We start from the raw sequence: 288,358 nt of genomic DNA on the forward strand, positions 1-288,358 counted from the left end.
AGAAAAAGTTATAATAATTTCGCGAACACTTGGTGTTATAACTCATTTCCGTGATCCATTCATTACAATTTCACCAGTCCAGGTGCTTTTCGAGCCATATGAAGTCTATTTCGGTGGATAATCACTGTTTATTTATTTGAGTTGATGTTTGCTGTTTTGTTCACTTATTCGTTCACGACCCTAGTATCATTATTAAAACGAATGCTTTTAAAGGAACCAGTGAAAATGAAAGTTTTGTCAACATATAAACGTTCCATAACATGAGCACCTGGAAGGTAGTTTCAAACTTAATCACCATTAATGTTTTGATGCTGGGTTCAATGTTGTTTGTTGATTAATGTTTATACTAAGTCAGGCCATCATTGTTGAATACAATGGGTTCTGTGAATGGTTCTCTAAGTGGGTGACTGATGCAACCAGCAACATTCAAGTCTTAATTGCATCAATGACACAACATGGCAAGTGTTAACGTGTGTTTTGTAGACGTGAAGGCAGCATATTCATAAGTACCTCTTGTCAAGTTTTCAACTCCTTAACCTTAAATATTAAAGTCACTGCAACAGATGCTGTGGTAACATGCAATTTATATTTGATGATTCCGCTATACATTCATAGTTCCGTTATTTTCAAGTGCTTCCTGTTCAAAACAGGCGTAAAATGTGTAAGAACAACATTTATTCATTTTTCTGTTTCTCTATTTCCGTGTTATGTCAGTTATTTGAGAGAATCATGTCGAACAAAAGGTTAAAAACTGTTTCAATGGATAACATATATGCTTTAACCGTAAGAGGGAACAGGAAACGATTCACACGTTTGAAATTTGCTTTAAAGTAATGACGTCATTACTTTTCTTTGATCGTGACATTTTCAAAGAATGACTGACAGGTCCATATTTGTAACATTCTAAAACAAACCATGCTGGAAATAACAACTTTGAAACAAAGAGGTTCAATGAACTCTTTTTCACAGAAGATGTCGAAGTATGATGATCAAGTTACGTTGTCCTCAGAATGACCCCCCGAACAACGGGTCATCGCAACAAAATGACCACGAAAGTTGAACTTCTGTGCTCCCTGTTCGTTGAAACCCATCACAGGTGAAAAATTAAAGTTTATTTATACTACCAATCATTCCTGACACAAACATACCACAATTACCACAGTACACAATCAGTGAAAGGCAAGCGTTACTTTACTTAAGGGCTCGTTCTCAACGAAGCAGCAATCTCGTGTACCGTAAACTGCAATGCCGTGTAAGCACTCCTGGATTGCTGGTTTCGCGAAGGAACTAAGAAAGCTTAAGTAAATGGATATGGTTAATTACCCGATCTACAAGGACTACACTTCTAGCTTATTATCTCTGACCAACACTCGTGTGATTAGTTCCGTGTGGTTTAGGCTAAGGTGGCGTTCTTGTTGCGGTTGGTGATAGCGTAAGATTGGTTTCATTTAGAGAGTGAAAACCAGCAAAACATTTGAAAACATTATTGCAACGTTATGGTATGTTACAGTAATTAAAATTAACACTGCGACCCCGTTCGTCGTGTCTTTTTCGCAGTCTCCACACACAGCCATTCTCCATTAGCCAGTGTGTTATAGTGGGATGTATATTTGTTTTTGTACATCCTGGAAGAATTTGTTTCGGAAGCGAAGCCATAAAGTCAGTATATCTTATCACCGTCTTGACATTGCATATCTCGCGCCATCCGCTTGAAATCATCTCCCGCAAATGTATTTTAAAATACATCATCTCATTTCAGTGTACTCTACATATAAATTCACCGTCTCTTTCTAGCGGGAGATTTAATCAGTGACATCAGAAGACTGCTGTAAATAGACGAAATGTGGATGCAAGAGAAAAAACAGACAGATTCTATTTGGTTAAAAATGCTGAAAGTCTTGAAAATTACATGAACGTTACATTATAAAGACGTTCAGCTGGTAAATATGTTTTCCTATTATAATACACATAACAGGAGGAGCGAATGCCTTATGCCACAAAACATTCCGGTTGTATTTGAGGACGCCCTGAGTGAGTGAGTAAGTTTAGTTAAACGCCGCACTCGGCAATATTCAAGCTATACGGTGGCGGTCTGTAAATAATCAAGTCTGGACCAGACAATCCAGTGATCAACAGCACGAACATCGATCTAGCCAATTGGGATACGATGGCGTGTGTCAACCAAATCAGCGAGCCTGACCACCCGATCCCGTTAGTCGCCTCTTACGCCAAGCATGGGTTGCTGAAGATCAATTCTAACCCGGATCTTCACTTGTCAGGACGCCTTGCGATAAGACGAGGCGAATATTGAATGTCTTGTGCTTGTTTTCAACATTCAAGAATTTGGTTATTTGAATGTAAGTATGACATGAATGGGTCCATGGTTTTGATCATGATAAAATGGAAAGATAATACACCAGTTATTCTTAAGATACGATTCAGCAATGTCGATAGGGCTCTACAAGATGCAAATATATGTATTCGATATCCTCTGAGCTTTTAAAAGTCATGCGTATATTATAATTCTCTGGAGTCAATGAAATGTGCCATTGACAACTGTGAATGCTTATATCCAAACATTGGCATCTATAACGCGTTCTACTGAAATGGACCCGTGAAGATCAGGGGTAGAATAGGTCATCAGCAACCCATGCTTCCCACAAAAGGCGACTATGCTTGTCGTAAGAGGCGACTAACGGGATCGGGTGGTCAGACTCGCTGACTTGGTTGACACATGTCATCGGTTCCCAATTGCACAGATCGATGCTCATGCTGTTGATCACTGGATTGTCTGGTCCAGACTCGATTATTTATAGCTGGAATATTGCTGAGTGCGGCGTAAAACTAAACTCACTCACTCACTCTACTGAAATGGTTGTCACTCTGTAGGCGTTTTTCTGTGTTATTGCCACGAGTCCTCGTAGGCTGAAAGAATATTTATTGTTTAAAGTTGCATATATTCCAGGATGCCAATATATATATTGGAAGCCTTTGAGACATTCGAAAACCTTGCCAACGACAATTGAGAATACTTATATCCAAACACTGGCATCTAAAATAACCTGTACAGTCACGTTTACCTGTTATTCACACGAGTCCTCGTAGACTAGAAGAATGTGTAATATTTAACGCTGCATATATTCCATAATGGAACACGTAATAATCCATTTTCACGTGAAAGACCAGTGATTGATAACAATAGCATCGTTCCTCCCGGCCTAGGGACAATGACACAAATTTAAGCATGTCGCAGTGCCTTCTCATGATCCGCTTAATACCCTGGTGGTTCATTTTACCAGCAATTTCCACTCTGAAACCATCCATCAGAAAACATTATCGTGGTCCTATCAAGTTCCCCTGGCTCGGTTAAAGCTTCATCTCGGTGCGAGACTACTCGTGGGGAGAAGCATATACTATAGTCTGTTTGCAGTGAAAACGTACCGATGAAGTTCACTTTAAACAAAAAAGTAAATCAAATAAGTGAAATTAAGATTGCAAATCCTCATAATTTTACCTTGCCAATTGAACATTCAAATCTCAGAATTTTATTCAACTTAGGATAAAAGTTGTTGAACAAACGATCATAGATTCAAATCGATATCATTGGTTTGTATTACAAGGGGGTAAGCGCAGTAGATGGAACAGTGAAACAAATGCACGTGCGGTACGTGATGAGCGTTCACTTAAACCAACACTACTGGTTCTCGGTGTTTCATTTAAAGGGCATACCCCCTTGTAATACAAACCAATGATATCGATTTGAATCTATGATCGTTTGTTCAACAACTTTTATCCTAAGTTGAATAAAATTCTGAGATTTGAATGTTCAATTGGCAAGGTAAAATTATGAGGATTTGCAATCTTAATTTCACTTAATTTGATTTACTTTTTTTGTTTAAAGTGAACTTCATCGGTACGTTTTCACTGCAAACAGACTATAAATGAATATTTCTATACAATATTTGCTAAATGTTTCTTATGAGGCTTAGTGCTTGAAGAGAACTGTCACTCATCTCGACAGTAAAGGGTCATTCATTCTTAAACGCATCAAAACCTGAATATAATGGATGCCATGGAATTACTTGTACGATTTGTTCCAAATGTTGATGGTTAAATTTTGATGATGATAAGTTCTCTGCTTCACAAGGGCGTGGGATAGCTCAGTGGTTAAAGAGTCCACTCGTCACGCCGAAGAACCAGGTTCGATTCCCTACATGGGCACAATGTGTGAAGCCCATTCCTGGTGTCCCCCGCCGTGATGTTGCTGGAATATTGATAAAGCGGCGTAAAACCCAACTATGTGCTTCACATATAAGGAGTTGTGTAATAGTGAAACCTTTTAACGTGACATTTTATTCTCCTTCCTTTTATGCTTCGTACATTTTCCAAAGGTCACATACCTCGTATTCTACTGGCTTGTCACAGCAAAAAAGCGCAGTTCATGTAAACTATTGAGGATATGTTACATTGTGAGATTTCGTGATTAGGTAATCTCCAGCCTTATAACGTACCACTAAACCTTCTTACTTCAACTTGACGTCACCAAGTAGAGTGATTGCGTGAGTTTAGTTTTACACCGCACTCGGCAATATTCCAGCTATATGGCGGCGGTCTGTATATAAGCGAGTCTGGACCAGACAATCCCGTGATCTACGCAATTTGAATACGATGACATGTGTAAACCATGTCAGCGACACTGACCACCCGATCCCGTTGGTCGCCTCTGACGCCAAGCATGGGTTACTGAAGATCAATTCTAATTGGATCTTCACGGGTGTTACCAGACAGAAACATATATGCTCTCCCTGAAAGTGTGTTAAAGTATATAAAATATAGACTACTGAACCATTTCAAGGCGTTACGCACGTTATGTGTTTTGGTTAAGTGAATGATGAAACGGTGTGGATACTTGTTGGCTGGTGGATTTCACTCTTTTATAGGTAGACATATAGTATTCCCAGAAGTTCCCAGCAAATATCTAATACATGTATCTAAACTATAGAAGTTTTACTTAAATGAATATGTTGAGATATGATTCTCTTACAGCCTAAGTCTCTTTTCAGTACTTTGTGAGAACTCCTTGTCCTGCAATACACGGTCGAATGCGCCTAGGTACACTACCGATCAAAGTTTGTAGGAAATCGTGTGACAGCGTATCCCAATATTGGACCACCTCTTTCTTCATATCCTCAATATTTCTAAGTCCTTTTTGGTTTATTCTGTCCTTCATTAGTCCCCACACATTCTCAGTAGGGTTAAGATCTTGACGATTTTCATCCCACAACCACTGTTTTGTGTAGCTCGCAGTGTGTTTTTGGGTCGTTATCATGCTGGAAAATCAAATTATCTTCATACAGTGTTCGGGCTGTTGGAACGAGGTGATCATTAAGATGTCAACATATCGTTCCTTCGTCAAATTTCCAGTGAAAATACACAACTGCGTCACTCCACATGATGATATCCCACGTGTGAAAATTCAGGCTAAGTTTTGGGCGTTGGTAGATAGGTTTCACGGTATCTTTTGTCCAAATTTTCACACAGTTCGGAAAAAGCCAGAGAGAACTTTCATCAGAAAAGAAAACATTATCCCTATCTTGATTTTAGTGAGCCCCACACCAGTTTAAACGTCATTCTTTCTGTGCATCTTTCATCAATGGTGATGAATTCCGCGCTTTTTCACCCAGTTAAGTCTTTATAATTCTTGTCTAAGGGTTTCAGGGTTTCATTACATACACGAGGACTTCCTCTATTAATCATGTCATTTCTGATATTCCCAACGCTTTTTAACCCTACTCACAATCTGACCAAGTCGCCGGCGATTCGTAGTCCTGAACTTCCTTGGCCTCCCTGACCCTGTCTTGTGCTCAATCCCCACTCCTGGCAGAATATTCTCCAAAGTTCTGTAGACTGTAGACATTTTGCATTAGTCACACCCTTTTCAACATCATCTAGAACCAGCTTTCTTTCCTCTTCTGCTGTTTCATCTGCCATGTCAACAAAGGAAGCCGTCTGCTACACAAGGGGCGATAACTATTGATGCAACAGGGTTCACTCTTAAGCCTACAATAGTTGCCTCCCATATTTAGTACCTTACTACATAATGTAACATCTATTTTAAAAGTCTATTGCTTCTTATAGGAAACAAAGATTTTCTCAATAATTTCTGGGAAACCTGTATTCTTTCAGTGTGATTCCGAATCTGATGCCAGCAAGTACCTTTCTCGTGTAAACACAGTCACTCTCTGGCTGGATTAAGAGAAACGCATCTGTGACAAAAAACCGGATCGAAAGAAAAAAAGATGAAATCCATAAGTCACCTCTATTCTGTACTGCAGCTTCTAAAAAGCCACTTAAAGAAACGTGTACCATCTATCGATCTGGAGTCACCGAGTCTGAGTTCACTGCGTGGTTAGCAGTGTTCTAACTATATCACACCGGCAACACAGCGGATGGACTTTGTTACTCTTTGAGGAAATGAATGCTCAACGTTAATGCGAAAAATAACCAGTTTTGACTATCCTCAGAAACAGATACCATTATGCGTAAAGGGCAAAATGGTTACAGCTGCATTATATGAATGGAACACTGACAATCAGCGTTGACACCAGGTGTTCACAAGAAGGAAAATAAGACTTCGATGTGAAGGTGGTAACCAGCTAATGGTGGGTCCAGATTAGAAGATCTTTACTTTATCTTAAATCCTAATATGCTACTGGTTAAGTGTCATGGTTACTCTCGTAAAACTTTTAGATAGTGTTACAGTGAAGAGAAACTGGATGTTCCCTGTAAGTAAATGTGACACTAACCAAAAGCTATTGTTGTGACATTTCCGCTTAATGGAGAAAGAGGGGCTCAAGTTATTAAATTATATCACAGACATAAACAAAATTAATGTTACAGAATGAACTGTTACTGTAAGTACCGGAATTTCACGTTTTTTTTAAATGCTAGAATACTCAATTGTTCCAGGAACGTATTTCTCATCAATTAAATCAAAGAAATAAACGGGTTGTCTGTTTGGCTTTACGCCGCCAAAGAATATACATGTATGTATCTCCCGTAAATTACCAGTAAGGTAATATACATACTGTATATTTAATCTAATTTTTAAAGGGGGAAACTTTAAGGTGAAAATGAAGAGAATGGGCATTCTAGAAGTTGTTGAGTCAAAAAATGAAACATACGATTTACTCCCATTTGTTAGACATCCCAACTTTATGGGTGACAAGTTCTTGTTTATTGCATAGAGCGACGTTTCGATGTAGATTCTTACACCGTTATCAAGTGACCAGAACCAAATGATGAGCAGTATATATACATATTATGTTTTGACAAACAGCAGATTAACATTAACAACAAACTGTTATTGAATAAGAACTGGTACATAATTGGGAGAGGCCTGTTAGGGACTAAGAACTACAAAAGGGACTCTTGATGAAGCCAATACTCAAGGGGGATTAAATTGTAACAAGCTGATTGGGTGCTTTGATAGAGTCTATAGTTTGATTAGTTCTTCATAGGCCGATGGTATGTGGTCTCTGTTGATCAAAGGTTCGTTGCGGCGGATTTCGATGGCTTCCAAATGTATTCTTTTGACGAAGTCGTGATTCTTGGTGGATAGGGTTTCGAAAAAAAGTTTCAAACTTGATTTGATGGAGAGGGCATTTCTGTTGGTGATGTGAGAGGGCTGATTTGCTGTCTGCCAATACCCATAAAAAAGGCTCGACTTTTCTCATGTTGTTGTAGAAAAAGAACTCTCAGGGTGTATGGTCTATTTACTATCGTCATTTTTATGTGGGATTTACCAAATATATGTAAATTGCCCGGAAACGTCGACGTTTAATGGAGAGTCCATACATCTTCTGATGGTGGAGGGAAAGTTGGCTGTTGTGTGTCCAGTTTGTTATCCGCTTCAAGAAATACATGCTTTTAATTTGTAACTGCTTTATTAATAAAAGCTACAAAACCATGATCATACCGAATATCTGCTAAAGGCAGAGTCCGTTGTAATAATAATAATTCACTTGTATAGCACCTAGGCCTGGTATCCACCTGTCCAGTTGCTCACTGGCGCATATACAGGAGTCAGTAGAGTGAGAGGGGAAAATGTCAAATATTGTACGCAGTTCTGAACAGAAAAGTTTTGACTAGGCTTTTAAATGTGGATATACAGATGGTTGTACCCGTCCAAATATATCATACACACGTGTTTATGAAGAATCATCCTGTTGGTGGTTGCAAAGAAATGAGCGTATCCTGCTTCACAAATACATGCAAAGGAATATACACAGGAACATAACGCTAGCGCTCTTTGAAATCTTCGTTGTAAGGTGGACTTCAAACGTTTTGTAACATACCGCCAGGTCGAGATGCTAGAATATTGCTATAAACAAAGGGAAACTTGGCTATTAGAAGGTGAAGTCATCCCTCTTGAATAGCTTTACGTTTGTTCAAGTTTGCTGAACTGTGACATTTACATTCATCCATATCTAAAAGTACATCGCTTTACGTAATGCCTAAATATACAACTTAATGAGTATTGTATGTAACATATGTGCTCCTACTGAAGGTACCCGAGTGAGTGAGTGAGTTTGGTTTTACGCCGCTTTTAGCAATATTCCAGCAATATGACGGCGGTGGACACCAGAAGTACGCGAAGGCTTTTGGTTTGTTTCCCCACTTTCTTCTTGTCTCTCGCGTTGTTGACATGACTGGAATGATATGACTATGAAGTAAAAACAAACTTAACCTCTGCGAAAATATCTGTCCAGACCTTCGGTTCACAGAACCGAGATAACAAGAATGTGGTTCTATTTTAGATCTGTCGTGGTAGAATAGGGATAAACATTTTTCAACAGCCAAAAAAAATAAACATAAAATCAATGAAAATAATGAAAGGGAGAAGTATTCCATCTAGTGCAGTTAGATCAACCGGCAGCGTTCATGTTGAAAAAACAATAATTGTTTACTTGATTTAAACATATTTATTTCCAAAGAAAGGAACCGGATTGGTAAACAATCATAAGCTTATATGAATACCACTCCGGGATACAATGGAAGGAAGAGTAAGTATGTCATAATGAATGTACAATGTGAATGATATATAAATGTTGCAAAAACGAGAAATAACGCCAATCATTGTTAAACAGTATGTGTCATATGAAGAAATTATTTTGGATCAAATCTGCCTGTTAAATTTATTAACAAGTGCACTAAAATTAAAAGTTCTTTGTTTACTATCGAGGAACAGCTTTGGTTTCCAAACAAAATTGATTTTAGGTCAAATCCTTTAGTATAAAAATACATAATTTGACGTATATCGTTGTAAAGAGTACATGAGAAAAAATAATGAGCGGAGTCTTCATCATGTTCATAGTTGTGGCCACAAGAGCAAGAAGATGTTGGAGATATAAATCTTTCATATTTGTGCGTAATAAGGTCACTACATTCAAGTCGGAGACTGTTTACTTTAACGGAGCGTCAGTATTTTCTTAGAGAATGATTTTTTGAGCTGCTGTTGTACAGATCTGTTTTAAAGCAAGAAATTTCCTGTATTGAAATCGCATGTGGTATTGTATTTTCACATTTATAACAAAAGTTTATCCAATTTAAATGCTTTCTTTCTATAAGAGTTCAAAATCGTAATACAAGACAAATCTTATGGATAACAGCTTCTTGAATTATTTTTCACAACGTTTCTGGGCTAGTTCTTGCCCTTTCATCCGCCTGAAGAAGGGGCAAGAACTAGGCCAGAAACGTTGTGAAAAATAAACCAAGACGTTGTTGTCCATAAGATTTGTCTTGTATTACTACACCAACTTCTAAATGCCTTTGAAGAATTTCGAAATCGTAGTTTTAGAGTGCAGTTCCTGTCGAACCAAGGTTTATCAATTTGTCTAATTGTGTTGATGGTACGCCATGATTTCTGATGTTGCTCATTAGCAGATCATATGCTTTATTGATACCACGTGTCTTTCAGTGTCAGTCAAACGGTATTTTCGACTTTGTATGAAATGAAATCGTGTACATTTGCTGTAGAATTGAATATTCTATTACAATTAAACAGATGTTCCTATGTCATAGGCTTTGATTTTTTAAAGTTTGGTTAAACACACTCTATACTTACTTTTGAGCACTAGTTTATATCCTTTTAAAAATACATAATGTAATGAATTAATTGCAATATTACTCATTGATTGAATTATTGAATGAATGGTTGATTGATTGATTGATCGATTCTTAAAACGGTTTTATTCAACGGGGCTCGATGCCGCAACAGCAGGAGGATAGCCAGAACTTGGCTATCCTCCCATAAAAACACCACAGAATCCCAAGTTCACTTATGTGACTAAGGCAGGCCTGCAAATCAACTTTCATTCATAATTAATGTTTTCAATTTCGCTGAAGGGGAATCGCTTAATTATTAATAGAAAACTAAAAAACTCAATCTGGTCACATGTATAAAAAGTTTATTAAATAAAAAAATCCGCAGATTGCGGATGTCTAACTTATAGAAAACCATTACGGTTCGGTTGGATTACGCACAGATCAGTATATAAATAGCCACATGGAATACAGATACATATACGTGTATTATGTACTGGCTAATTACATTGAACAGATAATCGGGCTCTAACAACATATCCTGGAGACTGACTTTAGTCCAGCAGCAATGGCACTGTTTTACATTTATTTCTGAAAACTGAGAATGTGTTCTTTATCAGATTATCAAATGGTCTTTTATCCTCTATCTCGGGTCTGCGTTCATGTTTTGTTTTTGTTGTTGTTGTTTAACGTCGTACTCAGCAATATTCCAGCTATTTGGCGACGGTTTGTAAGTAATCGAGTCTGGGTCAGACACTCCAGTGATCAACAGCATGACCATCGATCTACGTAATTGAAATACGATGACAAGTGTCAACCAAGTCAGCAAGCCTTACCACCCGATCCCTTAAGTCGCCTCTTACGACAAGCATGCTTTGCTGAAGACCAAGTCTAATCCAGATCTTCACAGGTCATCAGGCGCATGTGACCGCTCTAATAATTCTCATCGACATTTATGGACATCGGATTAATCTTCTTGGTATCCGCCTTGCTGGATGTAACATTGCAAACCCATGACAATTCAGGCTTTGTCCGACAAAACGTGAAATGTTGTATGGTGTCCGTTATTAAACAAATGTGAAAGAGTGTGAAATTCTATAGCGAAAGATCTTGGTCATCCCATGGCAATAATCTGTGCATTATATGACCAGGTATATGTTATATTTGATAACATAGACAAAACCAGCACCCAACCCAGTTCCATTATATCGCCTCCTACGATAGTTATACATTTATGGGAGCCTGGAATCCCCATGGATATCACAGAGAATTTCTCTTCTTAAATCGGAGGATAAATAGTTTAACCCTACAGCATTTCTTTAAAAGTCAATTGGCTTCCGCTGATTTAAACACATGAACTAGAAAGAAACGAGACAATTGGAACAATGATGTGTTTAATAGTTAGATCTATGCAGAATGAGACAAAATACTCGACGAAACTGAACGACAAAAGCCATTATTTCCGCTTGCCATAAGGTAACCTTTCCTTTTTCTGTGTCCAGTACTATCCCAGTAGCTGAAGTCTTTGGAATGTAACCCGTGAAGATCCGTGTCAGAATTAGTCTTCAGCAACCCATGCCCGTGCTTGTCTCCTCTTGTGAAGATCAGTGTTAGGATTGGTCTTCAGCTATCCATGCTTGTCATAAGAGTCGACTAACAGGATCGAGTGTCCTCATATCCCAATTGCGTAGATCGCAGGTCATGATGTTGATCACTGGATTGTCTTATCCACACTCCATTATTACAGACCGCCTCAATGTTGCTGGGATATTGCCGAGTGCGGCGTTAAACAACAAACAAACAAATATTTCAGAGGTGCAATGGAGCATGTTTCATGTACCAAGATCTCAAAGAATGGTAAACGACTACTTGTTCACAAGTCCTTAGATAGGCCTGACTAACGCTTCCCAAAGGTGCACATATGAACAACATTTCCAAATTCATTATGAGTGTCTAAAGTCTCGTCCGATGCAATTTCATTGGTACGACATGTTCCTATGTTATTTTTCAGGTGAGAAAATGACTTGCCTTTGCTTTGTTTGTGATAGGTGTCACCGGTGAGGTGCTTTCTGCAAACACTTAGAATGGACACCATCAATATTTGGTAGTGCTTCAGAAGGGCATGTTTATGTTGTGGTCTTAGTCGTACATAACCTTCTGCTTTTGAGGAGATTCCGTATGAATAAACAAATGTTTTTGTCAATGTTTGCTTCATGCTCCTTTTGTAACGCCAGACACATCAAAGCTGAACACATATTTTTTTATGAAACAAGGTAAAATAATGGTTCTATCCTTCCTTGGGACACAGAACTGTATTGCAGAATAGTTAATAGAAATGAAAATCATTATAAATCGATAATCACGAAAATTAAATTTAGGATATCCAAACTGTTCTGGCGCTTAGCACGAAACTAATACTTCTATATGGTTTTACTTTAAAAAAATTAATTTGTTTTAAAACAAGATAAGAATTTAACAAAATCCACATACACAACGTCTGCTGAATATCTCCTACATCATTTGTTTGCAAATCAATACTCTTTTCTAACATGGTAGGGGGATCGCGTGGTTGGAAATCAATTCCTTATCCCACAATATTAGCTGGTTAGGTGGACATAATCAAATTTTAACAATAAATCTCATAACTATCAATGACAATATAAAACCAAAACTCACAATACTTTTTGACCCCTCAGTTTGGAAACGGTAATCACAACCTTGATGGCTTGTGTTCAGTGTAAAATAACCGTGCAAATAAGTACATTTTAAGTGAAGTTAACATTTGTCGTCACTTTAACAGTTGTAGTTTACCAACAATTACAGTGTATATAAAGTGATATAGACCGTTTCTTTTTACGACCCATGATGATCATTTTAAAAAATAACAAGAGTATGTTATTACAACAATTGTTCAAATTTGAGCACTCAGATTCGTAAACAGGAGCTAAACTTTGGTCGAACCAAATACGTCTTGAGACATTAAGACAAGATTTATAATAACTTGCATTTAACACGCTGTAATTTTAGGCCAGTAAAACTCAGAAACTCGGCGTTTCATTTCTCTCAATTTGCAGAGTGAATAAATGTGATATTTTCCCGCTGAGACATTTTCTGTTTTAGTACCGTATAGAGAATCGGTCAGGAGTGATAAAAATATATAACCAGGCACATTGTCGGCATAGCCCTCTTTATGTTCTTCACGCGTCTACGAACTAGAATATCGTCAGTCGTAATGTCAGGAGAGGCGGACCTGTCTGAAAAAGAGAACGTGTGAAGAGTATATCTGAGCCGACAATTTAATATTCTGAGGAGGACGTTTTCCAAAACAATTTGTTCCCAAAACTACTTGGGAAAATATGTTTGCGTTCGATAAAGTAAAAACAACAAAGCCTTTTTCATAACCATTATAAATCTCAGTGGAGACAATCCGTCTATCACGAGCATGTGGGAACCCATGACTGACTGAGTTTGGTTTTACGCCGCTTTTAGCAATATTCCAGCAACTTATCCACTGATGAAGGTTATGATTCGGTAGGTTAACGAATACGCGTTTTGATAAGAGTAACAAAAGAACGTCAGTGTTTATAAAAGAATTATGATTGTTTAATACAATTATATCATTTATTGCAGGACCCGTGAAGATCCGGGGGGTAGAATAGGTCTTCAGCAACCCATGCTTGCACAAAAAGCGACTATGCTTGTCGTAAGAGGCGACTAACGGGATCGAGTGGTCAGGCTTGCTGACTTGGTTGACACATGTCATCGGTTCCCAATTACGCAGATCGATGCTCATGCTGTAAATCAGTGGATCGTCTGGTCCAGACTCAATTATTTACAGACCACCGCCATATAGCTGGATTATTGCAGAGTGCGGCGTAAAACTTAACTCACTCACTCACTTTATTGCAGTGCTTTTGCTGAATGTGCATGTATCTTCAAACTTAAGTTCGTGTGCGGGGGAACCCATGTGCGGGGGAACCCATGAAGATACGGATATGAGTTAGTCTTCAACAACCGTAAGGGGCGTCTATCGGGATTGGGTGGTCTGACATTGCTGACATATGTTCCCGTATCCCAGTTGCGAAGAACGATGCTCATAATGTTGATCACTGGATTGTCTGGTCCAGTCTCGATTATTTACAGACCGATTCGATAAAGCTTTAATATTGTTGGATGCAGCGTTTAACAACAACCAAACAATCGTATGCATGGAGTATGTGTCCGAGACAAATCAGCAGAGTTGTCACCATTCCCCGTTCGGGCTTCCGATAAACTTCTGTTCGAATCCGATATCATCCCTGATTCTGTCCCTTGCTTGGCTGCAAACATCTACAATGTATGTGACATATCTTGCATTGTTCTGTGCGTATTGTTATCCTTACGCCACAATTGGTTTTCTTCTTACAAATAATCATTTCTCAAAGCTATTCTTAGTTTTTGGATATTGCGTGTGAATAAGGAAGATTATGACCATATGTACCGTAACGAAAAATAACTTCCACGATCTATTTCAGGCAAGGAATATACATTCCAAATTATCCACTTCCGTTTTGGGTGATAATATACACTCTGCAAAAAAATATGTTTTTCAGATGTATGCTTTATATGACACGCATGAAACAATGGAATGTCAAGGTGAAGGTCATCGGTTCTCATTATGTTGTGTGGCCCCCCATGAGAGACCAGACCTACATGGCTTTGTTGGCCCATGGAACCAATCACATTACGAATTGTGACCTGGTGAAAGTTCTCCCACTCTTCCTGCAGTACTTGTGGCAACTGTTGGAGGTTCTGTGGTTGTTTCTTATGTGATCGCAGGCGTTGATTAAATGTTCGATGGGGTTTCGATCTGGATACCTTGAAGGCCATGGTAGTACTTGGATAGTGTGGTTCCCCACAAAGGCCGAAGCGTCATGATCTTCCTAGAAAAGTGAAGCTCAGTGGTTCGATCCCAATTCACGTCCTACCAATAGGCGTTTAAACTAGGTATCTTCCCAGTCTTTCTGCCTGACGCTGGAATTAAAATAAAACCACAGTGGTCATAAATATAAATGTCTTGGTTAACTCGGGCTTTCTTGCACATAAAGTGGACATATGGTGGTGTTACTGAAATGCTGTGCGTAGCTCCCTTACTGCTCGTAGCTCACTCACTTTAATGCATACGTAATCAGCATATGTACATCGTATTCTGCTTTTAATGAACATGAAGGTTGCACAAGCTGTGAGAAATGCTTGAACGTGTTGATGCTGCAAGTGTTCAGTGCAAGTTGCGTGCAAGTATTGAAACTGTTTTTAAACACCTGATCAAATGTTCAGTCTGAATAGGGCTGCACCAACATTTTCCACACTTTCTATCACATTATTCATCTGATTTACATCCCCGCAAGCTACAGGATATAACACAACCAATGAGCAAGTCTTAATCTGTGGCTATTTCTCATAGGGGCCATGAGCAGCATTTTGAAGAAATAAATTAATCATGATTAGTTACGTCTCTTTGCACGGATATTACATTTATCTGCCCGTAAAACAAAGCCCATTTAAGGGGAAATCTTCAAGAACATACATCTGAACAATAAGGATGATATAATATAATATTTCATAATATTTGCTTCGCTGTTAAACTGTAATTTTCCCTAACTATCAGTTTCCTTTTGATTTGATTTGATTTGATTGACAGTCTGTAACAAAAGGCGCAGTCTCATTCATCTTACACCGACAAAAGGCAGATACTGATCTCACGTAAAGTCTTCATCAGTTGTTGATCCACAGTCCAAGTAAATATATTGTTCTGATTGAGATACACAGTCCTATATCGTTATTGTATTTCTCAATAATATTTTTTCCTTCGATACTATTATTCTCTTTGGTTCAATTACTCCAGTCTCCAAGATCATGGGTAAACCTCTCTAGTTGTGTCAGCACAGAACCCGTGCTCGAAGGTTTCACCAGCGTGGAAAACGTCTACGACGTGAATCACTTCAGTCTTACTTCAAACATTCAGAGATGACCCATCGTGATGTAACTGATCCGGATCGACATATAACATTCGGGTTGTCATGGCAATGTTCCTCCCTCAGGTCGACTTTCTTCTTTTGAAAAGCCTCCAATATCTCTTACAACTTCTCCCATCATAACAGCAGGCAGCACAAACATATGTCATTAGTTGATGGATCTCTACCAATTTCATTAGAAGATCAATCCAAGTTTATCAGTTTCCAGAGGCAGTAAATCACAGATGTAGGGCAACCGTATATGTAATCCACAGGGGAAATCATAAACTAAACAGTCTGTAAGGATCTCCATGCGGTTCAGGTATAATATATAAAGTCAAATGAAGCATGTTTCTGAGTCTGGTGAATTGCCGGACTATATAGGACTGTGCGTCTCAATCGGAGCGATATATTAACGCCGTCAGTGTGAGAGGCAAGGATCAAAGACTGGTGAATGCGTTAAGCGAGATCCATGTCTGCCTTTTGTTATTGTTACACAGATGAGAAACTATGCCTTTTGTCGGAGATAGAAGTTGCATGAATCAAAGGTAAAACGAACGTTCAATAGCAAAGCATAAATTCAAAAATACAATCATCTTTCCTGTTCAAATGTAGGTTCTTTAAGATTTCCGTATAAATGGGGTTTACAAGCACACAAATATTATTTCCATGTTGGGAGATGCAACTAATCATGATTAGCTTGTTTCTTCAATATGCTGCTTATGGTGCCTTTGAGAAATGGCCTTAATTCAAGACTTTGCTCAGATTTTAAGGGTTGCAAGTACATTGCTCGTGTGACATCCTGTGGCTTGCGTGGTTGTAATAACAGATGAATGATGTGATATAAAGTTGGAAAGTGTTGGTGCAGAGTCAGTGTGAAAATTTGAATCGTGCATTTAAATACAGTTCCACTACTTGCATGAAATGCACCTTTAGCCTGCTGAATTAATTTCATCATAAGGCGTTGTAAAGAGGGTGGGTGATTTCAAACAGTCGGTGTGTCATTAATCAAGGGAGAACTGAAAAGGTTGGAAGGTTTTGGTACAGAGTCAGTTTGAAAATTTGAATCGTGTATTTAAATACAGTTCAATACAATAATTGATCTTCAGTAACCCATGCTTGTCGACTGACGGGATCGGTGACTCAGTTGACACATGTCATCGTATACCAGTTAGATCGATACTCTAGAACACATATGCATTATAATACATATTTTCTTATACTGTATACATGTATATTCAAGTGACATTCAAATGAATGAGTGTGGTCAATCCCTGAATTGTATGGTCCAGACTCGACTGTTTTCATACCACAGCTGTAATACTGTTGACAATCACATACTCATGATGTAGTCTGAATTGTACAATCGACTATGCTTTTGGCAGAGATGTCTAGAAAGGGTTTCTATTATTATGATTAGAATGACTGGCTGAATGAATGAATGAATGAATGAATGAATGACAATATTTACATCCTATAGAGTTGATTCCGATGAAAACCAATTGTATCAAACAAGCACAAAAAGAAATGATTTCCCTTACATATAAACGATTCACAGTGATATGATATGGCAGTCATAACAATGTTGATTGCAGTGGTTCCTTTCTTTAGACACTTTTACTCCTGATTCAAACTGTACACAAATTTGCAGGAGTTGTCTTGTGGATAAAGATGTATAAAACTCAAAAGGACATGCATTTGTAAGCTAGTGTGAATTCTTGTAATCGCGAGAGATCGGATATCTGTTCTGGTCTCGCTCTCCATTATTTTCTGTTCAGTCTCGCCTGATTACAATATCTCGCCAGACGGATATATTTGGGAATGAACCATTATCCGAAACTTCTTTGATATATTGATCAACATGATATTTTCGCTGAATGTAGAAGGTCGCCGTAGAAGGTTGCTTCATATGACTGTAGGTGGGCTAGTATTGTCAGTATCGTTGGTAGTAATATGAGAACAGAATAGATCTTTTTTTACAATCATTATTACAGATCCTTCCTAATAATTGTAACCTACATTTATCTATATAACCACATCCACATTCCTTAGTTGAAAATAGACTAATCTGCTGGGTGTCTAGTATGCAGGCTTTGTACATGGTGAACAAAGTAACGCTGTGCGCTTTCAATCATTTCAAGTTCCATTCCGCATAAAGCTGTTAACAATTCACATCCATAACAGCTTGCAGACAGAATATGTCTTTCCATGTAATGATACAAGGAGTAGGGTTGAAGTAAGAATCGATAAAGGAGATATATTGAAGATAAACTTCTACAATTTCTTAAAAGGTCATGTACAGCAACCTATTTACCTAAAAGAGAAACAATTATTTGTAATCTTATTTTATCCCAATGCTGTAATCCCATTTTGGGCAGTGGTCGGGCTGTGACGTCATATTGGAGAGACTTTTGCTATTTCTATTGTTTGCAGTGAATCCATGTACATGGTAATAAAGTATTTTTTCCATTATTCTCAGTGTGTAGTAGACGCGAGATTGGGCATTATGTTGTATGGGGGTGTCCATCAGAAAAGGGTACCAGGTTGTTTTTTTGAGACTTTAAAGCTTGAGGACCGATTTAGCAAGGAGGAAATTTTGATTACAGCGATGTCTTGTGTTCCTTGCAATTTGAGACATCTTGACAGACTAAACAAACCTTGAAGAAAGATGCCATGCCAAGTAAAATTGAAAAGAAGAAATTTGACAAACAAGTCTTGCCGAAGGGAAAACCTCTCTGATTATATTGACAACAAATGCAATGTGAACATTTCGACAATTTTACGACAGTTTTTGTAATATAATCTTGAGAATCTTATGTATGCACTAACCCCATTAACGATCAGTCGGAGGCGGGTTATTGTGCCACAAAAGGCTGCTACAGGGATAAGACAGTAAGAACGTAGTGTACACTTTTCTATAAATTGTAGTGCACTAGGGAGATATGTAAGTGTGATATTGGCAGGTGTATTTCAATTATTTGTGTTTAACACTGTATACAGTGTAAGTGTATTTTTTCTTAGTATGCGATTGGTTGTGTGTGTCTCTCTCTATACAATGCATATTATGCACTGCCCATTTTTACGTTATATCGTCCAAAATAATATTCAGAAATATTTGACTGATTTTGATCCAAATGCCAATTTTATTAATATTATGAAAACACAAAATGAGTATCAGAAGAGATGTCAGTATTTTTCTGTATCATGTACTTCAGCGCATTAGAAATGTTCCTCTTACACAGCATGTGCACTAAACTATCTACATCATATGCAAATGACTGTATGATGGGCCTGTGGCCTTTTACTGAATAAACTTGTCTGTCTGTCTGTCAAATAGTGTTGTACTTTTAAAGATATTCTACCCATCACATGTTTAGACTCACTAGTGTAAATGTAGCCACTTACTCACTTTTGCAAAATATTCCATTCAGTTTAAAGGTACTGTTTACACATGAACTAATGTATTGTAAAACAAATTCGGAACGTTGAATAGATTTTTGTCATGAGTTCAGTAAATGATGCAAATCAGTGGGAATTCTTAACAAAACTTTACACCAAAACGCATCTTTCACATGAACGTTATTTGCACATGTTTTTTTAGCAACTTGATGCATGATCCTCGTACAATTCATCTACATAAAGTGTGCAGTTGGTTCCCCCAAGTGGAGAAATTCATCATTCATGTAACCATATATATATATACATAACATATAGTGAGTGCTTTTGGTGAGTCTAAACTTTTGATGGGTAGTATATATACTAGTATTAACTCTTTCTGTGATAGTCTAGTTGTTGGAAGAGTAGATTCCATAAAGCTCCACTGAAGGTCATGTAACTTTAAGACCCGCACGCTTAATACTATCGGAAACCTTTTCAACATCTAAACATATAAACACATCCGATTCTCATTCGAGGAAGATCTTACCAGACTCTAAAACCGTGAAAACAAACATGATTGCTCCATGTTCTTTTCTAAAACAAATTATTAAGCATCAGGGAAGGACTGACTGACTGACTGAGTTTGGTTTTACGCCGCTTTTAGCAAAATATTCCAGCAACATCACGGCGGGGGACACCAGAAATGGGCTTCACACATTGTGCCTATGTGGGGATTCGAACCCGGGTCTTCGGCGTGACGAGCCAACGCTTTAACCATTAGGCTACCCCATCAGGGAAGGATTTAAAGTCAATGTTCTATTTCTTTTTTCTCTCTATGATTTCAGATAGACAAAATGTCAGTCCACAAGTTATCATGTCAGTATTGTTTTTAAGCAGGTATTATGAAAACCATGACGGTTTGATATGCATATCCTTGACCAACTGATCCATGACACTGTACATGTACATCCCATTACATGATACCTATGTACGGACATGACTCTTAACATGCCTATGACACTGCCTGCGAAGGTGACACTGAACATGTAAATGGCGTTATATTTGTTCATGCTAGATGAAATGATGCCTTGACAATGCTAGACATACATCATCGTATACACTCACATGGCGCTGAGGGGCAATGTGGTAGCCTAGTGGTTAAAGCGTTAGCTTGTCACGCTGAAGACCCGGGTTCGATTCTCGAAATGGGTACAATGTGTGAAGCCATTTCTGGTGTCCCCAGCCGCGATCTCACTCAATAACTCACATGGCGCAGAACCTGAACATGCAAATGTGTGTACATGATTACATAACTGTCTTCTGTGAATTGAAACGTAAAACGTGTTGTAGAACGCAGGAGAAAAACCAGTCTGAGTATCTGACAAAAGGGCTTGAAATGAAACGCACGATATCAAAATGGGCGATGAGATGGAAGGGATTGCGAGGTTGTGTTGGCACTGACAGTATTGGTACTGGTTGTTCATTATCATAACTGAGCAAAAGGTGATTTGAAGGTGATTATAGAGGTGCAAACCATTACAATAGTTGAAAACCATTACAATATATTATCAGTCAAGACATAAGTCGATAATATGTAATGTATATTCCATTCCTGGAATGGTTCGTGAAGGGTTAATTCATTACGGCACATACGGCCGAAAATAATCACCCTTTTCTCTTTCTTTACCAGAAACACAGACTTCAAGATAAATGTATGTGAAGGATTATATTCAACGAATCATGTTTATTCGTGAGTCCGACAGTGTTCAGCGTTAACACAACGGAAAAACGAACGTTGCATCGATCAGATTGTATACAAATGGAAAACAGAGCATTGACCATTGGTGGACATAGGTTTTCTCAACCTGCATTGGGAGGAGTGCATATCAATTTAATTTAATTTAGTTTTATTCAGTTTAACAAGTTTACGTGACTGTAAGAATACTAAACAATAACATGGTCCTACAACAAGCCGTCATGGTGGATGAACTTAACTAGCAATGAAAGTGTTTATCCTTGTTTGATGGTGGCTTGGAGTGAAACAAGGACTGGTTAATCGTATGGTGATGCATTTGATGCGGGTAGTTATGTATGCTGGCCTTAGCTTTGCAATGTTTGTTCGACTGTTTGCAATCGTTGTGTTGTCAAATTGAACTGCAATGTGTACTTGCCTTTGCTCGGCCCTACATATGGGGGACGAATGGTCGGGGAAGACCTTTGTTGGCGTTGCTTAAACATCATGAAAGAAATGCATAAAATTTATATAATTACTTTGATTTTAATTGATAAATTATTGGATTTAAACAAAGCATTCCATTATGGACACATTACATTTCAACATGACCTACACCAGAATCTGCTGACCGGGGATTCAAGTCCCAACACTCTCCGTTGTTACGACGTAAAACGTTCCTGATTTGTACTCTTGAAATGATTCTCAAAACACCATACGTACACTCTTCATTGGAGCTTGACATTAAATCGCATTTCACCTCACCTCTACTGAAATCTGTAGATCACAATCCATATGGTAATGATATCAAAAATCCAAAAACGATACATGTGCATATATCTGACGTGGCCTTTGTCTATGACTCATTGAAATGCAGAAACTTCAAATAACGTTGCCCTATTTAATTTCAAGTTTTAAACATGTTACAAACGATCTGCAAACACATATTTCCCTTTCTCTTCTTTGGTACAAGCATTCTCGAATGCATCTATTATTACGTCTGAAGAAGAGACGAGAACGAAAGAAATCGATTCGAAATTGAGAACTCCTCAGAGATACCGACAAGTAGTCACACATGATTAATCTTTATTGAAAACAACTGCCTCCTAGCTGCCAAAACACAAACGCTTAAAGGAAAACCAGTCGATGTTATTGATATGGAATGTATGAGAGATATGCAAGAAACACTGGAGCTGGCGAATCAATGGTGAGTTCCATGCAGCAGTATTAGATTGGGTGAGGGCTGCAGCCTCTCCACGTCAGGTTCATTCACGGTCTCCTCAATGCAACATTGATTCCAACCATTGCCGAGGGTCTGATGACATCTTTACAAACCAGGCAGAAGAGATTTTTTCTGATGTGGATGGTGCTTTGCATTGGTGGTGCCAAGCAAACGTTGTGTAGGAACGTGTATTGGGTCATTTTCTTTTTGTAAGATGCACGTTTCTTTACACGCTTTAGCACCCATGTCGGTTCATTACGGACACGATAGTTTCGAAAAGGTTTTAACTGTTTTTACATGTTTTGGGGACGTAGCTGGGATTACATAGTTTGTCAGTATTCCATTTGTTTACAGGAAGCGTCTCCCAAAATACTACGACTGCAACAGTCATTGCTGCTGCAATTACTAATTACTACTATCACTGCTACTACTACTACTACTACTACTACTACTACTACTACAACAACAACTACTACTACTACTACTACTACTCCAACAACAACTACTACTACTACTACAACTACTACTACTACTACTACTACTACTACCAGCTTTCGTCACTATATGGCTGAAATATTGCCGAGGTGACGTTAAATTTTAACTCACTCACTCACTCACTACTACCAGCAACTACTACTACTGATGTTAACAAGTTCTACACTACTGCCACAACTAGAACTACTACTATTAATACTAATGCTATTGCTACTGATATTATGTGCTATTATTGCTGCTGCTCCTCCTCCACCCTCTTCTACTACCACAACCACCACCACCACTACTACTTCTACTACTACTACTACTACTACTACTACTACTACTACTACTACTACTACTACTACTACTACTACTACTACTAACCCGTGTAGATCCAGGTTAGAATCGATCTTCAGTAACCCAAACTTGTCGTAATTGCGTAGATCGATGCTCATGCTGTTGATCACTGGAATGTCTGGTCCAGACTCCATTATTTACAGATGACCACCATTTAGCTGGAATATTGATGAGTGCAGCGTAAAACTTAACTCACTCACTACTACTACTACTACTACTACTACTACTACTACTACTACTACTACTACTACTACTACTACTACTACTACTACTACCGCTACAACTACTTCCACTACAATCACTACAACTACTTGTGATTCCGGGTTAGATTGAGTTGGTATCCAGTTAGACGTAAGAGGCCAAACGGATCGAGTGACGGTGACTCGGTGTGTCCTTGCACCCCAACAGCCTGTTGTTACTTCCTCATTGGATTCTCTTTTCCAGTCTCAGTCATTCTGCCATTAAGTGGAATATTGCTGAGAGGTGAGGTAAGGTGAAATTGGGTTTAACGTCGTACTTGAGAATATTTCGCTCATATGACGACGTGCATGCGTGTGTATGTGTAAGTGCGGCTGCTTGTACTAGCCCAGACTGAAGCTGGTTTTATAGTGCTAGCTCACTGAGATACCATGCCGCAGTGAAGCATGAATACCCCACTCAGACACATTATACTGACTCCAAGCCGACCAGTCCTTGTTGTACCCATTAATGCCGAGCGCCAGGCAGGGTACCATATTTTAACGTCTTTTGGTATGACGCGGTCGGGGATCGAACGCGCGACCTTCTGTTCTCCGGGCGGACGCTCTAACCACTACACCACGGAGGCGGTCAATATTGCTGAGAGAGGCAGTAAACAGCAAAGAAGCTTCTACCACTAATAAAAATAATGACAATAATAATACTGAAAGCAATACAACTATCAATACAACACACTTGGTATGAATGTGCAACTGCTTTATTATTTACACACGACGTTTCTGGGCTAATACTTGCCCCTTCATCAAGTGAATGACAGCCAATGGTTACTACTTCTTCTAATACAAATACAACTATAACCAACAATACTGCCACCCGCACCACTTTCACCGCCACTACAACAGTTAATGGTATGTATAAAACTATCCTGAATCTGTGTTCCTATTTCACACATTTTGCCCCATCCCCAAAATATTATTTTAAAGTGTTTCTATATATACATTTTAATTTTACAACGTACGGATTCATCCTTAATTACGTTCATTACACCACCTGCCTTCTATTACTATAAAACTCGATCGCCAAAACTACGTTGTAATACCGTCTCGACTGAAGTACCCAAAACACCCCTTTCAATTCTTAAGTTACTCGTAGGTTTGTGACACGACAAAAGGTTTCTGGTGACATCGTGTAGAATCAGAGCTGTGATGATCAGTTGGTCCACATAATTTATTATAAAAGCCTGGATATAATAGACTCTGCATAATCGGAGAATCAAACCGACCTTTGAGCAAGGTTTCTTAACATAAAAACTGTCTGATGACACATATTCCCAGATGACTAGCTTCCTGAAATAATGCGGAGTATTATCTAGGCCGCATTGCTTGAGGACATGCAATCGGGGCAAAACACTGACATGCTGGAGTTGATTAAATAACACGACTTTACCAATTCTATGCTCTGTGCTTCTGACGTGACTTATTGGCATGTGGCATTTTTATTTGCGAGAAGCTGTCACATCATATAATTGTCCACGCCTACCTCGTAACACCTATTAGCCAAATCACAACCCCATCACTTTTGAAGTTGTTCTAGCTTTACGCAACTGCTTGGGCGATTACGTTAAGAAGAAGAAAATGGTTGCGTGGAAATGGAAATTGAGCCTTGAACCTTATACTTTCTTTGGGAATCATGACTATATTTCCTGAAGGATTTTGAATGCTCACAACAATATCTCACATAGCAGCTTAGGTTAAAACTCGTTGGGGCCACAGGTTGCCTATTCAGCTTAAGTGGCCCGAGTAGCGTCTCAGGGTAAACCCATTGATTCAAATTGCGATTTGTCCTGATATTCATTCTGGGTCTGTTGGATATTCATATTTCGTTTTTTTACCACAGTGGATAAGTACAGAGAAGGTTTATGACGAATGTCTTCGATATGTTCCATTTTTTTCAATGGTGCCCTCGTCAGTATGGTGTGTCCACTATCTTGACTCCTTGAAACCAGTTAAAGTCTCTTGTTCCATCTTGGCTTCCCAAGCGCCGTTATATAACTGTAGCTATATTCAAAGCGGCGTTTAATCCTTCCATATGATGGAATGACGTTTACGATATTGGATTAGACTGTCTACATTTTACATTTTGATGCAAAATCACACATCCATATGGAGTTGGAAGTGACTGGGTGTGAGCAGCAAAGAGAAAAACATCTGTGTCTCTGTGTTTCTCTGTGCCTATGCATGGTTGGCATTTATTTCTGTTCCGCCAAGGAGTAAAGAAACATAAACAAAGTCAGCATGTACATTGGTTGGTTGGTTTGTTGTTTAACGCCGCACTCGGAAAATTCCTGTGAAGGAAATGTCTGTAAATAATCGAGTCTGGACCAGAAAATCCAGTTATGAACAGCATGAGCATCGCTCTACGCAATTGGGATACGATGACATGTGTGAACCAAGTCAGTGAGGCTGACCACTCCAAACCTTTAGTCACCTATTATGACAAGCATTGATTTGCTGAAGACCAATCCTAACCCGGATCTTCACGTGTTCCCTACACACGAGTACACACATGATACATGCAGATTCATCCAAAACTAAACTCACTCACTGTATTGGACACCTGTAGCAGCGACTCCTTGGCTTTGTATGCTATTGCAACCAACATGTGTATTATAATGCAGATTTACTTATACTGTGTACATGTACATGTAAGTAACATTCAAATGAAAAAGTGAGTTCAATCTCTGGATCGTCTAGTCCAGACACGGCTGTTTACAAACCACGTCGTACAGCTGTAATGCTGTTATACTGTGGCGACAGACAAACACAAACTCATGATATAGCAGGTGCTCATGATGTCGATCACTGGATTCTCTTTCAGATTGGATTATTTTCATATAACTGTCATATTGCTGACTGCAGCTTTAAACAACGAAGACGCTTCCGAGACTGCAATTTTGATACAATTCTATACATGAAAAGACAATTGTTATTCATGTGCAGGGGTGGAAATAACTTTAAAATTGCTAGTGTACTCCGGCACAGTGGCATATGTAAAATCACTTGCCCTGATCATTTTTCCACTATACCAGCTGTTTTCTTGTTGATTTTTTACATAAAGAACATAATTAACATTGGAAAGTCAACTGGACACCGGTACAGTGTGACATACAAATTTGCTTGCCCGACAGAATAAAACACTGGACTCGGGCGTCGGGCAATGGGTTATTTCCACCCCTGATGTTATTACACTTGAATTGGCAAAATTACTGATTTAGTTACGATGTTGATTATGGATAACTCTTTCCATCATCTTCAATCATGCACTGTCAATTGTATTCATATATGTCCTCACTTAAAATAATTGGTTTGCTTCCTGGATCTATGGCTTATACCTTCTGTGAAGGAAATGAATGTTAGACGAACTGCTTACTTACCACGTTTCCTCCAGACAACTGGTAACAACGTTAACCACACTGATAATTAATACGCATCAAACAACGTCCTGGCTGAACAGTCTCTAATGGAATAGCAGTATCAGCGTCCCTCACACATTAGAACTTGCTTGGCGATCCACAATAGTCAGAAGGTGTTTCTCCCGATCTGTTAGAATATTACTGTGCCAAGAGTTGTTTATGAGGTTTATAATGTTCACATTGGAAAATCGATAAAATAGTCGAAGTCAATGAAATTCCGTGTTAGGACGTAAAGGGTCCTTCCTCTTTATTGACCATCATTCTAATATGGCCAAATCGCAAATTCACAATGGTGACCATGGTTGACCATCTAATGTAATATGGCCAAGAACTATATCAAACCTATATGTGGTATTGTACACACGTAGAATTGGCTTATTTTTGTTTTCTTTAATTTTGAGTCTACATACAAAAACATTTAATGCGTTAATTATGAATTTTTGGTTGAGCAGATTGCTAGATTCTGACAGTGTTCAATTTAGGCGGCTCAAGTATAAAGAACTGGCGAACCATCCCCAAGTGGTTTCCCAAGGAATGTCTTCTCAATCGTGGGAATATACTTCGGTTATTATGATCTGTATACTGGTAAGATAAAGCACTGCTCTATTCTCCAGTCTCCTGGTGTCTACACAAACACGCGGTGCCAAATAAACGGGTTCCGCGCATGATTATTTGTCCATGAATTATTCAAGGATTGTGACAATAAAAAACGCTGAAGCGGAAACGTCCGCAGTCTTGAAGATGTGAGCGATTTCCTTTGTGGATGATGTTGACTACAACACAAGACAAGATAAGACCGTCGTTAGTGACAGCCGGGCTTTCATTATCACACCAAAGATCTTTGTGTTTAAAAGCAGCTTTACTCAACAATTGTTGTATCTAACACGGAATACCTTCATCCCAACATCTGGAATACAAAGCTGCCAATTTAGACACGGATGTTTTCTGATTGCTCTATGTAAGCTGATAACAGGTTTTATCAGTTGAAAAGAGTCCAAGAAATCGATAACTGCTATAGTCGAATAACCTTTATTTGTCTTTCAGAATTTGATGAACCTAATTGAGGTTCATCTTACAGAAGACTTTAACTTTAAACATTTAGTAATTGGAACTTAATTATTTTATACGCTATAAGATAGGAGTGTCAGTACACTGTTCACATTGAAAAATCGATGATATGGTCGAAGTCAATGAAATTCCAAGTTAAGATTATAAAATGTCTTTACTCTTTATATTGGCCATCTAATCTAATATGGCCAAATCGTAAATAATCGTACGTTGACCACATACAGCAGTGAAAGAAGGAATGAGCAAAGATGCTCGTCACCAGGGATACGATGCCATGCAGTCAGCTGAGACACATAGTCTGACCACCCAGTCCTTTTTCTATTCAACTCTAGCCAGAATATTTGTGAAAAATACACAAGCCATCAATCAGTTAAGAAGGTTTCAATCAATAGCAGGTTAACAAATAAATGGTGAACAGTTGCATCTAATCGTGGATATGATTCTAGACACACCCTGATTTCTCTCCATGTTACTCGGCAGTGATCCCTTTGCCATCGTTGTGATAAACGTCTAAGGTCTGCATCCCATCGATCTAACCTCAAAAATTAAGTGATGACACATCGTAACATATAACATCTTGGGTTGTCATGACGATGTCCCTCACACAGGTGGAATTTCTTCTTTTCAAAAGCTCTCAATAGCCAAGATCTTTTACAACTTCTCCCATCATAAGGACAGGCAGCACAAACATATGTCATAAGCTGATGGATCTCTACCAATTTCATTAGAAGATCAAGCCAAGTTTATCAGTTTTAAGAGGCAGTTAATCACAGATATAGGGCAACCATATATTTGATGTGCTAGTTGATTGATTGATTTGTTGGAAGATGGGATGTCGTTTATCGCACTCAACAATATTCAAGCTATATGGCGGTGGTCTGGAAATAATCGAGTCTGGGACAGACAATCATGTGATGTGTGGAATACGATGACAAGTATCAACCACTTATTCCCGTTAGTCGCCTCTTACGACAAGCATGGGTTACTGAAGACCAGTTCTATCCGGATCTGTACGGGTCTGACTGCTGGTGTGCGAGGAACAAAGACTGAGGAAGACGTTATGTGTCATTGTAACACGGATTACTGAGAAAGTCCGCCATTTGTTAGAGACTGGAGTTGTGTCAATCAAAGTGAAAATAACAGTTTAACAGCAAAGCAAATATTATGAAATGAAATCATCCTTCTTGTTCAAAAGTATGTTCTTTAAGATTCCCCATGAACCTGTTTGCGGGCAGATAAATGTTATATCCGTCTAAAAAGATGTAATTAATCCTGATTAGCTTGTGTCTTCAATATGCTGCTGATGGTCCCTTTGAGGCAAGGCCATTGTTCAAGACCTGGCTAAGATAATAAGGGGCGCAAAAGAATTGGTTATGTAATATCCTGTAGCGTGTGTGGTTGTAATAAAGGATGAATGATATGACAGAAAGTGTAGAAAGTGACCGTGCAGCTCTATTCAGTCTGAAAATTTGATCAGGTGTTGAAAAACAGTTCCACGGCTTGCACGCAACTGACTTGCATTGAACACTTGCAGCAGACACCCGATAGCAGGCTATAATATATCACGGCTTGTGCAGCCAGATAAGCCCTAAAATACAGAAGTACTTATGCTTTTGGTTTTGGTTCGGTTGTTTAACGCCGCACTCCAGCTATATGGTGGCGGTCTGTAAATAATCGAGTCTCGACCAGACAATCATGTGATCAACAGCATGAGCATCGATCTACACAATTGGGATACGATGACATGTGTGAACCAAGTTGACCACCCGGCCCCGTTAGTCGCCTCTTACGACAAGCATGGGTTGATGAAGACCAATTCTCACCCTTACATGTTACTTATGCTATTAATATGAAAATGACAGCTTGTATGACCATTAAAGCTGGGGAAACCACATTTATAGGATACATTTGAAGAAGAAGGATAATTTGCGTTAATAACATTTACTTTGATGTAAAACTATTCTTTTTCCCTTTTGCACACACGGATCTCGCACGCCTTCAACAATCGTTTGTCGTTGCCTCTCACACTGACACAGATATTATGTAGCTGTGATTGAGACGCACGGTGTTGCGCGGCAAGCAATTCACCAGACTCAGAAACATGATTCATTTGACAATATATCTTAAATTTGAACTGCATGGAGATGCTTACAGGCTATTTATTTTATGATTTCCCCAGTGGATCAGACATACGGTTGCCCTACATATGTGATTTACTGCCTCTTGAAACTGTGTGATTAACTTGGATTGATCTAATGAAATTGGTAGAACTCCAACAACTAATGACATATGTTTGTGCTGCCTGCTGTTATGATGGGAGAAGTTGTAAGAGATAGCTTTTGAAAAGAAGAAAGTCCACCTGAAGGAGGGACATAGCCAAGACAACCCGAATATTATGTCGATCCGGATCAGTTACATCACGATGTGTCATCGAATGTTTGGAGTAAGACTGAAGTGATGAAGGCCGTAGTGCTTTTAGCAATATTTCAGCAATATCACGGCGGGGGACATCAGAAATGGGCTTATTGTACCTATGTGGGTCTTCAGCTTGTCGAGCGACGCTTTAACCACTAGGCTACCCTACCGTCATGCAGGTCGTAGACGTTTACTTCGCTGGTGAGACACAAGCTTATACTGCTGGCGAACGTGCAGGGAGAAGCATGGCAAACCCAGATTCTTATCCACTATCGTAACGGCAACTATGAGCAGCAAATGGGACCCTTGTCCTTCAGTCGCCGACCTGCTATCGACTAACAGTTCTTTACTGATAAATTGTTTGTGTATTTTTTTCAGAAACTATTCTTGCTGGTCGTAAGAGGAAAAATGCCCTTCTTCTTGACCGGTGTTTCATCGTACCTCCGGTGGTGTGAAACGGTGCCCATACCATCAATCACTGATTTATGTGGTCAAGGTTCGATATTGTCCGGGTCGCCTTGGTTTATACACATAGTATTACTACTATGCATACTAACACTGTCCTTGCATAAATCTCTGTTTCACAAAATATGCGATCAGCCATGATTTTCTATAAATCTTAGATATGCTACAAGTTCAGTGGAATCTATCAAATCCGGCTTTTTGTAAACCGGTAAAGAGACAGATGAGATGACAACGCCGGAAGATATTATTGCTTGTTTTTATTTATTGCTTGTTGACAATGCTCCTTCCCATGAATCGAAATTCAACTTAAGCAAAGTTTTTACCGGCGAACACAACATCTGTCCTGCAGCCATTGGATCAAGGGATCATCCGTTCCTTCAAATCTTGGTATAGAAAGTATATGCTCAAGTCATTGCGAGGACTGTGAAAATGTCGGTAATGGACAAAGGCTTACTAATCCGGACTGCTTTATAATCCGGACGATAGAGTCGGTCCCAGGCCAGTCCGTATATAGACAGATTCCACTGTATATACACGGGCTAACCTTCATACTCCGTCCTATGTGTACCATCTTTACACCACAACACGATTCTGAGAAATACACCCATATAAGGAGAATAAACTAAAAGGTTACTTCCTGACAATGAAATGGGTTTCAGATGAGCCTGATAAAGAGTGTTTTGAAATGTTTCATAAACAGAAAGACCGACGATTTCTGATCAAATTATAAACATACAATAGACAGGGTTATTGTCCAAATTAAGAAAGAATAAATTTAAACTCCAAACGACATTTGTTCATGTGAATGATTGTCTAAACAATCTCGCAATTCACGATACCTAGCTTTTAATTACGCTCAAAGCTGTTTCAACGATGTCAAAGTCAGTTTGAATGTTTTCAGGTTGCAGGCTTAAGATTTGGCAATGTAAGCACTATAAAAATGACATTAACACATTTTATCATCCAAAACTGTGTTCTACAGGAGATATCGCTTGTGTGAGATCAAACGATATCTCCTAGGAGATATCGTTTTGACAGTAGACTTTGTACAATGCCCTGACAATGCTATGACGTCATGTACTTGATGACGTCACAATGCTATGACATCGCTGCACTGCAAGTCTAATGGCAGTACCATGTCCAGAGATGTACATTTTTCATTGAAAATTAATGAAGAGTGATTTTGGATGATAAATAGAATCTCACTCTCGTGTCTTCTGATATCAAATATATCAACACTCGTTGATAAAGTAAAAATATCCTCGGCAAGCCTCGGATATTTGTAACTTTATCAACTCGTGTTGATATAATTGATATCAGAAGACACTTGGGTGAGATTCTCTATATAGTTCCACTTGGGAATGTTGAAGCATTCCGCTGAAGTCTACTTCATGTCAGTCTTCCGAGATAAGCATGTCTGAATCTTGAGTGAACTTACACCCCAACGTAGAAATACCATTATACTGAACAGTCGAATTACCGAACGTTTAAAGTTGTCTCCTGAAAGACAAACAGAGCAGTTAACTATATCTTGGACTCATTTCAACTGATAAAACCTGTTATCAGCTAACATGGGGCAATCAGAAAATGTTCATGTCTAAATTGGCAGCATTGTATTCCAGATGTTGGAATGAAGGTATTCCGTGTTAGATACAACAAACGTTGAGCACAGCTGCTTTTAAACACGAAGATCCTTTCTCAGAAAATAAAAAAGAGGTTGTTATTTACAACGTTCTTATCTTGTCTTGTGTTGAAGTCGACATCATCGCGAACATCTACAAAACTACGTTTCCGCTACATCTTTTTTTTCATTATCGCAATCCTTGAATAATTCATGGACAAATAATCATGCGAGGGACCTGTTTATTTGGCATTACGTGTTTGTGTAGACGCCTGGAGACTGGAGAATATAGCCATGTTTCATCTTACTAGTATACAGATCACGAATTATTATATTCTCCGATTCAGCAGACATGGAGTGCAGCCTTGTGTGGAAACAAGGTCAGGATGGGTCACAAGTATTTCATACATGAGTTAAAAAATGGGGTCGACTCCAGCAATCTTCTAAACAAAAGGATCATAATTAACGCATTAAGAAATATATTTAAAAAATGCACGTTTTTTTTTAAATGGAAGAAAGCTAAATGAAACCAAATATGTCCTAAAAGAAATTGTATATGGAGAATCAAAACATAAATTAGAAATTTATGTGTTCACAAATACAAATGAAAGCATGAATATTAGTGAATTGAATTGAATACATATGCATGTGCTGCGTTTTGTGACGTCAACACGTTTGTGCTTGTGCATGTCGATAAAATGCGTGGAACTCATGAATGTCAAACATTGCTGATGATTTAGGAAGCAATATAATTTGAAGTTTGATTGTTAAAACAATCTAACGGCTATGTTTGCCACAACTCTCTCGACTGCCCAGCGCCATAAGGCTATTTGGATGGTGTATGTATGTATGCCGTTGGTGTATGTCTATACTTCAGGTGGCTGTGCATTTCAATTTCCACTGAAACACCTTCTCCCAACTTTTGAAACTACCAAAACTCCACATTTGAACAACCAGTAATTTAGCCCAACACGTGCAATTACAGGCCTAATAATGATCTCTTTGATATAGACCTTCAAGTGTTTATTCCTGATGCAACTCTACTTCATATTTAGATTTGAATATGTGACGGCTTTCTGAACGTTTGTCTCTTCTAACCTGCGTAACCTATATTAATGACTCTGGATGTAGATATTATTCCGTCTTTGGGTTAATTGGTTGGTTTGTTGTTCAACGCCGTACCCAAATCCAATCTCGGCGAGGCAATCCAGTCATTGACACCATGGGACACGGTGACTGAGCATGTGTTTATGAATCACTATGAGTGAGTGAATAAGTGAATTTAGTTTTACGCCGCACTCAGCAATATTCCAGCTATATGGCGGCTGTCTGTAAATAATTGAGTCTGGACCAGACAATCATGTGATCAACAGCATGAGTATCGATCTGTGCAACTGTGATACGATGACTTGTGTCAACCAAGTCAGCGAGTCTGACCGCCCGATCGCCTCATGGGTTACTGAAGATCAATTCTGAAATAGTGATGATACCTGGCGTTCACGAAAAGGGACCGCAACATAACAACATCCATCTTTTTTAGCATGTGAATCGACCGTAATGATGTGAATCACAGAATGAGTGCGTGAGTATGGTTTTACGGCGCTTTTAGCAATATTCCAGCAATATCACGATGGGGGACACCAGAAATGGGCTTCACACATTGTACCCATGTTGGGAATCGAACCCGATTTACTGTGTGCACTCTTGGGCAATGAAGTTTTAAAGAAAAATCAAACCACTTCCAATATCATTCCCATTTGGTTCTATACCTCAGAGAACCCAAGACCAATCACAATGAAGCTTATTTTCGACATTTTGAAAAATAATATATATAACGTTCTGTTTGATAATGAACATGTTGGGATTCTGTAGATAACTTTAAAACAGAGAATCGCAAAGAGCTCCCTGTTACATTACCTTCTGACGTCAGTGACGAATGCCGTCAAAGCTATACCCCATGGGGCGTTGTTATTTCACGCCGGAGAATGATGGATTGATGTTTTTATAGAAAGAGTGGACCCCACAAAGGAATACAATGAGTTGAAAAGATTGTACAATGATTACTTTTAATGATTTGATTCTTAAAACGACTGTGCTAATCGGATGTTGAATGTCGTTACCTGTTGCGTGTTTGTTTATCACCTAGGACTTCACAATTTCAGCATTGAGATCGCTGCACGTCTTTTGTTGAGGGTCGATCCTATAAAAATACGTTATTTCCTTGTTTCTACTCGCAAATCGTGAGTGGATGCTGAGAGTTCGCGCCGACAAAATATCTTATGTGACATGATGGTGCTTTACATTCGGTTTATTATTGTCTTCGCCATGCTTGTGACTTTGACTCACAGGCCCATTTTCCTAGAATATGTAGAGGGCATCATGGAAAAAAACTGAAATAGGTCATTATACACCCTCAGTCATGTACAAGCAAAACAAACTTGACCTGGTCCTTTTTGACAAATCCAATCAAAATATTTATATCATTGAACTTTTGGTGACTTTTGACACTAATTTTACTTTCGTGAATGACAAGATTCATGAAAGGTGTGACAAATATGCGGACCTAGCCTAAGAAATGTCTCACCTGAATCCCAAGAACACATATGGTACCTGATCTCTAGGCGCAGATCAGGAGACTACCTGGGTTCCCCACCGGGAGCACAGCTCTTTGGGTAAAGCAGAAGGCTGCGCAGTGTTGGGTAGTCGCCATAGTCTGGGGAATGTTCTTTGTGGGTTGGACTGGGCAGTGCTGCTATCTGAGAACGAAATTAACTGAACAACACTGAAGTTCATTGCATGTGCTTCAATGATCCCTTTTGTTTACTTCTTCCCATAAAGGGGCGGTGGGGTAGCCTAGTGGTTAAGGCGTTCACTCGTCACGCCGAAGACCCGGGTTCGATTCCCTACAGGGGTACAATGTGTGAAGCCTATTTCTGATGTCCCCCGCCGTGATATTGCTTGAATATTGCTTAAAGCGACGTTGAACCATCACACTCACTCACTCTTCACATAAATCAAATATGGGTTTGGAGCAGACCAAGAAACAATCAGGACGAATCAAGATTTTAACCATCTATTTCAGCTTTTCTGACTTGAATAGTTAACATTTGCCCCCAAACAACGCCTATGATGAAACTGGAAATCAAGCAGAAACGAGTTTTGCAGAACAGAAACAATACAGAGCGGTCTAAGGTTCAAGCAATTTCTTAACGACATTGACAACGTGACTATTCACTTCTTCTTACCATAATCGTCCAAGTTGTTGCTAGAACAGCGTGACAAGTCACACGGTTGTGATTTGGCCAATAGTTTTCATGAAAGCGGCGTGGACAAATTGTACTGGTTTTGTGGAGCCTCGGTAGTAGGCATACAGCACTTACGAGAGATCAGAATTCGACTGCATCGTGGATTTGAAGCTGATATCTCAGAACGAAATGGACTGAACCACTTTGAAAAAACAGCTATGAAAGTGACGAGGTTGTGGTTTGGCCAAAAGTTGTCATGAAAGAGGCGTGGACAGCTTGCTGATGTGACAGCTTCTCACAAATACAAATCCCCAGCGCCAGTATGTCACATCAGAAGCACAAGGCACCGAATTAACGCCGTATCAACTTCGGCTTGTCAGTGCTTTGCTGCTGATTGCATGTCCTTGGGCAAAGTGCAAGCAATATAGCGCATTATGTTCATAAAACCAGTCATCTGGGAATACGTAGGGTTCCAAGGGGTTGGTTCCTGTGTTATCCTCGATTATGCAATGTATTGTATCCATTCTGTTAGAATCAATAACCTGTCCCAATTGTCCACTATTACTAATGGTACCATAGTAGTAATAGTAGTGGTGGTATTAATTTTGTCGTCGTCGTCGTCGTCATAGTAGTAGTAGTAGTAGTAGTAGTAGTAGTAGTCGAAGAAGAAGAAGAAGAAGAAGTGAAAGTGTAAAAAAACAGTAAACGTAGTTGTAATAATAGTTGATTTTGGATTTTGATCTTCATAAGAATTATTTAGGAGGAGAATAGTACTTGTTTTAGTATGCAGTCGTAGTATTGATAGTTGTGGCAGTGTTAGTACATTGTATTTGTCGTAATAGTGGAAGTAGTAGTAGTAGTAGTAGTAGTAGTAGTAGTAGTAGTAGTAGTAGTAGTAGTACTTAGTAGTAATAGTGAATATTGTAGCTGAGTATGTATATGTAGTTCTTATTATTAGCGTTAGTAGTAGTAGTAGTAGTAGTTTGTTTGGTGTTTAACGCCTCTCTCAGCAATAGTCCAGTCAATGACAGGGTTTTGGATAGTCTGGACCAGACAATCCAGTAAGAAAGTGACAATATACACTCTCGCGTTATGATGTCACTCGTTCCATTTGGTCTCTTACGACCAGCTGGAGTAGTTGCTGTTTGTTTGTTTGTTTGTTTGTTGTTCAACGCCGCACTCAGAAATTTTAATAGTAGTAGTAGTGGGTAGAAGCAGTAAGTAGTACTACCAACAGCAGAAACATTGCCGAAGTTTCCTGATAAATTTTTTGAATACTGTCAAACCATCTCATCTTAACACACATGTACCCAAAGTACTCATACGAACAACAAAAGCATCGTCGACACCTTTTCGAAACTAATGTATCCGTTATGAAGCATTATGGGTGATTAACCGTGTAAGAGAACGTGCATCTTACTGAAAACAAACATACCTAATAAAGTCATGTTTCTGCACAATGTCTGCTTAGCATTACCAAAGGAAAGCACCATCCAGATCAGAAAAAACTGTTCTAATGCGTTACCATTAATGCATTTCTTCTAGTAACAGTTGGTAAAGGTCTTTGGCGAAGAGAAGTGGGATTTGAACCCACGTTTATGGAATCCTGGTGCAGGTGAGATACAAATGTATTGGTCCATAATAAAATGATGTATGTATTGAAGTCCTATAGCATATCGATTATAATTCATATAATGATGTACATTTATGAATATTTTTCATGATTTTTAGCAAAGGACATTCTCAGCAATACACCTCGGGCAGCAATGAAGTTGTGACATTACACATTATCATCATTTAACGCCACACCACCAGTCTGTTAGCACATGTACTAACAAGTAAAAGTAAAGCATACACTTGTAATTCATTTCATTATTATCCTTCCGACACTTTCATTTTGAAACGCTTCTGGTAAACATGAAAAAGGGAACTTGTTCAGAACCATATGTGCTGTAATAATGAAATAGCAATTCGATGTTACATTCCAGGAAAGGAATATACATCACGAATTATCGACTTACGTCTCGGCTGATAATATATTGTTACGGTTTTCAACTTGAAATGGGTTGTACGGCTGTTCCACCGAGTCACCTTTCCCTAATCAATAATGATGAATAACCAGTAACAACACCGTCGGTGCCAACACAACGTCTCCATCCCTTCCATAGCATCGTCGATGCTGGCATCATGCATTTCACTTTAATCTCTTTTGTCAGATAAACGATACTGGTTATTCTCTTCATTGACGTTTTATGTGAATGGAAGCGCCTCACGTGCATGAAAGCGGCGGGTATGTGTCCAGTGTCAGGGAAATGGTTAGGGCCATCTACGTCGAGAATGGGGCGAATATGCATGCATATGACGTAGAGTCAAAGCATAGTGCCATGTACATAAATATTCGCATGTACACAAATCAGGTTTTCATAACATGAACATTTATCCGCGCCATTGGTTTATCATGGTTGGTTGGTTGGTTGGTTGTTTAACACCGCACTCAGCAATATTTCAGCTACATGGCTGCGGTCTGTGAACTAATCGAGTCTTGGCCAGACAATCCAGTGATCAACAGCATGAGCATCGATCTACGCAATTGGGATATAATGACACGTGTCAACCAAGTCAGTGACCCCGACCACTCGATCCCGTTAGTCGCCTTTTACAAGCATGGGTTGCTAAAGACCAATTCTAGCCCGGATCTTCACGGGTCTGTACACATTTAATATAATGTACTGTACATGTAATGTGAAGTGCCGTCTCCGAGTGCAGTGTCATGTTCACATATAATGCATTGCATTGTGGCAATGTCCTTAAACAATGCCATGTACATGGAATGTCATTTTCACCTATTACCCCTGCTAATATATGAGTTTAGTGAGTGAGTTTAATTTTACGTCCAATTAAGCAATATCCCAGCAATATCACCAAAGACGAGCCCCACACGTTGTACCCATGTGGGGAATCGAACCCGAGTCCTCGGCGTGACGAGCGAACGCTTTAACCACTAGGCTACCCCACTGACCCCTGTTAATATATAACAATCACCAATTTACTAATATTCATATAATGTTCGCCAGTGTTGTGCCTACAGCATCCAAAGGAAAGTAGAGACGAAGAGACTGCTTGGTCTCTGGCGTTGACACGTTATATATTAAACAGTCTCAGGAGTCTCGTTATATGCGTTTCTTGTATTCATTCCATATGGTTCCCATCATAATGGTTCCCATCATAATAACATGACGTTTAAAGGATGGAATATATATTTGTCCTCATAGGAATTATGCTTCTTGTTTCGAAATCACTGAATCTGCATTTTGTTAAATAACATTGAAACCGAATTATTTACTACCTAAAATGTAACATTTCTTTATGGCCTGAAGTATGTGCTGAAATATACAGCTCGTATTATGTTAGGTGTGTGATGGCAATCTTCTAAACAAATGGAATCTGTATCTCACAAATCAGTTTTTCCTAGCAGTAGCATTTACCCACGCCATCAATTTATGAGGTGAGGTGAAATTTGGTTTTACGTCGTGCTTGAGAATATTTCGCTCATATCACGACGTGCATGCGTGTGTATGTGTATGTGCGGCTGTTTGTACTAGCCCAGACTGAAGCTGGTTTTAATAGTGCTAGCCCACTGAGATACCATGCCGCAGTGAAGCATGAATACCCCACTCAGACACAGTATACTGACTCCGAGCCGACCAGTCCTTGTTGTACCCATAAATGCCGAGCGCCAGGCAGGGACCAACAAGTACCATATTTTAACGTCTTTTGGTATGACGCTGTCGGGGATCGAACCCGCGACCTTCCACTCTCCGGGCGGACGCTCTAACCACTACACCACGGAGGCGGTCCCATCAATTTATGATGGTTGGTTAGTTGTTTATTGTTTAACGCCGCCGTAGTATTCCAACTACGAGGGGCGTTCAAAAAGTAGTCAGTCTAACTACATCCTCGATGTCCAATGTTTGAAAAGCTTCCATTTTATTTTGAAGGAATCATAGCAAAGACATATCCAAAATTTCACATATGTGGGTAATGTGGTTAACGAGAAGTTAGTCATCACAACGCATTGGGGTATAATATTTCTTAACAAATTGAAAAGAAAATGAAAAACGATCTGGTCATTTTGTACCTCCTGGATAATGGCATGCCTTAGATGATATCCCATAACATATGTTGAGTACAGTGTGGGATGTTTTCACGTCATAATCAACGTACAAAAATTGCTTGATTTATGTTAAGACAGGGGCTGTTATTTTAAGGACACCCCCATTTTAATCTTTCAAGAAATGTGTCCAGATACTCAAGTTGGCACTGTTAACAATATATTGAGAGCTGACACTTGTGTGAAAATTCAGTATTTAGTTGGCATCATGTATGAATGAGTGAAAATATTAGAATAAATTATGTGCTTATGATTAAGTCATCGGAGAGGGGATGGGCAGCGTCTCCAAAACAAGCTCCTTCAGTAAACATGAAGCGGGGAGTCGCTTTAACAAGCGATTGAACTTTTAAATTGCTTTTTTATGCACTTAAATATCTAAGTCTGAAGACTTCTGCCTATCTCAAACACACAAAATGTTTCTTGCATATTTTGTTTCCTGAAGTTTGTGATACATATATTGCAGATTTTGCGGTTTTTGGAGGTATAAATATAATAAAGTCAAACAAAATGGGGATCGTGAGGCTGGAACATAGCAAAACCGATTTTGACAGATAATATTATAAAAATAAAACATAAACACAGCGGCATTAATCATTTTCCAGGTGAGGCTGACTACTTTTTGAACGTCCCTGATATATGTAAATAATCGAGACTGGACCAGACAATCCAGTGATCAACAAAACAAGCGTCAGTCTACGCAATTCGGATAAGATGATATGTGTCAACCAAGCCAGCGAGCCTGACCACCCGATCCCGTTAGTCGTCTCTTACGACAAGCATGGGTTTGCTCAAAAAACACTTCCAGCCCCGATCTTCCCGTGTCTGATTTATGAAGAATTCATTTTAGCATGGTTACACAGGTGTAACTTTAAAACGCTCATAAATATATAATGTATGGAGTACCATGTATGACAATGCCCTATTTTCTTCGACACTCACGAGTGACAAAGATCTCATAGGAAATAGAGATTCCACTTCCACATAACACCTATATAGAAAAGAGGGCACGGGTGACCCAATCGAAGAACGCCTGTGCAGGATTTTGTCCCTTTGGGAACATTAATCGTGGGTTCGAACACCTGAGTATGTTTCTTGGTTACCTCAAGGGCAAAGTCATCCGTTCCTATCCCATTAAATGACACCATTCATGAGCAATAACCACGTCAATACTAAAGATTCACGAGAAAAGGTCTTGAACTTTTGAAGATACTCAAGGATAATAACATACAAAATATAGTCTATAGAGACAAGCACGGAAAGAAACTTCACCATATTCCTGTTGGCAATGATCATGCGCATTGTTGCACAGAGAAAGCACATGTCCAAATATAACGTTCTGTTAGATTTCTGTCGGTTTGGATGAAACGTCATTGTGGAGATTCTGTAGATAACTTAAAACAGCGAATCGCAATAAGCTTTCTGTCATATTACCTTCAAAAGTCAATGTTGAACACCATCAAAGACACATCCCTTCAGGCGTTGTCATTTCACACCGGAGAGTTATGTATTGATGTCTTTATAGAAAGAGTGGACCCCACAAAGGAAGACAATGCATTGAAAAGGTTGCACAATAATTACTTTTAATGATTTGATTCTTAAAACGGCCGTGCTAATCTGATGTCGAATGTTATTACCTTTTTTCTTTGATATAACGTCATGTGCTTTTGCATACTTGAGTGGTGATTCATCAGCCAGCACGCTATAGTTTGACGTATTATACGCTGTGTCTCTTTTAGATCCTTGCAAGGTTATAACTTAAAGGGCAAAAACTCACAACGGCATTACCTCAAGTACGTTTGTACTCACACCTCGCCTAGTAGATGGAACTATATCAAGGATAAGATAAGAAAGGAACTGAATAATGTATTTTACTCAGATTTAGAAGCACACATGAATGACGAGGTAAAGTGAAACACCAGAAATTGAACGCCTCCCCGTTTTAGTCCTCAAGCTTAAAACTCACAGTCAAACGTGTTTACTCTATGGTATTTGAAGTGAATTAAGAATGAAACGACATCCTTGGCCGGACATGTTAGAAAATATATGGTAACACCTTAATGGATATTTGAGGTTGTCCAACGTTGTGAGTCCTGTTGGGGCTTCCATCCTTACAAGACGCACTTGTCACCTTGTGCAGTCAATATTCCGATGAGTCCTACTTAGACGGGATGAGATTACTAAACCCAATAGATTCCCTTCCACAAAGTGATTGGAGGTCTGCGATGACCATAAGTCAGTGTTTACCACTGTCGCTGTATAAAGATTGGCTTGAAGAATGAGACCCTGAACAGCATGTTCACATTCATTATGCCGCTTACTCTGACAAGTGTGAAGCAGCTTGTTGTTGAGTGAGGTCATTTTTCGCTTTTAACAATATTGTTTTACAAATTGTTTATATGAACGTAAAATGTCACATTCTGTTTCATGTGTTTTTAACATCACTTCTTGTTACTGCTTGTAAATACATCTTTTTGTCAAAAATGAGGGATATCTTTTTTGCACAACACATTTTCCCAGCAGTTATTGAATTAAGAGGAATCAATGTTACATACTGGTATGATATGATATGATATGATATGATATGATATGATATGATATGATATGATATGATATGATATGATATGATATGATATGATATGATATGATATGATATGATATGATATGCAAGATAGCAGAAGGAGAAGGAGTAACACATTTTCCAAGCAGCTATTGAATTAAGGGGAATCAATGTTACATACTAATATGATATGATATGCTATCATATGATAGGCAAGATAGCAGAAGGAGAAGGAATATCCTGTATTGTGTACTTCTGCACACACCTTTTTCGTCCTCTTGTTGGGTAAAAAAAAGTTAAAGCTTGTTTTTGCATAAACATGTAAATATTAAATGACTGTCCATCACCTTGTTCGTGGATGTGTTGACACAAAACGTATCTTTACGGTGGCGTTGTTCGATCCTTTTTTCACTTCCTTAACCATGCTTCTTGTTTTGACACCGAGGTCCATTCATAGTCCGGAATATGTAGGAGGTGGAAAATGATAACCGCAAAATTCTTTGGAATAGGCGCGAAAGCAGCATCAGACATATCCAAGCCTACAAACCTGGTATAGTTCCTTTGGATAAAGCCAATGAATATATATGTATCATTACATTTTCTTTCCCCTTTGATAGAATGTGTTTGACGAGATTCAGGAAAAGCATGGCACTTATGCGGAGTTCGCCTTTGAAATGTATCAATTGCATCCCAAAGTACAGACTCCCTACAGTTCTGTTATAATTGTAATAATGATATGTTCCAGATTTGCTAATCAGTAGTGTTTGTTTCTCTATTTGTTCATAGTCGGAACACATATCTGGAACTTCAGTCCTTCATATGAGCTTGGTTGAGGGTGATCGTGTCTTTTGGATTACTCACGAAACACAGATGGAACAGGTCGCAGAGCTATTTTGGTTTTGTGCAATCCCGATAGTAGACATACATCAATGATGAGAGATAATAGTTCGACTGCATTTTGAATTTTAAAGCCGATATTGAAGTTCATCACAGTTGTCATTTCTTCATAACCCGGAATATTTCTGGAATTATTCATATCCACATTGAAGTCACCGTCTCTCTTGACCGTAATGTGAATTGATTTAGAGAAAAAAACATGTAAAATATGCGGATTCTGGTAGAAGTAGAAACATAATCAATGCAAATTGGGATTTGAACCAACAGTTTTAGCTTTTCTACGAGAGGCATCTGTTAAAGGCCCTCCAAACCCCCACACACCCCACCCCTAAAAATCCCCCCCAAAACCCAAAACAACAAAAAACACAAAACAAACCAAACAACAACAATGAAACAAACAAAACCTAATTCAAAAGAAAATGACGCGTCAGATTTAACCAACCCTGATGAGTGGGAAATTGTTGTGAGCATGCCATTCTCTTAAGGAAGTATCATTTTAATTCCTAAAGAAGCTATAACGCCATGACGAAATAGCAGATCAGGGTGTAGTGAGCCTCACGAAGCGGGTTTAAGAGATTCCTTGATGGCCACCTGACTAATGTCTTCTTTTAAGCATAATCGTCGAAGCTATTGCGTGGAGCTTGAACAGCTTTGAAGGTGACGAGGTTGTGATTTGACTAATAGTTGTAACGAGGTAGAACTGGACAACTTGATAATGTGACAGCTTCTCCCAAATAAAAATGTCCCCATGCCAATACGCCACATCAGAAGCACACATCAGCGAGAAATGGTAAAGCCATGTCATTTAATCAGCTCCTGCATGTCAGCGTTTTGCCTTTGATTCCATGTCCTCGAGCAAAGCAGTGCAGTTAAACACCTGCTATATTTTGAGGAAACTGGTCATCTGGGAATATGTGTCACCAGACAGTATTTGTGTTGAGAAGCATGGGTCGAAGGGGTCGGATCCTGTACCGTCATTGATTATACAGTGTATTATATATCCATTCTGTTACCATGAATAACCTCCGCTATATGGCCACCAGAACTTTGGTTGCGAATGATTTTCAAAAGTACCATTTGCCGTATCACTAACTTACGAGTATTATAATCGAAGGGATATTTTATTCCATTCGGTATTAAAACGTAAGTTATATAAGTAATCAAAAGAGATTAGGTACACTAGGGAATGAAGTATGATAAGATTAAAATATATGTACATAAGGACATATTCCGCGGGAGAGGCACAAAACTGTTAAAAATTGAAAACATTCAAGTTATTAAACTTGAGTGAGTGAGTATGGTTTTACGCCGCAATTAGCAATATTCCAGATATATCACGGCGGGGAGTATTTGAAAGTATTAAACAGATGATACAGTATTAGTAGTAGTAGTAGTAGTAGCAGTATTTGCAGTAGTAGTAGTAGTAGTAGTAGTAGTAGTAAGTAGTAGTAGTAGTGTTTTCAGTAGTAGTAGTAGTAAGTAGTAGTAGTAGTAGTAGTAGTAGTAGTAGTAATAAAAGTAGTGGTGGTGGTGGTAGTAGCGGCATCAGCCGCAGCAGTAGTTGTAGAAATACAGTAGAAGTAGTTGCACTAGTAACTTGTAGTAGAAGAAGTGGTAGAAACTGAAGTAGTAGTAGTGATGCTTGCGGTCTGTACATAATCGATCTGGAGCAGGCAATCCAATAATTCATATCTTGAGTTTGAATCAACGCAATTTAGATATGATGATAATTGTAGTATTAGTTTATTAGTAGTCATGGTATAGGTACATGCAGTAGTTAGTAATAGCAGCAGCATTGCCAAACTGTCGTATCCGTGATGAACACATTTGGGTGCTTAAGGGTGCAAACACACGTGTATCTTTCTGAAAACAAGCATACCTAATACACTTGCCTTCACAACGTTTGCTTGGCACCACCAACGCAAAGCACATCCAAATCAGAAAAAAGCTGTCTTCTGCCTGGTTTGTGAAAATGCCGTCAGCCCCTCGGTAATGGTTGGAATCAATGTTGCATTGAGAAGACCGTGAATGAACCTGACGTGGAGAGGCTGCAGCTCTCACCCAATCTAATACTGCTGCATGGAACTCACCATTGATTCGCCAGCTCCAGTGTTTCTTGCATATCTCTCATACATTCCATATCAATAACATCGACTGGTTTTCCTTTAAGCGTTTGTGTTTTGGCAGCTAGGAGGCAGTTGTTTTCAATAAAGATTAATCATGTGTGACAACTTGTCGGTATCTCTGAGGAGTTCTCAATATCCCTCAATATGAAAATCGATTTCCTTCGTTCTTGTACGATTTTATCTACTTCAGACGTAGTAATGTATGTACGCATATGCTTGTTCTAAGGAGGAGAGAGGAAAATATGTTTGCATATGGAAATATATAGCTATGCTTAAAACTAGGAGGAACATTAGTGTCTGCGGATAAAAATACTGCCACCTTTTACAAGGAAAATATTTGTTTACAGATGGAAATACTTACTCACTGTATTACCAGTTAAAAACGATGATGAAAGCTGGGTGGAAAATATGTGTTTGCAGATGGAAAATGTGTCACCATTTATCAGCAACTATAAACTATGCTTGTAATTCTGAAGAAATGCCGATGGAATGCAGATGGAAATACTGACTCTGTTTATCATCAATTAAATAAACACTCTGAACGTTAGGAGGAAAACATATCAGTTATTATTCAACTGTGCAGTGAACTGGGAGGAAATATGTTTAAGATAGAAATACTGGCACCGTTTATTATAAAACTGTGTCATTACCTGTGTGGGAAATATGTAAGGAAGAATAACAAGTTATTGATGACTTCTTTGAGAGGCATTTACAAGTCTCTCTCAAAGAAGGGAAGTATGTGTTTGTATGTGCATATATTGACACTATTATCATGAATAGTAAGACTATACCTTAAACTTGAAATAAATTTAGTTTAATGGTTGAACAACCATTCTGTGGTTTAATAATTATTGTATTTCTGCTGTTAATAGCATTTCAGTTTTTCAGATGATAAGAAATACGGTTTAACGTCCCACGTGTACTTCCACACCCGTATGACAATAAAGTGTTACCCCACAGCAGTTTACTCCGAATAGAGCAATTATAGATCAGCCGTATACCACGATAATGAGTCAGTGAAAGGCATGTCAAAACACTTCGATAATCATAGGAATATGCAACTGACAGCATAAAAAATGTTCTGTCCATGTTTGTGCATATTTGTAAGGCGCATGTTTTATTTACGTTTGTTTGCTGAATGTATGGTTTGTTTATTTAGTGTATATCTGTATAGTGTTACCTTGTAATGAAAGAACTAATATCTTGCCAATAATCATAAGTGTGAATTTGATATATTTTCTAATATCTGTCTGTCTCCCGCATGTGATTGCTTGCATAAGGTCAAGCAATACCTCCGAGGATTTTTCTTTCTTAATCATCTATAGTTTGATTGATATAAGAGTATAAATGTAATAAAATAGACTCAAGGGATTCTTGATTGATTACGACAGTTTGTTTTAATTAACAACACATTTTTCTTTCACCCATTCAAACAATGCCTTGCCATTCCAAATACCGAACTCTGATTTGTGGGTATATGATTGAGTGCAAGCCCAAGACATTCCATAGTTGTGGAGTCATTACATAGTTACGGCACAACATATTTAGCTTCTGATTTGTTGTACACTTAAATGGAATAGGCTTCAAAAGTGTCAGTGATGCATTTGTCATAATTTCAAGCAATATCAAGGCGGGGGACACAAGAAATGGGCTTCACACATTGTACCCATGTGGGGAATTGAACCCTGGTCTTCGGCGTGACTAACAAACGCTTTAACCACTAGGCTACCCCTATCGCCTCGTCGACACTATGTGTGAAGGGCGGTTGGGTAGCCTAGTGGTTAAAGCGTTCGCATGGGTACAATGTGTGAAGCCCATTTCTGGTCTCCCCCGTCCTGGTATCGCTGGAATATTGCTAAAAGTAAAACTAGACTCACTCACTTACATAGTTGTAACTCACATGTAGTAGATATACCGCCACAACTTGCGACATTTGCTCAAACCATAACTTGCAAAACAACTAAAATCATATTAAAGATCTTTTGATAGCAAAGTATCAGACTCGCAAACTTTATTGATGAACGTCATCACAGCCCAAAGAGGTAGATCCATACTCATTATATCAGTCGCTGGATTGTTTTATTTAATTGTTTCAGCAGTATTACAGCTGTACGATGTTGTTTGTAAACAAATCCAGTCTGGACCAGACAATCCAGTGATTGTGATACGATGACAGTGCATGTTTTTATGCAGCAGTGATGATACCAGGTCTTCGCGAAAAGGTAAGCGCATCCTGCCCAAACGGTGGCATCCGTCATGAACATATGCTAAGTCTAGTCAATTGTTCATCTGTTATAATTCGGAAACGTATGGTATAAGACATCTTCTCCATCATCATCATCATCATCATCATCATCATCATCATCATCATCATCATCATCCACTCCCCACTCCACGTAAAGGGGTAGATATATACACACACAAAAGCCCCGCATGTCAACATGTTCAGTGCTTGCACGAACATGAAATACGTAACTGACAACATGTTCGTTACAAACTGCAAATCTGTCTCATCGGTGTTTAGCAGGGATATAACATTATATTACACTGATCAATTTCATTCCCGTCCATATCTTTGGCAGAAATAATCTTTCAAATCCAACTGAAGCATTTGTTTTGCAAGCATGTGGTCTTTTTAACAGTTAAATGTTGCTTGGCTTTTTCGTCATAATTACATTTGAAGCTATTATGTAAATAAATCAATGGTTCCAATCACGGACTCAACATGTAATCAAGTTGTTTTAAACTAAGATGGCCCGCCTAATGGCACGTTCGGAAATATGTTCGTAATAGAATCTTGGTTTGAAAACAGTCGTCAGGCTGCGACTTGGCATGTACTCATTTCATTACATTTCCACGGCACAAGCTAATATACTTCAGCAGATTAGTAACATTCTTGTATATGTCTCTTGTATATTTAACTGTTTACACTTCCACATTGATTTACCTTATTAGGATAAAAAGCAATCTGATTTGGTTCTCAGAAAAACACTGACCTTTTAATATAAGACGCAGATCATTTTCCCATGTGTTTCTTTTTTATGAATCGCAATAAGACGTCTTTAGAAGTTTACATGATCTAGTCAAAGCTAACAGACAAAACAGAGTAGTAATATATACGATGAGAGATGATCATGTTGGAATATAACTCGGTATGAAGTGCACATTATCCGCCATTGCAAGCAGAAAAATAAGATGTTGTAGGAGTTTCTCTTTTTCTCTCTTATATTTAAATCATCTATGACGTCTATTGCTTTAACGATAAAGTTGTTGGCGTGGGCAGTTATTTAGCTATTTCTGCATACAACATCTCTTAATTATGTACACGTGAATTGGTGCATGTGGGTTCTTTTTGTTCTGTTTTTACCCTAAAGTTCTTTTTGGAGAACTGATTGTCACAAAATATATTTGTTATTCTTTAGGCTGAGAAAAAATCTTGTATAATGAATGATGTGTCTCATTGTTTAACCTTTAAAGGTATTTGAAGTATGACTATTTTATGGTGTATTGTTTTGATAGAAATTTGATATATATTCTCTTTGTTCAAGGCTGCATATTCCACATATTTAAAATTGTTTTCAAATCGCTGTCTGATATAACTGTAACATCGATCAAAGCGGCATTAAAGCCAACTCATCCAGTCACTCAAAATGAAAAGTGAATGAAAAGTCGATGCTTTCATGGCCCCTCCTAAAAACGCTTGTACATACATGCATCGTTAAGATGGAGCTGAATGCACGAGCTTCTGCAGTTGATGACACACTCGAGCATCATATTGACTTACATGATAGGAGTAAATTTTAAAATATTTTAACAAATATGCTTTGTCAAAGTTAAAAAGAATGACTTTGTTACAGGTTTTTTAGAGAACACAATCGTAACATTCTGCTCGAGAGTTGCAACCTTTAATCAGGAACCAGGTTACCATTTACTCTTTAAGCGAAAAACAAAATAACAATGGAGATGTTCCAATCATTTTGACAGAATATAGATCGATATTCAGTAAATAAAACCGAACAGCGATTCCAAAACACATTAATTTCGCTTCTAAATGAATGAAATGAACACGTCTTCTATATCAGCTATCACATGTTGGTAGTTTCTTACATTCAATAAGTGTAGTCCAAGTTCATCAAATCAGCTTTAATGATGGCGTTTTATCAATGCTGGATGCTATTCTATGTTCACAGGCATATTGTGTAGTAATTTTCTTTCATATGGGACTCGGTCAGTTATGCTTTTCAGTAAGATATAAGGGGGGATATATATTACGAAAGAGAGGAAAGATGTGGAGATGAACGAGGAAGGATGGGAAGGGCTGAAGAGAAAGGGTGAAGAAAGTCGAGATGCCCTAAATGATATCAGAATAGTTAGAGACGAGGAAGAATGATTAAATAGTCAAACCATGGTCAAAGAATGACACTAAATTAAGGCTTGGACAATAATCTGATTCTCGACTCCACATAAGTTTCTGAAAAGAACTATGCAAGAAACACTTGAGAGGAATATACTTGGGTGTTAAACTGACATTAGGTTCAGAAAAAGAGTTATCACGTTGAAAATGATGCGTCATCGAAAAGAAAATATCTAAATCAATTCCAGAACAATTGTAAATGTTTGTCTTAGAGGCAATCAAGAGATACATGTACGGCAATTGCACCACCCATGGTCCCTGCAACAGTTTAAATGTGTTTGCGCCATAAAGTAATATTAATTCACTCATTGTCGTATTATAAAACGGTAGTTGCAAATATTGCGACCTAAGAATAGAAGAAGAAAAGGAACCAGAAGTATTGTTATGATGGCATAAACACAAGAAAAGAATAGTAAAACATGATGCTCATGCCATTGACCACTGGTATATGTGTTATTGTCACGTTTATTCTTTTCATACTGGCAAATACTGACAATGGCACACAACTGTTGTCATGGAAATATAAACGTTTAATCTACATTAGACTGTCTGATGGTTAACATCGCACTCAGTAATAGCTCAGTTGTGTAACGGATACTACAAATAATCTAGTCTTGACCAGACAATCAAGAGGTCGATGGAATGAGCGTCAAAAAACGCCCGTAAAGTACCATCAGCATTTCTCCACGCCTTCGGGTTAGGATGAAACCATTTCATCTTGATCACATAGGTGTAACTTTAAAACGCTCATGACTATTACATGTACGGAGAACCACGTATGACAATACCATGTTTTCTTCGACTCTCAAGTGACAAAGGTCGCCCATCAAACCGACATGGTCACTTCCACATACTTCCTAATATACATAGAAGAGGGCACCAGTGACCCAATCGCATAATGCCTGTGCAGGATTGTGTCCCCTGGGGAAGGTGGAAAACATTAATCGTGGGTTGGAACACCTGAACATGTTTTTTGGTTTCGTATGGGGAAAGTCGGCTGTTCCTATCCCATAAAATCGACCCTATGTCACCATGACAACATTCATGAACATAAATACTGAAGATCACAAGAAAAGGTCTTCAAGTAATAAACTCGACCCAAGTGATTCTTGATTAGGACAGTTTGTTTTAATTAAAAGATATTTTTCTTTCACCCATTCCATCAATGCCATGCCAAAATACCGATTAGTTGGTATTTGATTGAATGCAAGCCCAAGACATTCCATAGTTGTGGAGTCATTTCATAGTTACATACATAAACATATTTAGGTTCTGATTTGTCGTACAGTTGTACGGAATAGGTTTCATAACTTTTAGTGATACATTTGTCATCATTTCAAGGTGCTGAAAAATACATGTTTCGTTTTGTTCTTGTTTGTGTGTTCGTTTATTGTTCAATGCCTCACTCCAACATATTTCAGCGTAATCCGGCGTTCTGTAAACAGTAGTGAGTAAGTTGGGTTTTACGACGCTTTTAGCAATATTCCAGCAACATCACGGCATGGAACACCACAAACGGGCTTCACACATTTTGCCCATGTGGGGAATGAAACCCGGGTCTTCAGCGTGACGACCGAACGCTTTAACCACTAGGCTACCCCACTGACCCCGATCTGTAAATAACAAAATCCAGCGGATGATAATAAGTATGGATGTACCTTTGGGATTTGGGATTTGATAACATGCATCAACAAAGTTTGCGAGTCTGCCTATATCAAAAGATATTCAATATTATTTCAGTTGTTACACAAATTACGGTTTGGGTAAATGTCGCAAGTCGTGGCGGTATATCTACTATGAGTGGGTCACCACTATGTAAGTGAGTGAGTTTAGTTTTATGCAGCTTTTAGCAATGTTCCAGAAATATCACGGCGGGGGACACTAGAAATGTTCTCGAACTGGATTCGATCACGTATTCTCTTGAAGCTGAGAGACGCAACTCTCTTATGGTGCTATCGTGAGCTACTGAAACAGAAGTTAGCTTTGGAATCATGCACCTCATAAGCCAATGTATAAAGATTACACACAACTTAATCTTACAAGAAGTATTAAAAACTAAACTTGGGGCTAATTTTTCACTGAGTCTAAATCATGTGCTTTCATTTTTCTATGTAAAGTGCACCCTTTCTTAAATCCACCCGTGTGCGAAATACGCATTATGTATGAAAGTGCACGTTAAATCTCCAAATCATTCGTGATCATCATCACCAACATTATCATCATCGGGGGTAGTGGGGTAGTCTAATGGTTAAAGCGTCTGTTCGTCACGCCGATGGCCCGGGTTCGATTTCCCCCATGGGTACAGTATGAAGCCGTGATATTGCTGGAATACTTCTAAAAGCGGCGTAAAACCATGCTCATTCACTCACACTATCACCATCATCATCATCATCATCATTAATCCAGCCCCACTCCCACTCCTCCGCTCCTCCATCACCAACATCATTATCATTATCATCATCATCATCATCATCAACACCATCATCGTCGCCATCAACATCATCCTCATGAACAGCAACAACATAATCAGCATCAGAAATCCACCCTCACTCCCTACCTCTCCACATAAAAGGGTATATGCATACACACACAAAACGAAATGCATGTCAACATGTTCAGTGTTTGCACGAACATGAAAAACATAATTGACAACATGTTCGTTACAAATCTGTCTCATCGGTGTTTAGCAGGGATATAACATTATATTACACTGTTCAATTTCATTCCCGTCCATATCTTTGGCAGAAATAATCTTTCAAATCCAACTGAAGTGTTTGTTTTGCAAGCATGTGGTCTTTTTAACAGTTAAATGTTGCTTGGCTTTTTCGTCGTAATTACATTTGAAGCTATTATGTAAATAAATCGATGGTTCCAATCACGGACTCAACAGGCAAGCAAGTTGTTTCAAACTAAGATAGCCTCCTAATGACACGTTCGGAAATATGTTCGGAACAGATTCTTGTTTGAAAACAGTCGTCAAGCTGCGACTGGGCGTGTACTCATTTCATTACATTTCCACGGCACAAGCTAATATACTTCAGCAGATTAGTAACATTCTTGTATATGTCTCTTGTATATTTAACTATTTACACTTCCACATTGATTTACCTTATTAGGATAGAAAGCCATGTGATTTGGTTCTCAGAAAGAACTTTTAATGTAACACGCAGATTATATTTTCCCATGTGTTTCGCAATAAGACTTTTTAAAAACTTACATGATCTAGTCAAAGCGAAGAGAAAAACAGAGTGGTAATGTATATGATGAGGAATGATCATGTTTTTATCATGGAACATAACTCGGTATGATGAGCAAGCACACTATCCGCTTAGCTAGCAGAAAAATCTGATGTTGTAGGAGTTTCTTTTTTCTCTCTGATATTTAAATCATCTATGACGTCATTCTATTGCTTTAACGATAAATTGTTGGTGTGGGCAGTTATTTAGCTATTTCGGCATACAGCATCTCTTAATTATGTACACGTGAATTGGCGCGTGTGTTTTTTTTGGTTCTGTTTTTACCCTGAAGCTGTTTTTGGAGAACTGATTTTCACAAAGTATATTTTTTATTTTTTAGGCTGAGAATAAATCTTGTATAATGATGTGTCTCATTGTTTAACCTTTAAAGATATTTCTTAGTATGACTATTTTATAGTTTGTAGTTTTGATAGAAGTTTGATATATATTTCTCTTTGTTCAAGGTTGCATATTCCACATATTTAATATTGTTTTCAAATCGCTTTCTGATATAACTGTAACATCGATCAAAGCGGCATTAAAGCCAACTCATCCAGTCACTCAAAATGAAAAGTGAATGAAAAGTCGACGCCTTTATGGCCCCTCCTAAAAACGCTTGTACATACATGCATCGTTAAGATGGAGCTGAATGCACGAGCGTCTGCATTTGATGACACACTCATGCATCATACTGACTCACATGAAGGAATAATGTTCAAATATTTTAACAAATATGTTTTGTCAAAGTTAAAAGGAATGACTTTGTTTCAAGTTTTTAGAGAACACAATCGTAACATTCTGCTCGAGAGTTGCAACCTTTAATCAGGAACCAGGTTACCATTTACTCTTTAAGCGAAAATATATAATAATGGAGATGTACCAATCGTTTTGACAGAATATCGATATTCAACAAATAAAACCGAACAGCGATTCCTAAACACATTAATTTTGCTTCTAAATGAGTGAAATGAACACGTCTGCTATATCAGCTAGTCTAAGATCATCAAATCAGCTTTAATGATGGCGTTTTATCAATGCTGGATGCTATTCTATGTTCACAGGCATATTGTCTAGTGATTTTCTTTCGTATGGGACTCGGTCAGTTATGCTTTTCAGTAAGATATAAGGAGGATATATATTACGAAAGAAAGGAAAGATGTGGAGATGAACGAGGAAGGATGGGAAGGGCTGAAGAGAAAGGGTGAAGAAAGTCGAGATGCCCTAAATCGTATCAGAATAGTTAGAGACGAGGAAGAATGATCAAATAGTCAAACCATGGACAAAGGAATGACACTAAATTAAGGCTTGGACCATAATCTGATTCTCGACTCCACATAAGTTTCTGAAAAGAACAATGCAAGAAACACATGAGAGTAATATACTTAGGTGTTAAACTGACATTAGGTTCAGAAAAAAGAGTAATCGTGGTGAAAATGATGCGTCATCGAAAAGAAAATATCTAAAACAATTCCAGAACAACTGTAAATGTGTGTCTTAGAGGCAAGCAAGAGATACATATACGGCAATTGCACCACCCATGGTCCCTGCAACAGTTTAAGTGTTTTTGCGCCGTAAAGTAATATTCATTCACTCATTGTCGTGTTATAAAACGGTTGTTGGAAATATTACGACCTAAGAATAGAAGAAGAAAAGGAATCACAAGCATTGTTATGATCGCATAAACACAAGAAAAGAATAGTAAAACATGATGCTCATGTCATTGACCACTGGTATATGTGTTATTGCCACGTTTCTTCTTTCCATACTGGCAAATACTGACAATGGCATACAACTGTTGTCATGGAAATATAAACGTTTAATCTCCATTAGACTGTCTGATGGTTAACATCGCACTCAGTAATAGCTCAGCTGTGTAACGGATACTGCAAATAGTCTAGTCTGGACCATACATTGTGAGGTCGATGTCATGAGCGTCCCAAAACGCCCGTGAAGATAGGATGACATTGAAACAACTACACACAAATCAATTTTTCATAGCATGAGGATTTATGCACGCCATCAGTTTATGATGAAACCATTTCAGCTAGATCACATAGGTGTAACTTTAAAACGCTCATGACTATAACATGTATGGAGTACCACGTATGACAATACCATGTTTTCTTCGACACTCATGTGACAAAGGTCGCCCATCAAACCGACATGTTCACTTCCACATACTTCCTAATATACATAGAAGAGGGCACCAGTGACCCAATCGCATAATGCCTGTGCAGGATTGTGTCCCCTGGGGAAGGTGGAAAACATTAATCGTGGGTTCGAACACCTGAACATGTTTTTTGGTTTCGTATGGGGAAAGTCGGCTGTTCCTATCCCATAAAATCGACTCTATGTCACCATGACAACATTCATGAGCATGTTGATCGATAATGACCACATAAATACTGAAGATCACAAGAAAAGGTCTTCAAGTTTTAGAATAATAACATACAAAATATAGCCTACAGAGACAAGCACGGAAGGAGACTTCACCATATTCCTGTTGGCAATGATCATGCGCATTGTTGCACAGTGAAAAGACATGTCCAAATATAACGTTCTGTTTGATTTTTGTCAGTTTGGATGAACGTCATTGTGGAGATTCTGTAGATAACAGAAAATAAAGATAAAACAGCGAATCGCAATAAACTTTCTGTCACATTACCTTCTGAAGTCAATGCTGAACGTCATCAAAGACACATACCTTTCGGGCGTTGTCATTTCACACCGGAGAGTGATGCATTGATGTTTTTATAGAAAAAGTGGACCCAACAAAGGAAGACAATGCATTGAAAAGGTTGCACAATAATTACTTTTAATGATTTGATTCTTAAAACGGCCGTGCTAATCTGATGTTGAATGTCATTACCGTTTTTCTTTGACATAACGTCATGTGCTTTTGCATACTTGAGTGGTGATTCATCAGCCAGCACGCTATAGTTTGACGTATTATATGCTATGCCTCTTTTAGATATCCGCAAGGTTATTACTTACAGGGAAAAATTCAAAATGACATTTCCTCAAGTACGTTTGTACTCACACCTCGCCTAGTAGATAGAAGTATATCAAGGACAAAATAAGAAAGAAACTGAATAATGTATTTTACTCCGATTTAGAAGCACACAAGAATGACGACATAAGGTGAAACACCAGATACCAGAAATTTAACACCTCCCTGTTTTAGTCCTCAAGCTTAAAACTCACAGTCAAACGTTGTGTACTCCATGGTATTTGAAGTGAATTAAGAATGAAAGGACATCCTTGGCCGGACATGTTAGAAAATATATGGCAACACCTTAATGGATATTTCAGGCTGTCAAACGTTGTGAGTCCTGTTGGGGCTTCCATCCTTACAAGACGCACTTGTCACCTCGTGCAGTCAATATTCCGATGAGTCCTACTTAGACGGGATAAGATTACTAAACCCAATAGATTCCCTTCCACAAAGTGATTACAGGGCTGCGATGACCATAAGTCAGTGTTTACCACTGTCGCTGTATCAAGATCGGCTTGAAGAATGAGACCCTGAACCACATGTTCACATTCACTATTACGTGTACCCTTACAAGTTTGAAGGATCTTGTTGTTAAATGAGGTCATTTTTCGATTTTAACAATAATTGATTTTTTTCAAATTGTTTGTATAAACTTAAAATGTCACATTCTGTTTCATGTGTTTTTAACATCACTGCTTGTAAATACATCTTTTTTCAAAGATGAGGGACATCATTTTTGCACAACACATTTTCCCAGCAGTTATTGAATTAAGGGGAATCGTGAATGTGTTAGCACAAAAGCGTATCTTAACGATATGATTGCGTGGTTTGACACCTTTTTTACTTTCTTCGCCATGCTTGTTGTTTTAAGACCGAGGTCCATTCATTGTAAGATCCAGAATATGTAGGAGGCGGAAAATGACAACCACACACTTCTTTGGCATCAGACATATCCAAGCCAACAGACCTGATCTAGTTCCTTTGGATAAAACCAATGAATATAATATGTATCATTACATTTTCCGTCCCTTTTGATAGAATGTGTTTGACAAGATTCAGGAAAAGCATGGCACTTTGAAATGTATCACTTGCATCCCAAAATATAGGCTCCCTACTGTTCTGTTATGAATAAAGATAATATTTATATATTCCCGATTTGTTTCCCTATTTGTTCATGGTCTGATATATCTGGAACTTCAGTCCTTCATATGAGCTTGGTTGAGGGTGATCATGTCTATTGGATTACTTACGAAACCCAGATGGAACAGGTCGCAGAATTAATCTGGTTTTGTGCAGTCCCGATAATAGGCCTACATTAATGATGAGGGATAAGGGACTGCATTTTGAATTTTGAAGCTGATGTTGAAGTTCATCACAGGTGTCATTTCTTCATAATCCGGAATAATTCTGGAATTATTCATATCATCATTGAAGTCACCATCTCTCTTGAGAGTAATGTGATTTGATTCAGGGAAAAGCATGAAAAATATTCGGATTCTGGCAGAAGGAGAAATATAATCAATGCGAATCAGGATTTGAACCAACGGTTTCAGCTTTTCTACGAGACGCAACTGTAAAAGGCAGGACTAGACAGCCCTTCAAAAAAGTGTCCCTCTTGACCAACAGAGAGCCCTTCTACATGAAAAGAGAGCCCTCCAAGAAACACCAAACAAAACAAACAAAAAACAAACAAAACCTAATTCAAAACATAACGACGCATCTGATTTAACCAATGCTGATGAGTGAGAAAGTGTTATGAGCATGCAAATTCCTTGAGGAAGCATAATTTTAAATCCCAAAGAAGGTATAACACTGACGAAATAGCAGATCGGGATGAAATGAGCCTCACAAAGAAACAACAAGATGGGGGCGGTTTTAAGAGATTTCTTGATGGCCACCTGACTAATGTCTTCTTCTAAGTGTAATCGTCGAAGCTATTGTGTGAAGATGGAAGAACTTTGAAGGTGACGAGGTTGTGATTTGACTAATAGTTGTAACGAGGTAGTCTTGGACAATTTGATGATGTGACAGCTTCTCGCAAATAATAATGCCCCCATGCCAATAAGCCACGTCAGAAGCACACATCAGCGAGAACTGGTAAAGCCATGTCATTTAATCAACTCATGCATGTCAGCGTTTTGCCTTTGATTCCATGTCCTCGAGGAAAGCAGTGCGGAAAACACCCTGCAATATTTTCAGGAAACTGGTCATCTGGGAATACGTGTCACCAGACAGTTTTTGTACTGAGAAGCATGGGTCGAAGGGGTTGGGTCCTGTACCATCCTCGATTATGCAGTGTATTATATATCTATTCTATTCGGATGAATAACATGCGCTATTTGGCCACCATGGCCTTGGTTTGGAATGATATCATTATTTTTCATATCACTAACTTGCGAATTATAATAGTCGAAAGCATATTTCATGTGCCACTTTATTCGAATTGTAATTAACGTAATCGTAAGTAACGGGAGTTTTAAAAGAAAAACTGAAAAGAGATGAGGTACACCAGGTAATCCAGGATGATTCCTTTCGTGATAAGATTAAAATACATCGAGATGAGGACACATTCTGCGGAGGGAAACAGAACTGTCTGATAAATTTATTCAAAACATACCGATGACACTGTAGTGGCAGTAGAAGTGGTAGTGGTAGCAGTAGTGCTAGTAGGAACAGCAACAGCAGCAGTAGTACTATTTCTCGAAGTTATGTGAATTATGTGGAAATAGAGTAGAAACTGTATTTGCAGCAGCAGCAGCAGTAGTAGTAGTAGTAGTAGTAGTAGTAGTAGTAGTAGTAGTAGTAGTAGTAGTAGTAGTAGTAGTAGTAGTAGTAGTAGTAGTAGTAGTAGCGTGGTAGAAGAAGTGGTAGAATTTGCGCTTATTGTAGAAGAAATGGTAGAAATTGAAGTAGTAGTAGTGGTGCTTGGGGTCTGTACATCGTATCAACCAATGATTGACATCTTGATATATTGATCTATGCAATTCTGATTTGATGACAATTGTAGTATTAGTTTATTAGTTGTCGTGGTAGAGGTACATGCAGAAGTTAGTTGCAGCAGCAGCACTGGCAAACTATCGTATCCGTGATGAACCAATATGGGTGCTTAAGGGTGTAAACAAACGTGTATCCTTCTGAAAACAAACATACCTAATACACTTTCCTTCACAACGTTTGCTTGGCACCACCAACGCAAAGGACCATCCACATCAGAAAAAAAATCTCTTCTGCCTGGTTTGTAAAGATGTCATCAGACCCTCGGTAATGGTTTCTCTGAGGAATCACATCCCTCAATATATAAATCGATTACTTTCGTTCTCGTCTGATTGTATCTATTTCAGACGCAATAATGTATGTACGCATATGTTTGTTCTAAGGAGGGGAGAGGAAAATATGTTTGCAGATGGAATTATATAGTTATGCTTAAAACTGGGAGGAACATATGTGTTTGTAGACGCCAATACTGACATCATTTATAGTGAGTGAGTTTGGTTTTACGCCGCTTTTAGCAATATTCCAGCAATATCACGGCGGGGACACCATTTATAAGCAATTATAGAATTATGCTGTAAACTGTAAGGACTGTATGAACAATTGATAAACTTTGATGAAAGAAAGCTTGGAGGAAAATATGTGTTTGCAGATGGAAAGAATGTCACCATTTATCAGCAAATATAAAGATATGCTTTTAATTTTGAAGAAAATACTTGTTTGCATAGGGGAAATACCGATATGGAAAGTAGAATGTAAATGGAAATACTTTCTCATGTTTATCACCAATTAAATAAATATTTTGAAAGACAACGTTTATCAGTTATTATACAGCTGTGCTGAGAACTGGGAGGAAAATATGTTCTAGATAGAAATACTGACACCGTATATTGTAAAACTATATCATTAACTGTGAGGAAAATTGTGTTTGCATATGGATATACTGACACCATTACCATGAATAGTAAGACTATACTTTAAACTTGAAGTAAATTTAGTTTAATGGTTGAACAACCATTCTGCGGTTTAATGATTAATGTATTTCTGCTGTTAATAGCATTTCATTTTTTCAGATGATATGAAATACGGTTTAACGTCCCACGTGTACTTCCACACCCGTATGACAATAAAGTGTTACCCCACAGCAGTTTACGCCGAAAAGAGCAATTATAGGTCATCCGTATACCACGATAATGAGTCAGTGAAAAGCACGTCAAAACACTTCCATAATCATAAGAAAATGTAATTGAAAGCAAAATGTGTGGTCCATGTTGGTACATATTTCTTAGGTGTAAGTTTTATTCACGTTAGTTTGCTGAATGTTTGGTTTGTTACTTAAGTGTATATCTGTACAGTGTTTCCTTGTAATGAAAGAACCGATATCTTTCCAATGATCATTATTGTCAATTTGATCTATTTTCTAATATGTGTCTGTCTCCCACATTAGATTGCTTGTATCAGGTCAAACACCACCTAAGAGGTGGTTTTCTTTCTTAATCACCCATAGTTTGATTGATATAAGAGTATAAATGGGTTTTAAAAAAACCCTACCCAAGTCATTCTTGATTAGGACAGTTTGTTTTAATTAAAACAATCTTTTCTTTCACCCATTCAGTCAATGCCTTGCCATTCAAAATACCGTACTCTGATTTGTGGGCATTTGATTGATTGCAAACCCAAGACATTCCAATACATTGTGGAGTCATTACATAGTTATGTCACATCATATTAGGTTCTGATTTATCGTGCAGTTGTATGGAATATGGCTTCACAAGTGTCAGTGATGCATTTGTTATAATTTCAAGCAATATCACGGCGGGGGACACAAGAAAATGGCTTCACAAATTGTACTCATGTGGGGAATTGTCAGCGGCGTGACGAACGAACGCTTTAACCACTCACCTCGTCGACACTATGTGTGGAGGGCGGTGGGGTAGTTAGGTTTTAAAGTGCTCGCATGGGTACAATGTGTGAAGCCCATTTCTGGTGTCCCCCCCCCCCCACCACCACCGTGGTATTGCTGAAAAATTAGACTCACTCACGCACATAGTGGTGACTCACATATAGTATATATACCGGCACTGCCTGCGACATTTGCACAAAACATTACTTGTGAAACAACTGAAATGATATGAAAAATCTTTTGACAGAAAAGTATCTGACGTGCAGACTTTGTTGATGCACGTCAACATATCCGTACTCATAATATCAGTCGCTTGATTGTTTTATTTAATGACCTTTTCTAACCCTCATTGTTGTACTCTTTCATAAACATACCAATGATGTTGATGTGTTATAATTCGATACATCCTACAAATAGAAGCGACAAAACCCTATCGGCGTCCATAAGAAATCTCTGCTAAAAGCATCATCATCATCATCATCATCGTCATCAATCCACCCTTCCACATAAAGGGGTATAGTATAATAGTATACACACAAAAAACAAACGGATGTCAACATGTTCATTGCTTGCACGAACATGAATAAAAACCCTGACAACATGTTCGTTACAAACTGCAAATCTGTCTCCTCGGTGTTTTGCAGGGATATAACATTATATTACACTGATCAATTTCATTCCCGTCCATATCTTTGGCAGATATGTTTGTTTTGCAAGCATGTGGTCTTTTTAACAGTTAAATGTGGCTTGGCTGTTTTATGGTAATTACATTTAAAGCTATTATGTAAATAAATCGATGGTTCCAATCACGGACTCAACAGGCAAGCAAGTTGTTTCAAACTCAGATTGCCTCCTAAATGGCATGTTCGGAAATATGTTCGTAATAGATTTTTGGTTTGAAAACAGTCGTCAAGCTGCGACTGGGCGTGTACTCATTTCATTACATTTCCACGGCACAAGCTAATATACTTCAGCAAGTTAGTAACATTCTTGTATATGTCTCTTGTATATTTAACTGTTTACACTTCCACATTGATTTACCTTATTAGGATATAAAGCAATCTGATTTGGTTCTCAGAAAAAAACGAACTTTTAATATAAGACGCAGATCATGTTCCCATGTGTTTCTTTTTATGAATCGCAAAAAGACGTCTTTAGAAGTTTACATGATCTAGTCAAAGCGAAGAGAAAAACAGAGTAGTAATATATACGATGAGAGATGATCATGTTGGAATATAACTCGGTATGACGAGCGTGCACACTATCTGATTAGCTTGCTGAAAAATGTGATGTTGTAGGATATTCTTTTTCTCTCTGATATTTAAATCACCTATGACGTCATTCTATTGCTTTAAGGATCAATTCTTTGGTCTGGACAGTTATTTAGCTATTTCTGCATGCAGCATCTTTAAATTACATTATGTACACGTGGAACTAGCGTGTGTGGGTTCTTCTTGGGTTGTTTTTACTCTGAAGTTGTTTTTGGAGAACTGATTGTCACAAAATATATTTGTTATTCTTTAGGCTGAGAAAAAATCTTGTATAATGATGTGCTACATTAACCTTCAAAGATATTTATATTATGACTATTTTAGAGTTTGTATTTTGACCCCCAAAAATCAAACATACTCCACATATCTAAATTGTTTTCAAATCGCTTTCTGATATAACTGTAACATCGATCTAAGCGGCATTAACGCCAACTCATCCAGTAACTCAAAATGAACAGCGAATGAAACGTCGATGCCTTTATGGCCCCTCCTAAAAACGCTTGTACATACAAGTATCGTTAAGACGGAGTTGAAATGCACGAGCGTCTGCAGATGATGACACACTCACGCAACATACTGACTTACATGAGGGTTCATTTTTCAAATATTTTAACAAATATGTTTTGTCAAAGTTAAAAGGAATGACTTTGTTTCAAGTTTTTAGAGAACACAATCGTAACAGTCTGATCGAGAGTTGCAACCTTTAATCAGGAACCAGGTTACCATTTACTTTCTAAGCGAAAAAATATAATAATGGAGATGTTCCAATCATTTTGACAGAATATTGATGGATGTTTCAGCAAATAAAACCGAACTGCGATTCCAAAACACATTTCGCTTCTAAATGTGTGTAATGAACACGTCTTCAGTATCATCTATCGCATGTTGGTAGTTTCTTTTACTCAATGAGTGTAGTCCAAGTTCATCAGTCAGCTTTACTGATGGCCTTTCATCAATGCTGGATGCCGTTCCGTGTTCACAGGCATATTGTGTAGTGTTTTTCTTGCGTATGGGTTTCTATCAGTTATGCTGTAAAAAATTTCAGTAAGATATAAGGGGATATTGATTACGAAAGTGAATTGATTACGAAAGTGAAGAATGATGTTGAGACCAACGAGGAAGGATTGGAAGGGATAAGGAGAAAGGTGGTACATAGATTATGAGAAAGACGAGATGCCCTTAATGATATGTGATTAGTTAGAGACGAGGAATAATGAACAAATAGTCAAAACGTGAACAAAGGAATGACACTAGATTAATGATTGAATCGTAATCAGATTCTCGACGCCACATAAGTCACTCAAAAGAATTATAATGTAAGAAAATGCACGAGAAGAAGATAGTTGGGTATAGAACTGACATTTCGTCCATAAATAGAGCTATCCTGTTTAAAAATATGCTTCAACAAAAAGAAAATATGCAAGTGAGTGAGTGAATGAGGTTAAACGGATCATTTAGCAACATTCGAACGGCGACGGGCACCACACATTGTTCCCATGGAAGGAATCGAGCAGGGATCGTCGGCGTAATCACTAGACTACACAACCGCTAAGTAAGAAGAAGTGACAATTGGAGTGGGGATTAGAATTGTGATAATATAAGTTATCACATCGTGTCGAGGGGAAATACGACAATAAAACCCCGTATTTCCCTCGACACGATGTGATAACGCATTTATCTAGCAGAATGTTTTTACTAAATCAAAAGAAAACAATACGCATTAATTTCATTCTCAGTTGTGGCAAACGTTTCCTTGCTGCCATGTTGACACCAGCTGATTGATTGCAGCGCACGTTACTAAAGGCTTGGCGATGCACGCTTTTCTCACTTCGCGTGGTCACCGAGGCGTCGCGGGATGATACGACTTTTGTACTCCCTGCTCGCGGATCGTGACGGGTGTACATGGTATTTTATCAGAGTCACGTGAACCAATCAAAACTCGACATTCTTACATGAGGCTGGATAAGGAACTTTTAGGGCTGACTGAATGAGTTTGGTTTTACGCCGCTTTTAGCAATATTCCGGCAACATCACGGCGGGGGGACACCAGAAATGGGCTTCACGCATTGTACCCATGTGGGGATTCGAAACCGGGTCTTCGGCGTTACGAGCCAACGCTTTAACCACTAGGCTACCCCACCGCCCGAACTTTTAGGAATAGGTTGGAATGAGCCAATAATTTGAACGGCATTTCAGTCATTAACGGCGCATTAGCAAAATCTGTCTGGGGTAGGGAGGGTGTAGTGAATTATCGTGCCGATACAAACTTTGGATTCGAACTTATAATCTTCTGTTCCTGTCAGGGCAAAGATACATGTATGGCAATTGCACCACCAATTGTCCCTGCAACTATATAATTGCTTTTGCGTCATAAAGCAATATGCATTCATTCATTGTCGTGTTATTAAACGGTCTTTCGATAATATAGTATGTAAATGCCACGAGTTAAGAATAAATATACATGGACTATCAAATACTGAAAGTGGCATCTTCCAACTAGGATCCATGCAGGTAGCAAAAGTAATGTAAGTCCCCATGGTTCCTAGTATGGTGATCTACCTTCAGTTGTTGGCGATCTATAGCCCGTGTGTTATACTGTATTGTCCTCTTTAATTGAAATGTTTTAGCTTTGCACGCTAGTTTTATTCTTATCTGTGATTCTCTGGTATTTTTACTGTCCACCGTCGACAGGTTTTAAACTTCAACATGTTTTCTCTTTATATTGTATAAATTGTTTTCGTCACGATATGGCTGAGATATTGCCGGTGTGACGTTAAATATTAACTCACTCACTCACTGAAAGTGGCATCTTGTCAAGGCAATATAAACGTTTAATCTCATATAACTTGTTTGTTGGTTAACATCGCACTCAGTAATAGCTCAGCTGTGTAATGGACACTGCAAATAATCTAGTCTGGACCAGACAAGCCAGAGATTGATGCCATGAGCGTCAAACCACGCCCGTAAGATCAGGATGACATCAAACAACTATGTCACCTTGCCTGTCCAACATATATATGCATTGAAATGGGATGTGCCTTGCGACCTGGGCCTGTAACGGTAAAGATATAGGCGTATTTTGTGCGTTGTGTTAAATTGAGAAATTGTCTGTACCAGGAGTGATTATCAACTTTTTAAATGGATGTACGTCGTGAAGATCCAGGTTAGAAAAGATCCGATAGTCTGGCTCGCTGAGTTGGTCTCGATGCTCAATCTGTCAATCACTAGACTGTCTGGTCCAGTTTTGATTATTTTGAGACTGTCAGGTGAACTATTGTTGACTACGGCGACAAATTAAACAAAGATATATCATATAATTTTAATTTATTGAAAAACAAATTTAATTTGATTCAAATTTGCTAAGACTGCCAAATGCCAAGAGACAAGTAATCACCCAGTTAAACGTCAATTACAACCAGCTTAGTATGCTTGAGATATATTCCATCTCGAGTTCCTCACAGGGGAATCCAACAACGTTGTGTCGAAGTTGAAGGACCCTACGTAAATACCTCGAGTTATCGAAGTTCGACAGAACAAAAAATGATGAATAAAATACGCATATGAAAGGACAACTGTTTACTTCGAGACACCAGTAGTTCGACATAACGATGTTTCAATGAATATCGCTAGTTATTACTCGCCCGTGGAAGATACTGCTGTGTAACATTTTTACGGCAATATTACACTAGTGTAATATCGCTTGACGTATGACGTCATAATGGTTTACAATTATAACGTCACAATGCCTCTGTCGCAATGGTATTAGACCTTGCTTGACTCGCGGAAAGCTGAGAGTCATCACACTATAGGCAGTTTCTATCAATTTATGTTGGAGAGTAATAAACAGAATACTAAACTCGCTTCTGTGAAATACCATTTTTATTAAACTCGTGAAAGATTTAGTATCTAGCTTTCGCTCGTTTGATACCAAATCATTATCTCGTTTAATAAACATGGTATTACACGGAAGGTTGTTTAGAATCCTCTATTTACAAGATCGCTAGTTTTGTGAAACAAATATAGCATCAGTTTAGTTTGAAAAGTTGATACAAGGAAAATGTACAAAATGTCGAACACGTGTAAGAAATTAGCACACAATTTGTCCGGCGGCATTAAGAAACAGGAACGACTTGTTTCACTTCCATATTGTACAGCTGCGCTACTGTCTGCACTCCGGACACATTTCAATCATGCTTTTTAATTGTCCACACAGTTTTTTAATGCAAAACCTACGTGTCTCTGGACAATGAATCTTACAGAACAAGCAAAAAAGCAAAAAAGACCACATGGTCGAAAAATCCCTTACTTTTTATTCAAATTTCAAAAGCCGTTATCCGGTGGAACCTAAAATTAGTTCTATGTTATTCTCGAACAACTTTTTTATGCCTTATAATGCATGGTGCCATGGAAACTGAAACGTGATCCAAACATTGATTGGTTCCGACGGAAGACGAACAATAGAAATCCAACGATACTATTTGTTAGAAGAAACGGTCATTCATATAAATTTGAGGGTCTTGGCATGGTAAGAGTGAGTGAGTTCAGTTTTACGCCGCTTTTAACAATATTCCAGCTATATGACGGCGGGGGACACCAGAAATGGGCTTCACACATTGTACCCATGTGGGGAATCGAACCCGGGTCTTCGGCGTGACGGGCGAACGCTTTAACCACTAGGCTACCCCACCGCCCCTGGCATGGTAAGAAGAAAATGTATGTTGCTTTACGGCGCAGTCAGAAAAGGGAATTATTTTCGGGGCTATTAACTCCGAGTTTGAACCTGACTACCGAGTTATTGAAAGAACAGCCATACGACCTCGACATTAGTCGTCTCCAAAACAGGGTCAAAGCATGATCAAGCCAACGGGGTCTCCTTAATTGCGAAATGAGCCATCTATTACATAACTATTATGAACTACATTGAATGTGTTCATGCAAATGGGAATTGTACCCTTCTCTTCTCAACTGTTTCACCTGCAACTCAGCAGTCCAGGTATGTTTAAACTGTGTTGAAAAGGCTGATCTTTTAAAATGCAGAAAGTATTTTCTCATATTTGGACGTAAACAGTTTTTTTTCACACACCTACGGTTTTTGAGATATTGGAAACAACTGTAAAACAATTTGGTTTAGATGCTTTTCGGGATAAACGTTTTTTTTATAGAGTTAATTAATTCTCTGCCTCTTGATCAAAAACTAGTACCAAACCTGCCACTCTTCAGAAACAGTCTCAAAACACACAATGTTTTCAACGGTATGTTTCATAAATCCATGTATTTTCTTGTACATATGAACTGTGACTTGTCAGCGCTTTGAGCATTGCCCTTGTGTGAAGGAAATCAGCGCTATATAAATACTCTTATTATTATTCATCTTTTTGACTTCTCTTATTACACGTTTGTACTATATCCTATATCCAAGTGAAAGCATGAAGCGACTTAAGGAAGGATAAAGCTAGTTAATGGTCCTTGTCTGCCTTGTAAACACCCATGAAGAGCCAAGTAAGAATTGATTTTCAGCAACCGTTGTAAGGCGGCTAACTAGGTTGGATGGTGAGATACTTATGATGTCAATCACCGGATTGTCTGGTCCAGACTCGATTATTTACAGTTAATCCGCCGCCTTTAGCAATATTCCAGCAGTATCACGCCAGGAATGGGCTTCACACATTCTATCCATGTTGGGAATCGAACCTGGGTCCTCGGCGTGACGAGCGAAAGCTTTAACCACTAGGCTATCCCACAGGTTTATTATTCACAGACGGCCGTCATATAATGCTGAGTGTGTCGTTAAATAATAAACAAATAAACATTTGCACATACATTACTGTACAATTGAATCATTCATATATTTTCAAAGTCGTTCTAATTTCACAAAGAGGGGCTGTTATCCTGATTTTGAAATATGTCCCGTCCAAAATTCCTTTCTCCTTGGTCGTCCTCTTAACGACCCATAGTCTGTGAAATCTGTGAGCGATGTATCAACCCACCGTATGTGTTAAAAGCCATGTACAACGACTACTGTAGCGCTTTGAACTGGACAGGTCAATACGTTTCCGCCAACTCCTGGCTTCAGTTACCATTACTCACGTTAGGGGCATGGTCGTTATTAGCATCAGCCCTGATCGAGGTCAACATATAACGCGTAAGGCGCATGGCCATGAATCGACCTCGGAGGGTCAAAGGGAGGCTAGCCAGGTGACTTGCGCGTCCGGTCACAGGTGTCAAGCAATTTAAGTCACGTGTATGTGTCATCAATAGATTTACATCTCACAAGGTAGATTAATTCTTGCCGCTTGTCTCTTAGGTGGTTATAAAAGTCGGATTCTTATTAAAATTCTGGACGAATCGAAATTGAAAATGTGACGGTCTTATTGTGATTGATTCAAACGTGCTTCAGGCAATGAATAATGGAAAATAGTTTGTGAGCGTGAAAGCGTAATATATGTTATATATAGGATAAAACTTTCCCTGTAGAATACAGATTCTAGTCTTTTTTGGGTTGTTCATTCCCATTCGGGATTCGAACCTACACTCTCAGAGTAAGCACCTAATCGCCTGACCACAAACTCAGCGATCTAACCCACTCAACCAGCGCAGCTTCCACAAAAATCGAAGTCTGACACCTTCTCTTCTAAATCACGTATTTTGTGTATCCCTCTGAATATTTATGGTTATGAAAATATGTTTTTACTGTTATCTTCCTATATTTGCTAAGATGAATGGTTCTGTTTACATGTTGTGTTTTTCAAAACCGATACTCCAAATTATGGCGAGTTCGTTCGTCTAAAAAATATAGTGTCACCCGAGCGGACATTAATATGGAACATGTTGGAGAGATCTGGTGGTGTTTACAGGATTCATGGAGAAAAAAACTCACAGCAATCTTGTCATCGGGTTGCAATAGCAGACTGTAAAATGATTATGAAAAATGCGAATTGGCATCATATTTACTCCCGCAGACACACGTCACCACAAACACAACCATTCAATCCCATCCATCTCCCATCTGTAGCTGAATGTCAGTTTCTGACATTACCTTGCTGGAGAATGAATACTAGTTCGTCGTAATCCTACATAATCTGCATAATCTTGCGTCAAGCTTGAATATACAAGCTGGAAAGATTCAACGTGCAATTTTTCACTTTTAGAAGTTTCACAGATGTAGGAAGATCCTCTTTGGGGAAGGTGTTCCCGCAAGACTACGTGGCACAATGTCTCTATCTGCTGCGAAATCGATATCCACGAAAACGGGAGCTGTTCAATAAGAATACAAAATTGTTGAGAAAATTTTACATTGCGAATTTCTGTTCTCATTTAGATATTGATAAATCCAGCATCGTCGCTTAAAAGTTAGAAATCTCCTGGAAAGCATAGTCTCAGCCCCACGAGCTGAGATACACTGGGAAACTTAACGGGTTTTCTTATCATATGCTGGGCGCCTTCGCCAGCGAACGCGGAGAAGGCTCCGCTAGGTGACGTCACAGTCACGTGATACGAGGTATTGATCCGTGAGGGTTATGCTATGGTCGAGGCAGTTTGGCACAGGCCAGTCACGGCAGATCATGTGAGGTTAAACTTTAGGGAAGTTATTTACAGAGTGATTTAAATTCATCTCTTAATTTTATGTAATCCACGGAACGAGACCAGTGAATGAAAATGTGATATTCTCAACGTTGAGAAAGCCCTGTCAAAGTTCTGCAGGAATTGCGACGGAAACGGTGGAGCGTTGGAGAGTACAATATCGAAGGAATTGTGAACTGGAAGAGTCTACAGAATTTGGAGGTACATGTACTTCAAGACAATTTTGTTTTAATGAACTTCCTACATTACAGGTCCTCTTAGTTCTCGAAATCCGATATTTGTTATCCGAGTAATGGAATCGTCCATGCTGATCAATATTGTTTTTCATTTTATAGAAAGATTAAATCTTACTGGCATCTTGCAATTTAATTCGTATACAACCGTTTTTGTTAATTGGTTACCATATTAAATCACAATTTACTGTTTATCTTATTGACATTTTTGCCTACAAATTGGATTTCGCCTCGAAGGAGAAAATTACGTTTCTTGTATCAATTTTGTTTTGAAATTGTAATTATTTATCTATTCAAACGTCGAATGAAATAATTGCGTTCTAAAACGAATAACTGCCCTGAAAGTCTGTTAAATGTCAGGTCGCAAAAGACAGTGTAGTTCACGTGTTTCACTCTGTAAGGATAATCCATGGACATGAAATAACTGAGGTCAGTGTTGTGTTGAGATGTGTTTTCACTCATCAGTCGTCCGTTTGAACATTTGCCCACATAGAGACAGCGAGACAAGTGTGGAATGACATTACAACGTCAGGTATAACGTCCTCTGACTGGAACAGATGTCCCACGATGTTTAACGTCACGGATGAACATGTGCATGGTGTAAATCTCAGGAAACGGATATCTGAAGACAGTGTTTCTAAGTGGTAGGACATTTTAACAGAACATCTTTGGATATGACATCTTCAATATCTGTAACGTCTTCTTCGCCATGAACTTTTAAGACCCCGTGTGTCCCCGGCTTTGTACTTTTAAGCATGTTTATCAAGATCTAAATCCCTGCTTAAAGGAAACAGGTATCTAAGCGCGATACCATGAGTTTTTCAACCAACACGTCATTCCCTCACACGTTGTATAATCTGACGTTGCCGGAGAAGAATGTAACGATTGAAGACGAGGCATATGACGTTCCTCCAGGACTCATATTCCTCTTGGCGTTCTTATACGGCTCCATATCCCTCCTCGCCGTCATCGGCAACGGCCTCGTCATCCTCGTCATCGTCAGGAACCGCCGCATGCACACAGTCACCAACATCTTCATCGCCAATCTCGCCGTGGCCGACGTCATCATCGGTCTGTTCAGCATTCCATTTCAATTTCAAGCAGCGTTGCTACAGCGATGGGTTTTAGCCAACTTCATGTGCTCCCTTGCTCCTTTCGTGCAGATCATCTCCGTCAACGTCAGTATCATCACGCTAAGCGTCATCGCCGTCGACAGGTACATCGCGGTGCTTCATCCTTTCAAAGCCGGATGCTCCAAACGTTCCGCCGCCATCATCATTACGGCGATATGGTGGTTTGCCATTCTGTCGGGACTTCCTTGTGCGCTGTTCTACAAGGTTGATAAGGATACGTGTCAGTTTGATTTCCCAAGACAACTGAAAAACTTCCCGTTCTACTATAACTTATACATAATTCTTGTACAATACATGGTGCCTCTGTTAGTAATCAGTGTTTGCTACTTCCGCATCGGATGTTATATTTGGGGGGCAAGAGCTCCCGGAAATACCAACCCAACAGAAGACGTCCGGAGCAGAAACAAGAGAAAGGTAGGTGTCCTTTTCTTACTATTAGCCACAGCAGTACTCAACTTCTATCTTTCAGGACATCCAAATAATACTCAACGAGAAGACATATGAATTGAAAATTCCGTTGAACACATTTCCCTATGTGATCAAAAGTTTCCGTCATTTATGTTCTAAATATCACTTTAAGGATTCGCAGCAGTACTATGCTTCTATCTTACACATCAAGATAATACTCAACGAGTAGACATATAAGCTGAAACCTCTGTTGAACACATTTCCCTATGTGATTAAATGTTTCCATCGTATATGTTCTAAAATTCACTTTAAAAATTCATCATACTGTGCAACAAATCTAAAATTGCTCAGTGTTGAAATGTAAAGTTGCCTTCAAGGACATCAAGATAATACTCAACGAGTAGACATATGAATTGAAACCCCTGTTGAACACATTTCATATGTGATTACACGTTTTGTCATTTTTGTTCTAAATATCACTTAAAAGATTCGTCATACTGTGCAACAAATCTAAAACAACTCAGTGTTGATATCTAAAGTCGTCCTGGACATCAGGTAGTACTCAACGAAAGGATTACTCAGGTAAAACAAACAATCATCAAACATCCTTCGATTTATAGTGCCCGGATGCGCAATCAACTGAATTAAAGGTTACACAAATATTATTTCCGAGGGAGTGTTTTCACAGATAGGCCGTCCCGTGCGCAGAGGTTAGAGGTTCCAGTTGTATACTGTTCCTGTATCGCAGTGACGCTTTTGTAATATACACTGTGAGCAAACGCCACCGTCAAGTACGCAAGGATGCAACGACGCTCCCCTCCTGCAGTTGAAAGCAGTTCATGTTAAAGTTCCAACGTGTTAGTATCGTCAGTGGATCATTTACAGCACTGTCACTATACTCAGTGCGTCTGTATACGAAGAGACGCTTATCCGAGTTTCTGTAAAGTTCTATGTCATGTGATATTTTATATCAACTGTTTCTATTGTTCAGCTCTGTAAAATACTTGTGTCTGATCATTATATGTGTTTCTGTATTCTAATACAGTTTCATCGGCATTTATGTAAGCACAAACAAACTCATTCCGAAGATATAGGGTACAGATTGTCTGTTCCAGACTAGAATGCTTACAGACCGCGTCGCACAGATGTAGTACTTCTGAATGTGGCGTCAAACAAACATATCGTTGGTGTCAAACGAACATATCGTTGGTGTCAAACGAACATATCGTTGGTGTCAAACGAACATATCGTTGGTGTCAAACGAACATATCTTCAGAATTGTCCAATTGAATCTGCTCTTACCAGAGGTTTCTTATGGATGTTGAAAAGAATGTTGTCTTTCTATTTACGGTGTAGCCTTACACACAGGTCTATGCCCATGGTATCTGTATACACGTGGGACTTTATGTCATTGTTTTCTAAATACGGTTATATACCTGCCTTCTGTTAGAGCCCCCCGACGTGATATTGCTGGAATAGCGGCGTAAAACATCACTCACTCCCTCACTCACTAGAGACATTGAGAGAATGCATAACATATACAGGACTGACTGACTGAGTATAGTTTTACGCCGCTTTTAGCAATATTCCAGCAACATCACGGCGGGGAACACCAGAATTGGGCTTCACACATTGTACCCATGTGGAGATTCGAACCTGGGTCTTCGGCGTGACGAGCCAACGCTTTAACCACTAGGCTACCCTTACCGCCCCAACATATACAGGAGCTAAGCACAAAATAAAAACTATTGTGTAAAGGTACATGCTCATGTTTTTTAGTATACTATAGTATGTAGGTGTACGGAAGTGTTTAAATCAGGTGAACAATATTTCAGCCTCACCACAGATGCGGAGCGCCAGAAATGTACTGAACATAGTTTTTCGGTAACACTTTGAATTCACATTTCAAACAAACAAACAATCTTATAAAAACCATGTAGACAGGCCAAATTCAATACGTACTTCTGCACAGTGCTGACTATTTTGATTACTTAAACAATGTCGCGTGCATATTACATTTTAAACGAACATTCCCTGCCCGCCACCGTTACGCGAAGTGTTTGCGTCCCGCTGGCGATATTTGGAATGTTTGAATGGAACGGTAACGAACAATTTCACGTCACGGTTGGGAACAATGGTACGCATGATGTGGACAGTATATCTTCTTGTCTAGGTTGGGGGATACGTTTGACCTGCAACGTCCATATGTTCAGTGCAACACGTCGCATCAGTAGATCGCTATCTGATAGAAAGGCAGAACAATCACTGTGAAGCATCTGGCTTTGTCGCGTATCACAAGTCGTGACTCACACACGCGTGTGCCAGGTAGCATGATGTATTTGGGATTATAAGGATTTGTTTACGCTAATATTAAAACTTTGTTCGAGTTATACAATAAAATTTTAGGACATTGCGACAGCTTGCACTATTTGACATGGCATGTGTTGTGTGTGTTACATCGTGAAGTGTCATGTATGTATGTATGTGTGTGTGTGTGTGTGTGTGTGTGAGAGAGAGAGAGAGAGGGGGGGAGAGAAACAGAAAGGGGGACAGACACGTGAGGTGAGGTGAAATTGGGTTTAACCTCGCGCTGGAGAATATTTCGCTCATATGACGACGTGCATGCGTGTGTATATGTAGGTGCGGCTGCTTGTACTAGCCCAGACTGAAGCTGGTTTTAATAGTGCTAGCTCACTGAGATACCATGCCGCAGTGAAGCATGAATACCCCACTCAGACACATTATACTGACTCTGAGCCGACCAGTCCTTGTTGTACCCATTAATGCCGAGCGCCAGGCAGGGACCAACAAATACCATATTTTAACGTCTTTGGTATGACGCGGTCGGGGATCGAACCCGCGACCTTCCGCACTCCGGGCGGATGCTCTAACCACTACACCACGGAGGCGGTCAGAGAGACAGACAGAGACAGAGGAGGTAGAAGTTAAGAGAGCGAGCGATAGAGACAGTGAAAAAGAAGTGGGCCAATGGAGAGACAATTAGATGGATGAACTGACAGAGAGAAAGAGAAAGACATACAGGGAAAGGGAGAGAGAGAGGGGGTGGTGAGAGATGGGTACGTCTCATTCATATGAACAGCATAACATTTGGTCACATTTTCACACCTACGTTACAAGAGCACAATTAAGTACAAGGTACAACCGACCACTCCTGTTGTCATCTCTTCGCGAACCATACTCTAGCATTCTTAGACGGATGCACTATAGTAGATGTATGGTGTCGGCATTAACTAGGAATTAGTTACATATATTAACTAAACATGTTATGGTTGATAATCTAGAGAGAATAGTGTGATAATGATCAGAATATAAGACTAAATATTATGGATGTCAACTTCTTTATCTATACACAACGTTTCTGGTCTTTTCCTTGCCCCTTCGTCAGGTGAATGGTGACGAAAGGGCAAGGAAAAGCCCAGAAACGTTGTGTAAAGAATAAAGAAGAAGTTGACATCCATACTATTTTGTCTTATACCTGAATACAAAATTCTATTGCCTTTCACCACTCGCCTGACAAAAGGTCAAGGAAAAGCCCAGAAACGTTGTGTATAGAATAAAGAAGAAGTTGACATCCATAACATTTTGTCTTATACTTGAATACCAACTTCTATATGCCTCTCAAGAATCTGATAATGAACGGTATTTTAGATCAACACGTTTTAAAAAATATGTCAATCTGTAAACATAAAAAAAGTCAACTCATGTGAATAACTCATCACGATTAAACACCGAAACTGATTCTATTTGGACGCGAACGGTAAATATCAAAGTGATTGATCACAGCAAATCAGTAATGACACCAGGTGTTGGCGGTAACAGGTTCGTTTAGCTATCAACCTGTTCCTAACAGCGTTAATAATGCTTAAGCATAAGTCACGGTTTTCCATTTAAACCTATACCGTTAGCGAAATGAAACCCTTTAAAAATAGCAAGACTAATCGACTTTCGATTTATCCGTGTACATAGTTCAAACGAGGTACCGTTATACTACAGTCGACTTGACTGACGACCGTCGTTATGTCCTGTCACGGGTGTTGATCAATAACCAAGCATGTCATTTCTGTGTTCAAGTATTGATGCATCTGTTTTTGTCGATATAACACACCTTTCGCGGTGTTACCCTTATTATCAATATTGACACGAGTGCATATGAACTGAAACCCCTGTTGCAACACATTTCGCTATGTGATTTAACGTTTTCGTCATCTACGTCAAAATTCACTTGAAAATTTCGTCAAACTGTGAAACTAATTCTCACAAAACTGCTGAAATATAAAGTAAAATACGAATAAATATCAGTTCATGAAATTTGTTTAAAATGCTTAAATTCTGTGTGCAAGTCATCTAAGAGATACTTTGCTTAACCCGCAATTGCAGTGCCACATCTACATTCCAGTGCAATAAAACGTGAAATATATCCATGTAGATAATACCCCTATTTCTCCGTGCACACAAACGAGCAATATAGGTAAATGAAATTCGCCAGCTTCATCCAAAGATTCCAAGTACAAAGGACTCCGATTCGTTTCTAAGAAATCATTGGTCGTCATTTGTACAGAGAAATGCATTTGTTTCTTATCATTGACATAAGCCCCGAGTTACCAATCTTCCAGGGTCGTTTACCTTTCTTTCTGGATTTATGTAGCAAGAAGGAACTCGTTCCAGATCGGACTGAATTTCCTTGGCTCCTTTGGGATATGGATCGCAATCAAAGCGGCTTACTGTGCGAACCATAAAAGCAGTGTCTCAACGGCAGTATCAGCAGAGGCTGAGGTTCTGTTACCGATCTCCATCTCCCTCTGCTTCTGTCTATGTTCATCGCCACTTGTCCGGGAGTGTTTGCTCTTCGTAATCTAAGTTAATAGGTGCTCCACGTGGCATGTTTTACAGCATTGAAATCGATTACTGTGTGTACGGTTTGGAAGTTGTACATACATGTTTTTTTAAACACAAGAGAAAAACAACTCTGGTACGTCATAGGTCTTCATTACCGTTATCTGATGTACGCGTGTTCTGTTGGTCTTCTTGTAAGGGGGCGGTGGGGGTAGCCTAATGGTTAAAGCGTTGGCTCGTCACGCCGAAGACCCGGGTTCAAATCCCCACATGGGCACAATGTGTGAAGCCCATTTCTGGTGTCCCCGCCGTGATGTTGCTGGAATATTGCTAAAAGCGGCGTAAAACCAAACTCAGTCAGTCAGTCTTGTAAGGGGTGATTGGTAGTCATGTGGGTAAGGTCCTCGCTCATCGCGCCGAAGGTCCGCTTTCGATTCCACATACTGGTACAGTGTGTGAACCCCTCTTGTGTACTCTGATGTGATGAGGCTGGAATATTGCCATGGAAACGACAAAACCCTTTCTACATCCACGAGACATCTCCGCTACAAGCAGCGCCGACAGTACAGTTTAGGGGTTCCTTTCACGAAACAACATTTACTAAGGTTAACTTTAACTCCCATCCTTTAACATTGCACTAAGGTAACCTTAGTGACTTACGATCGCTTTAGTGCTTTGTGAAAGGAGCCCCTGAGCTCCTATCCACAAAGCGTTTGTAACGTTACGACTTGTCGTAACTCTATAGTTTATCATAGGCTTGCGAATGTCGTAGAGCTACGAACGTTTTGTGGATCGGGACCCTGACTAAGGATATAATGAGTATGTATTTGTTTCAGCAGTATTACAGCTGTATTACCACAATCACTCTTACATTCAGTATTCTGAAAACATCCAAGGCTTATGTTTTCTAGCTGATATTGTCGATCGGAGAGGTTATGTGTTGCAATGAACCAGCTGTTTTGTTTATCTGTTTAACGGACATGCCGACGAATAGTTTGGGAAATATTGTTTTGGAAAACGAATATTTGCCTTAAGAATTCAGAGAAGAAATTTGTTCGGAAGCGCAGGTTGAAAATACCGTTGTGTCTCAGTCAAGCATTCCAGACTATCAACTGTTCAGATCGCTATATCGATGGACGAACACCTGCACCATTAAACATTCTCACGACCTCTGGTAACTCCTTGAAATAATCGTGTTTGACATGTACAAATAGGTAGGAGACAGCGTTAGACAATAGCTGGCAGTTGGAATGCAATTTGGAAACGGATTATTTATCTGCGTAGATAGGTTTAAATGTGGCCGGAAATATAAACAGACAGGTAGATTGAGAAGAAACGCGATAGACGTCTATGTAAATGTATAAAACACTGGATGATATATTGATACAGATGAGGCCGATAAAGAGATAGGTCTGGAGATAGATAAAGAGGGAGATATTTATTTATGTTACTGCTAATGTCGTAATCAGGCAATAGATGTATTGACTAAACAATTCCGTGTATTGACTGATTAACTCAGGTAAGTTGCAGCGTAGATTGAATGACATTTTTAATACAATATAAATATTGCCTCCAAAATGACACTAGATTGACAGATTGGCTGAAATTAATTTAACTTCTCAGTTTAATCTCCTCATTTTCATTGGATCTGTTTGGATAATTTTATCATAACTTGCCTGATTCTGCAGTTTACACAATACATTGGAAGCAATCTGATGTTAACATATTTTATCCTTGGTCGGTGTGAAATCCTTTAGTGAGGTGATGTTGAAAAGTTCATTCCTAAGCGAAGTGACAGTGTTCAAGAACCCATATAGTGTACACATGTATCTTTGACATCAATAAGAGAGGCAACGTTTCATCGGGGTTCATGAAAATATGTTGAAACCATGAACTACATATTACTCGTATTAAATGTCATAACAGAATGTAATCCCTAACAAGCCTAATCGAATTGCAACAAAGGGCACGGTTGTTTAACCCATCTTTTCCAAGCACCATGACGACCTTGTCAGTGAATATGCTCAAGAACATACGCCAGATATGTTTGACATCAATAAAATATATCACGTTTCAACTGGTGAGTAAATGTTGAAGGTGTTGGTTAAATATACTAATATCATTTGTGAGGTTGAAGAACGGTACAAATAACTTTGCATCCTTTGTTAGCAAAAGAGTGGTGAACACATAGTTACAATAGGGCGAGTTGTTACACCCACACTGTCTGGGAACATCTCCTAGGAGGACCTTGTTGACATGCAGTCAATGGCCAAGGGTTCGTAAAAGTGGATAATGGTATATCATGGTATATACTTGGTAAAAGTCGCCTTGAGCATGGTCAGACGATGTGAACGTTCCCATCCCTCATGTCGATGGTGGTGAAGACGGCTCTCGTGATGTCATGGACGTCATTGTGGTCGGACAACAATGGCTGTATCGGACAGTTGTTAGTGATGAACTCCTAGAGTGGCCCAACAGTCTGTCTCGCAGTCCCTGAATCATTTTATTTACCCTTCCGCCTAGTCCCTTCTCTAATGCAAAAGCTCCAAATGAAGTAAGTCTAGATTTTCATCAAAATCAATTTCTGAAGCTCCCATCTCACATGGGTTCCCTTTCATTTATGAGTTATTTGTTTCTTTTACAATTATGTATTTTGACAAACTAAGTGATAGTCCAGAGAAACCATAGTTTGTCTCCGAGACTTTAGAGAATATACGAAATATGAGTCCAAATCAAGTCTTCAATGATTTAGTAAGTCAATATATCCTTAATCTGAAATTAAGCGTTGTATTTACCTCATTTGGAATTTTTGTTGTTGATGGATATTGTTTTAATCTTCAAAATATTATTCCTGGGACCAGATGTCCATCTACAGAAACCAGCTGGATCTGTGCACGCAACAGTTGTGCAGCACTGGGACATTCTTAAGAGACAAAGAGGTAGGCCATCGCCGGGCAGGGCTGAAGTAACGCTGAAGTTTTGTATAGTCAGGGATTTGTCAAGTGTAGTAGGTTGTAAGTGGCAAACAGTGTTAGACAAACAGACGCTAAAGTTACAAGGGAGCTTTAAGATGCTACATCAAACGCCACTCCAGTCTTACACGTGGCAACAAGAATTGTTCAAGCTTAGACAAATAGATACATTCACGCAGAAAGTGTGAGGGATGCATGTGTATATAGAAGTGGCTATGTGGGTGGACAAATAGATACATTCACGCAGAAAGTGTGAGGGATGCATGTGTATATAGAAGTGGCTATGTGGGTGGACAAATAGATACATTCACGCAGAAAGTGTGAGGGATGCATGTGTATATAGAAGTGGCTATGTGGGTGGACAAATAGATACATTCACGCAGAAAGTGTGAGGGATGCATGTGTATATAGAAGTGGCTATGTGGATGGACAAATAGATACATTCACGCAGAAAGTGTGAGGGATGCATATGTATATAGAAGTGGCTATGTGGATGGACAAATAGATACATTCACGCAGAAAGTGTGAGGGATGCATGTGTATATAGAAGTGGCTATGTGGATGGACAAATAGATACATTCACGCAGAAAGGTGTGAGGGATGCATATGTATATAGAAGTGGCTATGTGGGTGGACAAATAGATACATTCACGCAGAAAGTGTGAGGGATGCATATGTATATAGAAGTGGTTATGTGGATGGACAGTGAGGTACATTGATGTATGGAGAGGCAGAAAGATCTTTCGAGAGAGGAATAGTTAGATAGACATACAGACAGACGGAAAGACGATTGGATGCATAGAGAGAACCTCTTAGATAGATAGACAGACAGACGGACGGACGAATGGATGGATGGATAGAGGTGCTCTTAGATAGATAGACAGGCAGACGAACGGACAAATGGATGGATAGAGGAGCTCTTAGATAGATAGACAGGCAAACAGACAGAAACAATGTTCATTATGACCTGACAGACATTAGAACCCTGCCACGCAGTAGCTACTTTGCTGTCATGTAAATAACATCTGATGCGTGGAAGAAAGGCAGGAAAACATTAATATCATGAGCTTGTCCATATACAACATTCCTATACTTACTACAGTGAATCACCAGATCCCCGTTCAAGGCACGGTTATGTAACCCGTCTTGTGGGTATTTGAGCAATGTGAACTGTTAGATAGCCCCCGACTGTGAGCGGTAACAGAAGTGGCGATCTCGACTCCTCCGTGCGACCCCCTGGAGCGTCGTCTCGACATGCCCCTTAATTTCCTCAGCCACTCTCACACCATTCATTCGTCCGTCTTCTTTCACTTCTTATCTATTATTTCAATCAGCTGACCTTCCGCTAATGACGTTGTTACTTTAAACTCCTTTCTGTCGTCCTTCTGTGCCCTGTTGTTCCTTCTATCTGTCTTTACAGCTTTGAGAGGTACGTGTGAACACGTGAATAGACGTCAAGCGGTTCACTGGATCAACAAAATCGCACTTTTCGCACTGTCTGATTCTTGCTTTCTCTGTCTGTCTGCCTCTTACTGTCTGCCCAACTGCCTCTATATATATTGCTTGTGTATTATCTGACTCCATCTGAGTCTCCCTCTTTATCTCATTGTTTTTTTCTTTCTCTCGCTCTTTCTCTCTCTCTGCCTCGTTCTCTCCCGCTGTCTCTCCTTTCTCTCTCTCTTTCACTCTCTGTCTCGTTCTCCCGCTTTCTCCTCTCTCTCGCTCGCTCTTTCTCACTGTCTCGTTTTCTCCTTCTCTCTCTCTCGCTCTTTCTCTCTCTCGCTCTCTCTCGCTCTCTCTCTTTCTCTCTCGTTATCTCTCTCTCGTTTTCTCTCTCTCTCGTTCTCTCTCTCTTGCTCCTCTCAAGTTTATTCATGTGTATGTTTACAAACTGTGGATACATATGTACATAACTGTTGAATATTCTTGCCTTAAATCCCCAGTCGGAATGCAACACATTACATTCTAACCCCCAACCAATGGTGTATCACAGCTCTCCGTGTAAATTTCTTGACCAGCAGGTAAAAAACGATATGCTTGTCCTTGCATACAGGGGACGGCTGCTGCTAGAGACTCGCGGGATTGAATTCGCTCTGAAAATCTGAAACTGGGACATCCTCACAGTCGGAGTAATTACCTAAGTAAATCGAATAGCAATATCTTACCATGTCAGCAGCTAATGATAACGATAAATATTACCGTGTTCTACACATGATTACGACGGATGACGGCGTGATCCTGTCTGAGAGTAGTATAATGATCATTCGTAAATAGAAGTTCCGATATTTTTCCAGGATGTGTTATCAGACAGTGCTAAATGTGTGAAATTGGCAAGATGTATCTCAAGCTCTTTACATGTCACCAGGAAATAATATGTATAGCAAAAACTAAAACAGAAATCAACCTTGTTTACCTGCTTACCTGGGCCTCTCTTTGTTTCTCTCCCTGGGTTCGTCACACACTCTCTCTCTCTCTCCTCTTTGCTCTCTCTCTCCTTTTTTTTTTTAACTACTTCTTTCTCATTCTTCCTACTTCTCCCTCATTCACCCTGTTTCTCCCTCCCTCTCGCTTTCTCCCTCTCGCTATCTCCTCTTATTCTCTCTGTCTGTCTCTCTTCTTTCTCTCTCTCTCTCTCTCTCTCTCTCTCTCTCTCTCTCTCTCTCTCTCTCTCTCTCTCTCGGTCGCTCTCTCTCCCCTGCTATCGCACGCTAACGTTATCTTCCACAATGTTAATTCACAGTGAATGTTCAGTGAAAACCTGAAACTGTGTATATCGAGTTTTATATGAAAGGGAGCTATGCTATAGTGTGGCGGAGTTCTCATCGTGCAAAATTGTTTTAACGGGTACATTGTCATGACGACGAAGGAGCTAATGAGGTGAATCTATACTTGCATACGATACGACTTAAATATAGGTTGGGCAGGCGCGGTGACTTAGTAAATGTCTTACAATGTTACTTATAAACATTCCTGATTTTTTAGGCCAAACTCGATTATTTACAGGCACAGTGATAGAATGCTGTTGGCAAAGCTTTAAACAACCAGCAAACAGACAAAATTTCATTTTCTAATATAACCCTAATTCCACTGCCTACGCGAATTCTTCACAATTCAAAGTCCGGCGAGTGTTTGTACACATTTTTCAGTTATCTTTAAGTAATATTCAACATAAATCTAATTCATATCGTGTAGATATGATCATATTTGGACGTAGGTGCACTAGGTTTAAGCTGAATCGAATTAAATTTGATTGATTACTGAATTATTTGTCGGCAACTTACAATAACCAGATGCTACATGCATACGGTTTCTAAATATGACGTGCAATATCTGGTGATTGCCAAATTATCGATAGTTACTGTTAATCTTTCGCCTGGTTATGCACTGAATGCAAGGCACTTGCGCCACGGGTGGGCGATTGTATTATGATTATTATTATGATAATGATAACTTTATTGATGTTTTCTTTCAACGCATTGGAAACATTTGCTTTCAGCGATGGGATAGCTTAGTGGTTAAGTGTTGGCTTGATATTCCCAAGTCTCGGGTTTGATTCTGTACAAGTGTAGAATGTGTGAAGCGACTCGTGGTGTGCGGTGGGTTAGCCTAGTGATTAAAGTGTTCGCTCGTCACGACGAAGGCCCTTGTTCGATTCCCCACATGGGTACAATGTGTGAAGCCCATTTCTGGTGTCCCTGTCCTGATATTGCTGGAATATTGCTAAAATACCGAACTCACTCATTCACTATATCACAGCCTGTCAGTTTAATGTGGATAAAAAGCCTACGTCTTAGACGTTTCCTACTTTGATGAAACACTAAGAGCAATAAGAAAAAGCAAGTTAAGGGAAAAACACAAAAACACTGTATTTTTTCTTAATTGTGTATTTAGTAAAATAGACAACCGTTGTAGCTTCAAGTAAATTCGAGATATTTCGTTCTGAAACAAAGACAGACCAATACAAACTGGAATGAATTTACAACGTGGAAAATGGTTGCAAAAGAAGAACTCCTTGAGCCCGTCAATACTTGGTGTTTGTTTATGATCCCAGCCATGTTTAAATCATCACCATAAGTACGAACCGTTTACACGAGTAAAACCAACAAACAGCTACACGCTGTTCGTCACATAGTTTAATATGCTGAGATTTCATTAAAAATGTATTAAGTTGAACGCGTGGGTTGAAAATATATTAAGCTTCACAATGACCGTTACCCTCTATCACAAGAGCGTACGTATCCTTCCGCCCCGTAAAATAGTCCTGTGTTGTTACCGCGCAGTAATTTTCAGGTGCTAATAACATTCGTCTAATTTCCTGTTTATGCTCTGGCTCTCATTAAAGGCCCCTTGTAATGAGGTCTTATTGGCGTGTTGAAGAAACAGTGTTATCTTTCAATTCAAAGGAGCTTGACTTCGCGGATGCACAAAAGCAGGTGTTAGTTTAAGGAATGCGGTTTAATTAGTTTCTGTCTATGTCAGTTTAAACTTATGGAGGGCGTTGAAAACAGCGAAGCGGTATGTTTGGTTTGCTGGTGCATAATATTGGTTTCTGTATTTATTTGCTTGCGAAGATGAACATTTATTTATGCAAAATGATCAATAAATCAATTTCGTAGCCTTGCTATTGAGGCAATGATAAGATGAAAATATAATATTCCGGGTTAATTTAACTGTCAGTTTAGGGATGATTGTTTCCTTGTTTGCCGTATTACGCTGTAAACAGCAGTTTCTTCCGGCTTATCACGGTGGCTTACAAACGATAACCTATTGCTACGAGTGCTACGAGTGAGTGAGTGAGTGAGTGGCCAGCGGATACATATTCGCTTTACTTAGAAAGTATAATACCAAATATAACACATGCTACATTTGACCATTTTTCTAAAGTGATTTGGACTAGTGAGTGAGTGAGTGAGTTTAGTTTTACGCCGCACTCAGCAATATTCCAGCGGCGGTCTGTAAATCCAGTGATCAACAGCATTAGTGTCGATCTACGCAATAGGGAACCGATGACATGTGCCAACCAAGTCAGCGAGCCTGACCACCGATCCCGTTAGTCGCCTCTTACGACAAGCATGGGTTACTGAAGATCAATTCTAACCCGGATCTTCACGGGTTGATCTGGACTATGAGTTGTCACAGTTTAATCTTTGTGGAAGCTGCGTTGGCTGAGTGGGTTAGATAGCTGACTTTGTGTTTTGCTGATCACGGGATGTTTCGTCATGTTTGATGTTCATTATCACAATCACATATAGTAAAACTGGCTTGGTTGAATGCAATCAGTCACAGCTACCGCAAAAAATATAATTAGCAAAGATGACAATTTCAAAAGTTGAATGCGATTTATCGTGAAACCAAGTTAATTCGAACTCTCTAACTGATGCATCATTTGTGACAAAGTCAAATTCATATTTGCTTATGTCGATCATCGGATAACTCGAACCATATTCGGCTCCAATCGGATTTCTACTTTATGTCAAACTAACGTACTGATTAGACAAGATAGAAAATTTTATTTTAGAGGGATGTCATTTTAAAGTAAACAGAACACACCAATAAAAACCTAAATCACGATCCTGAACTTATGTTTCAGTTTAAAACAATCACCTTACGATTTAGGGGCTCGGTAGCTATAAAATGACCACAGACGTCTTGACCGCCTCAAACAATGTGGTCAAATTCCTCCGCGACGCCCATAAACTCTTTCTGTCTGTATCCATTCCACTAACTCATTCTCGGCATCCTCAACAGGCTTTTCATATACATCTCTGTGTGTGTCTAAGGGCATGAATAATAGGCTAGAGTATCCAGTTTAAACATTAGAGGGTCCTTCTCTTTGAATAGACCGACTCATACACTTCTCTGTTCCTCGGCCCAATGAACACTTCAAGAGGGGAGATTAAATGCTGTAGATAATAGATTAACTTAAGCGTTGCATACTATAGTGAGGTAACTGACGTCCACAGACAGGTGGCGCTGACGGGTGGTCACGTGCAGGGTTAAATCAGCTGACTGACTTGATTGTTCTTCCGGCTGTTGTTATGACGTAGGGTGAAACATTCATCTGTTCTTAGAATTGTTCTGAACCAAAGTAATTCAGTACCAATAGGTCTTTGATAATTGGCACTGAATTGCGTCTGATTCCGGTATTAAGAAAGTGATTACATTTTGGTTCAGGTATACCCTAACGCTTAGTCTATGAATATATATCATTTTGACAAAGATAAATAATTGCTTTCATATTGAAAAGGAGCCCCATTGGGATGGAAATTCGGAACCTGAAGCAGAAATCTAGATTTGCTTCATTTAGGGCCTTAGCACTGCAGAAAGGGCTGGGCGGAAGGGAAAAAATACAGTTCAGAGACTGTGAGACGGACAGGTTCCGGTACTAATTGATCGGTTCAATTCGAGGGTACTCGTTACCTCAAAAGAATAAAAAATAATTGTATTGTAACAAAAAGCCTACTTGGAACATGGTACAAAAATCGAACATATTTATGCCCTGATGATTGAACGTGGCATGGAAGTAGCAAATTACGTGGTAAGGTTGAAAGGGACAGGTTGAAAAATGTAAACGTGTTAAGGTAATAAAATACGTGGGAGAGGGTATGTGTGACTGACGGGAAGGGGGGTGGCTGTCGCACAGTCCCTGAACCATTATATTTTCTTTTCAACCTAAAACTGGCTGTAATGCAAACGCTAAACTAACGCTAACTCAAATACACCCATTTAAATTGAAAAGGAGCCCCAATGATTTGGGAGATACAGAACCTGGGGACATCTAGACTTGCTTCATTCAAGGCTTTAGCATTGCAGGGAGGGCTAGGCAGTAGGAAAAATAATGTGGTTCAGGGACTGTGAGATTCAACACCATTATTACCTGCCTACGACAACAATGATTATCACAAAATCTCTCCTTAAGAATGTGTATTTGAGTAATAACATGTCCCTTCACTTTTAATTAAGTAGACTTCAAGGAAAATGTTATTACATATTAATAAACATATTGCATTCCCAACGTATGATAATATATGTGCAACGGGTAATAAGTTTTGCTTTACCGCTACGTGGGTTTCATTCGAATACTTTAAAGTAGACGCCGAGAATTATGTTCATTAAAATGTACAAGGTAAGTTCAGGAAGCAAGTTTATCTTTATTTAGTGAGGTATCTTCACTGATGACCACGTTGCAAATTCCTTTTGAAGATTGTGAAACTACAGTTAAGAGAAGCCCTTATCGGCTTGCCTTTCAAGCAACCATTTATACGAGATAATGATCATGCTTTCTAAAATAAACCTAAGTTAACGTGTATTAGCTAGCGTGTACATTATACCATGGCCATATTTGACGATTTTTTCAGCACTGGGGTTTAATAAGTTTTTAAAAAGATGAATCAAAATGTTGGTTCGGTGTGAGGATATATTGTACATTATCAAATAGAAGCTATCTGTATCTTGTAATGTTGCTCTATGGCTGTTCGTGATTTTGTTTGAAGATGCTCACTGTTGATGTCAAGGTGCTTTTATTGCCAGTAATAATTTTTAATGTTGATATTTGCGATGGTCGTAGGGATTCTGAAAGTATTATAGCATTTTTGAAGGTCGCTGGTTATAACCTGATGGTTATGCGCTGCTATTACGAAGGTCTTATGTTGCTGGTTACTTGTTACGAATGACATGTGTTTTGAATTATGTTACGAAGGTCTAGTTTTGCTGGCTATATATTATGAATGGATGTGTTGCTAGTTATATAATATTATTATGAATGGCATGTGCTGCTAGTTATATTACGAAGGCTTAATGTTGCTAGTTATATGTGACAAATAGCATGTGCTGCTAGTTATATTACGAAAGTCTAGTGTTTCCAGATATATATTATCAATATCATGTGTTGCTAGTTATATTACAAAGGTCTAGTTCTGTTGGTTATCTATTAGCAATGTCGTGTGCACTAGTTACATTACGAATGTCTAGTGTTGCCAGCAATATATTTTCAATGTCATGAGATGCTAGTTATATTACGAATGCTTAGTGTTGCTAGTAAGATATTATCAATGTCATGTGTTGCTAGTTATATTATGTAGGCTTAGTGTTGCTAGTTATATATTATCAATGGCATATGCTACTAGTTATACTAGAATTTCTAGTGCTGCTAGTTATATAACATCAATGTCATCTACTGCTAGTTATATTACGTCTAATGTTACGAATTACGAATGTAATGTATTACTAGTTACATTATGAAGGTCTGATGTTGCTAGTTATAATCTTACCGTCGTCCCTTATTGCTAGTTATGTTACGAATGTCTAGTGCTGCTAGTTATATATTATCAATGACATATGCTGCTAGTTATGTCATAACGGTCCAGAGTTGCTAGTTATAATCATACTGTTGTCCCTTATTGCTAGTTATGTTACGAATGTCTAGTGCTGCTAGTTATATATTATCAATGACATATGCTGCTAGTTATGTCATAACGGCCCAGAGTTGCTAGTTATAATCATACTGTTGTCCCTTATTGCCTTCAAAAGGCGGCAGATATCTTTGTTCGGGTGGTTTCATGTACAGAGTCAACAAAAGGAAGCGTGATGAAACCTTAGGATGGAAGTGTACGAACAAGGATTGCCATATAACAGTGACCACCATCAGTGATATCCTCACCAGACGTTGTTATTTTGAGGTTGAAGACGTGTGGCTGGACACCATTGCAACAATACCTGACGACAGACGCTGCACGCAGTTGGCAGACTACGTCACCTCAACTTGGATTGAGGGCGACTTCTCCCAAGCTAGCTGGAACCACTTCACAACTGACGGCCCCCGCACCAACAACACACTGGAAGGATGGCACAACAGGGTGAAGAAGTTGGTGTGCAAGGCCCACCCCAACATTTATGAACTGATCCAGTTGGAGTAGACAACAACGGAGACAAGGTACCTGCAGTACGATGCTGGCCAACGGAGGCCTCCCAAGAGGAGAAAGTCCAGAGATTTGGACACAAGACTGGACCAGCTGAAAATGAGACTCCAGGTCAACAACTTCGCCGTTTTGGAGTATGCCGATGCAGCAGCACACCTGCATAGTTTGTAAATTAGTGCTGTTGGTGATGTATGTAACATCGATGTACATGTGCAAATAAAACAGTTTTGCCATTTCCCTTAGTTCCAATTAGTAAATTTAGTCCGACTATTATGTCCCGTAATTGCAATAATTGGCTATTTAGCGACATTCGCAGGAAGTCACCCAGTAGGGATTAGCGTTTTTACAAGCTATGTTATGATGTCTGTTGATTGCAAAATGTTATACACAGTTAAATTGCTGCACTTCCAAGCGCATATTACATAACATGTAATACATTTGTCACATCAGACCTTAACTCATAATGCTGAGTATTTACTCCAGACACAAGAAATGCGAAATGGGAACCTTTGTCGGGTAATTACCGAATTTGCGTGGTATTACCATCATACCTGTTATAAATTCATTAACTGACCATCAAGTGAATGATGACAAATAACATGTGTAGGTTTATACCACCAAACACTGGTTACAGCAAAGGGCGTAGTACTTGCTGAATTGCATGCAATGTTAATTGCCTGAAAAACTTATGGGCCGACACTGTTTGGAGGATACGAACGGAACTTCATTGTTGCATAAGAAATACATATAAGCATTTGATGTGTAGTGAAGTTAAAATTGCATATACCTAAGTAAATTTTCATTTGTCATAAATATAATATGTAATAGACATCATATGTTTACAAGGCATGATTAAATATCGAGGTAAAAAAAACCACAGAAATAAGATCAACTTGGATCAGTCACTATGCCATCTATGCATTAGAAAATCCGAAAAGCATACACTGCTGGGATACTTTCTTGCAATCAGACAGGAACTACCAGGGGTATTCTCAAATAACAGCATCGGATGAGCATCCACCCTTCCTAATGTCCCGCTGTTTGGGTTGAAGAAATTTTGTCAAGCTGGCCAGAAGCCCAGTCCCTGTGTCCGTCACGGTCGAGGGAGCAGATACCGACAAGCTTGCAGTTTGGTTTGGAAATTAGACTGTTGGCGAGAAACATTAATCGCTCTAGATCAGTTCCCCTCTAATTACATGGGGATATATAATGAGAAATTACATGGGGATATATAATAAGAAATTACATGGGGATATATAATGAGAAGAAGCATGAAAGTGTACATTCGACTTCGAAATGGCTAATGCTCAACTTGAACAGAAGTTTATTCCTACACCTCGTTGGTGCACCAGTTTCAAAATGGAATGTTAACTGTTAGACAGTTTGCTGATTCAGCGTCTCTTCTTTCTCATCTTTAATATATTTATAACGTACTTATAAATATGTCCATATAGTCTCCCGTTCCCACTCGTGGCTTACTCCGCCTTCTATGGTTTTTATGTGTTTTATATTTCAATGTATATATGCTAAGTATCGTTGTCTCTATAATCCAATGTTAATTTGCTAACAGACGGGCATCAACATTTCTGTTAACTCATCCGTTTGGATCAAAGGTCGACAGAGGGGAGTTTCCATGTATATTTTCACGCCGTTATCAAGATAAAAGTTACTACAACCAGGTGAATAGAGGTATATATGCATAGTGACAAGCAGTATAAGTAAGATCGGCTTCACTTTGCGAATGACCAATCTTTTGAAGTTGATTTAAGTTCTACTTTAGTAAACTGCTACCTAACAGATTGATCTAAGATTAAAAAAACATCTCATTCTAAATTTGTGTTTTCTATTTCAAGTACTAAGAAATACTGAATTTTTACGTATTAGATATACATCTATCGGTACCAGTTTGACGTGTCTGGTCATGAGTTAACTAACATAGTGATTATATATTTTTGACCATTACATGTGTCATTCACACGTCATTTATGCCATGATAATGTTCTCTGATCCATTTCATCATACAGCATTTATTTCATTCAATGTTTTGAAGCTCATATGAAAACATGAAAAATGTTACTGTTCCAGTTCCTTTTGAAGAGTGAAAGTATTTTTGTTCCTCAAGTCTTCCAACCAATATAGTCATTATGGTTACAAACGACCTGATTTTAATACCTATCAAGTTAGATGTTATACACGCGTGCATGCACACACACCCACACCCACACAAAACATCCGTAATTTGTGAATTCTGTTCGGACGATAAAGAAATATCTAATTTGATCAGAATCAGTATATGAATTATCTTCCCTTACTCTGAGAGAAGCATGGCATTATTCGTTCATTTTTTAATAATTTTATCTGCATAAAAGAAGGTATTATCAAAACTGTGAAACAAACTTGCGTATACTACCATATCACTAACATTGCGATATTGACCATGGAATAAATGTTAAGTTTAGTCTGTTTTCAATGTCATAATATGTGAGGTTCCTCATTCACACATACATACAAACTGACAGCATAACACAAAACAATATGCAACCAACCCAATGTAATACAATACAAGTTTCACCGCCTGTGCATACCACACTGTTGACGAATCTCTCAGGTGTGTTAGAGCGATAATCACACCGCGACATGATTAACAAGCCTACAGCTCAGCAGATTTTAATAACTTACCTTTTTAATAAGAAAAGCAAGATTTATGGATGTCAACCTCTTTATTGTGAATAACACGAAGTTTCGGAGCATATGCTTGCTGCTTCATCAGGTGAAAATCAGGTCACAGTAATGCATTCCACTTCTTAATGCCCATCAAAGATTTAACTTACTTCCAGAGGCTTCTTTAAAGGTCACATGCAACGTAAAACACAACTTTGCAGATTCTGACACCTTTCGGTATGGACTTACCGAAACAAATCATCAAAAATGCAAATTCAAGTTATAAAGTTGAAAAATAACGCGATGAAAAAAGCCGCGCGAAATCGGAGTTCAAACGATTCACTAATTTTCCCCCGAAATGTTCGGGGGAAAACGGGTTTCAACAGCTGGGCTGCGCTCATAGCATGTGCGCAGTGAAATAGGTTCGCGCAACTTGGAAGCGGGCTGTCTGGTGAATACTCGGTGAAGGCTTTGGTGTGAGCTATTTTCATAATGTTTTGTTGATATCTCACAGGCGCGAGCTTTTTATATGTTATGACAGTAAATAAACTGTTTATATAATTTCATCTGTCTATTTCCCCACACGTTCTTCTTACCAAGTCACTTTCTCAGTTCGATACTTAAAAGCAATGTCATTATTTAGCGTTGTCAGAATTTCTAACTGTGATATACTATGTAGATATGTCGTTGTCACAGACAAAACTCAATGGCTTATTTTATTGACACCTGTGTGTCTGTCTGCCTGTCTGCTAATGACAATATTCAATACACAACTGCGATCACTGACCACATGCAATTTGAACTTAACACCAATCAGGCTATACACCATAAACAAAACGCATTGATTTATGGCCCGAGTTCGGTCTCTGTCACATTATGTAATTACACAGACAGGCAGGTGTGATACTTGAACACATGACATGTTATGATGTCTGTTGATTGCAAAATGTTATACACAAAAAATGAGCATGTATTTACAAAACCCAACATCTCTATATATACACACACAATCAGCCGTGAGGGCATCTGCAAATGAACCAGCCGTTACACCAGCCCTGACTGGGTATGGTATCCCGGCTGTTTCGTTTCGAGGGAGGTAAACCCAAGTACAAAATATTGCACTTTTGATTTGCGATTATACGCTTATTATTTTGTTTATTTGTTTTTTCATAATCAGCAATGCATATTATATGTCATGAATAAGTGATAATTGTGTTTTAATTATGTTTGATATTTTGGTTGTATGTGACCTTTAAGAGGCATAATAACTTGTTAATTAACAAGGCAGTAGGCCTTGTTAATTGGTGACTATTAACTGCCGTGACTCACTCATCAATCAACAAGGGATTAGGTCCCGGGGCGTGCAAATAACAATGATTTACCATCACCCACCAGTTATCTCCCCTTGTGGACATTTCCAAAATTGTAAATCTTTGGAAACATCATCTTTCCAAAATTGGAAATGTCTTGTAAACATGGACTTTTTTTCCAGTGATTAAAACATTATGTGGCTACAAAATTCTTGACGTAAATAGTTGAATTGTAGTTAGTGTTTCATGGTGTGTAAGGCATGAGACCAGAAGTAATATTGGACCCTACCCGATTAGGGATCACAATTATGCACTTCAAATAGCATTGATTTACACCATTTGGCAACACATGCCACCCTTCATCAGGGCTGGAAATAACCCATTGCCCGACGCCCGAGTCCAGTGGGTTTTCTTGTCGGGCAAGCAAATTTGTAGATCACACTGTACCGGTGTCCAGTTGACTTTCCAATATTTATTATGTGGTTTATTTGAAAAATCAACAAGAAAACGGCCAGTATAGTGGGAAAATTATCAGGGCAAGTGATTTTACATGTGCCACTGTGCCGGAGTACACTAGCAGTTTTAAAGTTATTTCCACCCCTGCTTCATCTTCATATTCTCTTGATCAAGATATTCCTGAAAAATATGTTCCCATGAACACGGTCCCGTCAAGACATCAAATGTTCTTGTGCTATAAGTTCGTTAGTCTCTCGTACAGACCTAAGAGGGCATGTTTTATTAAATATGTTCCAGTTACATTCGCATCAATCCAGCAGTCCATCCCTTGAGACTTAAGCTGATGTGTTCAGAAAACAAGTGAACGATTGCCATTCAAGCCGGCAATTTATGCCTGAATGCATGCATGATGCACGTGCATCTCGATTTTAATGTTGTGTTTGTGCGAACTCTTCCCTTTCCACAAACAAAAACATTTCTAACCTCAATCTCAAACAATACTTTATTTGGCAATACAGGCTATACGACCACCATTCATGTTCTCCTCAAACTTGAGTTCCGGTGTATATTTAAAAAAAATAGGTTGAAATGCTCCAAATTTAAATGTCATTCCCAATATTTCGTTTCTTTTGCCTGTCAGTACATATGAGTCAATGTGTTTATGCCCTCCATGGCGTTTGAACTACATATATCCACCTGCCGCTGACCTGCAGAACAAGTCAAGAAGGAACAAAGACACTCGAAGTTACCTCTATACTCGAAGGCTCCTTCAAGGATCTCTTACATATAAACCTTATACATAAGTTTATTTTGGGAATATATTAGTCCAGATGGTCATGCGCTCCAAGTTCCTTTGACTACAGATACCCATATGTTGCTGTCTTTTATTGAAGAACAAATGTATCGCTTATGGCTCTGCTATCGTGGTACAGTTTATGAAATGTAATCTCTTTGATCAGTTCAACCCAGGGGTTGTATCAGCTAGTTGGCACACCTTCATCTGGATGAAGGAGATGCATCAGTGTTGATATTAAGCACATGAAACGTATCAAACTGCAAGCTTCAGTTCACCTATTTGAGTTCATGTTTAAGCCGTACACAGCAGTATAACAGCTATTACGGCACCGGGCTTAAATATTCGGGACTGGGGCCGTTTCACAAAGCTCTCGTAAGCCTAAAAACTCGTAACTTTTCTCGTATCATTCGTACTCCCTATGTTACAGTAGAGGAGGTACGAATGCTACGAGAAAAGTTACGAGATTTGGGCTTACGAGAGGGTTGGCAAACGGGGCCCTGGACCAGAGAGTGATTGACATGGGGAGTGTCGATCTACACATATGCGATACGACGACATGCAATGACAAAGCCTGATCACCCGATCCCGTTAGTCGCCTCTCACGATAAGTATCGGTTGCTGAAGATCAGTTCTAACCTGGATATGGGGCGGATACATCTCTTTGACGAAACCTTGATAAGACCTTCGTTCTGTTCTTGTCGTTATGTTTATTAATGCTCATATGTGATATGTCAACGGAATCAAACTATTAAATATTAATTGCCAATACGCGTGACATAGGCGTATTAAATTCGAACGTGTTCAATTCGACGTAATGAATGTTGTTGTAGGTAACGTAGGCAACAACCTATTAATTAATCATTGTCCGTACGCGTGAATACATATACATTGAACGTGTTCAACTCGACTGAAGGAATGTTTTTTTGCGTAACGTATTCAACAACCTCTTAATTATTGATGGTCCGTACGCGTGAATGCTTATACATTGAACTGGTTTAATTCGACTGAAGGAATGTTGTTTTAGGTAACGTATTCAACAACCTATTAATTATTCATTGTCCGTACGCGTGAATACATATAAATTGAACTGGTTTAATAGACCTAAATCAGTCACTAACTATTCATAGTCACTGAATACATATAAATTCAAAATGTATTAATTCGTGTGATGAATATTGTTTTACGGAACAAAAACATTGAAGTCTCAGCCAACAACCAATCGTTGGTGCCAAGATCATGGAACCACGGCTTTCGGTTATGATTTCCTATACTCATCCGGTCATCATTGGTTTGCTTATAGAATAAACAAGGAGTTAATGTGGACGTATTTCCACCTGATCGTTTAGCATGTAACGTAGCTTGACAAAAACACCATACTAGAGATAGGATATGAAGTCCTTGCATACAATAGCTACCAGGTGCAAACTATCTGTGCAATTAAACCATTGCGCCTTGAGCAATACGACTGGGATCATGCCAATTAGGCCAGCCGTGTGTACTCCATATGGTTCTCATTGAATGGGAGGTAGCATATGGGACGGCACGTGGGTAGACACGTGTTCCCGACGTTGGAGGGGAAGGGGCCGTTCCTGTCGGCACTGATTGCGAGATAGCCACAAGGGGTTGATCTCAAAGTTGTAAATAATCAATGGCCGGGAAGAAATAAACAAGGTTCCGTTGGATCGAGGCAGTGTTATTGAAGGGGTTGGTTTCACATAACGTGTAAATAAATACACGATTGAGTAGACGGTGAATGGAATGTGATCATATGAATTATTAAATTTAGTTACATATTGTTCTCTTTAGTTAAGTATTTGTGTAACTCCGTGTTGACTATAGGAGTAACAATAGTAGAATGCTGTATGTGTACAAGCAGCGGTCTTTCTTCACCCCATCCCGCTCTCTCTCTTTCTCTACCACCGGCCTGTATCTTTCCCTCTCCTTTCTCTATCCCCATCTACTCTTTCACTCTTCCTCTCATCTATCTTTTTTCGCGCTGTTCCTTTAGTTGCCACTGAGCCCTTGTAACAAACTTGGAAAACGCACAAATAAATGATGACAGTTTCTTAAACAACTTTTTTATTTTTGTGACAAAAAGTATCCAATTTTTGCCTAGAGTTGGTCTCTTGTTTTTATTGCACTCCGCGTTGGTTTGATTCTATGTCTATTTGTTTTTGTGTTAGATTGCAATTCATCGGTATCATTTTGTCTCAAATTGACTGTACTCTCCTTTCTCCTTGTTTCCCACACCCGTGAAGATCCGGGTTCGAGTGAATCTTTAGTAACCCATGCTTGTCGTAAGAGGCGACTATAACGGGATTGGGTGGTCAGGCTCGCTGACTTGGTTGACACATGTCATTGGTTCCCAATTGCGCAGATCGATGTTCATGCTTTTGATAACTGGATTGTCTGGTCCACACTCGATTATTTACAGACCGCCGCCATATGGCTGGAATATTGCTGAGTGCGGCGTAAAACTAAACTCACTCACTCATTTTGTTTCCCACTTTCTTTCCTTTCTCTTTCTCTGTCCTTCTTATTCTCCCCTTTTTTCTTTGTCTGTCCATCTTATTCTCTCCTTTCTCTTCCCCTATCTCCTTTTTTCTCTCTCTCCTTTTCTAATCGAGCTCCTTCTTTCTCTTCCCTTACTTTCTCCTCTATCTCATCTCTTTCTCTCTCTCTATCTCTCCCTCACTCTCTCGGGATATACCTAATACAAGCACGAACATACTCATAAATATACGTTAATTGCAATGATAGAAAAGACCTGCAAATAGACCGGTAGCAAATTGACACTTTCGTCGATCAATTAAGATAGATGAGCCCAATTGTAATTAGTTTTCACACTCGGGATGACACGGAGGTGGTGATGTAGCACCGCGGTAATAGCAAGGTGCTACAAGCATTCTAAACGAGCTTAGGTATTTCTCTCTTGATACTGTGTAATTTGATCAGTATCAGCGAAATATCAATCAAGTATTTTCTTCAGGTGATGTACTAGTTGGCCATGGGGAACATCAATATGAATGTATGTGCGAACTCCGGCAAAGTATAGTTGAACACATTTGAAGAATTATGGACTGATCCAAACATATTTGGAAGAAAAGGAAAACGTGAATTTGACACTTGCAGGAAATAACGTTGGAGCAGTCTTTAATTCTACAAATTAACTGAAAAGTCAGTTCACATGTAAATGATCAAACACATCAAACTTTGGGGAGGTGAGGGTAGCCTAGTGGTTACTAGGCGGTCGGCCGTCATGCTGAACACCCGGGTTCGATTCCCCACATAGGTACAATGTGTGAATCCCATTTCTGGTGTCCCCTGCCGTGATATTGCTGGATTATTGTTACAAGCGGAGTCAAACCATACTCACTCACTCACATCAAACTTGTGCTGGGTATGTCTATCTCAAGTCTCCGAGATTAAATTTTATCATATGCTCAGTAGCATATGCCAAGCTGAAACTCTGTGGCAACACTGAAATCCTGTTCAAATCACTGAACCCGCAACTCACTCACTCGTTCAATAGTCCAGTTTGACAGGGATGATAGATTTGCTCTATTTTAGGATAAACAAGCTAAGTAACTTAAATTGTTAATTGCGTTAGCTGCTTCTTTGAAGTTACGGAAGTGTCTGGAACATTCTCACCACCAGAGTAATGATCATCGACCCCAGGAAATCGAATAACAATATTTTACCATGTCAGCAGCTAATGATAACGGCAACTATTACTGTGTTCTACACATGATTTTGACGGATGACGGCGTGATCCTGTCTGAGAGAAGTATAATTGTAATGCGTAAATAGAAGTTCCGATCTGTGTCAAGAATGAGTTGTCCGATCGTAATAAAAGTGTTAAGGCGGGAAAATGTGTCTCAGGTCCATTGCTCTATATTCTCTAAATCAGGGGGGCGGTGGGGTAGCCTAGTGGTTAAAGCGTTCGCTCGTCACGCAGAACACCCGGGCTCGATTCCCCACATGGGTACAATATGTGAAGCCCATTTCTGGTGTCCCCCGCCGTGATATTGCTGGAATATTGCTAAGAGCGGCGTAAAACCAAACTCACTCACTCACTCTCTAAATCAGAAAATTATACATGTAAAACAAAAAAATCTGATTCTACCCAGTCCCTCCCTGTGTTTCCCTCTCTCTCACCCTCACCCTTTTTTGTTCTCCCTCCCTTTCTCTGACACTCCGAACCTCTCTCCCTCTCTTTTGTTCTCTCTCACCTCTTCCTCCTCTCCCTCCCCTTTCTCTCTCACTAACGTCAGTTAATGGTGTATTACATATGTCAGGTATAAAAGTGTATGCTATGCTTGTGGTTATATACGCAGGACTGACGGAGTTCTTAAGACATTGTGTCCTGGGACCCCGGTCACGCTCTTTCTTCGATGGCTACCAGTGTCCGTTTATTGAAAGCTCTGCGTACTGTAAGACTATGTCTCATGTTCGATATCGAACCAGAATCATCTTTAAAAACTGTTCATATAATATACGTACGTATTAATATTACGCTCAGATGAACAACTTCTTAACACTGTGTTTACTCAAAATACCTGTCGCAAACTTGTTTGATCGAAATATTCCTTCAATAACGGTCTTTGAAGATTAAATGCATTAAGTGACTCAATCCTGTCGAGCAGTTAAGCAGGTAATTTATGGACATTAAGCGTCTATTTATTACTGGTTAAAAGGGGGAACGTTGATGGATGTGTGCAATTTTCATAAGATCTAAAGTCTGACAGATATAAGAAGCCATTGCAAAGACGTTGACTGGCAACGAGACCATTTTACAGGTTGACACACAAGAACAGATACAGCGAGCAATCGGTTACAAGGAACAGCAAATGTCATTAAAATTATTCCTTTTTTTCCTTGTATATTAATTATGTATAATTAAGATTATGTATTATTTGTGTACCTTATTGTTCATAATATTTATAAGTTTGTTTACTGCCTTATTATATAATACTGGGGCGGTGGGGTAGTCTAGTGGTTAAAGCGTTGGCTCGTCACGCCGAAGACCCGAGTTCGATTCCCCATATGGGTACAATGAGTGAAGCCCATTTCTGGTGTCCCCCGCCGTGATATTGCTGGAATATTGCTAAAAGCGGCGTAAAACCAAACTCAGTCAGTCAGTATTATATAATACCCGTGAAGGTCCGGGTTAGAATTGGTCTTCAATCACCCATGCTTGTAGTAAAATGCGACTAACGGGTGGATCGGGTGGTCAGACACGCGGACCTGGTTGACGCTTGTCATCGTATCCCAATTTAGATAAATGCTCATGCTGTTGATCAGTGGATTGTCTGGTCCAGAATCGATTATTTCCGGACCGCCGCCATATAACTGGAATATTGCTGAAGGCAGCGTTGCACACCAAAACAACCAATATCATATTCGTCATGTTCATCCCAATTTAGATCAATGCTCATGCTGTTGATCAGTTGATTGTCTGGTCCAGAATCGATTTTTTTCCGGACCGCAGCCTTATAACTGGAATATTGCTGAAGGCGACGTTACACACCTAACAAACCAATATCATATTCGTCATATTGATCCCAATTTAGATCAATGCTCATGCTGTTGATCAGTGGATTGTCTGATCCAGACTCGATTATTTCGAGACCGCCGCCATATAGCTGGAATATTGCTGAAGGCGGCGTTACACCAAAACAACCAATATCAAATTCGTATATATTATCAGGAAGGTTAGCAATAACACTTCTGTGATGTTCAAGGGTTGTGATACCATAGGAAGAGACAACCAACTTCATCACAGCGACGAGGAGTAGCTGATCAAAACTGGACAACTGTCTTGTCGAAACAGTCATAGCGTCTTTGATATATTTATCACGCAACCAGTTTTCTTTGATGGATAAGATACACCGCCGCTGTGGCGTCCCAACTGTTTAGTTTTAATTCTCATACTGTTTAAGGAAGGAAAACCGGAAAGATAATTTGGGAATTAGCTATGTGTCTTCACACACTATTCACAAAAACACACAGGATCTTGATTGGCACACAAATCTTTCACCTGAAAGTAGAGGATGACATGTTTATGTAAGCCATCAATATTCCACAAAAGAGTATCAAACACGGGGCCATGGCTCTACAGCCCGTGATTGGTCCTGTCGTCGGCCATTGCGACCTTCACTGAGCGAGTTTACATCATTTCCGGGTCCAAACAAAGCACTAGCCAAAACGGTGCCACCGTTGCCCAACCATGAACGCTGAGAACCTAACCACCCCCCCACAATCTCTTTCGCTTGTCGGAAATCTTCACCTTTGTGTTTGCTTTGACTCATTTTAGAGACATCTCTGGAGCGCTGGAGGCAGCGTCAGTCAAAAAACACTTCCATTTTAAGGCAAATTTTATGAATGGCGATTCTACCAGAATGGGGCGGTGGGGTTGTTAGCCTAGTGGTGAAAGCGTTCGCTCGTCACGCCGATGGTCCGGGTTCAAACGGGTAACAATGTGTGAAGCCCATTTCTGGTGTCCCCTGCCGTGATATTGCTGGAATATTGTTAAAAGCGGCGTCAAACCATACTCACTCACTCACTCACTCTAGACTGTCGAAATCAGTGGTACGTGTGAGTTGCATTCAGACCGAGAGTCAAACTCTGATTTTTATTCATAACCAGTGACAAGCGGATCCTGGCACGGATAAGGGACGCAATTCTACGCAGACAAATTTAAATCATCGGGTTTATGTAGAGAAGGCGGTGTAAAACTAAATTCACTCACTCTTTTAAACCCATAACTAAAATATTCATACCCGATGCAAATTCAGGAAGATTTCCCATTTCACATTAACTTTCCACTTCAATAATCTCATTAAACTAGAGCAACCGCTCCTCTCTCTATGCCTACAACTCAACGTCCCATCGGCAATATCCAAGCCGTATAACATCAGTACCCTCAGTGAGTGACGTTATCAACGAACACTGATTGATACTCGCCTTAAAATATAACTCCACTCATAATCTTAACAAAAATCATCCTGATTCATGTTTTTAACACGAGCGGATCCCTCTTTCAACATTGTGATTAATATGGATTAATGTACGAAAATATGAAACTAATACCATCGGATGGCGCAACACTCCTAAAGGTTGATTTATTAGGAAATGAATCGAGAAGATAACATGTCGGGAGAGATTTTCCCATAGAGTGGACAGGCTAATTACCCCTCTATACTCCACTGACCAGCCTTTCCGAGACACCAGGATCAAACTGCAAACAGGTAATACATCACTCATGCACCTATCGTGCAACAGAACCACAGATACTGAAGTGTCTTTGATGTGTGCCCAAGCACGATGAGAACTTTGATCGTCATTTGTTATATCATAATACAATTAATGTTGCGCTAATGTTGGATGAATGTTGGTAAAGGTAAGCATCCGTCCTCACCTTGGACATGAAAGACATCAAAAACACGTAAGATGTTTTTCCTTTTGGAATTGGACCTTTGGGAAAAACTACAGAGTGCTATTTTGAAATGTGAGGAGAAATTCGTTATCTTCTACGAACGCCAACCAACCTTGGAAATGAGATGGGAATCAATATTTCTGCTTGTTTAATGAATTTACGTTTTGATGAAAGCACACTTGAGTCTCTGAGTACGTCAATCATAGGTCAGACTTGTAATGTCATCGATTTACTCGTCATCACAGGTATGACCCACATCGTAGAAAACTTTAATTCAACGTAGCAAAAATATTTAATGACACGGATGTATAAGATATAGCAGATATTAAATTTTTAAATGCTTATTACTTTTTGCCATGTCGTAAAACAGTTCATTATTGTTCACTATTGCAGATATTGATTTTGTAAATTGAAGATAATAAATGAACGCTACGTTGTTAAATAGGGTCTCCTTTCACATAGCAAGGTGATCGTAAGTCACTAAGGTTACCTTAGTGGAATATTAAAGAATGGGAGTTAAGGTTAACCTTAGTAAATGTTGCTTCGTGAAAGGAGCCCCAGTTCAATAATGTGGATACATTCACCATCGTGGATAGTAGTATTCACCACCTCACCCACATTAATTACGATTGCTGATCAGGTCATTGGAACTTGCAGTTAATCCAGAACCACATATTGCAAACTCGGCGAAAGATCAATGTTTCTTCGAAACGATTCACATAAATACCAAACTCGGTATGCTTTCTTTTGTTCCGCAGTATATATTATTCCTTCTCGCGTAAAACACGAAACATTAATGTATGAATGTTTATAAATTTATATATTGTTCAGATACTGTTCAGATACTGATGAAATTCTATTCAGATAGTCAGCTAGTGATCAGGTTCCGTTCAGACACTGTTCAGATTCCGATCATACATTGTTCAGATACTCGTCAGACACTGTTCATAAACTGTACAGACACTATTCAAATTCCGTTGATATGTTGTTCAGATACTGTCAGATACTGTTCAGATTCCGTCCTGACACTGTTCAGATTTCGTTCTGACACCGTTCAGATTCCGTTCATATATTGTTCAGATACTGTTCAGATTCAGTTCAGACACTGTTCAGATTCGGTCATTCATTGTTCAGATATACGCCAGACACTGTTCAGATACTGTACAGACACTGTTCAAATTCCGCTCATATATTGTTCAGATACTGTTCAGATTCAGTTCAGACACTGTTCAGATTCCGTTCATATACTGTTCAGATACTCGTCAGATACTATTCAGATATTGTATAGATACTGTTCAGATACAGTTCAGATACTGTTCACATACAGTTCAGATATTGTTCAGACACAGGTCAGATATTGTTCTGATTCTCCCCAGATACTGGTCAGACAGTCCGACCCCAGTTCAGATACCGTTTGCTGTTCAAACTGGTCAGCGATTCGTCAGAGACCTGTGGGATACTGGTCAGGGGTCAGTCTGTTTAGAGAGGCGGTATTTTATTATTCAGGCCGCAGGAATGCCGATTGATTTGTCTGCATTCCTGACAGCTTCAATTCCAAATGTCTCCTCAGGATTTCAAACACCCATACACTGTAAGCCTCACGTTGGGCTCTCCCGTGACAAGCTTGACCCATAAACCATAAACCTGCACATCATGTTCTTCCAGCAACGAGGGAACTGATGCCTCTTTATGCATTGAGGTAGAATTTCGGGATCTAACATATTTCATATTTGGTGCACACTCGTAACAAATGATCCACTGGGATTCTGGGCGACTGAATGAATGGGCCTCGACTCTGCTTTAAGCGTTAACGTCCCAATTATATAGGGATTTAGAAGGTCTGTTCAGCCCAACCTGTACTACTTCTGAGAACAAGTGGCTAGCAACGAGGAATTACGTATTATCTGTGTTGAGGGAATGAATGGTGTAAGATTGGAACCCATTGATTTTTCATAGACTGTAGTTTGTGCTTGTGAGTGTGTGTGCGTGTGCTTGTCTGGCTGTGTGTTTCTCTGTGTGTGCTTGTGTGTATGTGTGTGTGTTTAAAACCACGCTCAGTTTTATTATGGGCTGAAATCGGGACCATGCCAATCCAGTGATTGACATCATGAGCTCCACACACACACACACACCCACCCCAACCCCCATGCAATCAGCAGGGTCATTGATTCTGACTTGCAAAGCATGGGTTGCTGAAGATGAGTATTCCTATCCCAATGGGGGTCGTAGTAGTAGTGTTGTTGTTGGTGGGGGTGGGGATGGTGTTAGAGTATGTAGTGCTAGTAGAAGTACTAGTAGAAGTACTAGCACTAGTAATGGTGGTGGTTGAGTAAGTAGTGATCGTAATAGTCGTAGTAGTAGTGGTGGTGGTGGTGGTAGTGGTGGTAGCTGAGTAAGGACGGCTATTAGTAGTAATATTATTATTATTACTCATGGGCGGATCCAAGCGGGGGTCAGGGGTTTGACCCCCTTTTAAGACCACATTGAAGTTTGACCTGGATCCGCCCATGTTATTATTATTAGTAGGAGAAGTAGTCGACGTCGTCGTCGTGGTAGTAGTAGTCTTGATGGTAGTGGTTGAGTAAGTAGTGCTAGTATCAGTAGGAGCACAGGAGTACTACTAGTACATGTAGTAGTAGCAGTAGTCTGTGTCACAGTCCCTGAACCACATTAATTTCCCTACTGCCAAGCCCTCTCTGCAGTGCTAAAGCCCTAAATAAAGCAAGTCTAGATTTCCTCAGGTTCTGAATCTCTGGTCCACCTAGGGCTCCTTTTCAATATAAATGGGCTTGATTGTTACTATCAAAATTATATATATTCAGAGACTAAGCCTTAGTCTATAGTAGTAGCAGCAGCAGCAGCAGCAGCAGGAGCAGTAGCAGCAGCAGTCGTCGTCGTCGTCGTCGTCGTAGTAGTAGTAGTAGTAGTAGTAGTAGTAGCTGCTTAGCTACAGTACAATGTTTTTCAAGATGTCACCTCGAAAAACAAGAACAACTTACAATGTAGACAAAAAATATGAGCCTCCTCAGAAATTGACACAAATACAATCCCAGGCCACTTCCTTACATTTCATTTACACATGGCTACGTTCAAAGTTGTCAGCTTGGAGTTGATGCGTCCAGAATCGTGTTAAACGATGACAGAATGATGAGGTTTTAATGCAATATGCCCAGGACGATGTCACACGTTTGTTCGTGGACAGTGTTCATTTTGATGTAGGTATCACAAGGATGTTTTACATATGCTGTATAACAGTATCAGATGATGCCAAGTGACACTGCCCAGAAACATGTACAATCCACTGACTAGCATAATCCTGTGTTTCTTACTTTCTGAAGGAAGACAGGGCGACCCACTGTGCTCATTTGAATCAATGAGGCTCTGTTGGACTTCTGCTGTGTCGAGGTGAAATTGTTTTATTTAGACTAATGATCCAGTGCTGTCTTGAATAGGTACGTGGAATTTGATGCGGTTTAAGGCGTGGGGTTCTAATTAACATACGTTAAAGTGGTGTTGGTGTTGAGGATTGTTGATGGTTTAAGTAATGAAGATGGTGATGGGGTAATGTTGGTGGTTTAAGTGATGAAAATGGTGATGGTGGAATGTTGGTGGTTTAAGTGATGAAGATGGTGATGGTGGAATGTTGGTGGTTTAAGTGATGAAGATGGTGATGGTGGAATGTTGGTGGTTTAAGTGATGAAGATGGTGATGGTGGAATGTTGGTGGTTTAAGTGATGAAGATGGTGATGGTGTAATGTTGGTGGTTTAAGTGATGACGATGGTGATGGTGGAATGTTGGTGGTTTAAGTGATGAAGATGGTGATGGTGGAATGTTGGTGGTTTAAGTGATGAAGATGGTGATGTGGAATGTTGGTGGTTTAAGTGATGAAGATGGTGATGGTGGAATGTTGGTGGTTTAAGTGATGAAGATGGTGATGGTGGAACGTTGGTGCTAGCTGGTTAACTACTCGGTCACACAAAGCCTTGTTATACATTTACTCTAAAAACAAACTCACTCACTCACTCACATGGTTGCAGCGATACCTAACACACCTTCGCAATATCATTGACATATATGCATAACTAAAGTGCGAGTGAGTGAGTATGGTTTTGTGCCGCTTTTAGCAATATTCCAGCAATATCACGACCGGGAACGCCAGAAATGGGCTTCACACATTGTACCCATGTGGGGATTTGAACCCGGGTCTTCGGCTTGACGAGCGAACGCTTTAACCGCGTTAATTATACAGTGCAAGAATCACTGCAGGTTATTTCACTGATGCTCTGATATAAGTGACCTGCGTGCAGAAACAACGCCTCCTCCCAAAAGGATGAATAACAATCTGGAAAGACTTAAAATCCTTTGTTACATATATGCATGGCACGACTGATCCGAAAATAAATATCCTATTCATGGAGACCATACCGATATGATTCCAATATCATGCTAATGAAATACTCTGATGCCTGTGCTTAATACAACAATCATTTACCTTGACAGGCTGGAACTAAAACATTCCATCAAACCTCCCAGACACTATAAAGAAAGGAACCCCGAACCTTTTTGATCAAGAAGTCACCGTTTCTTTACTGCCATTATAGGAGATCACCTCTTACCGAAATTGGATGGGTTTCTTCCAAGTAGTCATATACTAACATATCTTATGCTACTCAAAAAGATAAGGATCACAGATTCAACCTGCTACTGGCATGACAGACTGTACCAAACGGAAGAAATCGGGCTATCATATGTTTTTGTGAGTAGTATGTATGGATTATAAATTTTCATATCATTTCTCAAATGTATGGGGGCTTGGTTCAAATATGACATAGAGTTTCCGATAGTTCCTACTTTCTTCCATTTAAGGACTCGGAGACCTTGTTTCTTAAACTGAAGAGCTCGGAGACCTTGTTTCTTAAACTGAAGAACACAGAGACCTTGTTTCTTAAACTGAAGAACACGGAGACCTTGTTTCTTAAACTGAAGAGCTCGGAGACCTTGTTTCTTAAACTGAAGAACACGGAGACCTTGTTTCTTAAACTGAAGAACTCGGAGACCTTGTTTCTTATATTTGAAAGAACTCGGGGACCTGGTTTCTTCCATTGAAAGAACTCGGAGGCCTTGTTTCTTCCATTGAAAGTGCTCGGAGACCTGGTTTCTTCCATCAAAAGAACTCGCAGACATGGTTTCTTCCATTAAAAGAACTCGGAGACCTTGTTTCTTCCATTGAAAGAGCTCGGAGACCTGGTTTCTTCCTTTTAAAGAACTTGGAGACCTTGTTTCTTCCATTGAAAGAACTCGGAGTCCTGGTTTCTTCCATTAAAAGAACTCCGAGACCTGTGTTTTTCTATTGAAAGAGCTAGGAGACCTGGTTTCTTATATTTGAAAGATCTCGGAGACCTTGTTTCGTCCATTGAAAGAACTAGGAGATCTGGTTCTTTTACTGAAGGACCTCGGAGACCTTGTTTGTTCCATTAAAAGAACACGGAAACCTTGTTTCTTTCATGGAAAGAACTCGGAGACTTGTTTTTTTCCATGGAAAGAACATGGAGACCTTGTTTCATCTGCTCCGAATTGCTGTGTTGAGTGGTGCACTCAGTAGTATAACTGACTGACGACAGTTGACACGACACTTTATGGTCGCGTCCGAAATTATTGCACTTTTATAACGACGCAAACTACGACAATCTGTTGAAATAACAGATTTGTATTTGGCATGACTTGCTTCTAGCTTTAAAGGAGGTGTTAGTAGTCACATCGTAGTATGATAAGTAGGGTGAAATTACGAGGTTCGATTCTGCAACATGGAGTGGAACATAATGAGCATGTATGTTTCTATCCCTTTCAAATAGTGATGAAATTATGTTGCCCCATCGGTGGCATCCGTCACAAACACATGCAAATGCAAGTCAATTAATCGAATGAGAAAACAAAACATAGAAGCATATGGTACAAGTCAAAATAGGAAATCCAAGATCATTTTGTCCCTAATGTCCATAAATAACGTTTTGAGGTGAGGTGAAATTGGGTTTTACGTCGTACTTGAGAATATTTCGCTCATATGACGACGTGCATGCGTGTGTATGTGTATGTGCGGCTGCTTGTACTAGCCCAGACTGAAGCTGGTTTTATAGTGCTAGCCCACTGAGATACCATGCAGCAGTGAAGCATGAATACCCCACTCAGACACATTATACTGACTCCGAGCCGACCAGTCCTTGTTGTACCCATTAATGCCGGGCGCCAGGGAGGGACCAACAAGTACCATATTTTAACGTCTTTTGGTATGACGCGGTCGGGGATCGAACCCGCGACCTTCCACTCTCCGGGCGGACGCTCTAACCACTACACCACGGAGGCGGTAATAACGTTTTGAAAGCTTTGCTGAGACATTGGATGATTCAACCTTGAGCACAGAATGTCAAGTGTTGTATAACGTTTTAATTCTTCCACGTAAAGAGCATACTTGATTCTACTTTAAAGAATATACGACGTTGACACTCAAGGCCATATGACATGTTGGAAAGTTGCTTGACATAAGGAGAAAAGTTCACTATTGGAAAGTTCAAGTAATCCCTCTTGTCACACTTCCTAGTAAAGACTTGTTTTTCATTCTGAAATTTTATACAAGGACTTAAATATGAAATAGATGCGTTGGTTAAACTGGTATGTTTTATTCCTAGTGAAGATAATTAAATTAGTGAATCAATTTGTCAGACCTTTCGGTATTTATCAAGGGAATAAAGTTTACTTGAAATACGTTTCGCTCCTTTTGCATTTTCTGGAAATAAACAACGCTTGAAAAACCCGTTATATCCACTTTCTGTAACTAGTGTGTAAGTGCATGACGTGGTGATGGTTCTCTTAGGATGCAAAAGTGTTCTGTCTTCTAGACAAGTCTCGACAATTTACATCTTTGCTGTACACGGCGAAGAGCTATCCATAATGTTTGAACTCAACTTGCCCTTGTCTTCCGGTGGGTCTAATTCAGTTACAGCAAGTATGATGGCAAACAGCTTCGTGTATTTAAAGTCACACACTAAGACACGTAATGTTTAATGGTAGGATAAGTCGTGCATGATGTCGCTGCGTGTGGTGATGACTGTCAGTGCATGGCGTTGGCGAACAGAGAAATTTATTTCAAGTCACACAGTGACATGCGTAAATATGGATGACGTTGCAGCGATTGATAACAATCGCGGTGTGTATTCCACGTCTCCGTGGATACCAATTATCGTATCGTGCATGGCGATGTCGTTTTGTATGGTTGTGTCTGCACCGTGCACGATGCTGTGTATACTAGTATTAGTGACCCAGTCGTATAGGAAGATGCTGAATGGCGCTGATGGTATTGTGCATGCAATTGACGCACAGAGAAATTTATTTCAAGTCACACACAGTGACATGTGTAGTTGTGGATGACATTGCCCCGCTAGGTGATAATCGTTGCGGTGTGTTTTCTATGTAGACATAAATATCTACATAAAGATTATCGTATCGTGCATGGCGATGTCGTTTTGAATGGTTCTGTTCGTATCGTGCACGATGCCGTGTATGTTAGTCACCCAGTCGTATAGGAAGATGCTGAATGTCGCTGATGGTATTGTGTTTGACAGCGCTATGTATTGCGGTGAAGGTATCATGGAGTTATGTATAGCTGTGATTGTATCGTGATGACGTCGGTGTCAATGGTGGCCGTCGTATGATGCACTATGCAGATGCGTACGGAGATTGTTTCGTGGACCACGTTGGTGTGTATTGAAGAAATTGCAACCTGCACAACATATCTGTATGCTATTACAGCATGCAGAACGTTGTTGTGTAGGGCGGTGACTGCATCGTGTATGACGTCGTTGTTTATGGCTGGGATTGTATTCGGCATTGTGTGAAGGACCAACCACATTACAATCCGCCCTACAAAAAGATCTTATCATAAAGACCACCGTAAGCCTATACAACAATGGCGATAAGATCGCATAGATTTTGTTCACACGCATGGCTTTAGAGCTCCGGAAACATTATATGCACACAATGATAAGGACCATTACTTCTTCAAATTCCAAATTAGGAGTTAAGTTGAAAAGCATGTCTTGAAAATCCATTGAAAGAAAACTGACAGCTTATAGGAAATTCAAGATTCGTATTTGGAGTGAAATGGACATGAAATATACATGAAGCGGAGATGGCCAGAGAACAAACCACTGGATACTTTGACTGACTGACAGCTGACAGTTACATGGAGCAATCATTTTTCTTTTCAACTCAATGTAACTGTTTAATTCATAACGTCCATCAAACATCACGCCACACATCATATGTGTCTTGTGTACATGGCAGGAGGTGAAACATGGCGGGAGTCAGAATACAGGCTGTCTGCTTGACTGGAAGAACAGGTATTTTAGAAGTATTATTAGTACTCAAGATCATTATGTTTTGTGTAAAATGTTCCTTGAAGTATGATGTCGACCAAAACAAAAATCCAAAACTTTGGAGTTAGGGAGCGTGTGAGTGAGTATGGTTTTACGAGGGTTTTAGGAATATTCCAGCAATATCCCTGAGGAAATGAAACTGACACCAGAAATGGGCTTCATCCATGTGGGGAGTCCAACCCGGGTCTTCCCGTGACGAGCCGACGCTTTGACAATATAAAATAATAATAAGAGTACTTTTATAGCGCTTCTTACACATCCCTGAGGGGCATGCTCTAGGCGCATACAAGTCAGAGTTCATTGTTACCCCGGATAACCCATGCTCGTGAGGCACTAGAAGGTTATATTCACATGACTTATCCCACCGGGTACCCATTTTCTGCTGGGTGAACAGAGGCAATTTTGAACACACGTACTTGCCCAAGGTGAGACCACATGTATCACGTGTGCTTCTCCGTCATTTTAGAAAATTCAAATCCAGAACACTTGCGCTATTAGTACACCGCCTTGCATTTTTCAATAGGGACAAACTTTCTCAGTTCATTCAAATCCCAGAACACTTGCGCCATTTGCATTTGCACAGTTCATCTCCTAACCATGAGTTCGTGTGACTAAATATTGCCACAAAGGACCCTCTTCTATAAACTGACAACTAAAGGATTGTCATGCCAGTCTACATGTCGCCAATTACCTTGAGGAGGGGACAGTTTGAAGCAGCTGGTGATGATTTCACTGATGAATAAAGAGGTTGGTGAGATGAGTTGAAAAGGGTACAATGGTTGCGTTCAAGATGATTGTACTGATGTAGCGACGTCTCTGTGCATGTGTGTGGCTCCTTGGACTAATCTGAACTCATGACGGTTTTATAGTGATAGCTCACTGTCATTCCACACCGCAGTGTAACGTGAATAGTGCACTCGTTATTCTGACTCTTTGGCGGTCAATCCTTGAGTCGTACCAGGCACGGTAACATCAAGTTCACCCTTTTAGTGTGTTTTCGAGTCTAGGTCAAAAGTCCCTCTGGACAAAAGCCCTAGAAAAATTACCTAAAGCCCCTCACTTTATGTATTAATGGGAAAATAATATTAAAGACAAGAAATTATTAATGACATATAAAGGTTTATTGCTTCATACTTTAAAGATTCTAAATAATATAGGAAAGCCTGAGTTTGGCTGTGTGGGAAAGCCCGAGTTTGGCTGTGTGGGAAAGCCCGAGTTTGGCTGTGTGGAATGCTTGTTTTGCAAAATACCAATTGACAGGTTTTCTCCATTTCCTTTACATTGATGCGCTAAAATAATTTACTTAAAATACTTTATGAAATATATAAGAGTAAAAAGAAAAGTTCATTATACTGTATAAAATACATTTTCCTTCTTAAAATACTATATAAAATATATGAGAGGGGTGCTCAAATTAGCGAGCTATTGTCCAGTGGGGCTTTTGGTCGAGGGGCTTTTGGCCGGTACCCGTGTGTTCATATGACACGGCCCGAGATAAAAACCACCGGCTTTCCCTGTTTGTGTTTCCACTGGGCCGTTTTCATTTTTTTCTCAGGGTTGTCTTCCCTTGGCGGTTGCCCATTTTGCAAGGTGATTGCAATGTAATCTGTACCGACGGTTGAACGCATTTCATCACCAATCTACACCATGCCTGTATTGTTTTACGAAGCACTGAGCAAAATAAATGACGGTGGGCTGTAAATACTTGAATCTGGACCAGAGAATCGAATGGTTACATTTGAATGACGCAGTTGATCTCAGTGGAATGTTTAGTCAAGACTGGATAATTACAGACCTTTGCCATTCAGCTGGAATATGCCCAGTGTGGCGTTAAACAACAAACAATACGAACCAACACAAGCATGGGGTGATGACTAATTCTAACCCGGATCTTCACGGGTAACTCTAGACTAAAGCGTTCAGCAATGTTACGTAGCTAATTGCACCAAATGTAGGTAAGGGTGCTGATTCGGTATCATATTCAGTCCGGTACGCATACACGCTAGGTCTCAATCCGTAACTGTCAACACACCAGCCAGACCCGGATCGACCTTTGCACCTTAGACCATACATCATTCGAAGCTTCGATGTTAATTGTATAACATGGAAGGATGTAATGCCGTTTATGACTTGGCCAACACTTGGGTCTACTTTTCTTCCGTTCTCCTCATTTGCTACGAAAAGGACCAGTGTTTTAACCGAATTAGTGACATTATTATTGCAACAGTGTTGTTTTATTACACTGTGAGGCCGCGAATGACTAATGCGCGGGGACACCCTACAGCGTCGCTTCATCAATCACGGGGAGGTGTTGCTGAAGATGGATCTTGGACAACATTACCGAAACCTTTTAGAACGAAGCCGTTGTGTAGATCATCGAGAGCCTTCCTCCAGGGCAGACATACTCGCATCAATTTGGACTTTGTGAGTCGTCGAGGCCGTTAATTCCTGTTTAGTTGTCACGGCGGTATAGGTATTTTACTGGGTAATCCTGATAAAACAGGGCAGTGCAATTACTGCAGGTTTGGCAATAAACGACTGATCGAGCTGGTTTAGTGTTGCGTTAACTTGACAATAAAGCATAACAGGGCGGCTCAGTCGGTTAAGTCCCCGGCTTCTTGTTTCTGGGTAGGCGTGATTTGGGGATTGGGCTTCACTGTAACCTCGGATTTTGGATGAGCTTAATTGACACAAAAGAGTGTAATGGTGTTAACGGAGAGTACGGATGGGCAGTTATCAGGGAGATGTCTGTGAGGAAGGTAGTTAGAGTGTCTCGTGGAAGGGCTGTGAGGGACTCGTTTCAATACTGAGCGAGTTACGTCTGTGGGCAGACATGTGAGTGGGTGAGTGAGTGAGTGAGTGGGTGTGGGGGTGTGTGGGGGTGTGTTTGGGTGTGTGGATGGGTGAGTGAGTGAGTGAGTTTAGTTTTACGCCGCACTCAGCAGTATTCAAGCTATATGGTGGAGGTTTGTAAATAATCGAGTCTGGACCAGACAACCCAGTGATCAACAGCATGAGCATCGATCTGCTCAACTGGGAACCGATGACATGTGTCAACCAAGTCAGCGAGCCTGACCAACCGATCCCGTTAGTCGCCTCTTACGACAAGCATGGGTTACCTTCACGAGTCTCGGGTGCGAATATGAGTGCGAGTATGGTTTTACGCCACTTTTAGCAATATTCCAGCAATATCACGGCGGGGGACACCAGGACTGGGCTTCACACATTGTACCCATGTGGGGAATCGAACCTTGGTCTTGGGCGAGGGCCGTAGGAGTAGTACGCTATTAGAGTGAGTAGACAGAAGAAGATATATTTTTTGGTCTGGCAGGTAGATACGTAGGCTGGTGAATAGGTAGATTGGCACTAGGTAGGCAGATTGGACTAACAGGTAGATGGTTGTTGGCAGATACATAAGACGAGGTAGCTGATGATAGTAGCCTGTTGATGGTAGTAGATAGGTAGTAGACAGTTAGACGGAAGTAGACAGGGAGATCGTTGTTGGCAGGTACATAAGACGAGGTAGCTGATGATAGTAGCCTGTTGATGGTAGTAGACAGGTAGTAGACAGTTAGATGGAAGTAGACAGGTAGATGGTTGTTGGCAGGTACATAAGACTAGGTAGCTGATGATAGTAGCCTGTCGATGGTAGATGTAGACGTAGTAGTTAGACGGAAGTAGACAGGGAAATCGTTGTTGGCAGGTACATATGAGTAGGCAGTTGATGGGAGTAGACAGGTAGAATAAAATAGACAGGTAGATGGAAATAGACAGGAAGATGAGAGTATACAGAAAGATTGAAGAAGACAGGTAGATGGGAGTAGACAGGTAGATGAGAGTAGACAGGTAGATGGGAGTAGACAAGTAGATGGGAGTAGACAAGTAGATGAGAGAAGACAGGCCAATGGGAGTAGACAGGTAGATGGGAGTAGGCAGGTAGATGGGAGTAGACAGGTAGATGAGAGTAGACAGGTAGATGAGAGAAGACAGGTAGATGGGAGTAGATAGGCCGATGGGAGTAGACAGGTAGATGGGACTAGAAAGGTAGATGAGAGTAGACAGGTAGATGAGAGTAGACAGGTAGATGGGAGTAGACAGGTAGATGGTAGTAGACAGGTAGATGAGAGTAGACAGGTAGATGAGAGAAGACAGGTAGATGGGAGTAGATAGGTATAGTAGATGGGAGTAGACACGTAGATGGGAGTAGACAGGTAGATGAGAGTAGACAGGTAGATGAGAGTAGACAGGTAGATGAGGGTAGACAGGTAGATGGGAGTAGACTGGTAGAATGTAGTAGATCGGTGGATAGCAGTACGTAGGTAGATTGGTAGATACCTAACAGTGTCAGATAACCAGAATTGGTGAGGTGGAACGGCGTTTAACGTCCCGTGTAAGACTACTCTACTTGTGTTGCGACAAGAATGCATGCGAGTGTGTACATTTAACTGTTTGAACTTGCCCGGGCTAATGCAGGTTGTATAGTGCTAGCCCACTGAGATCCAATGCAGCCGTTTAGTATACTTCACTCTGACACAGTGTTCTGACTGGGAGATGACCGTTCCTGTTTTATCCTTTAATGCCTTGAACAAGGAGTACCATCTTTCAACGTCTTTTGGTCTGACGCGGGGGTCGTTGTCTGGGCATACGATCTATCAACTGGGCTGCGGTCAAGATAAACAGACATAACTTTATATACTGACACTGATAAACAGGCCTTCCCGGAAAGATAGACACTGTCTAAAATATAGACACAGGCACTCTCAGATAGATACACACAATTTCAGATAAACTCACACACACATCGACATACACACACACTCGGTGGCTAGAAATGTGCCACTGTCAGACAAACAGGAATTCTGAGATTGATGCCAAAATATCAGGTTGACACGATACTATCAGAGAGACACAGGAACTCTCAAATAGACACAGGAACTCTCAAGAAGCACAAGAGCTCTAGACACATCTTGCAGGATGTTGCAGATCAGATAGACACAGGGTCTTCTCAAATAGACACAGGAGAGAAGAAGGCACAATAGATAATGAGCTCTCAGATAGACACTGGATCTTGCAGAGAGACACAATAACTATCAGAACTCTCACATAGATACAAGAAGTCTAGAATAGACAATGGAGCTTTCAGAGAGAAACAATAACTATCAGATAGACACAGGAACTCTCACATAGATACAAGAAGTCTAGAATAGACAATGGAGCTTTCAGAGAAACAATAACTATCAGATAGACACAGGAACTCTCACATAGATACAAGAAGTCTAGAATAGACAATGGAGCTTTAGATATTTCAGAGTCTCAGAGAGAAACAATAACTATCAGATAGACACAGGAACTCTCACATAGATACAAGAAGTCTAGAATAGACAATGGAGCTTTCAGAGAGAAGCAATAACTATCAGATAGACACAGGAACTCTCACATAGATACAAGAAGTCTAGAATAGACAATGGAGCTTTAGAATAGACAATGGAGCTTTCAGAGAGAAGCAATAACTATCAGATAGACACAGGAACTCTCACATAGATACAAGAAGTCTAGGATAGACAAAGGAGCTTATGGACTCTCAGATAGACACAGGAACTCTTAGATAGACACAGGGACTGTCAAATAGATATTGAAATATCAGCAAAGCAGTGGAGCGGATTATGGACTGAATACACACACACACTTTCAGAATAACTTTTACACACATCTCAACTAGACACGGAATGTCACCTAGACACAGACACACATATAGACATACATCCTCAGATAAACACGGACGTTGTAACATTGTAACAAACACTCTCAAACAGACTCACACACGCTCTCAGGTAGACACAAACACTCTCAAACAGACTCACACACTCTCAGACAGACACAAACACTTGCAGACAGACTTACGCTCTCAGACATTCACAGAACACACATTCTTGAACAGATTTCTGATCAATGGTATGGTCTGAAAGGATTCGGACTTTGGAGGGATTCGGACAAATGAGCACTGTTGGTAAATAGATGATGTGCGCTTAGAACTCGCCAGCATCTAGCGTGCTAGGTCAGATGATGAGGATGGAGAGTGTTGCTAAGTGAAGTGATGAGGGTGGAGAAAGTTGTTAAGTGAAGTGATGAGGGTGGAGGAATCTGCTAAGTGAAGTGATGAGAGGGGAAGAAGTTGCTAAGTGAAGTGATGAGGGTGCAGGAAGTTCCTAACTGAAGTGATTGGGATGGAGAAAGTTGCTAAGTAAAGTGATGAGAGGGGAAGAAGTTGCTAAGTGCAGTGATGAGGGTGGAGGAATCTGCTAAGTAAAGTGATGAAAGGGGGAGAAGTTGCTAAGTGAAGTGATGAGGGTGGAGGAAGTTGCTAAGTGCAGTGATGAGGGTGGAAGAAGTTGCTAAGTGAAGTGATGAGGGTGGAAGAAGTTGCTAAGTGAAGTGATGAGGGTGGAGGAAGCTGCTAAGTGAAGTGAAGGTGGAAAAGGTTTTTGGGCGAAGTGATTGGGGTTTGAAAAGGTTTCACAACCGAGGAGAGCGGAAAGGGTTGCTGGGTTAACTCATGAGTATAACTCGAGAGTTCGTTAAAGTCTGTATTGAATTAAAATGTACACATACATGACACGGACATATATAGATGAATATACCGCTAAGAAGACTGTAAAATAGGCAGGCGCGAGCATCCGTGAACACGGATAGAAACAGATGGGCAGAACGGACACAGATATATGGATACGGACACATTAGGTAGCATCGGACACAGATAGACGAGGACACAGACAAGAAGACACTGACACAGATAGATCGACAAGGACACAGAGAGATCAGCACATATACGGACAGATAGACAGTCAGATCGACAAGGACACAGAGAGATCAACACAGATACGGACAGATAGACAGTCAGATCGACAAGGACACAGAGAGATCAACACAGATACGGACAGATAAACAGTCAGATAAAGGACACAGGTAGACACGGACAGATCAGTCAGATCGACAAGGACACAGAGAGATCAGCACATATACGGACGATAAATATACGTACAGGTAGACACTGACAGTCAGATCGACTGGACAGAGAGATCAACACATATACGGACAGACACTAGACAGTCGACAAGGATCGACAACAGGACACTAGGTAGACACTGATCACGTCAGATCGACAAGACAGTCACACTGGACACAGAGATCAACACATATACGGACAGATAGACAGTCAGATCGACAAGGACACTGAGATCAACACATATAAGGACAGGTAGACACTGACAGTCAGATCGACAAGGACACAGAGAGATCGATAAATATACGTACAGGTAGACACTGACAGTCAGATCGACTGGACACAGAGAGATCAACACATATACGGACAGATAGACAGTCAGATCGACAAGGACACAGAGAGATCGATAAATATACGTACAGGTAGACACTGACAGTCAGATCGACTAGGACACAGAGAGATCGATAAATATACGTACAGGTAGACACTGACAGTCAGACCGACAAGGACACAGAGAGATCAACACATATACGGACAGGTAGACACTGACAGTCAGATCGACAAGGACACAGAGAGATCGATAAATATACGTACAGGTAGACACTGACAGTCAGATCGACTAGGACACAGAGAGATCAACACATACATGTACACGGACAGGAACACTGTCAAAAGACAAGGGCAGGTGGGCAGAAACTGGTAGACACAGCCGCAAAGTTACATACCCGAGTACAGACGTACATACGGACACATTGATACCGACACAGACAGAAAAATAGGCAAACAGACACAGTGTCACCCGGGCCTAGATACAGTGACACAGACAGATAAATAGACTCTATATATCACTGACAGGTGGACAATGGCTGCCTTGTGTGACCACATAGCAACATCGTGCAGGCGGAAACAGACTCGTTTGTATTGGAGTCTCGACATCAGAACGTTTTGTCATTCAGGGAGAGAAGCAAGCATGTATTATTCCATTTACAAAACATTGTGTAATTCAATAAATCGATATTTTCTATTCAATATCAGATACAACATCATGGAAAGTCCGGAACAGAGAACGGCTATACCAATCTATTAATCACAAGATATTTGATGAAGACTTGTTGAAATTGATGCCTGTGGGCAATGATATGTCCTGCCTTCGACTTTATCGTTTAGTATTCACGCTCCAACGGTTCCTTGTGAAATAGCACAAAACCATAGGTTCCATAAATCATTAAAAGAGTCAGATATTGGTCGAGTTTGATTTAATAGAAGAGAAACCACTTCTTGGCGCTGAAAGGCTGACGGCAATGGTCTTGAACAAACAGACTAGAGGACACTTGAGATAGTAGGAAGGATGTTATGGACCATCGACAACACTAGTGTAGCGTTGGTCAACATCAGACTCTATCTGATCGAATTTTTATAGTAATGAGACCATCTTTAATGTTCTTTGGTTGGAGGAATTATTCATGAAGCACCACCGCATTTGGCCAAAATGGAACATTTACTCTATCTATGTGATGGAGAAAGAACATCATCTGAAAATGAAACTATTTTGTAAAAATTCCAGTTCAAGGATACATTTTGCATATTTATCAGAAAATGTATTTTTGATATGTTTAATTTTTGTCAGTCTAAGACGGCTAACACATTTGTGGTGTTACATATTTTCTTAAGACAGTAAGGCAGTTGTTTCTAGAGGTCTGGCACATTTGTTGATATTTGCTTTTAATATAGGAAGTTAACGTTGGCCAATATAGGTCATGCCAGCTTTGGCAGAGATTCCCTGTGAAAATGGAAAGGCTTTTGTCGCTGTTATTCCCTAGTAGCCTGAAACAGCCCAGGTAGCGTGAGTGAGCTTTCATCAAGAATCAAAGCAAGAAAACCTGAATTTTGGCTTCACATTGCACCCGTGTTTCTTATCACACTCGGGTGTAAATCGGGTGAACAGAGCGAACGCTTTAACCACAAGGCTACCCGAACTGGCGCCATGCCTCAAGTGGAAGAAGACTTTTTAAGAGCCGGTATCCAATCAACAAGACCTTGTGTCCGGGATTCTCTGACCTGTGGGTTTCACGGAAGGGGTGAACGTATAACCTTATCATGATATTGAATCACTTTAAGTTTTCCCCCCAACAGGATATCCGGTTCGCGCAATGGCTAAAATGATAGAATAGGGGACATTGTTGCATTGTTGACCATACAAAAAAGGACAGTAAACATTAACCAAAGCACTGCCTACGTCTCTTCGAGGATTCCATATAAAGTACAATTCAAAGTTGTCTTGTGCACAACGATCTCATTTACAAGAGAAACACTATGAGCTTGTGTCAATAGAAAGTTCTTGGAATGAACAGCACCGGAACAACATCCGTGTACATGATACTTGAGGAAGACCTGATCTTACGTGCAAAAGTGTTATGTTATGAACGTTATAATCATGTAATTATCCCTGCGATGTGTTAGAAGAATGTAGGCCTGTTTTCGAACCCGAAACTGTGATGATCTGGGGAAGAAGTGGTCTTCAGCAGCCAATGCTTGTCGCAAAAGGCGACTAACGGGATCGGGTGGTCAGGCTCGCTGATTTGGTTGACACATGTCATCGTATCCCAATTACGTAGCCCGACGATCATTGATCACTGGAGTGTGTGGTCCAGACTCGATTATTTACAGATATGTAGCTACAAACCTTCAAAGCAACCAATTCAAAACATTGGTACGACCAGCGTGCAAACAGTGTTAAGCACGCTTCTACCTTTCCTTTGACTCATGGAGTGGAGTTAGTCCAACCTCATGATGCTCAAATGATCAGCTTCGTCTTGTTGTTTTGTTTTGTTATTGTTTAACGCCCCATTCAGCAATATTCCAGCTATATGGCGGCGGTCTGTGAACAATCGAGTCCGACCACCCGATCCGTCAGTAGCCTCTTACGCCTCTTGGGTTGCTAAAACCCAGTTGCAAGCTTCATCTTGTTCCCAGCGTTTCATAAGAAATATCCAAAACGAAAACACACGAGAAATCCGACTTTTATGATCTTGCGAACTCGATCTCCGTGTGTCTTCATTGATTTCCAGTGATCCATTCACATAACCGACAACGCTATATTGCCCTTTACGCCAAACGGAAATTCTTTCCATAAAATATACAGGTTATTCTCTGGTGTTGACGCTTAATGTTTACATAGATATCTTCCTATCAACTTGTAAATTGCCACAAATCGAGTTTTAGGTTTCTATGTCTAGTTTAAAAGGACAACGGAAAGCTGCGTTTAATGAGACCTTAGCTGACTACATAAATCTATAATGATTCAGATGATGTGATGAAAATGTAACGTCACCAGCAGGAACGGCAAAGCCGTGAACCGACATTACGATTTCAGTATTGACACGATGTCTTAAGTCAACAATAACGCAGTGGCTGTGATGACACATGCACACTTTCTGTTTCATTAACTTTGTTGTTTCAGCGAAATGGTTGAACATGTGTACGGATGCAAAAATACTCCGTGGAATCTTTTTGATGAGGCAATAGAAATTTCAATACATGGATCTTTCAACCGTGGCAAATTGGACACAAAGAAATATCACTTGAGTGTGCAAGCGTGTTAACCTGTGTCAACTTTTCTCTATCGTTTGATTTTGCTATTTTCTTTACTTGTTGGAAGTGTACCAATCATATCTATAAAATTTGAGTAAAGACATCATTAAGTGGTGGTGTGTTTAATAACGTTATTAACACTGTATAAATACTTGAAAAATTCTCTGAACATTTTGTGATGTGTGTGTGTTGATTCTTAGGGATATTAAAAGAGAAAAACATATTTTTGGAGAGATCATATGTGACCAACATTTTAGCTGATGAATTCCAAACGTTAACTTCAAAGAATCAACAAAACTGTGTTAAAATACTCTCACTCACTCACTCACTCAGTTTTAGAGACTTGTGCAGCCGGTATCTGCATCTATACTTCAGGTAGTTGTACACTTTATCGTGATGTTGGTACTGCTATGTTTTGAGTTTGGTACCTTTTCACTCACTCACTCACTCAGTTTTCAGCCGGTCTTTATCTAAATATCATTGTACTATATGTCAGACACTTTTACGTTTAATCGTGATTTTGGTACTTTTATCTTTTGAGTTTGGTACATTTTTGTTTTGACGCACTCAAGCATCCACCCACCAACCCTCATACCTCCCACTCACTCACTCACTCATCTAATAACCCACTCACTCATGCACTTACCCATTCACCCACTCACTTATTCATAGTCTCTCAAGTGTAATGTACAGACTATTTCTCCCGAGTCTTAACGGTTGAAATATGATTAATGATTTCTGTATCAGGCGCACTTGTTCCCCCACGGGGGACTCAACTATGGACAACCTGTCAGACCCTGTTGGTCTCTAACCCTGACTGTTTATTCCGACTAAGGACCATGAATGGCAGAGCGCGGCCAGCCAGACCCCGAATGTTTATCTCAAACCGCGTTTCCATCAAGCAGCTCAACCGTGATCTGAGTCTACACAAGCTCAAGCAATATCTGTACCTTTAGTGCGAGAAATGTACAGACGTCATGTTAAAAGTCATCACTTCAATACAACCGAGCTGTCGTTATGGATCTCAACGACAACACATCATAAACAGTATTTTACACTTCCCTATATTGTTTTCTTTCTAGGTCAAGTCTAAGATGAAATAATCTGTCAAAACCCAGTGTGGGGTTTTTGATTAAATAATGTATGTGATTGGGTCATTTACCAATTTTCCACCCCGGTGTTATTCTATTGACTTTCCCCACGGCAACAGGTTATCCGAATTACTGGGTCTGTGATTGCATGGTTTAACGAATTTCCTGGCCAACGAAAAATAATTTGTTCAGGAAATGTTTAGTTATATGACATGAGCGACTGAGCTTTGCATTAATATAATCAGGAGGCACTTGTACGCAGGTTAGGGGATGCAAGTATGAGTTAATATATATAATGCATTTGTAGAGTGCCTAATATCCACCTCAAAGATTCCTTTAAACAAAGTATGCGCGATATTATTATATTACCCCAGTGAACCCAAGTTGCTTGTGAGCTGCTAGGATGTTAACAGTTACATGGCCATTATATCCCACCGGGTACCCATTTACTGTTGGGTGAATTTTGAACAAACTCATTTGCCTAAGATGAGACCACATGTGCCACGTGTGCCTCATTGAGGGGGAGGACAGAAGTCCTACAAAATCTCAGGAGTCAAGCTGCCCAAAACGGTCACCCATCCAAGAACTGTCCGTGACCATCATTACTTTAATGAAAGTGAGCGTTCTGGTTCAACGGCGCTCTCAACAGTATTACAATTATACCACAGGGGCGGTTGGGTAGTTTAGTGGTTAATGCGTTCGCTCGTCAGGTTTAAGACCCGGGTTCAATTTCTCTACAGAAACGCGATTATTTAAGTTTATATGTGTAGAATAGTGTCCCTTATCCGTGTCAGGATCCGCTTGTCACTGGTTATGAATCAAAATCCGAGTATGACTCTCGGTCTGAATGCAGCTCACACTTACCACTGATTTTACCAGTCTAGGGTGAGTGAGTGAGTATGGTTTTACGCTGCTTTTAGCAATATTCCAGCAATATCACGGCGGGGGACACCAGAAATGGGCTTCACACATTGTACCCATTTGTGGAATCGAACCCCTGGGCTTCGGCGTGGCGAGCCAACGCTTTAACCACCAGGCTACCCCGCCGCTCCACCAGTCTATAGGCTGCGTCAAAATAAGTGTTCCTTCAACGTCCTGTGCTATAACTTCAACACCTTCAACACTTTCTCATACACTTGTGAAAACAAAGTAAACATCATTAAGACAACAGCTCACACGATTCACACAAGTAACTTTTAAAATAATAAAAATAGAGTCTTTCCATTTTAATGACTCACTTTTAAAGCACTCAACACGTTTCTCTGAAGTTTAAAGGAAATGCGTTTTACTGATTTAATAGCTGAGAGGTTTCCTGAAATCCAGGAATAGTCGTGTGCCTTTGTAGCAGAAAGCGTTAAAGTAAATCGGAAGCTATATCGTCTTCGAAAGTGTTGTCTAAAATGGATTTTTAGTTTTAATCTTCAAAGAGAGTTTTCTGCCAATCTAAAAGTTCTCATAGAAGTTGCATTCCTTTTTTAAAAGAAAGCACACCATCTAAATCCAAGTTAAGGCATCGTTTTAAAACTTCACTTGCCAGGGATGCTTTCCTTTACCAACTTCAAACCCCCATTAATTTACCACATCCATGCCCGATTTTTGAAATTCTCTCGTGTTAATTTTTGTGGGCGTACAAAGAATATCTTAAAGGAGACCTGGCAATTAAGTGGAACTATTTTTCAAACGTCCTGTCGTCTTGGACGCTGCCACGCCGTCACTGTCGCTGCCATTAGCTCATTTAGCACGATCAGAAAATGGAAAAACTTCAGATGAATAAAAACATGGACACCGTTTCGTTTAAACATGACAATTAATCAGGTATCTCCTACCAAATGAATTTACAAATTTGACTCGTAATGCCATAGCTTTGGTAACATATGTCTTGATTGGATATGTCTTGAGTGTTTGAAGCTGGTTTTCCCAGCTTGAAAAATGCAGTCAGAATTATCTATCAGAGAGTCTAATATCCACCGAAGTTCATTTACAGCAGCATATCGTTCTGTCAGAGTGAGTGAGTGAGTGAGTCATGAGTGAGTGAGTGAGTGAGATGGTTTTAAAGTAGTTTGAACGATCTAGGAAAGGATTCCAACATTATAAGTCTGTCTGACAATTAGGACGGGTTGGGTAGCCTGGTGGTTAAATCTTCACCATGAAGACCCGGGTTCGATTCCCCTCATGGGTACAATGTTTGAAGTCCATTTCACGCATCCCCCGTCGTGATATTGCTGGAATATTGCTAAAAGTGGCGTAAAACTACGCTCGTTCACCATATAAAGAAACGGATTTCCGACATGTTTCATCTTCAGAGAGACAATCTGTGATGCATGTAGGAAGGAAATTCTTGTAGTGTCATTATTTTGTGTCATCAGTGCATGTATATACATGTATATACTACTGTACACAGCTGAACTTCGCCTGTTGTGTATGTGTAAAGGGTAGAGTTTAAAATACAAAAATACTACGATTGTATATAATAGTAGAGCATAAATGTATGTACCAAATCAATTGATAGAGGGTTAACACATAGAATAAGAAGTCTGTTCGATATGAAGGCCCAGGCCCATGTACATACAGCTTGGTGATGGTTTGAAAGCTCTACAGATGAAGGATATTGGTTGGTTGGTTGTTGTTTAACGCCGTAATCAGCAGTATTTCAGCTTTATGGCGGCGGTCTGTAAATAATCGAGTCTGAACCACACAATCCAGTGATCAACAGCATGAGCAATTTGGATACCAGCGAGCTTGACAACCTCGTTGGATTTTCACGGGTGATGAAGGATTTTAATAGTGCATATGTAAACTCGCATAATTACAGTCCGGAAACAACCCCGATTCTCCTTCACCACAAGCTCTTTCTTTGAAGAGGTACAAGGAACTAGCAAATTCACGAAACTGATTTGCTCCATGAGACCTTCAAAGCTAACATGTTCATTTTGAAAATGTATTGGATTCTCAATGAGAAGTGAAGACCGAAGAGCGGAAATCTTTGAAAGGAGGAACCGACTCGTTTATCTCTCGCCACGAGTGCGGAGCTGAAGAGGTCGCGACCTTCGAAACCATCCGTATCAGCATTCTCCTTAATTAGTTTTAATGAATGCATGTTTACAGTTTTAACAGATCTTCCCCCGTGAGTGTCAGCCCTGAAATCGATTTAACGTTTAAAGGTCTGGCCCCCTCAACACTGGGTAAGGCCCAGGCCTTTCAATAAACCGCATGTGCACGATGTGTTATTGCAATCAATGTACCGGTCAGCCACCGACTGGCGGAAAACTGACCATGTATTCATAGAGTATGGGTCACTTGGATAGGTAAATAAGCACAATTAGTTGAGAAAACATCACTTGTTGAATCTTAGCCTTGACCTATCAGTTCTGAGGTGAACTTTGTTGTGAAGAATGGTTCTAGCGGGACAGATTCCATTTTTTCTGACAAGAAAACAGTTGCTGGATGTGTACCGCGTTACCTTTGTGAAGACGCCAGTTGCTAGTGGCATGCGTTTAATGGTGTTAAAATACCATGTTCTTTAAGAATAGCCTTAGACGCTAATGTCGTGTTCTAAAAAGAGGTTCTATTTTCGTAGCTTACAATTACCATATCTTGGAGGCTTTACCTTTCTAAGATTCTTCACTCAAGACCAGGATTTATATCACTTTGTACTCGTACAGGCTGGGAGTTGTTAATGCTGAACACGTAGATTATATAATGACGGATATCAAAGCTATCCTTTTTAATGACAACGTAAGGTTGTCCTGCATTATGAATTGTTTGGTGTTAATACTGTGTTGATTTATCTTCATATAGTCTTAAGTATTGTGCTATCTCGAAAACTTTCTGCAAATGCAACCTACCGTTTTCCGTTCTGAAAAATACCCGAGAATCCGGGTTAGAATTGGTCTTCAGCAACCTATGATTGTCGTAAAAAGGCGACTAACGGGATCGGGTGGTCAGGCTCGCTGACTTGGTTGATACATGTCCATGTATCCCAATTGTGTATATCGATGCTCATGATGTTGATCACTGGATTTTCTGGTCCAGACTCAATTATTTATGGACTGCTGCCATATAGCTTGAATATTTCTAAGTGCGGCGTTAGACAACCAACCAACCAACCAATCTTGCGAACACATAAATTCTCACATGAAGACTGCTTCAAAAATATTCTAAAAGACTTCAAAATGAGGACGCGAAACCGATTGTTTTAATGTCGTTACAAATAATGTTCATTCTTGAACCCCATGAAATAAACACGTGTCTCATCAAACTCATTGTATTTACAAATACTCTTTCACTGGCAATCAAATGGATAATGCTCAGGGATGCCCTTGATCGCTAATCACCTTCCGAAGATGAACGGACAAGACCGAAGTATGAAAGGATCCAAACAGCAATGTGTTGGTGGAGCAGAGAGTGTATTAACTCCGTGCGATTTATTTCAGGCCATCATGTTTAGGGATCCCCGCGGCCCCGGGCTGTACCAAGGACTGTTGACATTTCTGAAATATCTCCTTCTTCCCGGTATAATTATTGCTATTTTTTTACAGAATTCATATCTCTAATTACCGCCGTTCTCCCCTGAAGCTACCCCCGCCATTGCCCTTCCGTTGTGTTTGATTCCCTCCATTATATGGCTCAAGAAACTTCCGAGAAAATATATATCCGAAAAAAACACGATATTTCTATGTGCTCGACTCCCGAATGCAATACTTTTTGGAATCTTGATTATGACATTTCATTCCCTGTTTGTTGATGATGACGCAGATTGGGATGGCTTTTGGGGCACAGATATTAGATCTGGCCTCCGCGATCGGATACATACATGAGTGAGAATGTTTTTACGCCGTTTTAAGCAATATTCCGGCAATATCACTCCTGGAGACAAGAGAAATGGGTTTCACACATTGTACCCATGTGGGGAATCAAACCCGGATCTTCGGCGTGATGAGCGAACGCTTTAACCACTCGGCTACCCCACCGCCCGTACAGACATGAGCAGGTGCAGAGGTGATAGTATTATTCCATGCCCACCCACAACAGTTCATATTCACACAGAACTCAGGGCTCTTCTAGCGTACAGTCGAACACATTTGTGTCGAAGGTGACGTTCTTTAATACTTCGTCCTATTCTATGTTCGACACAAATGGTGTCTAAATTTGGAATACGCAAGGACCATGCTTTTACATCGGGACAACCGAAAGTTCAGTACAACAAAGTTCGATAGAGTCAAGTATAAATGCAAGTAATTGGGGGTGAGGGTTGGGGTGAGTCCCGTCCGGGATCGCAAGCGGACAATAGTCAGCGCCCTAGCTAGCTCACTCAGCCTCGGAAGCTTCGACAAAGTAGTCCGACAACTCATGGTAGTCTGGATCACGTACTTTGTGAAATCCCCTTCAAAACACGTCAAAGGGGGCCTGTGTTCCATAGCCTGGTGCACATTGTCTGCTATGGTCGAGACAACTGTAACAGATACCACATGTGAAACCCAGACACAGTCTCGGTATAATTAGGGACATCATTAACCGTTAATTATGTATACATCCTGAACTTTGAACTAACACACATGAATAACATTTGGCTGGAATGCCACTCAACCGAGTCTAGCCACCCTTTAATATCTGGCACTGTTAAAAAAACAGCCTGTCTTAGGAAGTATATTATAACTTCTATATTATCGTTAATATTACACATATACACACAGGTCTCTAAGATTCCAATTTGCCCTAGTGTATATTTATTAATATACATAGCATCCGTTAGGTTGTAATTCATTCCGTGTATGAGCCAAGGGGGTATAGTTCCAAGATGTGTAGATGGTGTGAGAGGTCATTGATTTATCATATTACTCCGCGAGGGTTTACACAGCTCCGCAGAAAACGGGATTAAAAACACATAATGCAATAGACGCTGGAGAATGTTACATTTAGTGAAAAGCGCTGGGATAATTGGTTGTCACGCAGTCTTCATCAAATGTGCATTTAAATACAAGTTAATTCAATCGGTGTTTTCTCTTCAGCACTGAGGCGAAATAAATCACTTTGTGTTTTATGAGGTTCCATGTTCTTTAAGCGCAGTCATGATTATTGTTTATATAAGCCAAGCACGAGCTTATTTTATACGGTTTTTGACATTTACTCTTAACCTTAATTACTTTTTCTTGGTGTTTGAATGCTCGAGCATTCAAATGTTAAGAACATGTATTTCCGACGTGTTTTTCAATCTCTCAAATGCACAGTGTCACGCGAGCTGAAAGGAATGTTAGAATTGCACATTGCACTGTGATAATCGGTTATTCCCTGGCGTGAAGGAGGAGTACTTCTGTTGTATGATGGAGGTGTGCGGTCCTGTGCATGCTGGCTGCCGAACAGTTATCGCCGCGCAACAGTTATCGCCAATACATCAGTATCACGCATGCACAGTTCCGGTCATTTAAAATTCCGATATTTTTCCCCACGGTATTTGGCAGAAGGACAGAAAAAGAAAGTTCTTCGCGGTAAGTAACATAAAGAAAAATTCAAGATAAGTTATTTAACTTAGTCGGGAGGATGCCACACGATCTACATCGTCAAGTTCACAAAAATCATTAATTGTTTCACTCCCTATCACTCTACTGTAAAGCAAACACTCAACTAGTCATACAATCAATTATTTGAGGTTACTTTATGATAATATAAATATAATTATTTCACGAATGGCATGAGAAATTCTGAAATGGCCATAACTGTGAACAGTGCTTAACATGGGTGAATAGCTAATTAAGTATCCTAATTAATTCTGTTTCATTAATTTAACGAACTACGGAATAATTTTGTAAATACTGCTAAAATATGGCGACAACTGTTCGGCAGCCAGGAGAGCTCAGGCCACAAATCAGTTGAAGATAAGCAACGTTGGGCCCGGAGAGTACTTGGATGGGTGACCGTGTGTGACAGCTTGACTCATGAAGCACACGTGATACATGTGTCTCACCTTAGGCAGTGAGTTTGTTTAAAATTGCCGCTGTTCACCCAGCAGAAAATGGGTACCCGGTGAAATAAGCCGGGAGACTATTAACCTCCTAGCGGCTAACAGACAGCTTGGGTTATCCGGGGTAATAATGATCAGATTGTGCGCTTTGAGAACTGTTTAGCCTGGAAAGGGCGCGTTATAAATATTATCATTTTTATTGTTATTATGATGGAGTGTTAGCTTGAAGGACGCGTAAAAGTCATGCAGGTTTGATTGCAAGTTTTTCACTTTGCTGAAACTCATAAGAAAGAAATGGTGCCGACAAACCAAACAACACATTTGGGATGAACCCGGATTCTGCACAGTGAATTGCGGCGACTTAGACTATGGAGCCATTTGTGCCCCCGCATATTCCGAAAGCAGGCTTTCTCTTTTCCCTGAGTCCCTATTGAACTGAAATTTCAAAGATGAACCTTTCCTGCTTTGCCGACACTGTATGTAATCGTGATGAAAAACATCTTTTATAAATTCTGCCATTAATGCCTTTCTCTCCAACCAATGTCTGACATTCATTCTGTCTCAACCGATGGCTTCTCCATAAAAAAACATCATCGTCACCACTCACACACACACACACACACGCGCACACACAGCTATAGATAATGAACAGTCCCTTATGTCATCAATGCCGTTGTGTTTTTTTTTATTCTGTCATCAACTTCTTCGTCAACGAACAAGACCTACCATTTTTTCTTCATCAATAACTTTTCTAAACGACCTGTTACTAAAACCTTGAAGGGAGGCTGCTATCAACGACCGTTGAAACATCGTTGTTGACAGAAACGACGTCCACTTGGTGTTCCACTTATGCTGACACTCGTTGTCTCCTTACAACGCCTGCCGAACTATACAACTACATCGACAACCTCGAAGACACCGCGGTGCCGTTCTATGACCCTTGACTGACTGGCTGTATTTACCTACATGCTCCAGAAGACTGTGTGTGGCAAAGATCGTGTTTAGCTCTCAAACACTAACTCCGAATGTCGATAGCGTCCATTTTCATACTGCAGGCACTTGTTGGCGTAGAGTGGGTCTCGTTGAACAAGGCTGTGGACAGATGAATAGGCTATAGACGTTGCCTATATGGAACGTCTTGATAGGAGAACATAACACCCTCTGATTCATGGTGATCGTTCAAGAAAACAGAATATTATGAAGTGTTTTGGGCGTTAACTAATACCAATATACAACAAATGGAAATGTGATCAAATAAGTTTTAACGCGTTAGGCAAAGGTATATTAATGCCACATCAATGTCGACTGCTTGAGAGTGAAATCATACCCTGATGGTTAGTGTTCATACTATCGACCATAATGCTCACAACAATTATGAATTAATGATGTTAAGAGTGAGTGAGTGAGTGAGTTTAGTTTTACGCCGCACTCAGCAATATTCCAGCTATATGGCGGCGGTCTGTAAATACTCGAGTCAGGACCAGACAATCCAGTGATCAACAACATGAGCATCTATCTGCGCAATTGGGAACCGATGACATGTGCCAACCAAGTCAGCGAGCCTGACCACCCGATCCCGTTAGTCGCCTCTTACGACAAGCATGGGTTACTGAAGGCCAATATTCTAACCCGGACCTTCACGGGTAATCATGTTAAGACTGATACATTTCAATCTTTAGATATTATTATCGCCATAGGTTTCTATGTCGTCATCATCATCATCATCATCATCATCATCATCATCATCATCATCATCATCATCATCATCATCATCAGTTTCTATGGCATAATCATTATCATCATCATCATCATTATCATCAGTTTCTGTTTCATCATCATTATCATCATCATCATCATCAGTTTCTATGTCATCATCAGTGAGTGAGTGAGTTAAAGTTTATAGTCACAGCGGCATATTTCAGCCATATCGTCGTCAGTTAGAAATCATCAGCATCAGCATCAGCATCAGCATCATCATTAGCAGATTCTTTCATCATCCACCATGGATATGTATGGTTTCATTGCACCTGATCGATCCTGACATGTTTTTGTTGTAATAACTATATACAATGCTGTGATAAGTCCTTCTTCCTCGCTGCAGTGTCAACGTCAATGATGTTTCTTTTGCAATTATTTCACAAGAGATTTTGTCTGCCTTAAGGTTCCAAATGTTTGAACAATTTGAAAACACTTCAAAGTTCAAACCGGAAGAAAGGGTAGCTTTTAAAAAAAAGCAAATTCAGTTTTTCATCACATCACAAGAAATCTTTGTCATTCGCTGTCTGGGTGGTCTGTAGTGAGAAAATCCGTCACTTGGGGTTACTTTAACATAGCGTCATCGATCCATGAACTTCCATTCGCTCTTTGCTTTGCCGCTATGAGATCGTTCGTTCTACTCAACTAAGCTAACATGTATCTTATAATATAATACACCAGTGTATGACAGGGAATGTTTTCGTGGCTGTAATTTATTTAAATTGGCCACAAATGACATTTCACTTTTGAATAAATATTTGTGTGTCACCTTTCCCTAGTAAGAGCAACACTGGTGTTTTCAAGTGTCTTTTCAGGCAAATATTGTCTTAATGTAATTTCTGAATGCATTGTGAAGAAGCTTCCTGTACTCTTCCTTCCTCTGGCAGGTTCGTGTTTAGTGAACGTGCTAGAATCACAATATGTAGACTTTCATTTTTTAAAAAGAGTTTTTTTTGTGCATTTCGACATCGCAAAAGTGTGCTTGAAGGCAAACGAGTGGGTGAGGATGATAGCGAAGGGATGAAGTTGGGGATGTTGGGGAGGGGAAAGAAATTTGATTATGTGTAATTGTGTTGGGCGTAGGTGAGCCGCTGGACAATGATCATGCCCACTGCGAATCAGGGGAACAAGAGGGGGTGGATGAGGGGGTGTGTGGGAGGGGCGATTGAGGTGAAGGAAGGCCAGCATTATCACAGATCGTGGGTGTTATATTTTGGGTGAGCCCCAGGGAAGGGTTTTATGATGAAAAAACACACCTGACATTAAAATGGAGAATCTGGATCATGGATTCATGTAATGGCAGGTAAATGCCACACTTCGATTCAACCTTTTCTCACGTAGAAAAGCGCAGGATGGTAGAGTAAAGATGAAACAAGAGAGGGGTTTAGTGTGATTTTCCATGCGTGTGCTGTGAACGTTAAAGAGGGTGTGGGTTAGGTCTGATTGTCAGTCTGAATTGTGGTGCGTTTAAGTCATTAGTTAAGCAATACCCCAAGCATATGGCAGCATTGTCTCACATTCACATTGGCACCAAATGGCATGGCTTTTGATTGCAAATGGGCTCCAGTCGTGAAGATTAGTCCCCGGCTTTTGGCATTTCCTCAAGATGAAGAATATTCAGACAAACTGAACAGCAGATGATTATCGGAACGCAAGTCCAGTATGATCTCTTACCAATAATTAGAAATGACAGCATGATATTTTCCAATAATTTCTTTTGACTGCATTTGGCATCTTCCAGTATCTTCATATGGCAGCATGGTAGTTTATGGATATTTTCTCATGCAATCATGAAATCTTACCGATATTTTCCAATGCCAACATGGCTGCTTTCGATTATTTCTTTGACAGTACAACCGATTATCGATTTGTTTCTTTGGCAGCATGGCAGTTTCCCATATTGTCTATGGCACCATGGCAGAATGTCAATATGATCTATGACAGGATGGCGATTCCTATATGTTCTATGTTCTATATTCTATGACGCTGTGAGAGTTTACCGATGTGCTGCTATGACATTAGGATAGCTTACCGACATATCCTGTCAGATTTTCAGATTTTCAATTTTTTCAATGTCAATAAAATCCGATTTAAGGATTTTATGTATATATGTGTCCAGCCTTTTTGAAGCACGCATCGGACCCGTGAGGATCCGGGTTAGAACTGGTCTTCAGCAACCAATGCTTGTCGTAAGAGGCGAATAACGGATGGTCAGACTCGCTGACTTGAATGACACATGCTATCGTATCCCAACTGATCTATGCTCATGTTGTTGATCACTGGATTGTCTGGTTCAGACATGATTATTTACCGACCGCTAGAATATTACTGAGTGTGGCGTTAAACAACAAACAAACAAACAAACAAATGAAAAACGCCTTGACCAGAACGTGACCCAACCAGACACACAACCTCAATGACAATATTCTATTGAGGAAGCTTTAAGAATTAAGAAAGTGTTCAATTTAATCGACAGGACCTACTACTTCAATCTTATTTGATCTTATTTCCTACAGTACGCAGCAATTTAAGAAAATGTCTTGCCGGTTCGACCTAATTGAGCGAGTATTCCCTGATGCGCTTTTATCCACTTCTACCCCTCCGAACGAAGGAGTTAATAGACCAACCTTGACAGAATTAATGGAACTCTTAAACTTGGGTTCAGTAAAGTGCTCCTGCTCGTCATTGCTCGGGCCTGGTTACTAATGGTTACAAAGTGAAAGAAATGAACGACTGAATGTTGTTTGACGACCCAGCACTAATATCCCAGCTGAAAACCCGAGTCCTCCAAGAACTATGGTGTACCCGCCGTGATATGGCTTGAATATTGGTAAAAGCGGCGTAAAACTAGCTCACTCACTCAACCACCAAAATAACAGTCGATCCCGAACAATCAGTAATTAAAATCAAGGGCGACAATCCATGCCACCAGGGCTTGAGGACAGGCGATCAGCAAGTAACCGAGCTAGAACGTTATTTTATTCCTTAAGCATATGCTTTGGATGCTCAATGCCATTTAGAAAGTGGTCAAATGTAACAAATGTTATATTTGGGATTACACTTTCTAAGTAAAGTACAGATTCTAGTACCTTTGTTGGGTTGAGTCCCATGCGGGATTCGAACCCACACCCTCAGAGTCAGGCACCTGGTTTTACCTTTAATCTATTGGTAAGAAATATCATACATTCACGGTCATTCATGGTAAGGTTGATGCTCATGCTGTTGATCACTAGATTGTCTGGTCCAGACTTAATTATTTGCGGACCAGCGCCATATTGCTGAGTGCGGCGTAAAGCTAAACTCACTTGCTCACGCATGGTAAGGTTGTCTTTATTGGAACGACATTAACTAATTCGGTGGTAAATTTTACAAGTCAAAACATTGATTACACAACAGTCTCGTTTCCTGTTGACTGGGTTCCGTCCTAATGCGCAACTTAGTACAATAACCAGTCCAGAAATTTGAGACCAATTCATTTAACTAGATACATAAATATTAATCAGTATTATTTGATACATCTAAGCAGTTGTATATTGCAACACTATGCTCCTTCTAATCCTTGCAAACATGTCGTGCAGCGTGCTCTGTCGTACAGCGAGCACTGACAAACAGAAACCTGGAAATCGTGGAAATCTCAAAACGAGGCTCTTCCGCTAGAAAGGTTTGGCGGTCTGGTATGGACTTGACATTATGTCAATCATATTGTGCATTACAGAACTACACTGAATAAGCACTAGAAATACATAACAGGTGTAACCAGTGAGCCAGATGAATTGTGAATCATTGTATGACCTCATCAAACTGGGTCAGTCTGTGACGTCTTAGTTAAGGCCATGCTGCCAACACCTCGCCATAAAATATAGAAATACGATGTTATTGAAGTTTAAAATTACAATTCATTTGTAAATACCATTTTCTTATGAAACAAGGAATTGGAATTCAGTGTAACCATAGTTGTTTGTGATGTCTATTTTCACTTTCACACGAGAAACTTCGGATCGGCTGAAAGTAGGTCATTGTCTGAATAGGTTAATGAGACTCATGTTTCGGTTTGACTGGTTGGTGTCTCTGGGCTAGCCCAGTAGGTAAAGCGTTCGCCCCCTCGTCGATGTCGCTAGTTCGATTCCCCGCGGGAATACAACCTGAAGCCCATTTGTCCTCCGTCATGATATTCAAAGGATATTGTTTAAAAACCGTATAACATGGAGACATGTGGTCTCACCTTAGGCAAGAGAGTTTATTCAAAAATGCCTCTGTTCGCCCAGCAGAAAATGGGTACCCGGTGGGATAAGTCATGTAACCATTAACCTTAGCGTTTCATAGGCAGCTTGGGTTATCCGGGGTAATAATGATCAGATTGTTTGAGCGCTTCGAGCATGCATTGTGCATGGAGAAATGCGCGTGATAAATTGACTATTATTATTATTATTATTATTAATCCCAACTCACTCATTCACGGCCGAGTACAAATGTCCGTCTTTATGTGATAGTGATGCCACTCCACACCATGACTGATCCACCGCCAAATCTATCTTTGCCACAACGTTGAAGGCTGGTTCGATGCTAGAGGGGCGGTGGGGTAGCCTAGTGATTAAAGCGTTCGCTCGTCACGCCGACGACCAGGGCTCGATTCTCCAAATGGGTACAATGTGTGAAGCCCAATTCTGGTGTCCCCCGCCGTGATTTTCCTGGAAATATTGCTAAAAGCGGCGTAAAACCAAACTCACTCACTCACTCATTCAGACGTCGCTTGACATTGGTCACGCCCATAAAGGAAATGCATAGTGAATCGAGGACACTGAAAACATGACACGTGACCAGCGACGATAAATGCAACTTCAATGTTGTCTACACCATCGACGTCTGTTGGTAATATGACAGCTTGTTAGGGGCGGAAGAACACGTGGCCGCCGAGCATGGAGATGATTTGTATGTAGACGATTTGTAATCGTCTGACCCGCAACTCGTACGCAAGTAGCCTGATTAAAACTGCCAGATATTCGATCGCTCTTCGAGCTCGATTACGCAGAGTCTGGTTTCTGATCAATCGATCATGTACTCTGACCTGGGATACCCCGAACAGGTCAACATTCAAGCTTTGTTGGTTCCCTTTCCAAAGTGAGTTGCATGAGTGAGCATGCATTACGCCGCTTTTAGAAACATTCCAGCAATATCACGGCAGGTGACGCGACAAATGGGCTTCAAACATTGTAGCCATGCCAAACTTCGGCATTTGGAGCGAACGCTTTCACCACAAGGCTAACCCACCGCCCCCTTTTCCAAAGTATTGTAACACATGGAACGTGTGGGCAACTGCGCGGTGACTTCTAGTCTGCCATACAGACCCTGCAGCAAATATATCCAAGAAAGCCCATGCAAGTCTAGAAAATGTGGCAAGTCTAGAAAATGAAGAAAGTCTCAGGGCTCCTTTTCGTTATATTTCAATTTTTTACGATGAACTTTTTTCTGTAAATATGTACATTTCAGAGACTAGTTGTTAGTCTAGTGACTTCTGCCTCCATGTTTACGCCCGTAGCCCGTACGCCCGTACGCAACCTTTGCGTTGCAGAGGTCGTATCCGCAAACTGTACGAAAACCAATTAACGAAAAATGGTAAATTACCAATGTATGATAAGCGGAATAAATACGACGTACAGAAACAATGATCCACAGAGGTAATTATATTCTGTTTCATCAGGAATGATACCCTACTCTCATGTGTGACGTCATTGCACATGTACAACTATTACGCATGTTTTGGTGTTACGTTTTACAGTCATAAATGCAGCGGAACGTTTGTCGCCAACACTTATCTTTATACTGATGATTTGTACTTTACTGTATATCAAGATCCGTTAATTTTATAAAGAGAGTTTATCTACTTTATACATGAATTGGTAAGACAAGAATATATTTGTCTTACCAATTAAGACGCTAGTCACTCGGTTGTACACTGGATAGTTCCCGTATATCTAAAACATGTTCTTTGCTTCAACCGGGATATGTAGATGTATGTACAGATGTAGGTTTTTTTCGATATCTTTCTTACGAATTTCAAATATTAATTTCAAACACACCTCACCTGTCAAAAAGACAGCTCCAGATCACAAAAGAACATTACTGTGGGTTTTTACGTAATCCGCTCATTTCAGTTTCCTGAGAACTGTTTTTGCGTTCACTTCCACCTGTCAAAAAGGCAGCTCAAGACAGATGTGGATGCACCAATGCGGTCTTTTGGGTAACGTGCTAATTTCCCTGTTTTTGTGCTCACGTTCAGCTATCTGTCAAACAGTCAGTTGAAGACATATGTACATTTGCCGAACTGGTACTTAAAATACCTGCCACTCTGGGAACTATTTTGGGGCTAGCATACAGATGTCCAAAAGGCAGCTCCAGATATATGTATACGTGTCAATATGGTCTCCCTACCCCAAGATATTTCCCTCCTGAATTCCGTTTTTCGTTGTTCGTTTTTATTGGTATTCTATTACAGTCGACATTTTGATTGTTCTCAAAACCCGAAATCCTAGTTTTAGGTGTTGTTACAAGATCACGTGACCGGATTTGGTAATGGCGTCGCATTGACCGTGATGTCGACATGCGCCGTGCCGGTGATGAAGATGTGACAGGTAAAAGCAAAATTGGATTGAGGTGTCATAAACTCGAAACAAAAATTGAATTTTATCAATTAAATTTTTTTGACTTTCAAACCATTGGCGTCAGGCTTGTAATCATGGTTTTGGTTTGTGTTAGAATGCTTTCCGTTATGTGATTATTTCTGACAGGTTAAAAGCGTCTGAGAAAGTTATTTGTTTTGCAGGTTCGATTACTTGAACCACGCAAACAAAGGGAGACAATCTGGTCTGTCTTCGGTTTATATCATGATTAGATTGTGATATTTTAACAACAGTGAGTGATGGAGGCATCTCCCTATCTCTCTGTCTGTCTGTCTGTCTATCTCTGTCTGTGTGTCTATCTCTGTCTGTCTGTCTATCTCTCTCTGTCTGTCTCTCTCTCTCTCTCTCTCTCTCTCTCTCTCTCTCTCTGACGTTTATTGGCGTTTTAAGCCGGATGTGTCGAACCTAGGATAGGTCGAACCTTCATTTTTGTCCCAAGACATTCGAGAGCTCGACTTCTTATTGAGTTTGAGGTTAATTTTCATTAAACAGACTAGACATTACGTTTTAGAATGTTCTTCAGAATTTCAGAAAAGATTTGAAATAAGTCTGGTTGGTTTTGCGCTGCGTTTAGCAATATTCCAGCAACATCACGGCGGGGGGACACCAGAAATGGGCTTCACACATTGTACCCATATGGGGAATCGAACCCGAGTCTTCGACGTGACGAGCGAACGCTTTAACCAATAGGCTACCCCACCGCCCCAGAAAAGGAAACAAGAGTTAGCAATATCTAGTTATATGAAATATAATATATATTATATTTATTGTACAATTTGATTTCTCCTCTTTCACAACACATACTTCCTGATGAAATGTGGGACCAATTAATAGACTCTCCTCACGTTGTACTCGAGCGTGTATGCAACATCGGCAGTCGTTAAACAGCGTCTTTTCCGAAATGTAAGCTAAGCAAACATATAACGAATCAAAGTGACCATGTAATAATCTTCACGTTCTTTACTGCTCCCAAAACGTCATTTCCCCAGACATCTATACGTCAACAAATTTACAGCCACATAAAATGGATATGTTTGAGAAGGCTCGTCGACTGATAAACCGCTTCTGACGAGCTAGCTTCGATCAATAATACCACCAATCAAGATTCATCAACAATGTATTAAATTTGCATCTAACCTCAAATGACGGCCATGTGTTCTGTTGTGTTATTCGTTCGTGGGCGGTGACGCAAGAATTCAACAATTATTGAACTAAATTTAAGCTTCAAATTTCAAATAGACAACCAGACCCGTAGAATTACGAAAATGACCTTCGATCTTTGGGGCTGTGTCATGATGGTAAATTGAGCTAAGGAAACTCGTAAATACCCAAGATAGATTATGACGTATTGGGACATATTTTGGCTCATTTAGGTCGGTAATGATCTGAACTGGAACACTGTTTGACAGTAATTATGAAAGTTGATCGATGTAATCTGTTCAGTGCTGTCACAGCAGACCAGTCTTGTGCGGTCGGAGAGTTTGGATGGCAGCGGCTGTGTCTTCAGTCACAGAGGTTGACGGACATTGACAGCAATCGGAATGTCTTCATCTGGTGTTCGCACGATGTGTTCCGACTGGCTTCGAGATCACGAATTCTGTTACGTGGAGTACAAATGTTTCTGTCTGCTGTGTAGACCGTTAAGATTAGATTAAGAAATGAAATAAATTCAGTCGAGAATGATTTTGATGGCTTAAGCTCCTGAAATTCAGCTTTGATCTGGGTTTGGGTTTCATGATATTTTTTGTAGATTTATATTTCATATGAATTATATAACTTGATTTTCTACAAGATGTCTAACCGTGATTATAGGACGAACTGAGATAAGAGAGTTGTTCAAAGACGACATCGGATAGAATGAAATGATGTAGTAGCAGTAGTAGTAGTAGTAGTAGTAGTAGTAGTAGTAGTAGTAGTAGTAGTAGTATCAGCAGCAGCAGTAGGGTGGACAAACAGTAGTTGTGATAGTATCAGTAGTAGCACCTTGGTTGTGTGGAGAAGTAGTAGTAGTAGTAGTAGTAGTAGTTGTCGCAGCAGTAGTAGTAGTTATAGTAGTAGTTGTAATATTATGGACAAAAAGTAGTAGTAGCCGCAGTAGTAGTAGTAGTAGTGGTGGTGGTGGTGGTAGTAGTAGTGTGGTAGTAGTAGTAGTAGTAGTGGTAGTAGTAGTAGTAGTAGTAGTAGTAGTAGTAGTAGTAGTAGTAGTAGTAGTAGTAGTAGTAGTAGTAGTACTAGTGGTGGTGGTGGTGGTGGTGGTAAGTGTGGTAGTAGTAGTAGTAGTGGTGGTGGTAAGTATAGTAGTAGTAGTAGTAGTAGTAGTAGTAGTAGTAGTAGTAGTAGTAGTAGTAGTAGTAGCGGTAGTAGTAGTAGTAGTAGTAGTAGTAGTAGCAAGATGGGATGAGAACCTTACACAGACACCCTACATATGTCATGATGAACTCACTTCAACTAACTGTACCTGTACATGGAAGGCATGTGACGCCTTTCAACGGACAGACGTAAGCATAAACACTTCATACAGTGCCAGAAATACTTCATCACTCGTACAAGAGGGGTTTCACGGCAAACTAATTGCCGTTCAGAGAACCCATACACTCTAAGCCGTCCCATATGTAATGCGTCACCCGTCGTTACTGTCACTGCAACTCCGTCATATGTTTCCTGGCGGGCTGCATCAATCTGATAAAATACCTGGGCTGGTAGGAAGACGTCGCCAGCAGCGGTGACGTCGAGAAAATCGACATGACCCATTGTGTCCACAGCGAGTAAACTCATGTGCTCTACCGTCTTACACACGCACTCACGCAAGCACGCGCACACACACACACACACACAGACATATATGTGTGTGTGCGTACGTGCGTGCGTGGGTGCGTGGGTGTGTGTGTTTGTGTGCACTCCAAAACTGCGTTCCACAGGAGATATTGCTTGTGTTCTAGGAGTTATCGTTTTGACAGTAGATTTTGTACAATGCCCTGACATCATCATTTACATGAATCACGATGCTATGACGTCAAAAGCATGATGACGTCACAATGCTATGACATCGCTGCACTGCAAGTCTAATAAAAGTACCGTGTTCAGAGATGTAAATTTTTCATTGAAAACTAATGAAGATTGATTCTTGTTGATACATGTTAATAGAATCTCACCCTCGTGTCTTCTGATATCAAATATATCAACACTCGTTGATAAAAAAATCATATTCATCACGTCATATTCCTGCGTATTTTCGGGTTTTCCTACCACACCATGTTGAATGAGTGAGTTACAATCAAACGTTGGCTCGTTTTCAAAACCCACAATATTGTTCAAACCAAACTCACTCACTTATTTTTTCAGTAAGTTTCAGTATTTCGCATCCTTTTTAGAATGAATTCAAAAAGAGCCAAAAATGTTTCAATAATTTCTTAAATATTACAATAAAGACCAACGACATCGCCGATGACGGATGAGAAAGGATTGTCATTGCTGCTGGCGATTCAGTCTCTCCATCCCTTGAGGATGCAGTGACGAAGTCAAGTCAGGCATTGCTTTTCAAGATTAGATCAGAGACCGGAGGTCGCAAACCATCCACACTGTCTCGTCTTGGGACCGGAGACCATGTATAATGTTAGATACATGAAAAGCCACTGCCTCATTTAGTGTACAAGGCCTGTGATGACGAAGGCCCCGCGCTCGCCGTGGTAGTTGTTGCTGGGGCTGGCGTCAGAGGCTTCGTGAAACCTTGCAAATTGCCAACGAGCTTCTTTATCAATACTACAGTTCAGGCGATCACAACATAAACCGCCGAACATAATAATGTATGCATTGATGATTAACGGTGGTAAAATTGAAAACGAAAATGGGGATTCGATGGTGGTGTATTCAACTCAGGTGGTTGTGTTTAAGACTTTGGTTTGAATTTTTGTGAGAGTTTTGTCATCCTAATAATGTATGATAACATTTGAAATGTTTTGGTGAGATTCAAATTTCATTTCCTTTAATATACAGTGAAATGGGAGCGAAACAGAAAGGGAGACTGCTCCATTGTATTCAGAGTACTTAAAAACATTTCTATGACTGGATTTTTAAAAATTAAAATCAATTTTCTGTATCTGTATTGAAGATGATCGCTGCTCAGGTGTTGCCAGGAAATATACGTGTAGGAAAACCGTCTACGCTGTCAACAGAGACTCATCACTATAGCATTGACATATCAGGGGACGAATAAAATAATTTTCATTTTTGTTTTAATTCAACAAAATACCAATACAATGTTTATCTGAGGTCCAAAGGAAAAATACGTCCGCCGTCACCTTAGATGATGGCTAAAAATGAAACGAATTTGTACTCAGATAGGTGATGATATCGTCCTGTTTTTACATTGAACCTTGTAGTCTTACGGCGGCGGTAGGGTAGCCTAAGGGTTAAAGTGTTCGCTCGTCACGCTGAAGACCCGGGTTCGATTCCCCACATTTATACACTGTATGACACTCATTTCTGGTGTCCCCCGCCGTGATATTGCTGGAATAGTGCTGAAAGCGGCGTAAAACTAAACTCACACACTCACTCCAGCCAAGTAACGTTTTGTAATGGTTTGCTCAACATGTGTGGTGGTATAATTCACATGGGATAACACCCCAGGCTGCCAGCACATGTGAGAAGTCGGCGGATGTGCTTGCCCAGCTGATGGGTATGTAGAGTGAAAGACGTTAACACAAGACAGCAAACACATCAATACCTCTTCAACAACACAACCGCACATGATTTGTGGCAAGCTATTGTGATGAACAGACATAACGGAAGCATTCTAGGGCTTCACTACCACTACATCCGACAATCTACAAGTACTACTAACACTACTACTACTACTTCTACTACTACTACTACTACTACTACTACTACTACTACTACTACTACTACTACTATTACTACTACTATTACTACTACTACTACTACTACTTCTACTACTACTACTATCACTACTACTACTGCTGCTGCTGCTACTACTACTGCTGATAATACTTCTACTAGTACTACTGCTACTAGTGTTGCTGCTTCTACTAGTATTACTGCAACCTTTGCTGAGGCTACTGCTGCTATCACTACTACTATTACTGCTACTGCCACTACTGTTATAACTACTACTATTACTGCTGCTGCTATCACTGCTGCTACTACTACTGCTGCTACTAGAGCTACTACTGCTGCTGCTACTACTACTGTTACTACTACAGTACAACCAGAAATTATTGAGAATTTAAGATTGTCATTTTTTAAATATTTTTTCACTCATTACTCACGTATTAAATGTGAATATTAGCAGAACATAACTCCAGATTCAAAGACATGTGAACAGTTAGTATTTTGTCAAGTCTTCAATGCAGCGGGGCATACTACTGATCAAAGAAGTTAGAAAGTCGTGGTCCATGCTGTCCCAATATCGGACCACCTCTTCTTTCATTTCAGCAATATTTGTCAGATTTTTTCTATTGACACTTTCCTTCCTAAGTCCCCAAACATTTTCTATTGGATTTAGGTCAGGGCTATAGCTTGGCCAATCTAATAATGTCATATTTTGGGTCCGAAACCAGGCCTGTGAATGCTTTGAACGATGTTTTGGGTCGTTGTACTGCCGGAAAATCCACAAATTTCCATAGAACACGTGTGCAGATGGAAGTAAATGTCCCTCGAGAATATCTGTGTACCGCTCACTGTTCATATTCCATTCAAATACACAGAGGGGCGTTGCCCCTAACACAGATATGCCACCCCACACGTTACAATTCGGACTGTACTTTGGGCGCTGATACAATTTTTTTACAGTTTGTTTGGTATAGAATTTCAGTGTATTAGGAAACAGCCACACAGAACTTTCATCTGAGAAAATCACATTGTTCCAGTTAAAATTCCTATGCTGTAAGCACAAGTTCAACCTTCGCTCCTTTTGTTCAGGTTTCATGATCGGTGATGGAATTCCTCGAATTTTCTGCCAACCCATTGCATGCAGCTCAGTTCTAATTGTCACCTTACAGACAGCCACAGTTCCTCTATCAATCATATCCAGCCTTAAGTTTTCTAAACTCCTTCGTTTGATTTTAGAAAACAAAAATACCAAGCCGCCTCCTGTCACCGACAGTCAATTTTCTGGGCCTACCTGCGCCTCTCTGGTGCTCAATGCCATATCCATTTGCAATATTTTTCAAAACACGATAAACAGTGGACAAAGGGATGCCTGTTCTACTTGAAATCACTTTAGCTAATCTGATGTCCTTGTTATAATACTCTAAGATCAACTTCCTCTTCTCTAAATCATCCATACTGAGGATCACTGAAAATGTCGTCTGCTAGCAAGTAAACACAGGGGGATAACTCTTCACAAACTCATAAAAAAGGATTAACGGAGTTGTCTCTCTTGAATGAAACCAAGCACTTGATGGCTGGTCAAGGTTGTTTATACTAGAAATCCAATTAAACATATTCCTAAAATTCTCAATGCTTTCTGGTCATACTATTCTACTGCTGCTACTGCTACTACTACTATTACTGCTGCTGCTGCTATTACTACTGTTACTACTGCTGCTGCTGCTGCTACTACTACTGTTACTGTTACTACTACTACTACTACTACTTCTACTGCTGCTGCTGCTACTACTACTCGCACCATTACTGCTACTGCTACAACCACTACTAGAACTATTGATGCTATTGTAATTTCTGCTTCCAGTACTGTCACCACTTCTACTACTACTACTATAATTACAACTGCTGCTACTACTACAACAAGTACTTTTGCTACTACAACTATCACAACTACTTCTTTTACTACTATTATTACTACTACTGCTGCTGCTGCTACTAATGCTACTACTACTACTACTGCTGCTACTGCTACAACCACCACTACTACTACTACAGCTACTACTACTACGACTACTCTTGCTACTTCAACTACTATAAACGTTATAGTGCTGATGCTGACACTAAGCGGAATGGAGTGAGCCATTTTGTGTTAAAGGGCTTTATTCAAGACATCTTTTACAAATAGTTGCAAGTTCTAAATTATAATGTGATTCCTTCAGAAGGAAGTATGGGCTTTAGCGGTAAATACAACATCAGGAAGTCCTATGATCAACGATTGACTCTAATCAGTCTAGTGAATAGTTTTTGTAGTATGTCTACTTGCCTCTTAAACAGTTCATGTCTTTTCCCTTCTTAATTTTGTTATGTTTTTGCAAAATCGGTGTTTCCACAACAAAAATTTTATTACAAATATATGCGTCCTGAGTAGTATAGGATGCCAGGACTACACACCCCTGGTGTAGGTCGGAAATATTGAGAGACAGTTCACCACGGTTGCCTAATGAACCATTTTCTCTGGTGCCCATAAGCAGTCATGTGTAACTATTCACCTAATAGGACAATAGCATTGTAATACTGCCGTAATGCTCGCACGGTCAGTATTGCGATATTACCATTTGAATAGCTGAAATATGTGGATGTGTGCATTCAAGTAATGAGATTTCTGTAGTATTGCGCTGGATGGTGAGATTCCTGCAGTTTTACACATTCAAATAGTGAGATTTCTGCAAAAGTTGTTTCAATACATTTAAATAGTGCGTGCTGGGTGGTGAAATTTCTGCAATAGTTGTTTTAATATATTCAAATAGTGAGTGCTGGGTGGTGAGATTTCTCCAGAAGTTGTTTCAATACATTTAAATAGTGAGTGCTGGGTGGTGAGATTTCTCCAATAGTTGTTTCAATACATTCAAATAGTGAATGCTGGGTGGTGAGATTTCTCCAATAGTTGTTTCAATACATTTGAATAGTGAGTGCTGGGTGGTGAAATTTCTGCAGTAGTTGTTTCAATATATTCAAATAGTGAGTGTTGGGTGGTGATATTTCTGCAATAGTTGTTTCAATACATTTAAATAGTGAATGCTGGGTGGTAAAATTTCTGCAATAGTTGTTTCAATACATTTAAATAGTGAATGCTGGGTGGTGAAATTTCTGCAAAAGTTGTTTCAATACATTTAAATAGTGAGTGCTGGGTGGTGAAATTTCTGCAATAGTTGTTTCAATACATTCAAATAGTGAGTGCTGGGTGGTGAAATTTCTGCAATAGGTTTCAATACATTTAAATAGTGTTTTCAATACATTTAAATAGTGAATGCTGGATGGTGAAATTTCTGCAATAGGTGTTTCAATACATTTAAATAGTGAGTGCTGGGTGGTGAGATTTCTGCAATAGAATGCTGGGTGGTGAGATTTCTGCAATAGTTGTTTCAATACATTTAAATAGTGGAGTGCTGGGTGGTGAGATTTCCCGCAATAGTTGGATCAATACATTTCTAGCAAGTGCTGGGTGGTGAGATTTCTGCAATAGTTGTTTCCAATGCATTCAATTAGTCAGTGCTGGATGGTGAGATTTCTGCAGTAGTTGTTGATGCATAATTTAATTAGTCAGTGCTGGATGGTGAGATTTCTTGCAATAGTTGTTTCAATACATTTAAATAGTCAGTGCTGGGTGGTGAAATTTCTGCAATAGTTGTTTCAATACATTTAAATAGTGAGTGCTGGGTGGTGAGATTTCTGCAATAGTTGTTTCAATACATTTAAATAGTGAGTGCTGGGTGGTGAGATTTCTCCAATAGTTGTTTCGATGCATTCAAATAGTGAATGCTGGATGGTGAGATTTCTGCAGTAGTTGTTTCAATACATTCAAATAGTGAGTGCTGGGTGGTGATATTTCTGCAATAGTTGTTTCAATACATTCAAATAGTGAGTGCTGGGTGGTGAAATTTCTGCAATAGTTGTTTTAATATATTCAAATAGTGAGTGCTGGGTGGTGAAATTTCTGCAATAGTTGTTTTAATATATTCAAATAAACTAAATAATAGAGTTCTTCATATACTGGTGCTCCCCATCTCCATTCTCAAATTTAGAATGGCCGGGAAATATATTAGTAAACATATTCGATATTTTTGTTAAATGAATTTGCTACTTAAGACATATCTGCACAAATGGTTTACAAATGAAACCGTATTTTAATTGTTCAAATGTGGTTTTATGGAATATATTCCTGGAGTTCATTGTTCTGTTCATTACCTCTCGGCATTGCGTTGTAGCATCTCTGGGTAGTTATCGCTATATCGAAGTGATGGAAAAAGATGGATGAATTTCTTCGAAAATCTTTCAATGAACATTCTGAGTGATTGTTTGCATTAAATAATTTGAGACAAATGGGGGTTTGGTAAAGTTGTTATTTAAAATCGGTTAGGAGAAACTCAATGACAAAGTAGACGACTTGTCGGCGCGTTTCATATCGTGTGCAACAAATCGGATCGTGTAAACAGGACTTTAGTTTAGTCCCAGCAACATATGCGTGAACACGACTTGTGTTATTTGCTCGTTTGACAAAACATCATCCGTCATGATAGATTGAGATGCAATCTTCAGCTTGGGATAAGGTTAACCTTGTTACAGGATTTTACCTGCAAAACTGGCATCTCCACTTGCACTGTCAGTTAATAAAATTTACACTTGAGAGCTGTTTACAAAAATCTCATTGGATCGACTCACCACTACCGACCAAGGTTTAACGCAGGACAGGGATGGGTAATATGTATGTCAATATGTTAACGTGTGCGAGTAATGAGATAGAAAGTGAAGGACTGTTCAAGCACCATTACCGGGAACAAATTGAAAATCTTCACCTTGACAAATTTGATTTTCGATCCTGTTGAACAAGAATTTGACCCTATGGCCCAGTTTCACGAAAGGACCAAGCAGACCATGAAACGTAATCGTACACGAGGGATTCGAACCCAGTACAGCGGATGTTGCTTGGATATAAGTTGGAGTGTGTGACCCACCTTCACGACAGGACCAAACAGACCACGAAACGTATTCGAACCCACGGGATTCGAACCCCCTTCTTGTTTAGAGTCTCTTTCGTGGCAACATGCACCTCAATCTCACATCACTTTAGATATATATTCTAGTTTTTAAGCAGATAGTTAACCCAACCGTTGGTGCCCAGACTCTGTTTGCAGGGTGTAATCTTCTATAATGACTGTGGGTTTGGATTTTAGGGTCAGCAATATTCCAGCAATAGTCAGTGAGAAACACACAAGAAATGGGCATAATGCACAAGAAGTCGCATAATGAAAGAAGAACTGCAATTGACAAGAAGTACTGCATCGCCCCCTGCATAATGCATAATGCTATAGGAAGTACTGCATAATGCCACAGGAAGGAAATACTGCATAATGCTACAGGAAGTACTGCATAATGCTACATCAAGTACTGCATAATGCTACAAGAAGTAGTGCATAATGCTACAGGAAGTACTGCATAATGCTACAGGAAGTACTGCATAATGCTACATCAAGTACTGCATAATGCTACAGGAAGTACTGCATAATGCTACAGGAAGTACTGCGCTACAGAAGTACTGCATAATGCTACAGGAAGTACTGCATAATGCTACAGGAAGCACTGCATAATCGAAGTAATGCATAGGAAGTACTGCATACAATGGCAGGAAGTACTGCATAATGCTACATCAAGCACCGCAATAATGCTACAAGAAGTACTGCATAATGCTACAGGAAGTACCGCATAATGCCAAATGCCACAGGAAGTACTGCATAATGCTACAGAAGTACTGCATAATGCTACATCAAGTACCGCATAATGCTACAGGAGATAATGCTACAGGAAGCACTATATGCTACAGGAAGTACTGCATAATGCTACAAGGAAGTACTGCATAATGCTACAGGAAGTACCGCATAATGCTACAGGAAGTACTGCATAATGCTACAAGAAGTACGCTGCATAATGCTACAGAAGCACTGAAACAGAAAATATAATGCTACAAGAAGTACTGCATAATGCTAAGAAGTAGGAAGTACTGCATAATGCTACAGGAAGTACTGCATAATGCTACATACTGCAAATGCTAACTACAGGAAGTGCATAATGCTACAAGTACTGCATAATGCTACAAGAAGTACTGCATAATGCTACAAGAAGTACTGCATAATGCTACAGGAAGTACTGCATAATGCTACAGGCTAAGTACTGCATAATGCTACATGAAGTACTGCATAATGCTACAGGAAGTACTGCATAATGCTACAGGAAGTACTGCATAATGCTACATAATGCCACACCAGGAACCGATAATGCTACAGGAAGTACTGGATAATGCTCAAGTACAGCATAATGCTACAGGTAGTACTGCATAATGCTACAAGAAGTACACTCGCATAAGTACTGCATAATGCAACAGGAAGTACTGCATAATTCTAATGCTACAGGAAGTACTGCATAATGCTACATCAAGTACTGCATAATGCTACAGGAAGTACTGCATAATGCTACATCAAGTACTGCATAACGCTACAGGAAGTACTGCATAATGCTACAGGAAGTACAGTAATACCCAGATAGGTTCTCCCGAGGTATCCAAAATTCAACATTTCTCCAGACACGACTACCTGTAGTTACAATATGTTACTATAACCTTGCAGAACAGGGTTCAATGACGGTCGTTTAGACTTGCACAACTCTCTAAGGTAATAAGTAACAGCTTAAATGATAACTTCTAAAAATATAAAATTTGCCTCTAACAGACTGGCGTCCTTAGTCTTTATCTAGACTTGTCTCTCTAAAGGATTGAATTACTATACATCCATAGTCTCAGTATTCAGTACAGCCTTGGAGCAAGGCTAAGGGTGGTCCAGCTAAAAGGAATACCATAAGAGATCATTTATTTGACTAGTTGAAACATGATAACGTACAGATCATTGTGATACAGATCTTACTAAATACAGTGCGTATTAACATGCAGAGGAGTACGTTTATGGCGAACACGCTTATAACGAACCGTTTTTCGACCTGACCAGTTACTGTATATCTTAGTCGAAATGGCATGCTGTTGATCACTGGATTGTCAGGTGCAGACTCGATTATTTACAGACCGCCGCCATATAGTTGGAATATTGCTGAGTGCGGCGTAAAATAATGTTACATCAAAACAACCAACCAACCTAGACGAAATGCGGATAACGAACTACGGCTACACCGAGCAAAATTAGAGATAGTTCGACATAACCGTAGTTCAATGTATCTCTGTTTAATCTTCGCTCACTGGCTCTGTCAATACCAACGACCCACACGCAACTTAATAAATATTCACTTATACGATCGTATCGAAAACAAAAAATAAGACTTGGTTCACAGTTCACTTTTTACGTGTTTTTCAGGCAAATCCAAAATACGAATCCCATCATGAGCTTTGATGTAAAATCCCTATTCCTATTGGGACACGTTTGTGTGAAACCTTCATCAGTGGAATAAGCCAGGGATTTCATTTTACGCCTCTCCTTTCACACCAAGCATTACCAGGTCGTAATTCTGTCAAACCTTCTCACATGAAAGAACTGTTATGCTCGTGTTACCTCGCCCGGGTGTAGAATTACTGAAAAACCCTTCACTTAAAAAACACTTAAAAACACTGCTGTGTTAAAGTTTCATTTTCCATTCCTTGATGCCAATCCATATCCCGTTAGCGTGTGGACAAATCTATTTAGCCCCAGTACGGCAACGTGCTACACATTATGGTGTTGTTGTTTTTAAATGTGATTCCTAATCTTTTAAAATATAATGATTTGTTATACGTTTTTAAGTTGACGTTTAAAGGTAGTAATGTGCACGAAGGATTAATGTTTAGGTGTTTAGAGTTAAGGATTTGACAAATAACGCTGTTTCTGTGAATCTGCTCTACTGTATACATATATATCCCTGAAGATAAAGTTGAAACTCTACATGGCGGATTTCTGTTAATATGAACAGATATTCCAGTGATTAATAGCTTGAGGATCGATCTACAAGGGGTTACGATGACATGTCCCAACGAAGTCGGCCAGCCTGACCACCCGATCCGGTTAGCCGCCTCTTACGACAAGCATGGGTTACTGAAGACCAATTCTAACCCGGATCTTCATATCTGAAATTACCCGGATTAACTCTATAACGGTGTTCCTCGTATGCTCATGCTCCTTATCTTCCTTCTCAGTTTCAAAATATAAACCGGGCTATCAATATAAACATATGAAAATGAATGTGCTTCCTAAAACATATACACTCAACGCCAAAGGAAACGTTACCCACCTTCCTTAATGACGGAGGTATCTATCTTCAGCTGGCGTCGTGATGCGTGGACGTCCACTTCTTGGTCTGTCCACGGTGACCCCAGTCTGTCTGAAGCCCTGAATAAGTCTGATAACCGTGATACGGTGACATCCAAGGGCGTTGGCAACAGCATTGTATGTCGACCCCATCTGCACCATCCCAATGGCTCTTTCTCTCTCTTCTGCTGATAATCGTGGCATATTTCTCGTACTTGTGTATCATATCATGCATTCTAGGCTCTCTTTATTCCCTATAGAATCATTCTACACGTGAAATTGATTCAAATACTGCTTGAATATTGTTACGTTTTGGCGATTGATATTGCTATGTGTAAACAGAAACAGGAAAAAATGTTACTTTGCAAGCAAAATGTTAACAAAGATAATTTCAGATGTTCCTAAGCACTTTTTCACAATATCTAAGACACGTTTTACTTATTTTCAATAATGCAAATCAGCAGAAAATGTTTTAAAATACTGAAATCATACGAATGATTCTTTTACAATTTTACACACTCCACAACAGTTGTTTCTTGTTTTAATAGATCTAGTTGAAGAATGGTGACTTTAAATATTTTAGCTTTGTCTCAAAGCAGAATTTTATTTCAACCTTTCTTTTGGACATCTAAATCCATGTTATTGGTTTATTTCGGCATGGTCGAAAATAGGAGAACTTAACTCTTCTGAAAAAGATGCATTTCACCCAAATATGAATGCATTTGAAAATTTTGTTTCGTGATTTGCATAAAGCTGTGTTGTTAAGCTTTCTTGTAAACTAATACCTTCTAACATTTTTGATAGTAATTCATACATAAAGGTAGGAGGGTAACGTTTCTTTTGGCGTCTTGTGTATTTATGACAAATGATCAAAGTCGGGATCGAACTAAACCAATTCCAGTTTTCCAATGATACGAGTCATTGAGTTCAGATTTGCGCCGCTATCACCAACATTCCAGCAATATCACGGCACCAGAAATTGGTTCCACACATTATACCCATGAGGGGAATCGAACACGGGTCTCCGACGTGGCGAGCGAACGCTTTAATCACTCTGTCCCCCCATCACCCCTTTAACATACGAAAACAACAGAACAGAAGAGGTTCTTTCGAGAGAAAAAACAACAAATTGCAATTATCTTAAATAAGTGTGTTCATGGGCAAAGTGTTATTCTTCAGTTGCTGTAATTCGGCCCCTGCTCTGGGATTGTTCCGGCAATATAACCTGCTGTCAGCCATTGCTTAAATTGGCCTTTACAATCATTGATGGTAGGATTAGCATGTGGATGTTAAGGGCGCACGAAAGGAATAAAGAAGCTAAAAATCTATAGGTGAACCCTGTTTTCGCCCGTCACTGAGTGATTTTCGATCACCGTGGGTGGTGTTGATTGATCTGAGAAATCCCCACCTCTTGTGATTGACAAGGGATCTTAGACACGATGCGTAGCTTCAGCCGACAAGAATTATTTCCGCAATGGGTTTAATCACAAATGAGTCGATAGAAGGTTTCTTTTAGAGTTAGTTATTGTTCCAATTTACATGTTCCCGTTTTATCAAATGCTTGTTCTTATGGATGAACAGAAGATGTACATGTTCATCCGAATGTTCAAGGTCACCAAAGGAAAGTCAGCTGAGACCAGGATGATGTTACGTTTCTTTGGTGTTACTCGTTTTGGTCAACTTTGAGTTTTAAAATTCATATTATGAGAAATACCTCCGTGATTCTTCATAATTTGTTCTTCTTAAGGTTTTTAGAAAATTAGATATATGTTTAACTTTTTTTCTTATTGTTATCAGCGGAATGCAAAAAGCACTGCTTTTCAGTTACATTTTGTTTCATTTCAATTTTTGGAGTCAGTGGATTCGTAAATCTGTGTTTTAAAAACAATCTGATCGGAAGGGATTTGTTAAATTACACGCACTCAAAGCGTCGCAATGCAGGATTAACTAGACACACGTTTTCACTACAAAGTTTGAAATAATTCACTTGCATGTCAAAGCAAAACATATCTGGGTCAATTCCATGCCATATTTAATTCAGTGTGATTCCCAAGTATTCTTGACATGAAAACTGGAATTCTTTAAGTTTACTTAAAATTTACATTTCATATTATAGCTTGCAAGATGCACTTCGACATTCATCCGTGATGACGTTTCAAAAAATGATATTGACTACATACATTGTGTGGCACCGTGTGTGAATATTTTACACATTAAATTATGCAATGCCCAGTTCTTTTCGTCTTTTCCTTTTGGGCAATGAGGTTAGTGGCCTGTTTGGTCTGTAGTCTGTGGTTCCTGGAATGGGACATAAATATTCTGCGTGAAGTCTTGGGACATGGGTTCAATATCCCACCACGTATGTCTAGCTTAACGAGATGTCCTCGCTGAAAATAGTGCCCAGGTGGCTAAGTCGTCTAAGGCGCCGCAATCAGCTGTTAAGGGTTGTTCATAACATTAACCGTTGGTTTGTATGGCTAGTCTCAATGAATTTCGGACTGACGACATGTAGCTGGATTTAGTTGAGAGCGGAGTTAACTTGACCAAGCAAAGGAATTACTGGAAACTACATACACTCTTGCAGAACTGATCATGGCGTTAGGAGGATGATGGCGATGCTGATGCTGACGACTGCAACGGTGATGATGACGATGACGATGATGATTGGTAGTAGTAGGAGGAGGAGGAGGCAAAGGAGTAGTAGTAGTGAGTGAGTTTAGTTTTACGCCGCACTCAGCAATATTCCAGCGGCGGCGGTCTGTAAATAATCGAGTCTAGTAGTAGTAGTAGTAGTAGTAGTAGTAGTAGTAGTAGTAGTAGTAGTAGTAGTAGTAGTAGTAGTAGTAGTAGTAGTAGCAGCAGCAGTAGTAGTAAAAGAAGAAGAGGTAGTAGTAGCAGAAGCAGTAGTAGTAGTAGTACTAGTAGTAAAAGAAGGAGAAGAGGTAGTAGTAGCAGCAACAACAGTAGTAGTAGTAGTAGTAGTAGTAGTAGTAGTAGTAGTAGTAGTAGGGGTTGTATTAGTGGCAATAGTTGTTTTGGTGCTAATGCAATTGTAGTAATGTCTTTATCGATGCTGATGTCACGAATTTGTATTGAATATTGTAAGAACGGTTGAACAAAGGTTCTTTTTCATTGGACCAGCTTATCCTACCAACTGAACTGTTTTCAAATTACCAAACGTATGTCCGTTCTAACACCCCGACTTCCGTCCTTCGATTGCACCACTATTCTGTGTTCATCCCACAATGTGACGCCGCGATGTAACTACAATATATCGTTACGGAAGGAACGATGGCCATCATCTATTGACGTTAAACAGCCAACGAGTTATCACAATGGTCCTGCTGAGTGGAATCTCAGGGGTGATAATTACGTCAACCAACCTCTCTCAGACCAAATGGTACAGCTACTTGTGACGAGACCAATCTGCCTCCGTTGTATATATAGACACAGACAGAGTTGAACGTGTTTAATTGGCAATCGTCTGTCTCCACCGTAGTGGGATGGTAAGCTGAACACTTGTTGTCAACTGGTCGACGGTCCTGGTGAACTACAGGTCGCAATTATCTCCCACTCTAACGGAGCGTATCCTCGTCTAACCCTTCTCAGCGCCGTGGATTGCGAGGATGTCAGTTCTTGGAATCATTATTCCTGACATGTTTTGCCGGCATGTGTGGTAATTAATATATTACAGAATGATTGATATGTAAACTGGAATTTCTTCGGAATAAGGTTGAATAACTTTGTTGCCAATTAATTAATACAATCATCATCTTCTTCATCATCATCATCATCATCATGAAAGAAAAATTACAAAATCTTAACTTTACTGTTTATTATTCCAGATATATAGTTATCTGGAAAATTGTTTGAAGCTCATCATCATCATCATCATGGAAGAAAAATTACAAAATCATAACTTTTTACTGTTTATTTTTCCAGATATATATTTATCTGGAAAACTGTTTGAAGCTGTTTTGTCTGGAATAAGTATTTCATACTTACGTACGTATACAATGCGTTGAAACTCATTTATCTGACCCTTTGATTGGGCACAATGTATGTAAGGTTTGTTTGTTGTTCAAGCTGTGTCAGGGCAGCCTGTCGAGTCTGAACCAGACAATCGAGTGACTGATGCTGACAGCATTGAACCACGCAGTCAGTCATGTGTCTCACCGCCTGTTTGGTCACCCTTTATGACAGGCATATGTTGACCTTTTTAACCCAGAATCACAATTGGGGATCAGTGTATGATTCCCATCCCTTGTCTTTGCCTGTGATGCCGATGAATTAATAGCATCGTGATCGTTAAAACTCACTCACTCACCCAACCACTGACTCACTCACCCACTCGTATTCATTTCAATTCATTTCTTCTACCATTTTCTAAATACGTTTACGCCAAGAAAAACAAATTATACAATGCTGTGGAACCTTAGGGTATTTCGGTACATTCGTTTACTTTGATTTATGTTATCAACCTTTTTCTGTGGGTCTTTTTTCATGAAATTTCTTTTCCCGTTTTTCACCACATATGTTCTGGCAGATAGAGGTGTAAGTCGTTTGAAGAACATCCTTCCGCTGATAATGGTAAGGGTGCTTCGTCCCTACGCAAGTCATCGGCAGAAAAACTACATGTTTTTAACCAACAACAAGCGATAGTTCACAAAACTAATGCAATTGAAAATCCATCGATCCCCGGCCTAATTGTGTTTAATGTTCCTGGTGTAGCAACTCCAAGATCTCATTTTGCATTCCTCTGCCGAACGGCGTAAAGCTACGGGAGAAATGAGAGCTTAAGCGGGTCGCGCCGAACCTGCTTTGGCATGAAACATTTTCAAGGAGTATCTCCAATTTCCAGGAACAAATTTTCCCCTAGTTTAGTTAGCCAAATTTTTTTGGTTTTGTTAATTTTTTTGTCTTGGAATAGGAAGCAAGTAATGAGGCGATGTGTTATTTTCTTGCGGTGGGTGCTGTTTACAAGGACGAACTTAAACGACCGTGAGGGGGAGGTTGTTCGTCTCGTTCAAGGACTTTCCGGAAGGTCAGAAGTGGTCAGTTGTTTTGCTTGTTTGACTGAAAACCGTTTCGGAAGTATGTTTGCCTGATTGAATAGTATCGCCGAGGCGCATTGAAGCAGTTCCGGTATTTGTGTAGGAGTTCATCAACAGATACACAAACTGAAGCGAATTGTAAGCAGGAAAATGTGCCCTGCGTCCATATTGCTGTCTATAGGATTTTCTTAGGGTTCAATCATTACTTTTTCAAGCTAATTGGGTGAGTGGTGAGTGATACCGGTAGGGCAGGGGGTGTTCACCCTTTTGGCGGACACCTGGTGTCATCACTGAGCTTAAATGATCCATTTACAGTTTTTGCACTCCGGTTTTGCCTTTTTGTGGAGCCTGTTTGCTTCAGATGATCCAGACTGGCTGCTGTCTGGAGTTGACATATATACTTTGAGGAGGTTATGTAGAATATGAATTATTTTCAAAAGTGCAGCATTTCTTTTAGTATTTTAAAAAATAATAATTTGGGAAGACAACAGTCAGATGATAAAAAACGTTCACACTTCTTTGGCTTATGAAATAACTGTTGATTTGTACCACCTTGATTTGAGCTCTTTATTTGAAGTTGATGATGGTGATATATTTCAAGACAGTATCGGGAACAAGTCTTTTTATCATATATGGAATCTTGGAAATGATTTCTGAGTAATTCTGGGGTGATTCCAAGACCCCGAGGACATTTTGGGGACATGCCGAGGAGATCATCTGTACGTTGTTCTGTTAGAGGAGGCAAGAACAAAGTGAGTGAGTGAGTGAAAATCCTATTATTTAAACAGTTTAAAGTCGAGGATACCCCGCCTCCTCCTAAAGATCTTACTGCCCTATTCACGGTTTAACCATTTTTAGATAGGATCATAAAGCATTAATTTAACATTCTAAATAGAAACAAAAGAACTTGTTGATCAGTTTGTCGCCCTGATGCCATAAGTGAGTGTGCGATTATTAAGCAGATCTGTAAGATTTCGTATTTTACCTCATTCTAACGAGCGGTAACATACCATATATGACGTCATACAATGCTTATTGAACATCTAATGTCAGCAATAATTTTACGATCCATCCAAATAGGTTTCATAACGATTCCGCTATTTAATTAATCTGGTTTGGCAGGTAATCGAGACTGATATTTCTCTGACCTTGACCTTTCATATTTAGATCGCAATGAGGCCATGGTTTAGAATGACATCGAGCCCAATTGCCTCTGCCGTAAGCAGTGCGTGACATGACGTAAAACAGAAATGGATTCCCTTCAAGTTGTATCTGTCATGACTTGACTGTTAGTCGATGGATCTCAGTAGCACAGCTTCATATAGGCGACAGATGCACTTACTTTATGTAACAGCCCCTATCACGACAGTGATAGTTCAAATTGCGCAGCAATAGGAAAATCCAGCAGATCTCGGTAATACCGGGTAATTCCTCAACTATACATATTTCTTAACTCCCACGCACAAAAGGCTCTGGTTTCAGCTTCAGTAACAACCTTAGCCACAAATCACAAGTAGGAGTATATAATACTATTAACTACAATGGTACAATGGACCCCTGATCTACTTATCTCATACGGTTCTGTCATGATGGCATTGTCGTAAAGTATATCAACGTCAGATGTCGTAAAATCCCAAAGCGACCTCTTTATGGTATAACATTCAAGACTTCCTCCATGTCGTATCCGTGCTTGCTATGTCGTAAAAAATCTCATGAGCATAACATAGGATGCATTTGCCGCTTATCGTATCAACGTCACGTAATTAAGAGTATTGACCAAATACTATCGCGTCCGATTATGTTCCTTTGAAGTCATTCAGACAGTGGCACCGCAATCAGTGTTGTCAGTGATGTTGTCGATGTTTGAATGCTAATGAAGACGGGATAAAAGTGTGAGTAGTCGTACGTGCATAAAATAACTGCATTTCCATTCAGATCCGTTTTTCTAAAAGGGAGACAGTTGTCCAAATTCCACAAAAATTAAAACATTCGAAGTCTAATTTCGAAATATTTTAATTCTTGTTTTGTCTGCTCCGTACCCGCGGGGATAAACTTACATGCCGTGCTAAAATCAGAACCCAAGTTAAAACGAACACTCTGGAAAAAAAGCTAGTAAAAGGAATAATTCGCATACGTGACAAAACTGATGATGATGACAAGTTCAACGAAGTCCACAGCCTCAATGAAACATCTACTTCAAACACAAACGCTTCACTCGGTATGTGCACGGGTTACCTCATGCAAGGTTTAAAAAAGTATTCCATTTGCGCGGACTGATATTATCTAAGCACGAAGATAAATTAGTGTAAAATTCGGTATTCACACGAAACGTGTGATTACTAACTTTGAAGACAGATCGACAAACGTGGATGGATATAGCTGTTAAAGTTTGTGATTTACCCATCTGATCTTTCCATGTTCGACTAAAAGCGTACATAGACTAAGGGATTTTTTTGTGTGCAAATGCCTCTTGCAGCCAATTCCAACCAGCGATCCGTCAACTGGTAATTTCTAATCAATTCCTGTGCATGATATCTTCGCGTAATCCTCGGGAAAGGATTTAACGAACCGCACCTCGAATATGTTCCGGGTGACGAATTAAAAGTAGATCTATCGCTGTTCGCGGAGTTATACATTAGAGAGCGTGACCGAATCTCATCCATCATTTAGTATCCTTCCGTTCTCGTTTTTCAACAGTGTTTGTGTCTTTCTTGTGACAGTGAATATTTCAAATGGTTGTAGAATATCATTCAACCCAGTACCTGGGACGACACTGTCGCCACCGTCATCGAATGCACTGAGTGATTGGCTGATTTCGTGCCAAGCAATACGACCGTGTCGAATTTACGACGCTGCTTATTACATTCGGGTGTTTACCGTTATTCTAATTCGTTTAAATGCTATTGCCCTGTTATTACAATCGGTATTCGGAGAAATTCCATTATAAGCTGGACGTCGTAATTCGGGACTTTTTATGCGTTATTTAAAGTAACTTTCACATTGGCAACTGAAGTGTGCAAAGCGAAGTTTACTACTTTAGAAAGTTCGCCGGCCTCGTTTTCGCACGACGCATTTGATTTTACGCCGCCTTAAGCAATATTCCAGCAATATCACGGCGGGGGACACCAGAAATGGGCTTCACACATTGTACCCATGTGGGAAATCGAACCAGGATCTTCGGCGAGTGAGTGAGTGAGTTTGATTTTACGCCGCATTTAGCAATATTCCAGCAATATCACGCCCGGGGGACACCAGAAATGGGCTTCAAACATTGTACCCATGTGGGAAATCGAACCAGGATCTTCGGCGAGTGAGTGAGTGAGTTTGATTTTACGCCGCCTTTAGCAATATTCCAGCAATATCACGCCGGGGAACACCAGAAATGGGCTTCACACATTGTACCCATGTGGGAAATCGAACCCGGGTCTTCGGCTTTAACCACTAGGCTGCCCCACCGCCCTTCTATACGTAAAGGGCGGTGGGGTAGCCTAGCAGTTGTCGAGGTCGCTTTAGACCGGTTGACCTGGGTGCGATGCCCCAAATAGGTACCGTGCCCAACAGTGATATTGCTGAAATATTGCTAAAGGTGGCGTGAAACTATACTCACTCCCTCTCTCACTCACAGAGAATCTAGACTGGGTTCTGATCTTCGCAATGTTTGAAATACTGACGTCACAAAATGAGGGCAAACAATTCTCACATGTACTTAGTATCCTTTGACAAGATACTTAGATCCACATTGTCTCAGTTCACCCAGCAGTAAAATGGGTACCCGTGAGGATGTGTTGGAAATGAGTGTTTAGCTCACTGCACCTAACAGGCAGCATGGCTGTATGTTCCCCAGGGAGTTGAAAGAGTATAGGAAAGTACGATAGTGTCCTATGACCGGGGATAGTACTGTACGTAGCGCCGTGAGCAGGCAATGTGCATGGATATGAGCGCCATATAAGCGGACTATTACTATTATTAGGATAAAGATATCTTTCTCTGTTCAAAAGTGCTTGTCTCCATACAGATGTCACCTTATCCTTGGAGACTCGAGCGTCATTCAAACTTGCTACTTCCTTGTCCACATCCGGCTCCAGCTCACGACCAAAGCCACACATGCACCTTTCTAGCTCTTGCCTTATCCAGACTCAATTAGTGTAAATGCATTTTATCTGTCCTCTTAAGCTCACTGACAAGCCACAGAAAGAACGATACAACTGCTCGCATCATTAACAGATCTTCAAGACATGAGCCTGTTACACCTGTGATCAGGCACCTCAACTGGCTGCATGCCAGGACCTGGATTGACTTTAAGATTCTTTGTTTGCCATATACATTTTCTATTGGACAGGCAACTCTTACGTGCATCTGTCTGAGCTTATAACCCGTATGAGAGACAAAAACTATCACGTATATTCCAATCGTAAATATCTCTGGACCATTCCAACTTGTATAACTGAAGTCCTTTGTCATAGGATGATTCTTGCATACATCTCATGATATTCCTTGAAGGACACTGCCAAAATGGATTGGATAGTCAGTCTGTGCTAATAACCCATTTCCCCTCCTTTTGTCTATGTTGATCTGACCCGTGAAGATCCGGGCTTAGAATTGATTTTCAGTAACCCATGCTTGTCGTAAAGTGCAACTAACGGGATCGGGTGGCCAGGCTCGCTGACTTGGTTGACATGTGTCATCGTATCCCAGTTGCGTAGATCGATGCTCATGCTGTTGATGACTGGATTGTCTGATCCAGACTCGATTATTTACAGACCGCCCCCATATTGCTGAAATATTGCTGAGTGCGGCGTAAAACTAAACTCACTCATTCTATGTTGATCTTTAGGCCATTGATCCCCAGTTCAACTGACATCACGTTCTGGATTACGTTTTGTTGATGGCATTACAAAATAGTACTTTGTGAGTGAATTATAACCTGCCATGTAAGCCCTATACATCAAACATATTGGTGATGCCAACAGGAACGGATGTAGTGTTGAGAGATGACCTGACTTCATTGGCAAGCTGATGCAGAGGATGAATACCACTTTCTTATGATCAGTTATTCTTTAAGGGACACTAGACAGAAATACATAGCCAAAACATATGCACAGCATCCGTCAAGGCAACAGTTTACAATACTGTTACAAATTGATATACAAATTGTAGCTATGTATATATATCCTGAGTGAGTGAGTGAATTTAGTTTTAAGCCGCTTTTAGCAATATTCCAGCAATATCACGGCGGGGGACACCACAAATGGGTTCCACAAATGGGTTCCCCACCGCCCCACAAATTTAGAAGTCTGTACCTGCCTAAGAGATATCTTTCAGAGATACTATGTACCTTATGAGAGATAATATGTGACATATCAAAGATATGTTGAACTTTATCATACATATTACGCGCCTTGTAAGAGATGCTATGTGCCGTTTTTAGACGTACTATGTACCGTATGAGAGATAATATGTGACATATCAAAGATATGTTGAACTTTATCATACATATTACGCGCCTTGTAAGAGATGCTATGTGCCGTTTTTAGACGTACTTTGTACCGTATGAGAGATAATATGTGACATATCAAAGATATGTTGAACTTTATCATACATATTACGCGCCTTGTAAGAGATGCTATGTGCCGTTTTTAGACGTACTATGTACCGTATGAGAGATAATATGTGACATATCAAAGATATGTTGAACTTTATCATATATATTACGCGCCTTGTAAGAGATGCTATGTGCCGTGTTTAGACGTACCATGTACCGTATGAGAGATAATATGTGACATATCAAAGATATTGTGAACTTTGTTATACATACTAAGCGCCTTGTAAAAGATGCTATGTGCCTTATCATACATATTATGCACTTTACCATTTATGATATGCTTCTTAGCACACACAGTATAACCCAGGGAATAGTATCTGACAGGTTACTGCAGTTCTTAATGAATGAATGAATGTCTTTATTTCCTCCAAAAATATATTCGAAGATTATATAAACAAACATCAGTCAGTTACATATATCTACATATGATATTCATTCATTCATTCATTCATTCATTCATTCATTCATTCATTCATTGATGATATGCTTCTTAGCACACACAGTATAACCCAGGGAATAGTATCTGACAGAGGTTACTGCAGTGATTAATTCCAGACAATTTGACAGCAGTGTTTACATTTACCGGACTACATTTACACACTGTAAGGAATGCCTACCATGCCAAAGGACATTAACGTAAGCGAAACCATTGTTTTGCCCCGCTGTTTGACTGTACTGGCGTCGCCATCAACAAACAGACAGAGCTGGCTATCATTAATGGTGTTATTTGTGGTCAATTGAAGAATGTATGTCAGATTCCTCGCAGTAATCATACATTCCTGTCTGATCGAGGCGACAAGGTACTGCGAGCTACCAGCCGGGAATTATGCAAATTCTGTGCCACAAATAATATATTGTATTTTAAAACAAAAGAAATGTGTCTAAAGTACATTCCGCTGGAATACCGATTCTTCTTCTTTTAAAAGGATTACTATGTTGAGGAGCTTTCTTTCAGTGTCTATAATTATCTAGATAGAAGGTACAAAATAGTCAAACCAGATATATTTTGCATTTGCTAGTGTATCATTTACAGGGTTTTGTAATACCTGGAAAACGATAACATATACATGTAATTGGGTCTGTTTCATCCTTCAATGGATATATACGCGTATTTTAGTTTGGTGGCTCCGATGTTTGGCATTCTGTTTGTGGAACGTTATGTTGGATGAAGTAACCTTAACATTGGAATTTAGGTGAGGTGAGGTGAAATTGGGTTTAACATCGCGCTGGAGAATATTTCGCTCATATGACGACGTGCATGCGTGTGTATGTGTAGGTGCGACTGCTTGTACTAGCCCAGACTGAAGCTGGTTTTATAGTGCTAGCCCACTGAGATACCAAGCCGCAGCGAAGCATGAATACCCCACTCAGACACATTATACTGACTCCGAGCCGACCAGTCCTTGTTGAACCCATTAATGCCGAGCGCCAGGCAGGGACCAACAAGTACCATATTTTAACGTCTTTTGGTATGACGCGGTCGGGGATCGAACCCACGACCTTCCGCTCTCCGGGCAGACGTTCTAACCACTACACCACGGAGGCGGTCCCATTGGAATTTAACCTTACTAATTCTGCGAATAGATACTGTGCATGTTGTATGGTTATTTATGATAGGTGGAATAAACGCCGTGTTCAATAAGCAATGATGTATAGTGAGTGAGTGAGTTTAGTTTTACGCCGCTTTTAGCAATAATCCAGCACTATCACGGCGGTGGACCCTATAAATGGGCTTCACACATTGTACCCATGTGGGGAATCAAACCCGGGTCTTCGGCGTGACGAGCGAACGCTTTAACCATTATGGTACCCCACCGCCCCTGTTATTTATCTACGTGTCATATATATTTTGTAAATATTTTGTAGGGGACTGACTGTTTATTCGTAATTACATATATGGTTATTATATATTGTTTTCTATAGGTGTTGTTGACGTTACTAAAAGCTAAACATGACACGATTCTGTACAGTACTACAGTTAAGTCGAACTTTGGATAACTGTTAGTATTTACAGGACGGTGGTTCAGGCGTTCGCTCGTCACTCCGAAAACCTGAGTTCGATTCTTACACGGGTACAATGCGTGAAGCCCATTTCTGGCGTCCCCCCGCCATGATATTGATTGAATATTGCTAAAGGCGGCGTAAAACCACACTCACTCTCTCTCACTCTTAGTATTTTTGTTGGTCCTTTCAACTTCTACACACAGCAGGATTTGACAGTATTTTCATAGACTTAAGTCCACAGGTCAGGGTACAAGAAGCTAATATATTTCTTTTCTTGGCCCAAACCGGAAGGAAATCTGTCTGGGAATGCCGAATCGATAATATTAAAAGCTTAGAATTTATCCTTTCACCGTTAAACGTTTCAAATCAAATATATACGCTCCAGGAAGGAAGCGATCGAGCTGACGACGTAGTGTGTTGAAGCAAGGAGTTCAGTAGATCCGCAATTTCAAGTGATCATCATCAATGATGGGGCATCCTGATTCCTGTATGATGGTGAGCTCGCGCCCTCACACAACCAAATGTTGACTTTTCCATAACGTCATGAAAAATTCAATAGCTAGCTCTTCAGCTGTCGTTACATGTGGGAAAGATAGAGCGATCGTACTTCTGCACCAATGACACTTACATCTACGAAGGTATTCATATTAAGTGATGAAGTTAAGTGCAGTTAATCAAACTTTGACAATGATGGTCAGTTTTATTTATTTGTTGGATATTAGTTTAGAAAACATCAGATTCGGTAGGTTATCATCCAGTCTGATCTGCCACCATGTCCGTGCTTATGCCACCTTTGACGTACTATCAACTTTGCTTCTGGGTTAGTGAGGTGAGGTGAGGTGAAAGTGGGTTTTACGTCGTGCTTGAGAATATTTCGCTCATATGACGATGTTTCTGGGTTAGTTTCGTGGGACCATACGTTTACCTGTTCAGTTTACAAAACAGACCCGTGAAGATCCGGGGTAGCATCGGTCTTCAGCAACCCATTCTTGTCATAAAAGGCGATTATGCTTGTCGTAAAAGGCGACTAACGGGATCGGGTGGTCAGGCTCGCTGACTTGGTTGACACATGTCATCGGTTCCCAATTGCGCAGATCGATGCTCATGCTTTTGATCACTGTATTGTCTGGTCCAGACTCGATTATTTTTTACAGACCGCCGCCATATAGCTGGAATATTGCTTCGTGCGGCGTAAAACTAAACTCACTCACTCACTCACTCAGAACAAAACAACCCACTCAATTGCATAACACTCACTCAAGACATCCATCAATTCAATCGGTTACCCTGCTTTTTCCTGGCGAGGTTGGTTGGTTAACACCAAATTCAGCAATATTCCAGCTGCACCTCGAGGGTCTGTATGTAATCCAGTCTGGACCAGATAATACAATGATCAATATCACGAGCACCGTTCTAAGCAATTGGGATACCATGGCATGTGTCAACCAAGTCAGCGAACCTGACCACCCGATCCCATTATTCGCCTTTCACGACAAACATGGGTTGCTGAAGACATATTCTAACCGTCACCAAGATCCTAACGGGTCGCCTGGCTAGGAGACGTATTGGGAATACGCGTATACGTACCCTAAGTAATCAACAATTCATTGATAAATTATCCGAAATCGTTTATTCGACGTAATTAGTATTTTTGTGATTTGGAGGACATGAAACGAATACTTATACGTACACTTCCATACCAGAAAGCCAGGTGTCCCGTTAACCTACGTAGATCTGCGAATCTCATCAATGGTCTTTGTTACCTTTCATAAATATTCATTGACTGAAACAGTCAGTATCGATACGATAAAGTTTCCTTTTCCTGTTTCTTCAGCGCCGTTGTTTGATCTTTGCCCGTCTCCGTATAAGTTAAACGAATGCGTAGATGCTGCTGAAAGGGCGAGATCTAAAAGTGATTTAAAACATCGTTTTCGGGTGTTGTCTTCATCTCCGGTTTTGACTGATCCTGGCTGAAGCCATGCAGCTGCATCTTTTGTCTCTAGGGGCCCTGTCACATCCACAGGAGCATCTGACTAGAGAAATTCCCGGAGGTCGATGGTGAGGCGTATTTTGTGTTATCTTGGTCTGCCACGGCTGTAAAGTATTGAACATTCCAGTTGACTCTGATTGGGATGACGAGTTGAAAGTTACTTAGCAGGGTTTTACATGACGCATGATTCCTGCGTATTTGACGCAACAATTTTGTAAAAGACTCAAAATATTATCATACGTGTCAAGCTTGAGGCAAGTTTTATGGGTGACCCTCAGAATTCAGTTCAATAAAATCAGTTTGATAAACAAGCAATGATAGGTTTCGATGATAGTTTGACTTTGACAGAGCTGTCAGATTGTTCCAAAGAACTCAGAGGAGACAGTAATCTTTACTACTGGCTCGGGTGACACTGTTACAAAAAGACGTACATCAGACTGTATTACCCTCGAGAGAAGCATACAACTTATATTACTAACTAGTTATATAAATGACAATACAACATAAAACAATAAAATATTTGCCCAACTCTTGCTTTTTGATTTATAAACACAGAGAAATATTAAATTTTCATGACTCCCAAATATTGAAAATGACTCCCAAAAATAGATATTGTGAGTCCCCATGACTCCCATTTTTCAAAGTATGTGTAAAACTCTGGACTTCAGATTTAACAGATTGACTTTTTACGGTTGGTACATGCGACACAGACACTAGTTTTATATTTATATCTACATGTATGCCTACAGCCTGACTGACTGAGTTTGGTTTTACGCCGCTTTTAGCAATGTTCCAGCAACATCACGGCGGGGACACCAGAAATGGGCTTCACACATTGTACCCATGTGGGGATTCGAACCCGGGTCTTCGGCGTGACGAGCCAACGCTTTAACCCCAGCGCCCCTATACCTACAGAGATTCATGTATATAGATACCGATACGGATATTAGTACCAGTACCCACTGAGATGCAGTTGTTAAAGCAAGTACCCACCACGGTATGTGGAGCACAGTGGTGTAGTGGTTAGCATGCTGTCCTCTCACGCCAAAGGCCTAGGTTCGAATCGCGGTGGAGACACCAAAATTTGTGACCTGGGTCTCATGCTGTGTTGGGTCCCTGGGCAAGGCACTTCGTCCACATTGCACTCAGTCCACCCAACTGTTCAAAATGGGTACCTGAGAAGCGGATGTAAGGACCTATACGGTCGCGCGGAGCGCTTCGTAGCGACTTTCCGTCAGGGTAATAATGTAACGCCAGAGAGCAGCATCGTGTTGGTTTCTAGGCGCAAAAATTAACCTTATCATTATTATATCAACTCTGATGCAGTAATTAATACCAGTATAAAATATCGTTATCAGTTGTTATATAAAATCCAGTACCAATACTAATATTAATACCAGTAGCCACAGGTGATATTGTTATCGGTGGTGACACCAATGCCAGTACCTACGGTGGTGAAAATACCAATACTGATATCAATACCAGAGGAGATGAAAATACCAATACTAATATTAATACCAGTAGCCACAGGTGATATTGTTATCGGTGGTGACACCAATGCCAGTACCTACGGTGGTGAAAATACCAATACTGATATCAATACCAGAGGAGATGAAAATACCAATACTGATATTAATACCAGTAGCCACAGGTGATATTGTTATCGGTGGTGACACCAATGCCAGTACCTACGGTGGTGAAAATACCAATACTGATATCAATACCAGAGGAGATGAAAATACCAATACTGATATTAATACCAGTAGCCACAGGTGATATTGTTATCGGTGGTGACACCAATGCCAGTACCTACGGTGGTGAAAATACCAATACTGATATTAATACCAGTAACCACAGGCGATATTGTTATCGGTGGTGACACCAATGCCAGTACCTACGGTGGTGAAAATACCAATACTGATATTAATACCAGTAGCCACAGGTGATATTGTTATCGGTGGGGACACCAATGCCAGTACCTACGGTGGTGAAAATACAAATACTGATATTAATACCAGTAGCCACAGGGGATATTGGTATCGGTGGTGACACCAATGCCAGTACCTACGGTGGTGAAAATACCAATACTGATAATTATACCAGTAACCACAGGTGATATTGTTATCGGTGGTGACACCAATGCCAGTACCTACGGTGGTGAAAATACCAATACTGATATCAATACCAGAGGAGATGAAAATACCAATACTGATATTAATACCAGTAGCCACAGGTGATATTGTTATCGGTGGTGACACCAATGCCAGTACCTACGGTGGTGAAAATACCAATACTGATATCAATACCAGAGGAGATGAAAATACCAATACTGATATTAATACCAGTAGCCACAGGTGATATTGTTATCGGTGGTGACACCAATGCCAGTACCTACGGTGGTGAAAATACCAATACTGATATTAATACCAGTAACCACAGGCGATATTGTTATCGGTGGTGACACCAATGCCAGTACCTACGGTGGTGAAAATACAAATACTGATATTAATACCAGTAACCACAGGTGATATTGTTATCGGTGGTGACACCAATGCCAGTACCTACGGCGATGAAAATACCAATACTGATATTAATACCAGTAGCCACAGGGGATATTGTTATCGGTGGTGATACCAATGCCAGTACCTACGGTGGTGAAAATACCAATACTGATTTTAATACCAGTAGCCACAGGTGATATTGTTATCGGTGGTGACACCAATGCCAGTACCTACGGTGGTGAAAATACCAATACTGATAATTATACTAGTAGCCACAGGTGATATTGTTATCGGTGGTGACACCAATGCGAGTACCTACGGTGGTGAGAATACCAATACTGATATTAATACCAGTAGCCACAGGTGATATTGTTATCGGTGGTGACACCAATGCCAGTACCTACGGTGGTGAAAATACCAATACTGATATTAATACCAGTAGCCACAGGTGATATTGTTATCGGTGGGGACACCAATGCCAGTACCTACGGTGGTGAAAATACCAATACTGATATTAATACCAGTAACCACAGGTGATATTGTTATCGGTGGTGACACCAATGCCAGTACCTACGGTGGTGAAAATACCAATACTGATAATTATACCAGTAGCCACAGGTGATATTGTTATCGGTGGTGACACCAATGCCAGTACCTACGGTGGTGAAAATACCAATACTGATATTAATACCAGTAGCCACAGGTGATTTTGTTATCGGTGGTGACACCAATGCCAGTACCTACGGTGGTGAAAATACCAATACTGATATTAATACAAGAAACCACAGGTGATATTGTTATCGGTGGGGACACCAATGCCAGTACCTACGGTGGTGAAAATACAAATACTGATATTAATACCAGTAACCACAGGCGATATTGTTATCGGTGGTGACACCAATGCCAGTACCTACGGTGGTGAAAATACCAATACTGATATTAATACCAGTAACCACAGGCGATATTGTTATCGGTGGTGACACCAATGCCAGTATCTACGGTGGTGAAAATACCAATACTGATATTAATACCAGTAGCCACAGGTGATATTGTTATCGGTGGTGACACCAATGCCAGTACCTACGGTGGTGAAAATACCAATACTGATTAGTAACCTTATATATGACAGTACCCATTCAGGCGTAAACACTGATACGTATGTTTATATTTAAACATCGAAATAGTTCCGAAACGGGTTCCAAGGCGCGGAAGAGGGTAACATCAGTATTGACATCACTCTTGTCATAAGGGTCTTTCTTAAATAGAGTACCGGGTTAGAATTGATCTTCAGCAATCCATGTTTGTCGTAAGAGGCGACTAACGGGATCAGATGGCCAGATTTGGTTGGGACATGTCATTTTATCCGAAGTAAGTCGATGTTCATGCTGTTGATCACTGGATTGTCTGGATTTTGATTATTTATATACCGCCGCCGCATAGCTGCAATATTGCTCAGTGTGGCGTTAAACAACAACCGACCCAACCAAACCAATGATGCCATCAACCTCAGAGTATCATATTCTATGGGGCGGTGGGGTGGCCTAGTGGTTAAAGCGTTGGCTCGTCACGCCGAAGGGACGGGTACGATTTCCCACATGGGTGCAATGTGTGAAGCCCATTTCTGGGGTCCCCCGCCGTGACATTGCTGGAATATTGCTAAAAGCGGCGTAAAACCAAACTCAGTCAGTCAGTCAGTCATATTCTATATTCTACATGTCATTAGCCGCCAGGAATTGTAAAAACATTGTCCGCTGAGTTTCCCACGTTTCCCCGCAACGCTGAAAAAGCTGGTGGATAATGAAAGTAACATTTGGTATATACAACATATAAATATTACCTTCACTAATTATACTACTCTTAATAATTCTCCATTTATAAGCGCAATTGCCACCGAGGGACCCAGTCCAGGGCACGCTACATTTGCAGCTCAAATTATCTGTCGGTGGTTAATGAATACGGATAATTACCAAAGGCTGGAGTAATCCTTTGGCAATCTCTTTACCCACTTGACCAATAAACACCATCTCACAAGGGAACTGCTTCAATACCATATTTACTGCACGTTTTATTCTCTGAGAATGTGATCGAAGTCGTCAATAGGATACCGACACCGCAGTGTTTTGACCGCATTCAGCTAAGGTAATGTAATTAGGATTCCAGTCGATGGTATTTCTGCCGTTATCCGAAGAACGTGAAACTCGCATTATTGCTTACACTGTTCAGTGGAATACACCTTGTTCCACATTTGTCTTTGTGAGTGAGGGAGCGTTGGGTAGCCTAGTGGTTAAAGTGTTCGCTCGTCACGCCGAAAACCCGGTTCGATTTCCCACATGGTATAATGTGTGAAGCATGTTTCCGGTGTCCCCTGTCGTGATATTGCTGAAATATTGCTAAAGGCGGTGTAAAATCATACTCACTCACTTTGTGAGTGAATGAGTGAGATTTTATGCCGCTTCGATTTAATGAAAACTCACATGAGACAGGTCCTGATCATTTAGTACTGTCGTGATCATTTTTTACTGTCTTTGAGACAGAATGAGTGAGATTTTATGCCGCTTTGAATAATATTTTACTTAAATGGAATGAAAACCCAAATGAGACACTCACTGGGACTCAACCCGCAAAGCATTCGTAGCACTACGTCATTCGTACGCCAATGATATTACATACAGCTACGATAGGTCGTAATGGTACGAACGCTTTGAGGATCAGGATCTAGATCAGCTATAAGTACATTCGTAGTACTACGTCTTTCGTAAGCCAATGATATAACATAGAGCTACGATAGGTCGTAACGTTACAAACGCTTTGTGGACCTGGAGCTAGATCAGCTAGTACATTCGTAGCACTACATCTTTCGTAAGCCAATGATATAACATAGAGCTACGATAGGTCGTAACGTTACAAACGCTTTGTGGACCTGGAGCTAGATCAGCTAGTACATTCGTAGCACTACGTCTTTCGTAAGCCAATGATATAACATAGAGCTACGATAGGTCGTAACGTTACGAACGCTTTGAGGATCAGGATCTAGATCATCTAGTACTGTCGTGATCAGTTAGTACTTTGAGAGTGAATAAATGAGATTTTATGCTGCTTAGAATTTATTTTACTTAAATAGAACGAAGACCTCAATGAGATAGGTGTTGAGCATTTAGTACGTTCGTGAGAGCCACAAATATTTCTACTATGTGGCACCGATGTGCAAATAATCGAGTCTGGACCAGACAATTCAGTGATCGGCATCATGACCACTCTAAAACGCAAATATGGTGAAAGTAAACGACAAGAGTAAATGACTGTTTACAAGGCTTGAATGCCACTGATTGCAAATCGGTTTAATGTAATAATAGAACCGGTGGAGGGATTACGTAATTATTTAGAACCTTTCTCAGATTTCAAAGATATAAACGCCGTGCCAAAGTAAGTATACTCCCGTGTTTGACAGTGTCTAAAAAGAAAACAAATCAGAAATGATGAATCGATGGTGATCTGTTTAATATATAACAGGTATCTTAGTTGTGATTTGTGTTTTAGCAACCGTTTGACGCCTTTCAACGTTTTGAGAACATTTCTAAGCTTTCTATACAAAACACCTTTCTGTTAACAGTGTTTCGCTGAATATAAATAGCCACTCTCTGGTAATATACTCTTTCGAGAAATCATTTGAATAATGGGAAATGTTTAAAAATAACCTCTAAAATTTTAATAATCATAAAATTTCACGACATTCATATAAAGATGAAACTTAGTGAAATAACTGATGACTTTGAAATCCGTTCATGACCTAAACGTCAATAAATATTTAAACCCAAAAAATTTAACTGCGTGTTAAGACCGAACATGACTTAAAATTCCTTTTAAATTATAGTCTTTTTTTCAAATATCGGATGTAGTATAATAAAATTCAAATAAACTCAAGGAACGGAATTCTGTTTTAGATATTTCAATGCACTAGCATGTTGTTTTTTTCTTTCATGGAAACAGCGCATATTATTCTTTTGATTTGTCAGTCTATTTCCCATCGTGGTTATTGAATCGTAGTAACGTGCGTACATTCTTGATATGTTTTTTAAATTGTTAAATTGAAATTTCATTTATAGCCCCAAATACCTTCAACTCAAGGGCATTTCATTTCCAATACATTAAGCTGGATTACTGCTTACAGCGCACCTCGTACATCGATGTTAACAGAGGATCTTCAGATACAGGCTAATATAATCTCAGCTCAACGCGGCTGACTATTTCAGCATGTTATTACAAGCAAAACCGATAATGCATTTTAATGAAGAAAGTTCCAAAGTTAGCACAATCCGAATATTTCATTTTGTCAGGGGATCTTCTAATTCACGTAAATGGGTTACATGACAATCTAAAAAGCAATACTCTGTTTCGGAACATCAAAGTCTTCCCAAATGTTCGTATTCATGCAAGAAGGCGGTGGATTTAGGGAAGCTAAATGAAAGCTCTTGTTAAATCCTATGTCCTTAACTGTTGTCGGTTAGATTAAATATTTTCTTTAGTCTTGTTTTGTAAGTTGGCATGTGTTGAGGATTGGCCGTCGATGTCCGTAAGAAATCTTTGGACGTCGGTTCATTGTAAGCGTCATTCTTGGATTCGTACACTTTCAATTTGACTGATTTGATACTTGGGGAGAAAGGAGGTGGGTGGTTGATTAGATGGTATTTTCTGTTTGAAAACATCTGATTTTGTTTTATGATGAATAGGAGTCGAAATTTCAATGAATATTTTATGTCCAGTATGTGACTCCTCATTGTCACACGATGTCCAAACGGAGGCGGTATTCTTGTAAAGTCATAAGTATATTTATTGTTTAACTCCGCACTCAGCAATATTCCAGCTATATCACTGCGGTCTGTAAATAATCAAGTCTTGACCAGACAGTTCATTTCATCAGCATCATGGGCATCTTGGGATACGATGACGTGTCAACCAAGTCAGCGAGCCTGACCACCCGTTAGTCACCTCTTACGACAAGCATGGGTTGCTGAAGACTAATTCTAACCCGGATCTTCACGTGGGTTGTAAAGTCATGAGACATTTTGACAGCCCCTGTGACAGCGTTATGGGGTGAGATCGAGGGGAGAGGAAGGGTTTGAATGGGTTAATGAAACAAACTCGTACTTAAATGCTCTACAGGTGTCTGATATGATATACACATATTTTTACCAGGAAATATATATTTCTTTATCAATAACGAGGAGGGTGGGTTCAGATGCCTTTAAATTGTCTAGCAGAGAACAAAATAGCATTGTTAGATATTGATTTCTGAAGAATGTATAAAGACAGTGTGTGGTTATCCCTTTGTCAAATCATGAAGATGATGACCATCATCTAACCGTCACATCACCATCATCATCATCTGTGTCATCGCCGTCGACAGTGTCGTCGCCATCGTCATCATAATTGTCACCACCATCATCATCATCATCATCATCATCTTTTTTATTGAGAGGGCGGTGGGGTAGCCTAGTGGTTGATTTGATTTGATTTAAACATATTCATTCAAGAGAATGGATTGGGTACAAGTTATGCCAACTTCGTGAAACCCTCTCCTATTTACAGTGCTTACATGCAAAAGTGAAACAAACTATATGTACAGGGATAGATAGATATATACAAAAGGATATATACAATACAATTAATACATGAATTATTTAGATCATATTTAGAACCTAGTGGTTAAAGCGTTGGCTCGTCACGGCGAAGGGCCGGGTTCGATTCCCCACATGGGTTCAATGTGTGAAGCCCATTTCTGGTGTCCCCCGCCGTGATATTGCTGGAACAATCCTTAAAGCGGCGTAAAAGTATACTCACTCACTCACTCACTCACGATTTAATGAGAATATTATCAATCCTATATCCGCCATACAGTTACTATGCGGCGTTACTTCCTTTAATAACCCTGCTAATCCTGCCCGCACATTTAGGAAACTGTAAGGTTAAAGAGGCATTACTGAATAGGAATGATCCGTCAGTCCGGACAATAGTGAGTGAGTGAGTTTGGTTTTACGCCGCTTTTAGCAATATTCCAGCAATATCACGGCGGGGGACACCAGAAATGGGCTTCACACATTGTACCCATATGGGGAATCGAACCCGGGTCTTCGGCGTGACGAGCGAACGCTTTAACCACTAGGCTACCCCACCGCCCCCGGTCCGGACAATAAACAGAGGTATGCACAATGTAGCAATACGCTGTATATCAGTGGTCTCCAGTAACAATGAAAACACCGCGATAAGGCAATATCGTTTACTATTCACTGCAATCCTCTAATCCTCCATTTCCTCCTAATCATCCGCATGATCTGGGATCACTCTACCCAAGACTATTAACATATATGATCTTACATGTAGTCCCCCTTCAAACTTATCTCTCATGTCGGTATTACCCCATGCACTACACTAAGATGTCAAGATCTCACCACAGCGTTAATTAATGATGACGTGTCCAGACAGCGCTATTACTGCCACGATTAGTACCAAGTTCTATCATATAACGCACCAAGAACTAGACTTAACAGTCTGGTCAACGTCATCAACGGCATTAAATACACCGACGACGCTGCCAACGTCTTCCACATGAGCGTCATTGCGCTCGATATGATAATGCCCCATTATTTCAACACTTGATGACAATATGCACTTCAACACCATATCCCAATTTGTCATTTTCAACTTCCACGCGTTTCACATTGAATCGTTTTTCGTTTAAAGAAATATTTCACAGGACTACTTTGCAGATATTTGGACAATGATTGGCATGGGGATTGTGTTTTTTCTTAAAAGCCTGTTCAGGAGTTCTAACATCAAAGCTACCCGCGCCTGTTAATGACAAGGGTTAAGCTCACGGATCCTACATCTCAACCTTTCGTTGATAGCCATCATCGGTTTCGTAATAAGAAAGAAAACTCATTCCTCGCAATCACAACCTAACCGCTACAATTCTGCCAAGGGCATACTACTTTTCCGATAAAGCTTGTCAAAATATTCGGTTTGAACTGTATTCCTCCTTTAATTAAGTGTGAGTTTTACTGGAGGGCCTGCGAACTAACAATCTTCCTATTATATATGGCTGTCATTCAGCTGATGCGCTTTGTGTTTGTTTTCTGTTTCTCATTACGGAGAATTAGTGTTTGAATTTGAAAATGAAGGTTTTGTTAAAGATCTTAGAATTAACATCAATATTTGAAATATTTTTGTGTCATGTGACAAAATCCGATGTCCCTAAGCTGCATCTTTGTACTTGTTTCACGTGCAGTTGAAACGTTACCGTTATCTCTGCTGGTTAAATATACCACGGGCAGTAATGGAGTAGTAATATTGCTTGATTTCGCTGCAAACCGTGTTACACCATATCCCGCAGCGAAAAAGACGGTTCAACGTATGATTAACATACATTCGTTCTCATTTAAATGCTCGTTTTTTCTGTGGCAAGATCCCTTTGGGATGGTCTCATACTTTCTTATCAGCCAATCGGCGTCGAGGCTTCTACAGCTTCGGTGCGGGTGACCGTAGACTAATATCTAGTCTCTAAAATGAACATATTTTACAGAAAATATATTGTTCATAAAATATAATCATAAAATATAATGAAATATAGTGAGTGAGTGAGTTTAGTTTAACGCCGCACTCAGCAATATTCCAGCTTTATGGAGGCGGTCTGTAAATAATCGGATCTGGAACAATCCAGGGATCAAGCATCGATCGATTTGCGCAATTGGAAACCGATGACATGTGTCAACCAAGTCAGCGAGCCTGACCACCCGATCCCGTTAGTCGCCTCTTACGACAAGCATGGGTTGCTGAAGATCAATTCTAACCCGGATCTTCACGGGTCCTGAGCGACATAGCGCGACAAAACCGAGCATCGTCGAAGCAGCATTTCTGTTCTGTATGGGTTAACTTTTCATTTGTACACATCCAAATTTACAAATGAAGGGTTGATTGCTGTTTTACGCCGCACTCAGCAACATTCCAGCTAGATGACGACAGTCAGTAAATAATCGAGTCTGGACCAGACAATCCAGTGACAAAAAACATGAGCATCGTTCTACGCAATTGGGATACAATGTGTCAACCAAGTCAGCGAGCCCTGACCACCCGATCCCGTTAGTCGCCTCTTACGACAAGCATGGGTTGCCGAAAACCAATTCTTACCCGGATCTTCACAGGTCGAATGTAGGTGGTAACTAAAGCAAACCGAATCTTATTGCAAAGCTGACATCTGATTGGGTTAAGAATCCGGGTGTCCTGGCTGTCAAAAGTTCGCCTAGGGTTCATATACGGTTTACTTCTATCAGGGTGTCATTTTCATGATATTGAACAGACATTCGGAACAAACTTTGATGAATTTAGATGCCAATATAAACGGAATCAATTTGAAAACATGACATGTAAGCTTACTGTCGCCAGTTTGGTTCCCAGGAGCGGCTAATATTATTTATCGACAAAATGTTGGGAAAATGTTGAGTAATGCGCCAGGATGTGTTATGTCAGATGAGATTACGAAAACGCAAGAATTCCGTACATTGGGGATAGTCACGCGCAAGAAACTACTGCTCTCAGATGTCCTATTGGACTGAGGCGAACTCATGTTTATTACACATTCAAAGAGAATCTAAAATCAGATTGCTGTCCCAACGAAAACATCATTTTACCCCTCACCGTGTAAACGCAAGATGATGCAAAGATAAAACTTAAACAGCAACACAGACAGACATAACATCATCAAGATATACCAAGTGACCCTGACCTTTGAAAAAAACAAACTCAGAAGTACAAGCATATATGACCAATATATGGCACATCCGGGTCTCTAGCCACTGGATCTAATTTCTCTACACGGCTTTCCGAGTCAAGAGGCTTCATTTACCCGTGTTTCAAAAGGAAAGGAATGAGCCTTAGAGCTGCCGGAATAACATGAAAGTGCATCGCGTCGTGACCTCTATAAGGGTAACAGTAGCTTCGCTTGACACCTGCTGACTTCCAATCTGTTTACTTGTGGATGGCCACGTGCCGAAGTAGACTGATTGGTAACACCTACTAGCATCGTGTTCCTCTATTTACGCCAAGTCAAGTGTTGTTCGTTCGTCAGGAATGCTTGATATTAGCCAGATGCTGAGTGTGCATGTCTCATCTGTATTTCTGTTAAGAAGCGTACGCTTTCTTTGTCCTTATGCTGCCAATTGTTACAAGACAGTACTCAAAGTCTTAAGTGAGCGCTAATTGGCTGTGAAGTCTGGTGACTTGTTTTGATAAGTGGGTAAGCGGTTTTCCACCACTTTGATTTGTATGTTGTTGAACGCCGCAGTGCTCAAACTATAAGACGGTAGCCTGGGAATTAACCCGTGAAGGCCCGGGTTAGAATTGATCTTCAGTAACTCATGCCTGTCGTAAGAGGCGTCTAACGGGATCGGGTGGTCAGGCTCGCTGGCTTGGTTGACACATGTCATCGATTCCCGATTGCGGAGATCGTTGCTCATGCTGTTGATCACTTGATTGTCTGGTCCAGACTCGATTATTTACAGACCGCCGCCATATAGCTGGAATATTGCAGAGTGCGGCGTTAAACTAAACTCACTGACTCACTAATAATATTCTTTATTCCTCCATAGGAGAGTACAATAACACGGACAGGCAGAAAGCGTACATTAAGTAAGAGGGCTATTTAAAAAGAAGAATGCATTAGAGTTATTGGTGCAGCACTGGATTAGATGAGTTTGGTTTTAAGTCACTTTACGATAAGGTAAATCTGGTGTATTTACACAGTCTATACAATCCTTGAACGACCAGAGAAGAGTAGATGGTGTTGTCAGTGTCATCCAAAGGGTCACATGGAATGCATGATAGAAGACAGCACACCACATCCTCGTCAGGTTGGTTGAGTCAGGTTCACTCCCAGCTCTATTGCACCAATGCTTGAGATTTCAAGCCACAGTTTATCTTGTTCACTCATCTTATCTGTATATTAGAGAGCTGGGGCCAGTTTCACAAAGCGATCATATCGCTACGACTGTCGTAAGTCTAGATCTATGTTAAAGCATGGGAGTTAGGATCACCTTAGCGCTACGATTGCTTTGTGAAATGGGGCCCAGACCACCGATCTTCTTAGGCCACACTTATTTTAATTACTTGGTTTACGGATTTTTTACAGCAATATTCCTGTCGGTAGGTGGTAAATAAAAAATAAAATGCTATTTCAGAATTTTCCCCTGAGGGTTTTCACCACAAGTAGGCTGTTTAAAAAAAATAACAGAATATACCATCAGCCATTCAGATGTTCTCATTTCCTACTATAATAGAGTTTTAAAAAACAGCATGTTCACTCGGTAACGGTAATTTGGCGATTTTATTTGTTTCATTATTTAAACTTTTGTTTTGCACCTATGCTAAATTCGAAATAGAAAGTCGATTTCAATAAAGTAGATTTTAAACATATTTATTTGGACTTTATTTATCGGCGGTATTTCAAATATGGTGAAATTGAATTATTTTCAACTTTAGCACAAATTATAGTGGGCGGACCCGTAAACCAAGTAATAAAAAAGTGTGGCTATAGCAGCCTCTTACGGCATGCATGGGTTAAAGAAGAAAGGGTTACGCTGTTTTGAACAGTCTGTTATTTAGCCACAGCGTATAAGTGAAACATGGGGGGAAAGCCCGAGGTGTTTCACACTGTTTACTAACTGAACTCCCTGAGGCACACTATCCCCTACAATCATCACTTCTTAATTTCAAGTAATCATCTTATCACTATGGCCATTACCCATCCCCTCTACAAGTGCAGGGTTTTTAAGGTAGTCATGCCAACGCTTATATACCCTCTGCTGAGACGGTGCATTTCGATTATCGCCTTTGGTGCGTTTTACTTTCAATTGTTAATATATGAATTTTTTTCTTGGTCGAAATGCCCCCCAAAAAGAATTACGGTTACAACGAATTAAAATACGCGAGCCCTTTGAGTTCATTATTACCGTACTAGTTTGCTGTAGACAACAATGTCCATAACAGTTCATGGATGTTGGGGCCGCCATACAGCTGGAATATTTCTGAGTGCGGCGTAATACTAAAACTTACTCACCCATGACGACAGGATACGCTAACCTTTTAGTGAACATCTTTAGTTTTACGCAGATTTTAGCAATATTACACCGGGGTAAACCAGAAGTGGGCTTCACACGAAAACGAACCCAGCTGTGCGGCGTGACGAGCGATCGCTTTAACCACTAGGCTACCCCAACGGCAACCTGACAGTGATTTTCTAATTATTATGATATAGTGGGACTCAGTCTTTTTAGGAGAGTTCTGAAGATTGTGGAGAGAGTGAGTGAGTAAATTTAGTTTTACGCCGCACTCAGCAATATTCCAGCTATATGGCGGCGGTCTGTAAATAATCGAGTCTGGACCAGACAATCCAGTGATCAACAACATTAATATCGATCTGCGCAATTGGGAACCGATGACATGTGTCAACCAAGCCAGCGAGCCTGACCACCCGATCCCGTTAGTCGCCTTTTACGACAAGCATGGGTTACTGAAGGTTCATTCTAACCCGGACCTTCACGGGTCTTGTGGAGAGAGTTATATTGTAGACATAAATGTCTAAAACAGGTGTTGGGGCGGATGGTATACAATATTCCTTGGGGATAACATTCCCCTTGATTACAACTATTAAATTAAATTCCATGTAAGCATAAAGTAAATTTAATCTCCTAGCTTCATCAGATGATACTACATACAGACGATGGTCGTTCCAAGATATTTTCCATCATAAAGATTAAGGTCAAACTGTCCAAAATCGAAATTCTTCAACACAAACACCACCAACAAATTAATACAATGTCTGTTACTATGCACGTGAGTTATTACGATCATGAATCCATAAATATTTGTTGACATACTTATTCTATCAAAAGTAACTCAGGTCCTGTACAGTTCAGTAAACAAGAATGATCTATTCTGAAGCGGATTATCATTATTGCTCTTTTCTTCCAAAAGTTATTGAGCACAATGGACTTAAGTCCCATTATGCGCTTAATGAAAGAATACCCAACACAATGATAAAAATAAGACTATGCCATTGTCAACCCTAACGATCGACATATTTGCACGAAATGTCAATTTCAACAAGGGTGCAAATAATCAAACGCGACAGTTCAATGAATCTATTTCTGCGGAATACACGCATTCTCACTCAGGCCTTTAGGAATCCCTCGTTCGTATCAAGAAAACATTGCCGGTCGATTTTCTCAAAACGTTTCAACGCAAACAATGTTCAGGTCATGTGGCAGCCTAAGACAGCTACCGCGTCTTAAAACAGTAAGTGTGTACATTCCTGTGTATCTAACAGCTTTAGTGGGTGTTCAGCAATCAATGAATCAACGGTGTGACAGGTTGATGGCTTGTGTACATACAACACGTTCGGGTGAGCGTAAAGGAGCCATGAAAAACACCCATAACTATTTCCGCTTCCGGTTCGCACTCTGTGACCTTGGTCGTGGAGGGAACCGACATGGCTGTGCGGTCTTTGCTTGCTTATGGGCCCAGTTTTACATCTGGAAATTGTCAGATGATTAATCAATCTCTTGAAACCCCAAAGCAATTTGTGTGTTTCCTTCACGGAGCTTCAGCGTTCCTTGAATTATATAATACACGTTTCGGCGTTGTGTTTTTGTGTTCTTGGTACATATCTTTAAAGCTATTATTCCATAAGAAACATTACACCTACGAATAAAACAAATATGCGGTGACGTGAGTGTGGTTCTCTTGATCACAGTGTTGATTGCTAAGCATGTCTGAAGCACGAGTAAACATAATTACTTGGAATTATAACGTGTCTGCAGTTTAGCACAGGGTCCACATTGGGGATTCATATTGTCAAAGAATAAGGGGCGGCCGGGTAGCCTAGTGGTTAAAGCGTCATGCTGAAGACCCGAGTTTGATTCCACACATGGGTACAATGCGAGAAGCCAATTTCTGGTGTTCCCTGCCATGATATTTCTTGAATATTGCTAAAAGCGGCGTACAACCATACTCATTCATTCCTAAGAATAAGGACTCAAAATTGTTTTTCTGTGAGCACCGGATTACTCTGAGTGAACCCAGGTCATGAAACTGGGCACTATTTGGCTTAACTTATATCCCTTATGTGCATCCCAAGGGCTCTCTCTGATGCGGTTTTAAAGAACACTTCTAATATCCTTTGTATTGCCATAAGTCTACCATCAGTATATTAAAACCTGTCGTACATGTGATCTTGATTTCACCCAGACAAACCAACCCCCCACACAAGAAATGTCCAATCCTTGCATATTACCGGGTAAGCCTCGGCAATCTGATTGGGTATGATATCAGTGGGAATAAATTCGTGCTTAGCGTAAAGCCTTGTCCAGTTTATGTCCATAAGCTCATGGTATATATCTGATACAGAAATAATCAACATCAGACAGGAAGACAACACTAAGTACCGTTCTTATACCATGGATCTCATTTCAACCATACGCCGAAACCGAGTGGGCTATTGACAAGATATCGCTCCACGACGGTCTCGTGAACTTGACAGAGCAGCATCGTTGCAATCTTCTTATTCGTGTTCAGGAAGGCCATGGTCGTAATCTGGGGCTTGATTGCGGGAATTGGCACTATATTTAACCGTCATCCTAACTGACCACAACTAATATTTGTCCAAAATCTCAGAGGATGCCATTTTTGCGAAGAACTTCCCTGGGAATTGGCTCGGCGGTGTCCAGATCGCTGGTCGTGTTTGCATAGCGGGCCAATAACTACCATGGAACATACCTAATTAGACGTGGTTTTAGATCTGGATGATGAACCTTGCCCGACTCGTGATTTCTTGACGATTGCGCCAGTTACGAACAGATCGCAAAGCTTTCAGCGGCCACGACAACCCCTAACTGAATTACACGGGTCCGGGGGTTTCGTGCGCTACTTTTATTTAACGATTATTGTCGCCGGGCTTTGTTCAGCGAGTTCTGCTTGGCTTCGTTGACTGCATTACAGGCCAAAATAACCGTATGGAATGCAATCAAGGGTTCATGATTTTTCTAAGCAAATACGTTTGTAATTAATCGTCTTAAACTTGCTTTGTAGTCCACTGGCATGGAACCCCTCCTTTCCATTGAAGCTGAATTGTCAAAAGACAATTCAGCTTCAATGGAAAGAAGGGGCTGCATATATATGATGTTGGTCATTGAAATTCGTTCCATGGCTTCTCAGCGGCAAGCGTCTCAGAGCTTAAAACGTTTAGAAGCGGCCAATAATTGGTTTTCATTTTGGGGAATTATGTTGCCGGAGCATGCAACAGACTGATCGGCTGGGGTAACCCCGAGGAAATTGTATGTCTTTAGGCTGCTTTCTTCTGTTGGTTTCTTAACAATGGTAATCGTTCTTGCGAATGTTCTGTATTCATACACAATGATGTTTGCGTTGCTTTGGGTGATGCGTTATAGTATTGTGTGGAATATTAATGCTGCGTGTTTTCAGAGTGGAATGTAAATAACAATCTGTATTAGTCATGACATTATTCTGTTGGGAGATGCCATCACGGTTGAAATGAGTTTGGTATGGAGCGTGTCAAGGACACGTTTTCCGATGATGTCGGTTTCGTTCAGATATTTTAGGCGATGGCGAGATACTTTAGCCGATGGCGGTCCAGTCGTTCAAGGCGCTGCGGTTTTCTGTGCTGGGATATGAAGGTTATGCGTGTGAGAAACATACGATAATGGGTTCACGCTGATTATGGTTCCTCCCAGATTAAACCGATTTGTAATATAATTGGAATAATTTTCGAAGCAATTAAAGCAATTTTGTTTGGTATTGGAATGAGAAATACGTTGGTACAGATCTTTCATGATTTTTTTAGTCTTACGCCATATTCAGCTTCCCAAGGATTCACTATAATAGAGTCGTGACCTTATGTGGAGGAAAAGGTGGAAAGTTTGCGCAGTCCTTTCCTTCTGTCTCTGTACAAACACCCAAAGCAGTTCCGCCTAAACCTGTTCCAATCCCACCCTTTCCCAGCCAGGCACTCACAGACACAACCGACAGATCTTGCGCCCAAGCATATCCACATCCATGCAGCATGAGTATTCCTCATTCACATCCACATCCGTATTTGAACACAGTACCATAGACATGTACAACCACAAACCATTTCCACAGCATTCACACCAATATCCAGGCCTTCACATCATCCACAGACACAACCATTGCATCCACATTCACATCAACATCCATATACACATTCACACCAATATTCTTGCGCATCCACATTCACAAGCATTCCATCCATCCATTCACATCAACATTACATCCATATCATGATCCACATTCACACCACATCCACATATTCCATCCGCATCATTCACATCCACATCCGTATTTGAACATAATACACATCCACATTCATACCATATTCACATGTACAACCACAAACCATCATTATCATTCACACCGACATCATCCATATTCACACCAACATCCATATCTACATTCACACCAACATCATCCACATTCACACCAACATCATCCACCACATTCACACCAATATCCATATCTACATTCACACCAACATTACATCCACATTCACATCAACATCCATATACATCATCCATATATTCACACCTACATTACATTCACACATTCACATCCACATTCACATCAATATCCATATCTACATTCACATCAACATTACATCCACATTCACATCAACATCCATATACATTCACGCCAACATCCACACCTACGCAAACATCCACAAGTCCATCAAAACCAACGATGATGTCAACACCCAAAGTCTAAGCCACAACCATAACCGTGCTCACATAACCATGATCCACATCCTCACCATTAAGCATACTGACTCATCCAGCACCGAACCAACATTCAACATCCCCAACATCATTTCCACCCACATCCAGTCATACCACATTCAATTTGTGTTTCAGGCGTTAACCTTAAACACCAAGTGGAAGATGGATAGAGCTTGTCACAATCTACAGACAACTTCAAGACTTGGCGAAACTTTTTCACGAACACTCTTTTACTAAGTTGACATCTGAAACTGAGACGATCTGACCTTTACAAGCTAACCGTGTTGTAATTCATCTATGGTATCAACTCTAACCCTTTGGTATTTCCCCTCTTCTCCTTAATACATCCCACTTTGTATCATGAAAAACAAAGTTTTTAAATCATGCCCTTTAGTGCACTGAAGCCATTGATGGATTGTCGTGCTAACCTGGAGCTTCTAGAGGTCAGAACTGATTTCTACAGAAAGATGGCTTGTCTCAAACTTTTAACATTTTTCACGAATCGGCTGTGCTTTTTGACGCAATTTGCTGTCAAACGATATGTCTTTGGCGGTATTTCCTTACCCCTCGAAAATGAAGGCAATTAGTCCGAGGTTTGAAAGATAGGGAAACAGAGAAGTATGCTTACACAGGCAATTCTCGCATGGAACGGGGCGGTGGAGTAGCCTGATGGTAAAAGCGTTCGCTCGTCACGCCGAAGACCGGGTTCGATTCCCATATGGGTACAATGTGTGAAGCCCATATCTGTTGTCCCCCGCCGTGATGTTGCTGGATTATTGCTAAAAGCGGCGTAAAATTAAACTCTCACTCACTCACTTTCTCGCATGGAACGTTTCATCTCGGATATTCTCGAGGTCTCCTTATGGTCCTGTCACCGCTTACCAACTGATTGTAGATTGTAAGAAGGTAGGGCTATGAACAGTATAAGCGACAGTGCCTGTGTTAGACAGTGTTAGATACAGTGTCAGTATTAATGACAGTGTTGGTGACAGCTTCAATTCAGTTTTAACAACATAATAAGTGACAGTGTCAGTAAAAGTAACCGTGAAAAGATCAGTTATTTAACGCCGCACTCAGTATTATCCCAGCTTGTAAAAAAAAGAATCTGGACCACACAATCCAGTGATCAACATCATGAACATCGATCCACGCAATCGGTATACGATGACATGAATCAACCGAGTCAGCGAGCCTGACCACCCGATCCCGTTAGTCGTCTCTTATGACAAGCATAGGTTGCTGAAGACGATTTCTCACCCGGATCTTCACGTGCACCGGTGTTAAACTCAAGTAGTTAGGAAGACCTACAGATCTGTTCATCGCCTTGTTTATCCAGCTTTCTCGACTTATCAATATTTTGAGTCAGACCACAGCTGCACTTAGAGAGCTGACTGTAAAAAATAAGGTCTTTGAATATAGCAATTTTACTTTAAAGTTTATTACATCAGTCAAATTTTACTTTTAACAAACACTTATGTTGCTTTTTATAGCATGTGGTTTCGCTTTTTGTACGAACAAACCGTTTGAATTAGTTTAGTTTGTTGATAGACTCGCAACAAACTGATCACGACAGCAGCAATCCAACACGTGTATTTGGAACCAGACTGTGATGTCATGTTTTTGCTTCTCTGATGTTGATGGGTTGATAAGACACGGCGTTGGTTCTTTGATATTAAGTTTCAGGACTTATTTTACCATGTCTAATCTCTAATCATCTCACTGACATCAAGCAGGCTGAAACGAATAGATTTGGCTAAGCAACTTCTGTTTCCTCTAACAAAATGTGCCTGTCTTACTTACTAAGGGTAAATACGTGTTCTCTCTCGAACTTTGAAAGCCGTTTTAGAACTAGTTAATTAAAATTGATTACATGTTGTTTATGTACAAATGGATTAATATTACTATGTGAACTCTGTTGATTAAACCATTACACGTTATTAAAGGTACCAATCTGGTCAAGCAGGGTGTTTCCTTGTTTTGTGTCTAAATATTACAGTTCCTCCAAAAATTGTTAATGGAATACGTCCAGAGACATCGGGTTGTTTTAGTGTAATGCCGCGCTAGGCAATATGCCTGCTAAATGGCGGGGGTCTGAAAATACTCGTGTCTGACCACCCGATCCCATAAGTCGCCTCTTACGACAAGCCTTAGTTGCAGAAGATCAAGGATTAACCCGGATCTTCACGGGTAACGGGAGCTCGTGTTACTGCAATACCCAAACAAGTTGTCAACACTATTTGTTGGGTCATTACAGCTACATAAATCAGTGTCCTATAGGCACACCAGTGGCACCAGATTCACCTGATGTTGTTGGAAAGACGATCCATAACAGTAATCATTCGGATGGCCATTCCGGAATAACTAGGTGTCGCAATATACTATGTGTCCATGTAATTATCCTACTTCTTTATAAAATGTCAACCCGTGAAGGTCCGGGTTAGAATTGATCTTCAATAACCCATGCTTGTCGTAAGAGGCGACTAACGGGATCGGTGGTCAGGCTCGCTGACTTGGTTGACACATGTCATCGGTTCCCAATTGCGCAGATCAATACTCATGATGTTGATCACTGGATTGTCTGGTCCAGACTCTATTATGTACAGACCGCCGCCATATAGCTGGAATATTGCTGAGTGCGGCGTAAAACTAAACTCACTGACTCACTTACAAAATGTCTTTTTTAAACTGAAAACGTCCTCAGGAACCTGACTATCATGGGCTGAATGTGTAAACGCGTGCTTGAACTCCAACTTAAACTTGAAAGAGTATTACAGTTTTGTCACCTTTCGTGTTGGAACCAAGCTTAGACGTTTATATTTTGGTGGAAATGAAAGCTACAGATCCCTTTCCATAGCCACAATATCTGCTACAAGCAGAGGCAAGGGCTGTTTGAGTGTTTTGTGAAATCATCGATCACGACGAGGCTTAGGGACGCTGCCCTGTTGAGAGCGTTTAAACCCATTATTTGTTGAATTCATTATTTCGTCAGCTTCCCGGAATAGTTACACACATTATCTTGTAAGTCACACTTTAAGTTTCGTGTTTACATATAATTATGTTTTTCTGACATTTCTGCCTTGAAAGGCATATATTCCAATACCAATATTTATTCTGGTCAATGACAGCCTTTTACGATCAATTTCTAGGCTTACAATATAAGTTTTCACAATAAACATTAACGTGATTTCATTTTGCAGAACACAGTCAGTATTAAGACATCAGCAAAATATTTATTTATTTATTTAGAATTTCGTTTCTCCAATGACCAAGCTTCTTGACAATGTTTTTGCATCAAAAATACTGGTTACTGCTTCATGAACAGAAGATAATTGGGCGACTGCTTTCAAAAACGATATTTTCAGGATTTTTTTCTGATGACAAGATGTCGTTTCCAATATGACCGTTTCACGAAAATCAATTTATTTTCAGTTTTTGTCCAAGGGAAGAATCAGACCGTAAAAAAAGCTCCCCGCCAAATTTCTTCAATGTTCCACCAAGTTTATACAGTCAGAACGTAAAAGCAAACTACCCCGTCAAACGGTTTATCAATATCTGTGGCAATTTGTAATAACCAATCTGAAATGGGGCCATTCACTGTGTACTTAAAAACGAAGAATCCACAGGCTCTCGAAGATCCAGACTTTTAATAATATTTTCAAATTTGAAACTTGTCCATATTGACCTGGGTGTCAGAGAGAATTGAACTCGCTCTGAAGTTATTTTCTGTGTTGAGTATAATACAGGGAGACTGCCTGACTACATCGGGGTTGCTGAAGTGTCGCTGAGGCCGATAGTGTTGTCTGTTAGGCAATACTCAAATAAATGTAAATTAATTTTACAGCCCTGTATGATCTCACTCGGGGAATATCTTGTTAATGTGCTTCACTATTCGTTAGCTTGTAATTTCATTTCATTTGTGTTTTGGCAAGATTCCAGAATGGCTTGTGTTAACGAACCCTGGTATTTACAGAAATTCTCTGTCTACCTGGGAGATTGGGTAGCCATGTGGTTAAAGCGTTGGCTTGTCACGACAAACCCAGTTTCGATTCCCCATTTGGTTACAATGCATGCAGTCCATTTCTCGTATCCTTGACATAATATTGCTGTGCTGATATCCATTCACCCACTACCGAATAATGACCCCCTTCTGCTGGCACCATTGGACCAGTGGTCTTCAGCAACCCATGCGACGAACGGGATCTGAGGTTGACATTTTATAGAATGACTGACAGATTCTTTATTAACCTCAATATGAAATAGATACAGTGCAAAAAAGCAATAAAGGTTTAGCTACTGCTATAAGGACTGACTGACTGAGTTTAGTTTTACGCCGCTTTTAGCAATATTCCAGCAATATCACGGCGGGGGACACCAGAAATGGGCTTAACACATTGCGCCCATGTGGGGAATCGAACCCGGATCCTCGGCGTGACGAGCCAACGCTTTAACCACAAGGCTACCCCACCGCCCCACTCCTATAAGGAGTTATGAGAGACTAAGTTCTGTATAATGTACACAAAGATAAAAAAATATTGTATAAAACGATAAATGTTATAATAAATAAATATAAGCACATAGCATATAAAGCTGAATTAGGCATTCTATACATACGCTTATGCATACATAAAATGGCAGGTCTTGGAAGCAATAAAACACACATTAGGGATGGATAAGATGTAATATATTTTTATTGTCATTAAAACCATTAAAACTATCACAGTATATTAAAATACCAGCTACTATTTATGTAATAACCATGTTTCGTGTTATATCATCGGTGAATGAAATTCAATACATTCTTTCTGCAGAAACGCGTTATACCTAACCTGGATTTAACTTATTTTTATATGTATATACATGTGTATGCGTGTTTTGTAGATGTTCGACATATTTTCATTCATTTTGAAAAGATTAATTCTTACATCTTAATTATTATTGTCGATATCTCGCAATATTCTTCTTCATAATGTATGTAAACCGTGAAGATACGGATTAGAATCGGTAGTTGTGAGAGGCGACTAACGGGATCGGGTGGTCAGGCTCGCTAACTTGGTTGACACATGCCATCGTATCCCAATTGCGAAGATCGATGCTCATGCTGTTGATCACTGGATTGTCTGGTCCAGACCCGATGGCCCATTGCATGTCATCGTTTTCTAAATGCGATTCCAGACCGCCGTCATATAGCTGGAATATTGCTGAGTTTGACGTTGAAAACAAACAAAACATAAAATATGTAACGATCCTATAGGAGTTATCTCCCCTTGTGTCTGATAGTTGTCTCCCTTTGTTTCAGGTGGTGAAGATGCTGATCATCGTGGTGTGCCTGTTTGTGTTATGCTGGCTCCCGCTCCAGACCTATAACCTCCTAGCTATCACATATCCCATTATCAATGAGTGAGTACATCTACGGGATACCTTATATTGAATTCATATTAATTTTCTTCATATTAGAGTGTTCGCCCGGAGAGGCGAAGGTCGCGGGTTCGATCCCCGACCGCGTCATACCAAAAGACGTTAAAATGTGGTACTTGTTGGTCCCTGCCTGGCGCTCGGCATTAATGGGTACAAGGACTGGTCGGCTCGAAGTTAGTATAATGTGTCTGAGTTGGGTATTCATGCTTAACTGCGCACTATAAAACCAGCTTATGTCTGGGCTAGTACAAGCAGACACATATACACACGCATGCACGCCGTCATATGAGCGAAATAAGTGTGACGTTAAACCCCATTTCACCTCACCTCTTGTTATTGATAATCCTATTGCATTGACCATTTTACGATAATTCAATAATGTATTTTCTTTTATTGATAATCCTATTGCATTGACCATTTTACGATAATTCAATAATGTATTTTCTTTTATGATAATCCTATTGCATTCATTTTACGATAATTCAATAATGTATTTTCTTTTATGATAATTCTATTACATTCATTTTACGATTATTTAATATTCTGTTACATTCGTTTTGTGATATTGTATTTCATGTTGTCATTAATTGCGATTTTCGAGTAGATCTATTCATTGTCATTTTAAGATGAGGAATATTTGAATTGTCAGCACACCAGCAGATGTCATTAAGATCAACCTTTTTCTTTTCATGACGACGGTAACGCTATAAACAAGTGGTGACGTCATAAGGAAAACTAGATGTATGGAAGAACAACTTCTTTATTGCAATGAGGAGCGACGTGTCGGTGTAGCTGCTAACACCGTTATCAAATAACTGATGAACACAAAAATGTTCCTCCACATGTCTTATCCTTTCTGACTACAAGGGCTGTAGGGTAGCCGAGTGGTTAAAGTGTTCGCTCGTCACGCCAAAGGCCCGGGTTCGATTCCCCACATGGGTACAATGTGTGAAGCCCATTTCTGGTGTCCCCCGCCGTGGTGTTGCTGGAATATTGCTAAAAGCAGCGTAAAACCATACTCACTCACTCATTCACTCCAAATGCCTCTCAAAGAAGTCATGACGTCATATTGTTATGCTTCTCTTTATTTTATTCAGACCTTTATATTTAAGAAATGGAACATTAAACTGACAAATCATGTTTGAGAACTGTAAAAGTTCAATCAGAAGATGTTTGTTTAAATATATTTGACTTTGAGTAATATCTGTCGTACGTCATATGGTCTCAATATTGCCTGAAATAACACAGCTATGACGTCAATGTCTTCGCAGTTACAGCATAGAGACCGATTGGCATTAGGCTAGACTGAAACATTATCTACTTGTTTTGTAAGCCTATCCGGGAACAAATGTCATACGTAACAATTCCGTTAATCCTGATGTTTCTCATCCAGTAGGGATCAATAAAGAAATCCGGATTAGCGACTGGTGGTGAGCGATGGTGGATATAGCTTGGGGCCCGGGTTGGGGACGGTGAGATTGGTCTTAGGTGTCATTTACTGACTGGTCCCATGATATGGAAAAAGAGTCCATGCCATCCAAATACATGTTACATTCTTTCATAAATTAACAAACTGAACTCCTTGTTATAAAAATATATCTGTGGGTTATTGATTTTATATGCGATTTTGACGTTATATATAATTTTAATCGTTTTATTTTCATCAGCAAACGACGCATACTGAAAGAAAAGAAATTTGAATTTAAATGCTCTAAGACTTACAAGACTGTTACAAGACGACATATTTGTATACTCAATTATATTCTTCGAAAAAACAATGGGATCATCAAATATACGTGGTGATGCCAATAGTCCAGTCAAAATGTGACAAAACCTCAAAAGAATTGGTACAGAATATATTTGAGCGTTTTCAGCATCTTTAAGTTATAACTAATGAGTACTAAAGGGTCCTCCCTTGAAATATGATGCTAAGTCCTATTTTGGGGGGTAAAAAGTTGAGAAATCGAAATTTTCAGTAAATAATTTTTTAAATTTCATATTGAGACACAAATTTATCTTTATATATATTTTTTCAAAGAGACCACAAGGTACTACTAATAAATGGGTTAGAAAGGTCAAATAATGTTATGCGGAGTCCTATTTTGGGGTAAAAAAATGAAATGTTGAATTTTTCAGAGAATATTTTTTTAAATTTCATTTTGAGACACAAAGGATTGGAATATAGAATTGTGTTACCGACAAAACACCTGAGCAAGAACGTTATGTATGTTAAATTGCATACCAAAACATGGTATCACGTATCACAGGTATCACGTGGCACACGCAATGGACTACACATGTCCGGATTGTGTCATTTTAACGGCTGAGTAGTGGATCATTCTTCTACCATTTCTACCAAGAATCTTCTACCAAGATTCTGTTTATCAGTCAGTTCTGAATAATTTTCATTTATTTTTTCGTGTAATAACAAGCAATGCTGCGTCTGATGTCATCGATTCGGACTGTTGGCATGCTGAAAGCTGATAGTGGTCAGCCTGCAGTGACCAGTGCCTTACTGTCTGTGATTTACAGACTATGGAACAGCAAACCAAATATGTTGATGTACGACCCCATTCAGGGTATTCCATGTCAACGACAAGAGTTCACGATACGAAATGAAGACTCTACGAAATCGAGCTCAAAGGTCGAACCAAATGGCTGCAAACTTTCGTCAAGGTCCTGAAATACCAGCTACGGGTCAGACGATTAGAGATCGAAGGCAACGTGTTGTGCCAACAGGCGTCCACGATATGCACAACGTGGAAACTTGGGTAATCTTTACTAGTCACGTGTCGGTGATTCCTGGTTCATTTTGAGTCGAACTTCAGACCTAATGACAGATTTGGCAGTGGATAGGTAATGAGGTGGGATGGCTTCACTATGACTGAGCGAACCCAACTCCTTATTGTGCTAGTAAGGGTCACTGGACAGTACTATCCGGATAACATACTGACACCCTTTGTTGCTCCGTTCGCAAGAATTGTCGACGGTTTGCCTCACTGTTCATGGATGTTCATGTCCAGCCGCAGAGGCATAGCATCCATAGAATGCCACGTCTAAACCCAGACTGTTTCCCCAGTGAACACGTCTTTGACAATACGGAGAGTGACGTGAGCGCCAACGTCATAAGCCGCCGAACACGTTTGGTGAAGTTGGACAAGCGCTGCAAGAAGAGTGGGATAGGCTTTGTCAAGTCGCCATATGGCGACTCATTACACGGCATACCTTTTCAGGTGAATGATTGTTTGACAAATCGAGGCGGTTTGACACACACAGATCAGGAACGTCAACAAAATTGACAATGTTTACCCTCAACATCGTATGCAGTCATGACGTCGACAGTCATATTCCACATAACTAATGCGTTCCCAATTGTTCATCCTTACTATACTTAATGCGAATATACCTTTCAATTTTGGAATTTATTGAAATATAATTTCGCAAACATTCTCGAACCCCATATTTCACATAACTAATGCGTTCCAAATTCTTTCATTATCACCATACTAGATGCTAATATACCTTTCAAATTTGGAATTTCTAAAAATATAATCTGAGTAATTTGGGAAATTTCCTCTAATCTCCCAAACGTTTTGAAGAGTATAATTCTAATTTACTGATGGTGCCCTCAGAGAGATCATTGATTTTGCTTCATCAAATTGACAGCGATCTTTACATCACCACAACACGCATTATTCATTCGTGTTTTCGTACAATTACTGTATTTCTCGTTCTTTTTGTCGTAATGTAAAAGGATTCAAAGATCAGACAACCGCCATTTTAACACAAGACACGTGCAGATCCGTATGCGGGCCTGTCTTGAGAAACACGACACTATCGATGGATCAATATTGATTCTAAGCCGTTAAAACCTATTTCAATTTTCAACCTTTAAAAATTACGACAGGCCACTGATTTTCTTGTCTAAATTTGCATTTGCCCTGCAGGGCCACTTTCATGTTAAGATTGGAAAAAAACAGCAATGCGGTCCAGCCTTAGGAGACGTGTTTCCATAATCCTGTAGTGCCTGAAAACGTCATCCGGGACATTGATGTGTCATTGTCTGGGTCACGTGACAGTGAGAACGGCGCTTGATAGAGGAAATCATAAAAGAGTTATCCGTGTGTTAACTGCACGATTCTGGTGAATTGCCATTCTCATAGCTTAATACCGGATTTTGACACAACTAAGTGAATTTTGTTATAGACTAAGAAACGCCTGTTGATTGAAAAGTTTTTTTAGAAGAAAATCGTATTTTTTGTAATTATGTATGGAAGCGATTCCGACAGATCAGAGTCACCGCTTCCGCCATGGCTCCGGAAAACATTCACAATAGAATTACATGCGCACTGGCATTTCCGGTTATGGGTCGGCAGCTGACACGGTTAACGATATTCGCAGCTTGTGGAGACGTATTGCTGTAACAAAACGCCTGTTCCTATTACAATACGCATTCCGCCAACACCACTTGCGCGTGTTGCAACTTGTACTTTGTTAGACATTTTTGCCAAACTGTTTCATGTCCAATGAAACTACATCGATATGGGGCAGTAACTAATTTGTTGATGTAAACTGCTGTTAATGTTCTGGTTAGTTTGTCTCGTACTAGAAAGTTAGGATTCGTTGGTATTGGGTTCGCCCACACTACATAGACACGTTATAACATGTACTTTATGAGACGAGCCCCGTCTCATGAGACCCGTGAAGACAGGGTTAGTATTGATCTTCTGCAACCCATGCTTATCGTAAGAGGCGACTAGCGGGATCGGGTGGTCAGGCTCACTGACTGGGTTGACTCATCTCATCGGTTCCCAAATACGTAGATGGATGCTCATGCTGTTGGTCACTGGATTGTCTGGTCCAGACTCGATTATTTACAGACCGCAGCCATATAGCTGGAATATTGCGGTTTAAAATTAAAGTCACTCACCCACATTTTTGCCGAGATGTTTCATGTCCAATGGACCAACATCAATATGAGGCAATAGCTAATTTGTTGATATAAACTGTGCTGTACATGTTCTCGTTAGGTTGTCTGGTACTAGACAGGACTCTTTGGTCTTGGGTTCGAATCCCATGTACCATCTGATTATCTACATGTATGTAGCTTACCCTTTTGGCTAACACCTGGTGACAATGCTTTTCCGTTATCCATGCATATAACCTGATCACCTACTCATGCCAATAATGGTTGTCACCCCCTTCAATTTTTTTAATTGGAGAGGGGTTTTGGGTGGGGGTGAGGTGTGGGGGTTGGGGGATGGGGAGGGGATGACAACCATTATTGGCATGAGTATATATGGAATCTGTTTTGGCGCCTCATCAAGACGGTATATTCTGATTCACTAACGTTTTATATTACGGTTGGCCCGACCTGAACCTTCTGTTTTATATCGTAAGGCTAATTTATTGGAGTGTAGATAAGGCAAGGTGTCTTGGGTGAGTGAGTTTAGTTTTACGCCGCTTTTAGCAATATTCCAGCAATATCACGGCGGGGGACACCAGAAATGGGCTTCACACATTGTACCCATGTGGGGAATCGAACCCGTGTCTTCGGCGTGACGAGCGAACACTTTAACCACTAGGCGACCCCCACCCACCCACCCCTCGGTGTCTTAGTGTTAACGAAGACCGTATGCATTGCACCGTGGGCTGCCTGTCTCTGATGAGAATATTTCCATACATGTATGTACTAAATGGAATATTAGTAACATAAATTAAAGTGAGTGTCCCGAAAGACCTTCGTTAAAGGGTCAAAGGAAGGGCGTTAATTAAATTTACTCAGTCACACGTGGCTATTTTTACTTTTGGGGTTGTTCAAAGGACAATATTGAGCAGTGCGGCTTAAAACTAAACTCACTCACTAAAAGAACAACCCACCTATTTTCAATATGGATCTGTTTTATTTGAAGGCTGAAATATAGCGCATCACCTGTGTTTGTGATGTGAAACTTCTCACGACCACACAGCTTTGGGCGTGGCTTAAAGTTTTGATAGGAAAATTAGTAAGACCAACGTTTCACTGCTGTTCACGTGTGACAAGGAAACGAAATATAACCTTACTTTGCATAATATAAGTTCAAGGATGAAATACTCCTTTTTCAGACAGAAAACTAAAAACAAGGACTATTTCACATTGGAATCAGATTTGTGTATCTCATCTTCTGTCAAAGAACAAGTGCAGTTCAACTTCACAAATATATATAGTTAGAAACTGATACTTTCTTGAATAAAAACCAATGGATTATTTCATTCCATGTCAGATACAAAAACCTATCAAGCCATGATTTATCAGTTTCTATTTAAACATTAGAACTTGTACTTATAAAACATTGATGAAAAGAAACGTGAGTTCTCAGTTTTAATGCGATGCCAGTTAAAAATCAACTCCTTTTGAAGTATTCCCTGTTTGCTATCACACCATTATTTCTATTTGCGGACTTAAGAAGTTGTCTGTTACTAATCCCCTTCGGAAACGTCAAACCATTTTGTCCCTCTTTATATCATATGTGTGGAAACCGATTCGTGCCACAGTGTAATAACAATCAGCCAGAATTGCACTTTTTGAACGTAAAACTTCATATCCTGTTTCTATTCAAAAGGAATATCGTGTTTGGGGACTTTTTATTGTCGCATTGTCGTGATTTATTATGGTCGAGGTAAAAAGATACTCTTTCCTAACTGAAAAAGTGATGATCCCGCAAAACGATTACCGCAGCTGTTACTACCGTTATTGAAAAACCTTGCTCAATAAAACAAAACCCTGGTTGTTATTGCCCAGACATATCTTCAAAAGGCCCAAATCGATGAAACAGTTGAGGTCAAAGAGCCCTAGCTCCTATCAAGACTTAGTTAAAGTGGACTAAAGGATTACCTCTGTGGCAGAGTTGAGCGAGCACGCTGAGATACCGAGATTGCAGACACTCGAGAAAGGCTGTTGATGTCGGACTCAGAACTGTGATGAAGTAGCTGATCTAATGCTGGTCTTGCAGTCGTAACACTCTGTCTGCTGTTGTTCGTGATGCCATTTGGTAACCATGTGGTCTGTTGTTGTCCGTGGTGTCAGTTGGTGACACATGGTCTCCTGCTGTCCGTGATGTCATTTGGTAAACATATGGTCTTCTGTGGTTCGTGATGTGAGTTGGTAAACATATGGTCTCCTGTTGTTCGTGATGTGAGTTAGTAAACTTATGTTCTGCTGTTGTTCGTGATGTGAGTTGTTAAACATATGGTCTCCTGTTGCTAACACACAGTGTGCTGCTGTCCGTGGCGTCAAAGGTGGATCAAAGACACAATCTAGACAGACTATGGTACTGAGGACATTTCGAAAAGCCTACTTTCACCTTATTATAGTAAAAAATCAAAGTGAAATATTATTTCAAGAGCTTATGTGTGTCTTTTTGGCTGAGAAAAAGAAAGAAAATACCAACATTTGAAAAGCTTGTTGTTTAAGTTTAAGGGAAATCAGAGAATTTGAAATTAGGCGTTTTCAATACAGGACAGAAACGACATATCACGATGATTTGAGTCACGTCACAATAGTGAACTAAACCTTGAAAATCTTGTTTAATATATTCTTCAATGTCATCCAAGAAGCTTACCTGGCATAAATATATACGCGTCATATTTCATATAAAAATGCAATCGTAAAATATAGGCACATGTACACAATCCAGCTCCACGTCGGGAACGGTGGAATAGCCAAGCCGAAGATTCCCCACACATGCGAAGCCCATTTGTGATGTCCCCTGTCCTATTGCTTGAATATTACTAAAACTGGCTTAAAACCATACTCACTCACTCACTCACCTACATCGTATGTAAACTGCTGAGTGAAAGAAAATACGCTCTTGTAAATCGGATTTGCCAAAGAAGTACAAAGGTTATTAAAACACTGCAGACAATTGTTGAAACACTGCAGGCTGAAGGTCTTAATCCAACCATGATACCCCTATTAAATACATCATCATCGACAAACCATTTCGAATTTGATTCATTATCAGCAGCCAGGCATGTTTCCTCTTCTTGTTCAACAATACATATCTTCTAACTATCTTCCGTCCTATTGAATCCATTGGTTCAACCGCATACAATTTCCATCGTTGCTCATTGTTCAATTGCAAGCAACGCTCATTGTTCTTATGTGGCTGTAAACACGCTCTTTGCCCACTCTGATACTCTCGTCACGACATACCAAGGATTAATCTCAGACTCAAGATCAATCTCCAGCTTCAATAAAGCAATCTCTTTCCACCAAAAATATGTTTTGATTGGAAACAGCTTGCAAACATGCGCTAAATACTAAGCGATCTCCCAGAAGTCGATGTCAATACATGTATTTTCTTTTAATCAGAGAAGTATTTTCTGTTCTGTTCAGGCAATAATTCTTTCTGTATCATCGCATGAGTTTTCATTAGTGTTGCTTTATGATGACTCGACCGGCGACCTCCTTTCTCAACGTCTGTGTCTTAGGCTGCTTAATAGCTGTGATTGTTCAGAATAGTCGACCACTGCTTTGAATAATAGATAAAAGGGGCATTAACCATATCCACAATCATTAGAGATCTGTACTAAAAGCAGAGCCAAACATTCTACTGTTTACCATAAGACGACAACAATAGAGCGGGTCCGGCCTGCTGATTGCGTGCAATGGCAGCCTGATTTATGGGATCGTTGCCTGGGTTTCAACTTCTGGTCTGCTTATCCTTGATGCAAGTTACTGAAATATTGTAGCGTAAAACAACAAACAAGTTATATAAGGTTGCTTTGGCGAATTTGCCGAATGTGCAAATACAGCGACAAAGATAATTCCATAATCATAAGATATCTAGAATCCACATAAGAATCTGAATATATGAACATGAGTTCATGAATCACTGTCAACAGTAATGATACCAGAGGATATCAATGATACCTATGCTACCCTACTGGAGGCTCCCATCACAAAATTCTTGTTGGTTTGATGAAAGTGAAAAATAGCTTTTAAGATAGGAGATTTAAAGTATACCGTATAAAGATCATTTCTATTTTAACCATTTATCCGAATGATACATAATCTATTTTGAACGTTCCCAAACATGTACTTTTATGCATTATCTGTGATTTCTTTCCGATATTTTATGGATTTTTACATAATTTCGTTTTATAACAAGTGTTCAGAGGATTCATTGTTATTTCTTATCGCATCAGCAGCCGAGGTGGATGTAACGAAGCATGTTCTAAGATGGAGCAATACACCGGTATCATGGTGTTTGATAGTGATTCATGTCTCGTGTTCTTCATCTAATTCGAATTCTGTAATCGATTGCTGGGATTTCTTATGAGTATGTTAGTATTTTGTCGCTTTTATCAAAATGTTATATAATGTAAAGAATGTTATCTTGGCTCTGTTGTATCTATATCATCATTGTATCAAGCATCATATGAACAGAGCGTTTCCCGAAAACTTCTAACGCAGACCAATCGATTGATCACAAGAAACATCAATAGCTGTCCACGTTGTTCAGTCAAACTGGACCGACCACCACCATCTTTATTAACCGTGCGTCCATCTTAAGGAAAGACTTGTTTATTTAGCTGCATATATATATTGTATTCTACGGTACATGAGTGCCGAACAGTCTCGCCGTTCGCTTCTCATGTCCGCGCATGTTTTAAATGAAACCAGTCAAACGCGCATCTGTCATATTCGGCATTGCTGATGGCAAACGACTGCTGTTTTGAGCAGCGCCAAAGGCCCCTCCTTCTGCGATCTCTTTCGTTCCTTGCGGGTGTTGTCAAGTCACACGGAAGCCATATACGTGCCTACTGGTCGTCTGTAGAGGAGAGTGCGACCGGACCATCCTCGGGGCAGGTATCTACGTACTCTAACGTATTTATCTGTATCACGCTGTAGCCGACAGATCGGCAGTTTGAGCGCAAGAGCACGTACACCGGTTTGCCGTTGCAGGTTGTTGTCAGAGCGAGATGTCTATGTTCTTTGGGAAGAAGGTTACAGAGTCTATTGTCAGATTCAGACCCATAGTGATTTGGAAAGCTATATTACCTCTCAGAGATTGGGTTTTTCAGACGCACGGCCGTCGTTGTGGGCGTTCATTTTGTACATTTCAATTTGACTGACTGAATTATTGTACTTTACAAATTCCTTTCGTACATATGCTGATTTTGATCTGACAGTCACGTGGGCATGATCAGCCCCTTTGGAAAAGAACGCCATGATTTCCCTTGTGGCAGACCACTTTATCTATAAATGACCTTGACACTGAGGCGAGGTCCCTGTGAGGTCATCTCGAAGTCGCTCGTATGTTCCTCAGATCATTGTTCCAGACGTCTGTTTTCGATTGGAATACAATCTGACGATTTAACATCGATTTGTAAGAAAACAAATGTCTGTATGAGCGACCCTGTGATTATGACTTTGGATCACAAAGAGCCGGACGCAGTGATCAATACCTATCGGCAAATACATGTATGCCTGTCTTGCCGAATTTGAGTGGTATCTTTCAAAACTACACATCGTTGCATGACTTGCCTGTACAGGTCTAAGTGTAGTGGTATTAATGGGGCACGAGTTACCAGACTGGTCAGTAGTTTTACGCCGCTTTTAGCAATATTTCAGCAATATCACGGCGGGGTACACCAGAAATGGGCTTCACACATTGTACCCATGTGGGGTATCGAACCCTGGTCTTCGGCGTGACGAGTGAACGCTTTAACCACTGGGCTAAACCACCGCACCAACCAGACTAGACGTGAAGACAGCTGCAATTCGCTATGCAGAGTTCCGTCCCATGGCTGTGTCAGGATCCTGCGAGCGGGAGTTCAAATCCCAAATTAACCCTGATTGTGTTTCTTGGTTTGCCACAACGAGATCCAGGTTATGTGTTCAGCCAACGCAATGCCCCATATCGTGTTTGCCTTTCTTATTTTTGTTTGTTTGTGTCTTTTTTGGTTCCGGGAAGAAGGAAGGGGTGGGAGTTCATAACAACTTGTTTGTTTACGTGTTGACCTTTATCAGTGGGCACAGTTGGCACTGTCTTCCAAGGCGTCGGAACTCGCTGCCTGTGCTCGCCAAAACCTGTAGTTGCGGGTTCGAATCTCAGTTTCTCCGGACTATGCTTCTAGGTTTGCAGTAGCACATCGGTGCCAGCATGTTTCACCAAACTGGTAACTGTCTAAGACCTGCATCATTTCGAGTGCTGCTCCTACATTAATACCGTCTAATAGTATTACTTGCTCAGTCACTAAACTTTTTTATGTTGGTGTTTTTTCATGTTAGTGGAATGGACTCATATGTGTTAACTCGAGGTAGCGTGAAGCAAACCATGGCGCATTGGTAAAGCCGCTCCATCATTGCACTGAATATTCGGTTCCAGTCGTCTATTTCACTGCTTCAAAAATAGTCATAATCACGCATCACGAACATTACCAAAAAGGCACCACGTGACAATACAGAGCTGGGTCCGTCGACGCGAACGACAAAAAAATGAGCGCCAATCTTCTGAGACCTGAGACTGTTTCTGAGACCCACTCGAGAGAGAAAAACATTGTCTGAGAAGCAAACACGTGGTTTTGCTATAAAAAAAACTCCAGTGAAAATCAGAAGATTGGTCTTGAAGTTAAAGTAAGAATGCTTCCAAGTGCAAAAAAATGTGCCCCAAAAAACCGACATGCGCTTACAGGTCGACTGCCACGGGATGTCAGATCTTGCCTTTCATTCTCAAAGCAAAGCAACGCTCTGAACACAGCTTCCACTCCAATGCATCAACCCTACCCTGGGCACAATTGAAGCACTAATAGCCATCTCAATTTAAGACGCATGTCGATGCTTCCGAGAAATACCCCGATTGCTCCTCAGTAGTAGGAAGACGTCTGACAACATGCTTGTAATTCTAGCAACAAGATCCTTAAAAGCCCACGGCAACCCCTAGCATGGACGTCTCTGTGCTGCCTCGCGCTCTAGCACTGCTTGGAATACTCATACGGCAGACTTAAAAAGATCTCAGATTTCTCAAATTAGCATTCAGTGTCAATCTTGAGGCAAGTTGTCTAATTAGTAATTGTGAGTTCATGTAACGTCTCTCGCGGTGCTTGTCATTATTTATCATCTTTCATGCGGATCAATAATTTGGGTTTTTGTCCGGTATAAAATACGGATGTTGTTCGTGTAAAGATTGTCCGGTTTCTGAGGGAAGAGTTATATTTCCTTGTCTGAACTTTGAACTTCCGTTCTTGGTTCATGTCAGTCACACAGTTCCTGCTGCTAACGGAAGATCCCGAGTGGATCTGAATGTAGTTAATATGATGATTGTCCGGATTTATAAGGAGGGGATACTGATCTCTGAATAACGCGGCCTCTTGGCGTCCATTTGCTCGTGAGTTTGGATTACTGCTTACTTTATTTTTCTCATGGCCTAATATCGAACACAAGCATCTCAGGTGGTCAACCTTTTCCTTAGAGATAATCCTTCATTGGTAAGTTGTTTTTTCGATGGCTTGACCGATTTGACTGCGTCATCGACTTTATAAATCTTATCTTGTAAGAAACATGTTTGGAGAAGACGTTCACGAAAGATTTGTAAATTTCTCTCCATCCACTGCAATCGATTCTCTGTCACTTGAGATCGAGAAAACAAACAATGGAATTTTAAATGGAATGGTGCTTGTAGTTTTCCTTCAGCTCAGCAACAATGATTACTTGAGTTGGAGATGAACGACAGTAATTTTGGGCTCATTCTGAAGTGTTGCTCTGCAAATCTTTTTTCTTCAAGTGTTCTAGAAATATAGAACATTTTCGATTCGGTGACGGTGAAGAATTAGAATTGGATGTTGCGTGACAATTTATGCTCAACAAATACAGGAAAGTTTTGTACCTGGTTGACAAGAATGAACAAAGACAGTTACCACTTGCTTCGAATGAGGAGCCGCGATTTTGAGACGTGTTGACGCTGCGGAGTTGGCTTGTTCACGTTTGGAATAGCGTGCGTGCGTGCGTGCGTGGGTGGGTTTGTGGAACGGATATGCAAATACGAATTTGGTTGGGGGAGAGGATACATTGAAACGCACAAACAATAACATGCATAAAACCTTCAAGAAAACAATATGATGTATTCAAGGCACGTATTTGAAATATACATGAAATATACATGGCTTTTAGTTTTCTGAAAAGTTCACATATGCTCAAAACTACAGAAGCAAATCATCTTCCATGAACACGTCATGATTTTTACAAGGCATATATTTGAAATATACATGAAATATACGTGGTGTGTTGTATTCTCAAAAGCTCACGGCACACAACTCGGATGTCAGTCGTGATCATTTACAAATCGATACACGCTCAATCAGCTAGCGGTATTACAAGCATTCGCAATTATATTTTGTACATACATACAAAACGACTTTGCGCCAGACTGAGACGATAAGATTTAATTTCCCAACTCGAAATGAACATGCCACATTAATTCTTCGTCGAATCAAGCACTCATCGGAATAGTTTCTTGAGGAAACAAAGGTTTCTTGAAGCGATCCAAATGTCCGGTCATCAGGCGTGGGGACTTAATCTAGTATAGTGAAGAAATCAGATTTTCTTCAAAGCGACCAGAGCCATGTAATATAAAGTTCTGTCATGCTGCAAGAAACTTGCAAACTGTTTGTGACCTCGCATGGCCTTTGGCGAGTACATCTGAATCGATGAAAGCCCTTGTAACGATACCCCCTAGAAGTGCATCTTAAACTAGGCGAAACAGAATGATTGAAAGGAGTTGTTACACTTATCACGGTGGCAGGATCTAGTGAACATAGAAAGACATCTTCGATGTCATAATCAATGTTTTATTGAAGCAGCTTAAAGAACTTTAACACTCCGTATGTAGGGGGAAATGAAACAATAGACAGGTGAAAACCAGCATTGTATGTTTATATGACCTAGGTATAAGTAGAATATCAAGATTTTGAAATATTCTTTTGATAGACCAGATGTGAGCTTTCTCAAGTTAGATCAAGGATTTATTTTATAAATTTATCATTTTGGTAATGGTGAGTGTATACCGTAAAATACGTTTGATCCACCATCCAATCTTACAACCTTATCTTTCTTAGCTTACACACACACACACAGACACACACGCACACGCACAGGCACGCTTCCCTTGTCAAGAGCCATGAAAGAAGTTTACATAATATTAACATATTGTTCAATAAATCAATATGAGACTTAAAAGACCACACATGCTGTAAGAAGTATGGTCTCGTCAATAACAACATTAACAATAAATTTTAACAACATATATCTTATCTTATGTGAACCTTTTTGTAAATTTGGATGCCTTACATTAGGATGCCTTTCAAAGCTATTTTAAACTCATCTATAGATGGGGAATTAGTGTAGAAATAATGGTCCAATGAAGACTGGAGAAGGAAATGAATTTGAAACTTTGTTGAAATGTTTTCTTTCAAGAAACGTTAAGAAATTATTCTTTCAGTGCCTGCTAAGCACCAGCCCGTGGTAAAAAACAACAACAACCTTCAAGCTTTTATCAGTCAAAGTGTTTATATATATATATATATATATATATATATATATATATATATATATATATATATATATATATATATATTCGTTATATTTTTCATTCATCGCTCTTGATGCTCTAAGGAGGACTCACACCTGTTAATTATAAATAAATGTGTGCTCAGTTTGAAACAAACAACCTACTAGCTTTATCCTCTAAAAGGCATTACTTTTTGGGGTTTTTCAATTGTGTTTTTCTCTCTGAAATACACGATATAACACTTATGCCCTAAAGTGACTTATAAATGTTAATTATAACTACCCATGTGGTTAATTAGAAACAAGCAGCCAGCTTTGTTCTTTAAAAAGTCGGGGTTTTATAATTTCATTTTTTATAACAAATTTTAAACACATAAAACATTAATAGTAACTCCCTGAAGGTGAAATAATTGTGTATCATACTTAACTACTTATACTGTACTTTTTAAGTTAGCTTTCTAATTTTACTTAATATTGGTTTTCAAAAAGTCGTTTTTATCATTTAATTTATTTATGACACATTTTAAGCACAAAAAACATTCATATTGACTCCCTGAAGGTGAAATAATTGTGCATTATACTTAATTACTTATACTATACTTTCTAACTCAGCTTTCTAATTTAACTTAATTTGGTTCTTCAAAAGTAGTCGTTATCATTTAATTTAACATAAACACATTTCATATTGACTTTAAAACAATGTTATATTTAAATACTTATACCATACTTTCTAAGTTTTTCATTTAACGTAATTTTTTCTTTAAAATGTCGTTTTTATCATTTAATTTATTTATGACACATTTTAAACACATTCATATTGAAGGTGAAAACGTGTGTATAATACTGACTACTTATATATTTCTAACTCAGCTTTACAACTTAACTTAATTTCGACACTAAAACCATACAATAAACTTTACTTCGACATGGGCCTGTACACAGAACACTCGAACTAAAAATATATTAAACAGTTCCTGAAGTAACAGTTTCCATGTTGCTGTCGGATCGAGAAATGTCTGAACAGGTTTGAACTCTCAGCCCTATGATTCAGACACGGGAGTCCTCTCCTTGAAGTCAATGTAATTAAGGCCCGGTCATATAGAGATGCGTATGTCAGCATTAAGTACTTACACTGGCGAAGATAAGTGCATCTGATAAGTGTTAATGCTGACAATAAGTAGCTCTCTGGCGCGTTGTCTGGACAGTGTGAACGCAGGTTTCCCCAAGAGGTGGATGATGGAGTGAGACATCGACACAATAAATGCTTAATAATAGAAACTATGGATCGCATGTAAGCAGCCTGCGTTAAGTATTACATATTTTAGGAGCGAATAGATTAACACCATATCTGCAAGGAGAGTTATTAAATAGAAGAGTCTCAAATTGTATGGCATGGGCAGAAAATTGATTCCAGTAAAATAACCCCGTGTGGATTTTTAAAAATTAGAAAATAACATGTATGCGGTAGGGTTTGAAATGGGTTGCATTTATGACAGGATTATTGAACAAATGCTTGGCATTATGTTCAGATAATACGCGCTTTTCAAAACGCTAGAGGGAGGTGGAGTAGGTGGTTGGTCTAAGCGTTTGCTCGTCTCGCCTTAGACCGGGTTTGTTCTGTTGGGTTTGTTTTCAAACTGGTGCACTTTGTGAAAAACTGTGTCTAGACCTTTCTTGATTTCCCTCACCCTGACAGTAAAGGAATATTATTTTAAGAAAACATGTTAAATGTAGATCAAGAGGAGCATGGGGTTTATGTTGAAATGAGATCAAATGATTTCAACATATGGTGTTTGTCTTTGATCTCAAATTGTGGAAAAGTGCATTTTACATCAACCCGCTCGATATGATAGTTGGTTAGAGCGTTCGTGAAGTTTCTGCTTCCTTGTGTCATATGCGACAATTGTTATGGAAATATCTGAGTGATTAATGCTGTCGACACCTCACCACACAACACAACACAAGCAATACAGAACCTCCAGATCGTCCCCGAACGTCCGGTATGAAAGGTTTAGCAATCCATGTTCAATGCCAGTGATGAATATTATCAGCTTTATTCATGTCATCATATACCAAATGTACAATATATGCTCATGATATCAATCACAGAATTGTCTGGGACAGACATGTACAGAACGAAGTCATATAGCAGTACTTTTGCTGATTGCAGCGTTAAACAACATGTAACAAGTGAGTAATAAAACTTAAAATACCAGAGGGGGCACCAGAAATGGGCTTCACACACTGTACCCATATGGGGAATCAAACCCGGGTCTTCGGCGTGACGAGCGAACGCTTTAACCACTCGGCTACCCAACCGCCCAGAAATGCAGTCATTTATTTCTTTAATCGGGCTGTATTGCAGGGTTGGGCAAGGTGACGAAAACAATGATTCTGATAGTAAACAGTGTTCTTTAAAGTTTCAAAGACCGATCTTTAAGGTGTAATTTCTTTGTTAGAGCTGATAAAACCGTCCATTTTGGATGAAATGTTTTGTCTGAAAAGTCGGTAAGACCCTTTGGGTATTGGATGGCAATGACCCCGATTCATCAACAATACGGATTGCGTAAAGTCTGTGAATATGCTAGATTTAATCCTATTTACTTCGTGTAATCATATCATTCACACGGGGTACTTTTCCTAAACGTGTGGAAGGTTCTTCTGAGTTTCGATTCAATCCTGCGGTAATTGCTGTCCACAGTCCATCCCTCCAGACGGCGCATTAACACAAGGGCCGAACACTTTTCATTATATCCCCTTGAGGGCTCAACACAACCAGCAAACCCTTCTCCCCGTCTAAGTGCTTCTGTCTTACTCGGCTACGAAAACACATACCGGAAGCTGTTCTAAAAACACAGAGATGTCTGGGATTTATATGACCTCCGATACGAGGTCAAAGATGCGATAGACCGGAAGTCAACGAAACATTCGGAAATGCTCGGCGCCCGCCATCCTGCTTAAAGCGCTGGTGAGAGGAACAGAGAGTCCATTGGTTGGGTACAGGGCTAAAGTTAAATCCATTGATTCCCCCTGGTCCGCATTTAGACTTACTTAGCTATCCCCTTAATGAATTCGTGGTGCTCCCCTAGTGCCCTGGGCGTGTTTATTATATCAATACTAGTCTTTGACTCGAAAATACCTAAATCTCGGGAACTAACAGACCGTTCTCTGGTCGCTTGGAAAAAGTCAATCATTTAAGGAGCAACTTCAAAGGATGACTTTGCAAGACTTTTCTGGCCTTTCCATGCTTGTACTGGGTCAGGGTAAACAAGGGCTACATTTTCATCTATCGGTTTTTACGAATACGTCGCCAGCGGCGACTAAAATCTTATAAAGCCCAGATACCCTATACAGCCTTGCGACATCACATACATAGCTGTGCTTCATGTTCCTTTGAATGGTGTCACGGGTGATCTTTGTCCTTGCCCTGTCCTTTCATCGCTGCATGCAGTTTGAAACGTTATTCTCTGTTCGACGTTTACAACCAAGATAGTAGGTTCATTTTGAGGTTAGACATGTCTTTCTCTCCCTTTCGTTTGCTTCAACGTTTTGATGATGTCAAATTGTTGTTCAAATTTTGATGTTCCTGGAAAAGTTTTAACGAGTTTCCAGAACATAAGAGCGTGCATTTGTGGTAATACAGAAGCATGGTCGCCTCTAACTGCTACTGCCGGATAAATATCACACGAATGTGTAAGGTTACATTTTCACAAAACACATTGATTCATTTACCTTTTATCGTACTATACACTTCATGCTGGGAGCTGCTAAGGAGATGAAAAATGGGTCAAAGGTCAAGGTCAGCGTTCCGGAATTTTCTATGATGTTTGTACCAGTGCTAGTTTCTGAAGCGTGAATATCTCAACTGTCGCGATACTGTATCTCTCCGTGTATCTTTACAATTACTACCAAGTGGAATGTTAATAGCATGTATATCGAAGTTCAAGGTCATCTTAGAGGTTATTGCGAAACTTGGTTACATTGCCGGTTACTGTTGCACTGGTATTTTACAATACTGATGATGCTGGGTAATTGATGGATCTTGACCTAAGCTCAAGTGCCTAGTATTTTTTTTCGGCCTGGAATTTCATGACAAGTTAAGATTTAAAAAGCATTGGTCGACCATGACTGATTTTAATGAAGGAGTTCGGCTTTACATGTAATTGTCTTGCACCATTTAAGCCAGTTAGGAGAACCTTAAATTATATATGTTCCATGGTATGAGATGGTAGGTGGCTTCGTTTACACTGACGTTCTGTATAAGAATAACGCCACTCTTAACAGAATTTACTCACTGTGTGTTAGCGTGTATGAGAAAAGAAGCACAGAAGAGGCAGATCGTTTAGGCAGACTTTTGGAACCCAATATAACGTTCATGGCTTGGAAGGTCAAACTCGAGGCCTCTCTGAGATTCAAACCATTGAACTTCGGATTCTCCGAAGGCAAAGTTGAACAAATATGCCCAGTTAACTGTCACATCTTGGTCCTCCCAGCTATCAGACTATCAGCTGAGTTTAACATCCACAACCCCGAGGACAATATAGCTACCGCGAGTCGATGTAAAGTAGGTCATTGTATCAGGACGTAAGTGGAGAAAATGAATTTAGAGACACATATATTTAGCCTGGTATATGTGTATAAAAACGGAAACATCGACAGGGTCTACTTTTGCAGCATCAAGCTTCATCAACGCTGATTAACCGAGTTATATCACATTGCCCATCTCCCCCTTCATTCAGTCCACACAGTGAACGCATAACCTCATGCACTTAGCTCAGAGTCAGTCGGTCACGCTCTCAGTACGTCACATGTGGCCTTTTCTCCTGTTATGTCTATAATTGACGTTCTGATTGCATCACGGCTTTGTTGACTTGATTACGAAATAGAACAAATATATGACAAATGTCCTGATAGCGATTTCATTTTAAAATCTAATTGCATTATATGTGATGCAAGACAAGATTTTGTTGTAGGTTAGAAAGAGTGCGTATCAGTAAGTAGGTCACACGGGATGGATAATGAGTGAGGCTATCAGGAGCACCTAACGATCAGTGTATTAATGCTTGATTTGATAATGGCTGATCTAGTTTAACAAACGACTGACGCACACTTTCATCCTTGTCATTCACAATGATGGTAGTATTGTGCCAATCGTAACCTATGGTAAACAACGCTATGATTATTTATGACAACAGTTATATGTACTCTTATGACTTACGACAAAGTTATTTCCAAAATTGCCAACGATATTAGATATTACCATTACTGGCGACTTTGTTCTTGCAGCTTAGGACAAGCGTAACCTTCAGAATATACGGCAATCGTGACCCTCATAAGTTGCGACAATCGTAGATTACATAGCTTACTAATTGTTCTCGTACCTTAAGACAAATGTAACCTTCACAACATGCGACAATCGTGACCCTCATAAGTTGCGACAATCGTAGATTACATAGCTTACGACTTATTCTCGCAGCTTAGGATCAGCGACAACCTCAGTACGACAATCGTGACCCTCATAACTTACGACAATCGTAAATTACATAACTTACGACTTATTCTCGCAGCTCAAGACAAATGTAACCCATCAAAAAAGCGTGCGACAATCTTAGATTACATAACTTACGACTTCTAGCAGCTTGAGACAAGCGTCACCTTTCGAACTAACGGTCGTAATCCTCATAACGACAATCTTCACTCTCATAACATAGAAAAATCCTTGCTCCCATTGCTTACGACAAGTGTAAGACGTTATTAACGAAGTCATAGCTTTCACAACATAGGACAACCGTAAATTTCATATCTGACCACAGTCGTACCCTTCAGAACCTACCTTACGACAATCGTAGTTTTCATGACTCACGATAATCGTAATACCTGGCCTTCGTAACATTATGATCATTAAGTTAGAAATAAGAGTTTCGCTATCATGAAAATCAGTTTTCGCTTGTTTATATTATATGATATTCCCGTCGATTCACACACTGTTTTGTTCGAAAGAACGGCACTTATATCTCCACGGCACATTGCTCATGATATGGTCATGATATTCTCATAATATGATGGTCGAAGAAAACATCTCCTCAACGAAAATGTAACGACCGAGAAATTGTTTATCGTGAACGGTCGTACATTTTATGGTATAATTCTGCAATCGTTAATAGCGAATGAAAAATATATCCTTTTTATCAAGCTTTCGTTGTTTCTTGCGTGGGATATGTGACGCCTACAGATATCAGAATCTGATTAATTACAAATGCGATTAAACTCATTTTGCAAACAAAAAAATACAGGATGGGTAGCCAGTATCCGTCCATTTTCAAAGGATCATTTAACACTTGAATCGTATAAATAAGACCAACCTTATTTCAGTGAGATTCAAAACTGGCAATGCATCTACGTTTCGCAATCAGTTTAATGAACGTTTAACATCCCACTCAAAATCCAGGAGATTTTAGATTAAGTAATTACCAAAAGGTTGTCTTTTTTAGTATGGCATCATTAATCTCAACCGAGGTTCCATTTCCATACAAGACCAATGAGGACCACATCCACAGTAATTACGTCACTCAATCCTTATCCGGCAAGATATGAGGTGGATCAATCTGACTGATGGGTTTTCAAAGGCATTTGGGTTGTTCAACACTGGCTAGAATTAAGTAATCAGGTGATTTCGTTGTCGAAAGGGTAGAGATTATGTATTCGGCTGTTTGTGTTTGATGCAATCTGTTTTCAAACGATGGCTGAACCTGTTTCCGAGGTATTTTAGGAATCAAACGGTGTTTGCAATTTCCGCAAATACATTTCCGAGCCTTTCAGGTGGGTATTCTGTTGGTCCATGATTTCTGTTAAGATGAGACACTGAGTAAAGTGGTCAACCTCTCATGTCACTACACTAGGATTTCCTTCAGTAAATGGAAAATTACCTACTCTGATCTAAAACAGGTTGTCATAACATGACTTTGCTTAGATTGCCATGGCGTGACTTATGGTATGAATTATTGTATCGTGCTTGAAGGGTGCCTTAACATGAAGTGAGTCAGTGAGTGAGTTTAGTTTTACGCCGCTTTTAGCAATATTCCAGCAATATCACGACGGGAGACAACCAGACATGGGTTTCACACATTGTACCCATGTGGGGAATCGAACCCGGATCTTCGGCGTGACGAGCGAACGCTTTAACCACTAGGTTACCCCACCGCCCCTGACATAATGTGATGGAAAGTGCTATTTCATGAATTAACAAAGGTTCCGTGTTCATTTCAAAGCAGTAAGTTTGAATAAATCCGAACACCTCTTTTTCAAAGTTAAGGCCGTGTCGCAAACACACGCACGGGCAGGTTAATCATTTACCTTTTTTAATTAAGGGATTATATGACGGTAGGCAAAATAGAGAACTGCATCGGACATGCTTCTTGTCTCTCATGCGTAAGATTTCGTGTTGTCCCCATATCTACCATAAAATCCTTTGGAAGCCTGAAAATTGTGACGTTGACCAGTTAATTTCGTATGATGCTCTTTGAAATCTACAAAGAGAAGGCATGCTCGATTGATCCTCCAATGTTGTGAAGTGTAGACATCAAAGGAGGGAGCCGTTGGAATATCGCTGAACATTAGTTGACTACCTGAAGCTGTAGTCACACACACACACACACACACACACACACACACGCACGCACGCACGCACGCACACACACACACACACACACACCTTGCCATACAGTCCGGTGCAGAGTTAATTTTTATTGCCCCTGGGAAATTGTATCTAGATATCATTGCTAGTTCAGTTATGCAAGTCAGTAGAATCGGCTACCTGACTACTATTAAACCACATCACCGATAACACCTGAAGCGTTACTAAAACGTCTTGGCCGAAGTCTTTTGTATTGGTTTGCCAGTCCGAGCAGAATATCCGATTCTTATGCATAAACAACGGATTAACAAATAACGCGAATACAACTGTCCCATTGGGATGTCTACATCTCCTTTGAAAGGTTTACACAAAACGTTCACGTAGACGGTGTCAAAGATGATATCAAAGATGATATCAAACATTCAGTAAACTTCAGATGACATTTGATTTCATTTTGGACGACTTGTCCAGCATCTCTCTTGATATATATGTGTATCTATGTTCATCGCGTTTACAAATCCCCCATGGATCACAGAAACGTTTTTCCTTATTTTTGTCGTGTGAGACAGCGAGTTGTACGAAGTTGAAATTTACATTTTCACATTTAACCGGAAAATGATATTCTTTTCTGAGATTGCAAACATCAATCAAATCCTTTTGGGGATTTTTCAGAATCCACGTGATATTAACTCTTTTTGTCTCCAACACATTTTTGTAAATATATAGACAATCCTTCCATGGTATTATGAAGGATTGCTGTTATGAGTGAGTGAGTGAGTATGGTTTTATGCCGCTTTTAGCAATATTCCAGCAATATCACGGCGGGGGACATCAGAAATGGGCTTCACACATTGTACCCATGTGGGGAATCGAACCCGGGTCTTCGGCGTGACGAGCGAACGCTTTAACCACTAGGCTACCCCACCGCCCTATATTGTTATGCAGAATGAGGACAATTTATATGGAGACACATCATCGTTATTCTGTATAGGCGACGTTTCGACATAGATTCTAATGACGTTGCTTGATTCATTCTTCATCTCCTCAACTTCTAGAACGCCAATCAAAATTATTGGTATTCTTTGAAACGGGATATGATCATGCATTTACTCTATAGTACCTATAAATCTCAACGAACACAAAACAGGAATGAACAGGTCTTCAGATTTTAGAGTCAAGTCAAGTCTGATAGAACTGATGCCTGTTTGTTTTCACAGTTATCAGACCGCCTTACATGTAACATTAGCTGATATGTCATGATGCGTTTACACTGTAGTACCTCTAAATCTCAATAAATACAAAACAAGAATGACCATGTCTTCAGGTTTAAGAGGAACCCGTAAAGGTCCGGGTTAGAATGAGCCTTCAGTAACCATTGCTTGTCAGAGGCGACTAACGGGATCGGGAGGTCAGGCTCACTGATTTGGTTGACACATGTCATCGGTTCCCAATTGCGCAGATTGATGCTCATGCTGTTGATAACTGGATTGTCTGGTTCAGACTCGATTATTTACAGACCGCCGCCATATAGCTGGGATGTTGATGAGTGCGGCGTAAAACTAAATTCACTCACTCACTCACTCACTCAGGTTTTAAGAGTCAAGTCAGAATTGATAATACTGACTGCCTTACATGTAACCTCAGTTGATATGTCATATGCAAGAATCTGCTAAATCAACACATTTTGAAAAATATAACACCATTCTCATGTAAGGCAGCGAGACAGACGGCAGATGGCTAGGACAGAAGTGATTTCAATTCGTTTTCCCCTTTTCCGTTTGTGCATCCTCTACCGGTGACAACCTCAAGCATTTTGAAAATCATCCAGCATGTTCTTCTGCTGACTGGCCCACTGCTTTGCATATGCTTCCACAACATCCAAAGTTGTGGTCCCGATTGGCAGGAAGTTGCCATATGACTGTCTTTAACTGTATTTCCTGTATTTTCAGATATCGTTACATCAACATCTTTTGGTTCTGCTCCAACTGGTTCGCCATGACGATTTTAAAGTTGTGGTCCCGATTGGCAGGAAGTTGCCATACGACTGTCTTTAACTGTATTTCCTGTATTTTCTATCTGTCTTCTATAACTGTATTTCCTGTATTTTCAGATATCGTTACATCAACATCATTTGGTTCTGCTCCAACTGGTTCGCCATGAGCAACTCCTGCTACAACCCCTTCATCTACGGCCTGCTCAACGTCAGTACCACGATAGCAACATCATTATTTACCCCGGAATACCCGGGTTTCGCTGAATATCTCTCAGTTGGTGTCCGTTTGTACCAAACGAATAGCTCTTCTGTGATCGAGATTTGCACACATTGAAACAAATCTTATTTGACTTCAACATAACCTAATGTACGCTTCACAATCCCGAATGTATAACCAAAACATCGTCATTGAATCTAATTAATTCTTCTTGAGTAGTCATGGCGGAAAGAGAAACTTCCATTTGAATAAATAGAGCTTAGCTTTTTTAGCCTAATACCTATGTCTCTTGATGCCAGGACGTGTGATTCGAATGTGCGCTTTTCTCACGTCTGAGGTACGTTGTATCAATCCATACTCAACCAGGGAACGTAGGAAAAAAATTCCGATGAAAAAGGGCTTATCCCCTTGGGCTGTTGACTGTCACAATTCTAAAGGTGACACTTGGTCCTCAAAAAAATACAAGCATCCTTTGTCAAAACAAATCCACGAATAACGTAAAGGTGTCACTTGGCCCTCAAAAAAATACAAGCATCCTTTGTCAAAGTAAGTCCATAAATAACGTATATAGCAATATGAGTGTCTTTCTTTCGAGCTCTCCGTTAAAGCACATAAAAATACTATGTATATCCTGCAAGTGTGTTGATTTTGAAAGTTCGGTTAGTTGTACAGCCTTAATGTGTGTGCTTCGTTTCCCTATGGTTTGTTCAGTGAACAATGTAGACTTGCTTTCCTTTCGTTTCTGACATTTGGTCCGATCAAAATTTTCAAGCCATTTTCATGAAGCAGTAGGTTGTTATATTACTGAAATAATATGAAGGGCATAACAACAATCTTAGGCACCAAAGAAGATCAATGCTAGCTGTATCTTCATGGAAAGCAAAATATGATGTGTGCAAATATAACAGTTCGATCCTAATCGATAAAGTTGCAATGAGAATTACAAAAACATTATTGCTAAATTTCCGTAGCAGTTTCCTTCTTCGCGTAGGCGCAATCTGTCCTTTAATTTAAGACATGGTATTTCCCCTGCTTCTAATGATCGTCAGCCAATCAGATTTTAGTAAGGTATGAGGTTGTTTTTAAATATCATCAACTTATACATGTGAAGAAATTAACATGGTTTCTTTTTCATTTCCTCCAGGAGAAGTTTAAGCGAGAGTTCAGGATCCTGTTCTCCATGTGCCCATGCCAGTGTGCACAGAAAGAATACAAGAAGGAATATACGGACTACTACAGTGAGGACGGCAACCAGACGTTTCGACGATGCAGCATGATGAGAAACCCGGCTGTGAGGTACAACTTCAACAGGGACGAGCACAAACGACTGTTCCGAAGGTCCACGGAAATGACCGAGACATCCCAAATCTGACTAGGACGGGACCGGCGCCATCGAGATGCAGCCAAAGCTCTGAATATTTCCAGCGTTTGACATCCAATGTCCTTGCTGATTGTGAAGCTTAATGTTCAGGCGTTGTGAATCCGCATAGTTGATGGACACAGATGTTTGGGACATTGTACAAACATGTGACATCCCAGACGAATTAATTAGCTTGCTGACATTATGGCGCTTGTCCCAACCGAGGAATACTCACACTCGCTATTCCCGTTTTGTTTTGACTTCAAAATCATATTTTTTAAATGTGGAAGACTTCTTCATGAGCTATCAATGAACGAGGAAAACGCTGCTGTTCGTGAAGACAGTTGTGGATGATGTAATTTGAGGTCATGGACAACCATTCTGGGTAACTAGACACGAAGGCTAAGAGATCATATACATCGGCTCTGACTCTGACTGGCATCGGACAACAGGTTTCAGAAAGGAAGCTGAAGGCGTCCCTGCTGTAGGCGTTGGTGCTTGCCATTTAATGCATTGCCCCGGACAAACTTGGGGATTTTGAGATGTGTAGTGCAATAACCAAACACTCTCTGACGGTTCTTAGGCACACGTCTTGTCATTATCTCGTGAGACCACAGTCTGTCCATACCAGTATGTGCACTCCGACGTCACCTACTCACCCCATTACCTTGGAAGGGGGGTGGTCTCGTCGTGTGGGTGTGGTGAGATTGATAAATAGTGTGGACAATGTTCCAGTGTGTGAAACGTTGCCTTGATCAAACTCTTTACTCTTGTCCGTGTGACAAGCAATCAATGGCAACGCTATCAAAGGTTAAATGTAATAATGTGCGGTTCCACGGAAGCTCTGATTCAAGTCCAGATGACAAACACTTGGATTTGTGTAAAAGCGGAACGACCAGCTATACTTGTTCAGAGAAGTACAATGCTCAGACATAGTGTTGAAGCCTTTAACCAGACATGAACATCGAGGATAACCAATGGGATTGAATATTTGTCAATAACGGTGTTTGCTGCTCAATAAACCTTCGTGTCAGTGTGAAACAATTAGCCCTAGGGTTGCTATACAAGCAAACTAATGGCATTTCCAGTGTTGTGAGGTCTAATTCCTGATTGCTTGATTGCAATTATGTGACTCTTCGAACCAAGTTATGTGACCTACAAAATGTGCATTACACGCCTCAGGGTGGGATCTCACGGAAGTGTTTTCTCACGGACAAATCACAATACTGGAACTCTTAATCCATGGTTGATGGTCAAAGATCGCTCGTTAAGAATTGGCTGGAAGGGTCACAGCGGTGCCTGGATACGCGTACCAGCCTTTACGTGTTCCTAGATATGATTTGAGATTGGTTTCACCAATGACCTGTGTATGTCGTGGACTGACACACGAAAACTGATTCGTTACTGTTGACAGAACAAGGCTGTTCTACCCAACTGGAAGGTTTAGCTAGGGTGTAACAATAACTTTCATTTATGAGAGATCGCGGTGGATAAACGGACACAACAATGGTGATTTTACCACGTATTGCCGTATAATGGAAGAAGCCGTATATAAAATACGTTAAAGATCCGCTAACTTGGTTTGATGGATTGATCACATAATATACAAACAGACAATTCACAATCAGGCTTCATTAGGTGATAACTATAGGGGAGCAAAGAAAGCATTTGGGTTGGTGGGCAATGGTCATGGTCTGTGTAATGGAGTTGAAGCTGCCCCATGGGGTCGGGTCAACTTTTCTCTCCATTTCATGTTAGAGAGAAAATCAATTTAACAAAAAAAACAAAAATTATACTCTTAACTTTCGACACATTTGTATATTGGGTTTATATCAAGAAGAAACCTCAAGGCTATGCTTCTGCTCCTCTAGAGTCAAACAACAAGTTTGAAGGATTTGTAAATACGACATTCAGTGCTGAGAATGATACAGGACATTCTTGAAGACACCGTGTGTCTGTGGAATAATGCCCAGGTTGACGATTGGGGTGCATCAAAGATCAGCTTAGATGTATGACTGAGGAAGTCCTGATTTGAAACCTATTGAAATAGAAACCGCAAGTGTCATGTAAGATTACATACTTCAACATTAAGCTGTGGGGGCTTGGAGAATATCGCTTTTGTCCTCATGGCATAATGAATACCATACATAACGGGCCTTTAACAATTGACACTGCATGATATTATGGCTGATGTAATCTTCAATATAAACAAGACATATACACACATATTTCTATCAGATGTAATTTGTATTAGTTTATTAGAGCCTATCAATATTATGTGTTTAACTCCTGTATGTTTTGCTCGGTTTTCAATGTAACAACCGTGTGTGTATGTTACATATTTGTATATTGGGATCCATATGTATGACGTCACTTTCATTTCTTGGGTTGTGCTGGCATGTGAATTATTTGCATTCTTAGATTAAAGCAGTCATGTATTTACTCAAAATCACTAAGATTATGTTTGTATGTAATAATTCATAAATGTTCAATTCAATAATTCAATAAATGATCGATGTCAAATTCCTGGAACATGTGAACAGTGTGATGTATATGATTACTGAATATGATAATAAATTATTTCAAATTATTGTTTATTGTCAAATTATTGTCTGGTATGAGATGGAAATGTCTTCTTGTGATTTTCATAAACGTGTGTGGTACTGTTCATATGTCACAAATCAATTACATAAAAGCCAAACCATTTCCATAATCTTAAGAATTCAAATAAAAGCCAAATCATTTCCGTAATCTTAAGAAATGAAAGTCAAACCATTTCCATAATCATATGAAATCTATTAAGAAGTCCTCTGAACTAGTTCGAAAGTATAACAAGCATTTGTTCATGAAACACCATCATATGGTGACGATACTTAGCGTTAAGACTATTGTAGGCTAATGTTAAAGTATGTCAGTTACTATCACCTTAGAGCCAAAATTCGCTTTGTGTAACGAGATATTGGGGTTCGCCAAAAGGTGACCTTATGATGCCCGGACGATGGAGCCAGTCACAAACACATTCTACGCCAAGTCAATTGTTCGTCTAAAACCAAACACAGAAACATATGGTAAAAGTAGGGAATTGTGTTAGATATTCATAAGTGGTTGATAGACATGGAAATACACTTCTCGTGTCTACCACGTCAAGCTTTACTAACGCCTTGAATACTGTAGCCCTGATAAAGCAAAGCAACGCTGGCGGCGGAGAGTAAGCGGATGGGTGATTGTTCGCTAGCTTGCCAAATGAGTAATGCAAGTGTTTCAGCCCGGCTCCATTTTGAAACAGATGTTAAATGTGGTGGCTGAGGTAAGCTACAATCAAGCATCTTTGAGTCGATGTTGAAGATACCTACTCAGGTACTTCGAGTTATCCGAAGTTCGACACACACACTAATGATGGCTAAAGGATTACGTGGGGCCAAGATTTTTCTTCGAGGCAACCATATGTTCGACACTTCAAGGGAAAAATGTGACCGTTAAAACCTTTAGCACCTAACAAGGCAGTTTGGGTTGCATATTCATGAACGGGCTGAGATGTTTTTGTTGGTACCAAACCAGTGCAGCCAACCAGGTCACACGCTACTTCACCTGATTTAATAAGACATTTTATATGCAAGGGTGCTGATGCCCTCTCGTACTTATTGTCATGTATTAAATCAAGTACGCTTTGTATTCATTAACGGCTTGACAATGAGTTCGGCATTGTTTGTAAAATTATGGAGCAGAAACCTTCAAATCTTCAACAAGGACCTCCTCAAGTAATATATGAGTCATATTTTCGAGAGTTGTGAAATAGGAGTCTTCAGAGAGCACGGTGTGAAAGATGCCTTACATTTCACAAGGTGCATAAAAAGGTTATGTGGTATTGAATAGTTCTGAGGATTTATTGTATGCTTATACACATACATTATTTATAAATATTTTTAAAACACGTTTAGTGCTTTCGCATTTGAAAGTATTCAGCCTTGAGTTTCTGGGGGTTTTTAGTATACTTTACTGTACACTCGATTTGCAGGTTCTATTTACACTACATCTTTTAGCATGAGAGAGCATGAATTAAACATGACTAAAGTTCAAATATTTGGAATACGTTTCTTCATGTTAGAATTATGTTGTTTTGTACTGACGTTTTAAATAATATTAATATCTGTAAAATACGATGTAATCAAGTGCAAGATGAATAATATTTAATCACATGAATGCAAACTGTCTCCATAACCATAAACGTTTCTTTGGCCATTGTTCTGACTTTTTCATAAGCTGTAATACTGCCGACGCGATGTAAATTATTTACTCACTCACTCACTCACTCACTCACTCACAAACATGTGTTTATGAATCACTACGGTAATATTGCTGCATAAAAAAACAGATGGTTCAAGGTTGCAGACACTGGTTCCTGGTGTTCTCAGACAGCCCTTACTTCTGCAAAATGACGAAGGTCTGTAAACAACCACGACTGGACCTGACAAGCCAAAAATGGTTATAATGAGCAGTGAGGCAAACTGGAGCATTGAGGGTCCAACATGACACCTTCATCCAAGCCACCGAACCTGACCACCCAACTATAACTGAGTGACATACCATCAAGCATATAGTGAGTGAGTGAGTTTAGTTTTACGCAGCTTTTTAGCAATATTCTAACAATATCACGGCGGGGAACACCATAAATGGGCTTCACACACTGTACCCATGTGGGGATCGTACCCGGGTCTTCGGCGTGATGAGCCAACGCTTTAACCACTAGACTACCCCACCACTCCCATCACGCATATAGAAACATGTTTTAATATAAATGACGTAAAAAGAACACAAATATCGATAATGATATTTTTCATTTGATAAACAAATTCAAAGAATTTTGAATAAACACGGAATCACCTCATGGAATAGTTGTACATTTTCTGGCAACCTTTTCCAGCAGATGGTATGTATTTGCAGTCTAACTAATTCCTTGATGAGATGTCTAATTCCGCTCTGATGTGACTGACTGCATGTATTTTTAGTTCTGTGTGACTGATTGGTCTGATTGGTTTGATTGGGTCGGCCTCTCAACTCAGACAGGTCACTGTCCATCTCAGACCAAGGGGCGAATCCATATTAGACTCCACATTGGAACAGGAACTGACATGAAGAATAACACGAACTTTGGAGATCTTAATCGGGAACACTTTACCGAAGAAACCATATCAATTTCCATGTGTGGACTGTGCATCCTTCAAGAACATGCATCAATTTTGGCAACTTGGAAGACGTAAATTGCGAAACAGTTTACTGCAGATAAAAGCGGGATCAGTTTCCACATATGGGCTCGTAGGCCTCTGCATTTTTCAAGTAGATGCAGCAAATTTGGCAACTTTGGAGACCTAAATTGCGAAATAGTTTACCGAGGAAACGATGTCACTTTCTTTATATGAGCACGTAGACCTCTCCATCCGTCAAGAACTTGGGAGACGTAAATTGCGACCAGTTTCCACATATGAGCTCGTAGACCTCTGCATCCTTCAAAAAGATGCATCAATTGTGTTCGGTTACTGTTGAATATCCAGACATCAGTGTACTGAATGCATGTAATACGCTAGTCTATACATGCTACAAAGGCACCAAAAAAGCGACAAATTTCATGTAGACATACTACTCATTTTTTGTAAAAGCCATGCATTTTTTGCGAATTGGGACAAGAATGTTATTTTCTGAAATGTTGATTCGTTTCAAAATTTGGTGAAACAAAACCGGGAGCGGTCATGATTCTTATATAACTGTTCAATCCGTTTGTGTTTGTCTACAGACTGAAATATATTTTTCGTTAATTTTATTCAAGCTAAACACACGGTCGTGAGGTCATTTATCATATGCTGTGGTACTTGGCCTTACTGACTGACTGACTGAGTTTGGTTTTACGCCGCTTTTAGCAATATTCGAGCAACATCACGGCGGGGGACACCAGAAATGAGCTTCACACATTGTACCCAATGTTGACGAGCCAACGCTTTAACCATTAGGCTACCCCACCGCCCCACTTGGCGTTACAATGTTAGCAGTATACGTCAGATAACATTACATCTCCATCACTGCCAAGGTATTATAAAGTTAGAGGACCACTCCGAAAGGACACATGTAATATACATGTGTTTTTGTATTACAAAAGTACACCGCCATTAGAATTTCGAACTCATTCTATTTCATTAGGCACACAATACCTCGAGCTACAATTGAGTAGTGATAAAGTATAGATGAGTCCATTGATAAGGTATGCATGAATCCATTGTAGACCGTGCAAATCGAAATCTCACAGCGTGACCTTTTTCAGTAGGGAATAGACGATGGGTGTAACGGTTCATATAACACCCAAGACTGCTGCCAGGGCGAGTTGTATAATGTGATAGTCACGGGAACTAGTGAAACCACTTTATCAGATGTAACATGTGTTATATTTCGGATTACACTTTCTCAGGAAAGTATCGTGTGTTCATGCTTTATCAAATTCCAGTTTGGATTCCCTGCAATACTGGCCAAGATGTTTGTCGCAGATATCATTTTTGTACAAACTGACTGGCCCTACAGCTTCATGGCCAATGCAATATAAACAGGATGAGCGATACAAATCTAGTTTTACTTTTATTCCGACCTGCCAAATGCATTGCACAGCGACAATCAATACACCCTAAAGTTCAAACAAACGGTTTAGAGCCGGTGTTCGCTCGTCACGCCGAAGATTCGAGTTCGAGTCTCCCATGGTACAATGTGCGAAGTCCATTCCTGATTTTTTTTTTTTTGTAAATATTGTTGAAGGCGGCGTTATTCAAACTCACTGAGTCACTGGTTTCGAGTAGTACTTGTATTTAGAAAATCTAAAATTTACCCCAAGCTTGCATTTGAAGTCGCAAATCACCCTCAGTCAAAGGATTTCACTCCGTCAAAACCGGAAATACTGTGTCCGCGTTCTTGTATAATTTATCCATTCTATTTCCCGGTCGGACATCAGATTCAGTGTACCATCTGAGGTTGCACAAAACCCAAATGTTTTCCCATAGACGGAAGGGCGGTGGGGTAGAATAGTGGTTAAAGCGTTCGCTAGTCACGCCAAAGACTCAGGTTCGATTCCCCACATGGGTACAATGTGTGAAGCCCATTTCTGGTGTCCCCGCCGTGATATTGCTGAAATATTGCTAAAAGCGGCGTAATACCAAACTCACTCACTCGCTTTACCACACAAGATAAGGTTAATCTCGGTAAGTGACCGTGTGACTCCAGGGCCTAGATTTTCAAAGCTCTCTTAGCGCTAAGATAGTCGTAAGTTAATGTTAATGCATGGCACTTACGATTATTTTAACGCTAAGAAAGCTTCGAAAATCTAGGCCCTGGAACTTAAAAAGAACTCTACTCGGTCTTGAACAGAAGCCGTTCACCACGCCCGTTATTTCAAGAAGCAAACTTATACAACAAAATTAATCCGTTATGTTTCCATTATTAAGTATCTTAGTTGCCATGTGCAGTTTCTGAAGATATTTCGTAACGTCGACAAATGGAAGTTATGTATATTATCCACAAAAAGAAACGAATAGGCGTTTTGTATTTTTAAAAATCTATTAATTAGCTATTGTGTTCGAACAATCGTCAAAATATGTGACAAAAGTGTTGATAACATGATTTTAGACAATTGCACAAGTAAATAATCGACTTTACCTGAAAATGATGATTTTGATGGGATTTCTTGCACGGATTTAAAAGGCATCTCCACAACGCAACAGAAGTTGAAATTGTGCAGCAAAGAGCATGCACTGTCTGGTTATAAAAATCCAGATTACTTTCGGAAATCGGCATTCGTTTTAAAGGAGTTTCAAGGTCATATCACTACGCCACGTTTTGACACTGCGACACGGAACAACGCCATTGAAAGAATGCACTCTGGAGTTTATCAATCTTCTGTTACCAGGCGTCTGAATGTTAGTCTGAGAACGATATCACGGTTTGCAGCTCGTTACAACCAAACAGGTATAACAAATGACCGTCCCCAAACAGGCAGACCTCGAGTCACCACTGCAGTCCTAGATTGGTACATCCGGGCACTACATTTGCGTGATCGAGAGCACAGCAGCCAGGGTGCCTGGACTTCGGAGGATATCCGGTCAAACTGTACGGAACAGGTTGACTGGCTGACTGGCTGAGTATGGTTTTACGCCGCTTTTAGCAATATTCCAGCAATATCAAGGCGGGGGACACCAGAAATGGGCTTCACACATTGTACCCATGTGGGGAATCGAACCCGGGCCTTCGGCGTGACGAGCGAACGCTTTAACCACTAGGCTACCCCACCGCCCCACGGAACAGGTTGAGAGAGACTGGACAGAGAGCCAGGAGACCCGACGTTCGGACTGTGCTATGTCATCACCATCGCGCTCAACGTCTCCGTTATCTAAAATTATCCACTTGTATGTATAGACATTACCTTCTTCTAAACTGGTGTAAACATTCATGTACTAAAGTCTATTTGTGGACGAGTTATACATGTTTGAAAATACAACATTTTTTTTAATAGTCTAGAAGTAAAGTTTTTTTATGAAGATATGTTGTTTATCTTCATGTTTTATCCTTCATTTTGATCGTTTGATGTTGTTCGTTACAGACGTATCTTCGGAGAAATAAAAGCTCGCGAAGTTTATGAAGACCACACACTTCATCCATTCCAACACAAATGCGACTGGGAATGAGGTGAGGTGAAATGGGGTTTAACGTCACACTTAAGATTTTTCGTTCATATGACGACGTGTATGCGTGCGCATGTGTATGTGTGGCTGCTTGTACTAGCCCAGACTGAAGCTGGTTTTATAGTGCTAACTCACTGAGATACCATTCCGCAGTGAAGCATCAATGCCCCACTCAGACACATTATACTGACTCCGAGCCGACCAGTCCTTGTTGTACCCATTAATGCCAAGCGCCAGGCAGGGACCAACAAGTACCATGTTTTAACGTCTTTTGGTATGACGCGGTCGGGGATCGAACCCGCGACCTTCCGCTCTCCGGGCGGACGCTCTAACCACTACACCACGGAGGCCGGGGATAGGGAACATCATAAAGATAGCTACATGAGAAAAAAAAAAGCCCCAACAAGGACTCGACAAAAAGTAACGTTCCCTGTGAAAAGGAGTAGGAGTACCTCAGAGAAAAAACTCAAAATGTCTAAAATTAGATATTTGTTTATTGTAATAGTTGCATGGTTTCTTCTACCCATCGCTCCCTCACTCTATTTATCTACTCATCGCTCCCTCAGTCTATTTATCTACTCATGTCTCCCTCAGTCTATTTATCTACTTATCGCTCAGTCTATTTATCTACTCATATCTCCCTCAGTCTATTTACCTACTCATATGTCCCTCACTCTATTTATATACTCATTTCATGTCTCCCTCAGTCTATTTGACTACTCACGTCTCCCTCAGTCTGGACATGACAGACAGACAGACAGACAGATTTATTTTCAGTATACAAGGCCATGGCCCACATTACAGAATGTTTTACATTTTGGTTTGATGCTGGTAAAACCAGTAATGGTCATACATTATTGCCTCTGAAAGCTGTGAAAACATTTGTGTACAATGTACAGGCATAATATACCCTTCTAAAGAAAAAGTAGCAACACTTATCAAAACATCATCCTTAGATGACACAAGTCTAACAAGACTATCTTACACGGGTTACCAATATATAGGCAAGGTGGAAAACATTCTATCTTATGCATTTTTAAACATTGACATTTTAAATGGTATTCCTCTTCAACTACTGGTATAGCAATATAAACAGAGTCTATTACAGTACAGTGTATTATGCCTCCCTGTTACAGTTGGAGGTTGGAAGCTATTATATCTGGACTAGCTTAAAACATGTTTATAATACTGTAGAATATATCTTTCAATTTACACAAGTGTCATAAAATGACAGTATGTTGTAATTTGTTTTATAAAGTGTCTGACATACTTGCACAGTGTATAGGCATAACATATCTAAGAAATAACATATAGATCTTAATGTGTAGAATATTGACTGAGATTTATGCATTTCTAATTTTGCCTCTGAAAGCTATGAAAACATTTTAGCACAATAAACAGGCATAATATACCCTTCTAAAGAAAAAGTAGCAACACTTATCAAAACATCATCCTTAGATGACACAAGTCTAACAAGACTATCTTACACGGGTTACCAATATATAGGCAAGGTGGAAAACATTCTATCTTATGCATTTTAAACATTGACATTTTAAATGGTATTCCTCTTCAACCACTGGTATAGCAATATAATTAGAGTCTGTTACAGTACAGTGTATTATGCCTCCCTGTTACAGTTGGAGGTTGGAAGCTATTATATCTGGACTAGCTTAAAACATGTTTATAATACTGTAGAATATATCTAAGGAAATATATCTTTCAATTTACACAAGTGTCATAAAATGACAGTATGTTGTACTTTTGCTTTATAAGGTGTCTGACATACTTGCACAGTGTATAGGCATAACATATCTAAGAAATAACATATAAATCTTAATGTGTAGAATGTTGACTGAGATTTATGCGTTTCTAATTTTACGAGCCTTCATCAGAAACTTAGCAATACTTGTCAAAACATTTTCATCCTCACATGACATGAGTCTTGCAAAAACTTTGCCTATCAGGGTTTCTACTATAGGTATGGTGGAAACATTCAATTCGTGCATCTTTATAGCGTTGACAAACCATCAATAGGTGGTATTCATCTTCAACTAATGACATGCCTTTGCTTTGACAATATAAACAGATTCTATTGCAGTACAGTGTATTATTATGCCTCCCTGTTTCAATGGCAAGTTTGAAGTTATTACATCTGAACTGGCTTAAAACATGTTTGTAACACCATGGAATGTCTAAGGACAGATATCTTTCAACTTGCAAAATTGTCTTAAATTGACAGTATGTCTGACATTTGCTCATAAGTGAAGTAGTATGATGCCAATCTTGGTTCAAACAATCAGACAATCTCTGCTTAAAAAGTGGGATAAACATTTTTACATTTCCTATGTCTTGGCTTATCCATAGAATACCAAAACCAAATTGAAATAAAATATTTCTGATATGCGATGCCCATGTAATTCTCCCTACACCATCAAGTGTCTTAAGCATACAATAAGCTTGATAAGGCATTCTATTGTTATCCATCATAATCAACTTACACCAATATTTAACTGATTTAACATGTACCTTATACTGAAGACAGAGAGAGATGAGTAGATAAATAGACTGAGGGAGACATGGGTAGACTAATAGACTGATGGAGAGATGAGTAGATAAATAGACTGATAGAGAGATGAGTAGATAAATAGACTGAGGGAGAGATGAGTAGATAAATAGACTGAGGGAGACATGGGTAGTCAAATAGACTGAGGTAGCGATGGGTAGATAAATAGACTGAGGTAGCGATGGGTAGATAAATAGACTGAGCCAGACATGAGTAGAAAAATATCTCCCTTAGTCTATTTATCTACCCATATCTCCGTCAGTCTATTTATCTACTCATCTCTCCCTCAGTCTATTAGGCTACCCATCTCTCCCTCAATCTATGTATCTACTCATCTCTCCCTCAGTCTATTTATCTAAACATGTCACCCTCAGTCTATTTATATACTCATATCTCCGTCAGTCTATTTCTATACCCATCGCTACCTCAGTCTATTTGACTACTCATCTCTCCATCAGTCTATTTATCTACTCATCCTCCCACAGTGTATTTGACTACTCATCTCTTCCTCAGTTTGTTAGTCTACTCATCTCTCCCTCAGTCTGTTAGGCTACCCATCTCTCCCTCAATCTATGTATCTACTCATGTCTCCCTCAGTCTATATATCTACCCATCTCTCAATCCGTCTATTTGTCTACTCATCTCTCCCTCAGTCTATTTATCTCTCCGTCATCTCTCCGTTCATCTCTCCGTCAATCTTTCTATCTACTTATGTCTCCCTCAGTGTATTATCTACTCATGTCTCTCTGTGCCTATTAGTCAAACAATCTCTCCCTCAGTCTATTAGGCTACCCATCTCTCCATCCGTCTATTTGTCTACTCATGTCTCCCTCGGTCTATTTATCTACTCATCTGTCCGTCAGTCTATATATCTACTCATGTTTCCCTCAGTCTATTTATCTACTCATCTCTCTCTGTGCCTATTAGTCAAACAATCTCTCCCTCAGTCTATTAGGCTACCCATCTCTCCCTCAGTCTATTTATCTACTCATCTCTCCGTCAGTCTATATATCTACTCATGTCTCCCTCAGTCTATTTATCTACTCATCTCTCTCTGTGCCTATTAGTCAAACAATCTCTCCCTCAGTCTATTAGGCTACCCATCTCTCCCTAAGTCTATTTAACTACTCATCGCTCCCTCAGTCTATTTGTCTACTCATGTCTCCCTCAGTCTATTTATCTACTCATCTCTCCGTCCGTCTATTTGTCTACTCATGTCTCCCTCAGTCTATTTATCTACTCATCTCTCCCTCACTCTATTTATCTACTCATGTCTCCCTCAGTCTATTAATCTACTCATGTCTCCCTCAGTTTATTTATCTACTCATCACTCCCTCAGTCTATTTATCTACTCATCTCTCCATCAGTCTATTGTCTACTCATGTCTCCCTCAGTCTATTTATCTACTCATCTCTCCGTCCGTCTATTTGTCTACTCATGTCTCCCTCAGTCTATTTATCTACTCATCTCTCAGTCAGTCTATAATTCTATTCATGTCTCCCTCAGTCTATTTATCTACTCATCTCTCTCTGTGCCTATTAGTCAAACAATCTCTCCCTCAGTCTATTAGGCTACCCATCTCTCCATCAGTATATTTGTCCGCCTATCTCTCCTTCGGTCGGTTTGTCTCCCGAACACTCCCTCGGTCTATTTGTTTATCCATGTCTCTCCCAGTCTATTACTCTACCAATCTTCCCCTCAATCTATTTGTCTACCCATCTCTCCCTCGGTCTATTTGTCTACCCATCTCTCCATATCTGTCTACTCATCTGCCCATCTCTCCCTCAGTGTATTTGACTACTCATGTCTCCCTTAGTCTATTTATCTACTCATGTGTCTCTCAGTCTATTTATCTACTCATCGCTACCTCAGTCTATTTGACTGCTCATGTGTCCCTCAGTCTGTTTATCTACTCATCTCTCCCTCAGTCTATTTACCTCATCATCGCTCCCTCAGTCTATTTGACTACTCATCTCTCCCTCAGTCTATTTTATCTACTCAGTCTCTCCATCTCTCCCTCAGTCTATTTTATCTACCCATCTCTCCTCAGTCTATTTATCTACCCATCTCCCTCAGTCTATTTATCTACTCATCTCCCTCAGTCTATTTATCTACTCATCTCTCCCTGTCAGTCTATTTTCTCTACCATCTCTCCCAGTCAGTGCCTATTATCCATCTATCTCAGTCTATTTATCTACTCATCACTCTCAGTCTATTTGTCTACTCATGTCTCCTCCAGTCTATTTATCTACTCATGTCTCCCTCAGTCTATTTATTTATTTATCTACTCAGTCTATCTTATCAGTCTATCTCTCCATCAGTCTACTCATGTCTCCCTCAGTCTATTTATCTACTCATCTCTCCCTCAGTCTATTTATCTACTCATCTCTCCATCAGTCTATTTATCTACTCATGTCTCCCTCAGTCTATTTATCTACTCATCTCTCCTCAGTCTATTTATCTACTCATCTCTCCCTGCCTCAGTCTATTTATCTACTCATCTCTCCCTCAGTCTATTTATCTACTCATCTCTCCCTTAGTCTATTAGTCTACCCATGTCTCCTCAGTCTGTTTATCTACTCATGTCTCCCTCAGTCTATTTTATCTACTCATCTCTCCCTCAGTCTATTTTATCTACTCATCTCTCCCTCAGTCTATTTAAATACTAATCTATCTCTATTTATCTCACTCCTCCCTGTAGTCTATTAGTTCACCCGTGTCTCCCCAGTCTGTTTATCTCACTCATCTCTTCCTCAGTCTGTTAGTCTACCCATGTCTCCTTCAGTCTATTTATCTACTCCATCTCCCTCAGTCTATTAGTCTACCCGCATCTCTCCCTCAATCCTTCCCTCGTCTATTAGCTACCCATCTATCTCCCTCATGTCTCCTATAGTCTATATATCTACTCATCTCTCTCTGCGTCTATTAGTCAAACAATCTCTCCTTTAGTCTATTGACTCACCCATCTCAATCCGTCTATTTGTCTACTCATCTCTCCCCTCTGTCTATTTATCTCTCCGTCATCCTCCGTTCATCCTCCGTCAATCTTTCTATCTACTTATGTCTCCCTCAGTGTATTATCTACTCCATGTCCTCTGTGCCTATTGTCAAACAATCTCTCCCTCAGTCCTATTAGGCTACCCATCTCTCCATCCGTCTATTTTCTACTCATGTCTCCCTCCGGTCTATTTATCTACTCATCTGTCCGTCAGTCTATATATCTCATGTTTCCTCAGTCTATTTATCCTACTCCATCTCTCTCCTATTAGTCAAACAATCTCTCCCCTCAGTCTATTAGGGCTACCCATCTCTCCCCTCAGTCTATTTATCTACTCATCTCCGTCAGTCTATATATCTACTCATGTCCCCTCAGTCTATTTATCTACTCATCTCTCTCTGTGCCTATTAGTCAAACTCAATCTCCCTCAGTCTATTTATCTACTCTCTCCCTAAGTCTATTTATCTACTCATCTCTCCTCCAGTCTATCGATCTACTCCATGTCTCCCTGCCTCCAGTTTATCTATCCTCATCTACTCCTCCAGTCATTAACCCACTCATCTCCATCAGTCTGTCTTCATGTCTCCCTCAGTCTATCTGTGTCTCTCCGTCCGTCTATCTCTCCCTCAGTCTATTTGATACTCAGTCTATTTAAGTCCTATTTATCTACTGTTTATCACCCTCAGTCTATTTTCTACTCATGTCTCCATCAGTCTGTTTATCTACTCATCTCTCGGTCCTATTTGTCTACGACCTTATCTCCCTCAGTCTAATTTATCTACTCATCTCTCCATCAGTCTATTTGTCTTAACGACATCTCTCCATCGGTCCTATTTATCGACTCTCTCTCGGTCTATTCCAGTTATCCAGACTATCTCTCCCAGTCTATTATCTACCATCTTCCTCATTCTATATGGTCTACCATCTCGTCCTCATGGTCTATTTATCTACTCATCTCTCCATATCTGTCTGTTTATCTACTCATCTCTCCATATTCTATTCATTTCTACCCATGTCTCCCTCAGTCCTTCAGTTTTATTTATCCTCATCTCTCCTCAGTCTTATGCTTATCTACAGTCTAAATCTACTCTCCCTCAGTCTATTTATCTACTCCATCTCTCCCTCGACTATCATCTCTCCCTTATTTATCTCATCTCTCTCAGTCTACTTACCTTCATCAGTCTATTTGATCCACTCATCTCTCCTCAGTCTAGTTCCATTGCTCATGTCTGGCTCAGTCTATTTATCTACCCATCTCTCCCTCAGTCTATTTACCATCATCAGTCTATTTGACCTCAGTCCTGTTTGATCTACTCATGTCTCCCTCAGTCTATTTATCTACTCATCTCTCCCTCAGTCTATTTATCTACTCATCTCTCCATCAGTCTATTAGTCTACCCATGTCTCCCTCAGTCTGTTTATCTACTCATGTCTACCTCAGTCTATTTATCTACTCATCTCTCCATCAGTCTATTTGACTACCCATGTCTCCCTCAGTCTGTTTATCTACTCATCTCTCCCTCAGTCTATTTATCTACTCATCTCTCCCTCAGTCTATTTATCTACTCATCTCTCCATCAGTCTATTAGTCTACCCATGTCTCCCTCAGTCTGTTTATCTACTCATGTCTCCCTCAGTCTATTTATCTACTCATCTCTCCCTCAGTCTATTTATCTACTCATCTCTCCCTCAGTCTATTTAAATACTCATCTCTCCCTCAGTCTATTTATCTACTCATCTCTCCCTCAGTCTATTAGTCTACCCATGTCTCCCTCAGTCTGTTTATCTACTCATGTCTCCCTCAGTCTATTTATCTACTCATCTCTCCCTCAGTCTATTTATCTACTCATCACTCCCTGCAGTCTATTAGTCTACCCGTGTCTCCCTCAGTCTATTTATCTACTCATCTCTTCCTCAGTCTGTTAGTCTACCCATGTCTCCCTTCAGTCTGTTTATCTACTCATCTCTCCCTCAGTCTATTAGGCTACCCATCTCTCCCTCAATCTATGTATCTACTCATGTCTCCCTCAGTCTATATATCTACTCATCTCTCTCTGCGTCTATTAGTCAAACAATCTCTCCCTCAGTCTATTAGACTACCCATCTCTCAATCCGTCTATTTGTCTACTCATCTCTCCCTCTGTCTATTTATCTCTCCGTCATCTCTCCGTTCATCTCTCCGTCAATCTTTCTATCTACTTATGTCTCCCTCAGTGTATTATCTACTCATGTCTCTCTGTGCCTATTAGTCAAACAATCTCTCCCTCAGTCTATTAGGCTAGCCATCTCTCCATCCGTCTATTTGTCTACTCATGTCTCCCTCGGTCTATTTATCTACTCATCTGTCCGTCAGTCTATATATCTACTCATGTTTCCCTCAGTCTATTTATCTACTCATCTCTCTCTGTGCCTATTAGTCAAACAATCTCTCCCTCAGTCTATTAGGCTACCCATCTCTCCCTCAGTCTATTTATCTACTCATCTCTCCGTCAGTCTATATATCTACTCATGTCTCCCTCAGTCTATTTATCTACTCATCTCTCTCTGTGCCTTTATCGTTCTCAGTCGATGTGAGACTACTATGTTCCCTAGTCGATGACGCATTTTATCTCTGTCCGTCTATTTGTTCTACTTTTATGTGTCCCCTTGTCGATATCTACTTTATCTCTCACTTTATTATTTTCCATTTTATGTTCTCTAGTCGAAGACTCAATTTTGCCCCTTTAAGCGATGATTCATTTAATACTTCCTTTAGCCTATTGACGACGCCCTACTGTCTATTGTCTTACCTATGTTCCCTTTCGCCTATTATTCCATTTATCTTCTCTGTCCGTCTATTTGTCTACTTTATGTTCCCTAGTCTATTTATCACTATCTCAGTCGATCGACGAGAAACGATTGATTTAATTTTATCTTTGTGTCGATATTAAACAATCTTCCAGTCTATCGATCTTCCATTGTGAGATGAAACTGTTCCTGGTCGAGCCGATCCCTGAATCGACGATCCATCGGTCTATTTCCACTAATCTCTAATCGATGACGACGATCTTCGACGATTTGTTCCATCGACGAGATCTGTCTTTACCATCCGTCTTATCCTCAGTATTTGACCACCTTTGCTTTAGTCTGATCTAATCTATGGTCTTCAGTCTATTTATAATCTATCGCCACTTCAGTCTGACGACCGTTCAACCTTAATCTACGCATCTTTATCCTTATTGACGACGACAATCTTCAGTCTATTTGATCCAATTTATCGACGATGACTTCGTGGTCTTTAATCTTACTTTACTCCACTTCAACGATTTGATCCACCATGTCCTTATCGATGATCTAATTTATCCTTAACGATGACGACCTTTATCGCTACCTTAACGACGATCCATTTATCCCTTCAGTTCCATGATCTAATCGACCATACTTAATTTACGTAATCTTGTCGACATTCCACGACACTTCACGATGGATCGATTTATCTTCAGTCGACGAAACGAGCCGACGACGACAATACCTTTAATTTGATGATTTTAATCGACAGTACTTTGTCGATGATCTACTTATACCTTTAATTTTACGGATCTTAATTTATCCTTTAACGACGCATTTATCTTATTAGTCTATTGATTTTAATTTATCTCCACTGTTCCACTTTGTCTTTAGTCTTGTCGATCTAATTTATCGACAATTTGATGATCGCATTTATCTCCATCAATTTATCGACTCAATCGGTTCTTGTCTGCCGAATTTATCTCAGTCGATGATCTAATTTTATCTTTATTAACGATGACGACGATCTCCACCGTCTATTCCATCGAGAACTTCTTAGTCTGTCGATCCACTCCATGGTTCAGTCTATCGATCTACTCCATCTCCTTAACGATGATCAATTTATCTTCCTGAATCTATTTAATCTTCCATCAACGATGATCGACTTATCCTTTTAGTCTATTCCAACGGAGAAACTTCTAGTCTGTTGATCTACTTCATGTTCGTCTATTTTATCCTCGTCTATCTACCTTATCTCTAATCAACGACGACACCTCAGTCTATTCCAATTTTAATTTTATCTTCCTTAGTTCCATAACGGATCCCTAATCGGTATCTAATTTGTTCTTTAACGGTATCTAATTTATCTTCTGTGGTTAATAAACAATCCTCAGTCTATTGACTCACGATTTCAATCCGTCTATTTGTTCACTTTATCCTCTGTTCTTCCACATCTCCGTTCATCCTCCGTCAACCTTTCTCGACGACGAGGTTCCCCTCAGTATTATCCATCTATGTCTTCAGTTTTATTAGTCAAACAATCTTAGTTCCATATAACGATCCTCCATCCGTCTGATTTGTTCATCATGTCTCCTCGGTCTATTTTAACGACCCGTCCGCTTCGTCTATTCAATTCTGCCCATTGACGACGCATCTCTTGTGCTTCCATATTTCAATCTCCCTTAGCCCATAATCGACCTTCGTCGATGACGACTTTATCTCCGTCAGTCTTTACCCATGTTCCCTTTGTCGACATTCCACTTTATCTTCTTGTGCTTAAACACCTCTGCCCATAATCGACCTTGTCGAGCCGGACCAATTTACTGCTCCTTTAACGATGGAGCCCAATTTGTTCCTTTGTCTATTGACGATTTTATCTCTGTCCGTCTATTTGTTCACTTTGCGTCCTCGTCGATGACGGTTTTATCTCACTGATGATCGCACGGTTCCTTAGTCTAAGACCTAATTTATGTTCCCTTTGCTGATGGATCTTTAATTTATCACCTCAGTCGATGGATTCACTTATCTATCAATTTTAATTTATGTTCCCTTTAACGATGGATCGGATTTTATCTCTGTCCACCTTATTTATCTAATTTATGTTCCCTTTGCCTATTGACGCATCATCTTCAGTTGCCTATAATTTATCTCTTTAGTTCTACGACGGTTTTATTCTCTCTTGTGTTTAATAAATAATTCTCCCTTGCCCATAATGATCTCTTTAATCAGTATTGTCCGCTTCATTCTTTGGTTCGGAGCCGACTCGAATACCTTGACGATGAGCGTTCGGTTTATTTGTCCACTCATCTCTTCCTCGATCTATGATTATTTGGACAGACCTATGTTCGTAATCAATTTGAAAATATCACGTATTTCATTCACAGGGGTTATTCCATCAAGTAAACAAAGATTGAAACATACATGCTGATCCCTTTCTGTATCGAAGATATTCCAAATCCACGCTCATTGTGGTAATTTCAATTCTATTTTTTATTCAGCGTCGAGATGGAGGTATTTTCATCTTTCAAATAATGATTTTCCGTTAATAAAGCCATGGCACCTGAGGGTGCCCGGATCAGAGCCTCCCATCATTCCGCATCACAGACACCAACATTGTAGTTGTTTTTTCTCTCTGCTTTCCGAAGCACGCACGCCCCCGACGGGACCGGTTAGTTCATCAGTGAGAATCGGTGTCCTTCTTTCAGGTCGAATATCATTTCATCAATTTAATCCTTTAATACATATGAAGGCTGCAGATAAAAAGTGGGCGTGGGAAGTGGGGGCGGGGTTAGGGAGGACTGATGGGTACTTATCAAGTATTTTCTTCAGTAGATTTGGGTTAAGCAATATACTAACTCTCTCACCGGATTAAGGCTGTGGTGGTTGAGTAATGGGGGCAGGTTTTATTGTTTAACGCAAGAATAGTTGTCCCTTTCAGTGTCTGTTTACTGAAGCATTGTTTCAGTTGTTTGCATATTGTTGTTGTTGTTGTTGTTTGTTTGGTGTTGATTTGGGAAATTTTTTTTATTTTTTATGTTTTTTAATATTTTTAATATTTTTTGGAGGGGAGGGTTCTTATTGGTTTGTATTGGTTTGTTTGCTTTGTTTCGTTTTGGAGGTCGTTTTGCTTTGTTTTGAATTCTTTTTTTTTGTTTGTTTATCTCGTTATTGTTGTTTGTTTTGTATTTGTTTGGGGGTAGTTCAATATTGTGGGTTTTTTAGGGAGAGGGGATTGTTGATATTCGTGTGTGTGTGTGTGTGTGTGTGTGTGTGTGTGTGTGTGTGTGTGTGTGTGTGTGTGTGTGTGTGTGTGTGTGTGTGTGTGTGTGTTTTGTTGTTGTTGTTGTAGGTGTGATTATGAATCTGAGTCTACGTTAGGCTTTACTCGCCCGTGTTATCACACATGTTTGAATTCTGTCTGGTGTATCATTTTTGCTTGGTGCTTATACCGTATTTCCTCATCTCTTTTTTTATGTGGACGCCGCTGATCGGTCCATAATAAAAATAATCTGCCAAAATACGCCTCACCGCACTCCTGTATGTCCCAGCGGCAATATTCAGTTCCCTTTTTTTGTGTTCAAGGCAAATGGCCCACAATGGTATGCGCTCATAGCTCTGCAAATAGAGGTTCTTATTTAGACCTTATCAAAACAGCATTCATTTCAAATATAAAATCTATAACCTCCAATGAAAACACTATATTTCAAAAGTGAAGTTTATATAAATATTTCAGACCGCAAATGAAAACCGGTTCAAATGGAGGCCGCCAAGAAACCGGTTGTTGTTTTATTTACCTATAATCAGTTGTCAAACGTATATCAGACCAAGTGAGTCAAATGTGGTGAGTTTTCAGGCCGAATATCAGCTTCAATTCCCGTAAGCTGTATAATGTGTGAAGCCCATAAATGTGCCCCCGACGGAATATTGCGACAAAACATTACCAAAAGGAAGAGAGTTTTATGGATGTCAACTTCAACTTATTATGGGGAACACAACGTTTCGGATTATATTCTTACTCCCTCATCAGACGAATTAATGCTATGAGGCAGAGAGAATATATATGTACGTGTAAGAACAACAAAAGTATCGTTTTTTTCAGCGCTAATGAACTGTTATGCGTTGCCTACCATTTGTCCCTTGAGTGCCAATCACACATCAACGCCAGTTAATTGTTGCCTTCCATTGTTAAGCCTCCATCTTACTTGTTTTATTACTTTTTCTTGTTCTTACATATACATATATATGCTCACTGCCTCATAGCATACATTTACCTGACGAAGGAGTAAGGGTATACACCGAAACGTTGCGTTCCTCATAATAAAGAATTTGACATCCATAAACCTCTCTTCCTTATGTGTACCACTTCTAAATGCCATTCAGGGGCAAAGTATTACCAAATTCGGAATACAAAACATCCCCCCACCCACACGATTCGCAGATGACCTTGTCACGACCTCACTTGTTATTTACATCCCCCGATCTTAATCAATTTTAGGAATTCAGATTCATTACAGTCGTACAAAACATCCCCGTAACTGCGAATGGACAAAGCTACTGCCTTCGTTCATTTGTGAGACAGAACCAGGTCACGACCCTTTGACTAGTTATTGTCACTTATAACCAAAGCCGTCACATCATGGAACTAGGCTAAATGCTGAATTGAGTCAATCAGCAATTATTCGCACTGTCAAAGGAAGACTGTGTTTAGGTTGAGCATCTACTCAGCTTAATGCCTTAATACTTCTTCAATACGTCATTAGTGCCACTTTCTTGGACAAAAGTATTGTCTGTGTAACCCATGCAGATTCAGCACTCAGCACTACAGTCTGTTATTTCCAGGAATGGTAAGAACAGCTGTTATTAAACCTTGAAGAGTGCGAAGAGGGTACGGCAGCGTTACGGTTGCCTTTCATAAGATGTACGTTTGAAAGTTGTCAATTTAAGTCTCTTGATATTTACGTCTTTTTCTATTTTGGTTTTAAAACTGCATTCTAGTGCGCTGTTGCTTTTAACTATCATCTGCATTATTCCAAAGCCACTTAAACTCTCGCTTGAATTATTAAAATGGTCCGGTATTGATTGTTTCCTTTTAAAAGATTTTGTCTTCGTCATATTTTACAAAATATTATTAAGAATGCCATTCGTAGTTCTTTTGTGGTTGCAAATGATCATTACAAAACATTTGTATCTTGTAGGTGAAGTTTGTAGACTTGATGGTAAACCGATATATGTGTCCTCGAAATCTGAATATTTAAGTGTTTAATGACATATTGAGTTCGAATAAGTGAGTGAGTGAGTTTAGTTTTACGCAGCTTTCAGCAATATTCCAGCAATATCAAGGCGGGGGACACCAAATATGGGCTTCACACATTGTACCCATGCGGGGAATAGAACCCGGGTCTTCGGTGTGACGAGCGAACACTTTAACCACTATTCTACCCCACCACCCTGAGTTCGAAAAACTTCGGGGCCTGAATATGAAGGTTTAAAGAAACACGTTGTGGAAAATTCGAGTGCTTCAAGTGAATTTACTTTTTTGTAAATATACACAGAATGGAACCGCAAACCACAGAGAGTTGTCTCCCTTTCTATACAACTTTGTATCATCCCGTGGTGTTTGTTTGTTTGTTGTTTAACGCCTCAGTCAGCGATACTCAAGCTATATGGCAGCTCTCTCTAATAATCGAGTTTGGGATAGACAATCTAGTGATCAACAGCATGAGCATCGATCTACGCAATTGAGATACATAACATGTGTCAACCAAGTCAGCGAGCCTGACCACCCGATCCCGTCAGTCACCTCTTACGACCATCAAGAAGTTGCTGAAGACCAATTCTAACCAGAATCTTGACGGGTCTCATTCTGCGGTGAATCTTGTGTACTAATTATGATCGGCGGTCTGGATATGAACAAACAATATGTTTGTGCAAAAACATGAGCTATTATTATTACAACCTTATTTTCATGTCTGGGAAAGTGGACGGGAAAACGTAATTTTTGATAGCTTATTTCAAACAAGACAGTTACACATTTATCTGCAATATTCGCGTCTTTCTTTTTGACAGTCGGTGCTTCTAGACATTACACATTTCCGTTTCGTAGTGCACTGTCTGCTTTGTATCATGACAAAGATTTCTTTCACAGTTTAAGATATGTATAGAACGATATTAAACTAATTTTCATTTGTGTTGACCAGATTGAACATGAAACGGATACAAATGAATTACTGGATGTCTTGCAATATTAAATACCACCTGCAAATTGTTCATTACCTTTGGATCCCATAAAGCCAATTTGAAAAACATTTTATTTCAACAATAGTATATTTCAACATTGTGAAATTATCAAAAAGTCAGACAGGTTGGTACATATCATCAAAGATTCAACTTAATATCAGTACTGAACAGCAAAAGAAACGCAAGTCTGGCTTTTTGTCAAGTTTTTAAATAAAAGACAACCAAAATTTTGTCTAATCATTTATTCTATAGAAATCACTATCAATTTAACAGCTGAAAGTTGCTGTTGACATTGAATTGCATCAAACTGATGACAGTCCGTCAAATGGAGATACCTCTCAACGCGAAAAGTGACAGTCTCTGTAGCAGCACACATAGCCACTTTGAGCTTGCACACCGGCCGTGCAACGTCGCCTCATTGAGTTCACTAGAGTCTGAAAGAATGCCTTAGGCAAGTTGTTCCACCCAAACACCAATATCTGTTCCAACTGTGCAATTGTGAGTGGATGTCTACATGCAGCAATCCTGCGTCCAATGCTGTCCCAGAATGATCAAAGGGAGCCATATCCGGGGAACGAGACGGCCATGGAAGAACATTAAAGTTGTTCTGAGCCAGATAATCCATCGACACCCTTGCTGTGTGAGGGCTGTAAACGTCGCTGGCGTTGTTGACCTGTCAAAATTGGCTGCACATATGGCCGTTGGCAGTGGTTTCTAGCAGCCGAAGACGGCACCTAATCCTATCGCTGGACACTCGCTGTCTGCTCCCCTTGACCCATGAACTAAGGCTGCTGTTACTGTTGCTGCTTGAGTTCGGTTCCTTAGATGAGTGACCCGGATGAACGGATCTTGCGCATGAGTCTGGTACGGAGACGATCAGCAGCAACCCCGGTTTGCTGATGATGTTGAGCAAGTTGTGTAATGGTGGAAAAATGACAGTCCAATTGTCTAGCTACAGCGGTTGCAGAGCTACCTCCGTGGAACTTTCCAATGGTCATTCTCCTCTGCTCAGTCGTTAGTCTAGGCATCGTTTGTGTGGCGTGTACACTTCCTAGCGTCAATACTTAACTGTTTTTTGACACAAACTTTTATAAAGGATACCTCAGAGTGAAATGCATGCTTTCCATCCAGAACCGTCGATGCACGTGCTAAAGTTATGGTTTTGCACTGTGGGTGTGTTTGTGTGACTGTTTCGTATGGACGTCAAATTGCATGACATCTTCTCATCTGGGATCATTACGTCACTTTACCATGAACGTTCCATAAACATGGGCGCTTACTTCCATGAGATTTCTTCTTCTTTTTTACACTGGCGTTTCTTTTGCTGTTCAGTATATATTGATACGCAACTGTAGAGTATTTGCAGGTCATGTGATTAATTTAACATAGCTTTATAAATAAGCACATGTATTACGCACTGAAATATTCTTTCTGTCATGCTGCCCTTCATGCGCTCTATTTGGAAAGACAAATGGTGCAATAAGTGTTGAATATTGTTCACGCTTTCGAAACATTTAAATCCCCGTTTATTTGCTTAGTTTTAGCAAGAAATGCCCTTTTGAAATTATCACTTATATTCCTTAACCAAATATGCATGTCGTTTGATATCAAAACCATTGTTTTGTTCCGGGCTATTGCAGCTTCTTCAGTTCCCGGTTAAATTTTGGCGGCCATCTTGGATTTTGAGCTTAAATTAGCTTTCGCATTAATATCCAGATTTTGTAAACTCCTTTAAGCAATGAACCCAAAATAATATATGATTTGCTTTCATCAAAAAACTTTCACGGATTCCAATAAGCTATGTTAAAAGAAGAGGATGTGGGTTACTCTGTTTCGTTTAGGTATTTCTACCCGACGGCAAGGTTCGTTGTTCATGATATCAATCATTGTATCGTCCAGACTTGAGTGTGTGAGTGGATGAGTGAGTATGATTTTACTTTTAGCAATATTCAAGGAATATCACGACGGGGGACACCAGAAATTGTCCAGACTTTAGAGAGTGGCGTTAAAAATAGTAAAACCTATGAAATATAATGGACAAAACCCTTTCCACATCCATAAGCAATATCTACTAAAAGCAGAATCGACTGTATAATCCTGACTATCTCATGGGTATGTATTTGTTTCAGCAGTATTACAACTGTACGATGTTGTTTGTATACAATCGAGTCTGGACCAGACAATCCAGTGAATGACACCATGAGATACGATGACAGAGCATGTGTTTATGAACCACTATCAAATAGTGATGATACCGGGTGTTCGTATCAGGCGAGCGTATCCTGCCCCAACGGTGACACCCGACAAAAACATACGCAAAGTTTCATCAAAGGAAAGATCGGGTAAGACAGGTCGGATGACGGGGATGTGGATCTCCAAAATTTGTTAAAAGCTCTTGGTGTTGGTAGTTGATGTATTGCTTGAATAGTGTTAAAAGGGGTTAAATCAAGCTTACTCACTTTAGGTGAATTTCTCTTTTCTCTTTTCCATTTGAAATCACTTTAATCTTTGCATTTTGACATCCTTGAATTACCACGTCTGAATCATCAACACACAACATAAATCATGTCTTTTCATATTGTAGATTGACATGATACTGCCAAAGATTACATTTTTCAACAGATTCCTGAATTAAAGTGACTCTTAATACGTTATAAAAACTCTCAGATAACGATGTGAGTGGAACAAAAATACCTGCTGTGTTCAATGTTGAATGATTGAGCCTGATGGGGCGTTGTAATTTTCATTTGCCTGGCAGGCGAAGAACCAATATTTAGACCCAACTTTGATTTGTTATGATAACACATCCTGCGTGTCAGTAGTTTTTCACCTTTTGTGAAAGTCATATTTCCGCACTTCATCTTTAAGCTAAAACGGCGTTAAACTTTTACCTTTTCAGTATCATATCGTCATCGGCGAAGTATCTCTCAAATCTTTATAAAACTCATTGGGATGGTCTTGGCATCTCCGATACGTCTGTTGCTTTAACAACCACACAGTTAATCAGGCAACACATTTTGAATGGTTTCGAGCAATCAAACTGCAAAGGTTTTTGAAGGTTGATTTAAAGAGATTTTGATGACTCTCCTAATTAACTTGAGAAGTAGGGGAGACAAAACACAAAAGCATCTTCTTAAAGGAACACGTCCGTTGTATTGGCAGAAATAGAACTTTAAGTTCTCGTCCTCATCGGGGCAACGTGAAAATACTTCCAATTTATAAATATATTCTTATCTTTGGTTATTTTGGTTAATTACGGCCCTAGCGTAGCACACCTGAAAAAATACACTCAGGTGGCGGAGATTAGGTGGATGGGTAACGCGCTGTACAGACTTGCCAAGTGAGGGTTTCGTATTCTTCCGCCTTTGACCGGAGAAAACATTGTGTAGCACCTGGGGAATATATTGCTTTACACTTTCAAACAAGTGAAACAACCTCGTTTTAAACAGTTATTGTTATCACCAGACAATGCTACCTTTTGTGTTCACACAACCGGTGGAAATAGAGATAATATTCTCTAAAATGAAGCGACGGGACCTTGGGGATTCCTAGTCAGAATGAATGGCCATATGCTGATCCTACGAGGCTTCCAACTGGATTAGATGGTCAGGCGTGTTACCGATTGTGTATCATCGTAACCGAGTGATGGACACAAACAAACAAACGACCATTGCCAAACCTAAAATAACTGCTCTAAGTTCACCTTCATTACATGATTTAACGAGTGAGTGAGTATGGTTTTACTCACTCACTCACTCACTCACTCACTCACTCACTCACTCACTCACTCACTCACTCACTCACTCACTCACTCACTCACTCACTCGTGGGGAATAGGCCGTCCACTACGGATCTCCAGATCCCCCTGTTCTGGGCTTTGGTCCACTTTTCTGTATATCACCATCGAGGTCACGTCGCCAGGTAGTTTTGGGCCTGCCTCTCCTTCTTTTCCCCTGTGGATTCCAAGTTAGAGCCTGTCTGGTGATGTTGGGTGTGGGTTTCCTTAGGGTGTGACCAATCCAGCCCCATCTCATTCTTCTGATTTCATCTTCTGCTGGTATCTGGCGGGTTCTCTGCCAAAGGTCTATGTTTATCAGGCAGCTGTTAATGAATGGTTTAGCTTTCGCAATATTTAAGCAATATCAGATTTTCTACAAACATTGAACCTAAGTGGGGAATTGAACCGGGTCTTTGGTATGACGAGCGAACACTTTAACCACTAGGCTACCCTCGCGACCAGGCGACTCCATGGGATTCCGCAGACTTTTCCACGATTTATTCCAATTTAACAAATCGATGGAATTGGTTTTCAGAAACGTCCTTAATGTCCAGGCAACGTGCATCTATTCCCTATGTGCCGTTAATGTCCAATACACAGGTACGTCACACTCCCATCATTACAGATAGCACTTTCAGTCGGACTTTTTTTTTCTACAGAGGCAAGACAGAACACTCTCACACTTTATTGCTTCCATTAATGGTAAGCAATTATCAGCCTTAATGGCATCATGGATGACATCCCCGGGTTCTTCCAGGAGAATGAAGGTATTTTTCCTTATTCAGGAAATCATGCATTTTAATGAATGCAGTCGCACGACCTTGCAGAGAAACCTGTTCAAATAGGCTCCACTATAGTAAGTAAGTGATTTTAGTTTTACGCCGCTTTTAGCGATATTCCAGCAATATAAATGGGCTTCACACGTTGTACCTATGGCTCCATTATAGACATGAGTGAGTGAGTATGGTTTTACGCCGCCTTTAGCAATATTCCCGCAATATCACGGCGGGGGACACCAGAAATGGGCTTCACATAATGTGCCCATGTGGGGATTCGAACCCGGGTCCTCGGCGTGACGAGCCAACGCTTTAACCACTAGGCTACCCCACCACCCCATTTTAGACATGAATAAGTTGGACTAACAGAAAGTACACATCTATGTTTGATGGTGGCTAATCATGAAACAAACAAGACGTGATTATTCGATGGTGATGTATTTCATATGTAACGAGAATCATAGATGGACTTGCACCTTTATAGTGTTTCATCCCACTAATGTTTTGATATTTATTTTATATTTAGGTCAAATCCAGTTTGATATGTTTACTTTCTTTTGTCCGGTCAGGTTGTAGACAAGCCGCGTCTACAAAAACAAAACAAAACCCAAAACATCTAAACATATGTGGTAGGTAAGAGGGAATATGTCGATCCACTTTGTCAGATCCAGGTCGGAATTGGTCTTTAGGGCCTAGATTTTCGAAGCTCTCTTAGCGCTAAGAGAGTCGTAAGTGCCATACAATAACATTAACTTACGACTATCTTAGCGCTAAGAGAGCTTCGAAAATCTAGGCCCAGCAACCCATGCCAGTCGTAAGAGGCGACTTACGGGTTTAGGTAGTCAGGCTCGCTGATTTAGTTCATGCATATAGTCCAAACCTGTCGTGTGTTTTTCATATAATTGGTAGGTTTCTCTGCAGGATTTAGCCAATGGATAAAACCTGGGATGATACACAGATAACGATGCAGATATACAAGGTCAGGGACGTACGGCTGTAACTGTTCACAAGCAGACATGGGTTCGCGCTTGTCATTTGCCCATCGTGTAAGAATTAATCATCCGATATGGAGAAACTTCTGATATAATTGTTATCCTTATCCAAATAACAGTGAGTCTATTACGAAACTGAAAATCAGTGTCTTCCTGGGACATGGACGAGACATTTTACCAGTTTGGGCAGCTTTGGAGATATACATTGTGGAACAATTGATCGAGGACACTGCCTATTGAGCTAGTGTATGGAGGGATGAGTGGATGTAGTGTGTATGTATGTGCGCGTGTAGGGTTGTGTAGTTTTGTTTTTATTGCAAATACCTTTCATTTCCATCTTCAGACCCAGTTGTATCTCCATTGTCCCTAAACGTCTGTTAATCAATTTTAATTTTAATTTTAATTTTAATTTTAATTTTAATTTTAATTTTAATTTTATTTTGATTTTAATTCTTATTCTAATTTTGGCCTACCGACTAATTGTTTCATCAACAGGATCATCTGCAAAAGGTGACATTGTGGAGACTTTGCCTACAGTGCGGTTGACTAGTTTCAAGAAATGGCTCAATATATAATACACCTGTGTAAAATATGTGGTCGGGGATATACAGCAGTGACCTTCTAATATTGTTGCGTTATGAAAAGACCAGGTTGAGGCTGCTGAATAGATTCTGAATAAGATTGTGCTTAAAGAGATCTCTTCTACATACTGGAAAATAAAACAGGATCGGCGAGTGATCGTAAGATGCTGATAAAAACAAATAAGGGAACTGAAGAAGTACAAGTGTTCCTATATCTGTTGTCAGATTTTCACCCATGGTGCAATACAAAATATATGAAGAATAGAATAGAATAGAATAATACTTTAATGCCTTTTCAGGAATTTGTGTTACATCAGCAGAGCTACTGACACATTAGAGAGATACCAAACATATTTACATAAATTCTTTGATTTAGGTATCTTCACATTTGTTTAAGAGAGATATGGTACTTGGAATAAAGGATGTACGGGCTCTCTTAGTTTTCACAATTGGAACTTTGTAGCGGCGGCCTGAAGGGAGGACGTTGTATTCCGAATTTAAGTAGTGAGTACGGTCAGATATGATTTTGACAGCTTGATTCACGATTCATATATTGATGATAAACATTCAAATCTGACTCAAAACGTGGACAAGCTTATAAGAACACTTGTACTTTCATGTGTTCCCGTATTTGTTTCCATCAGGAAATTTAACTGTTACTTAAAACCGCGGTTTTCTTCTCTTTTTCTTTTCGCGTGTCTTCTCTTTTTTGAAATCCCGGTGTTCATCAAATGGTTCTGTCATCATGCTGAAAAGTTCGAAAAATTCCAATTTCCTTAAATTCAGGATTTTATTTGTTTATAGGCAGGTTCATCGTTTCATTACACGGATGCTACAGGTGGAGGTTTGTGAAAGCTCCACACATCAACAGATAAAGGAGGGCTGTGGATCTGTGGAACTTGTTAGTTATGTTCGAAATTATATCACTTTAAACTCTCAAAGCGTTGACTCGCCACGCCACACTGCCGACTCCGTTAAGATCCGGGATGGAATTGGTTTTCTGCAACTTCTGCTCGTAGTGAGAGGTTTCTAACGAGATGAAGCTCCTATTTTCCTTTGTAACAAGACCGACGGGCCACCGCTTCTCTTTGTATGACGTATATATGTTAAACGTTACTTTTTCGGTGGTGACTATATGATAGCTTTGTTCTTGAAAGTCAATGTTCATTAACGTGAATCCGTGAAGATCCGTCCTTGTGAAGATCGATGCTTATGCTGTTTAGTACTGGATTGTCTGGTAGAGGCTCGATTATTTACAGACTGCTGCCATATAGCTGGAATATTGCTGAGTGCGGCAAGAAGATAATGAATAAAATTCCAACATCCCCGTTCATAATGTATTAACTAATCATGTTCTGGTGGAAGATAAGATGGCAAATATTTAACTGTTACTTAAAACCGTGATTTCCTTGGATATCGCACGTTTTCTTTGTAGAAATATTTTAAGCTGTGAATAATTATAGATTTGGAGCTCATATTTGTCAGACGCTCCTTGCTCAGGAGCGCCAGGTTGTATTCTCTATTGATGAAGTTGATCTTGAGTGTTGACAGAAGCTGATGATATCCCTGGATCTCCTGATCCACAGCGTGGCCCAGATTTGCTAAAAGTTTTGTTTTCATACGTTGTTGTCCGGTCTGGTGGCACAAAAATCCGTTGTTGGCATGGAGATCGTAATGCGTGTTCAGGTGAGTAAACCCTTGTCATTATCTTGCAGGAACACGGGAGACAGACAATGGAGGGAGTTGTAAATTGATGCCAGCAACTTGTAACACGATTCTCCGTCACACAGGTTCTTGACTTGATTCTCTGTCACTCCTTCTTTGACATCGCGTGATTCTCTGTCTCTAATTTCCACACTCGTTGGTTTGTTCAGATGATTTTGTTGAATGTCATGCAGGAGAGTATCACAATGTCACCTTGAAGTGACAACTACATGGACACTGGATTTGACATTCTTTGATCAAATAAGCTTAAAATCAGAGCTAGCGGCAGACCTCAGCAATACTTCAGGACACACGTTAGCCATTTGACAGCCCACGGCTGCACTTGGTTTCACTATTTTTTCTCTGAACGTTTTTAACAGTATCTCTACAATTTGGACACAGAAAATAGCATTCAACATTGATTTCGACGGCATGTTGATGACCCACGTAAAAGATTTCTTGTATAAATCTGTCATCACATTCTTGTGATCGAGCATGTCTTTACAGCGAGGTCTGAAAGGAATCTGTCCATCAAGGAAATAACATTTAATTAGCAGATTCCGGTACCCATCTACATCCGGAGCCTCCACAGTGAGCACCACAAACACATGCCCAGTTGTCATTTGCTGCATGTCAGTTATAAGGAAATGGGCTGTAGTGGTTGTCTAGAGTCTCCTTATCGGTGTGTCATCTGTAGCCTTAATGAAGCCTCTTGAGGAGCCGCTGTGCTGACACACGTTCCTTACCGCTTCATCACTGTTTGTAGCGTTCTGTATTTGGAACCCAGTGGAATAGATCCTCGGCAGCCTATGTTGGTCGTAACTGTTAATGTGGCTGATGGACAGGGGTTGTTGTTCATCTCGGTATGTTTATGTTACCAAGAAAGTGTATTCCAGAATGTAACATATTTCACATTTGACCACTTAATAAACTGTATATAACTATGATATACATGACCACTTCATAAATTTCATTGTGCATTCACAGCGTTCCTGTTACACAAGTTGTGACATAGTTTACCAGTTGTTTGGTTTCAGTTTTTGTAGAAACTTCGCTTGCTGGGTGGGTCGGATCGTTGAGTTCTGGGGAGTGTAGGTTCGAAGCCTGGATGGGACCCAACTCGAAAAAATGTTAGAATTTCTACTTTGTTAAGAACATAACATGTTACACTGGACCGCATTCTAAACAGGCGTCTTATCGATATTGCGGTCTGACATCAGCATTTCAGCTTACCATTGATGAAACGCCAATTACAAGCATCGAAAGTTGATTATTATTCTTCCAATAAAATAAATGCTCTCAATTATCATGATGTAACTGATACTTTCTTCATACTGATTGTAGGATTGTATTGAATGGTAGCTATAACAAATAATCTCTATTTCCTAGGTTTTCGATTACTAAGGTTTCCTTGAGGAAAATCTCCATAAGCCTAACGTTGAAATGGTTTTACACAAAAGATATTATAATAAAAAAAATATCATATCGACCAATGTCCCATTGCAGTACATAACAATCGAACTCATAAGTTATTCAAGTTATAAGTAATGTTATACCACAGTGACAGACAGTGAAAATGATATTTTACGCCGAAATTAGACACATCCGGAGGAGGGAGTTTAAATAGAAGATCTCAACAGGTTAAAGCCCAAGTGTGAGTGAGTTAAACATCGGTAACGTCTATAACTAACGTCACTGTTAGCCCCAAGCCCCAACCCCTTTGTAGCAGGACTCACAGGGATATCAGTATAGTTTTGTTAAAATCTGGGTAAAGATCAACCTATTTTCTTACTCTTTATAAAGATTTCAAGCCTTACTATCTTAAACACAACTGGCAGTTTGTGTCAAATGTAAGAAACGGCGCATACATATGAAGAAATATATAATAACCAGGATGCTGTAGAATATAATACGAAGCCTTTGACAATCTGTACTGATGGGTTTCAGTATTTTGGGTTGTTTTTCTGATTCCGAAGATTTAATTCAAACTGAACACTCATATGGGTTACACGAATCTATAAGAATTAGACACGCCAATCCTGACCCATCATTATAAGGCATAGAAACGAAATAGGAGAAACACAAAACCTAATTTAATTCCAATTTCTTTATTACCAATATTTTTTTCTGGAAAGTTAATTCATATGTCGAGAATTTTAATTGATCTTGTGGTATCTCTTCTAGAGATGCCTCGCATGTTGCTGTGTAGAAATAGAAGTGTTTGTAATTGATCTTTCGCCCTCGGCTGCAAGTGCCCTCTTGTAGAGATTCCTCGCATCTTGATTCCAGTTGTCAGTGTAGAAATAGAAGTGTGGCGATTTGAATGCGGTTTAAAATGGGGATGTTGATTCTAACATAATTGGAGACCATCGCCTGGACAAATAGTTCCATGATAAATATCATGAGATCAACAAGTGAATATTTAAGACACTAGAAAATATCAAATATATAGCGTAACCTTAATAAAACAGAATTTGTGTTTATCATCAGTTATAACATAACTGTATGATGTATCTGTTTTAATTTGCATCGAAACGTTCATCAATTGTAAAATAAGTTGTTTATTTATGAGAAATTGTCCTAATTGATGTGATATCGGAAAACAGGAGATCGAATTATAAATATGAAGGAGAAATATTTAGAGTACAGAACATATTTGTTCAGATTTAGACCACAACACAGACATAAAATAATAACACCTAGGAATCAGAGCATTTTATCCAACAGATTCCATTTGGTATTAAAGGCAAAACAGAGGTGAAACTTATGAGAATGGATCCCCGAGAGACAATGATGACACAGAGCATGCAACGGATGAAATGTTGCTTATTCAGGTCTGTGATCTTCCATATTTCTGCAATTAGTTCCATACATTTAAGATATTGGATATCATTGTAACTGGAGTTATTAAACATGACACATGAAATCTGTTGGCAAAACCTGTTTTACAAATGGCGAACGTATCGATTTTAACCGAGTCCTACTTTCTGATTTCACTGTAACTAAATTTGTTACACGTGATGTATGACATCTGTAGCTACGGCAAATTTCCACTTTTTTGCCGACTCAAATGCCATGCCATGATGATCTGATAAACTGAAGCAAAACGGATGTCATGACGAGATAAGAAAACTTGTTAGTCAGCCTTGAGGCAAAAGTAAACACATATTTAAGTCGGTAGCAAAACCTTGGAGTCACTTTGTCCTCTTTTAACGCCCTTACATACAGCCTGTTGAATCCCAAACTGAAACTCGAAGGTTATTCCAGAAATCAGATTACAAGATCGATAAACAACAAACTGTATTGAATGTGACATTACGTTTACAATCTTAAGTACTATACGATGGTTCAAATGTGTGGTTAACTACACATACAGTAGACCCTATAACAGATGTCAGTTCCTTCAGGAATGCCAATTATTTTTCAGTTTAAGGCAGGAAAGTATGTGTTTTCTCCGTACCAAGCAAGAAGATGAGATGGAATGAGGTCATAGAAGGAGGGCCTCTGTGTCTTACTATAGCCAACCGCGTGGTCAAGTGTCACTGACAAAGCTCGAACATTGTACGAGAGCATCAATCAGTTTCCTGCCACTTACCAAATGAATACTATTGAAGAAACTACTGCCAGATAACACAGGTCCGATTTACTCTTTACTGAGTGAGTGAGGTTAGTTTTACGCTTCACTCAGCAATAGTCCAGCTATAGGGCGGAGGTCTGTAATCGAGTCTCGACCAGACAATCCAGTGATCAACAGTATGAACATCGATCTACGCAGTTGGAATACGATGACATGTGTAAACCAAGTCAGCGAGCCTGTCCAGCCGATCCCGTTAGTTGCCGTTTACGACAAGCATCGGTTACTGAAGGTCAATTCTAACCCGGATCTTCACGGGTCTATTGGAAATGAAGGTATAACTTGGTGAAAACAGCACCCGGATTTTCAGCTTCAAAAGCAATTTCATCAGAGAATTCACGTATTTGCTGTTACCGATCATGCCATGATGACCCTCCCAAATGATCTTAACACCCTCGTTCTAGTAGTTTGTATTTGCGATCATTTTTTGCATACAAATTCGTTATCTTTTAATGAAAACTTTTAACATGCCAAACCATGTTCCATTTGGCAATCAAAGACAAACGTCTGCAAAAATGAATGTACCGCACGGTCTCGCTGGCATTCTCCTGATTAAGCCAGATTAAAGGGTATGGAGTTTTTCATTAGTTTATCGAACTTGATTGACTGGACGCTTCAGAAGAAAAATATGTTAAAAGACAGAATTGGGCTAATCAGTAATCACAGTCCATATCCTAGAAGCTCATTAAATTTAGCTGTCATTCAAATTAACAGCATAATCTGTCCACAGGACTTCGTTTGAGACTTTTCGTGAGATTAAATGTGGAGTCATCTTATTAATTGTATTGATCTAGACATGCGTGTGTTGAGTCCACTGCTTGTGTGTGTTTGTAGGTGCCTGCGTGTGAGTGTTCATATTGAACCGTTGAACGTTGAACACTACTTTTCTAGAATATACTAAATCTCTTTTCCCTCTTTACTCACCAACACAGCTTCAAACACGCACAGAAAAACACAAGTTTAAATCAAGAAACATGAGCATTTCTGACATCAGAATATCGTAATAATTACCCTTTATCACGAGTCACTTAGAAACATTGGACTTGCTCTACATTCCTTCTTCGGAGACAATCGGGAGATCAACGAATTGTGTTTTCAACATAGAACATGGTTACCTATAGAATTAACATCGCGAAATTCAATTTGGAACCGGTTGCACAGTGTAACGTCTGTGGAAACAGTTAGTTTATCTCCATTCAAACATGACAATACAAAACGCAAACACGCGTTATTGAGTGAAGTAGTTAGGCTTTGTGCCTGTCATCAACGAATTGACAAGTAAGGCGACCTTCCTGGAAACACCCAAGTCTTTGTAACACTTAACGACTCTGTCTGACAGTCCATTATGTCTTGAAATACATATATGTAAAGATTAACCTACAGCAGAAGGTTTTTAGCAATTAGGATGATTTAGTACAGGGCATGGCGTAATTCGGCTATTGTCCACAACATATGCCTACTTTAGGAGATTAGTTTGTGTCTCGATCAGTTTCGCAACAGGCTAATGTATGGTTGGTTGTTAATGCTACGCGTCACTCTCCATAGTATTTGGGTTAGTTTTATAGTTAGACTTGTTTGTAACTTGTTGTGTGTTTTCTTTGCAAAACCATTAGGATCAGTTTTCCCCATTTCCATCAACGACTGAATAAATTAGGCTACGTTTCAGAAAAACGGTTATCAGGGTTGATATTTTGTAAACAATTTGATGGTTCTGAATACAAAATGCCATTAACGATGTGGGCAAATGTGACGTATGTTACAGTTTGGATTACACTTCCTTAGTAAAGAACAATGGTTCTGTTGGGAACGTCCGACAGTCCATTGTGTCTTGACATTAATTGCTTTAGAAGTCAAATAACATGGCTTCATACACCTGTTAAATCTCAGCAATATTTCAGGACACACATTACTCAGCTTGCAAAGCCATTTTGACAGCCCACGGATGCTTTGCTGCGTCATTTCTTCGCTGGGTGTTTTTAACAGTATCTCTGCAATTTGAACAACAAAAAATAACATTCTGTATCGATTTCGGCGATTTGTTGTTGATTCACGTGAATGATTTTTGTATACATCTGTCTTGACACGTTTTCATTCACAATACAGAAGTAACCTGTCACCAGATCGAGCATGTCTCTACAGCGAGGTCTGAAAGGAATCTGTCCATCAAGGAAATAACATTTAATTAGCAGATTCCGGTACCCATCTACATCCGGAGCCTCCACAGTGAGCACCACAAACACATGCACAGTTGTCATTTGCTGCATGTCAGTTATAAGGAAATGGGCTGTAGTGGTTGTCTAGAGTCTCCTTATCGGTGTGTCATCTGTAGCCTTAATGAAGCCTCTTGAGGAGCCGCTGTGCTGACACACGTTCCTTACCGCTTCATCACTGTTTGTAGCGTTCTGTATATGGAACCCAGTGGAATAGATCCTCGGCAGCCTACGTTGGTCGTAACTGTTCATTTGGCTGATTGTCAGGGATTGTTGTTCACAATACCAACTCTGGATGTTTATGTTACATTTGACAACTTATTAAACTGTATATAGCTACGATATGCATGACTACTTCCTAAATTTCACTGTGCATTCACAGCTTTCCTGTCACACAAGGTGTGATCTAGTCTACCAGTTGTTCGGCTTCAGTTTTTGTAGAAACTTCGGTTGCTGTATGGGTCAGGTCGCTGAGTGCTTAGATTGGGTGCCCATCTAAGACAGTAGGCCTGAAGCCTGTATGGGACCCAACACGAAAAAATGACAGAATTTCTGTTTAATAAAGAAAGTTAATTTCCAAACATAACATGTTACATTGGACAACATTCTATAAAGGCGTCTTATCGATACTGCGGTCTGAATTCAGCATTTCAATCTACTATAGATGTAACAGCCAATTACAAGCATCGACAGTTCAGAGGATTCGCTGAGGAATTTATTCACTTTCACAAAAACGCCTAAAGCCTAACGTTAAAATGGCTTCTGCACCAAATACCATTACACAGATGTTACAATAATTATAATAAATGTCCCACTGCAGAAAAAGCCATCATGCTCATTATTTAATCATGTTACGAGTGTTGTTGTGCCACAGTGACTGACAAAGTAAATGTTATTTACGGAGGTTTGAGTGAAAATAGAAGGTCTCAACGGGAAAAAGCCTTTCTGTGAGGGAGTTAAAAATCAAAATCGTCAAAATCGTATCAGGAGACATCTAACGTCACTGTTCGCCCCAAGACGCAACCCCTTTGTAGCAGGACAGTGATAACATTTTATTATTATTAAAATCTGCGTAAAGTTCAACCTAGTTTCTCACTCTTTATAAAGATTTCAAGGCTCACTACCATAAACACATCTGGCAGTTTGTGTCAAATGTTAAGAAAGGCGCATACATATGAAGAAATATAAAATAAATACACAGGATGCTGTAGAATACAATACGAAACCCTTGACCGTTTGATATTTTATGAGATTTTTCTGATTCCGAAGATTTGGTTCAAACTGGCATGCTCATGCGGATTACAAGAAGCTGTAAGAATTAGTCACGCCTTTCGTTTCCCATCATTATAAGGCACAGAAACGAAATATAAGAAACATAAAAACTAATTTAATTCTAATTTCTATATATCCAATTATTAATCTTAACCGTTGATTCATAAATGGGAATTTATACTTAATCTTGTGATATGTCGCCCTGTGGCTGTATTTGTCCTCCTCCACAGATGCCTCGCATGTTTCTACCCAGTTGTCTGTGTAGAAGCAGAATTGTATTTATTATTTACTGATGACACACAGATATTCTAAATGATCTACAATGGACATGTTGATTCTAACATAATATATTATAAAATGGAGAGCATAGCCTGAACCTGACAAATATCTTGTGATCGGCAAGTAAATCTTTGACGAAGACAACAGAAGATATCACATATATAGCTTAACCCTGAACAAAATAGAATGCGTTTTGTGGATTCCAACTCTTGTGTCATCAGTTATAACATAACTGTATGATGTAAGTCTTTTAATTTACATCGAAACGTTCATCCATTGTAAAATAAGTTGTTTGTCTGTGAGAAACCTGGGAATCAGTATCTTTTATCCAACAGATTTCATTTGACATAAAAGGCAAATAAAAGGTGAAAATGTTATGTATGGATCCCTTAGGGACAATGATGACACAGAGCATGCAGTTGATGCAATGTTGCTTATTCAGGGCTGTGACTTCCGGCACTTAGTTCCATGAATTTAATATTTAAGATTTTGATGTAACTAAATGTGTTACACGTGACGTATGACCTCTATTGGCAAAACCTGTTTTAGAAGTTACAAATGGCAACGCTGTTAGTTCAGGTCTATGATTTTCCGTATTTCTGCACTTAGTTCCCTGCATTCAAGATATTAGATATCACTGTAACTGGATTTGTTACACGTGACGTATGAAATGTCTTGGCAAAATCTGTTTTATAAACGGCGAACGTATCGATGAAACTGTGTCCTAATGTTGACTCCATCTTTTAGTCGTAACCGTGGCAAATTTTCACTTATTGTGAGTCTGAGGCCATGCACGATGATCTGATAAATGGCCGTGCCACCATTGTTCTATTTGCGAAAGTCCCTTTTCACAAAACTTTGTTATCCTGCGATGAAAACATTGAAACTACTAGACCTTGTTCCATTTGGCATTCAAAGAAAACGTCTATAAAAATGAATGTATTACCCGATCTCTCTAGCATTCTCTTGAGAAACAAGATTAAAGGGTATGGAGTTTTTTATCAGTTTATCTGACTTGATTGACTGGAGGTTTCAGAAGAAAAATATGTCATAAGACAGAATTGGGCTAATCAGTAATCGCAGCCAATATTCTAGAAACTCATTAAATTCAGCTGCCGTTCACATTGCGAACATAATCTATCCACAGAACTTTGTTTAAGACTTTTCGTGACATTCAGTGTGAAATCATGTTGTTAATTGTATTGATCCAGACATGTGTTTGTTGAGTCCGCTGCTTGTTTGTCTTTGTTTGTGTGTGAATGTGTGGGAGTGCTGTATGTGCCTGTCTCTGTGGGTTGAATGTGTCTTTGTATGTTGAATGTTGAACCTTTAAAATTCATTTCTCAGAATATATTTAATCTCTTATTCCTCTTTACTCACCATCAAAGCACCATCACTTCAACCACATACACAAATGCACAACTCTAAATGAAGAACCATGAACATTGCTGACACAAGAATGTAATGATATCGTAAGTCACGAGTCACTTGATCCATTCGTTGGTTTCACATTACTTTTCAACTCGCTGTGCGCATGCGCAGAGCGTGTGAAAAATATCCAGTGGCATGTTTCCGGTTTGGTCGTATGTTTATCGATAGTGTAAATGCACTCTAAATAAAAGCTGTTATGAAAATTATTTACGTTGTGACAACTGTTCATAGCTGAGTACATACTTCCATTTGCCTCTGCTTTTCAATAATTGATGTCCTATTTTGGTTGCAATTGGTTTGTTTAGTTGTGAGAAGGGGATGTGCGGGAAGGACGGTGGTGGTGAGATGTCTTTATACAAGAGCTTTTTAACATAAATGAAGCTATTTATTTAACTAATCCCGGCCTCTGTTTCATAAATCAATTGGGATCAGTTGTATTCGACATAAAACTATATATTTGTTTTGATTTTTGTTTTCTTTGGAGTGTTTACACTAATGATAAACATACGACCAAACCGGAAACATGCCAGTGGATATTTTTCGCACGCTCTGCGCATGCGCACAGCGAGTTGAAAAGTAATGTGAAACCAACGAATGTTCGTTCTTCAGAGAGAATTAGGAAATTAACGTCCTGTAGAACAGGGTTACCTGTAGAATTACCTTTGCGAAATTCAATTTGGTGCCGAACACCCAGTGTTAAAACAGTATATTTATCTCCATTCAAACATGACAAAAGAAAACTCAAACACGATTTTGAGTGAAGCGGACAAGGAAATTTGCATGGCTTTGTGTTTGTTATGACGTTGAAAGGGCAACAACTTTATCTATCATCAATGACTGGATAAGTAAAGCGACCTTTCTGGAAACACCCATGTCTTTGTAAACACTTAAACGATTCTGTCAAGAATGTCTGACAGTCCATTATGTCTTGAAATACATATATATGGAGATATACAACAGAAGGTTTTCAGCAATTAGGATGATTTAGTAACAGGGCATGGCGTAATTCGGCTATTGTCCACAACATATGCCTACTTAAGGAGATTAGTTTGTGTCTCAATCAGTTTTCAAACAGTCTAATGTACAGTTTGTTGTTAATGCTACGTGTCCCTCTCCTTAGCATCTGTGTTACGTTTATATTTGGCTTGTTTGTTACTTGGTATATGTTTTCTTTGCAAAACCATTAGGATCAGTTTTCGAAATGAAATAGGAAGCCTGTAGCCTGTTATAAAAAGATCTTTACTGGCAGATGTATTCGTGCAAGAAAGGAACCATCAGGCCAACGTATCATTTTTCTTCCCCTGCTGACTTAATTGGAAGGTTTTTTAAACTGCTTTAGGACTAGCAAGAAGACAAAAAATATATTCGATAATATAGTTTTAGATCACATAATGAAATACGGTTAGGGTTTGGTACTTACTTTGTGGTTCCTTTGCAAAACCGTTAGGATCAGTTTTCGAAATGAAAAAGGAAATTTGACTAAGTACCCAGAAGAAGCAGGGAAGGACCTGCCAGGCCAAATGATCACCTTTCATCCCCTACAGACCTAATTGGAAATTATGTGGTACTGCTATGAGGAAAAGAAGATGAAAAATACATATTTGTAAATATACTTTTTGATCACCCAATACTGACTGACTGACTGAGTTTAGTTTTACGCCGCTTTTAGCAATATTCCAGCAATATCACGGCGGGGGGACACCAGAAATGGGCTTCACACATTGTGCCTATGTGGGGAATCGAACCCGGGTCTTCAGCGTGACGAGCCAGCGCTTTATCCACTAGGCTACCCCACCGCCCCTGATCACCCAATACAAACACGGTCAGGGGAATATCCGATTTGAAACATTGTAAAACATTAGTTTCTGACAACATTTGTGAAGTTTTGGTCTAAGACATCCGAACCACATATCGAAAATTTCTGTTTCTATGGCAGTGTCGTCTTGGCGTTTTTATTGAAGCAAGATTATAAAATGAAATTGTAATCAACATCCAAAGGCTCCATATCCAATTATCACGGACTTTTCTGTGATGGAGAGGATTTACTCCCATTAAACTTTAATATTCAATAAGGTTTAGAAGGCTTCTTTTGCAAATGTAATTTGTTCTTTTGGTAAAAATAATCACACATTGTCCAAATGTGTAACTAAATTTGTACAGGGCCCCAGCTTATTTTCAGGAAGTGGTTTCGTTGGCCTTTAATTTGTGTTTTATGATAAGTGATAATCAGTTGTGAGTAAAGATGATTGGATCTGTGTGCTTCTGGGGTGGCAAACGGACATTACGCGTGAGCTTTATAGTTCTAGTACCATGTTTCCGCTCCCTCAATGCTGACACAACATCTAAACCCAATCATGTAATATGACCTCCAGGGTAAAGTAACATTCTTGCTCCAAACTGATGTTTGTCATACACTAATCCCTTTCAAGTGATATAATCCCCTTGGTGTTTTAAGACATTCAGAGTGCTTATATCTGTGTTAATGTACAACTCACAAAGTAGACAAAACAATGTTTGTACACAGCATCATAGCTTGCAACGTTTGGCATCGGTTGTCACAAAAATATATGTTTATAGAAAGCACAATGACTTGTGTTTAATGATTTCTTTTGTTTTTAAAAATATTTACATTTTCAGCAAATAGTGAGAACATGACCAACATATCATCATCAAAGGGTAAGCCTGTGCACGGTCATCCTAAACCTTGTGTCTTGTGAATGTGTTTTCATTTTCTCCTTTATACATCACCTGCTTGATAACGGTGTTAGTACCTACACCGAAACGTCGCACTCATTGCAATAAAGAAGTTCACTATCCATAGAACTTGGTTTTCCTTCCTTTATACATGAAATAAAATGTTTGTTTTAATGGATTTACGTTTAAATGTCTGATTAGAGTTCGTGATCGAGTGTTTGATGAAGTTATCAATCTCAAAGCTATCAAATCGTAGCTCTCTGCATCGAAATGTATGCTATGGTTGAAAAACTTTAGTATTAAGAAAGTCAATGTGGAAGTGTGGTTGAAAGCCGCGGATCTTTTGAACATGCATCTCATCGTAAAAGCCACCGTTACCGCAAACAATATATGCAGAAATATGAAAAACATATGTAAAAACATAACCTTTACCATTGCTGACCAACGTCTATCACTTATAAATGGCCCGCCTTATTCACAGATAATGGATCTTAAATGCCTGGTTAGACGTTGTGTTCTTAGTGTTTAGTGTATGGAATACTGCTCGTTTCTCATCAGAGAAGGCTGATTTCAGGTATATGGTGTAGTACCTTTCACTGTGTTTAAACAACAACCTGCTCCTTCCATCAAAGACTGGATAAACGAGACTACGTTTCAGAAAACACTGGTTAATAGGCATAATGTTTGTGAACAGTTCTGAATGCACAATGCTGTTTGGTTTGTTGGTTTGGTTTGTTTGTTGTTTAACGCCGCACTCAGCAACAGTGAAGCTATATGGCGGCGGTCTGTAAATAATCCAGTCTGGACTAGACCATCCAGTGATTGGCATTATTACATCGTCTACGCAGTTGGCATACGATGACATACATGTGTCAACCAAGTCAGCAAGCCTGACCACCCTATCTTGACCACCTATTAGTTACCTATGTTTTATTAGTTACCTGCATGTAGTTTATACTGGTCTTTTTCTATTTATTATGTTTTATCATTTGATGTATCTACATTATTGCACTGTTATCTTACCTTTATGAAATTATGTATATTTTACAGTTTTACAACGTGTTTCTTCGGCCTACTGAGGCCCATCAGTTTTATCTGTGTATATTTATGTTGTGCGAATATTCTGTAATTTTATGCATGAAACGTTAATAAACAACTCATTCATTCATTCATTCATTCATTCATTCATTCATTCATTCATTCATTCATTCATTCATTCATTCATTCATTCATTCATTCATTCATTCATTCATTCATTCATTCACCTCCTACGACAAAATGGGTTGCTGAAGACCAATTATAACTCTCTTAAGAGACGATTATTTACAGACCGCAGTCATAGAACTGCCAAATTGCTGAATTATTAAACAAACAGACAGACATTAGCTACATGTTGGGACCTGGACCAGTAATTATTACTAGAAAATGGAGCATGCGTTATACACGCTCTCGCATGAATATGTACGTTCTGTTTCGAAGTCATTACAGTGTCAAGAAGGCTTCAGCAACAGGTCACATAGAGAAAAATACCATTGGCAAACCATACCATCAAAACACACTGTAACAGCCCGGGTTGATTTGTTATACGCCGAGATGCATGTGACCTTTATTATTCGGGATTCTTTTGGGGACTGGCCTTTGATCACCATTCACGACAAAGGTCACAGAGCCATATTTACGTTTAGTAATTAATTATCAGCAGTTCGAGTTTAATCATGTTACGATCCCAGCGCAAAACGTGGCAACGGGTGAAGGTTGATATGTTGGTGAAGTCCAGAGGGTAGTGAAGGAGACAACATGTTGTTTGAAATACATACAGGGATCCATTCTTTTTGTGTGAAAAACTAAATCGTCAACACTAGAAGAGGACAAGTCTCCTGAAAGAGATTCCACTGGCGTGTAATAGGTAACTAACGGCATCGGATGGTCAGGCTCGCTGACTTGGTTGACACGTATCATCGTAATCCAAATGCGTAGATCGATGCTCATGATGTCAATCTCTTGAGTTTCTGGTCCATACTTGATTATTTATAGGCTGCCGTCATATAGCTGGAAACTTAGTGAGTGCGGCGTTTTATTAACTTGGCGTGAAAAGGAAAACAGCGGTGAGAATTATATGGATGGATGGTTGAAAATCAGTCAGCTTTCGAAAATGTTTTTCATTCCGCTAGTGACAAGATGGCTGTCAGATATCTCAAATCAATCATTTCGCGAAAGAACAAATACATACAGGAAGTGATTCTTTTAGTCGACGTGAAAATATATACCTCATCCTAAGAGAACAACCAGTGTGGAGTATCCCTTGAAATACATTCCACTTGGCGTGAAAGGGAAAACAGTGGCGAAATCAATTAAGGATCGCTGAAAACAAGTCTTTCAAATTTCGAAAACGTGTTTCATTTCGCTGCGAAGAGTGACAAGGATGGCTGTCAAATATTTCAAATCAATCAATATTGCTAATACTAAACTCAGTTTCTCAGTCAGTCAAATCAATCATTTCGCAAAGAACAAATAAAGTCATACAACAATTATAAACAATTAAAATTTACAGTGACACCGCTTCACGTGAATGCGTGAGGAAATTTCCAAATTTGATTCATCAGTGACAAAAATGATGTCCGATGCAATTCTCTATATTATACTATAGGCTCCCGAATTATTTCAAGTGAACAACTGACTAGACTTAGCATGTGTTTATGACGGGTGCCACCGGTGGGGCAGGAAGCAATCACCTTTTAGTGAACACCTGGTATTATGACTATTTCATAATTCCATGATTCCTAAACACATGCTCTGTCAGCATATCACATGGTGACAACCACTAGATTGTCTGGTCCGGACTCGATTTGTTTACAAACAGCATCATACAGCTGTAATACTGCTGAAACAAATATATACTCATGATATAGTCACAATTGTACTATCTAATCTGATTTTAGCACATATTTCTTATGGATGTGGAAAGCAATTTCTCGGTTCTATTTACGATGATACCGGTACATACATATATATGAATGTGTGTGTGTGTGTGTGGGGGGGGGGGGGTGTTTACGCCGCTTTTTAGCAATATTCCAGCATAAGACACCAGAAATGGGCTTCACACTTTGTACCCATGTTGGGAACCGACCTCGGGCCTTTGGCGTGAAGAGCGAACGCTTTAACCACGAGGCTACCGCACCCCATATGTTAGTCGAGGAAACTCAAGAGTGCAACAAGTGGACAAAGATTTAATGCGGCTCTGTACAACAAGTCAAGCCTGCAAGAACGCTAATGAGACGACCCGTGAAGATCCGGGTCTTCAGCAACCCATGCTTGTCGTAAAACTAACGGCGACTAACGGGATTGGGTGGTCAGGCTCACTGACTTGGTTGACACATGTCATCGTATCCCAATTGCGTAGATCGATGCGCATGCTGTTGATCACTGGAATGTCTGGTCCAGGCTTGATTATTAACAGACCGACGCCATATAGCTGGAATATTGCTGAGTGTGGCACAAACCAACCAACAAAGCTAATGAGAAGCGGTCACTCATCTACATTGGTAAACCTGCACTGTCACATTAAGGATTACTGTTTCTGTAATATCAACTGCTGTTTCCATCTCTATTCTCCATTACACAAAAACTGGAAGGATCAATGTGACAGACAGTTACTTGCTAAAACATGACATTCCTGATCATCCGGAGACAGACTGTCTTATATTATTCACTTGCAAACCTCATTACCATTGGCTGATCAAATCGAGGCTTGAACACGCCAATCAAAACAGCTTTCGTGCTTAAATAAGATGAAATGTAATCAAATAACACTAGTCTCGGTCTGGACACTTGACGGATACATGTTCATGGATGTGACAGTTCTACAGAGTTTGGTAGTTAGGAAAATACGAATATGGCCACTGTCAAAAACCTGCCAATATATTTTATCCCTACATGTAGATTATATTAATGATGAGGTTCAGTTTACAGATTCTTCATAAGAAAATTAGTTTGAGCAAAACAAAAGTCTCAGCAGAATAGAATATAAGTGAGTGAGTGAATATGGTTTGAATCCGCTTTTAGCAATATTCCAAATATATCACGGCGGCGGACACAAAAATGGGTTTCACGCATTGTACCCATGAGGGGAATCGAACCGGTGACTTCGGCGTGACGAGGACCGCTTTAATCACTTGGCTGCCCCATCACTCCTGACTAGTATCTAATATAAACGGATTAAGTGAGTGTCTGAGTGAGTTGGGTTTTACGCCGCTTTTTAGCAATATTCCAGCAATATAACGGTGGGGGACACCAGAAATGGGCTTCACACATTGTACCCATGTTGGGAATCGAACACGGGACATCGGCGTGACGAGCGGACGCTTTAACCACTAGGCTACCCCACCGTCCCTAGTTTGTTGATGAAGAAAACGAAGACCAGTGTTCTTCACCACAGAGACCATTGAAAATACTCTCGTAATCCGTAGTTCGAGAGAAGCGGAGTACCGATATAGCAGCATGAGTATTTTTCCTCGACAGAAAGGTTTAAGCGATATGTAGAGTAAGTAGAAGAAGTTGACTGTACTTACTGATAGAATTGTTCCATGTATTCATACTGCTGATTGGCGTCAATATTATGTAATTGTCTTTAGAAGTAAACTACTGTTAAAACGAACTCAAAAGCACCACTAATTTTAGTTCGTTATAACCGTAGTTAGTTGTACGCATTTGGACTGAAATATACAAGTAGTCGGGACCAACAAAACAAACAGTTTGTTATAAGAGTGTTTCTTATGGAAGTAATTAACTGTATATATATATTATATCACAAACATCCAACACTTATCTGAAGATTAAGGTAATAATAGAGAAGGAGTTTTAGTATTGTTGACTGCGGCGTAAAACAGCAAAGAAGCATAACCACACAAAGATACGTTTCGAAAACTATCAAAAGATTTAATATACGGTGTTGAAAAATGAGAAAATAAGATGTTAGAGTTCCTCAGTGAACTGATTATTAAATATTTGTAAATATGAATGAATCGAAATATGTCAATCTCACTACTTTGTCCAGAAATCAAGCATAAACACATTGAAAAGAACGATTATTGAATATTATATTATAAGGTTATTACGTATGATTATTTTAATAATGTGTTCATGGCTGTCATTTTGGGACCCTCCGTGTAAATTTATAAATTATATAAGGTGAATGTTAAAAGATTTCTGTTACATACACTGTAAGATGATCTTGACGAAACTCGCAGGCAGAGAGTGGGCGACCGGCTGTATTGATCATCGTGTAATGTAATATGCCAGCTTTCTTGCTTGGAGAATACAGCGGTAATGACGGTATTCGAAGTGATGGTGGGACAGTCTCAAGATGCATCGGAGGCAGGTGCCAGGAACTGGGTTTTGTCCGCAAGAACTTCCATCAATTCCATTTGATAGTTGGTTTTGATTCAAATCTTTTACATGTGTTGAACTCTCAGATACATAGGCATGCATAACATCAATGATTTGGTCATAAAGGTGCATAACATATTTGGTTAGTGTGTGGTTAACGTCACGCTCAGCAGTTTTCCAAAGACGGTTCAGACAATCCTGTGATTGATATCATGAGGTTCGACCTATAAATCTGTGATGCAATGACAAGCATTAACCATGTCAGCGAGTCTGACCACCACTTTCCTGTTGCCCCGTCTTACGACAAGCATGGGTTGCAGAAGATCAACGAGGATCTTCAAGGGATGTACATATTTGATGAGTGAGTATATGGTCGCTTTGAACAATGCTTCCATTGTATCGTGGCGTGTCAACTCATGTATATTAACGAGTGTGGACCAGACAATGCTGAAATTCATATTATGAACAACGATCCACTTTACAGGGCATCTTATTGCTACGACTGTCATAAGTCTATGTTAAGGTTTGGCAATCACGATCACCTCAGCTTTGTACAACGACCCATGGAGTCGCCACCAACGACCAATATGGACTTGTTTTCAGATGTACACATATTGCATAACCACGTATCGTTATAAACCCTAATACATAACACCAGTTTAAGTGAACGTATGACAGTGGGACAAACAAACACTATACCGTTGTATCCACCCCAAGAACCTTAAGCGTACATTCCCCCTTCCTAATATGAATGGTTACTGGAGGGTGGAAGTTACTGGAGGGTAGAGATTACTGGAGGGTAGAGGTTACTGTAGGGTCATTTTGTCCCAATTACTGAAGAAAGGTCTAAGTCCCATTTGTAATCTCGGCTACTATTGTACGGAATCCATATTGGAATTGGATTCAGTAGTATCACTTGTTTAAGTGACTATCACGTTACAATCTGGCAGTAGTCATGGTATTTCATCCATTTATGCTCGACATCATATCGAATACCATCATTCTTTTAATCATAATATACTCACAATCATGCAATATCTTTACTTTATTAATTGCGAAGCCTTGTGCCAGTTACGGAATGAACCGAGACAATCTGAATGCTCCGACCTGCAAATCCTCTGGGATTGACGAAAGTTTACCATGTAAAAAGGCCCATAGGTAGGAAATAAAGCAATATATTTAAATCAGCTGTAAACAAATACGCTGAAATGAGTACAAACTCGAACACTGTGCTGTGGTACAAGGGGGGCTGAGGACCTAATGTAGTTATTGACATCTCATCGAGTTAAATCACTGTTCGTGATGAGCTCGCTTGACTCCGACTATCAAATCTCAACATCGATGACTATAATCTAGTCCTCAATCCGTCATGGTAGATGTAAGTACCGTTATCATACAGTTTCTTCCCGCCGATGTACAGTCGTATGTTAAACCCGCGGGATGACAAATCGCGAAAGGTCAAGGTCACGTGTACACCGAATCATTCAGGGCTGGAACGACTAGAATATGTTCCTTTCAACTTAATTTATATACATATGAGCTGTTTCAGATATACCTAAGAGACGTTCGGTGTATGGTATTTTCTAAGATGTTTCGGTGAAAGATCAAAGGCGCCGACAGTACTTTATCAGACGATAATGTGCACTTTTTGCATTACGTCACAAAGTAAAGGTGTCACTGCGCCATTCTAGTCTGCCCCCTCGTAATCGAACCATTTTGCCTTACGTCACAATGTAAGCGACGTCACGATGCATGTCAGTTGTCATCGCCTCGTACGGCCTCTTACAGTAAACTACTCCGTTGCAACCCGTTTCCTGGTTTGCAGTTGCTTCACGCAGCAAACATCACTGGTGGAAACATTACATTTATGTTTTCCGACGGTTAAAATGTCTCAATTTGACTCACAAGTTTTCAGCAACACGGTAACGTTCGCAATGTTTACATTCCCACAATGCAGTCGTGGAATGTCGCTTGCCTACTCAGCTTCATCTGCATGTACTGATCTAAACATACTTTGGTAGTGGAAATGCGACGTTCATATTGCCCCATATGGTTTACGTTAATCACATATGTAATTAAAATAATTTAGAGAAGATATTTAATCCGAACGTAAACCGTCATCAAACTATTATCATTTGTTTTTTCTGGTAACGTTCGTCTTAACGTAGGGGGGCAGACACATCAATAGAACAGCGCGCCAGTTAGCCATGTGCGAGGATTCTTAATTTAGGTCACCGACACCGTCTTTTGTTTTCTGCCTTATATTAATCGTAATTATCCTTAGAAAGTATTAAATTTGGCATCTTAGAAAAGAAATACAGTTTGCTCTACCACCATGTATAGTGTAATAAAGCACACTTTCGCCATGAACTATTATAACTTTAACTATAATAGTTCAGGGCGAAAGTGTGCTTTATTGCACTATACACCATGGTAGCGTCCGAGTGCTTTAACGTTATAATAGTTCAGGTCGAAAGTGTGCTTTATTGCACTAAACATGGTGGTAGAACGAACTGTATTTCTTAAATATAAAAACTTGACGAACGACTGCCATGCCAGATGCCAACCGATTTGCTCGTGGTCAACATCGTTTGTCAATAGACTTCACATTTATGTACCTCCCTCACCGAAGAGCCAGTCTTTCAGCACGGCGTCGAGAGTTATCTCCCTTTTATACACTCAGTTTCTATTGGATTTGTGCAGAACTAGAGTCTTTCAACAAATTGGTTTATCTTGCTAGGAAATCAGTAATATTAAAGGACTGTTCGTTAGAGCATTTACCGGTTTGTCTGGAACCTATTGACAACAGTATATATCAAACAGCGGAGACACCTGTTTACGGATCTAACGCAGCCTCTAGGTCACTATTGATATTCAATTGTTTGGTGAAGCTTCGGAGTAAGTAAAGCACTTTCAAACAAATCTCTTCTTCTCTGCGCTGAGATTTAGGCTGGTCAGTATCTCCCAATCGAATTTTACAGCGTGTGTGAGGACGGTTCAATTTTGTCCTGAAAGCTTCAGAAATGGACACTCTTTTAAAAAATGTTTAGCTAAGCCAGTTTCAATCTCCGAATTCAATGAAATTGCGACTTATATTTGTTCAGTGATAGTTCCTGTCGTGGAGGTTTTGCACAAACCCAGACAGCTGACGTCTTCATAGGTTTGTAACAAGTGTAAGGTTTCGCAAAAATGATGTTCTCAAATTCATTTACAATTTACATGACGGTATAATTTGCATATTTTCAGGCTTTAAATTTCAGCACCTGCTACAGATGTCTAGGCTTGACGTATTTGTGCTGACAAAGTTGAGAAGCATTTTTGTCTCCTTTGAGGATTACGACAGGAAATCGAATGATTATCTTTGGCTTTCTAAATCCTTCACAATTTCTTTTAACACGTTTCATCATTTTCTCAAGCAGCATGTATTCTTTACTGAAATGGTTCCAATTCCAATGACCCAAAGAAAGATAAACTGATTGTTTTATGTCTTTTAATGGTGTGATTTGACGCCCCGTCCTTAAACCCAGGCGGGTGTCTCTTTGTCACTATGCTCTTGGAGTGAGGTAAGAGTTTAGAAGGAAATTGTTTCATTCCGCTGTCAGCAAATGTCCAGTTTGTAGATTATTACGACGGCTTGTCAATTGCCTATACTGAACTAAACACACCAGGACTGAGCCAAAGACACAAATGAGCGACAGCAACAAACCAGACAGGAGGCCACGACCACGACAACGTCATCTTGAGTCACTTGGTATTCGTGGTGGTAGGGAACAATTATATACTAGAATCACTACGGGACACAAAACAAAACGTCAGTGAGTGAGGACAGTTATACTTCACAATTTTGCTTCAATGTACGTCAAGTGTCCAGAACCAAAAGCAGATCGTTATACATGCCAGTTCAGTTTACTGCAGTTTTCAGGTTAGAATTAGGGTTCAGCAACACATACATGTTGTAAGAGGCGACTAACGGGATCGTACAATGGATTCTGCTTTTAGCATCTATACACGTGAAGATCAGGGTTAGAATTGATCTTCAGAACCCATGCTTGTCATAAGAGGCGACGAATGGGATCGGGTGGCCAGACTCGGTGACTTGGTTGGCACATGTCATCGTATCCCAATTGCGTAGATCCATCCTCATGCTGTTGATCACTGGATTGTCTGGTCCTGACTCGATTATTTCAAGACCGCCGCCATATAGCTGGAATATTGCTGTGTGCGCCTAAAACTAAACTACTCACTCACTCATTTTAGCATCTATTATTATCATGGATATATTTTCGTCGTCTTGATTTATAGTATAGGGTAGAAAGTAATTGTCTTGCTCACTACCACAGAGCAACGTGTAACGTTTATATAACATCTTCTCGAACATCCAGTCGGGCATCGAGGTACTTCAGTCAGGCTGGTGTCTGTGGTGATGGTTTTGGACACCTTTCCATGCAGCTCCCGACGTGGTTACAATGGACGCGTTTTATCGACCCTGTTCCTGGTCTGAAGTGTGACAGTAGATCGCTAACATGTTTTACTGCAACATTGACGAAACGTATTCACGGAGTTGCCACCCTGTAAAACACTTGGCTGAGGTATTAGCAGCTTGGAACACTTTTACAGCCTGAGTTTAATTACTGTAGTCGTCCAATCTGGATCTTTGCGAGATGCATTGTGAATGTGTTTTATGGAAGTCTAAAAACGTCATCAATCAAACGAGGACGATGTATACTTTGGGCTGGAATCGGAATAAATGCATTAGTAACAGGATACAAATTGAACTGAAATGAATCCTCGAACCAAGGACGTGTGTGGGCTTATCATGAGTGCTAGCAACTAATATGCCCCGAGGTCGATACGGCAGTGAATTGTTCTTCAGCACCTCAGTCAACATTTTTCAAGTTCTGTCCTGTAAAATAGTCGAGTTCGGGCCATAGTGACTGTAGCATGAGTAACAGTTGAGGGTGTGGTGAGAATGATTTTACTTCTGAAACAAAATTCATTCTGTTCTGAACTCCGGTTTGACCTAATTTTGTTCAGCACACTATCAATGTTCTTGGGTTTCACCAAGTAATCCATTCAAAAATCAAATTCGCGGTCTCCACTCACATGCTGACACACCGTTGTATATTTTGGAATACTACTTAAAACTGCGTTGAACGAAATATATAAAACACATCAGTGCACACTCAGTCATAACTCTCTTCAATAACCCTCTCTCTCGAACTGAGCCAGCTCGTCACAGAAGCGTACTCTCGAATGCAACGTTAGCTCGAATATTCTGTATTTTGTTGCCCTCAATTCAGAAATAAACTAGCTATGTGACGTCGCTATAAGTGATATCATCTGGAAAGGATGAACGAGTGCTCCAACACCGTTGGTATATAATAACACAAAACTAGGGAGCCTGGCCACTATATCCATTTAGTCATCTTGTACTGGAGGCTTAGGTTGCTGAGATCTATTCTTACCTGGAATCGCCACAGGAGACAAAGTAACTAGACAGTTATATTGGGTATGTATCATCTTTTCGAAGGATTCTCCGGAAAAAATGGACCAACTCCTTCCTGTCTCCCTCGGCATATGTTCTGACATAAATGTAATTTACTCCTCGGTAAAACATAGGGGTCACCAGGAATGTTCCAGAAGAAAGTACGGTCGCATTGTCTTGCTTGTATATGAATTAATGTAAAGGATTCAGTGACACGCCGCCTTGAAATACTTTTTGAGTGGGAAGCACATACGCTGACGCCTGTGATTTGGCCGTGACTTGTTGTTTGATTTTATGTAGTAGTTGTTTGGGGGCTGTGGGGTGTGGGTGTGGGTTCGTTTATTTGATGATTTGAAATAAAAAAAAGAATTAAAGTATGCAACAGGGCAATAATTTATTAATTTAAGTGTGCTATACCGACAGACAAAAAAGTATACATCGGTGTCTTTGTCGGCTACAGTTGAACAATCAAGACATGGCAATTCGATGGGAGTGTATTTGATATGGGTTCAAAATTCATAGTTGGTGCTTACGTCTACAGAGTATCGGCGTTTGGTTTCAGTCTCCTAACGTTCTGATAAAGTTTGTGATATTCCTGTCTTTGGATAATGTATACTTTCTTAAGCCGGCAGTAAAAAAGACAACTTTTGATTATACTGATTATACTTGATGGGTTCTTTATATGATTCATAGTTAACATTATAAGCATTCAGATGTTTATCATTGTGTCATTTGCCTGTGCGAAAGTACCCTTATAGCTGGTTTTATGCAATAAACTTTGTCACAATGTATTGTTAAAAACACGAGGTTCGCCCATTAGGCACCAGAAAGATATTACGATCTGAACTATTAACACATTTATACATGTATGGGTGACGTGAAAACGCTATGAATATTTTCTTGATCCGTTGTGTCGGGTTAAATCCGAATGAATCCGATCGGTGCGTGACAAGAAATAAGTCGCATGACATAATGAGAGCAACTAATTTCTGGATGTTTCAGCGGTCCCACACAAGGATTTCTTTTAAGCATACATGGCTGACTTTGGAAACACGTTCATTCCCAGCAGATGTGTTTGTTACCGTATCCTTATACAATTAAGGGACACAACTCTGCAGCGTCTTAATCTACTGGACTCTTCGTGGTTGGTTGGGACGAGATATACTGATCAAAACGGGACAGGCGATGATAAACGCTTGTATTAAAGACCTGATAACTTGTGAAATACATGACTGATGGTCAAATCAACACAATGGTTCGATGTTCAACTTTTCATCATATTGGTAAGCATGGTCCAGCTCCGAGGGCACACAGATGTCTACGGTTCGGTCCGATTGTATTCGTAGGTTTGTCGGCACCATACCCGAGCTGCCGAGCACCACAGTAGTAAACGTTTGACACCTGCATCACTTCAGTTTATCTTCCCACGCAGATGACTGTACCCTGTAATCGTCTTTAGAAGTAAACTACTGTTAAGATGAACTCAAAGGTTCAGTTCGTTATAACCGTAGTTCCTCATTTGGACTAAAATATACAGCAAGTAAAAACGAAAATACAAACCTGGTGTTTTGAGACTATTAAAACAACGTAAATATTTTGCCAGCAATGTTCCAATTGGGTACGATATATATGGTATTATTGCAACTCGTACACAATGTTTGTGACTTGTGAGTCACAATCAAAACACTTTTCTAAATATTACGCTGTTTTCGGGAAAACATTTTACCAAAGCAGCAGGTGTATACTTTCTTTTGTACGTCAGTTTAGTTGGGACCAACAAACTAACAGTTCGTTATAAATATAGTAAACGGAACGTACATATCACAAACATCCTGTGCTTATCTGAAGATTAGGGTTAGGTTAGAACAGGAATTTTGTTGACTGGGGCATAAAACAACAAACATGCATTGTCATACAAAGACATGTTTATCAAATAGTTTTCGAAAACTATCAAAATATTGGACGTACAGTCAAAGTGCATTACTTCAAAAATGAAGAACTGAGAGTTCCTCAATGAAGTGATTATTGCAGACTTGTAAATATGCATGAATCAAAATATCACAATATCATGTATAAATACTTTTTAAAATAAATATATACATCCTGGAAAGAACGACTCACTTACTGATTCAAAGGTTTTTATGCATGATTATTTTCATAGCACGTTCAGACTGTTTGTATGAACCCCACCTTGAACATTTGTACATTATAAAAGACGAATGTTAAAATTTAGGTTCCTGTTACATACACTGTAAGGTGCTCCTGACGAGACCCGCAGGTTGAGAGTGGACGACTGGCTGTATTGATCAACGTCTAATGTATAATGCCAGCTTTCTTGCTTGGAGAATACAGCGGTAATGACGGTATTCGAAGTGATGGTGGGACAGTCTCAAGATGCATCGGAGGCAGGTGCCAGGAACTGGGTTTTGTCCGCTTGGAGTTCCATCAATTCCATTCAATATTTGGTTTTGATTCGTGAGATGTGAAAAAAAAATCTTTTAAATGTGTTGGACGTTCAGATACATAGGCATGCATAACATCAATGATTTGGTTATAAAGGTGCATAACATATTTGGTTTGTTTGTGGTTAACGTCACACTCAGCATTTTGTCAAAGGCGGTTCAGACAATCCTGTGATTGATACCATATGCAAATGTGACACGAGCACATGCATCAACCAGGTCAGAGAGTCTGGTCTGACCACCACTTTCCTGTTGCCCCCTCTTACGACAAGTATGGGTTGCATAAGATCAATACTAAGGAGGATCTTCAAGGGATGTATATGTTTGATGAGTGAGTATATGATCGCTTTGAACAATGCTTCCATTGTATCGTGGCGTGTCAACTTCATGTAAATAAACGAGTCTGGACCAGACAATGCTGAAATTCATATTATGAACAACGATCCATTCCTGTCCCCCCACCCCCCCCATCTTACGACAAGTATGGGTTGCAGAAGATCACTACTAAGGAGGATCTTCAAGGGATGTATATGTTTGATGAGTGAGTATAAGATCGCTTTGAACAATGCTTCCATTGTATCGTGGCGTGTCAACTCATGTAAATAAACGAGTCTGGACCAGACAATGCTGAAATTCATATTATGAACAACGATCCACTTTACAGGGCATGCTATTGCTACGACTGTCATAAGTCTATGTTAAGGTATGGCAATAAAGATCACCTCAGCACGAACATCGCTTTGTACAACGACCCATGGAGACACCACCAACGACCAGAATGGATTTGTTTTGAGATGTGCACGTTTTAATCACGTTTCTTTATAAACCCTAATACATAAAACCAGTTTAAGTAAACGTACGCGTATGACAGTGGGAAAAATAATCACTATACTGTTCTATCCACCCCAGGAACCTTAAGCGTACATTCACTTCTGCCAATATGAATGGTTACTGGAGGGTAGAGGTTACTGGAGGGTCATTCTGGCCCAATTACTTCAGAAAGGTCTCAGTCCCACTTGTAATCTCGGCTACTATTGTACGGAATCCATATTGGAATTGGATTCAGTTAGTATCACAAGTTTACGTGACCACCACGTTACACATCACTATCTGCCAGCGGTCATTCTGCAAATTATGCTTGACATCATATGGAATACCATTTTTCTTTAATCATTAAAACTTTTGCAGGCTACGGAATGAACCGAGACAAACCGAATGTTCCGACGTGCAAATCCTCTGGGATTGACCATGAAATCTCCCATGTAAAATGAAGCAATATAATTTAATCAACTGTAATCAAATATGCTGAAGTGAGTATAGACTTGAACACTGGGCTGTGGTATAAGGGGCTGAGGACCTAATGCAGTTATCGACATCTCATGGAGCTAAACCTCTGTTCGTGATGGGCTCGCTTGATTCCGACTACCAAAACTCAACATCGATGAGTATAATCTAGTCCTCAGTCCGTCATGGTAGTTGTAAGTACCCCTATCATACAGTTTCTCCCCATCGATGCACAGTCGGAGCTCGGATGACAAACCGCGAAAGGTCAAGGTCACGTCTGCCAGCGAATCATTCAGGGCCGGAACGACTAGAATATGTTCCTTTCAACTTGATTTATATACATATGAGCTGTTTCAGATATAGCTTAGAGACGTTTGGTTTATGGTATTAAATACAAAGTTGACGAACGACTGCTATGTCAGATGTCAACCGAATTGCTCGTGGTCAGCATCGGTTGTCAATAGTGTTCGCATTTATATACCCTCACCGAAGAGCCAATCTTTCAGCACGGCGTCGAGAGTTATCTCCCTTTTATACACTCACAGTTTCTATTGGATTTGTACAGAGCTGGAGTCTTTCAATAAAACAAATTGGTTTATCTTGCTAGGAAATCAGTAATATTAAAGGACTGTTCGTTAGAGCATTTACCAGTTTGTCTGGAACCTATTGACAACAGTATATATCAAACAGCGGAGACACCTGTTTATTCCGCCTTTAGCTGGCTATTGATATTCAATTGTTTGGTGAAGCTTCAGAGTAAGTAAAGCACTTTCAAACAAACCTCTTGTGAGACGCTTATTTAATTCCGTTGAGTCAACATTTCAACTTCTTCTCTGTGCTGAGATTGTACGCTGGTAAGTATCTCCCAATCGAATTTTACAGCGTGTGTGAGGAAGGTTCAATTTTGTCTTGAAAGCCTAAGAAATGGACACTCGTTTTAGACATGTTTAGCTAAGCCAATTTCAATCTCCGAATTCAAAGACATTGCGACTTACATTTAGTTCAGTGATGGTTCCTGTGTGGAGATTTTGCACAAATCCAGACAGCTGACGTCTTCATAGGTTTTGTAACAAGTGTAAGGTTTCGCAAAAATGTTTTCAAATTCATTTACAATTTACATGACGGTATAATTTGAATATTTTAGGCTTTAAATTTCAACACCTGCTACAGACGTCTAGGCATCATTGATGTTATTTTTGTCTCCTTTAAGGATTACGAAAGGAAATCGAATGATTATCTTTGGCCTTCCAAATCATTCAAAATCTATTTTAACACGTTCATCATTTTCTCAAACACCATGTACTCTTTATTGAAATGTGGCCAATTCCAGTGACCTAAAGAAAGAGAAACTGATTGTTTCATGTCTATTGATAGTATGATTTGACGCTCCGTCCTTAAATCCAGGCGCCTCTTTGTAACTATGCTCTTGGAGTGAGGGTAAGAGTTTAGAAGGAAATTGTTTCATTTCGCTGTCAACAAATGTCCAGTTTGTAGATTATTACGACGGCTTTTCAATTACCCAAACTGAACTATACACGCCAGGACTGAACTATACACGCCAGGACTGAACTATACACACCAGGACTGAACTATACACACCAGGACTGAACTATACACACCAGGACTGAACTATACACACCAGGACTGAACTATACACACCAGGACTGAACTATGAACTATACACACCAGGACTGAACTATACACACCAGGACTGAACTATACACAGCAGGACTGAACTATACCAGTGAGCGACAGCATGCGCAACAAACCGGACAGGAGACCACAGGGTCGGCAATAAAATTAGAATCTGTCAGTTAGAATGGGTTAGAATCGGTTACTTCCTGTGACGTCATGGTAAATGGACGTGCGCCTCGAGCTCTGAGAGACCGTGGGTAAGGAAAATCAACTATGGTGGACAATTGAATCGATATTGACGGCAATAGATACTATTATTGTAACAAGCACATCGCCACAATATAAACACTGGCTAATTCATACGTCGATGGAAGTGTAGTTTTGTGATTTTCAACTGATTGGATCAGTATCATACATTGGACTGCCTCCGTGGCATACGCGGATGTTCACCAACAGGAAACTGTGAGTACTTTCAGAGTTTTTCATATGGAGAAAACCTTTTATCCTGTCAAACGAAAACGTCAAGACATTTTCTCATCACCCGAAACGGAATTAGACATAGAACCGAAACGACAGTGCTCACTTTATTCAGATTCGGTCAAGGTCCAGACTCGATTATTTACAGACCGCCACCATATAGCTGGAATATTGCTGAGTGCGGCGTAAAACTAAACCCACTCACTCAGATTCGGTCAACCTTTGTCCATCTCCGAACATGAGTGATAAAGAAGTTCTGACGATTACCCCTCGGATGTATTCCTCGAGATGTTATCAAAAACACTTCGTTCTAAGGAAGTCATGTCCGTTCAGTGTGGCACTTTGTCTCAGATAATTAGACCCATGTTGGGTGAAGAGATAGACAAACTCTCAGCTCAGAATATTCAACTCAAAGATACTCTCTCCACCCTTAACAATAAGTTGACAGAAAAAGATCAAGTGATTCAGGATCTAACATATCCTAGACAGGAGTGAGCAATACTCTCGGAGAAACAATCTCCGTATATCGGGGATTCCTGTGGTCGAAGGTGAGAGCACTGACGACCTAGTGGTCAGTCTCAGCAAGTCCTGCGGAGTGGACATAAGTCCACGGGACATAGACATCAGTCACCGTGTGCCGAGGCGACCCACCACAGTAACAACCCCACCCAGACCGATCTTAGTTAGATTTGTAAGCAATGCTACTAAGAGGTCATTACTCAAAGTCAGGTCCAAACTCAAACAAGTGAGGAACCCAACGCTCCTAAGATGTTCATTAATGAGGAGCTAACCCGCCCCAGAGCCATCCTAGCTAGTAAGTGAGTGAGTATGGTTGTACGCCGCTTTGAGCAATATTCCAGCAATATCACAGCGGGGGACACCAGAAATGGGCTTCACACATTGTACCCATATGGGGAATCGAACCCGGACCTTCAGCGTGACGAGCGAACGCTTTGACCACTACCATCGCTACCCCATCGCCCCTCCTAGCTAGTAAGGCCAGGAAGCTAGTGTCTGACAAGCGGGTGAGTCCACGTGGGTCACGGGAGGAGTAATCCTCATCAAGCTGCTTGATGGCTCGGTCAAGAAGGTAGCTAAGGATACCCACTTCGAGGATGTATGTGAATCTATAAGGCTCAATATGGTATTTAGTCTCAGTCAGTCTAACACTCAGGGTTCTTAGCATTGTGTAGCATGTGAAACCCATCATAAATGACTTGATGATACGGTATCCAGTGTGAACATACAACATTTGCATATCCAAATTGTGGTAATATGATGCCCAAGCATTTTGTGATTACTCAGCGTGGAACCATACACAGTTTGTGTATGTGTATGAACACGTAACAGGGATAAATCTAGGGATTGTATATTGTGTACATACATTTATAATTAATCATTTTCATTTTATTCTCATTTCAGGTGATCAGACAGACGACTTCTCTATATATTATATATACGTTACAATTAGTTGTCAGTCCAGTTGCATCTTGTCTTGGCCTTAACTGTTCAGTTCTGTGTCACAGGGCTGGCTCATTGTGTATTTAAGGGTATCTGGGTCGATTTACTTTTATGTCATTGTCTTTAGTTGTTTTAACAATAGCCCAGGCTCAGCTTCTCAGTTGATTGGTTTAATTTCAAATATACTTCTCACCGCCATGTTACTAATCAGTTTGCACCACACTGTCTACATGAAGACTGTTTAGTAGATTGAGTTTTGGTCTAAGGTTAGTAATTATACATTTGTAATATACACATAGCTAATTAAACTCTAATATAAATAATTGTATAACATAGGCACAAATACGTTCAAGATAAATCAAATGTAAATATTTACACAGTATGCTATTTTACCTGTATGAATGTGCGTATGGTTGGTTTTGCTATATGTTTATGCTGGCTTGTAGTTCTTGTTTTACAAATGCTCTATATGATGTAAGATTGATGTATTTCATCAATTTTGTATCTTGTTTGTAACTCCATAGTGGTAGTTTCAAGTATGTATATATGTTGGTATAATGGTATTATTTTATGCGTTGTCTCATGGACAATACCTCTCAGTGTATCCTATTTTATGTAGGATCATTGCACGTGTTGGCTGCCCGGCTGCTGGGTGCTTGAGCCCACTCCCGTGTCACCCACAGGGTAGGTTTCATTGTCTGTTTTTATAGTCTGTTTCATGATATGCCGCATGAAATGTAATAATAACAATAGTATATATGCCATTTTTCATTACCTGCGTGAGATTATGTAAGACAGGTACATTGTTTACTTCAGTCTATGTTATTCCGATGTGTATATATGAAGACATGCATTTATCAGATGTTTATACCTACATATATATGAAGGCATATGTTCATCGGATATGTTTTAAGCATATACATATATATTGTATAATTTTTATTGTTATAGAGTGTCTACTGCTTCTACTGCTTCTACTACTTCTTCTTCCGCTACGGTATAAAAATATTGACCTCACAACCCGTAGCCTGTGGTTAATTACAGAGCACCACTGTTTCATGGCTGCAACAAACATATTCAACGTTTGTGTTTATTTAATATAAACGGAAACACACCATATGTTTAACAAACATGGACATGTTTACTTTTTGTGTTTATTCAATATGGACATGATTATATCTTGTGTTTACTCTTTATGGACATATTCACATTTTTGTTCATTCAGTTTGGACATATAGAGAGTTATTCAACCTGGGTGTTCATGAATGTACAGTACTCACGTATCACGTATTCAGTGTGTACATTAGCACACTTTATGTGATCCAACATGGATACACTTACATTTTGTGCTTATTTAATATGGACACATTTCTGTTTCTTGATTATATGTTTCTACCATGAAGTATATTAAAACCATACTTACGTTCCAAATAGAATCCAACTGTAACTGTGTTCACTGTCTAAATCCATTAAGAACGTTTACACATTGTTATCAACAGCCACCCTGCTATTGCACACACACCACCCACACACACACACTCTCACCTCCACAACACGCTGTAGATGCTCGTGCAGCACGTGCGTTATTCAGAACGAAACTATACATACGGTTTGTGTATGTGCATGGATATATTCAACGTTTGTGTTTACCTAATACAAACATAAACACACCTTATGTTTAACAAACATAGACATATTTAGTTTTTGTTGTCTATTCACATGTTTATATTTTGTGTTTACCCCACATGGAAATATTCACATTTTTGCTCATTCGTTTTTGAAACAGGTTATTCAACCTGGGTGTGTATGAATATATTCAAGTATCACTTATTCAATGTCTACATTAGCACATTTTTTGTTGATCCAACACGGATACACATACTTATTGTGCTTATTCAATTTTCTGTTTCTTGATTGTCTGTCTCTACCATGAAGTATATCAAAATCATACTCACGTTTCAAACAAAATCTTACTGTAACTATATTCACTGTATAAATCCACTGAGAAAATTTACATTTTCCTTTCAATATCCACCCCCGCTTTGCCCTCCACTTTCCACAACCTGCCACCACGCGATAGATGCTCGTGCAGCACGTGCGCTATTCAGAGCGAAACTACATATAGTGTGTGTACGTGTATGAACATATTCAACGTTTGTGTTTATTTAATACAAACATAAACACACCATATGTTTAACAAACATGGACATATTTACTTTTTGTATCTTATTCAATATGGACATGGTTATATCTTGTGTTTACTCCATGTGGACATATTCACATTTTTGTTCATCCATGTTTTGACATATACAGAGCATATTCAACCTGGGTGTGCATGAATATAGTCATGTATCACGTATTCAATGTCTACATTAGCACTCTTGATGTTCATCCAACATGGATACACTTATATATGCTTTTTGTGCTTATTCAATATGGACATATTTCCGGGTCTTTTTTTTAAATTATCTGTTTCTCCCTTGAAGTATATCAAAATCATACTCACGTTTCAAATATTCCAACTGTAACTATATTCACTGTATAAATACATTAAGAAAGTTTACATTTTCCAATCAACATCCATCCCGCTTTGCCCTCCACTCTCCACAACATGCCATCACGCGATAGATGCTCGTGCAGCACGTGCGTTATTCAGACACTACAGCACGTGCGTTATTGAAATGTAGGTCAGATTGCCCTGTGTCCCAGTTATATCACAATTATGTTACAGTTACATGATTTCTTCCTCTTTTACTGCAGATGAAGCTTTCATTCTGTGGTACCCTTATTTCTTGCTTTTAGTTTATTACATCGTTGACAACTATTGTCATAACTTGTTTCTTAACACAAGGAACCACATTGTTTTTCAGAAGTTAAAATGTTTCGTATTATGTGTATCAACATTTTTCCTAATGCCAAATAACGCTTAGTTTAATTCGTTACTGTATATCTTTGTATGAGCCCACCCATCATAACACTTGTATTTCCGTTTCTGAAAATGATTGATATTATGCAATATAGACATTTGTCATATTCATAGCAAATCTGCCTGTAAATTTAGAAAACAGTGTTATCATTTCTTGATATTATGTCTTTTTACACCAAACAATTTTCTCTGATTATCATTTTTCTTCCTTTGATCTGTGGTGATGTTCACCCATATCCCGGTCATTTGCGAAACGCTGATCTTAAGTTAAAACATTTAAACGCACGGAGTCTTAGAGATAAGCTAGATATACTCCAAGTAAGATGCAAGAAACGAAATTATCTCATTGGGACATTTTATAGGGCAGATAAAAGCGACGTCTATGGGAATTTAATAGAAGAATCTGTTGGTAACGCTGTTGATCTTGACTTGATTACAATTGTGACTGGTCATTTTAATGAAGATATTCATACACAAATTCTAGCAGAGTTGATCAAATCAAATTGATAAATGGATTATCTCAAATCATAACCGATCCTACAAGGATTACCCTTACCTCTAGTACTTTGATTGATATTATCTTTGTTTCACATGTTGCTACTGTACTAGATTTCGGTGTACTTGATCCTATATGTAGTGATCACTGTCCTGTGTATGTTACTTTGGAGGAAAAAATAACCAGAACAGTTACTTATAAAAGAAAAATAATTATACTTTAACCGACATCGAAGCCCTTGCTGATGATCTTAGTTCTCTTGTTTGGAATACAATACTTTCTTCTCGTGACATAAGTCAAGTAGCAGATCAAGTAAACAATACCATAATTAATCTATGTAACAAACACGTGCCTAACAAAATTGTCACTATCAGGCCAAAAGATGTACCATGGATGAACACAAAAAACGAAACCCGGAGTTTGATCCGAAAACGTAATCGCTTACGCAAGATTGCTAAACGGCGCAACTTGCCTTCCAATTGGACAAAATTCAGACTATACAGAAATAAAGCTACAACATCCGTCAGAACGGCTAAGCAACTATATACAGACAAAATTGATAAATTAATAAATGACAAGCATGGAACCAAAAGTCTGGTGGCGTCTGATTAAAAATTATGCAAAAAGCAAAAATTCATCAAGCTCCTTTCCTCCAATATTAAATAATGATCAACTTTATGACGATAGCACTGAAATTGCAAACATAATATTCACAAATCAAACAAAAGTTAGTTATCCAGACAGGAATATTGAAGAGGTTGTTTCGTATGCTGATAATTCTTTATGTGACGTTTATCTGAACCAAAACGAAGTTTATGATATTCTTTCTTCTGTAAATACTACAAATGCAATAGGCCCAGACGGAATTAGCAATAAGTTTCTGAAAATGAACGATGATTTACAGCGAATTTCCGAATGGGCAGAAAAATAGCAAGTATTTTTTAATCCCAATAAGACAGAGTCAATACGCTTTACTCGTAAATTGCAACCAACTCCAATGCCGAACCTAACCATGAATGGTAACGTCATTAATTCCGTACAAAGTCATATACATTTAGGTCTTATACTTCAGCATGATTGCTCATGGAATGAACACATTAACGACTCTGCTAAAAAGTTGCACCAATGGTGAATTGTCTAAGAAGAGTCAAACATCGTTTAAACTGAAAAACTGTAAACTGTAAATCTGTAAATTATGCGAGGTCCTTTCTTCCAGATACTGTTAAATTATGGAATTCATTACCAGCTGAACATAGAGAATCGCCGTGCCTATCGAGATTCAAAAATTACTTTTAAATGATTCTAATATCTACGGTCATTTTGACTTAATTTTCGGTAGCAGATTTTGTCAAATCATACACTCTCGTCTCCGACTTGAATGTAGTGACCTTAATGCGCACACATATGAAAGATTTATATCTCCAACATCATCTTGCTCTTGTGGCCACAACTACGAAGACTCTGCTCATTATTTCTTCTCATGTACTCTTTACAAACGATACACGTCAAATTATGTATTTTTATAGCAAAGGATTTGACCTAAAATCAATTTTGTTTGGATACCAAAGCTGTTCCTCGATAGTAAACAAAGAACTTTTAATTTCAGTGCACTCGTTTATAAATTTAACAGGCAGATTTGATCCAAAATAATTTCTACATATGACATATACTGTTTAACAATGATTGGCGTTATTTCTCGTTTTTGCAACATTTATATATCATTCACATTGTACATTCATCATGACATGTTTACTCTTCCTTCCATTGTATCCCGGGCGGTATTCATATAGTGGTTAAAGCTTCGTGCTTGGTTTTCCAACATGGGTACAATGTGTGAAGTTCCATTTCTGGTGTCTTTGCCGAATGTTGCTGGAATATAAAAGCGGCGTAAAACCAAACTCAGTCAGTCAGTCAGTCCATTGTATCCCGGAGCGGTATTCAGCTTGTGCTTGTTTTCCAATCCGGTTCCTTTCTTTGGATATAAATATGTTTAAACAGAACATAGAAATGCTGCCCTGATAACATGAAACCGGGAAGACTGGCCACTATATCCATTTAGTCGTCTGGTACTGGAGGCTTAGGTTGCTTAGATCTATTCTTACCTGGAATCCCCACAGGTGACAAAGTAACTACATAGTTATATCGGCTACGAGTCATCCTTTCGAAGTAAATGGACCAACTCTTTGCTGTCCTCCTCCGGATAATATTCTGACATAAATGTAATTTACTCCTTCGCAGAATATAGAGGTCACCAGAATGGGGTGCAGGAAGGAAAGTCAGTACAAGACTTCCAGAAGGGAGTCCAGTCACATTGTCTTTCTTGCATGTGAATTAGTATATATGAGTCAGTGCCACGCCGCTGTAAAATACGTTTTCTTTAGATCACGATGCAGAAATGGATTGATGTTTTTACTTTTCGGAAAATATCCTTTTTAATACCCTGTGACTTGGCCGTGGTCGCATTTAACATGGGGGATGTCTGAAGAAGCTGACATGTGTTTGCTTTTGTGTTGTTTTGTCCTTTTTGGTGCTGGATGGGCGTGTAGGTTGCGTTGAATTGATGAATTGAAATACACATGTTTCATATTTTCAAATGTGCTACAGGCGATGGTAATGTGAAACTAATAATTAAATGAATCTATACTGACAGACAAAAGAAAGTATACACTGATGTTTATGTCGGCAATAGTTGAACGAACAAGACAAGGCATTTCGATGGGTTATGCACTGCTCGTACAAGGTAATGGATGTGTGCAGCTGGGGGAGACGTCCCACACCGAGAAGAAGCGTTTGTTCGTGTGCGTTCGTTCTTGCGTGTGCGTGTGAGGGGGTGTTATAACATCAAATGTGTAAACGACTTTAATACCGTTGCCACCGGAGCCATAATTAACTCAGGGTTGGATAAGTTCAAAATAATAGTGTTACTGCGTTTTTCATGATACGCGACACAAATATTAAAGCATCAAATTCGTTCCATTGATGTGTGACTTAATGCATCTCAGGTCTTGAGTGATTTCAAAACTTCCATTAACGAACAATATTTCGGTTGTCCAATTTAACACTTTGGTCCAAAATCACATTTCGTTTTTAAAGGGAATTATAGTATTTTAAGCTTCTATACTCCGTCTTCATTGTTAAAGCATACACAGCGAACAGGATCTTCTTCCGTTCTTATTCCCTGTCCAGTATTAAAGATAATTACTTTGCCTCCACAGAAATAATGACCCACCAGGGACCTATAAGCATGTTTATATGGGTGTCGATTAGCAAGTTCCACTTTTAGATTCACCCTCAGGCTAATCTCGGCTACAGAGAGCATTATCCCGTGCATTAACAAGAACATCACGAGACCCTAGGGGAACGCCGTCACCTTCATGACGTGACCTAGAGAGCTACGTCAGACACGGCGGTGACTGAAAACGGATCGGCGCTTAGCTTTGTAGTATCTAAATACCAAAAAGATGTAACGGTAACACAAACGAATCGATTACATTTTAAAAATTATTCCCTGTGGAGATAGTTTCATAAAAATATATGAAAACATGCGTGTGTAGTGACAACAAACGCCGAAGACGTTTTTTAGACGCGTGGCAATATTTCACCCATAGAACGTTAGATTTCCAAATACACTAAACGCCAAAAAAAACGTTACCTCCTACCTTTGTCAATTACTTAAAAACTATCAAAGATATGTTAGAAGGTATTAGTTTATAAGAAAGCTTAACAACATAGCTGTACGCAAATCACGAAAAAACATCTCAAATGCATTCATATTTAGGTTAAATGCATCTTTTTCAGGAGAGTTAAATTGTCCTATTTTCGACCATGCCGAAATAAGCTAATAACAGTGATTTAGATGTCCAAGAGAAAGGTTGAAATAAAATTATGCTTTTAGACAAGGATAAACCATTTAAAGTCGCCATTTTTCAACTATTAAAACAAGAAACAACTGTTGTAGAGTGTGTAACATTGTAAAATAATCATTCCTATGATTTCAGTCTTTGAAACATTTTCTGCTGATTTGCATTTATGAAAACAAGTGCAACGTGTCTTTGATATTGTGAAAAAGTGTTACGGAACATCTAAAATTAACTTTGTTAACATTTGTGCTTGCAAAGTAACATTTTTCCATTTTCTGTTTACACATAGCAATATCAATCGCCAAAACGTAGCAATATTCCAGTAGTATTTGCATCAATTTAAATTCTATAGGTTATGAAGAGAGCCTAGAAAGCATGATGTGATACACGAGTACGAGAAATTAAGCCACGATTAACAGACTGGAGTCACCACAGACAGACCAAGAAGTGGACGTCCACGCATCACAATGCAGCAGAAAGTTTCATTCTCACTTGAGTAGATTAAACTCTTTCCATACGACGTAAATTTTTACAGTTTCACAGATGCACATATATCCTAAGGGCGTGATGTCACGTCCAGGCATCAACAACCTTTGCATACGACCAGAATGTTCCATCCGTAGCCTCTGAATTCGATGGACGAGATATTACGTCCGATTTTTTACAATGTTTCCATACTAGGGACGTGATAACTCTTCTACTCATACTAAACATATTTCACAGTTTTCGAGCCGTGTATCCTCGTCCTTCGAATGCAATTCGTGTACTTTGTGACAATGCATTATTTAGGAATTACTTGATTATCTCCCCTGGTCAAAACCACGTGCTGTATGACCTTGACATTCGGTGACCACACAGCGTTAAATGGCTGGTCGTGGAAAATCGTATAGGACTGCAAGCCAGGTTCTATCTGCCATTTGTGATGATGCGAGTAACTGGTTTGACGTTTGATTGTTAGCAATGTTCTTTGACTGTTGACTGCTCTTATAACTGTTACCACAGGTAACACTCGTGTCATTCGTTCTTTGGATGTCATGACCCTATAATCCTAAGTGATGACATAAATCTACTATATTGTGGTTGTTCTTCCACCGTAGTGTAGTCACAGGATTGAAAAACATTGTCACAATTATCACACTGCTGTGTGAGTTCAATTATGTTTCTCCTTTAGAAAAGACTGCATTTCCAATGTTTCTGGGCTAAACACGACCTAATATTTTCTCTTTTAGTCTGGAATATTTTAATAAAGTGAATAAAGATGTTTTGAAAAAAATCAGTTTATATGGATTTTGACGTTATGTTCCTCATGAATGGTCCATGTCAACCGTTGCAACCATGGAGACGTGATATCACGTCCGTCGTATGTAAGTGTCATGATGCTAAACATAGTCTCGTATTGAAGGGCTGTGACCCCTCAGACGTGATATCTCGTCCTTCGAATGGAAAGAGTTAAAGAAATTCATTAAGGAAGGAGAGTAACGTTTCTTTTGGCGTGTAGTGTATGTTTGAGATATCAAGTGTTATTAAACGGTATAGACTATAATTGCCATGTGTATTTTATTGTATCATGTCATGCTCCGTTTGATATGAAAAGAATTCCCTTCAGGGTAACAAAGTGTTATCTTATCTTATCTTATCTTAATATACATGCGTATTTAGAAGGCAGGTTTTCGTACGTAGATACATATTTTCGTGTTTAAAACCCGATCGCAAGTTCATTGCAAATGTTTCAGAACGCTCATGCATAGTAAGCCATCTTCTAAATGTTGTCATGCCTCATTGTTCACATGGTGGAATGAGTGAAATCGTTTTGTTTTACCTACTTTTTACCAAATCCTCGGGACCGCCTCCGTGGTGTAGTGGTTAGAGCGTCCGCCTGGAGAGTGGAAGGTCGCGGGTTCGATCCCCGACTGCGTCATACCTTAAGACGTTAAAATATGGTACTTGTTGGTTCCTGCCTGGCGCTCGGCATTAATGGGTACAGCAAGGACTGGTCGGCTCGGAGTCAGTATAATGTGTCTGAGTGGGGTATTCATGCTTCACTGCGGCATGGTATCTCAGTGGGTTAGCACTATAAAACCAGCTTCAGTCTGGGCTAGTACAAGCAGCCGCACATACACATACACACGCATGCACGTCGTCATATGAGCGAAATATTCTCAAGCACGACGTAAAACCCAATTTCACCTCACCTCACCAAATCCTCGGATTTCCGGAATGGGAGCCCAAGCAACCATTACTAGATCCTGCTGGGCGACTGCATGGATTGGGGTTTGGTTGTTTATTTTGTGTAAAGCCGCACTAAACAATAATCCAGCTATATGGCGGCGGTCTGAAAATGAGCGAGTCAGGACCAGACGATCCAGTGATCATCATTAGCATCAATCTACGCAATTGGGATATGATGACATGTGTCAACCAAGTCAGCGAGCCTGACCACCCGATCCAGTTAGTCGCCTCTTACGACAAACATGGGTTGCTGAAGACCAATTCTAATCCGGATCTTTTAACCTGGATTGGGTGTGATGGAGATCGGTCATATGGTTGATGGCGAGCCAACGTACGCCTACGGTGTGCTATGCTGCTCATAACATGAAACACAGGTTTGCCATGTTCAAGATTTTATTTACAAGCCGCCACCATACAACTAAAGTACTGTCGGAAATAGAAAAAAACACTGTATTTTCTCATTTATCTCTACAATTTATGTAGTTGATGTGTGCAAGTGTGAAATATCTGTTAAGTGAGTGAGTGAGTGAGTTTAGTTTTACGCCGCACTCAGCAATATTCCAGCTATATGGCGGCGGTCTGTAAATAATCGAGTCTGGACCAGACAATCCAGTGATCAACAGCATGAGCATCGATCTGCGCAATTGGGAAATATCTGTTAAACTAAGTTCGGCCTAACTACAGTCTCAGTGGTATGGAGATAGGAAACGTAGAAAAAGGACTTTACTGAGGGGAGATTAGTGCAAAAATGAGCAATGCGGGTTTTTCTGAGTCCAAAACGATTTATTTGGAACAGACCATGGCTTTATGCAAATTAGTGTGCGCCGATATTGTATTACAAATTACACTTTTTAAATGCCCAATTTGTAATTAGACGTATCTCCATTATAAACGATAGCTGGCTTAAAAAATAACTTTCGTGCTGAAACTATGAAGGATGTAGCTACCATGGAGTCTCACTGTCACTATAAAATGAAATGAAACAGATAGGAGGGTTCGTCTCAAAAGCAAAACCTGGACGGGTGTCGCAGACGATCGTTGTGGTCGGGCTGGGGATAGAGATATCAGCTAAGATAAGATAATCCTTTAGGGCAATTATACTGGGGAAGTACACGTCATAACAATTTACAAATAATATCCAGCCTGTCGATCTTCGCGATCGGGTGGTCATGCCAACTATATATTTTGAGACATTTAATACGATGCGTTTCTATGGTTATCAGGTATCATACTCTTTCACATATCTCAACATAAGCTATATGAAAGAAAGACACGTAAGATGTTAATCAATAGATGAGACATAGTCAACACACATGAAAAAGCACAAAATATCTTTGAGATGACCTCTTGTGCCCGTAGGCAGCACAAGCATTTCATGCCAGGTGAGTCCGCGGTCCGTCGTCATACCTGGCTGAGCGACCTAATTGCCATCTTAGTCTGATCTATTGTTTTCAGCAGCTATTCGTATTTGTTCTAAGTTTTGCCCGATTTTACGAGTAAACATGCTTTTCTGGATATCCTATTACGCATCCCACTGAATGCTAAGTTAGGCCGAAGTGGGTTGTTTCGACATATGCTATTTGCAGTTGTGTCAATTTTAGGGATACAGAGTTACAGCCTAAAAACAGTTTTTTTCTATTTCCGACAGTACTTTAGTAAATGAGCCTTAATAGCTGTTGGGTTGTTTCCTTTACAACTTCATATATGAGCTGTAGAGTAGCCTCCCTTAGCAATCCAAGACCCCTTCGGATCGTCTGTTCAAATACAAAGGTTTTTTCGATGATGATCCTTGGCGTGTCGGCACCATAACTCGTTTAGAGTTTTTCTAAAATAATAAAAACGATTTTAAAATATATTTGTTCATAATCGATCAGTCAGCAGGGGCGGATACAGCTATTTGAGATATTTGGTGAGTGCACAATCACTTTTGTCTAAGGAGTGTTTGAAGCGTACCCTCAATCTCATTTTAAGTTACACGAGTTACAGAATCGCGCTGCATGAATTGCTTCTTCTGGATGTCAATACAGACTTAGGGTAACTCTAACCACAGTTGTGCGTACTTTAGCCAATTTGATTTAGGAGTATTGGCTCTTAATGAGATTATGGGCCTCTTGATTTGGTTATATAACGAGACAGAGTTACTTCCCTTCCCATCCAGTGCGCGAAGTAGTTTCCAAATTTTACTAGCCAGTCGGGCTTGCTATGCCTGAAAGTTACAAGCCCACAAAATAATTCACTAGCCCGAAATTCAAATCTAGAAACTAAGCAAAATATTACAAAAAGGTAATATACCATCATTTATCAGGCCATAATCTTGCATGATTTAAAAGTGTATTATAAGTTAATAAGTTGGAGAAAGTGATATTTATAAAAATGACCCCACGAAAATTCAAAAGCCAGTCGGGCCAGTGACTGTGGAAATGTCTGGTCCGACTGGATTTTTACTAGCCACAGGCTAGCGGGCCAGCGGCTATTTCGCTCACTGTTCCCATCTTAGGTTTTATGGTAAGACAGGACAAGGAAAAGCCCTTATTTTGTATTTGGCGGATCTGTAGCAAACCAAGGAAGCAGTTTATATTTTGTGTCTCTATTATTCCATTTCATTTTTCATTCCCAGCCCTCAAACTGTCCTTCTGTGCTGAGTGCAGGGACAAACAGATCCCTTGTCTCCCATACTTGTCTGTGACCAGAGAGACAGCCGCCGTGTTGCTGGAATATTGAAGATAATGCGGCGTTATTCAACATTCATTCGCTTAAGGTTTGCTGAGCTGGTGCTTCTCTGTAGCGCCACAATTGGGCACCACTCGCCTCTTTCCGTAACCTGGCTTGTCCCGGAATAACACGAGTTGGTCGCAGAGAAGCGTCAGCGCTACATACCCAGTGAACCAGACTGCAGTTTCTCATCCGTTTAAATTTTAGGATTTACTGTATCATCTGAGACGAATTTCATTATCTCGTTCGTCACTGTCATTCTGTTCACCATCTTCTCACTCAAACCCTGACATGCTTTCAGTAAAAAACTCGACATTATCACACACAGGTTATTGCGGGCAAACACAAAGACGTGTATACTCATCCACACATACAAAAAAAACAACCTTAGTCGTCCAAAGCTTGGATTTTTCCATGGTTGTCAATCTAATGGAACGATAACGCTCAGTTATTCGTTATTTCAAAGATTAGGAAAAGATTGTATGAAACTTTGAATAATGGAAACCTTTCTTCCAGTGTACCATGTGTTCCGATGCGAATTCGATAGGAATAATATTATTATTTTGTGATGTACAAACTCTTTACTCATAATGTGTAAAGGAAAATATGCGATAAGGCTCCTTTGCAAACGGTAAGTCAGTTAGGTTTAACCCGACTTTGAACTGTATTCAAGTTAAATCACGGAGCGTCATTTTAATGTGAAGTCTTAGATATTTACCGATATTGTGACACTCACGAGTACGGGTAGGATGACTGACTGACTGAGTTTGGTTTTACGCCGCTTTTAGCAATATTCCAGCAACATCACGGCGGGGGACACCAGAAATGGGCTTCACACATTGTACCCATGTGGGGAGTCGAACTCGTATCTTCGGCGTGACGAGCCAACGCTTTAACCACTAGGCTACCCCCACCGCCCCACGGGTAGGATGAAAACTAGCGGAATGCGACCTTACGACCATCCTCTCCTGACGTGCACAAGGGGCGCAGATCTGACACTTTAAAGGACGAGATAGGACCATTGAAATCAGCAAACTGTTTTGAAATTGTGATTGGAGCTATCAAATATTTTAGTATGAATAGATATCGATATCGTTAGATATCGTTAACACTGAATGCGAACTATAGGCTAGAACATGTCGAAACTAATGAATTTGGAGGTTTGTAAGGATATAAAACAGGACAATCTAATTTAATATACATTTAAATTCTAATTTAATACCAGTTAAGACAATTTAAGTTTTAACCTGTTTAAGTTGGCAAAGTGGTCCCTCTCCTACCTCACACACTTAAAACGCGCGCCAGAAATGATATTGACTGAATTTGTTATCGTAACAGGTTTCAGTAATAGACTAAGAAGGGCCTGTTCGATTATTTGCAGAGAAACTGGTTTTGGTT

At 39.7% G+C, this 288,358-nt stretch overlaps 1 protein-coding gene and 1 long non-coding RNA gene across 2 annotated transcripts; one reads left to right on the forward strand and one right to left on the reverse strand.

Moving 5' to 3' along the window:
• Positions 1 to 70,442: 70,442 nt before the first annotated feature.
• LOC124269752 (tachykinin-like peptides receptor 99D) lies at positions 70,443 to 215,978 on the forward strand. The gene is made up of 4 exons (XM_046704781.1): positions 70,443 to 71,669; positions 188,053 to 188,153; positions 212,466 to 212,556; positions 213,710 to 215,978. The coding sequence occupies exons 1-4, from the start codon at positions 70,935 to 70,937 to the stop codon at positions 213,935 to 213,937; spliced, it is 1,155 nt and encodes a 384-aa protein (XP_046560737.1). The 5' UTR covers positions 70,443 to 70,934; the 3' UTR covers positions 213,938 to 215,978.
• A 21,617-nt stretch (positions 215,979 to 237,595) lies between these two features.
• Positions 237,596 to 241,028, reverse strand: LOC124269712. The gene is made up of 3 exons (XR_006896586.1): positions 241,018 to 241,028; positions 240,887 to 240,888; positions 237,596 to 238,058 (listed from the first exon to the last, which is right to left on the reverse strand). It is a non-coding gene; the product is annotated as an uncharacterized LOC124269712 (long non-coding RNA).
• Between the last annotated feature and the right edge of the window lie 47,330 nt (positions 241,029 to 288,358).

The sequence above is a fragment of the Haliotis rubra genome, unplaced genomic scaffold, assembly GCF_003918875.1.
Source record: "Haliotis rubra isolate DU_JTF1 unplaced genomic scaffold, ASM391887v1 Scf147, whole genome shotgun sequence".
NCBI classification, from domain to species: domain Eukaryota; kingdom Metazoa; phylum Mollusca; class Gastropoda; order Lepetellida; family Haliotidae; genus Haliotis; species Haliotis rubra.

Bases quoted from the DNA above. Each gene is read 5' to 3' on its own strand.
- LOC124269752 (XM_046704781.1), top strand. From the start codon at position 70,935: ATGAGTTTTTCAACCAACACGTCATTCCCTCACACGTTGTATAATCTG. The intron at 188,154-212,465 runs GTGAGTACATCT...CTGTATTTTCAG, and splicing joins ACATATCCCATTATCAATGA to ATATCGTTACATCAACATCA. The intron at 212,557-213,709 runs GTCAGTACCACG...CATTTCCTCCAG, and splicing joins TCATCTACGGCCTGCTCAAC to GAGAAGTTTAAGCGAGAGTT.